This window comes from Phodopus roborovskii, unplaced genomic scaffold (genome assembly GCF_943737965.1).
Source record: "Phodopus roborovskii unplaced genomic scaffold, PHOROB, whole genome shotgun sequence".
Taxonomy (NCBI): Eukaryota; Metazoa; Chordata; class Mammalia; order Rodentia; family Cricetidae; genus Phodopus; species Phodopus roborovskii.
In genome coordinates, this window is record NW_026126693.1 from 2667738 (window position 1) to 2911737 (window position 244000).

At 39.3% G+C, this 244000-nt stretch overlaps 3 protein-coding genes across 4 annotated transcripts; 1 reads left to right on the forward strand and 2 right to left on the reverse strand.

Moving 5' to 3' along the window:
* Nucleotides 1-22894: 22894 nt before the first annotated feature.
* On the reverse strand, nucleotides 22895-140109 carry Phtf2 (putative homeodomain transcription factor 2). 2 transcript variants are annotated; one of them, XM_051174807.1, is made up of 19 exons: nucleotides 139992-140059; nucleotides 108613-108692; nucleotides 72335-72391; nucleotides 72038-72083; nucleotides 68841-68910; nucleotides 67586-67744; nucleotides 66226-66391; nucleotides 64921-65085; nucleotides 55319-55505; nucleotides 50788-50943; nucleotides 48537-48755; nucleotides 41649-41777; nucleotides 35920-36192; nucleotides 35594-35725; nucleotides 34335-34421; nucleotides 27782-27937; nucleotides 26263-26358; nucleotides 24140-24265; nucleotides 22895-23590 (listed from the first exon to the last, which is right to left on the reverse strand). In XM_051174807.1, the coding sequence occupies exons 3-19, from the start codon at nucleotides 72379-72381 to the stop codon at nucleotides 23570-23572; spliced, it is 2235 nt and encodes a 744-aa protein (XP_051030764.1). In that variant the 5' UTR covers nucleotides 72382-72391; nucleotides 108613-108692; nucleotides 139992-140059; the 3' UTR covers nucleotides 22895-23569. The 2 variants fall into 2 exon arrangements, with proteins under 2 accessions (XP_051030764.1, XP_051030763.1); XM_051174806.1 differs by lacking the exon at nucleotides 72038-72083 and having other exon boundaries at nucleotides 139992-140109.
* A 388-nt stretch (nucleotides 140110-140497) lies between these two features.
* Tmem60 (transmembrane protein 60) lies at nucleotides 140498-144528 on the forward strand. The gene is made up of 2 exons (XM_051174824.1): nucleotides 140498-140636; nucleotides 143855-144528. The coding sequence occupies exon 2, from the start codon at nucleotides 143904-143906 to the stop codon at nucleotides 144303-144305; it is 402 nt and encodes a 133-aa protein (XP_051030781.1). The 5' UTR covers nucleotides 140498-140636; nucleotides 143855-143903; the 3' UTR covers nucleotides 144306-144528.
* A 9226-nt stretch (nucleotides 144529-153754) lies between these two features.
* On the reverse strand, nucleotides 153755-210892 carry Rsbn1l (round spermatid basic protein 1 like). The gene is made up of 8 exons (XM_051174801.1): nucleotides 210221-210892; nucleotides 187708-187824; nucleotides 179363-180003; nucleotides 167740-167877; nucleotides 165835-165977; nucleotides 160582-160749; nucleotides 155800-155908; nucleotides 153755-155720 (listed from the first exon to the last, which is right to left on the reverse strand). Exons 1-8 carry the CDS (start codon nucleotides 210783-210785, stop codon nucleotides 155079-155081), a joined length of 2523 nt encoding a protein of 840 aa, XP_051030758.1. The 5' UTR covers nucleotides 210786-210892; the 3' UTR covers nucleotides 153755-155078.
* Between the last annotated feature and the right edge of the window lie 33108 nt (nucleotides 210893-244000).

Consider the following 244000-nt stretch of genomic DNA (forward strand, 5'->3'; position numbering starts at 1 on the left):
ATGAAATACCGTGACTGGAGCAACCTGGGGGGAAAGGCTTCATTTGGCTTACATTTCCAAGTTGCTGTTCATCACTTACATAGGACAGAATCTTGGAGATTGGATCTGATGCAGAGGCCATGGAGGGAAGCTGCTTACTGGCTTGTTCCTTGTGACTTACTCAGCCTTCTTTCTTCCTTCGATCCTTTGTTCCTTCCTTCGTTACTTCCTTCCTCCCTTTCTTTCTTTCTTTCATTCTGTCTGTCTTTCTTTCTTTCTTTTTGTTTTTTGAGACAGGATTTCTCTGTATACTTTTTGAGCCTGTCCTGGAACTAGCTCTGTAGACCAGGCTGGCCTTGAACTCACAGAGATCTGTCTACTTCTGCCTTATAAGTCCTGGGATTAAAGGCATGCACCACCACCACCTGGCTCAACCTGCTTTCATATAGAACTCAGGACCACCCACCATAGACTGGACCCTCCCCAATCCATCACTAAATAAGAAAATTACTTCCTTGCAGTCTGATCTTATGGAGGCATAAGACTGAGGTTCTTTCCTTTCCTGTGTCCCTAGCTTGTGTAAAGCTGACATAAAACTACCCAGCATACCATCGTAAATCAGGGTCCTGTACTCTCCCACAAACACACTTGACTCACACACTCTGCTGCAGAGGCTCCAGTCAAAATTCTTTGATGTGCTGGAATCTCAGATAAGGGGCTCTTCTCCCCCTGTTCTCTTACGGGTGAATGGATAACAGACCCGTTCCTATTATTCACAGTGACTTGAATTTCAAGATGGCAACAGCCATGTCATGTCTGGAGGGCACTATGCTACAACTGCCTAGGGAGGATGTCTCAAAGAAAAGAAATTCAAAGAATTGTCTAAATTTTATAACATGAAATCCTGACAAGAAAAGATTACTTTTCCCCCTCTGACCACTCTCCCTCATACACAACTCTGGCTGGGCACCCCCTTTACTGGGAGGTAGTCAGTGAGCTAAACCTTCAGACATAAAATCACTTCAGTAGATTTGGTTCGGACACATTTAACTCTTGGACACAAAGCGAGAGCAGCGTTCTCCAGCGTTCTCCTTGGGACAGGACTATGTAAGGCTCTGCTTTGTGGCTATTTTCCTGATTGGCTTAGCTCCTCATTTGTGGGTTGATTTTTTTCAGAGTCACTGGCAAGGAAGTGAACTAGAAGCTGCCCATTCATCACCCTTCTTGTGTCGTCTCTGTGGAATCACAACGTGAGAGCTTTTCAAGGGTAGTGAGAATCAGTAGAGAGCACACGCCCAGCACTGGGTACCAGAATTTAGAGCTTGAGTAGTGTCTTGCATCCGACCTTACCTGACCTAACAGAGCCCTTCAAATGTCACTCTGTCAGCCTGCCCCTGCTGCCTGCTGCCTTTAATCATATAGATACTAGGAGACTTGATGATCAAAGTCATGAGCAAGGTGAGGGAGCTGAGATAGCAGGAGAATTATGGCCTCCAAAATGACTTGAGACTTTAAACCTGGCTATTTAAACAACTGCTCAAACTTTTAAAGCTCAAGCAATCCAAAGGAAAAGAAAAGGATGTGATTTTCCCCATTAGCAAGGGGAGCTCGGGAAATAGTAGCCTGCTGACCCATAAGCATGTCACATGAGTCAGGGTTGGCATGTTTGGTGGGGGTCCCTACCAAAAATGACAAAGGTCATCACAAAGGCATATCAAAGGTGAGTAAATCCACCTCCTTCCTGTTATGACATAGTTGCAGATATCATAACCCTTGGCCCATGCTGCTTTCTGCATCTTAACATCTCTTGCATAGATGACATATATTGAAGAGCATCTAGGCATATAGTGTTGGCAACCTGTGCTCAAAGCCTCCCTGGATCTTTAGACTTCCCAGGGGCAGGGTTACCATGATGAGAGTCACAAGAGGGGACAGAGGAGGCAGGGAGGGTAAAGTCAACAGCAAACCTTCCAACTGCTCATTAGCCAGGTCTAACCTCAGAGCAGAAGAACACACTTATGTTCAAGGACAGAAAAGAAACCAGGGTTTCCCTGCCCAGAACAAACAAATAAACAAACAAATAAGAAAACAACTCTGTTCTCTACTCAAGGGTCTTGGCTGAGCAGTTCTGACTGACATCTCATCCTATTCCATTAGTCAATCTCTCTCTGTCTCTCTATCTCTCCTTCCCTCCCCTTCTTTGTGACGACTATAATCTCTCAAGGAATTCTCTCTTTTTAAACAGTGCCCCTGTTTAGCCTTCACCCTTGAAGTCCTGTGCAAACCACTCCACATGATTCTCTGCATCCCAACAGGAAGCAATGGTGCATGTTGAGAAGCAGAGCTTTGATGGGGCATGTCCTTCTGTGTGTGTGTGTGTGTGTGTGTGTGTGTGTGTGTGTGTGTTTCTCTTATTGGTTGGTGAATAAAACACTGGTCAATAGAGGCAGGAAGATAGGTGATGCTAGGAGATGAGGAGAATTCTGGGAAAGAGAGGCAGGAACCTGCCAGAAAGAGCCTCGAAACGAGAAACAAGTCCAGACATTCTCCAGTAAGCCATGTGGAAATACATAGATTTATAAAGATGGGTTAATAATTAAAACAGAGATAGCCAATAAGAAGCCCTAACCATCAGCCAACAGTTTAATAATTAATATAGCATCTCTGTGTGTTCATTTGGAGCTGAAGCAGTGGGACCTGGTGGGACAAGAAAATCCAGTATCAGAGCCAAAGGCTAACAACCTTTCGAAATCATTTAATGAAGAAGAACCATCAAGATGATCCATATCCTTGCCTGCTGAAGGAATTGTTGAACCACCCTCAGGCACAAAACCTAGCACTACTAACAGCCCTCTCCATTCTTAGCACAGAGAAATGAGTCCATAACAAAGGAATGAACAAAGAAAAGTTGGACCTTCACATTCCAGCTTCTTAGCTTGAAAGACTACAAAGTGTAGTGAAAGGCAGCTCTTTGGAGGTTATGAAACGGCTTTGCAGGGAAAGGGACTTGAATACAGACCCGATGACCTACACAGTGGCAGAGAGAACTCCTTAGAGTTGTCCTCTGACCTCTATGTGCTTGTCATGGCACTCCCACACCTACAGTGAGCACGTGTGCATGCACACACACACACACACACAAAATATTTTTATAAGAAATATCTTTGTTTCATTGAGACAGGGTCTTGCTATGCATCCCAGAATGACCTCAACTTGTTCATCTTCCTGCCTGGGCCTCCAGGGTACTTGATTTATGGATAAGCATCACTACACCATAGAGATACATCTTCATAATGACAGTGGTAGCTGAGTGTGCTCAGGAGTGTTGCTGACAGACCAGAGGAGGGTACTAAAAATGGGAAGTCCATTGTCCTCCAGTCTGAACACAACTGACTTCATTGCTTCTCTTCTTTCCTCCTTTCTCTTCAGTGATGAAATAAGCCCCAGCCCAGCGCATGGCAAAATTCTGTTTTTAAAATGCACTTGGGTTTTATTAATTCACTTCCTTATACATAATTCAAAGGGGATTTTATTTCAGTGCTTTATTGTGCCACCTAGTTATTATTCCTTCCAGAAATACTCCTTTGTATATATTAAGTCTGAAGCTCCATTAGAGATTTTTGGGTTCTGCATGTGTGCACGTATGTACATGAATGTGTGTGTGTGTGTGTGTGTGAGAGAGAGACTTCATTTTCTTCAGACTGCTCTGTAAGAAATAGTTTGAGTGATTTCTCTATCATGTGTTTGATAAGATAATATGGACTCTAGTGAGAAGTCAGGGTGAGGTGGGGGATAAAATATAAATCCCAGAAAACAGACTTATCATGGAAAAGATCTTGCTTCAGCCCCAAGTTCTGGTAGCAGAGGACACAGCCAATTGCAAACCTATGGAAATAGACATTAGGCTCTTGCGTCCCAGTGTTCAAATAAGTGTAATGTTTTGAAAAGAAAGAAATCCATTTTACCCCAGACCTGTGATGTAGGATATTGTTGGTGTTGGGGACTGATGAGAATCTCACAAACTTTTGAGATTAAGAACCAAAGCTCCTAACAGGGGCAGGCCACCAAGAGAGTTGACCACGCCTTTCTCAAAGGTTCCTGGTTACCTCCCACAAAGTTTGGATTAATAATTAATAATTGCATGGTCAGGAGTTTCCTGCATGTCTGTGGAGTGGATATGACATATAGATAAGATTTGACTTGTAAGAAGCATCTAATTGCATCAAAATTATTCATGGGCCAATGGGAGGCAGGGTGAACAAGGAAGGAGGATTGGACTTGGAGAATGTGGGCTACTCCTCTGAGAGCTCTGCTCCTCTCTGAGTGCCTTCTGGACCATCAGATGTGACAAGGCCACTCTAGACATCTTTTCATCCTACCTGACCCACCAGCACTGACAGCCTAGACAACCTGGGGCTTTAGGCTTAGTTAGGTCTTGTGCTAGACTGAAGCCAGAAATCCTGGGCACCATGACACATTTATAGTATGTACTTCCTCTACAGGCTACCTTGTAGCTTAGCTGTGACTTCTGATTAGGCCATTGTCACTGTCTCCTAGAATGAAGGAAGCTTCCTACGATCAAGCTACCCCGTGATGTTTGACAAAAGGAGTCAAATCAGGCTCTTCTCAGAGAGATGCTGTAGCCTCAGGCTTCTACTTGCATGGTCACTGGCTATGAATCCATTTGAACATGACTACATTAAAACATAATGGCTTTCCTATCCTTAAAATAGAAACCCAGCTTTTCTCCTGGCAGTTTCTGTCTAGCATTCTCCTTATCACTGGTTTCCCCTAGCTTCTGTTGGGAAAAGATTTTTGCCAGAACAACTCTGCCTGTTATACTCCTGAAGAATATTCCATAACTGCCTGGGGTGAGCAGATAAGTAGTGGTTTAAATGCAGAGCTCTTTTGTGATGAACCCTAAATAAAACTTAAGATAAATCACATGTCATCCTCGGGTTTGTCAAGAACAAGAGCTCAAAAAAGAAGGATCGGACACAGTGGCGCCTGATCTTCCCACCCTTTGAAGGCTGTGAAACCAGGTGGATCTACCTACTAAGGCCCCACTTGACCTGCCAAATGGGTGAAGCTATTCATCACATCAAGAAGCTAGCTTCACTTCATTACTGCTACAAAAGAAAGTGCTTTGAAGATGGGTATTCAGCAATGAATGGTTGCATTTGTGTTGTCCAAACTGGAGCCTATCTTAACTGTGAGTGATGTTCTCCAGCTCATCAACCATCAGCTCTATATATTTCATGAGAAAGGGGAAACATGAGGACATCAAAGTGGGCTGATCCCATGGAAGACATACCATCCTCCACTGGCTACCACACTCTGTCTCAACCATGCCATCTCTCAGCCAACAGCAATGTTCCTTCTCAGGAGAACATTCTACAATAATACATTTTATAATAACAGCATCTCAGATGCAATCAAAGACCAAGTTGAAAGCTACCTGTTCATATGCAGTTGGATGGTTTCTGACTGGAGGGTGGAATAAACTGCATCAATTTCCTCATTTTGATTTTCATATTACTGAGAAGCAGAACATATGGCTGGCATGATGGAGATCCTGGGTTTAATCACTGTATGTAGAAAATAGGAAGATTACTCCTACATGATAAATGTCTTGGAGAGATCAGGAATAACAGGAACATACCTAAACATAATAAAGGCAATATATAGCAAGCCAACATCAAACTATAAGAAGAGAAACTCAATGTGACTCCTCTAAAATCAGGAACAAGACAAAGCTGTCTACTCTCTCCATGTCTCTCCAATATTGTACATAAAGTTCTAGCTAGAGCAATAAGACAACAAAAGGAGATTAAGGGGATACAAATTGGAGAGGAAAAAACCAAACTTGCACTATTTGCAAATGATATGATAGTTTATATAAGTGATCCAAAAAATTCTAACAGGGAGCTTCTATAGTTGATAAACACCTTCAGCAAAGTGGCAGGATACAAGATTAACTAAAAAGAAAAAAATCAGTAGCCCTACTATATACAAATGACAAAGGGGCTGACAAAGAAATAAGAGAAACATCAACCATCACAATAGCCAATAACAACATAAAATATCTTAGGGCAACTCTACCCAAACAAATAAAAGACCAATATGACAAGAACTTTAAGTCTTTAAAGAAAGAAATTAAAGAAGATACCAGAAAATGAAAAGATCTCCCATGCTCTTGGATAGATAGGATCAACATAGTAAAAATGGAAGTCTTTCCAAAAGCAATCTACAGATTCAGTGCAATCCCCATCAAAACCCCAGCACAATTTTTCAAAACCTTGAAAAAATAATACTTAACTTTATGTAGAAAAACAAAAAGCACATAATAACCAAAATAACCCTATACAATAAAGGAACTTCAGGAGGCATCACCATCACTGACTTTAAGCTCTACTGTACAGATATAATAATGAAAACAGCTTGGTATTATCACAAAAACAGACAGTTAGACCAATGGAATGGAATTAAAGACCCTGATATTAATCCACACACCTGACTTTTTGACAAAGAAGCTAAAATTATACAATGGGCTAAAGAAAGCATCTTCAACAAATTATGCTGGCATAACTGGATGGTGGTATGTAGAAGATTGCAGATAGATCCATATCTATCGCCATGCATAAAACTTAAGTCCAAATGGATCAAAGACCTCAACATAAATCCAGCCACACTGAACCTCTTAGAAGAGAAAGTGGGAGGTACCCTTGAACAAATTGGTATAGGAGACCGCTTCCTGAACATAACCCCCAGTAGCACTGTGATCGATAATTAATAAATGGGACTTCTTCAAACTTAGAAGCTTCTGTAAGGCAATGGACACAGTTGACAAGACCAAACATCAGCTCATAGACTGGGAAAAGATCTTCACCAACTCTACATCTGACAGAAGGATGATCTCCAAAATATACAAAGAACTCAAGAACCTAGTCAACAAAACACCAAATAACCCCATTAAAAATGGGGTACAGAACTGAATAGAGAATTCCCAATAGAGGAATCTCAAATGGCCCGAAAGGCACTTAGAAAATTGCTCAACATCCTTAACCATCAGGGAAATACAAATCCAAACAACTCTGAGATACCATCTTACAACTGTCAGAATGGCTAAAATAAAAAACACCAAAGACAGTTTATGCTGGAGAGGATGTGGGGAAAGGGGAACACTTCTCCACTGCTGTTGGGAGTGCAAGTGTACAGCCACTTTGGAAATCAGTATGGCTGTTTCTCAGGAAAATGGGAATCAGTCTACCTCAAGATGCAGCAATTCCACTCTTAGGCATATACCCAAAAGACGCACATTCATACAAGGATCCAGTGTAAGACTGAACCAGGCCCCCTGGTGTCTGTAGGGGGGCTCAGGCAGTCTATGGGCCTCTGGCAGTCAGTATTTATCCCTAATGCACGAATGGGCTTTGGGAGCCCAATCCCTATGGAGGGAAATTCTCTCGGCCTAGAAACATGGGGGAGGGCATAGGTCCTGCCCTAAATGATGTGACAAACTTTGATGATCCCCCATGGAAGGCTTCACCTTCTCTGAGGATAGGATGAGGGTTGGAGGGGGGGGAATGGGAGGATGGGAGGGAGATGGAACTGGGATTAGTATTTAAAATAAGACTGTTTTTAATTTAAATAAATTTATTTTAAATACAAATTAACTATAAAAAAGAAAATAGAAAGATTATGCATGTCTGTGATGTAATTTAAAAAAAACATGAGGACTTCATTTTCCTTTGACTTGCTCCATGATGGCCCACTATACATTTAGTTTCTGATAACCTCAGGTGTACCAAGGCTTTTGTTTTCTCAAACATGTACTTTAGTAGAGAAACAGCAAGATTTGGTGACTATATTGTCCTCAAAGGTGGCATTACTGACCAAATAAAGATGTAGCAGCCAAGCTCATAATAGAAAAATGGTGCTATAGAATTGGTAAGTTCTATAGGACCCCTCTCCTCTAGGAAAAGCACCTCAGAACATTTGTATGTCAAAACTCACGATGCCGATGCACTATTGTTCCAGCACTCCCTATGAGTAAGTGCATTTAAGTTTCCCAAGGTGATAGAATCAAGAGATGATGACTGTGCCAGCTGCCTTTAACTTGCACGCTGTACCTTCAAGACAATATTCTGGCATGAACTATAGCTACCACTTACTCACAGGTCCAGTGGGAACATAACAAACAGATTTTGAGTCTGATACAAATGTCTTTGAAGTATTAAACTTACTTTGTACAGGTCACAGGTGACTTAATTATGGGGACATCTTCTGAAACCACATCATCAGACTATTTTGTCATTGTCAGACATCATAACAATGAACATACACAAATTACAACAGTTGGGCAAGCCAGACATGGTGGTTGTATCTGTAATCCTAGCACTTAGAAGGCTTAGGTGGTAGTCTGGGAGTTTGGGACCAGCCTGGGCTATGCAGAAAAAGCCTATCTCAAAAGCAAAAAGTTAACTGTGGTCTGAAAGCACTAAAATCCTGTAGTCACATTGGTCATATTCACAGGTGATTCATTGAACTGCCATTATGTGACAATTGATTACCTGATTTAGGCCATACTTATAGTAACTGGCATTCATTATGCAATTTCTGCTAAACTTCTATCCACCCACATTTAATATCTTCTAAGTGTTCTAGTAAGCTCTCTATGTTTTTGCTATAAGAAAATAAAATCTTGGGGCAGAAGAGTGGCTTCTGTTAAGAGCTCAGGGGTCTGGGGCCAGTGTGGGCAAGGTTGTGAGTCACAACAGCGGTTCCCAGGGCCTGAGTCAGAAGACGACTTCTGTCCACCACCCTGTTCTCATAAGTACCCACCCACAGAACCTCGGCCAGACCTGGTGTCTGAGCCTGCAGCGCCAGTGAGTGAATTCTGTGACCTCGCTCGGTGAGCACAGTCCAGTCGGGGTGGGGGTGGGGGACTGGTGAGAAAGAGTTGGCCTCAAGGCAGGGACTCAGATCAGTTCACTCACAGGCTATGCCCCTGCCTCACTCCTGGAAGTTGGGTGAGAGACTTCTTTGGGATTCATTGTAAACCCTTGGAAGTCAGAGGCCTAAACTTAAAGCTCTGGAATGCCCCTGGGCCCCTCTTCAGAGCCTCAGAGTGCTCATGACCACATTACCCCACCAGAACCTTTTCTGTTGGGTCAGGACAGAATCCAAATATCCAGACTCAAGTCAAGCTAAAGTGTTCCCGCTGGTTAGCCAGTCCTGTCCAGTAGGTATAGCTTTCCTGAGCACATTTAATACATACCAAGAACTTTTCCAAGTCAGTGTGGATGTAATAATTAAAAATTATGTCATTCTGAAGTATTAATTGACAGAGTTGCCCTGTGTAAACCAAGCTAGCCTCAGAATTGTGGTCGCCTCACCTTCACCATCTGAGAGGTAAGATTACAGGTGACACACATTCACACCGAAAATCATTTTTATGGTATAAGTGTCACATGCTTAATGCAGAAAGCTGGAACAACAGAGAAGAGAAAAACAAAGGCAATTAAACTTGTGGGCTTTGGTCTCTGGAGTCAACTGCCAACTTCCTATTGTCTTTCTCCTGCAGCCCACTCACTCACTGGCACATAACGAAAATGACAGAACTATGACCTGAACTATGACCTCTCTCTGGATCTCCAGGAGGTGCAGGGCCTCGTGATTTAATTCTAAATGCAAAGCTCTTGGCTTGACTATTCTAGAGCATAATAACTACTTGGCACATTGCTTTTCATTCTGTTAATACTGATTTAAGCCCCAGCATCCAGGTGACAAGCTGCTCTCTGAAAGGACACTGGAATGGCAACAGACATTACTTTTGTGCATAAATAGATTCAGGCTCCGCATTTGTAGACAAGAGCGAGCCTCGAATGAATTAGAGGAGCGAGCTTTTCACAAGGTTTCTACTTCTCAAAGAGCAGGACATGACGGACATGCCTGGCATGTGGAGTATTTCCAGCTGATGGAATAAACCCTTCACCTATACCTCACTTCGCTCTGTTCTCCCAAGGAGGCCAGAGTAGGATTACTCAACTAAAGATCAAATCCAAAGAGGATTCCACATCAAGAGGTCCCCTTTGCTTTTCTAGCCTTTGTAGTCTTTTTTATGTCTGGATCCCACATCTCTGTTTTATCTCAGGGTTACAGAGAAGCCAGGCAGGAAAGATGGAGAATTGAAGACAAGTACAGCTGTGATGGTAGCATCTGGCGACACTGGAGGGGGCGCTGTTTGTTTCTCTGTCTATTCTTGCCCTAACAAAAGCTGGTGAGAGACCAGTGGGAAAAAAATCAGCATCTTAGCCATGCAGATGAAATGTCAGAAAGGCAGCAGAAAAAGATTAAACTGTTCCTAAGAAGGGATTTAGGGAACTCAGAAGAAAACATCAGACCGTGAACAGTGCTGTACTAGCCTGGTGGTTGTCTTCAGAATCTCAAATATGTCACAGGCAGAGTTTGCTTTACATTATGACTTCTTCGGGACATAGGACACAGTCCTCAGGGTGCCCTTTTGTTCTTCAACATGCCTTGCCCCTTGCCCTGCACTTCTGATGGGTTGGTAAATGCCACTCTGAAGAGCTGACACTTGACACTTTCTGGCCACCCTTGGTATTTTCTGACCATGGATGAGATCATTGGTTCAGAAAATAAAGAAAAGGACTAAGTAACAACAGTAGCAGTCTTCTTAAAATTTTTAATTCATTTCAATTTTGAGTCAGCAACTTACTATGCTCAGCCTCTCAGCTTAAGCCCAAACTGTTTTATACTTGAAGTAATCCTCCTGCTTCAGCCTCCCTTCAGGCACAAGCTACCACGCCTGGCTCCAGTGAGAGTCTTGAAGGGAATCCTGCTGAGGTCGCCAGGAGAGAGTCTGTTCCATGTGGCTCTGCGCTCATGAGCTCAGATGGCCACAAGAACTTGGGGCCTGTTTTATTTGTAGGGAAGGGGACATGTTTCTAGGGTGGCTGGGAAGAACCTGGCTGAGAACAAAACTGAGCTCCTGACTGGAGCAGACAGAAAATGGAAATTAAAGGGAAGGAAAAACAGATCATGCTGTGCACCCAATTACAGCAGAGTCAGTACTTGCTCAGACTAGCTTTCCAACAAATGAGCCAACAGGCTCCGTCCATGCTCACACTAATGAGACACAGGTTCCTTTCACTTAGAAGCAAAGAACTGGAAAGTTTTCTGACTCCCATTTTATGAACGTGGAGAAACTAAATCGCAGAGGGGTGCTGGCCCAGATAAATATTGACAAAAGAGGAAGTCCAGGTTCTTCGACTTCAAACACTGGCATCAATAAAACAACCAGTACCATGAAAACAACCACAGAAAACAAGGCTAGAGATCCCTTTGCTTAGCCACCCAGACCCATAGCCTTGTAGAGCAGCTTTCACACCATACCCTTCATGGAGCTTCAGGTTTCCAGGCTCCCAAATTATCTCCTGCCCAGTCTCACCGTGCCTTAATTTTTCATTTCAGTCTCTTTTTTCTTAAACATTTTTAGTATTACCCCAAAGATCCCAAAGACAAGGAGTTATAACTATGCCTCATTAATACCTTATACTCTGAGAGCCAATGGTGGCTTTTGTTATATCTGTATATTCTCCTCTTTTCTGGCTTTGTGTCTCATTTTTGATATTTGTGGGTGTTTCCAACACCATGGTTACTCGCCCTTTCAGTTCAAGGAGACAAATAGAAGACTAGTTTTCTCAGAGTTTTGATCTCTAGACACCTTTCCACTTTAAAAAAAAATAGTGTGTGTGTGTGTGTGTGTGTGTGTGTAGGGAGGTACATGAAGGCTAGACTGGGATGTTTCGTATCTTCCTTAATCACTTCTCTAGTTTTTAAGACAGGGTCACTCACTGATTGGCTAATTGGCTGGCCAGAAAGTTCCATCAGTCTCTCTCTGCTACCTAGGCTGAAATTAGAAATGTGTGATAGCTCATTTGACTGTTTACATGGGTGACAGGGACCTGAACACAAGGCCTTGTGCTTATGTGGCAGGTACTTTGAGACCTGAGCCATCTCCCCGGCTTTCAAAAATCACGAAGGAACCCAAAGAGCTTGGATGGGTTATTTTTAATCAATATTTACCATATTAAAATTAATCTGAGGAAATATTTTATGATTTAGTTATAGTGATAAGAGAAACCTGGTACATGTTTATATAAATATTGTAATGAAAATTATTGTCTTAGTCATGGTTTCTATTGCTGTGAAGACACACCATGGCCTCAACAACTATTATAAAGGAAAACTTTTAACTGGAGTGGCTCACTTACACTTCAGGGATTTAGTCCATTATCATCTTGTTGGGGTGCATGGCAGTGTGCAGTCTGATATGGCGTTGGCTACATCTTCATCAGAAGGCAACAGGAAGTGAACTCATACAATGGGCAGTATCTTGAGCACTGAAAACCTCAAAGCCCACCCCCATAGTGACACACTCTCCAACAAGGCTATACCTACTCCAACAAAGCAACACTTCCTAATGATGCCACTCCCTATGAGCTTATGGGGGCCAAATACATTCAAACTAACACAACTATGTTTTCCAGAACTCCCCACCAAAAAAGAAAGAAAGAAAAAAAAAAAAAGAAAATGGCTAGAGATTTAAGTGAAATTACTTTATTAATTAATTAATTTATTTATTTATTTGGTTTTTGTCTTGTGGGGGAGGTTGTTTTTATTTTTTTGTTTGGTTGGTTTTGGTTTTGTTTGTTTGTTTTTCAACACAGGGTTTCTCTGTTCAGTAGGTCTGACTGTCCTGGAACTGACTCTGTAGACCAGGCTGACCTCAAACTCACTGAGATCTGAGATCCACTTGCTTCTGCCTCTGGAGCTGGAATTAAAGGAATGTGCTTATTTTAAACTTTTGCAAAAATGTAAATACGTTGCTCAGTAGACGACAGTAGGGATTTCTGCTTCTGAGTAGTAAAGTTCTGAAGGAAAGTGTTGTTGACATAGGCATAGCTCCATCAAGGAGCCTTCAGGCTTAGGCTGAGAGGAATAGCAAAGCCTTCCTTAGAACTGAGTGCTCGTGTTGACAGTGTGTGCACAAAATATCCACCATGGCATCCAGGATATTTACTGCCTGCAGACTGCTCCCCTAAAGAAATGGCTCCTACTAAGATCCAAAGAAGGCCATTTCTTATTCATCAGTGGAGAAATCTATCAAGATGAAGTTTCAATTCTGAACATTCATGTCCCCAAATACAAAGGCACCCACATTCATTAAAGAAACATTTCTAAAACTCAAATCTCACATAAAACCTCACACACTTAGAATGGGAGACTTCAACACCCCACTCTCACCACTAGACAGGGCCACCAGACAGAAATTAAACATGAAACAAAGGAACAAACAGAAGTTATGACCCAATTGGGTTTAAAAGACATCTATAGAACATTCTATCCAAACACAAAAGAAGATACCTTTTTCCCAGCCTTCTCTAAAACCAACTACATACTCAGCAACACAGCAAACATCAATAGGCACAAAAACATTGGAATAACCCCCTGTATCTTATCAGATCACCATGCTTTAAAGTCATGGAAACTGAACAATACACAATTACACCATTCCTGAGTCAAGGAAGAAATAAAGAAATTAATGACTTCCTAGAATTCAATGAGAATGAAGACACAACATACCCAAACATATGGGACATTTTGAAAGCAGTGCCAAGAGGAAAGTTCATTGCACTAAGTGAGAAACTGGAGAATAGCCACACTAGAAAATTAATAGCACAATGGAAAGCTCTATAACAAAAATAAGCAAACTTACCTCAAAAGAGTAGATGCCAGGAAATAATCAAATTGAGGCTGAAATCAATAAGTAGAAACAAAGAAAACAATCCAAAGAATCAATGGAACAAAGAGTTGGTTTTTCAAGAAAATCAACAAGACAGACAAACCTTTATCCAAACTGACCAAAAGGCAGAGAGAGAACATTCAAATTAACAAAATCAGAAATGAAAAGGGGAACATAACAACGGACACTGAGGAAATCCAGAGAATCATTAGGTCATACTTTGACAACCTGTACACCACAAAATCCAAAAATTTAAAGTAAATGGACAATTTTCTGGATAGATACCATTTACCAAAATTAAATCAATAACAGTTAAAAAATTTCACCCATATGAAAGACCTATAACCCATAATGAAATAGAAGCAATTGCCAAAAGTCTCCCAAACAAAAAAAAAGCCCAGGGTCAGATGGTTTCAGTGCAGAATTCTACTAGAAATTCAAAGAAGCACTAATGCCAATACTCCTCAAAGTGTTCCACACAATAGAAGCAGAAGGGTCTTTGCCAAACTCTTTTTACGAGGCTACAATTACTTTGGTACCCAAGCCACACAAAGACACAACCAAGAAAGAGAACTACAGACCAATATCCCTCATGAACATTGATGCAAAAATACTGGCAAACTGAATCCAAGAACACATAAGAAAAATCATCCACCATGATCATGTAGGCTTCATCTCAGGGATGCAGGGATTGCTCAACATATGAAAATCTATCAATGTAATCCACCATATAAACCAACTGAAAAAGGAAAACCAAATGATCATCTCACTGGATGCTGAAAAAGCCTCTGACAAAATCCAACACCCCTTCATGATAAAGGCCTTGAAGAGATCAGGGGAAACAGGAACATACCTAAACATAATAAAAGCAATATATAGTAAACCAACAGCCAACAACAAACTAAATAGAAAGAAACTCAATAGAATTCCTCTAAAATCAGGAACATGACAAGGCTGTCCACTCTCTCCCTAGCTCTTCAATATTGTTCTTGAAGTTCTAGCTAGAGCAATAAGACAACAAAAGGAGATCAAGGGGATACAATTTGGAAAGGAAAAAAAAATCTTGTACTATTTGCAAATGATATGATAGTTTACATAATAGTTTACATAAGTGACCCCAAAAATTCTACCTGGGAATTCTATCTTCAGTTAAGGGGCAGGATACAAAAACAAAACAAAACAAAACAAAAACAGTAGCCTTCCTATATATAGATGATAAATGGGCTGAGAAAGAAATAAGAGAAACATCAACCTTCACAATAGCCACAACATAAAATATCTTGGGGTAACTCTAACCAAATAAATAAAAGACCTGTATGACAAGAACGTTAACTCATTAAAGAAAGAAATTAAAGAAGATACCAGAAAATGGAAAGATCTCCCATGCTCTTGGATAGGTAAGATGGACATAGTAAAGATGGCAATCTTGCCGAAAGCAATCTACAGATTCAATATAATCCCCATCAAAATCCCAGCACAATTCTTCACAGACGTTGAAAGAACAATACTCACTTCATATGGAAAAACAAAAAACACAGGATAGCCAAAACAACCCTGTACAATAAAGGAACTTCTTCTGGCGGCATCACCATCCCTGACTCCAAACACTACTATAGAGCCATAGTAATGAAAACAGCTTGGCATTGTCACAAAAACAGACAGGTAGACTAATGGAACTGGATTGAAGATGCTGATATTAACCTACACACCTAAGAATCCCTACTTTTTGACAAAGAAGCTAAAATTATACAATGGAAAAAAGAAAGCATCTTCAACAAATGGTGTTGGCATGCTGGTGTGTAGAAGACTGCAGATAAACTCATATCTATTGCCATGCACAAAACTTAAATCCAAATGGATCAAAGACCTCAACATAAATCCAGCCACGCTGAACCTCTTAGAAGATAAAGTGGGAGGTACCCTTGAATGAATTATACAGCAGACCACTTCCTGAACATAACACCAGTAGCATAGACACTGAGATCAACAATTAATAAATGGGACCTCTTGAAAGTGAGAAGCTTCTGTAAGGCAAAGGACATTGTTAACAAGACAAAACAGCAGACTACAGAATAAGAAAAGATCTTCACCAATCCCACATCTGACAAAGGGCTAGTCACCAAAACACCAAATAATCCAATTAAAACATATGGTATGGAACTAAATAGAGAATTCTCAACAGAGGAATCTAAAATGGCTGAAAAACACTTAAAGTGTTCAACCACCCTTAGCCATCAGGGAAATGCAAATCAAACAACTCTGAGATAATCTTGCGCCTGACAGAATGGCTAAAATCAAAAACACCAAAGACAGTTTATGCTGGAGAGGATATGGAGAAAGGGGCACATTCCTCCAATGCTGGTAGGAGTACAAACTCATACAGCCACATTGGAAATCTGCATGGTTATTCCCCAGCAATGCCACTCTTAGTCATATACCCAAAGGATGCACATGAATACCACAAGGACATCTGTTCAACTATGTTCATAGCAGCATTATTTGTAATAGCCAGAACCTGGAAGCAACCTAGATGCCCCTCAACTGAATAATGGATAAAGAAAATGTGATACATTTACACAATGGTTCAAACAAAACAAAACAACAACAAAACAATGGAATCATGAAATGCACAGGCAAATGAATGGAAGAAACCATCCTGAGTGAGGCAACCCTGCCACAAAAAGATAAACATCGTATATACTCATTCATATATGGATATTAGACATACAGCAAAGAATTACTAGCCTACAATCCATAGGAGAGACATGCATGGTCTCCCAGGGAAGGGGAAAGGGACAAGGTCTCCCAAGCAAATTGGGAGCATGGGGGGAGGTGAGAGGGAGTTAGGAGAAAGAGGAGAAGAGAAGGGGACCCAGGAAGGCATAAGAGAGCAGGAAGACTGAGTCAGGGAAAGAATAGAGGAGAGCAAGAAAAGAGATACATTATAGAGGGAGCTACTATAGGTTTAAAGAAAAATCTGACACTAGGGGAATGTCAAGAGATCTGCAAGGATGACCCCAACTGAGAATCTAAACAATAGTGGAGAGGCTTAATGCCCTTCCCAGATAATGAGATTGATGACTACCATCCTAGAGCCTTCATCCAGGAGCTGGTGGAAGCAGACTCTCACTGCTAAGCACTGAGCTGAACTCCTGGAATCCAGCTGTAGAAAGGGAGGAGTGATGAGCAAAGGGGTCAAGACAATGCTGGGGAAACCCATAGAAACAGCTGACCTGAACAACCCCTTTTTCAGTCACTTTTCTCTGTAAACAATATTTGGGAATTTGGGTGTTGTTCTTTCCAAACTGCTTCCTGCTGGTAGGAGGCACTGTCATGGGGATCCTAAGAAGATGCAGAAATCCTGGCTGTAGTCTGCAAGGCTGCCTTGTCCCAGCTGTTTTGAATGTTGGATCACCTGGAGCACTGCTTCAGGGGGTCTTGCTTGGTCAAACCATGTTAGTCTGGAAGGAATCCACGGTTTTTTATTTTCTGTGGAAACAAAAATAGAAATCCTTTTCCCCAGTAACCTGTCCTTGAACTTAAATTTTGGAGTCAAAGCATTTTTAAAATCTATAAATTAGATTAATCCAGAAGCATTTCTTTTAAGTTGCTATTTTCTCATCTCCCTTATCTGAAGACCCTCATGACCATGTCCCTTATGAGTGTGTGTGTTTTTTTGTTTTTTGTTTGTTTGTTTTTATGACAACGCAACAACAGATTTCTTCAATTTTCTCTATTAAAGTTTCCTCCTCTGAGTCCACCTCTGACTGGGACTCAGAAGTTGTTAACCTTTTTGTATCATTCTCTTTACTGGGGATCTGACTAGTTTCCTTCTCTTGGACCTCTCTAAAAGCCTCCTTGGTTGTCTCTAGTTGTTTTTTCACTTTAACTTTGTTAGTAAGGCTAACTTCCACAAAGAGAATGTGGCTATCTGAACGCTGTCAAGACCCTCTTTATGTAGCTTCTTCTGTAGGTCTAATTTCACTTGTTCCCAATCAGGAACATTAAGTCCTCCCAGGTCAAAAACCAAGGACTAACTTTCTCTATGGTGTCTGCGGCTTTACTTTTAATTTCTGTTCCTTGTTTTAAAAAAGTTTTCTTATTTGTTCCTTCATTTCATTCTTAATTGAAGCAGTTCCCATATTGTTGTATGTACCTTGTTTACCCCAATGCGCTCCTGCCTGCTATAGAGGGACCCCACCCAGGATTCACTTGCCAAATCTCGGTGGGATCTCCACTTGTCATGCCTGTGGGACCAGAGTACCAAGATTGGTGGAGGGTGTCGGGATTGAAACACTTAACAGACCACCACGAGAAGTGAAGAAGCTGCTGCCATTTATTACAGAGAGTGATGGGCTTATATACCCAAGCCAGGGGATTGGCTAAGCATAGGAGGAAGTCATGCGCCACCCACACCTAGGGTCAAGGCACAGGCACTGCACACCAGAAAGTTCTGAGAACAACCTCGTTTGCTCAACCTTGTTTGCATGGAAGTTCTACAGCTGGGTGGGGAGAAGAGAGCTGTAAGGGACAAGTACTTAAATTTCCCAACATTTTGAGATTAACAGTTGTTTTTTGGAATAAAGTAGATTGAGTAATCTACCCTTTTCCCATCATTTCTATATCATATCCCCATTTCTTCAAAATGGAAGTCAAAAGATGTTACTTTGGAAGAGAAGTTTTGCAGGAAATGTGTGGCTCTGGATTCACTCTGGGTTAAGAAAAATCAGTTTTGATAAAGGAAGACCCCCCCCTTTAAATCCTGGCTACAGACATGAAAAAATAAACCTAGAGTAACTACATGATGTGTATTTTGCTTGCTCAAACACATAACAACAACAACAACAACAAAAATCTAGAGCCTTCATCCAGTAGCTGATGGAAGCAGAAGCAGAGACTCACAGCTAAACCCTGAGCCCAACTCCTGGAATCCAGTTGTAGACAGTGAGGGTCAAGATCAGGCTGGAGAAACCTATAGAAACAGCTGACCTGAGCAAGGGGGAAACCAGCTTAGGACTGACCCAGACCCCCGAACATGTGTGTCAGTTGGGAGGACTGGGTGGTCTATGGAGCCTCTGGTAGTGGATCAGCATTTATTTCTAGTGCATGAATAGGCTTTGGGAGCCCATTCCCTCTCTCAGACTAGGTACAAGGGGGAGGGCCTAGGTCCTGCACCAAATGATGTGACAGACTTTGATGATGCCCCCTGAGTGGAAGGCAAATGGGATAGAAGGTTGGAGGGGGGCATGGGAGAACGGGAGAGGGAACTGGGATTGGTATGTTAAATAAGATTGTTTTTAATTTAAATAAAAAATTTAAAAAATCAGTTACGAAGGAGCAACAAGAATAACTTTGTCTGGGGGGTTTAACACAACACGAAGGGTCGCAGTATTAGTAAGGTAGAGAAATACTGCTCTAGAGTCTTGGTACAGTACCCCACGAGGCAAAGCTAATAATGAGGGGATGTGGATGAAGTATGCATCTCAGAAGCTGGCAAAAGCATTTGTAAATTGGCAATTATGCACAGACTTACTAGAATTCAGAGACAAAGCCTGTATCTTTTTATTACATTTATTTAGTGTGACACACACACACCCCAGACGACAACTTGTGGAAGCCCCCTTCCACATGGGTTCCACAGTTTGGTAGCAAGTGCCTTAACCTAATGAGCCACCTCACTAGCCCAGGGTAACTTTTCCCCTAAATATATAAAAACAAATTGATGTTTTGGTTGGCAAAGAAATGGTTTTCATGTGATCATGTATTCTTACTCACCCTGTCCTCCTCACTGCCACCCACCTGTCCCCGCACAGTAGTCTCTCCTGTTCTCCAGTGCTACAATCACTCTCCTTGACTTCCATTTCCTTATACATTCTCATAAATGGTTTACCTTGAAGTTTTTGTCAACTAACCCAGGCCGCTACTTGCTTGTCTTGAGAAAAGGTAAGTCTCGCTACACAACTTTTTCTCAGCTCCTGTGCCCAGTACTTAGCCTGGGTCCTTACAAACTCTCCTCATAGCCCTTAAAACAGGTACTACCACCCACAGCCTATAGCTGAGAAAACCAGAGTTTGGGGAGTGGGCCGAGGGAGGGGTAAACTAAAGCATGGCATGCATGTATAAAAAAATGACCTAATAGCCGACCTCTGAGTCTGATGTACTGGTGTAGAGTGCCCAGGACAGCCATAGTGAAATCCATTACTTGCTTTAAAATTAAGAAAGGAACCACAAGATGAGAGGCTGAAGACAAACAATGTCCTTTAAGGAGGGCACACAGTCAAATGAAGTGGGGAGGCCAGGGCAAGGTACACTATGCCTTTTCCTGCTGAGGTTTAGTTTATACACAAGCTCATGAGAAATACAGGTAACGTTTCAGTTTCTTTGTTCATCCCAGAGTATTTTCTTATGGCTAAGTATTTTGATTAGTTAAGGAAGAAAGGTAGCAGACACCATCACAGATGACACCTGCAATGGGAACCTAGGATGTATGCAATCCATCATAACCTATGCAACATTGGACAAGATTCACCTATTTTTGTGGCCTGTTTATCTGCCCACTGGGGTCTTTGCATGAAGCAGTACGTAAGGGTCTTCGACTCAAATCATTCTTCTGCTCCTTAGAAAGGCCATGTCACAATAAGCTTAGAGCTTCCAATCCCATTAAATGTTCTACAGAAAGAGATAAAGGGGCCAGGAAGGAAAATAACAGAGCAACGAGCAGACCAAGCAATTACGTGGTAACTCCCATAAAGTTTCTAACTGTAAATTTTGGAGGATTTCCAAAGTAGTGGAGGGTCCTGAAGAGTGGATGGACCACAGAGGGCCACTGCTGATTGCCCTTGGTACCTCTTCCATTATCTTCACTATAATATCCTTTATGGAAAACTTACCTTGAATTCTAGGAACTGCTTAAGCAACGTAAACCAAAGGAAAGCATTTGTGGAGCCCATTTCTACTGGGGTTGGCTTGGTTCTAAATGACAGGAATCTTGTAGGGCTGCATGCCAATTTTTGGAATCTCGTGGTATTTTGGGTAGAGTCTGAGTTAGTGATAGCTCCTCCTGGTTGATGTCTGATAGAGAATGTGTGGGGGTGCTCTGTTGAGTTACTTGACTATTCTTGAAGAACCTGAGCACCAAGGACACTTGTGTCAATTAGGTAACATAGTTGAACATTTAACCACATTGTTGGCCATGCCCTCTCAGTGTGATTTATGTGGAAAAACTGTTTAAAATATCACCACCCTGCTACCAAACTTCAATATTTCAGGCCACAGTCAGTTTTCTACATTCCAGTACAAAGGGGCAAGTGTTATCTATGTACAAGCATCCTGGTGTGTACACTGTTACCCTATCATGTTATAAGGACTTGAACAAAATCCAAAATGTCAAGAGATTGTTAAAACTTTATTTCCACTGTCCCTTTTTTAAAGGTGTAACTAGGGTTTAAGCTACAGGTACAGAAAACACAAATCGTTCCAGACACGTCACTTAAAACAACATACACAGACACAAAACTGTCAGTCATAGAACATTTTATTTTAAACTTGCTGTTCAAATTTTCAAAAACAACACGTGGCAAAGAAACAGCACACATCTGCCCTAATTCTACCTCGGAACTGCTTTTTCTCTATGATGTGATATGTTAACATTTCAACTCCTTACATTCATGGTATTCTTAAAGGCAGCAATGTAATCGTACTACTTTGAAATGATTCTGTAACATTATTAACTGCTAAAAACCTTTTTCCTCTTAGTATTCTACCACTGCCCACATTAATGGCACAATCATGTTGCTGACAGGTATACTGTACATCAACTCCCAACTCCACATTAAACACAACTGAAACCTAAAGCAAGCATTTTCCTAAATCAGTACACCAACTACTTTTCTCAAAAATATTTTCATTCTGAAATAAGTTTTTGTAAGATACAATAATTTCGTCTTTTTATTCCTAACAGAACTCATGCTGTACTTTTTTCTCAAAATATATCTGATATAATCTGTGCAAAATGTTAAGTTCTGTATAGGTATGTACCTTATTTTGAAAAACTTTATAAAATATAGTGCCTAAAAACAACCTCAACATTAGACAATAGAGGAAGAAACATATAAGACAAAGCCTAACTCTTCACATGAGAAACTAAGTATGTTCTTAAAGCTCCAGTAATACATTCCTTGAAGGTACTCAGAATGCACTTTGGTCATGATTGGACGTAGAACACAGGCCAAGGGAACCAGTGCTGCTTCCTACACAAAGAGCACTCAACCACGAGGCTGCAGTGAGGCTGCTGAGGGAAGGGCGGAGGCGACACATCACATGGCTCTGTTCTCTGCACATCCCTGATGGGAATTAAAACTGCACCAATCAAACAAATTATTTACAATCAATTATTTAAATTCCTTAAAATAGGCTAAAAATATCAATATATTCAATACAACTTTGCACCAAGAAAATTCTAGATTGTTTCAAATGCTTGGCTTAAACAAAACAATCACAAAACATTTTGTTTCATATAATTCTTAAAACACTACTGATTGTACAAATGTAACAACTTAGAATCAAGGCCAGATGCAGGGACTACCATATCTGCCCTAATTCCCTAACAGGAAACATGATAAGCTCCCTCTAGACACTTGACAAGTTATTGAAGGGGAAGAGAAGCTAGCTTTCCATGTTCAAAGCATCTAAAAATAGCCCTTATATAATGGACCGGGAGGAGGGGTGCACCAGATTAAATTCAGAGGCTAGGAGTGGTAGAATGACCGTCTTTTGGGGGAAATTTGATAACTAGCAATCAGGTAAATATTTTGTTGGTTCTTAATTTTATTCTTAAGCTTCACTTAAGTGTGGAAGGGACAGCATACGCTATAGTGTACCATGGGAAATTCTTCTGAGTAAACGTAACATACTTTAGTGATAGTAGGAGGCACTTCACTTGTGAGATGAGGGCAGACCTCACTCAAAAGGATACCATATTATGCCCTAGTACGCTGTAACATATCCCACAGAAAGACACACACCAAAAGTAACAATTTTTAAAAGTGCATTTTGAGCATGCACAGTTGGAGCTGTGCAAACAGCTCAGTGTTTCAAATAAATACATTTAATACTAATTAATTTTTATCAAAATATTTTACAGTATGGTAACCATTTACAATTATTGCTCCATTAAGAGTTTTATTATCAAAGAGCACTTGTTGACCTGTTACATAATACCACATGTTAATACTGAAGGGTGCTTCAACTGCAGCTTAATCTGTTTAGATCCCAGCATTGTTCGAAATATTTCAAAAGTGATCCTGAGAGGATCGTGGTTTACCAAACAACACGCTCTATGTGTTTAGCTAAGTGCAGCGCACTATTTCAGAGCTGAAGTCTTCATCAGGTAAGGCAAGTTCACGGCATTGATGGAGAAACAGTGCTTAGCAATGGCTTCTATTTTCACAATTTGTTTGTCAATTTGTATGAACAATTACCAGGACCTCAAGTATCTGGATCAGTTTTGTCACCCTTTCAACAACTAAGAACTTCAATGCTTCAAACAGACTAAAATGTAAAAAAGAAAGAATGAAAGAAACACACACACACAACAACAAAAACAGTAAACAAGCAAAATAAATATAAGAATTGCACAGTACAGCCTGATGTAAACACTTCGTTCCCAGCAGACTCCAGAGCAGAGCCAGTGACTGGCGTTCAGACAGCTTCATCAGCACTCACGTTCTGGGAAACGAGCCACGTCTTCATCTCTAACTGTCATGATTTAATCTTCCACAGCTACAGAAAAAAATTACAAGTCATGATCACCAATAATATATGGAAGGTGAAGTGCGTCTGCACACCAGCCTAAAACTCCACACAGGTGAAGAACGCGGTGATTGAGCACCTTTGTCCTGCTCATCTCAACGGTGTGACTCATCTGAAACGGGGTGAAAACCTGAGAAATGCCAATATATATCTAATGCTTGTTTAATATATGCTTTCTAGACCTTATTTGGAGAGTGTGTCCACTGGTATATAAATAATGTAATTTTGGCTAACAAAAGAAAATGGCTCTTTTTGTTCAGTCATTAGAATCAATTACAATTAATGAGGAAAAATAAACACTTCCTCCTCTTACCCTAAAAGAGTCCAATATATAATGAATTCTGTTCCAAATTAGACATTCTATCAATATGAAAATCCATGAGCATATGAAGTCCCTGAAGTTAAATGTGTAGCCACTGTTACTAATTGTACAGACTTGACAAAACAAACCCACTATGCATGTGAAATGACAGAAGAGAAACAGGTTAAAGGAAACCAAGCAAGACTCACAGGTTTTACCTTTAAATTAAATCCAAGCAAGTCACTGATGACACCAGAAACAGCTGACAGGATGACAACCTGGGTAATGTTGTACAGCAGCGGGTTCATTGTGAGTCCATACAACCTAAAGGGACTGTCCAGTTCCTAGCAGAGCAGACACAATGTTAGTCTCAGGTCCTGTAACAGTTTCCAGTTAAACTAAAGCCCCAATATGCAAAAAGAGAGTTTAAAAAGAAAGCACTACTCAAGAAGTTATAATTATGGGTACTTTAGAAAATACAAACTTACCTAAATTTGAAATAAGTAAATTTTAATGGTGGTATTAATTTTTTTCAAGAAAAGTGACTTCCTTAAAAATAATCTCTGTTATAAACAAGTGCCTAGTAAAGCCTTGACTCACTGGCTATAGGAGGGTAAGTTCAGGGCTAAGAGCCAAACAGAGCTGAGAACACTACTCAATTTCATTTGAGTCAACTCATCTTCAAAAATACAATTAACTAATTCATTGGATGACTCAAATATTAAAAGGTCTGTTTATAGGACAGGCACCATGCTGGGCTTTGGGAAGGTAAAATTCAGTCCTTAAACTGAAGAACTTTACAGCTTATAAGCATGCAAATAATAAAGTGAGATCCTCCACCAGAGACATGCAGGCTAGCCTTACAAAGAGTAGGACTCGAAGAAGGCAGAGCTGGAAAAGCTTCTATAGGCTATTGAGCACTGGCAGAGCCCCAACACAAGGGAATGCACTGACTTAGAGGGCTAGCTGCTCCCTAGGCAGACTTGACCATAGCTCACACTAAGGGGACTTAGACCAGAGCAGAAGACGGCAGACTCGCGGGAAGCAGTCTCTGGGATGGCAATGTGGGGGGCAGAGCAGTAGCCACAGAAGTAGGGTGCTTGCATCATGTGTGTCAGGTGCTTGAGTAAGAGATAGGAAAGGGGGCTCCTGGCTGGTAACTGGCCCAAGCTCTGGGCTGGCTCACAACATGAGTTTATGCCTTGAGTTGAGCTTTTGTCTCTACACTTCACAGGATCCGTTCCCGCTGTCAGCCACAGGGCACCCTGCAGATCCCCAATACGAAAGCAGCAAGCCACAGAGAACCATCAATCCAAGGTCATTTCTTTGAGGGGAAAAAAGGTGGGTGAAGATATGTGTCTGTATTAATTTGCTTATTTAAACCCTATCATCTTCCTCAAGATCCTTTTAAAGAAAGTTATAAAAGCAATCAATAACTGCCTGTTTTATTATCCCTCTATGTCATTCCTCCTCTGGACCTTTCTGATGTCCGATTTCCCATGAGTCACGGTCTATACTCAATTCATACTATAGTTGACAAAGGATGACCCTATCACCAAGCCACAACTCACTTCATACCATTCTCTGAAAACTAAAACTCTCAGTATTATGCTCAGTTATAGAAATTAATAATCTTAAATAGATTTTAGTTTTAACAAAGAAAAGCAATACCATAACACAATGGTTAAAATTTCCTATTGTATTATCTCCAGAGAGCCAGGCATTGTGGCACACCTGTAATCCCAGCACTTGGGAGACAGAGACAGGAAGTAGCCACAAGTATGAAGTCACCATGGGTGGCACAGTTAATACTGAGCCAATCAGAGTTACATAGCAAGATCCTGATGCAAAATTAATATAAGACTTTTTTTACTTCCCAAGGATATTATGACACCAAACACATCATTACAGTCTTTGATTTTCAAATTAAACGTTTACTGACAATATGTATAATACAACAATGACTACAATGACTATGTATCATTGCTTTTTAAGTTAATGTGGATCAAGAGGAGACTTCTATGAAATACAAAATAAGCAACTTCTGAGTTAGCTTCTAATCTTTTGTGAAATGTGTCTAGATGAAATTGATTAAACAACATACACAGAGCAAAGCATCTATAATACTCTCAACATTAGTAAGTGTCTACACATACTTTTCAAAGAAATTATTTGGATTACTTGAGCAAGGAAAAACAAAACAAAGCTGTACAAATGTATTCAAATGTAATTTGGAAGCAACTTAGGTAATAATGACAACTACATGCAAGGCAGAATCTACAGAGTCTAAGATACAATATCAGAACAGAACATTCCTCATCAATTTCAATTCTTTTCTTACCTTCAATAGTTTAGTAGCCAGTTTTAAAACATTATTCACAAGTGTCAGTTCCTCCTTTTTGTTAGGTTTCTTCTCCATTTTCAAGTAGAGGTTTATCTTTTATATAAAAAAGCCCCATCATAAAATCATTTAAAATTGTAACATATATGCTTTTCTTTCGCAGTGTTGGGGACTGAACCCAGGACCTCATGCTTACTACACAATCACAGTACCAATGAGTTAGGCCCCGCCCACAAATGATTTCTTGAACAGGTCTGAAAGTCACCACAACATTAATAGTGGTTCTCTGGGTATTAACATTACAAATAATTTTTAATATTTATATATTATTATACATTTCAAATCTTATAATAAACTTACTTGATAATAAGAAAACTCTTAAGAAGGTAGACATTGTATTCTCAGGGCCATATCAACTTAAGAGAATAAATAGCAATAGAATAAACTCAGTGAACTAGATCACGATTTTTTTGAATTATGAAAGTAATTTGAGTATTTGCATATCTTTATCATTTACTCCCTAATAGATGCTTTTGGGGTACTTGCCCAGTTTAGGTCCCTTCCTTGAAAAGGCTCTAATTCCAAGCCTCTAAATACACTGTGTTTACCCACCTGATCCTTCTTCCCACTTTACTCAGGCAGCCACAACCCCAACCAAAACCAAGTTCTAGGTGCTATGAACTGGACAGTTGGTAACGTCAAGGACAAAAGTTATAATAAGACAAACCCAAACTACATGTAAGCCAGCACAGAGTAGTAATCTACAGGAGGTACAGGAGGAGGTGAACAGAAAAGCCATCAGCTTCTGAGGAAGTGGTTGACCTGTCTAAGTCCATGAGAGTGATAACTCTTCCTCCATCTAATATAGTCAACTGAACTACTCAATGTTTAAAATACAAGTTCTTCCTAACTAAAATATCCAAAGAAGCTCATTAGCAAAGATTTCTTTTGTATAATTTTTATGAAATAGCAAGAGGAAGAGGAAATATTTATCAAACTCATAAAATAAAGCCAATTATCAAAATTATTATACTTTATTCTCTCTGCTAAATAAAAATTTAAATTTACTCCAATGTGGTTCTGTTACAATGCAGAGGCATCATAGCCCACTAATGATTAAAATCTATCATTTTTATAAATACTACTACCTCCTAAATGAAAATGGAACACATAAACAGCAGATCTGATTGCAAATGTGAATCATGGCAGAAACACTATAGAAAGACAGTAGTATCAAAATTTAAATAGAGTTTCACAGTATGAATGACCTTAATTTTTAAAAATGCTCAAAAATAGGAAATAAGCAAAAGAAAAAAAATGTTTTAAATTAGTATGTATATGGGCTGGTCAGTGGGGAAGATGTTTTCTGCCAGGACTCATACTCACCCTCCCCCCCCTCTCACACACACACACACACACACACACACACACACACACACACACACACACACACACACACACACACACACACACACGGACTGTAGACTACAAAGATTCATTTATAAGAGCGTAAACTCACCTGCTCTGTAAGTAGTATTGAGGTATTGCTGTATTTTTTACTTGTTTCTGATCCAAGAAGCACGAACCGCAGGAGGAACAGTGTTAAGGAGATGCACCAGATCACCAGCTCCCAGTTGTAATGACAGTCCAGGAAGATCTCATGCACATGGAGCAGCTGGGAGCACACAAGACAAACAGTCAAGCGGCAATGTGAGTAGCACCCCTCGCTTCAAAACAAAACGCACTTAAATGGATTGCTCATAAATGTAGTATGTTTTTAGAACATATTTACCATGAGGTATTTACACATATCAGAAGTACGGAGAATAAGATATTCAACAGCTATGAGTTCAGCCACTTTTTAATCTTAATATTTTATAGTACTTACTAAACCTTTATATTTTCTCTGTCTGACTCTATCCCAAGGTAAATTTTGTGTTTCTTGTTTCCATGTAGGCTTTTTGAAAAAATATTTATTTATTATATATACAGTGTTCAGCCTGCATGTATGCTTTCAGGCCAGAAAAGGACACCAGATCTCATTACAGATGGCTGTTAGTCACCATGTGGGTGCTGGAAATTGAATTCAGGTCCTCTGGAAAAGCCGCCTCTCCAGCCCCTCCAGGAAGGCTTTTAATAATTAATATAAATTAATAATTTAATAGTTAATAATAAAATAATAATAATTCATCCTGTGGTTATATTTCTCCTATGTGAGTACTGGGCGCCCAGAGCTTCTGCAGGCTAGGGAAAGTAGGTACCACTCTACTGTGGTGGTACATCGCTCACCTTCAACATTCACCTTTAAACTGTTATTGTATCTATAACTTGACTTTTACATCAGTATTTCCACATTATTTAACATCATATTCAACTTACTTTCTTTCTCCATCCATCCTCCCAGAGAGTGGAGAGGAGACACATGCACATGTCATAACACATGCCTGTGTGACAGTCAGGACAATCCTCAGGAATCTGTCCTCTCTATCCACCATGTTGGTTCTGGGACCTGAACTCAGATCATCAGGCTCAGAAACAAGCACTTTTACCCACTGGCCGTCTTGCCAACTTTAGTTTGTTTTTTATTCCACTGAGCCTTGTTTCTAAGATTTACCCATGCTGAAGCATTCGACTTTGAATTAGTTCATTTTAACTCCTATAAGTTACAGTAAAAGAATCAACCATAATTATTTTAGTCTGCTCCAAAACTAGTATTTATGTTGTTGTCAATGTATCACCAACAATGCAGCAACAGTCTTGTATGTCCTTGTCCACATAAGCAAGGTTTCTGTTAGGTATTAATATGTAGGCCTAAAACTACCAGCTACGATGTTGCATATTTGTTAATTTGTAAATAGTGGTACCACTTCACATTCGGCCATGTTTCAAATTCTGCCTGCCCTTATTTTTGTTTATCCTCATCCAACCAACTTCTTAACATATGGCACCCTCGTGGGTGTACACTCAACACTCACTAATTTAATCTTAACTTTCCCTGATACTTGGGAAAGATGAGAATGCTCCACTCTCTTAATGGCTACTGGTTTCTCTCTGTTGAGTTACCTTTTTATATTTTATAACTTCTGTTAGGAAGACTTCTTGCGAAGACTTGTAATATTTCTACAAGCCACAAGATCACATAGTAATTATACAGCCTTTGCATCACAAATAACTTAGAAGAATTAAGGATTCTTCTGATGGATGAAACCAGTACAGTACAAAGCTGTACCTGGTGTTATAATGTCATGAATGAATTGGCTGTGTCTTGCTGTAGATTCTTCCTGTTGCTTATTCCTTTCTGTAACAAACTTGGGATATACTTCCCACAGTTCAGCACAATCTGATCATTTACTGGGAACAAATTTCTCTCATGCATTTGAAGTTTTAATGATTACATTCCCTAGCTATGTGTAAATACCTGTTCTCCATTAGCAGGTCCTAGTTTACTTATTTTATTCCTTAGCTATATGTGAGGCCTATTTCCCACTATCAGGTCTTTGTTCCCCTCTCCATTGTAATTGCTAAGATCTGCCTTTCTGCAACTATCTTTATTTACAGGCATTTGGTCAGTGTTTAGGGCCTAGGCAAAAGCATCCCATCTAAGACATTCCCAAATATCCAAGGACATAAAACTACTACACATTTAAAGTTGTTGATTCATAGCTGCCTAGATGGATAAAAAAATATAAGCATGCCCTTGGCTTTACCTCACTGGTGATAGAGAAAGTGATAACCTAAGCTCACCCTGCAGTAGGAGATTCTCAAACTTCTTGTTTTATTAACTCAAGATTTTAGCTCAGAGATTTACCACTCCCCTCCTGTTTCCCCTGAGAAGGTAAAGACAAAGGTAATCAGCCCATTTGCTCATCCTCACTCAGGGGAAAAGTAAACTTTCCTGAAGGTCTGTGCTGCCATAGAACCAGATCACTGGAAGGCGCCAGGTTTTGTTTCTTGTGCAAATTAAACTTAGACACTCTCTTTGACCTACAGCCCTAAATAACTGATGCTAAAAGTTCCTTCTAGCAGTTTTAGTTTATTGGTCTGTGTGTAAATCTTATCTGCCTGGTTGACCCTGAGAAACTCAAAGCTTCATATTGTATTGTAAAAAGAATTGTGTGTGTGTGTGTGTGTGTGTGTGTGTGTGTGTGTGTGTGTGTGTGTCCCAGTTCCCAAGAACTGGAGGGAGACAAGAACTTGAGAGACAAAAAACAAAACAAAACAAACAAACAAAAAACAGAAAAAGAGTTAGGGAGAAGAATTCTAGAGACAACAGAATGCAGAGATAGACAAACAGAACAGCAGTTGAGAAAGAGCAAACAAATAAAGGAACACACAGGAGCGATTGTCTGAGTCCGTTCCTTTTCCCTCAGATCATAGTTCTCTCGCTTATGTGTAGTTCCTTTTTTTGAACCCTGAGTGAAAATTTTAGAAGCTGGACTTTTTTTAAAGTTTTCGATATAGTATCCCCATTGAAGTTGTGTTTTGCCAGTGTATTTTCCCAGATCCCATTTTGTCACTGATAGTGCCCTTTATAGTCCATACATTTTGTGATTGAATTATAAATTTTGTTGTTTAAATCGTTATTCTACATAGAATTCAATCCCAGTGTGAAGTTCTTTTCATTTGCTCCAGACTCATTTCACCCCTATCATGTGAGCCTTCTTGGATCAATTTACAAAGCCACTGCATCATGTGACTTGCATGGGTTTGCAGAACTGTTTCACCCCCTGACCATCCCACTTCTCTATCAAAAACAGTCTTCCTGCAATCCAAGAAGCAATCCCGTATCTCTAATCAGGCAGCTTGTCCCTCAAAAGCCCTGGATGAATTTAGGAAGTTTACCTAAACTAAAAAAACAAAAATCAACATTCTGTTTAACTGCATGTGGTTGTGACTGTAATCCCAACTGTCCTCAGGACTTCAGATGGTCAGCACACAGATATGCATATGATGTGTCATGGGGAAAATTAGTAATTTGTACAATTAATAAATACTAATTCTCTGCTGAAAATTATAATTTGCTTTCTTCATTATTGACATAACTGCATGGTTTCTCTTTCTGTAGCAAACCATAGGCATGAAATTACCTCACTGGACTTTCTGAAGTTCAAGACCCTTTCACCACAGGGATAAATCATCTTGGTCACAGCTTAAAGCTGTAATATTTCAGGCTGCTCCTCTGTAACATTTTGTTGAAGGACAGTATATTTAAGAGAATAATTTAACTCCAACTTTCCCCTTTTTGTGCTTTCTGGTCCTGCTGCTATAAAGGTTATACTGTAACAGAGCTAATTGTTGGGGAGATGGGAAAAACACTTCCCACAGAAACACAAGTCTCTCATTCTGACTCCTGGAACCCACATACAAATTTCAGTGCTGTAATTAACACTTGTAATTGAGAACTCATAATTCTTAACTGTGTCAGTAAGTAGTTTAATACCATTTAAAAATTAAAAATATGTATTTAAAAAAGTCTAAATGAATTTACTTGTTGCTATTTGTTTCTTGGCTGATTATATTATAGCTGGATCATGTCGTCTGTGTCATTTGATGTTAGCTGGGTATGAGTTTTTCTGCTAACTTCTTACATTCAAATCTTCCTGCCTCAGCTTCTCAAGTACAGGCATTCATTGCTGTGCCCTGCATAGTTGACAACTGTCCTGTGTCCAGTACATAGGAGAGTTTAACAAGCTGTCCTTGTATATTAAGAACATTTAATCAATTCTGAAAAATTCACAAAGTCTCTGCAAATACTGAGTTCTATTCTTTCTCCTTGATTTCCTGTTAGACACATGAGTTCCCACCCGTCTCTATACCTGTTTTGCATTTGCCATCTTTATGTGCCCTGGATTGTAGGTCATTTCTTTAATATCACAGTTCACTAAATGAATCTCTTAATCCTTGATTTATTTTGTCCATCATGCTTAAATGCCAATGATTATTTTTTCATTTCTCTGAGGTACTATTGGTTCTTATTTAAAAAATCTATGTTCTCAGCCTCCTTTAATCCTAGCACTCAGGAGGCAGAGGCAGGTGGATCTATGTGAGTTCTAGGCCAGCCTGGTTTACAAAATCACACAGAAACTTCTATCTTGGAAAGAGAAATGAAAACAAAAGAACAATATAAAAATCTTTATTCTCTTCTTGAAGTGCTGTGTTTAATCTTTCTAGGCAGACTTGGTTTCTAGGTGCTTACTCTATTGTGTGGCACAGGTGGCAAACTGTCCTGCTATTTATTGATCTGCTGACTCATGTTTAATTTGTTTTTGTGCTTTTAATATGTAAATTCTGTCAAGTCTAGGCTAAAGTCACCCTCAGGACAATCTTGGTTTTACTTCTGCTATGTATCCAGGCACTAAGGACCACATCTTGTATTAACTTGTTGACATGGGAATTTTAAGTTGATATATGTAATGCCAACTGACCTATTCTTAGGAGGGAGAATTTGCCTGTCTTTATTATCCAGAGTTAGATACAGTTTTCTTGCTGTCTACCTGTTTTACTTACCTACTTGACTTTACTCAAGGCTGTAGGCTTTTGAGAGCTCCTACTTCCTGGTATAGCTAGAGATGCTGTTCAAGGCATCAACTCCTACCCTCATGTGGACATATAGTTTACTTAAGAAACACGAGGACTGACAATAACTCTTACCCTCTTACTCTAGGGTTGTCATAGGATCAAATGAGTGCATATACATAATTGCTCTAATTTTCAAGCTTTTTCTAAATTTTTGATGACACTGTCTTGTGAATTCACATATACATATATTAAAAATTTTCACGTATACATACCAACCCAACCATTAGCACCATTGGTGCTTTACAGCAGGTGATTTTTCAAGTAATTTCTCATATCTGAGGTGGAAGCTTACACAAATACGTTGACTATTGAGAATAGAATCCTTTATCAATGATCTAACAATCAAAGTACAGTGACAATTCAGGGATAAGAAAAATTTAAATGAATACTAAATGTGGAGAAACCAGAGATGGGAGCCATTTCATAACTACTGACTTAAGCAATAAGGACAAATGCATAGATTTCTAAACAAAAATTACTTGTTGTATGTTAATTCAATAGGCATTTGACTATATGCATATTGTTTATGACACAGAGAATAATAAGATGCAATTTCTTACTCAACAAAAAGTTACAAGACATCTGGTCTAAGGGGCTGAGGTTCAGTAGTTAAGAGCACTTATTGCTCTTGGAAAGGACACAGGTTCGGGTCCCAACACCTACACTGTGGTTCACAGACACCTGTAACTCCAGTTCCAAGGGATACGATGACCCCTTCTGACATGCCATGGGCACCAGGCACACACGTAGTGCACATACATACATGCATGCAGACAAAACACCCATACACATAAAATCATACACACATGCAGGCAAAACATTTATACACACAAAATAAAAATAAATACATCTTTAAAAAAACCTGTCTAGTGGCTTGTTGATATTATTGCTTTTCCTATCAGAAGTCTTTCTAAAACCTAGTTATTTATTTGCACGTTGATGTGTATTGCTGCTGTATTCGAGAGCAAGAAAGTGGAACCATCTTGATATTTATCAATACAAACAAATGAATAATAAAACTGCGGTCCATATACACAATGGAATTTTACTCACCTGTGAAGAAAAAGAAAATCTGCAGGAAAAAAACATGGATTTGAAAATATAATATTAAACAATATGACCCAATCTTGGGCAAAAAATGAAGATTCTCCCTCGTGTGTGTGCATGTGTGTGTGCGTGTAGAAAGGAGACCAAGCGAGTAATAAGTGAAAGGAAGAATGAGAAGGTGGTCTACACAAGGTAACATAAGACAGGAAACAATGAAAGGGTCCAGTTGTGCAAAAGAGGGTGTACAAGGGGCGCTCATAGTCGTAGGCTGTGGGGGAGACAAAGAGGGGAGAAGCTCTTCATTCATGAAGGAAAACTCACTTCATTCAAACACGAGATGATGATATCCAATACCCTGTACGTTAACTGAAAAACTTAAGTCATGTTTAGACACTGAGCGTTTACCTAGTGACGGCTGAATTTCTACATGTAACAAGTGAACTCACCTGAGCACAACAGATAAACACAACTGAAATTGTCAGTAAGAAAGCAGACGAAACAATGACATCAACTGATCTCTGAGGACCTCGACGCTAGAGAAAAAAAGGAAACACTTTTAAATATATTTACTAAACAACAGACAATTTCCATGCTTTCAGTTAAGGTATTACAGGTTGGTGATACCTCACAACTTTCCAGATGAATTGTAAAGTGTTAATAGAGCCATATAATTTGATAACACTGTGAATGTTGTACCTGCATAGCACAGATGCATTAGTGTAACTCTTTTTTGCTCCACACTATAACCATTTATTCAACAACTGTTTCTTGGGCATATGCCCAAAACTAAGCATTGTGCTAGGTGCTCGGAATACAGCAGGGAACACAGCTCCCCAAACCTCCTCCTTCATAGGGCCAGCAGCAGAGAGAAACTGAGCTATGAAGAGCAGGTATACACTGGGTGCTCTGAGGTTAATGTCAGGGACGGTGGTTCAGATTTGTGGGTTAGTTCCTAAGAAACTGGCACTTATATCATCTACAGAACAAGATGGCATATAGCACTGTCCTAGGCAAACAAACAAACAAACCCACAAAGCAGAGAGGGTCACAGCGCAGTTAAACAAGTAATGCAGTCCTCAGGCTGAGAGGAAAATGATTTCCAGTAAGCCAAAAGACTTAACAAGCCAAAGTGATAAACAGAATAATGAAAATTTAAAATGTAAAAGTAGGTACTATTTTCTTCTACTTTTTTCATTGTCACTTAAAAATAAAAAGCTTTAAAGATCTAGTTTGGTGGATTCTTAGTTTTTGGAACATACACTGTTTGCATAAGCACCTGAATATTCCATATATAATAAAACCCACTGCTGCTATTTACTATAAAAACAGAATCCCCAGGGGAAAAGGTATCCTTAAAATTAACTCAGGCATTTTCCTCTCCTAGGAGTCTAGAGATTCCACACTTCCCTTTCCCAAATGGCTAGACTCTTTAAAAGATCAAAGGAAGGAGCAGTGTTCAAACACAGGGTGATGTGGAGACTAAAAGAGAAGGAGGTCTCACTGCTTAGAGTCCTCAAGATTGGTTTTTAAGTAGTGGGCTCCCTCTACTGGTTTGTGAAAACCATAGGGAGAAACAAAATCCTCAAACCAGTCTTTGAGTGAGAAACTGTTGACAATAATAACCCCCTACACCTACAGACAGGAAGACACTGAAACTGCTGGGAAAGACAGTATGTTAACAGTTCATTTGTCAATAGCATTCTACCTTAAGATAGGAACGGAGAGACAGCCACATTTTTATATTCTGTACTTTCTTCAACCGGAAATGAGGAACCTCAGACTTCCGAGCTCTCCTTGCAGATGTCAAATGTCCAAAGAGTTTTGCAAAAAGTAATCGCTAAAAAACATTAAGATGGAGATTATTGGATAAAATATTATATAATTTATACAATTATTATACAAAATATAAATTGTTATGACTTAAAAGCAAAATAAAAGTTACACTAGTGTTTCATGAAATACTAAAATACTTAAGGAATACTTGGGAGTGCTATGAAAAGGGTAAACTAATATTCTTCATATCATACTCACTTGTTTATATGTTCTTTCTGCTACACACAGCAAAAAAAAGAAGATCCATACAAGAGATACTCGAACCACAAAACTTATTAGTACCATAGAAAGAACCATGACATCTTCGTTAGAACCAAATGCAATCACATAAAGTTCTGAGGCAGAATGGGCTGTGAGTTGCTCCAAGTCTGTTGCTTGGGACAGTCGGAAAACAAATGGAGTTAAGCCCAGGATCAGGGAGATGGCATTTCCAAATATCTGATATCCTATACCTGGTACATGGTTGTTCACCTTAGGAAGTAGGAGCGGAGGGGAGAAGAAAGTACACATAAATCAAATTTAAAGTAAAATGAATTCCAATGGAATTTTACTTTTTATAACAGGATTTAAAATTTTTTAATTTACTACATTATGAAATGAGCCTACTACACACTAATTACAAGATCTCATTATTATTAGTCACTATGAAAAGATCAGTCTTAGATATTGAAAAATCTGTGCATCTTATTATTTTAAAAATTAGAAATATTTACAAATATTAGAGTTGAGATCAACAGTAAATTAAACCCAATTTGTTCAAGAAAATAAAAATTCAGGGAAAAAGATGGTGTAGCAGATAAAGATGTCTGTCATCAAGTCTAATGACCTGAGTACAACGATGCTAGGATCCCAAGATGGAGGCGAGAACTGCTTCTGAAAGTGTCCTGTGACCTGCACAAGTGCACTGTGACACATGTATTCTAGCCCCCCAAACAAAAAATGTAATTTAAACAAAAATAGGTTGCCAGTGGTGGTGAATCCCAGCACTTAGGCAGAGGCAGAGGCAGGTGGATCTCTCTGTGAGTTGGAGGCCAACCTTATCAACAGAGTAAGTTCTAGGACAGCCAGGAATATACAGAGAAACCCTGTCTCAAACCAATCCCCAGCCAAAGAAAATAAAAGCAAAGAAAAGAAAACAATAACTATTCAATAAATCTTTAACTTGTATTTTATTTCTGAGTTCAGTATGTAAATTAGTGCCTCCTTAAAATTGTTTAATAAGACAGAAAAAGAGAAAATAAACCGGAAAAGATAAGGAAATAAAAGTGAAAAATATTAAGTATGGAAAATACATTTTTAATATGCTAGAGTGGTAAAGTAAATTGCCACAGAGCCTTTAATGCCCCACACTCAGTTGTCAGACTGAGTTATCTCACAGCTCACAGATTAGAGCACCCCTAGTTTTAAGTCCCCAAAGTCCCTGGTGCCTGGTTCTATTCACAGTGACAGCGGTGATATGGAAGCTGCCAATCTCTAGATGTAGTATTTCAATTCCTGTCCTATACAAAGTAATGACAAGAGTGCTATTGAAAATGTATGCAGCAGGGCCCCTGATCCTGCTGCTCCTGTCTCCGGTCCCCATCGAGAGCACCTAGAAGCTCTGATACACCTCCACCCATCCCCACTGCCAGCCCTACCCCCCACCCTGTGCCCTACCCTACCCATGGTCCTGCCGCTCTGGTTGAGCACTGGGACAGAGGGTGGAGCCAACAGTCCACCCTACTTGGGAGACTTCTCGGAGCAGCTCTGAACAAAGGAGACCTGACTATCCACGCAGGACCACCCATAATTTCCACCAGCTTGGTCTCTGACCCCCACCTCCAGTCCTCTGCTGGAGTCCTGGGCCCGTCCCAGAGATCTGCCTATCTCTGTGGGTCCACTTTGAGTTCCTGCAGGCAAGATTCTTGACCCCCCCCCAAATCCTGGCCTCTGCCAAAGAAAGAGGTCCCAGCTGGAGAGCGTCAGTTTCCAGTGAGATCCTACTATCCTGCAAAACCTTCTCAAGTTCCAGCTCAGCCCTTGCCCTCTTCCGCCAGCTATTGGCCAGAACTATTGGCCAGAGCTATTGGCCAGAGGACCACTGTGATTACCTGCTGGCATCTTCTTCTGGATCCTCAGCCCTGACCCCATCCCTGGATCCCTGTCTGTGGAGAAACCTCCTAGAGAGCTTGGACCACACAGAGCTACAGAATTGAATCTCAGACCCACATAAGCCCATCGGGAAGTACCATAGAGAGAGGGGGAGACCCCACCAACACCTACTGGAAGAAGCTATGGGAAGAAGGCAATACAATAGAACACCTAACAACAGAAAGACAAGCATGACACCACCAGAATCTAGGGAATCTACACCAACTAGAATGGAACACAACAACAAAGCAGAGGAAGCAGAAGGGTACGACTTAAAAACTACCTTCATAAAAATGATAGAGGCCCTCAAAGAAGATGTGAGAAAATCCCTTAAAGAAATGGAGGAAAAAACAAACAAAAAAGTGGAAGAAATGAACAAATTCCTTAAGGAAAGTACAGAAAGCCAGGAAAAAACAATTAAGCAGGTGAAGGAAACAGTTCAAGACTTGAAAACTGAAATTGAGAAAATAAAGGCAACACAAACTGAAGTAATGATGGAAATTGAAAAGCTGGGCAAAAAATCGGCAACTATGGATACAAGCATAACCAACAGAATTCAAAAGATGGAAGAGAGAATCTCAGGCGCAGAAGATAAACTAGAAGAAATAGATTCATCGACCAAAGAAAATCATAAATCCAACAAATCCTTAACACAAAACATCCAGGAAATGTGGGACACCATGAAAAGGCCAAACCTAAGAATAATAGGCATAGAGGAAGGTGAGGAAGCCCAGCTCAAAGGTGCCGAAAACATATTCAACAAAATCATCATCGAGGAAAACTTTCCAAATCTGAAGAAGGACATGCCCATGAAAGTACAAGAAGCATACCGAACCCCAAATAGGCTGGACCAAAGAAAAAAGACCCCTCGACATATAATAATCAAAACACCTAGCATACAGAATAAAGAAAGAATATTAAGAGCAGCGAAGGAAAAAGGACAGGTAACATATAAAGGCAGACCTGTCAAAATTACACCTGACTTCTCCATGGGAAACCCTCAAGGCCAGAAGGTCCTGGATAGATGTTCTAAAAGTATTAAGAGAACACGGATGCCAGCCTAGCCTACTATATCCAGCAAAACTCTCAATCACTATAGATGGGACCGCTTCAAACTTAGAAGCTTCTGTAAGGCAAAGGACACAGTAGACAAGACCAAACGGCAGCCCACAGACTGGCAAAAGATTTTCACCAATCCTATATCTGACAAAGGGCTGATCTCCAAAATATACAAAGAACTCAAGAAACTAGTCAACAAAACACCAAATAACCCTATTAAAAAATGGGGTACAGAACTGAAGAAAGAATTCTCAATAGAGGAAATCAAAAAGGCTGAAAGACACTTAAGAAAATGCTCCACATCCTTAGCTATCAGGGAAATGCAAATCAAAACAACTTTGAGATACCATCTTACCCTTGCCAGAATGGCTAAAATTAGAAACACCAGTGATGACTTATGTTAGAGAGGATGTGGAGAAAGTGGAACACTCCTCCACTGCTTGTGGGAGTGCAAACTCATACAGCCATTTTGGAGATCACTATGGCAATTCCTCAGGAAAATGGGAATTAGTTTACCACAGGACCTGGCAATCCCCCTCTTAGGCATATACCCAAAGGATTCACATCCATGCAACAAAGACATCTGTTCAACTATGTTAATAGCAGCACTATTTGTAATAGCAAGAACCTGGAAGCAACCTAGATGCCCCTCAACTGAAGAATGAATAAAGATGATGTGGCACATCTACACAATGGAATACTTCTCTGCAGAAAAAAATAATGGAATCTTGAAATTCACAGGCGAGTGGATGGCACTTGAAGAAACCATCCTGAATGAGGTAACCCAGTCACAAAAAGAGGAACACAGTATGTACTCACTCATATATGGATTTTAGACCTAGAGCAAAGGATCTCCATCCTATAATTCACATCACCAGAGGAACTAGGATACAAGGTGTATTCTAAGAGATTCATATAAAGTCCCTCACAGAACCGGGAAGGGACAAGTCCCCCAGAGCTCAGGGGAAGTGGGGAGGGGGGGGCAGCGAATGGAGAGAGAAGTAGGAGAAAACGATGGGGAGGAAAGGAAAACATGTGCGACCAGGAAGATTGAGCCTGGTTAGGAATAGAAGATAGGAAAGAGAGAGAGAGAGACAGAGACACAGAGAGAGAACATAAAAGAGGGAGCCAATATTGGTTTGAAGATAAAACTGAACACAAAGAAAGGTCTAGAGAACTACAAGACTGCTCCCAACTAATAATTTGAGCTTCCGTGGAAAGGCTATCATAAATGCCCTTCCCGGAGAGTGAGATCAACAACTAACTTCTCCATGGAGCCCTCAACTAACGCCTGTTGAAAACAGGATCAAACACCCATACATAAACACTGAGTCAAACTAGAACCCAGATGCAGATGGAGAGGACAAGACCATGGGGCAGAAACACATACAGACAGCTTACCTGAACAAGGAGGAGCTAAAGGCCACTAGACTGATAGCTGGGAAGCCAGCATGGGACTGACTCAGGACCCCCTGAATATGGGTCTCAGCCAGAAGGACTGAGCAGTCTAAGAGACCTCAGACAGTGGAGCCAGGATGTATCCCTGGTGCACAAAAGGACACATGGGGGATGCGAACACATCCCCCATGGAGGGATAACTGCCTTAATCTAGAGACAGGAGAGAAGCCCTAGTCCCTACTTCACATGACCTGTCAGATCTACATGACCCCAACTGGATGGCATTCCCCTACATATGGAATTGGGGTGGGGGAATGGGAGGGGAGGGTGTTTAGAGTGCATGTGAGAGGGCAGAGAGGGTAAAAGGGAGGGGAAGGAGGGAGGGAGGGAGGGATGGAGGAAGAGGGAACTGGGATCGATATGTAAAATAAATTAAATTTAAAAAAAAAAATTCTTTGATTCCAAAATTTAAGTTGAAGGACAAGTTACTGGGGAAAAGGATTTCTATTTTTGTTTCCACAGAAAATGAAAAGATGTGGATTCCTTCCAGACTAATGTGGTTTGATCACGCCAGACCGCCTGAAACAGAGTACAAGGTGATCCTACATTCAAAATAGCTGTACAAAGCAGCCTTACAGACTACAGCCAGGATTTCTGAATCTTCTTCGAATCCCCCATGACAGCGCCCCTTACCAGCAGGAAGTACTTTGGAAAGAACAACGCCCAAATTCCCAAATATTGTGTATAAATGTTTGTTTTCATTTAATTGGACTTTGTTATATAAAATAAATTAATAAAAAAAGAAAATGTATGCAGCAATAAAAGATGTAATTTAATGGAAATAGAAACAAATACCAAATCCATAGTATTACGTGCCGAACTCCAACCACTGGAGAGTTTGACCACTAGCTGCATTATTCTTTATGTCTAAGCATTAAACACAATACAGATTATTTTTCATACACACACGCACGTACTTACCCATTGAAGGGAGAAGAAAAGGACATTACATTGTGGTGTCTATCCCCAGTCAAGCACGTGTTAAAGGGCAGAGGGGGCATGAGATGACACAGTGAGTAAATGCACTTGCTCTGCAAGTTCGGTGCTCTCAGTATGAAGGCTTGGTATGCATGCTCCCAAGGAAGGAAAGAACGGCCTCCACAAGGCTGCCCTCCATCCTCCACAACTAAGTTGGGATGCCACACATGCACACACATCAGAAAAAATAACTATTTTCCAGGGTGAAGAAAAGGGACGTGAATAAGTTATTCATATTTGGGTAATATATGGATAGCCACTAAATTTGCCCTTTACCTAGATAAAACAAATGAAGAACTTACTCTGTTCATTATCATTCCACTGATTTCAAGTACAGACATGTCTGCTTTCTTACAGTCATTGCCTTCCCACACTATAGCACTGATTTTTTCTAATCCTGGGTGGGAACTATGAAGCCAGGGCAAATGACTCTACAAGAAAAAAAGAGACTTGAACACATTTATCACATTTTATAAATGGAACACATTTATCTGTACATTAGCCATATCTATGCACATACAATTTAGCTACATTAAAACCTCAATTTAAAACTAGTCATACATTAAACAGATGACATAAAAATTTGCAGTTAAAAAATGCAGAACTTTAACAAATATCCTATAATTTAAATATACAATAAAATGTTAGCAAAAGTACTGAAGTTGAAAGACATGAATGGGAAATTGTATGATGACTGTTGTCCACCTTATGACTCAGTACAAAATATGACAGCTGAGATCTTTGAAAAACTGTGTGATTTAATCTCATCCTAGAAGAGATTCTCCCTCATTTACTTTCATTAAGCAGTCCAGTTACTTCTGTAATATTTGAAAATAGCATTTATTTCTGGAGAGGATCAATTAAGCCTTTTTTTTTTCAGATAAGGCAAACATTCAAAGGAGAAACAAATACAAGTATTCTCTGAAATACAGTATCTCTCAACGTTTCAAAAAATAGTAAGACTTCAGTATGAAGCATCAAATGTTTAAGTTTGGGTGTTTGTTTTGGATACATTAAAGCAGTGAAATTAGAAAACAGGACAGTTTGGCTGCCGGTAGCACAAAACCAATGAACACTTTCACAGCAACGTGTAATGTACGGAGAAGAATGCTAAGAAATGAGCTGGGTAGGAATAACTTGTTTACATTATAGTATCTCTAACTCACATTTATCTCAAGAATTGATATATTTCCCACATTTTATATAAATGATATGTTTGGCATTCACAGTAACCTGAGGAATATAATCAATATATTGTCACACTGTAATATTCCAAAATAATTCCATAAATTTAAGAAATACTATTTTTCATACACAAGGGATAAAGGTGCACCAATAAATTTCAGCTGAAGTCTAAAAAGCTGGTAATATATAAAAAAGAGGAAAATTTTTATCTTTTCTAAATACTTTCATGGTCTTTATACATTTCACTATTTGAGGGACTAACAAGCATTGAAATATTATTGTTAACTGTCAACTTACTTAAAGTAATGTTTTATAACTTGCTGACAAACAATATATGCCAGTTTAGAAAAGAAATAATTTTGTTGTCAAAATATGCATCGTCTTCTCTGAAAATATAATTCTGAAATATACTAGAATCAAAAACTTCCAAAAAAAAAAAAAAAAAAAAAAAGGGCTAAAGATGTTGCTTACAGGTAAAGTGCTGGCTAGTAGGCAATGCATGAGGCCTTGAATTCAGTCCCTAGCACTCTGAAGGTGGGGAGGGGCTTTGGGACATAAAATATACAGAAACTGGAGTGACAAGGTGATCACAGGAGTGTCAAGAGACTTGGCTAAGGTAAGTAATTTCTCACAGGTATGCCCAGAGGCTTGTCTCCTAGGTAACCCCAGATCCTGTCAGACTGACAACTAACCAGCACAGGATAGTAAGTCTGGAAGTCTGGAAGGCAAGAGATTTTAGCCAAGTAATAACAGATTTCTTCTCAAGTCTCACTGTAACAGAAATTACAGGTCTGCACAATTACACTAAGACTATGTTAATACAATGGAGGTCAATCTAGAGACAGAAAAAAATCAATCTCTTTGCTGTTCTTAAAGTACTTCTCACCAGTTACTTTTGCAGACATTTGACTTCATTTTCTTACAGCCAAAAGGCAAGAGAGGACAGCCATTAGAAATGGTCAATTCAGAGTCAATCAGGAAGGCCTTGTGCCTCTCAGTGTAGATGTGTTTTTGTCTGAAAACAGTCTTGTTTAAACATCATCATATGAGATCCTAACCTAAAGGGCTCAGTAGAAACCTAGGAACAAGTAACTGCTGTTTATAACTTCACCACCTGGCACTGAAACATGCTATCGCCTCAAAAGTGGGGCTGTCATAGGTTACATGTGGCCTGTGTAGCAGGACACATGAGGTCACATGTGGCCTGTGTGAGCAGGACACATGAAGATCTTAGGTTTTCAAGCTGAAGTTTGAAATTCTTTTTCATTATTATTTTTCATCACCATTCCAAATCTCCAGTGCTTTGCTTTTATCTTCACTCAAAATGAAAACCTTAAATTGTGATGATGTTATATCTTATTTCAAATAAACTCATTAAGACAACTGCTTTAGTTACCTACTGGAAGATGTCACCTGAATATGGCTTTTTATTTCACTATACACCCAGCCAAAATAAGCAGAGAAAATTTTTCTTCTAGAAAATAGTTTGTTACTATTTACAAATATAATAAAACTATGTATTGCCGAAATTCTGACAATAACATGCCCATCCAAATGCTCACTGTTTCTTCCCAAGGAGATTTTCCATTTTGATGGTAGACAGAAAATGGTCTTGCAAATCAAACATAGTCATACAGCCAGATAAGTAAACAATCTGGTAGTTTTTTTCATTAAAGAAAGCTAATTTCTATTGCCTGACAACTACTAAGACTAAAATTAGTATAATTAGTATATTAGATATGCAGAAGAGAGGTTTTATGGTTTTGTTTTTTGTTTTTCTGTTTTTTTAAAATCTCATAGAAAAACAAGGATGAATCAGACAGGGTCAAATTATTAAACAATCCCATAAATAACTTTGAAACGTCCTACATGCTATTTTTAATGTGTTTTCTTTCAGGCATTCACCCAGCTAGCATTCACTAAAGATATACTCTGTCCCAAGGAGTAAGTGATACAACAACATGACAGAAATCACAGCCCATGTGTCTGTACTGCTTGTGGAATTACAGGGAAAACAGCTCACAGGCATTTCTCAATACCTCCGTCCATAGATCAAACTCAGTGGCCCAGAAGAACATGTGCATGCCTCCTTACCAAACATCATGTAGTCTCAGGAATTGTTCTGAACCATGGACCCTTAGCTATTCCCATGGCCACACCACCAACTGCTTCATCTCTGAAATGAGTCAGCAGTAGTAACCTCCCACCTGAACAGGTAGGTCTCTGAATTCTTCAACTTTAGAGTATGAGTTCCCTTAAACACAATTATCTTTCTTGGCCAAGCTGCCATCTAGATTTCCACAGAAGCATTATTCCAGGCATGCCTTCTTGGTTCTTTTTCCTCCTTAATAGCCCCAAGATCCCTGTGTCTCAGAAAACAGAAGCCACCAGGACTTTCATTGCCTTGCCCAGTCTATGCACCTCCCCTTTCTGCTACCCCAGAGCCTGTTTATCACTGCCAACAACTGGGCAATACCTTTTATAACTCTTTTGCTTTCTCCCCACTAACTTTCTCATGTACATAAATATCTTACATCTTAAAAAGCACACTTTCCCCCTCTTATTTCTCATCTCTACTTTGCCTCCTGCAAGCTTCTACACTGTGCTCTCACACACCACTCAATCACTCTAACCAGCTCAGTGAAGGTTCCTTTCCCCGTCACTTTGCAACAGGTCTGAAGTCAAAACCAATGGGTGAAACACTTTCATTCAGCTACCCCGGGAGTTGACTTTACCTCATTCTTCTTTCTTCTCAATCTGCTGAAGTGAAACATTCCAGATAAACTCAGAAATTATTCTGTATACTTCTCTAGTTAATCACCAAGTTCCACAAGTCTAAATTTCATACTTATTCTCTTGCATGTTTTTATATCCCAAGTGCATGCTTTAATTCACGAATACACTGTTCTGAATGCTTTAAATTCTTATGTAAATGGTACTGCACAGTTCTTCAAATTGCATTCACTACAAAAAATCCAAATTTATACTTCAATTTATAATTGAAAAAATTATATTCATGTTGACATGTGGTTAAGCTTAATTTCATTGCTATAAACTGTGGCCTCCTGGCTTTACTACTGTTTGTTGTACTGCCCACCATTGCAGCAAAATACCCGGGAAAAGCACCTCAGGGGAGAAGGGGCTTAGTTCAACTAAACTAAGTTAATTAAGTGCAATCTATTACAGCAGGAAAGACATGATTGTAGGAGTAGGTTGGCCCGAGGCACCATTAAGGAAGCAGAAAAGGAGGAATGCTGATACTGATCTGTCTGGGATCTTAGGACATGGGATGATACCACCTGTGTTTAGAACGGTTCTTCCCTGATCTGGTGTGTCTCCCAGGGGGTTCTGAATCCAGCTAGGTTGGCAATGAAGAATCATCACAGCTATGTTAGTTTCTTCTCCGCCTCACCCCCAGGGTTTCTCTGTGTAGCCCAGCCTGTCCTGGAACTCACAGAGATCCACCTGTCTGTGCATCTGAGTGCTGCCTGGCCTCTTAAATTTTTTGAAATCTGATCAGTATGAGATAGTGTCTCATTGCTCTAAATTTCATTTGCCTGACACTAACAAAACTGGTCATATTAACTAACATACTACTCATCTCCACTCATACACATGTCCCCTAAGTTACCTCTTCAGATCCTTTTATTTCCTATTCATTCCTATTCCCTTCTCCTTCTCTCTCTCCCACTCTCCCCACCCCCACCCTTTTTTGAGACAGTATCTCATCAAGTAACTGCCTGGCCTGGAACTGTCTTTGTAGACCAGGGTAGTATCCAATTCAATGAGGCACTTGCCTGTGCCACTGGAGTAAGTGCTGGTGTTAAAGGCATGGATCACCACAGCCAGAATCATTTGTTTAACTAATCCTCTATAGTAGTTCTCTTTCTCTGTACTTTGACAGCTAAGATGTTACAGACATCTTCTGAGGACTGTCTTTTAATAATAATTATAGCTTAATTTGCAAGTCAAAAATTTTAAATTGATATTTATAAGTACCCCATTTTGGTTTTGCCACGCTTTGGACATCTTGTTTGTGAAAACTCTGGTGAACTAAAACAAGGATGATGACTATTCTATATTACTTCTAAATGTTTTAAACTTTTCCCCCTTTACACTTAGTAACTATGAACAATAAATTTCAATGTGTCAATGCTCTTATGGGGTTATCTTTTCCTCACTGAATATTAATGCTATTTATGCCATACATTAGGGATCCATAAGAGCACAAATCCATTTCTAGATTTTTCTATCCTACTCTCAATTTAAATGTTTGTATCTGTAAGGAAAGTCCATCTATTGATATTTAAAACTGTTTTGTATGTTTTGGTTTATCAAGACAGGATTTCTCTAACACAGCCCTGGCTTCTGTTTTGTTTTAAAGGCAGGGTTTCACTATGTAGCCCTGGTTGGTCTGGAAATTGGATACCCAACTGCCTCTGTCTCCCAAGGGTGGGGTTTAAAGATGTGCCAAGATAACCAACAATTTTTGCTATTTTTAACATTTCATTCTTTAATCAGTGCAAATCCAATCAAAACCTGGCAGACAAATGAACAAAAAGGCTGCCACAATAAAAGCAAAAGCAGGATAATGGACACTTTCACATGGTACCTGCTTTTAAGAAAATGTATCCTAAAAATCAAGCTCAGAGCTTGCTATCTACAGGACACAGGAAGAGGAGATTTTACCAAGAAAATGATCATGCTGATACCCTAATCTGAGCCTACCAGTTATCAGAACTGTACAAAGAGTACTGGGTAAGCCATCCAGACTATAGAACTTTGTCATAGCTGAAGGTTCTTTGGTACCACTCTTAATCAGATTAACAAAACTGTCTTCTGTTTCTAGTTTTTGAAGAATTTACTTGTTTTTGTTGACAACACTTGATAAGAAGTTGGCTAAGAGAAAGTAAGTATATAAAAGGGTGAGGATTTGGATGAGTGTATGGGGGAGTTTACATAAGAGTGAGCACACACACAATTACCTTCACAGAGGTCAGACGTCACCCTCAGATGTCATTCCTCAATACTATCTTATTTTAAGATAAGGGTCTTTTGCTCTCAGTGAGCTTGCCCAGCAGGCTAGGCTGGCAGGAGTCACCTGTCACTGCATCCTCAATGCACCCAGCACACCCTGCTGTCTCTGTCTTTTTAAATACAGGCTCTGAGGCTCCAACTCAGGTCCCCATGCTTATGTGGGGTAACCACTGTCCAGGGTAAGGACTTTTAAATGGCCATCAGGTTTCTGGACTGGTGAGTGACAGATGGAGATGCCACTTACCAAAGATCCCGAGTACAGTGAGAGAAGGTTTATAAAGGAAGATGGGGAACTGATGGACATTAAAAGGATTCAACACAGTACCCGACTCAATAACACTTTTAACATCTTAAGTGTGATTAACCCAAAATGAGATGTATGCTAGGGGTTCAGAATAGTTTTAGGCTTAATATAAAAATGTCACCTACATAATTTCTTATTTTTACATCACTTACATAGGAATGATATGTTGAATATATTGGGTAAAATAAAACATATTGGATTTTTACTTTTTAAAACTGTTTTTATCAAGGATACTAGAAAATATAAACCTACATGAGTATATTTCTATTGAATAATGTGACTATGGGTGCTCAGTAATACAAAATTGATACTCTTGAGATACAGATTTTGAATCATAATATTAAAAGCAGAATTTAGGCCAAGGTGTACATGAATCTAAATAGGATAAAACAACTAGTGCATCTAAAACAGACTGACCCACAAAACTCCATCTATTATTTCAGGAACATATGTATGTACACCAGTACAATATAAACACCAAAACACTATATTCTAATGAAGGCAGACCACAGGCCACATAAAAAAACAAACACAAACAAACACACCCCACCTTATGAGTATTAATTTAACTGAATGTAAACCTTCTGTCACCTCTGTAAAATTTGTACACACGTTCCAAGGAGCTTGTCTGATTGCCCCACATGAGCCAACACTGTAAACTAACCTGGTGAAAGGGGTCGTCTCTATATTCTTTTTTCACACATGGGTTAATCTGAGGATTTCCCACATCTGTCTCACTGGTACAAGATGAATGACATTCTGCACAATGTAACAAATCTTCCCATAAGACATCTTCCGTTTCAGATTCTGGCCTTGTGCTCTCAGAATCCTGTCTGGAACTTGAACATCGAGAGCTGCAACTAGTACCCGACTTAGGGGCATCCTGAAATCAAGATATTCTTTGACATTAATACAATTTGTATATCCTTTCCAACTCAAAGGATTTTTTATCAGAACCATACATTTCTACTTGTCCTAAAACAACAAACATACTGTCATAGGACAGTGGAAGAGGCAACAAAATATTACAAAGTATAGAGGACAGGACATCTGATATTTGACCATGATCCAGAGGCTGAGAACCTATTCTAAAGGCTTGCTTTTCTTAAGACATGTCCTGTAAAGTTGTCTGTTTCTAAGACCAGATTTGGAGGAGCTGAACACAACTGTTAAAACATCATTTATTTTAAAGTTTTCATAAATAAATCTGAGATTTCAGTTTAATCAATGTTTACTATCAATGAAAAATAGGTTGAAATGTTTTAAAGCAATATTTATTGCTCTGCTCCTCAAGAATTCCAATAGTAAAGATCACAGGAACAAGAATCACCCAAGAGTGATAACTGATTACACAGGAGAGGCATCAAACCTTCCTTCTACCTTCTTTCCAGCACCAAGGAGCTTCTCATGCATAAAGAGAGATTCTCATTTCCTAGGCTTGGTAATTTGTTTAGAAGCAGGTTGTGAATGACAAGGCAGTAAGCTGGCATACTAGTCTGAGTGTTAGCCTTTGAGAGGAAAAGACAACCAAAGCCCAAATAGACCCTGAGAGAGGAGTGTGTGAAAGTAACTCTCCTAGCAGCCTGGAACAACTCGTATTCTGCCCAAGTATAACACTTGAATTTTTTTTCATAAGTTTATCTCAAAATCATGCAGGAAAAAAATATTTGTATACTTTGAAAAGACTACAAGGTACTACTGGCTAAAACGTAACACAGGGTTAAAGCTTTGGAGGTAGGCAATGAAATTTCTTGCTATGGAATAATCCTCTTGAACACTGTAAAGAACTGTTACTCAAATTGGTTTAATAAAAAGCTGATTGGCCAGTAGCCAGGCAGGAAGTATAGGTGGGTAGCCAAACTAAGGATGATGGGAAGAATAAGGGCAGAGTCAGGAGATACCAGCCTGACGCAGAGAGAATGAGATGGGTACGATGTACTAAAAAAAAGGTACTACTACGTGGCAGAGCATAAATAAGGAATATGGATTAGCTTAAAATATTAAGAGCTAGTTAGTAATACACCTGAAACATTGACCGAACATTTATAAATCATATTAAGCATCCAAGTCAGTTGTTTGGGAAGTGGCTGCTGGACATTTGGGAACAGGCAGGTGGGAGAGAAACATCTTGATTACAATTTCTTGTATATAGAAAGTAAACATTAAGTGGAATGAAATTATTTTCTAGATAGTTTTAAGCTCTAGAGACGTCAAAAAGTTGAAGAAAGCTTTGAGAAAAATCAATCAATAAATACATTTTAAAAAAAGAGAAAAAGGGAATCAGAGAAAAATTACTGAATATTGTAGTATAGGGAAATGAATAACAGGCAATAGCAACATGAAAGAAATTACTTCACTATAGTGAGCTGTGAAAGCCCTGACACAGGAGTTAGCAGACCGTCTCAATTGGTCAGGGTACTTGGCAGCAAGCCTGACAACCTGAGTTAGATCCCAGAAATTTAACTGGTAGGAAGATAATCAACTCTTCCAGTTGTTCTCTCAACTCCACTACAACAGGGGCACCCCTTCCCCAAACCAGTAAACAAGTAAATAAACAACAGTAAACAATGACCTAAGTATATGGAGCTTCACACAAAAATGATTGTGCATGGGTAGCTATTGATCAATGCTACACTATCCAACAAGATTGTAAAACAAAGCTGGGTGTGGTGTCACACCTATAATCCCAGTCTGGGGAGGCAGAGCAAGGTGTATCTGAGCTGGAGCTAGCCTTGTCTACGTAACAAGCTCCAGGAAGTCAACAGAGTTACAGTGAGACCCTGTCTCAAAACAACAACAAAAAGATTGTAAAACAATACATATTGATAATGGTGGGAAATATTTCAATAGTAACACTCAATTATTGAAGAAATAAAACAGGTATATGTGCATTTACATAAGGTCAAACTGTATACCTCATTTGCATAATGCTTTTTGTAATGGTGTGGCTTTCTATTCCGAAGACTGCTTTCAGAAGTTCTGTCCATGTGACAGCGCAATGAGTATCCTGTCTCAGGACCTTCCTCACTGGATACTTCATCAGAGACATTTGTTATCTTTCTTTGGGCATCCTAGTTGGGAGGAGACAAAGAACGTTAACTTTTGGATGATTGTTGAGCTTTAAGATGCCAATGCATTAAAATTATACAAATACACATACATACATACATACATACATACATATATATATATACATATATATATATATCTTCAAAATATCTTCAAATACTAAGGAACCATTAGGGACTACCTAATTTTCTGAAAAGATGTCTTAAGTTAGCAATTAAACTATTCAATATACATTTCCCTTTGAAAGTAATTCAAGTAATTAATCAAATATTATTCTATTACATTTTGTTCAGAAAAGGATCTGAAAATACCTTGCAGAAATAATAAATACGAATGAGATACAAATACAACCAAGGCCATTTGAAAGAAGCTGAAAGACCTGAGGAAAAAAATTATAATATTTAATCAAGCTAAATGCTCATCAATTATAAGAGCATCACCGACTTTATACAAGTGACTGGGGTGAGGGGGAGGAGCAGCCGGATGTGTATACACAACTGATACATTATGTATGATCAACTGTAAGAGACATCCATACTTCAGATATTCTGAAACTGAAAGGCTCAAGAAGTGTAAGTTCCACTGACATGTTCTTTCCAGATAACTTCACAGCTAGAATGTATCTGGAAACTGTGTGAGTGACATAACACATGTTACATTCACATTATCAGACAGCCAACACATTAGTAATCAAAAATCACAGCCAGACTCAACTACAGACTCAAAATGATTTACAGCTGATACTACAAAACATAAGTGCATTCAACTGAAAAAAAAAAATTCAGAAAATCTTCTTCTCATCTCTGTCAACAAGAGATATGGCCATACTCATATTCCTAAATGCAGCATCTTTTAGTTTGAGCACATTTTAAAAACTTAGTATGCAGGTCTCCTTACAAGATTTCTCTCTGCTCATACCCTTCCACAGTCATGGTTCTCTCCACTTTCATGCACATTAAACATCTTACCCCTCCCACCCTGAGTCTTCTTTGTTTCTCCTCAGTCAGCACTTCCTACCTATCTAGAGTCAGCCCTGCATAAGCATGAGGGTAAATGTGGCATTTATCTTTTTGAGCCTGGACTACCTGATTTAATACATTTCCAATTCTACCCATTTTCCTGCAGATTTAATTTTTTCTTCACAGAGGAATAAAATGCCGTAATTTATATGTATCAATTCTCATTATTCACTCATCTGTTGATGTACATCATAATCAAATACATTTCATTGTTATTATAAATGTATAGCAATTAAACAGGGATGAACAGGTAGGATGGAGTCCTTTCAACACGTGCTCAGGAGTAGTGTGCCTAGGTCTGAGGGCCCTCCGCACTGATTTTCACAACAGCCACCCAGAATAAAGGCTCTCTCTTCTCCTCATAGGCACCCACTGCTGAGTAGCAATAAGTTTTTAATTAATTTTACATCTGAACCATAGTTTTCCCTTCCTCCTCTCCTCCCAGTCCTTGTCTCCCTGTCTCCTCCCTCCATTTCTGTTCAGAAAGAGGCATTAACAAAAGTTGGCCAAAACTTTAGGGGCAGCCCCTGTTCCCATGAGAAGACCAAGCTATACAACACAACTGTTACATGTATGCAGATGTCTAGGTCAGTCCCATGCAGGCTCCCTGGATGGCAGGTCAGTCCCTGTGAGTTCCTATGAGACAGGTTAACTGTTTCTGTGTGTTTTCTTGTGGTGTTCTTGACCCCTCTGGCTTCTACAATCCTTCCTCCCTCTCTTCAAGATTCTTGGAGCTCGACCTAATGTTTGGTTGTTTTTTAAAGAACCCACGGCAGCCATGGATATTGTATAATTTTAGTATATTTATTGCTATTTGTATGTCTTCTTTTGAGAACTGTCTATTCATTTCCTTGGTCCACGGACTTACTGGTAGTTTGGGTTTGTTTTTTTGTTTTGTTTTTTGTTTTTTTTTTTTTTGTTTTTTTAATGGGGCAGCAGCAGATTTTTACAATTCTTTATGTACTCCAGATACCTATCATCTGAAGTCTAGCTGGTCAAGATTTCTCCTACTCAAAAGCCTCCCTTTATTCTCTGCTTTTACTGTGCATAAGCTTTTTAATTACATGTGTTCTCATTTGTCAATTCTTAGAGCTATTTCCTGAACTTTCTTGTGTTGTAGGCCAAAAGTTCTTTCCATACCTATATCCTGAATTTTCCCGATAGTTTCAGTTTTTCAAATTTTAAATTTCTTTGATCCATTTTGAACTGACTTTTTTTGGGGGGTGGGGAATCCGAGACAGGGTTTCTCTGTGTAGCCTACCTATCCTGGAACTTGCTTTGGAGACCAGACTAGCCTCAAATTTGGAGATCATCTACCTGGCTCTGCCTATGGAGTGCTGGGATTAAAGGTGTGCACCACCACTGTCTAGCTGGACTGACTTCTGAGCAGGGTGAAAAATATAAATCAAATTTCATCCTTCTGAGGGAAGATATCTAGTTTTGCCAGAAGTATTCGCTGAAAAGGTTGTTTTCTGATGCATGTTTGTCAGCTTTGTCAGAAATGAGGCATCCAGGGCTGGTGAGACGGCTCTATAGTTAAGAGCACTTGCAGCACACCCAGGTTCATCTTCTAGCACCCTCATGGTGGCTCACAACATCTGTAACTCTAGTTAATTCCAGAGGATCTGATGATGCCTTCTCCTGACCTCTGAGGGCATGAGGCACATATATACATACAAGCATATTATACACATAAAGTAAAATATAAATTATATACATAAAAAGGGCAAATTGATAAAGTTTAATGAGGCGTCTACAGCTGTGTAGGCTGATTTCTAGGTCTTCTGTGATGTCCCTTGGTGTACAAGTCTGTTTCTGTGGAAGCCGTGTGCTGCTTTGTCACTATGGCTAAGTTATAGTTTGAGGCCAGGTGGGTAACACGATGTTTTTGGCAGAATTCTTTTGCTTAGGGTTGCTTTAGCTATCCATAGTCTTCTGCATTTCCTTACAAATTTAGGATCCCCTCCACTTAGTTCTATGAAGAATTTCCTGGAATTTTAATGAGAACTGCATTAAATATAGATTATTTTGGTAGTCTAGCTGTCAATTCAGGAGTATAGAAGGTCTTTTTGTCTTCTTCAGTTTCTTTTTATGGTGTCTTAAGTTTTCACTGTAGAAACTATCTTCAATGGGATATTCTTCCTCAGCAAGTTTGTTGCTACTATATACAAAAGCTACTGAGCTCTGTATGTTAATCTGGTATCCTGAAACTTCTTGTTTATCAGATCTAAAGGTTTTCTGGTTAGAGTCCATGGTGTCTTTTAAATATGGACTCATGCCATCTGCAAATAGGGCTAAATTTAACTTTTCCTTTCCAATTCTAATCCCTTTCATAGCTTTCTCCTGTCTTATTACTGTAGCTAAGACATGAAGCATTATAATGAATAACAGTGGGGAGGGTGACCATTGTCTCATTCCAATAACATGCTTCAGAAAACTAGAATACCAAAACTCTATGCAGAACCACAAAAGATCCTTCACAAAAGCACCAATAACATATACTAGAGCCACTATAACCTCAACTAATTATTGATAAAAGGGTAGATTATTATTCAGTCCATAAATACAACAGATTTTTGTCATTTAGAAAAAAAAAAAAACAACTGGAAATAAGTCAGACACACAAAGGCTCATAATGTACACCATTACACAGTATGATACACAGACAGACAAATGGGGGATGGGAATATACTGAAACAGTAGTTACCACAACTAGGGGGATGAACAGACAGAGGCTGAGGAACACAGAGGCTACAAATGGATAAGAGGATAGCTTATTTTCTCTAATTATGGTTGACAAACTATTGTACATTTCAAAACAGAAAATGACAAGAACATAAGTTAACTGTATGTACACTAAACCCTATTAAAAGAAAAAAAAAACAAACTACTGAATCAACCAAAAAGTCCTATTTTAGAGAAAAGTTTTCAGATCAAATATTAACTAAACAGATGCATAAAAACAAAAGTCATTAGTGTAGAGAAAGTAAGGTATTTTCTTATAGGTTCTTTCCTTGCCTAGTTGAGCTTTTAGAACAACCGAGGGCCTCAGCTTAGTACACATCCTTTCACACATATGAAAATGGGAAGAAGACGGGAAGGTTAATAAACACTGACCATAAATTCCAAGTTGCCTCAATATTCTGAAAAAAATCAGGCGAATCGATTCAGAACGTGCCGCATTCTACTTCCAATCATGTTTAGCCACATGTACTTGATTTTTAATGTCACCGCTACTATTTATAAAGTTCACAGAATTAACTGCAGAGAAAACATTTGACTTGAGAGCAACAATTTTATCAGAATCACTTCATGTTAGCAGATATGAACTCAAACAAACTCTAAAAGTGACACTGACTTTGGCAGGGACATTCCTTGGAGCTGCAGTGGCCCAGGCTGTGTTTTCTGGTCGGATAGTTTCACACTGAGCTTCATGGTCCCGTGGCCTGCCCTCACTGCTTTGTACACTCTTCTTCCCATCGAGGGACACATAGCCATTGTCAGTCTCAGTTGACTTGTCGATTGAACTCTTTGCTTTCTTTGACCTAAAAACAAAATATATATGAATGTTATGTGTACTTAGCAGCTTATTCTGGATGGGTTGATAGTATTTTTCATAATTTTAATGGTTACCCTTTTTTTAAATAGTAAATGAGAAATAATAGCAAATAAAATAACCATTCAACTTAAAATCCACATTCAGTTTGAGGTCTTGCAAATAGCAATTCAAAGAAAGCTCCCGATTTACCAAATAATTCCTAGCTTGTTCTTTGGACAATGTCTAGAATGAAAAAATTTGCCCAATTTGTTAGTGTTAATGTACTTTAACTTTTATTTTTAAAAGATTATCTTTGTAAATTCATCAGATAAGTTGCAATTAGTGACTTAATACTATCCCAAATATTTTAGCTGTAGTATATGGTAGTATATGGAAGTTCCTTTTAATGTACAACACAAACACAGACCTTTTGTCTCAGAAAAACATATGAAGAAGGAAAACCTAATCAATAAGGTTAAAACACTGGCAGAAGTCAAAATGGAGAACATAAAAGGAGGACATGACCTCTGTCACCCACTAAAAAGATCTCTGGGAAAAAATAATCAACAACCGTGTTGTTTAGAGAAGATACAAGGCCAGAATTAAAGATATTGATTTGTAGAATAATATACTTATAAACTACAATGTAGGAAATAGTATTTTTAACAAGCAAATGTTGAGTCTTAAAAGATTACAAGAGGTGAAAGTAGCTAACAACAGAAGCCTTCAGTAGAAATGATAAGTCCCACAGAAAATAACGTATGCTCCATGTAGATTAAGTCTATTATAAAATACAATTTAAAAGAAATTTTATGTAAATAGTCCCCCTTGAATTTTTCCAGAGTTTATTTTATAAGAAAGGAAAAATAAACTGGTATAGCGCTTCACACAGATAGCATTTTCAATGCAGTCCACTCTAAACCCCAGTGACTAAACTGATGGAGACCTGCTTAAGAACCGAGCAATGGTGGGCAGAAGGACACTCTGGACAGGAAAGGGAAGAGACTCAGTGCGAGGGGCCGCAAAGGGAGGGGCTGGAGGTACAGGCAGATGGCATGGATAAGCAGGACAAAGAATCATCTCAAGCACTTCAAAAATGACATATAATACCTTGCATACTAATTAAATTTTTAAAATTAATTTTAATTAATTAAAAAATCTGAGAACTAGGTAGAGCCTTAGAACTCATCTACTTTATTGCTGATTTTGGAATCAAAGAGAAACAAAGATGTTACAGGTGAAACAACACAGCCTGTTTGAAAGCCAACTACAATACAAAAAATAGTTCCTAAATATGAGATGATTTATGTTCTCCACAGTACTTCCAATACCCCCTTAATGCTATTAGAATTTCTTCTAGCAATTTTGTCAAAGCATAGAAAGCTGTTGTCTTATACAAAGAAGTCCCTCCCTTCATGCTCCTTCTGCAGAACTGCTAACAGAGACAGGCGACCATGTGTCCACACGCCCTATACTATCCGTTCCAATGCTTCACATTCATACATACCCAGACAGTGATCCCCAGTGACATGAAAATCCAGAGAAAATAAGCCTCAGACTGCAAATGATCAAGAAAGTAGGTTATGGTGCAAAGGGGATGGGGAAAAGAGGAATCAAGAAAGGGTAGAAAGGGACTTTGTACCTTCTCAGCCTAGGGAGGAATATTATGTTATCAATGTAGATGTTGATTTAAAAGTCAGGACACTGAAATTCAAATAAACTCATAGTATGTTAGAGAGACTGATGGTAAGTGAACTAGATTGAGAAGGGAAAGAGAAAACAATGAAGTAAAAGACATGTAGAAAGTAGATACATCAGTCAGATAGAAAAGCGAGGCAAGTGTATATAAGGAAACAGAAAATGCCCCAAGAGCAGCAAGCAGCTAAGACACAGATCTGGGAACCAGCAGGCAAAGAGGAAACAGTGGCTGCAGACATGCAATGTGAAGCAGAAATCCACTGGAGCCCAATGCTGACCTTCCAGCCAGCTCTTTCTTAGGATGGGCAACAGAACACACTCCACATAGCACCTTCCAGCACTGATCAACACCTCCTCCCTTTCCTTTACGCTTCTCCCAGTCTTTGAGTTGCTTCCTCTCGGAATAATGTGACACTGAGAAGATGTGAACAGCAAGTCTATGCTTTCATAGGTGTTTGATGGTTCTTAATAAGCAAATGCACATAAATCATTAAACTAGCTATAATGGCAAGAAGAAAATAATAAATGTAAACACCATCCTTGCAGCTAAAAACACAAACGTACAGCAGCTGGCAACAATCAATGGCAGCTACTTTCGGGAACCATGTGAAGGCAGGATGCCACATGCATCCCGATCAGAAGATCTACACACAGAAGGTTTACTGTGTATATGCAAACATACCGAGAATAATGCCAATCAGTGTTGTTGCTGATGAAGAACATTCAGAAACAGAAAAAAGAATGGGACTGGAGAGATGGCTCCATAGTTAAGAGCATTTGTTGCTCTTCCAGAGGACCTGGGTTTAGATCCCAGCACTCAAAGGACAGCTAATTGTCTCTAACTACAGTGCCAGAGGATTGAATGCCCTCTTCTAGCCTCTGTGGGCACTGCATGCAAGCTGTGCACAGACATGCATGCAAATAAAATACCCATACACATTTAGGAAGGAAGGAAGGAAGGAAGGAAGGAAGGAAGGAAGGAAGGAAGAAGAAAGAAAAAGAATGCACTGAGTGGTATTGGAGCTTGGAGCTATCACTGAAAATCCATAGCTAGCACACATACACATGTAAGCAGGTTCCTATTTCACATATTACAACAGACATGTTTCATCTACATGGGTACAAAGTTGAATAATACACCCTAACATACTTTTATCCACTTGGAAAACCCCACTAGCATCTTGCAGCCAAATTTTGGTTTCTAAACACCACTCTCCTTGAAGAAGTGGCTGCTTTCAGGGTTGGAGGATGCACGAGCTGAACCAGGAGCATCCCATGTATGAGCACAGAAGATACTGTGGTCATGGATACTGGTCAAATTCAGGTCCACTGAGACAGTGAAATAAATGAAGAGAGTGACAAAACAGAGATGCCCAAATAAATAAGGGAACACATCACCTTAAGCAAAATGCCAACTAAAAAATGAAGGAATCGTGATGGAGTTGGGAAAATAATCGTATAGAACTACCATAATTCAGACAAAAATCAAAGGCTACTTGGCCAAAAAGGGAAAAGTCTTATAATAACAGGTTATTGTCATGTCATATGTGACCTTTGGTCTTTCCCATTTCTCAATGTTCTTCTTGTGGTCCCATCTCATTTTAGTCTATATCCGCTTTTATACTCCCTTATTTACATTCATGTAAATTTCAAAAGTTAGAATCCACACATGAGACAGATATGCATTTTTAATCTGAGACTGAGTCACCTTACTTACTATAATCCTTTGTATTTCCATCCATTTTCCTCAAAATTTCATTTTTCTTAACAGCCAAACAAAAAGTTCCATTACGAATGGAATGAATGGCACGATTTCATTTTTCATTCTTCTTTTAACAGACATGTGGCTGGTTCCATTTCTGCGACTGTGAATAATGCAGCTATGCACAAGTGTGTGTAAGTACCTTTAAATGACAAGGCTGCATTCTTTGGGAATATGCCTAGAGGTGGTACAGCTAGATCACAGTGGTTCTATTTTTAGTTTTGAAGGAATCGCCACACTGATGTTCGTAGTGGCTGCAACAGCTAACAGATGGAGTTGAAGGCAGAGAGTTACGGTTTGGGTTTTCCTTAGTTATGATAAATTACACATACAACTTTTATACTCGCAAAGACAGGACAGGTGTTACAATATTTTCTTTAAATTTTGTCAAATGTTAACAGACTAAATATTGTTAACTATGATTCTTACTTGAAACTGTTTTATTATATATAATTTTAATATGCTAAAGTTAGTTCCTTCCTTTTTTATTTAGACAGAACAGAGGAGATGGTGGGGGATGTCCTTCTGTATAGTGTGTGTGTGTCTTATTTGGCTGATGAATAAAGCTGTTTCGGCCAATGGACAGGCAGGATGTAGCCAGGCAGGAAGTATAGGCAGGGCTACCACATTAGGAAAAAGCTAGGAAGAATGAAGAGAGGAGTCACCAGAGATGTCATGTAGCTGCCAAAGGAGAAACATGCCAGAGCACTATGGGTAAGCCATAGCCTCATGGCAACACATAGTTTAATAGAAATAGGATAATAATTAAAGAGAGAGCTAACCAATAAGAAGCCCGAGCCATTGGCTAAACGGTTTATAATTAATATAAGACTCTGTTTTTTGGGACTGCAGGACCAGGCAGGACAGACCTCTTGTCTACAGCTAACACTGTCACCAACAGTAGAGAAGGGTCCCTCATTCCCCGAAGATTTGGAAGCATTTGTCTTCTTGACATGGGAACTCCAGTTGTTTTAATTTGCCTTTTCCTAGAAGCTAAGGATGTTGAATTTAAAAATAAAAGCAACTGGTTATTTGATTCTTCTTTTGAAAACTGACTGGTCATTTCATGAGATTTACTGATGGGCAGCTTTTTGTTTTGGTGTTTGTTTTTGTTGGTCTTTATATACTCTAGACATCAACCCTGTGGAATGATTAACTAGAAAAGGTTTCTCCAAGTCGGTGGGCTGTCTATTTGCTCTGACAGTTTCCCTTGCTATCCAGAACTCTTTAATTTCATATAGTTCCATATATTGATTGATGGGACAATGTGAAGAAATGACCTTATCCATTTCCCAAGAACTAATTGTATGCAATTACTTGTTAAAACTCACTTTGAAGGTCCACCTTCACAAAGGCACTGGTAGCATCCACCTCCATCCTAAGACACTCTTTATATTGACAGTACTCTGTTTGGGTGGATTATGTCCAACTCATCTCTAAGGCCATCAGCTTCAGTGCTCTGTTCCCAGGAAGCAGGATAATGCCTAATATGACTAGTACTTAATAAATATGGTTTTTATTAAGAAATAAAATCAGCTATTTTATTAAATGGATTTTTAAACAAAAATTTCTACACATAAAAATATATAATGTCACTGTTATGACCAAAGTTCACAGTCCTACCTCTTTAATTTCTGCATGGTGAGACAACTGTAGAATTTTCTACAATGCATTGTTTAGTACTTAAGAAGTCCTGTATCAAAGTTACTTGGGGAGGGAGGAGAACCTTCAAAATACAGTAATTTAATATCCTTACTTCCTTTGTGAAATAAGTGATTATATTATAAATAATGCTATTATATTTTTCATATTGAAAACTTCAGTCCACAAGTTGGTACAACTTTTAAAGAACTTGCTCAAAAAATCATCCTACTCTAAAATCTAAGTTTAATGAGTTGTCTATATCCAGACAGCCTTAACAATCTAGGATATGCAGACAAGCAAACTCTTTTCTTCTTGTCTGAAGAAGGCTGAGTACCTGCTTTACTACAACTACAACTACATTAAAAAAAGGGCCAAATTTTAATACTTGTACTGAAATTTTCTGGTGGAACTAAATTATATTATGCAGTGTATTTAATTCCATAAATAAAATCAATGTATTAAATCTTTAACTTTCACTTATGTGTTATAAACAATAGAAGTGCAAATCTTCACATACACAGTCAGTCCTGCAGAGTTAGATATCCAAGCCAGCTTCTTGCCTTCATTTTAAGTGCTCTACCACTGAACAGCACTACTTGCCCTAGACAGAAGCCTAAAAGGAGATCAATCCTCATCTCATTAAATGCTAAAAAAAGCCTTCAACAAAATTCAACAACCCTTCTTGATGAATGTACTGGAAAGAATAGGGATACAAGGAACATACCTAAACGTAATAAAGGCAGCCAACATCAAACTAAAGAGAAACTTAAAGTGATCCCACTGAAATCAGGAATATGACAAGGCTGTCCACTCTCTTCATATCTATTCAACACAGTACTCAAAGTTCTAGCTATAGAAATAAAAATAAATAAATAAATAAATAAAAGGAGATCAAGGGGGTACAAATTGGAAGAAGTCAAACTCTATTTGCTGATGTTATGATGGTTTATATAAGTGACCCCAAAAACTATACCTGAGAACTCCTACAATTGATAAATTCTTTCAGTAATGTAGTAGGATACAAGATTAATTAAAAAAGAAAATCAGTAGCCCTCCTATATACAGATGACAAAAGGGCTGATAAAGAAATCAGAGAAACAGCCACAAATAATACAAACTATCTTAGGGTAACTCTAACCAAACAAGTGAAAGGTACATATGACAAGAACTTCAAGTTGTTAAAGAAAGAAATTGAAGAAGATTATCAGAAAATGGAAAGATCTCCCATGCTCTTGGATAGGTATGATCAACATAGTAAAAATGGCAATCCTATCAAAAGCAATCTACAGATTCAGTGCAATCTCCATCAAAATCCCAGCACACTTCTTCACAGACCTTGAAAGAGCAATACTCAACTTCATATGGAAAAAAAACAAAAAAAACCCAGGATAGTCAAAACAATCCTGTACAATAAAGGATAATCTGGGGGGCATCACCATCCTGGACCTCAAGGTCTACTATAGAACTATAGTAATGAAAACAGCTTGGTATTGGCATGAAAACAGACAGGTGAACCAAGAGAATCAAATTGAAGACTGATATCAACCCACTCCTAATTTTTGACAAAGAAGCTAAAAATATAACATGGAAAAAAAAGAAAGCATATTCAACTAATTGTTCTGGTATGACTGACTGTCAGCATGTAGAAAAATACTAATAGATCCATATATATTGCCATATATAAAACTCAAGCTGAAATGAATCAAAGACCTCAATATAAAGTAATCCACACTGAGCCTCATAGAAGAGAAAGTGGGGAAATACATCTGAACACATAGGCACAGGAGACCACTTCCTAAATAGAACACCAGTAGCACAGACACTGAGATCAACAATTAATAAATGGGACTGCCTGAAACTGAGAAGCTTCTGTAAAGCAAGAACATGGTCAGCAAGACAAAATGGCTCCCTACAAAATGGAAAACATTTTCACCAATCCCACATCTGATAAAGGGCTAATCACCAAAATATACAAAGAACATCAAAACTTAGTCATCAAATTACCAAAATATCCAATTAAAAAATGGGGTATACACCTAAACAGAGAATTTCAATAAAGCAAACTCAAATGGTGTAAAGACACTTTAAACAATGCAAATCAAAGCAAATCTGAGATTCCATTTTACACCAATGAGAATGGCTAAAATAAAAACCACCAATGACAATTTATTCTGGAGACGATGTAGAGAAATGTGAACACTCCTCCATTGCTGGTGGGAGTGCAAATTTGTACAGCCACTGTGGAAATTAAGTATGGTGATTTCTCAGAAAATTAGTGATTAACCTACCTCAAGGTCCTGCATTATAACTTTTGGGCATATACCCAAAGGAGGAACATTCACACCACAAGGACATTTGTTCAACTATGTTCATAGCAACAACATTATTCATAATAGTCAGATCTTAGAAACAACCTAGAGGTCCCTCAACTTTAGAATGGATAAAGAAAATGTGGTATATTTACACAATGGAGTACTACTTAGTGGTCAGAAACAATGACATCCTAAAATTCGCAGGCAAATAGATGGAAGTAGAAAAAAAGCATCCTAAATGAAGTAACTAGGAACCAGAAAGACAAATACAGTATGTACTCACTAATAAGTGGATAGCAGATAAGAAGCAAATGATACCCAGCCTACAATCCACAACCCCAGAGAAGCTAGAACCCTCTTCTAGAAACTAGGTTATCAGAATTCAGCACATTTCTCCTAGGACCTGTATGTCATATGCTGGCAAACCAAATCCTAAGGGAGACAGAGAAAAGTGCTTCATGTTTAGAGTGGTAACAACTAAACAGGGTCAATCCCAAGGGAATTGGACACTATACTATCAATGACTTGCTATCCTGGCCATTTTCATGCTATGAACCAATAAACAAAAAGAATACTGAAGTCTAGGACTCGTTGGAATAGAAAAACAAGGAAAACTGTTAAAGAAACCAATTTAAATGGTGTCTACAACAACAATATCAACTATAGAGAACAAAACAACTAATGGATTCCTTGAGAACTAAATATATCTAACTTTGCTATTTATAATTGCTCATCTGAAAGTATTGAGAAATACTTAAGAAACTGACTTTGTAGTGATTAAACTTTTGCATCCTATGAATAAAAATCTGTTAGAATAGAAAAACAAAACGAGAGAGAAGAGGAGTCCAAATTAAAAACAAATAAAAACAAATTCCTCTCTTAGGGAACAAGTGCCATGCTACTGCTGACTATCAAAATGATCTAGGAAATCATTCAAAAATTAGCACAGGATACATTTTGCTTAACACAAGATAAACTTTATCATAAAAGCACAAATACAAACTAAAGAAAATTTTGTGAAGTAGCTAGCAAAGTTATTGTCCTAAAACAGGGAAGTTATTTGCAGTATCTCTTTTCTTCATTGATCTAATACCTTCAAGTACTGCCACAGCTTTTAACTATTTTTTTTAATTTATGCAATGCCATGTGTAAACCAGTCTCATAACTCTTAACTGTTTGAACTAAGTATTCAAAGTATTAATAATATATATTGATCTGGGTTTAACTTACTTTTGAAGTCTGCTACAAATATTTTTGCCTATTTGGTCAATACTCATTGATGGTACAAAAGATACAAAACCCAACTTACTTTTGAAGTCTGCTACAAATATTTTTGCCTATTTGGTCAATACTCATTGATGGTACAAAAGATACAAAACCCCAGTAAACAAATGAACTTTAGACTATAGTTAGTACATTGTTTATTCACTCAACTCAAAGTATTTATTTCAAATAATCTTAGAAAGTAATGCAAGATACATGGTGTATTAAAGCAAATTCTGACCTACAATACTGATAAACACTGAACTAATTAGCATTAAAATAATACTTGAGAAAAAAATTTTAAAAGTCCAATCTTAAAAATAAATAAATGAAAAACAAAAAGGAAAGGAAAGAAAGCAATGCCTCTAGCTGGGCAGTGGACACATGCATCTTTGATCCCATCACTCAGGGGACAGAGGCAGGCAGATCCCTGTGAGATCAAAGACAGCCTGGTCTACAGAGCAAGTTCCAGGCCAGCCAGGATAACACAGAGAGACCTGTTCCTTGGGGATAATAAAGGGAGGGAGAGAGAGGAAGAGAGAGAGAGAAATAGACACACACACACAGAGAGAAATAGAAATAGAGTAAACTTTACCACACTTTGCTTGTACATACTCACTCCCGTGGAGTTAAATATATTTACACATAACCCCAAACTTTATCCTATTTCTCCTTAAACTGTAGCACTCTGATTTAGAATTAGAGAATCTTTATGTCATATAAAGCCTTGAATGAATACAAACCCTGATAAAAAGAAAGCAGCATGCCAGAGATCTCTGAAGACTGCACCGACACTGTAGGAGGCGCCTGCACCGTGGCTCTGCACCACGCCCTCCTGGGTGTTGTCAGTGGTACTGGAGCCGTCTCCTTCCCTATGTACTTCCAGATGAGCTGCTTTCCTTAATTTCCTTTGTCAGAAAAGATTGAGAATGGGAGGCAGTTTAAGACTTGAACAACTATTGTCTCTGTAGCACATTCCAAAATTTACAGAACATACACAGGAGCTTATTAATTTACAATGAAATTCAACTGTGCTAGGTAGAGTTTAAACCATACATCATACTGCATATTTCAAGTATTTCTATAAAGACAAGGATGCTGCTGTCCCTTGCCCATATTCCCATTGGCAGTCAATGTACACACTATTATATGTATTGCACTGGAAAGATGCTTATAAGAGCATTGCTTCCCTATGTGAATGTCACTTCTCTGTAGATGAAGAAAACTTTAGACTGGAGAGAATTATAACCTAAGTCATTTACCTAATGCAGATGTTACCTTTCAAAAACGAGATGGACTTAAATCTTATCACCCCTAAATTCCAAATGCCACATGTCTCAGCAATAATATTCGAAAAAAAAGAAAAAAGTATTGTCCCAAAGTCTATTTAAAACAAAACTGCACTGTGCTCAGGAGCCAATAGCAAAACTTACTATATGTATATGTACTCATCATTAGGCACTATCAAACAAATTCAAATAACATGTAATTAACAGCCTTTTATTTTTCTTGGCTCTATCTTTGCAAGACAATCTTAGAAACACAAGATTTTCTCAGTAGTAAAATTTAATTTATACCACCTATTATACCATCTATTTCCTATATTGGCACTGCTAACTAGAAATGAACCTCAAGAAAAACAAACTAACAAAGATGACTATACAAGAACATGTATGTGACACATATACAGAAAATTGATCATCTGGTAACTGACTGGAGTTTGGGTTTTATCTGAAAGAGCAACTTTTAAAAGTTGTATTCTATTATGAGTAGTTAAGATCAATCCCAAGGGCTGGAGTGGGATTCACTGGTTGAAAGCGCTTGCTGCTCTTGAAAAGGACCTAGGTTCCATGCCCAGCACCCACATCCAGCACTTCCCAGCCACCTGCAATTCCACCTCCAGGGGATTTATGCCTTTCTAGTCTCTATGGGCACCTGGGCCGGCACACAGACATACAGACACACACACATGCATGCACATACACAAATAAAAATCCCTTATCTAAATAACAGGTATCTATAAAGATCAGTTTGTGGACAAGCAGTACCTTCTTCTTTTACCACCTGTGCTTAGAGGAGGTTTGGGTGTTCTTGTTGAAACAATCTGGCAATGCACAGTCCCCAAGAGCAGCATCAGCCATATTGGCCCAATCACTTCAGTTAGAGGTATGCTATGTGGGCTAGGAGCGGAACAGAATAATACTATTGCAGCAACTACAAATGGAGAGAGAAAATACATTTAATTATGGATCTGTAGTCACTTTTTCAAAACTTTAAAAATTGTTCTCATAATACTTCTTACTAAATTCTTTTCCTAAAATTTAAAATGTTATTCTATGTTGCCAAGTGTGGTGGCGTACACCTTTAAACCCAGCACTCAGGAGCCAGAGGCAGGCTGATCTCTGTGAATTCAAGGACAGGCTGTCTACAAAGTGAATTTCAGGCCAGCGGGGAAATGCCCTCTTCTGACCTCCGCAGCACCAGACATGCATATGGTGCACATACATATAAGCAAAACATTCATATACACAAACCAAATCCCCTTTTAAAAAAATCAGAAGACACAGATAATACCAGGTGAAATTTCAGAAATGTCATCCAGTGCATTTTCACAGAAACACTCTGTAATAGTGTTTCTGTGAGAGTGTTTCTGTGGCCAAGGGGTCAGAATGCTTAGATCTGAACTCTTGGTGACTACATGGGAGAAGTGAGGTCTGAGAGCCTCGGGGTTTTCAAGTGCCAAGTCTACATAGGTAGACATCATAACAGTCTTTCTACACTACTGGGTTATTGAAGACATTAAATAGGAATCTGAGAAAGACTTAAAAGACTTTATGATAAAAACTAAAGTTCTGATATAAAATAAGGATAGGTCAGATCACAGTGGTAAAGGGCACAGAAAAATAAAACCATACATTAGGCAATAAAAATTAATTTGCACAAGTAATATCAAAAATAAATTAAGTACAAGGATGCGCAGGCATGATGCCCTCCAGCAATGATCTTAACTCAGAAACTAAAGCCATACTTCAAGGTCAGCATCAGCTACACAGACACAATTGTATATCTATGTGTGGATACAAAAGTTTTCGTCTAATTACACTCCCTCACCCCTCCCCCTTACAGAGAGTATATTTGGGGTCCCAGAACAACTTTTGGTCATTGGTCCTCTCCCTCTGACAAGCCTCCATACAGGAAAACCAGGCTGTCAGAGTTGGCAACAAGCCTCACGGTCTGCTGGGCCATCTCACCAGCCCTCCAATGTTTTAATGTCTAGTAGTTTGTATGTAACAGCAACAGTCACTTCATGCACAGGAACAATTGGTACATGTTCAGAGCAAACCTTTAAAAATCGTAAAAATACAATGTCCCAAAAGTTAGAAGCACATACATTTCTGTTAATTATACCTTGAAGAAGATAGAGGACAAGAAGCCAGGAAAAGATGACCTTCGATGTTACTTGTAACCACCACCGGAAGAAGAAGGGAAAAAATACAACTCGAACAATTCCTTTTCTAGTCAGAGAAGTCCAAGGACTTTCAGGCTTTGCCTTAGCAAACGCAGACCCTGAGAAAAAAAGTAAAATAAATGGCAGACTCTACCTACTATTCTTTAATTTCACTACAGAAATAAATTCAATGTTTGAAAAGCATTGGTATATAATTTTATTTCATTCTATGACTAAAAAATATCTAATATAGGACAGCAGTCATTTTCAAAAGCAATCTTATTCATTACCATACTCCAAAGATAGCTTGAAGAAAATAACCAGCTGAGATAACAGGATTCCCCATACATATTTCATAAAAATAGGACTTATTTTAATTCATTAGGAGATGGCTCACTTAAAGCTGAGGACTAGAATTTAGGTGCCTGGCAGTGAGTGACCAAACCTAAAATCCCAGCGCCATGAACCAGACACGGGATTGCCTGGGGCAAACAAGCTAAATCTGAAAGCTCTAAGCCAGGGTTCTCAGCCTGCAGGCTGTCATTCTTTGGGAGTAGAATGACCTTTTCACAGGGGTCAAATACCAGCTATCTTGAATGTCAGGTATTTACATTATGATTCATAACAGCAGCAAAACAACAGTTTTGGAATATCAACAAAAATAATTTTATGTTTGGGGGTCACCACAACATGAGGAACTGTATTAAAGGGTCACAGCATCAGAGAAGTTTGGGCTAAGGGAGACACTGGCTCAGTAAATAAAGTGGGAAACAGTACAGGAAGTCACTGAAGGTCACACTCCAGCTTCCATATGCAAGAATGTATCTTCTAGCACCCAAGATGCAGAGGCAAGCATGATCTACACAGTTCAATTCTCTATCACACAGGGCTACCAAATTTAACCCTGCTTTCATTCTTTTGTTCATTCATTCATTCATTCATTCATTCACTCGTTTGTTTGTTTTAAGTGCTGGGGTTACAGCCATCTGCCACAACACCCAGCTATAACTTAAATTTAATATTAAATCCTTAACAGTTTTCTATGCAAACAAAAACTGTTATTTCAAGGTAGAAAAGATAAATTGGTGTTTCTAATTTCTCTTAATTATGCTATTCTGTTCTCAGGTAGATTAGGATACCTTTACTTCTACAAAGGTGCCTATCTAACCCATTCTGAATTGTCTCTTCAGGAACACACACTTATCTAGGACTTACCTCTCACAAGATCAACATCTATGAGGTCCGGTTTCACATGTGCAGTTTTCTTTGGTTTATTCCTTAACCCCTATAATATATCAAAAGCAGTATTGTAATTCTACGTATATTTTGTTTAAATCCAAAACAGCAAAAAGGGAACCAACTTATACCAGTCTCAATTTAAAATAAAATCTTGAAGTAACATATTAAGTAAAAAGATTGTATTGTGTTACAAACAGAACACAATTATAGCATTCCAATAATTTCATTATTTTCCAAAAGGAATGTTTAGGGATATATGTACATGCAGAGCCTGTTTGTTATAGAAAGTAAACTTCCAAATCAAAGATTGTCATACACAAAGCAAGTATGAGCATACAGCCTACGCCCTACACAACCTAGAAGACTGTTGGCCTTAGTCTGCCATTAAGAAAGTAGTGAGGGTGAGTGAGGAGTAGTGTCCCCAAAGGCACTCCAAATGGGATGCTGGGAGTGCTGCTGAGGAAGACAGGGCTGCAAATTTCTCAGCATATGCTAGCATGTAGGGTGATACCAGAAAAGCCCCCAGCCACTGCTCAGACTGTAATGTCACCTCTTCGCCTCAGAACTAAATGCTATGACCAGGAACGGGGGCAGGGAAAACAGCTGTCATAAATTGAATTAATTTAAAATTGAAATTACTGTATTTTAATTAACACCAAATTTCTGCTATCACTGCAGAGTGGGGTTGAATGTAAAAAAAAAAAAAAAAAAAAAAAAAAATCAGTGGTGTAAACAAAAGTATGGGGAAATAAATTACACTAAGTTGAGAACCAGATAAACTCAGACTAAAGTTCTCAGGAACCAAGAGACAGGGATGACACTCGGGTTTAAAGGACTGTTAAATTATTTGTTCAATTAGCAATTGTGCAGTAGTCCTTTGGTCCCACCACGGTGACAATGGCCCCTGAAGGTTAAGAACTATTTGCATATAAATCAAGCAAGAGGACAGGGTAAGTCAGAGTTAGCTAACATGTCTAAACCAAAAGTGTACCTTGAGTCAAGAAGCTATTAGCCTTTGACCCCTTCACATATTCTGTCCATTACAAGCTGTAAGCTACCCAGAGATATAACAACAGAATACCAGCATTTTCATACAGGTGACCTCGTGTCTTCACATTCTATAATTGCAAGTTCATTCACTACTGTTTATACTCAAACATACATTCTCTGTGTTTTTGTCCTTTCACATGTGCAGTCCAAAGAATGTAGACTGGATATTTCCTTGATATACACTATTTCCCCTGGATTTAGTTTTGTTAATTTTCTGTACTGGCCATAGTAATTTTTAAATGTGCACTGCCACACCGGTGTGCGACAGGTTCTACACTAATGTGCACTGCCACGCCGGTGTGAGACAGGTTCTACACTAATGTGCACTGCCACACTGGTGTGCGACAGGTTCTACACTAATGTGCACTGCCACACCGGTGTGCGACAGGTTCTACACTAATGTGCACTGCCACGCTGGTGTGAGACAGGTTCTATTTGCTCTGCAGCCTTCTCTGCACTTTTTAAAATTCCTATTCTCAGACTGAGAAATGGCAGCTCTGGAATTACTTTCATTCACCTGCTCCAGCTCTTCTTCTCCCTCTTCCTCCTCTTCATATTCTTCTTTGCTCAATGCTGATTTTCATTCTGTGCTTCTCCTGCATGTATGTCTATTTTGTACATTCAATGTCCATGGAAGGCAAAAGAGAGTGGCACTGGGGTGTGTTAGAAACCAAATCTAAGCCCTCTTTTTGGAAGACCAGCCAGATCTCTTAACCACTAATCACCATCTCTATGGCCCTTCACTTTGAGTTCTTCACACCACCAGAATGCCTGCTAATGGAATTAATTCCCATGTTTCCTTCCTTCTTCAAGTACTCATTAAATACTGGTATTTCTCATTGTTCTCTTCTTGATCATTTTCTTCCCTCACCAATAAAATTCTTTTTACTTATAGACTCTATATATGATGTAAAACACTCAATTTATGTGCATATAATACTTAATATATACAATATACACATGCCTATACATACACAAATGTTGCATACCAAGGACTCCCCGGCTATTCCTAAAGCAATTTTAAATCTCTCTTTCAATACTTCCTATCATATTGATCACTCTTGAAAGAATTTATAAAAATGTAATTTTAATTTTCTGCTTTAAATATTTCAGTATCCTCCCAACTGTTACAAAGTTATGGCTAAGTCCTTGGGGTAGGTTTCAAACCTAACCATACACTGACATTTTTATTTCTGACTTCCTGTTAACATCCTCATCGCCTTCCCCGACCCAATTGCTAAATCAAATTCTCAAGGGTTCCTTACTCAGTCTTCCTCCCTCCTCCTTTCCTTCCTGAATATTTTCCTAATGCCCTTTGTCTGTCTGGAATGTCTTTCCTTTGACTGAGGACAATGTATCAAATTCCTTTCATAAGATGCTTTGTCTATGAAATTTTCCTAACCTCACACATCTTCCTTTTACATTACCCTGTAGAGAGTGAACACGTATGCCTATCTCTTCACTGGTTTTATCTCATTCATAATAAAAGACCTGACCTACAAAATTATAGCTTCTCTATCTTTCTGACCTAGTAACCTTTAATCCCATTTTAAAAATATGCCAGAACTTTGCTAAATGAATGTATAAATTCTTCATAAAAAACTTAAAAGATTAAAATTATTAAGTATCAAAGAATGATCTCCTATCTCATAGACGATATGGTCTGAACAGCAACAAATCTTTTGAACAGATTTTTAAGTAACTATAGATACTAGTTTTTAATATATTTCTATATTAAATAGAAAATGGCAAGTGACTACAGTAACAGTCTCTAGGCCCAAATTAAATTTAGCTCGTGCAAGAACATACTGATTAGTAGCTAAGCATATGAAAAATATATAAATTTTATTATCAAAGAAGGCAAAGAAACAAATTTAGCTTTAAAACTTTTTCTTTTCATGCTAGCAAGATAGTCTGTGAGAATATCCAATCAGAATAAGACAAGTAGTCACATGTCCAGGAAGAAAATGCCTGCAATCAAAGCATTTGAACTATTCTATTTCCTAAAGCTCTTTTAAAATTCAGCAACTCTCTGCACGCTGTTAGTAGTACCAACGAGCGATCTCTATTAAGCAAAGCGTCATCTGCAGAGTCACTAGGTGGTGAACATCCTGAACACTTACCAGTCTAATAAACTGTCCAGAGCAATCAAAGAGGAGGAAAAGCAAACTAGAAGTATAAGGTGACAAGAGAAAGGGGGAAAGCTGGCAAAAGCTAACCATTAGAAATTAAATTTAAACAGAACAAAAGATGCTAAAAAGTAAAACAAAACAATTAAAAGGTAAACCTATAAAATCATAGGTTTCTCTCTTAAAATTCAGATAAAGATTAACTAATACGGTAAAAATAAATGGAATGACAAAGTGACAGTCAACTTATAGAATTGCTGCAAAATAAATAGAATGAAACAAAGTTGTTACCTTGATTTCTCTCTGTTCAACAGATTTTTCCCATATTTGTTGATCATAGGCTCCAATCTATGAAGGCAGAGAGCAGAGTGTTAAACGGGCACTGAGGCACCAGCTGAGAGTCCCAGGGCGCTCACTGAATACACACAGACTGGCTGGTGATGTAGACATCAGTATGTCCCACAGTGGCTCTCAGTGAGCTGCCTACAGAGTGACAGTACTGGCATCATCTTTATACCTGTTAAGAGGTGCAAACTTCTAGGTTCACAGTAGAATTACTGGATCAGAAATACTGCTGTGCAGTTCAAAAACCCTTCTAAGATAATACTGACATTTGAAAAACGTGCCCTAAGGAATCCTTCAGTTTAAATAAGTGAAATTACCACAGTGCTAGTACAGTCAAGGAAAAAAATCTGACAAATCATAAACATGTAGATCACAAAGTTGTTTCTTTTTGAGACAGAATCTCACTCTGCAGCCTAACTGGCCTCAAATTCACAACAACCCTCCTACCTGAGCCTCTTGAGTTGTGAGACTATAGATGTGAGGTACCACACAGTATAAAGTTTAAATAGGTAAATAAATTGGTAAAATCCATGACAATATAGCTCCTTCTCTGTTACTATTAGACAGGAAAGTTCTTTGAGCTCCACTTTGACCAGGGCATAATTGTTGTAACCCAGGCAAACCTGGCCCTGCCTCTCACCCACCTGATCATGATAGGTCTATGTACCCTGGCTCTTTAAAAGAAAAACTCCACTCGAGTTCTCTCTTTCCTGATTTCCTCTGAAGGGGCAGGCAGGACTTTTCTGTCTCCCCCATCCCTTCTGTCCTCTCTGTCTATGTCTCTTTACCTCTTTTCTCTTCCCTCCCCTTACTTTCTTACCTTCTCCTCAATAAAACTTTCAATATGAGTCACATCTACAGGTCTGTTTCCCATTCTCCCACTGTCCACCACCACAGCAGGACCTGCCACATGCCTTCCCTACCCGCTTTATTCCTAACAATAATGACCAGCCATTCTTTAGTGTCCTTATTCAAGTTGTTTGTTTAAATCGTGTCTCTAGTTCCCACTTAATTCCCTGTATCTAAAAACAATCAATTAAAAACCTAAATTAGTCATTGTGGTGCTTTAAAAGAAAATGGCCCCCAAAGGGAATGACACTATAAAGAACTGTAGCCTCGTTGGAGGAAGAGTGTCACTATGGAGGCAGGCATTGAAGTCTCACATATGCTCAAGCCACTCCCAGTGAGACAGTTCACTTCCTGTTTTCTTTGGATGAAGATGTGGCATCCTCCAGCACCATGTCTACCAGAAGCACCATGTCTACCAGCAGGCCACCATACCCCCTGATAGACTAAACCTCAGAAACTGTAAGCTGCCATCTTAATTAAATGTTTTCCTTTATAAGAGTGTCAAGGTTCACTCATACATAAAATAGAGTGCCATGGTCATGATGTCTCTTCACAGCAATAGAAACCCTAACTAGGACAGTCATGTATGCAGGCAAAACACCCATTCAAACAAGATAGTAGTAAAACCATTCCAGTGCATCAAATACTTTGGTAAAATAACCCAAACCACTGGAGAGTTTGACGTAGTAATATGTTTAAATGAATGTTTTATAAAGTTTTTTTCATATGCAAAAGAATCACTAAGGTCTTTTCTAGAGAACACTGTTTTATTTCAAGGTGGTTCAAGTATACAGGCATGAAAATAACTTTTTACACAACCCTAAAGTAACAGAAAATAAAGCCAATGTCTATGCAAATATATTCACTACTCAGCATAACTTAAGACATCACCACCAATAGCCATAGTTTCTGATATACAGAAAGTGGAAGAAACCTTATATAAATAAAGCAGTGTATAACAGCGGATGGCTTCTTGAGATACTGTGTATTGAGAAATTCTTGTAAAAGCAACAGGAACCCCTAAGAAAAAGATGGGTGGGATGTTTTTCCTATACAAATTAGTAGGATAAAATGGGTTATTTGACTGGAGAAACTGCTACTCAAAGACTGATGAGAGGGAGAAACAACAGCATCTACTATAATACAAAGCCTTCTAATTTTAGGACCATGGATCAGGAACAACTTGCAGAGCTGAACAACCAACATAAAAAGCAAACTGGATTTGTGGTTTCCATTTACAGTGTCACAGAAACACCTGGAAGATCGACTAAGTCAACAAACTTGACAGCTGTTTCTTTTTTGTATTTCTGCTCCATAAAAATTAAATGACAAGGTCAACTTCAACTACAGTTCTCCATCAAAGATCAAGGAGATAGTAGCTACATCACTGTTTGAATGTCATACAAAACCTAAAAACAACTCAACTGCAACATTTATGTGGGTAAACAGGAAGCATGTCTCAACTAAGAAAACACATAGTATTTTTACTTTACTGTCATCTCCTCCTTCACTGTTCCCCTGTGCTTGCCCTCATGCTTCCAGTGATGGGAATTGAAGCAGACAAGTATAAAATCAAAATAAGGCTTTCTTTCACCAACATCAGTAAGGAACTATTAAATGGTTCCAGAGATTCTCAACCACGTGTTACAAGCCATGATGCTTTGGAGCCTGTCCTGGAACTCACTCTGTAGATCAGACTGGCCTCGAACTCACAGAAATCCGCCTGCCTCTGCCTCCTGAGTGCTGGGATTAAAGGTGTGTGCTACTTCCTGTCTCAAAACCAAAATAAAACAAAAAAACAAATAAACAAAAACCAATTGATGATACTTCATGGAGGGCACACATTACTTCCCCATTATAAAACTGCTGTGGAATAATCTCTTTATACATATTGACTGATCCAACCACAAAAGGCTTCTCTCTTGTGACCAATAAGTTTGTCTTGTGTCTAATACAATATGCAAATTGTATCAACAAGCCTGCCATTGTTCTAGAGATATCTAACTGTAGCATGTTGGGATGTATTTGTTTTTTAACCAGAGCTGATCACAGCTTCTAAAATAGGTATAGCAATCTCTCTCAAATACTTCCCATAGTGGCAGCAAAAGGTAATGCAATATTCTCATCTTACAAGTCTCACTCAAATCCTAACTCTGAATATCACCACTCCTGAAAGTATACATAACGTCCACTTTGAGAATACTGAACCCATGAGATACAAAAATTGTTCTTTGGTGTTCCCCCTCTCTAGTATGTTTTAATATAATTTATCGTACCTTTCCTCTTATTTTTATAACAAATGTGGAGCTAATTAATCACTGGTGAAAAATCAACAAAAACAGAACAAGAAAAACAAGGGTACAGCCACATCCTTAAATCAATACAGAAATAAAAAGAAACTGAGATGAAGAATTTATTATGACAAAAAGATTAGGACTGAAATGAATACTCTTGAAGCTTCCTGAGCTACTTAAGTTTGCAGATACCAAGGACATTGACATGCCTAACATCTATGGAAAGAACAGCACTTTTCCTTGCTGCTTTATACCGGCACTACTGTTGGAAGTCAGTTCTGAAACCCAGGTCTGCTTAACTTCCAAGTATTATGAATGGCTCATGTAAGAAAGGATGGTGCTTCATGAACCAATTCTCAGGTTTTGTATCTTTCTACACACAACAGAAATATTATACAGAAGACATACAAAGAAGACAGACAGGGAGGAAGAAGACTGAGGGTACAGAGCAAAGGAGAAGACACCATGCAAGAAGACTGCCTCTATTTCTGCCAAGATCAGCTGTCCCGTACAGGACAATTGAAATCAATGATGGTATCAAACATACAAATGTTACAGTGATTCGGTGATGAAATGGGAAGCAGGCACCACCTATGAAGTCTAGGACAGTGCCTCTGAAAGCAAATTGAAAAGCTACTTTTAGGGGTTGAATTGCTCCTTAGGTCACCACATTCAAATGAGAAGCTGGGTGTCCAAAGAAATAGAGAGCAGTGAGCTTGCAAGAGGCAGCTGTCTGCTGTGTAAATATAGGGTACCTGATGGGAGATGTCATTCTGTAAATCTGTTTCTCTTATTGGTTAATGAATAAAGCACTGTTGGCCAATAGGAAACCAAGATAGGCGGGACTAGGAGACGAGGAGAGAGGAAGTAGTAAGGAGGAGATCCAAGATGGAGGATAGAGAGAAGAACACCAGCCCCTCTCTCCGGTAAGATAAGACCATGTGGAAGTACTTAGATTAATATAAATAGGTTAATAATTAAGACAGAGCTAGCCGATAAGAAACAAGTAACTGGCCAACAGCATTTATATCAAATACAGAGTGTCTGTGCGTTATTTGGGCCTGGTGTGGCGGTGGGGCCAGACCAGCAAGGAAAACCCTACTCATATAGCATAATAGCACCCATGTGGCTAATAAGAACTTCCACTTAAAACTTAAGAAAAGCTTAAGAAAGGGTTTTAGAAACAAAAGAACAAAGACAAGCAAGACTTCTGGTAACAGCATTTTTCTCAGTTGGATTCTGTTTTGCAAGAGACAAGCAGAAATTTGCATGGCTCCTTTAAGGGAGGTTTCCTGATTCAGCATAAGCAGCAAAGAACCGAAAGGCTTTTAAAGAGCTCTGCTAACAACTTAATGTTCTGTAGGAGAGCAGGCAATGGCAGTGACCACATCTCCAAGCCGGCAGCATGATGCTAGATGGCAGCATAGACCAAGGCAGTGAGCACAGCAGTCAGTTCTGGCGGTAAAAGTACCCACCGCCATCTTGCATAGACTGCAGCTAATACAGCTGTGGCTTTCATTTTAGCAATGTTGTTGTTTACCAGATAAAGACTCGTGGACAGAAAAAGATAAAAATTTACAGTAAGACAATTCAGATTAAGAAAAACCTCTAAAGGTTTACAGTGTGTTTTAAAATATATATAGGCTTGGGAGAGAAAAAGAAACAGGATAAAGTGGTTTAAAAAAAATGAAGAGAGTAGTTACTTGTGGTGGCACACACCTTTAATTCCAGCATTCGAGAGACAGAAGCAAGCAGATCTCTGTGATTTCAAAGTAAACCTGGTATATAGGACAGATAAAATTTACACAGAGAAATCCTGTCTCAAAAAATGAAAATAGAAGAAAAATTGAGTAATAAAAAAGCCACGTAAAGATGGAAAGCACAGAGAAACTTTGGATACTATATGCTATTCTGTTGTCTTTAAATTGTTTGACTGTTGAGGAAATAATAATTGTTAAAACAAATGCTGCTGGATTAGTCCAATTTACATATTTTAAAAATGCTTTGACTTCAAAATTTAAGTCTAAGGACAGGTTACTTGGGAAAAGGATTTCTATTTTTGTTTCCACAGAAAATGAAAAGCTGTGGATTCTTTCCAAACTAATGTGGTTTGATCAAGCCAGACACCCTGAAAGTCCCAGGTGATCCTACATGCAAACAGCTGGAAAAGGCAGCCTTGCAGACTCTAGCCAGGATTTCTGCGTCTCCTTAGGATCCCATGACACAAGTGTACTTCAGAAAAATGGAAAGAAGCCCAGATTTACAACTTTTAATCACCTAATTTCTTCCACTTATATTTGTAAAGCACTCAGAGGAAACAGTTAATAGACACATAGAGTCACTAGAATTGAGAACCTTCAGAGAAATTTCTACCCAGAATTAACAGGATCTAGTTATCCTGCCTTTAAAAAAATGTTTAGCTACTAAGTAAAGGTTCCAAAGCTCTGGGAAAAAAAAAAAATAATAATAAAGTTTGTAAGTGTTGCCTCTTAGACAAATCTAGGAAAATGTGAGTTATGCCTCCCTTTCCAGAAAGTCAGTGTGTATGCCAGACACTTGAATGAAGAAGTTGAATCATGTAGCATGATGATAATGTCAGACCAAAAGGTGTGGTCAGGAAACCACACCCTTGCAGCTTCTAACTTGTGAATGAGTAGTCATTTTTACCATTTTTTTTTAACCAAATCCCTAACTCTTTTGATTCAATAATATATATGTATGTATGTATGCATGCATGCATACATACAAAGAAGAATCATAAGTTTTCGACACCAAAATTAGAAGTTTTGCCAAGGGCTTAGTTGTAAAGGTGTCTGTTGCCAAGCTTGAGGTTCCAAGTTCCATTGCTGAAACCCACATGTTGGAGAGAGAACTGATGCCCACAAACTGTGCTGTGACCTACACAAGCATGTGGTCGTACATATATGTTTCCCCTGTAAATAAACAAATCAGGTAACTATTCAAATATATCCTAACTGTGGAAATAATTCTAATTTATGTAATAAATACTAAGTCTATATACATCCTGTAAACGTCTATGATTTAACTACTATTTATGTTTATAATCAATCATTACCAGGGTTATATCATAACAAAACGTATTGCTACAGAAAAATAAAGTTGGATAACTAGAATGCAAATAAAACTTTTAAAAAGACCCTGTAATCTCTTGGGATAGCAAATACAATTTTTTCTTTGGCTAGAAAAATGGCTCAACAAATAACAGCATTTGTCAAGCAAGCCTAACAATGTGAGTTCAATTACCAGAACCCACAGTGAGAGGAGAGAACCAACTCCTGAAAGTTGTCATCTGACCAACCCCCACAACACTACATGCATGTTTACACTCACAAAATAAGAGCTGGGGAAGAAACAATTGTAATCAATAGATAATAAAGCTTTATTATCTACTGATGATTCCATTCGTCCTAAATTAAAATAATGAAAGTTTTCCCACCATCATCCAAAATCACACCCTTCCTTGCACTAAGAACAGTATATACTGGGGTGTGTGTGTGTGTGTGTGTGTGTGTGTGTGTGTGTGTGTGTGTAGTATATGCTACAGGCCACATAAACAATCTATTCACAAATCATGACCATATTCCTACAGCTTGGAAGAACCAGTTAATGATATGGTAAAAACACTGACTTAAGTTTTGAAAAGAAAAAAAAAATAGCTGTGAAGAATATTCTTTAATATACTGATATATACAGTAATATATAATAATAAAAATATATGATATGATATATAAGAAAAATTATTACTGGAGAATTTGGCTCTATGGAGTCACTACTAAAGAAAAATATTCAGTCATAATTCAAACAAAGCCAAATAAACACTATCAGTGAGTGATAACATGAACACATTTGTGAATAAAACAAAACAGTATGGATAAGAACAATTAAGAGAGTTTGTGGCTTAAGTACTAGGACTATATCAATACCTTTAATAATGACATACTATTTTAAAATGTTTGAAAAAGCAGAAATTATAAACTAGAATTCAAGAAAGTTGATAATAAAAAAGTCTGGAATTCAGTAGCAAAATCTGTGTTCATGTGTTATACTGCCTATTTGATCATCTAGAGAAACTGAATAACTCGAAGAAACCAAGAACCAAGTATAACAGACAAATATTCCAATAAAGAGAAAACTCAAAGTCAAATAAGAAGTCTTAGAAACCAAATAGGTAGTTATTTGATGGCAGAGTGTGTGGATATATGCAAACAGCACTGCTGATCCTGAGGTATTAAGCAAGCACCTTGCCATCAAATACCTAATTTGATGGACTCTTCTCCCCTGGCCCAGTATTTCTCCTGGAAAATTCATTGCTACAGTAAACTGGTTGAAACAGGGTTGGTTATAGGACCTAAAACCAGGGTTCCAGACCCAGTGCAAACCCAGACCCATGGGAGGAGTTATGGGGCTACCCATAGGATGTGAAAGGTGATGGTGGGCCAGTACAGACATCAAGGTTCAAGCAGGGCATGAGGAGCATGGATTGAGAATGTTGAGGGACTGCCCTGACTAGGACAAAGCAGAATCTGCACAGGGTGGAAAACGACTAAACACAGGGTACTGATGTCGCAGTGCCTGAAAATGTTTCTATCTGCACAGAAATCTATCAGAATTATTCAAGAAATAACTGTACTTTTAGAAGCCTGAACACACAGTTCAGGTAGTAGAGTACTTGCCTGGTATGCACAAGGCCCACACACACGCACGCACACACACACGCACGCACACACGCACGCACGCACGTTCTTAAAAGTCATTTAGTAAAGTGAGGATATTTTTGTGTATTATATTAAAATAGGAATAATTTTAAAAATAATATCCTAAATTTGTCTGGAAAAGGTCAAGGTGCTAGCAGTAGGGCAATTGTATGATCCTGTTTGAGTTTTTTGTTTGCTTGCTTTTGTTTGTTTTTTGAAACACAGTCTCTTTGGATAGCCTGGAACTCACTATGCAGACCAGGCTACTCTTGCACTCATAGAGATTCACCTGCCTCTGCCCCACCAGTTCTGGGATTAAAGGAATTCACTACCATGCCCAGCAGAAATTGATTTAAATTTCTTTCTACTTCCTGCATTTTCCATTTTCTTATGACAGACATGTATTACTTTTATGATTATGATAAAACATTTAGGAAAATAGTTAATATTCAAGAACCAATCAGGCGTCAAGCTGGAACTAAGCAAAGTGGTTTCAATACATTTCATATAAAATACTGAGAGAAGAAGGAACCAAGCAGCAGAGAAAGCAACTACACATGCTCAACTTAATAAAGCCTCTGTTTGAAGATACATTTTCTTTGGTTTTTTGTTTTTGTAAGATACATAGGAGAAACCCTTTTGCTGTGACCAAATTCTGAACCCCCCAAATCACCAAGAGACCAAAAGTAAAGTCTCTTATTGTTGTTGTTTAACAAGCTAATTGTATTAATGATGTCTGTTCATCGAGGTGGACCCAGAAAAACCATGAGGCGAGGAACTTATTGGGCAGCTTAAGAGGAGTGTCTAGGGGTACACAGCAGCCTCAGGAATGGTGAGCTTCAGGGCTTGGACTACCTGTCCTGTGTTGATTGGACAGCTGGTTGTTATAACCTGTAGGCTGCTAAAAGGGGGTGGGGTCCCCCTTCATTTTAGCTAAAAAAAAAAAAAAAAAAAAAATTAAGAAAACTGTCAAAAGGATATATACAACTTTTTTTTTTTTTTTTAATGTGAAGAACCAAAATATCAAAACAGGTCATTTGCACAAGAAAACAGCAGTACTTCAAGTAAGATTCTTGTGGCAGAAAGGGTACTTGGATTACCTTAGGCAATGAAGGCAAGAACTTAACTGGCTCACACAGCAACAGAAGAGGGCATAGGGAAGGGGGTCTGACTCAAAGAAGTGCAGGGGACTCTGGGAACCACATGCTGAGGAAGCCAGAGAGAACTTTCCTGCCTCAGGGTTGCCACCTGAGAGGGAAAAGTTGCCTTCCCTTCAGCCCCCTCTCAAGTTACACTGTGTCATTCATTTCAAGCCCCACATTAAGTCTAGTATGTAGTATGTAACTCTAGTAGGTTAGAACGTGATGAACTCAATCTTCAATCTGAAGCCACACACCTACTTGATTCTGTACTGAGCTCCTTCCCACTTCAGTAAATCAATAAACACGGATGAAGGAAGTCCTACATATTCTGACAGAGACCCCCACACACGAGGTTCATGAAGACCTAAGCCAGACATCTTACTCCAGCAGAGCCAAGCAGGTTGTCTCTCTTCCTTACAAAGGTCAAAGAAAAGTATGACTAACAGAAAGAAACAAAATTAACATTACAAAGTCAAAAGAAAGGTCTGACACGCTGTAAAAAGGCTTCTGGCTAACTAGAGCTAACCTTTCCTTCTAAAGTCTAGGCTGTCAGTGGTTGGCAGTTCACATGTGTTGTGAAAAGTAGAAGCAAGAATACAGCAGTGTTTTTTCCTGGACCAACTTTAAAAAGAACATTGCTGTTAATAGAAACCCACACCATCCTGCATAATTTACTAGGGCTGCTCACTTTCCAGCTTGCTGGTACATGGAGTATGTTCTCTGTGGGTTTATTAACTGTCATATTAACAACCTTTCCTAAGAAATCATCTGAGCAAAGATAATTTAACTTCTACATTTTTACTGAAACTAACTTGGATCATGGCTTGTGATGTCCCTGCTAGTGAGAACAGGAAAGGTTTAGTATTCTATTAATAGAAAGTAGTTGAAATATATCTTCATCAAACAGAGGGTCAAAATACAACAGTAAGTTCTAGTAAACCTACCTTATCAGTTTTTGTAATAAAGATTTTAAAGCCAAATTAACACTACAATTGCTGATCATTTAGAGTTTTGATAAATGTTATTTCAATTATCACAGAGTAGGAATTTTAATTGTTTAAATTATTTAAAATAGCTTTCAAAATCTATACACTACTTAAAAAATAAAGTTTGGTCTTAAAACCCAAAGATGCCTTTCTTTAGCTCTAAGTAAGTGAACTACAGTATAAGAACTACAGTATAAGAAAAAGCATTAGTGAAAATTCTCTAAGCTGTGTACATAGTTAAACACTAACTCAAACAACCTGTCAGTAAGTAGTAACACTTCCAACAGATTCGACAAAACAGCCATGCACTACTGACATCTGGTCAACAAAGTACTGTATTACGACTGCATATGTCATACATGATCCATAAGATCACAATGAGACTGAAAAATCCCCAATCACCTAGTGACCTCAGAGCCCTCCTCACTCCTGTTTGTGGTGACACCAACCCACACAAACTTACTGCACTACCAGCTGTGTAAAAGAACGTCACATACAACTATGGGTAGACCGCACTTAATGCCCCAAGTGTGCTACGACATTTACTAGTATTCATGCAGTCTACTGTGAGGGAGTGCATAGATTAGCTGGGAGAAGTCCCACAACTTGTGTTCACCGTCCCAGCTGCACTGAGAGGCCACACTAAAGGACAGACTAATCTATACCATCTGTGTCATCTAGGTACTCTCTGATGTTAACAAAGGATGCATACTGAGGAAGCATCCCTGTTGCTAAGCAAAAATGACAATATGTTTAATTTAAAACCACAGCTGGGATGGTGAGGTGGCTTGCAAGACCACCAATCTAAGTTCCTTCCCTGGAACTGACTGTAAAGGCAAGCACCCATTCACAAAAGTTGTCCTCTGTGGTGTGTGCACACACTTGCACTTATACACACTTAAATAAGAAATGAGAATTGAACTTGAGAACACTTAAATAGAAGCACAAGTGCATTAATAAGCAATAACTTCTGCTACTATTTATTAAACATTGCTACTTTTTGGTAACAGTCCAAGATGGAATGAGCCACAAAGGACAAGTTTAATGTCATTCTCCACAACCATGGCAAGGTAAGGGAAAAGCAGGAACAAGGCAACGGTGGTTGCAGTTACTCCGGAAGCAGATTACAGATGCTGAACTCAGAGCAACTGGGCTTGAGTCCCCATGTAGCACTGTCTTCACCACGTGACTGGACACTGCTAGCTTTCTGAGACCCTTACTTTCCAGATTATAACACCAGCAGAAGGGCAGTAAATGCTTTCTCACAGCCTTCTTGGGATGATGAAATAAATGTGTGTGGAGCACGCAGCAAAGCATGCAGTTAAGTAAGTACTCAGGAAGTGCTGTCTGCCAACGTTGAGCTGTCAAGTCACAGGAAGCACCACTCTGGGATAATGGAATCAAAACTTCACTTCAACACTGATCCAACAATTCAAGACGTGCCATTCTGATGCAAGCCAGTTACACACAATCTCTGCATCTGGACATATTGGTATTTTACCCAAGGCTAGACATAACTGAGGTGAAAAACTAAACTGTGACAACTACTTACTCATATAGTGACACTTAATCCTAGCAACAATCCTTGAAGCAGATGTTTTATCTATTCCAAAGAAAATAGAACGGACATGTTCAATAGCTTACTTAAACCTATAAGACAGCAAATAACAGAAGCAGACTCAAATACAAGCCATCCAACTCTAGAGGCCTTGGTGTTTGTTTTGCTTTCTTTCCTGTTCTACTTTTAAGTTAAGACAATTCAGAGTACAAACAGGACCTATCCCTCTATGAAACAAAATAAAAAGTAATATATATTATAGTTTTTGAAAGTATGGTAATTGATACAGAAATCATGTAATTTTTTTTCTCTTTGGTATGTCCTATTAAAAAACTTACATATATTAAAGTTTTCAGATGGTGTGCTAGAATTTTCTCCACCTCCCTCCCCCAAAAGAACCCTCATCACGCTCTTACTTTGAGGATTTGAACACTGACTGACCGGTGACTGAGGGTGCACTGTCCAAGGTCCAAGAGCTTTAAGGCCAGTCTGGATTTCATTAATAGGCGTAACTGTCCATCACTTACCATTATCTCCATTATATTTGTAATGGGAAAAAAAACCACATAATTTTATTTTAACACAGATCCAAAAGTTCAAGAAGTATTATTTTGATGGAGTCCAGTTACACAGAAGCTCTGTAGTTTGATATGCTGATATTTTACACAAGGCTAGACATAACACTGAGGTCAAAGACTAAACTGCAGTGTCTCCTATATGCAAAAACTTTCAAATTAAATTTGTAACAACTTTCATCCATATGGTTTTAAGCAAATATCAATAACATATTTATATGGCACAGCCAATTTCCCTATGGTAACGTTTATTTTCTTAACTGCAGTAAACTATCATTGTAATTATATGATGTTTAATTATTTTAATTATTTCATGTCATTTGTAAAGTATAACCTATAAATATCTAAGTTACTAGGCCAGTAGAAAATTACTAATATTGTCCTTTTATGTACTGAAAGGGGGGGGGGTCAATGCCAGGAGCAGCTTGAGAATCAAAACAGCTTGAGAAAATATTTTACTCGTTTCCCTAGAATACCCAGAATATGAAGCCTTCTGTATTTAGATATTTCATTTAAGTACTTGTCATGTTATTTTATTTAAAGAAATGTATTTGAAATATGACTGATTTTTATGAAGCTGTTTAAATGAAATAAAACTTACACGCTGTGGTTTCAATGTGTGCCTCAAATCTCCATGTGCTGGAAGCTTTAGTCCCTAGTGTGGTAACCAAGTACTGGAACCTTCAACAAGCAAGATCTGGTAGAAGGTGATCAGATCAGTAGGGACAATGTCTTCCAAAGGGACAACCTCATCGGACTGCAGACTGTCCCCAGGAGAACATACTCCTAACTCTCTGGCTTCTTGTCCAGCTATATCACCCCTCCCCCCTCCCCCTCCCCCTCCGACCTCCCACCATCAGTCAGGCTGTGGTGTGAGTAGCCAGATATCCTTAATGGACATAGGCGGATGCTGGTGTTGTACTCTTCTAGAACTATAAGTTGAATAAGCTTTTCATTACACATTGCTCAGTCTTAGATATTTTGTAAAAATAAAAAAAAAAAATGGGCTAAGACAGATGCCATAAAACATTTATTTATAACTTACAATTCAACAGTTCTTAGCAAGTTTGTACAGTTGCCCAACCATCTCCATATTTAAACTCAAATCAGAACATGTTTATTGCTATAAAAAGAATCTCACAGCTCACTACTCACTTCTACCTCCAGCACAGAGCACTAATTACTTGTCTATAGATTTACATAGTGGCCTCTCATTTGCAACTCACATTAGATATGATTTTATAGCATAGGTCCTAGTGATGTTTTCAGATTTATCCATGTTGCAACCTGTTGAGTACTTTGTTCTTTTATATTGCCATCACATAATGCTACTTTCCTAGGAATTGTTGCCTCTAAAACTAACAATAGTAATTTATAGCAGAAAACATTTAAAACTACTTGTTTAGATTAAAAAAAAATTAAGTAACTACATCATCTACTTAAAAAGACAGACAACAAATGTAGTTAAGGATGTAGAAAAGCCAATCACAGTGGTTACAGTTGGGAAGCAGAAATAAATGGATCTCTTGAATTCAAGGCCTGCCACTGAAAACTCCCCATGTCTTATTATTATAATAAAGCATCCTAAAGACATTTCCCTTTTTCAGTTCTCTCCACTAATCTTTCTACTCAGACATCATGTATCTGATACAGACACTGTATCAGGAGTTTTGTTTCAGAAATAACTTGTATAAAACCTGTGGGTTAAAGGGTTGACATTAAGTAAAAGTTATTTAAACAAAACCTGATTTGAGGCACCCAAGGTCAGACTACCACAAACAAGATGTCCAATCTCCAATAACCATCTGACCACTGCAACCTAGACCAGCTGAGACCTGGATGGAAGCTCCAAACCTGGCTATCGGATATCAGAGACTCTGGTTTCTAAGTCTTTGCTAGCTAAAATAGTTAAGGTTACTAAGAATGGTAACAACAGCAATGCAATGAAGAGTTAGCAGCAGATGCCAGGCACACATTGAACATACTAACCCAATCCTCACAGCACTATGAAGTAGATAATAAATTATTCTCAATATAGGTACAAAAACAGATTATATGAGAGTAAATAGCAAATAATAAAATGCAGAAATTCAAATCCAGACGAGTTAACATACAGGTGAACCTTATCAGTGATTCTGACACCCTTAAACACACACAAAAACCACTCACTGTTCTTTGTTTGGCTCCAATCCCTGACAGGTGGGTGGGAACGGTGGTATTAAATGCCTAACTCATTTTCTGATATCTCTGCCTCTACTGACCCTCCATGGACTTCCTTGCCAGCAGGGAAATTGTCAGAGCCTTGTAAAGCTAGCAACCACACAAAATTCTTCAGAAAACTGAACTTAGCCCTGAAATTGTGAAACAGTATAATTAGAGGGTAATTATAAGGATTAATGTGCTAACAGTTAACAATAGTAACAAACACATAAAAGCTCAATAGATGTTTAGACATTATGTCATTCCATGACTTACTCATGTTTCCTTTTCCTTGATATTGTAGGATAAGCACATATAAATGCCTATTTGCATGCATTTACTATTAATCACAGGTTATATTAACTTGTTATTAAAAAACAAGACCTTGACTAAACTAAATCATGTAATTATGAAACACCTTCCATACACACATACATGTACATCTTGGTTATTTAAATAACTTTGTGTTTTTTTTTAACATCTAACTCACTCATCAGCAATAAAAAAAATAAAATGATGAGGCCATAAAACATCTGAATGAATCAAAACTTGTTTGGCCTCCTTCTAACTACTTACACTGGGTAAAACTAAAATGGAGAAAAGGCTCAGATAAACTCCTGGAGAAGCTTTCATTCAGACCATCCAAAACAGGAGTCTAAGTAGCCCACACCACTTCCTTCATCAGTCAAAACAGTCTGCAATTTTTACTGAGGATTCCTTCAGGTGGGTCTGCAGAATTAAGACCTACTACTATTGTAGGCTTAGACAAACCGGCAGAGGAATGATACCTGTTCCATTTTTAATGAGCCATTTAGCTAGATAATACTGTGCCTAAAGAACTAATCTTTGTCAAGAACCAGGTGAAAAACTTAACTCAAAATCAATTGAGGAACGCCTTCCCTGTGTGCCTGTGAGACAAGCAGGTATGCTGCATATTATTAGCATTGTTAAATCCTCCACTCACAGAACTGACCTACCCCCAAATCACTCTGAACTTCCCAAACTAATCTGGTCTCAAATTCCTTGTATTATAATACTTTCTAAGATCAGACAGAACACACTTTGGGAAATGTTACAACAGGCTGAAGTATTTTTACGTTTAATACTTAATGTATTAAGTAGCAAGAGAGATTAATTATACTGCTGTGGTAAGTGCTACAACAAACCAACTGTCACCATAACACAGAAGCAAGAGAGTAATTGATACTGCAAATGATATTCTTATAACTGTGAGACAGAGAAAGATAGTTTTGGCTCCATCCATACTATGAACACCAAGATTTTATATCTAAAATGGAAAAGGCAACCAAAACAAAACTCTCTCTGAAGTGTGCAAGTAGGGTATTTCTCATTTCAAACAGTTCCATAAGGAATATAGTCTAACACTACCAGGATCAAACAAAAGACACCCAGAAGCCACCACCAAGTTCCTTATGGCAGGAGACAACCACCATTGAGGACAGTGATGCCAAGAGGATGACACAGCATTAAGGATGACAATCATTAAGAAAAATCAACAATGTTTTTGTAAGCATGCTAGGTGACTATTATGGGTAAAGAAGTTCAATTTTATTCTGGGCATCCATCTAGATATCCACCAGCCGTCTGACTCTGAATCCAGTCCCTAGAAGATAAGTTCCCAGTAACTTTGACTCAGTGACATGCCCCCCATTCCCCACCCAAAAGAGTACAGATGTGACCATCTACTTGTTATAGTATGACTAACTGCTTTCTAACTTGCTTATGCAGATACTCAGAGATTGTTTTGAGTTGCCTTAACCACTTAACTTGGCAGAACAGAACAATTTTTGCTTGCCTTCATAGATACTGAAGGTCTTCAAGTGGTTTCCCTTTAAAAGTCCTTCAAAGGGATCTGAGATTCGGCTCAGAGACTGTTCTAGCTAGCACCCAATCAATGACTCTTTAATTGGACTGAGTCTATGGTCTTCTCCTAGGGGTGTGTCACTAACTCCCTAACAGTAACAACTACACTACTTTGTAAAGTCTTTCTTAAAAAAGAAAAAGACTCATGAGACTAAAAGTGTTCTACAGCCATGAAAAGAGCACATATATTCACACCTTTTTCTAAGCACAACATGAGTCGATGCCTAGTCCCCAGGGATTATGAAAGACATCCTTTAGGAGAACATGGGCTTTACTTTTTAAAGACTAAGTTGAATTTGTTACTTTAAAAAATAAAACAGAGTGGCCAGTTCAACACCACACGGGCGGACCTCGGTTAGTTGTCCTGAGAGATGGTACTTAATGAGACTGTAACTGTAGCTGAAGCTCTCTTATCTACCAGTCAGATAGAGGGCAAAGGCTCTCACAAAAGTCCTGTGGGAAGGGTAACCTCACGGGAGGCAGAACCTGGGATACTGAAGAAAATGGAAGGTCCAGGATCAATGAGGAACTCCTGGCCAGCAGACACTCATCTTTTTGGGTCAGCACCTTGAAGGTACTTTGTCTAAGAGCCAACTCTTCATGCCACTTGAGACTTGGTGAGCACCTTGAAGGTACTTTGTCTAAGAGCCAACTCTTCATGCCACTTGAGACTTGGTGGTGCTTACAAGTTTTATACCACTCCCAAGAGTAAGCTTTAGAGAAAGGAGGTTAGTGCTCCCTCAATTAATGTAAAACATGAAAAGTAATGTCCAGAGTGCCCAAATGATAAAAGTGATGGAGTATTTATTTACAGGCAGTCACCTTGACAAACTACTGTGGTAAATGTCATTTTACTAATCCAGCAAATCCAGAAACAAGTAATTGTGTATGAGTTTATAAAAGACATACATGCATACATACGTACACATCAGAAAAGGAGCCTCAAAGCTTTGTGAAGAAAGGCTTTACACCGTTATGCAAGAGGACACCTCCCAGGACTATTAAGCAGGCAAGGCCAAATGTTTGCAATATACCACCTGGGAGCAGGGGTGAAGAAAAACAACCATTGCAAGTATGAAGGAATACAAAAGTGGCCATGGAAGATTGGATATATTAGCACATTAAAGGGAGGACAGAACTGTGGCCAGCAGGACACATTTTGAGTAGACCTGTATGACTTCTAGTGTAGTGCTTGCCAGAGGATAACATATCTGCATCCAATTCCTCCATGCTTCAGGGCTTTCTGATATACACATGCCCATCATAAATGACACTTGATACAGATTAACATAAACCCTGCAGGGGTATTATTACTGTGTAACTGTGTCTTGGCACTAAAATACTAAAATTAAAGCCTAGTGATAAAGCTAAATCTTGAATTTTAGTTACCTGAAGTTAATATGAAGCTCCCTGGTAATTTCTCCCCCAATTTTCTTCCAGTAAACAAAAATAAGCCATATAAAAAATGGTCAAAACAGACATAAAAAAAATAGTAATTAAAATTAAAACCTGCTACCTACTGTTTTGAAAACTGGAAAATTAAGACATCTGGCTTTTTAGAATTCTAGAATAGTTCCTAAAAGGCCACTTTACTACTTCTCTTCAAAGTATGTGTAATTTCATCTTTTGATCTGGGGGCTAGTTTCCCCGCATGGCATGTTTAAACACATGTGCCACGACACTCATTTCCTATTTGGCACCTTCTCCTGTGCGCCGCCCTCCTCTCGCTGGTCCCCTTTCTTATCCAGTCAGTCCCAACCCAAGTTTTCTTATAACATGTACTCCATTACCCTCTCTTCCCCAACTCTCCTAAGATCTCTTCTCTACTCTCAAGTCCCTTTCTACCAACAGCTTCATAACAGATATAAAACATACTTTACGTATAAATGAATATTCACATATCAAGACACATGTATGCATAAACATTCTTTAAAATGAAACATGGTATCAGTCTGAATCTGACTGATTTCATTTAGCATTATGGTTTCCAATTATATTCGTTTTCCTGAAAATGTCATGACTTCATTTTTCTTTCTGTGTGTCTACCACTACCCCCCCCCCAATATTCCCAGAGGGTTTTCTCTGTGTAGCCCTGGCTGGCCTTGACTTCACAGATCTGCCTGCCTCTCTGCCTTCTGAGTGCAGGGATTAAATGCATGCCACTACACCTAACATATGTGGTCTCTTTATCTATAATTCTACATTACAGGAGAAAAGATAAAAGAAAAAAGGAAGTGAACTAAAACAAGACTTTTCACTGTTAAGGTAAATCTTGCATCTTGTGCAGAGGCTCAAACAGGAAACTTCGTGTCCACTATGAGTGTTTTATTCTCTGTGACTAAATCCTCAGTGGTGAATCAACAGTATTTATTTGGATAAATGGGTGATCCAGAAAGCAATTTAGCATCTAAAGTCACCCTGTTAAATAGCATTTACAAATGTCATTTTTTTTTTTTCTAAGACTGTAACAGACAGTGGTTGGTCCCTTTCCAGCCCCTTTCAAAGCTGGCACACTGTCCTAATTTTAGGCTGTCAATTGGTTGTTTTCCAAATTACTTCACCATTAATAATGTCTGTTTCCATGGTTAAAGATAAACTGGCTACAAGACATCTGGAATTTGGCCAGCAAATTCTCCTTGAATGAAATCTCTTTTTAAAATTTATTCATCAGAGAATTTTAAAAGTTTAAGACTAGTTTAGTGTTATGTCATAGAATTTTTTTTCCACAAACAGACAACTATAAATTTTACCCATTGAGTAAGTTCGCCTATTCAAGTCATACCATTTCTTTGTTCTTCTTTTTCTTGGGGGAAGGTCTGTATTCATTAAATAAGTTCAATTGTTTTCTTTGAGTCTGTATTTATTAAATTGCAACAACTTTATTCAAGTTAGACTATTTCTTGGGTAGTCTCACTTCAGTGAAAACAACTAACTACCTAGTTAGGCAATGGCTGTGGCCCAATGTCTTTTCTCCCCAAGACATTTTCTCTATGTAGCCTTGGCTGTCCTGGAATTCACTATGTAGACCAGGCTGGCCTTGAACTCAGAAATCCACTTGCCTCTGCCTCCCAGTGCTAGGATTAAAGGTATGCACCATCACTGCCCATGTGTGTGTGTGTGTGTGTGTGTGTGTGTGTGTGTGTGTGTCTGCCTGTCTGTCTCTCTGTCTCTGTGTGTGTCTCTCTTTTACTTGTTTTTTATTTTTTACATTCCAATCCTAGTTCCCCCTCTCTCCTCTCCTCATGTTCCCCCCACCTCCCATCTGCTCCTTGGAGAGGATAAGGTCTCCCATAGGAAGTCTACTAAGTATGTCCCATCATCTTGCTGAGGCAGGATCAAGGTACCTCCTCACCCCCCCCACACCCTTGTTTCTAGGCTGAGCAAGGTATTTTTCCATATAGAATGGACTCCACTAAGTCAGCTTGTGCATTAGCATTAGATCTTGGACCCACTACCAATGGCCTCAATATGTCCCAGTCACACCACTGTTACCTATATTAAGGGAATCTAGTTTCGTCTTATGCAGGTTCCCCATTTGTCAGACCAGAGTCAGATCTCTCACTAGCACGGGTCAGCTGATTCTATAGTTTCCCCATCGTGGTCTTGACTCCTTTGTTCATATTATCGCTCCTCCCTCATATCTACTGCACTCCAAGAGCTTGGTCCAATGGTTAGTTGTGGATTTCTGCATCTGTATCAATCTGTTACTGGAAGAGGGTTCTAGCTTCTCTGGGGTTGTGGATTATAGGCTGGGTATCTTTTTGCTTTATTTATGTCTGATATCCACTTATGAATGAGATGCCCCTCAACTGAAGAATGGATAAAGAAAGTGTGGTATATTTACACAATGGAGCACTACTCAGCAGTAAGAAACCACGACATCCTAAAATTCACAGGCAAATGGACAGAACTAGGAAAAAGCCATCCTGAGTGAAGTAACCCAAAACCAGAAAGAAAAAATATAGTATGAGTACTTCTTTTTAATAAAGTAACTATCACTAAAAAACCATGAGCATATGACTATAGCTTGTCAAAAAGTTATATATTATAAAGGAAAGAATTCCTAGTTCTTAGGCACTAAGATGTTTACTAAATGATCAACCCAATCCCTTAAAAGCATAAGACAAATAGTAAATCAGAACTTATGGCACATATTCACATCTGTCATCCTAGCACTTGGGGACAGATGCACAAAGTCTACAACTGTGAAGCCATCCTAGGCTACAACAAAGGTTCTAGGCTAGACTGAGCTGACGTGGTCTCAGAAACAATACTGCTTTAACCTTTAACACTTTACATATAGGTGAATCTGCACATGATGCCTCAAAGGCCTTAAAAAATAAAACTTTAATCTTCTATTAATATTTTTTCCTAACCCAAGGCCTTCAGACTGAGGGGTAAACATATGCCTATGACTCTGGAAATGTTCTAGGCTACTGCTAGGGAACAGCTCAGGGTTTTATTTTTCCACTTTCTTTACCCATGAGTGTTGCTATGTGTACCAAGTACAGGAACTACAAGTTCAAAAAGAAAAAGTCTGTAATTCATTTTATAGTTAACAAAAGACTCTAGAGTGGGCCTGTTAAAAGGCAAGAGAACCAATTCCTAATCTTTCAATCTCTCTTTTTTTTTTTTTGGTCTGTAAGGTACACATAACCGAAACAACATTTTGTTGTTGTTTGAACTTGGGGTTTATTTGTTTGGTTTTGGGATTGTTGCTAATGATGTTACTGCTAATGATGATATTATTTTTTAAAGGTCTTGTCTCATTAGGCAGCCCACACTAATCTTGACCTTCATAGCCTAGGATGCCCTGGAACTCGGAGGGGTCCTCTTGTCTCAGCCTGCACTGTGCTGGGACTATAGGCATATGCTACCATAATGAACTAGAAAGGATAACTCCCAGTACACATCTCCTCTCTAAGTCTGACTCTTTAGTCTAGCATAAGGTACCCTCAAACACGAGTGTGCTCACCTTAGGCAAACAGCAGGAGGAAGGGAAGGAAGAGTATAGAGGACCTGCCAACAAAACCAATTGTCACGAAACAGTGGCAATAGTAAACCATTTCTGAATACACAACAACCAGAACTTAATTCAAAATCAAGCAAAAAAATATATTCAGGTGTTCCTGGCTTCACTCCAGGTGCTGCACACACACCTTCACTGCAGCCTTGGTTCTGAACACACACATGCATGCAAGCAATATGCATTGTTTAAGCTGTCCTGCTGCTCACAACTATTTATTGTGAACTACAGTGTTTTCACTACACAGTTTTCTGCTCTTTCTGAAAACAAAAACTTCTGACATTTTCCTACTGTCATCTCTCAGCATGTATTAAATTAGTATATCTTTGGATTGTACTGAGTTGGTATGTTTGATTTTAGAAATGATTGAGTTGCTGACTTGAGTTCCACTTAAAGAAAAGTTAAATGGTGGCTAGGACAATAGTTCAGTCATTAAAGTACTTCCATTGGAAACAATGAAGACCTGCACAATCCACACTAAAAAACCAGGCACAGTAGCACAACTTTTAAGATGTCTAAGGCCCATGGGGGAAGGGGTGGATGGGGAGGGAGTAGATGGGAATGGGGGAGGGCCGGGAGGAGAGGAGAGAAAACTGTGGTCAGTATGTAAAATAAATGGGAAAAAAAAGTTAATTAAATAAATAAAAGAAAGCTATCTAAGGCTGGCCAGTCAGCCTGTCTAGGCCTCTTGACAAGTTCCAAAGCAGTAGGCAGACTTACAGACAGATACACACACACACACACACACACACACACACACACACACACACACACACTAATTGTTAAATGAATTTTGCTTGAGATGAATACAAAATGATACAACAGCAGTAAAAGACCAATAAGGGAAAACTGCTTGTCAAAATGAAATCTTTAACCTGGCAGAGCCCTAGCATTGGAGCTTAATAGGTCAAGGGCCTGCATATGGGACCACCCCCAAGGAAGGTGGGTCCACAGAGCTACACTACAAAAGGAGGAGGCACAGGTACTTTACTGGGATGATGTACTTGAGCCTTCTCAGAATCCCACCCACTAGTGCAGCCTCTACAAGCAGCCCTGAGGTCCACCGTTCTATTATTTTACACATATTTCTTATGGCAATTAAATTAGAGAGAAGGTCTCTGGGAGAAAATATTAAAGTATGGTTGGTAACTTCATTATTACCTCCATCACCACCCAAAACTGTTGTCAAAGTCAACGTACACACACACACACACACACACACACACACACACACACACACACACACACACACAAGCCAGAACTTTAAAAAAAGGTGGGTAACTCTCAAAGACCCTCACAATAGAAGTTACCTTTAAAAACTTTCAAATTAAACATGTGAAATACATGATTTTTTGGGGGGACCAGCAAGATTGCTGTAAGGCCCATGACCTGGATTCCACCTCCATGGAAGGAGAGCACAGACTCCCTGAAATTGTCCTCTGACCTCCACAACCATACCTCACTCCACAAAAATACAAATAAATAAATAAAATGGGTTTTCAGGGTGCACTGCCACGTCCATCATCTTTTAAAAATGCTCTCTAGAATGAGACAGAAGATCTGTACCTGGGTTGATCACAGTTTTGACTGTGCTCAGCATTTCAGCCCACATCTATGGTATATACTAGGAACTAAACATCTCAAAGTCAATTGACTGATCTTATGTGTTCCTCATAAACAAATAAAGCTAAAACCCAAATTATTTAGGCTAGAGATACTCAAATTGGTATAAATGGATAACAGCCAAGAACTTGAACAAAAATAGAGAGAGAGAAAAAAAAAACTAAGTGAAAGGGCAAATATTATAGCAATTAAATTAACGAAACTATTTTTGCTAACACAAGTCATATTTTTGAACTGTCATGACCAGTACTGAAACAGACAAAGTTGAGGTTTTTAAATGACAATCATGACTTTGCTATACAATGGTTACGGAGAAAACAACAACTCAGTGCCCACTCTCTTCTAATATTGGGTATTCGAAGCCTGATATTTTAGCATTCTCATTCACAGGTAAGGATCATTTTTAGCTTCATGAGAATCTTAAGCCATCCAACAGGACTGCAGCAATTTTGGGAGAGCAATTCCTCTGACATTATTGAGCAATAAGAAGAAGTACTCAAGACAACAGGAGAGACCAGCTTTACAGAAGATGCAGCATGTTTGGCACTACACTACCACTTCATATACATCATCAATTAATCTATAAATAGAAAAGATGACATTGCCATCCCTTTATATGCAAAAAGAACAAAATTCAGAAAAGTTAAACAATTTAACCAAAATCATGTAGACATTTCAGAGGCTGTTCAGAACTTTAGTCTTCTACCTCTCCTTGACAAAAGAAACAAAAGCCTCCTTCCATAACAGCTTGGGTTGCTGAGCTTCTGAACTGGTCACTGATGCCAGAATAAAATTTCTGGCCCTGCTTTAGCCACAAACCCAACTCTCTGCCAATGGAAGGATTGTGTGTAACACAGACATGGTCATTATAGAAACTGTTGAGTACTGGAAGATATTTCAGTTTCTTTTTACATCCCACCAGAAGCTGACTAATAGTTTTAAGACTGATAGCTCAGCTGGGTGGTGGCGCACACCTTTAATCCGAGCACTCAGGAGGCAGCAGCAGGCAGATCTGTAAGTCAGCTTGATCTACACAGCAAGTTCCATGCCAGTCAGGGCTACATAATAAGTTATCTTAAAAAATAATATAAAATTAGTTCTCTTATCCAAAGAAATCAAAAGTAGGACACTTTCAGAGTTAATTCCTTAAATTAAAGGCCTGAAAAATGACATTTCTCTTCATCTCATTTCTATGAGAGCAAGGTCACTATAAAAAGCTTGTGATAGCAGAATTGTATCCAAAAGTCCAAAGATGAGACATCTTCCATTTCATTTACTTAGCTAACATATGTAAAAATCTTTGAAGTACTTGGTACATGTGTGTTTTTTTTTATTATTATTATTGCTGCTGGCTTTCTTTATGAAAAATGGAAGCCTTTTTTTAGAAAGCTTCTATAGTGATATATTACTTATGATTTATTAAAGTAGAAAGCTTCTGTAGTGACACATTACTTATGATTTATTAAAGTAGAAAGCTTCTGTAGTAGTGATATATTATTTATGATTTATTAAAGCTTGCCTGAGGATTCAGAAAACAAAGTTAGCAACAAGCCATAGAAATCAGGCACACACCTTTAATCTTAGCAGCCACACTGAGGAGAGATTACAATCTGAGGCTTGGTGAGAGCTCATAAAGACAGGACCAGACTGAGGTAGAGCTTTTCATTGCAGGTCTTCTCTCCTTGGGCTGACACTCTCAGCTTACAGCCACAAACTAGTTCTCCGACTCAGATGTTCTATGCCTAACAGTTCACTGACTCTGTTGGCAGATTTGGTAAATTAATTGAGAATTCTTAAAGGAAGGGATTAGTTAAAAAAAAGTGTATCCCCACACTAAAAAGTGGTAAACACTATTAAAATGGAGAAAATTAGACATGCATGAATGCATAATAGATGGTTTAAAATGGAACATAAAGGGATAATAAACTTAACCGTGGCTGACATATTGTTAATTTTGATAATCTCTGTTGTTGTTTTGCTAATTCCTGGTGTATCTCCTAAGAAGTTGGTTTATATGAGTGCTAATATGCAGGCCCTAGAAAATCTTATTAAAACAGATTATGGAGATATTCAAACCCAGACTGAGGAATTACATGGACAACCAAATGCAACATTGCATATTAAGGTTAAAAATGAACACTCTAAGGTCTTAAGAGACCATTAATATAACCAGTAATCTTACAGGAAGTGCCAAATAAAGGAGATTCTATAGGAGCTCTTTGGAAGCCTGTGACAAAGTTAGATTTAGGGAAATTGAAGGCAGGTGTACTGTCATATGGCATCCATTCACCATTTGTGAAGCAGATGATAAACACATGGTCTATTTGTAATAGGGTTATCCCTGTAGATTGGACAGATTTGATTAAAGCTGTCCTAGAGCCTGGACCACAATGACAATGGATTTCCTGGTACAGAGAAGAGGCTAAGAATATTGAACAAAGTCTAAAGCTAGCAGTATAGACATCTCCCAAGATCAAATTCTTGGGGAAGGAGATTATGCTACTTTAGAAAGGCGATGACAATATGATGATAATTTCCTGGGTTTAATATGTGCAGCAGCTTTGAACACTGGAGACAGAACTGAAGAAGCAGGAAAGAAAATTGACTCATTTATAAAAGTCATACAGGGCCCAAAGGAAGCATTCATGGACTTCTTACAAAGACTGTTATTAGCAGTCAATCAATGTTATCAGACTCAGATGCTAGAAAAATAATAACTAAAACAATGGCTTTTGAAAATGCTAATGACCAATGCAAAAGGATAATTAGGCCTTTAACAGCAAAATCAGCATCTTTACAGGATTGGATCCAAGATACAATTTAGCATTGAAGCTCATGACTATGATGATGATACATGGACAGGAGAGGTGCTTTCAAAAGGTTTAAAGAAAAAACTCAGAAGCAGGAGGGAAAAAAGAAAAATCTAAATGTCAAATGTTTTAATTGTGGCAGACATGGTCACCTGAACAGGGACTGTAAACACGGTATTTTTAGAAACAATTCTTTTTATAAATATAATCTAAACAGAACTCCCCTCACGTCTGGGTTATACAAAAAGTGTGGCAAAGGCAGGTATTGGACAAAGGAATGTAGGTCAACAAGGGATTACCAAGGTAACCCTTTGCCTTCAGGAAATGCCTTGAGGGCATTTGAAAATCCCTATGCCAAAACCAGTTCATTTGTTTCCTGCCACTGTGGATGAAACTCCTTCCTAGACCAATTAAATACTCTAATGCCTATTAAAAGAAAACATATTGTTCTAGATGAAAAGAAAACCTTTAGAAGCTCAAATAAAAAATTCAGAAGAAACCAAAATTGATAAAGATTAGATTAGGAACCTCCCCAAAGTTAGGGTTTGGGAAGGATTTTGTTTTTTGTCTTTCCAGAAAAATAAAAGCAACTATCTTGAAGATTTTAAGACACTTTAACAAATAAGCATCCAAAAAAATAAGGGAGAACTACCCAGAAAAAAATTACCAAGAAAATAATCTGACCTAATGCAATCTGAACTCTCCAAAAAAGAAGATTGAAATTAAGCTGGGTGGAGGTCACACACTCCTTTAATACCACCACTTAGAAGACAGACTCAGGTAAATCTCAGTGATTTCAGGCAGCATGATCTACAAAATGAGTTTCAAGCCAGCCAGACATAGAAACACTGTCTGGAAAAACAAAACAAAACAAAACAAAAGCAGATGGAACCCCACAACAATTTCACCAGACTATGACAACACCATTAAGCTGAAAAATAACAACTAAAGATCAATTTGAACTACAAACTGCTCAGAACGACTTCCAGGAAGTCAACCTAGATGATCCAGCCTCAGAGACTTGAGACAAGCCTGGCACTTTCTCATTATGCAGAGACTGGACAAAAATGATATAGCTTGATAATTAACCCAAAATTTTCTTTTCAGGATCCCCGAAAGATGCTGTTGCCTCCCAGACAGCAGGAAGTAACTTAAGAACATGAAGCCCACATGCCCAAGGTGGAATTTTTTTGTTGTTATTTTTTGTTTTGTTTTGTTTTTTTGTCATTCAGTGGGTTACAGATATCTATCATTGTTTAGGGAATTGGTTACAAAATGTTGTTGGTTATGGTCAGGAAGAAAGTTGAACAAAAGGGATTATATTCAAGTTCTTTGTTTTGAGGGAAAAAAGGAAATACAGATAAAACACATATAAAAGGGTAGATTATTGAAATTACTCTTGAAAAGAAAAAGAGGATATAGATAAGATAAAAAGGCAGATCATTGAATTTACTAGTAAAAAAATATGGATACTATGAGATAAAAAGATAGATTACTGAATCTACTTTTTAAAAGCAACTACTAGTTTTAAATATTTTACACTGGATTGGACTTCTGTAATTGTATATAAACATTATATACTGATACAAATTTGAGATTAATTGTTAAGAGATACTGTACATACTTTTCTATTATTGTTCAAGGTACTGTACCAATACAGCTCATTTATCAATAATGCTAATTTCTAGTTCTTGAAAGTAATTAGTCACATATTACAACTGAACTTGCAATCACATAAGTTTTCAAAGACAGATATATTTTAGAAAGACAGGTTGTCTTCAAATGCTTCAGAGATCTTCAGAATATGGCATTTAAATGTTTTAATAACATAGATATATTTTTATGACAATGAGACATGTCTGCTCCTGGCAGCACCAATCTACTTAAGAGAAAATGATGAGCATCAAAGAAACTCACATTGAAAGTGCCCTTTCTGGCTTCCTTAAATGCCCTTCCCTGATTATGAGATTGATAACTAACTTATATTGAAAGGATGAAAATACAGTTTAACTCTCTAATGACCACTAAAAGTCAGAAATTTAGAAAAAGTCCATCAGCATGTATTTAAAAAATCACTCTAGCTGCATGCAAAGCTCAGGAAAAAAGAAAAACACAAGAAATAGCTTAGTCACTATGACTGGTTTCTGGAAATTATTTTTATTATTCATAATCACCTAGTTTCTGAAGAATGTTGTTATCCACAACAACAGTCTGGGAACTGTTATGGGTCATCCTGTCTATAAAGAAAATTAATAACTAAAAGATGGGACTCATAGCAAAAAGGGAAAGACAGAGAAAACAAGAGCCTCTGCCAATAGATATAGATAACTCCCTGACTGGAAAGTACATTCTCCCAGCTGCTCAAGGACAAGGCTATTGAGCCCACTGGTTCTTGAGAAAGAAAAACCCCCTAACCTTGCAGGTGTGCTAAATAAATCTCTGTAATCTAGGAAACCTTACTAACCATTCCTAGTTTTGAACTATCCAATGACCTTGCTTTTAGGCCTAATGAAAATAACAGGCTAGCTTTGAAACTGGCCTTGTTAGCTTTGATGTAAATCCTATAAAAGCTATCTCAATTCTGCCCTCGAGGTCCTCAGTCCTCGACCCCTGCGTGGCTTATGACTGTGGACCCCAATGCACTTGAAATAAAAACTCCTCATGCTATTTGCATCAAGACCGCTTCTCATGAATGATTTGGGGTGTCGCCTTTCCTGAATGGGAACATGAAGGTCCACGCTCTGCAAGTCTTTCAATGTACCATCATCTAGTAGCTGATGGAAACAGAAGCAGACAACCACTGCAGCTGGAATCCAGTTGCAGAGAGGGAGAAGTAATAAGAAAAGGGGTCAAGACCAGGCTACAGAGACAGCTAACCTGAACAAGGGGAGCTCATGAACCCCCAGAGACTGATAGCTGGGAAACCAGCATTGTATGGACTCAGACCCCCTGAACATGGGTCTCAGAAGGCCTGGGCAGTTTAAGGGACCTCTGACAGTGGAACCAGGATGTATCTCTGGTGCATGAAAGGACTTTGGGAGCACATTCCCCATGGAGGGTTACTTCCTTAGCCTAGAGGCAGGAGGGAAGGCCTAAACACTACTCCAAATGACTTGACAGATTTTGATGATCCCTACTGGAAGGCATCACCCTCCCTGTGGGGGGGGGGAGACAGGAGGCAGGGTGGGGGCTATGGAAAGGAGGGAGGGATCGATATGTAAAATAAGAAAAAATAATATTAAAAAAGGGAAAAAGTGCCCTTTCCCTACTGGCAATATGTTGTCCAAGTTAGACAAGCAGAACTGCAACAAAACTTTCCAGGATAAGGTGTGACAATACTTCAAAATTCTGCTTCACAGAATAGTCTGTCTGAGATGATAGGCCTGTAGGCCAAAGACAGATGCCCCAACATTGCCAACAGAGGATTCTTGGGTGACTGTCCAGGCAGCCACCTGTTTTTGTCATTTCTCACATTTTTTTTTTCTTTTGGATGTTGCTTCATCACACTTCCTGTTTACTCAGTTAATATAATTTCCTTCTCAGTTCTCAGAGGGAGTTGAAGAATAGTATAGTTATAGTTTTCATTGTTTACCAAAATCAGAAAAACTCACTAAAGATGTATAAAGTATAAATGGTTTGAGAGATATTAAAAGATATTTTGATAATGCAAACAAGAATAGAAAGTAAATTAGGTACAAGAATTTGGACTCACCAATTTAGGATAGATAATGAAGTAGTTTCTCTGAATTGTCAAATGGAAATGCACTAGACATTGTTGATGAACTTATTACCTGTATATATTGTATATACTTATTGTATATGGTTTTCCTTATGTTAGGGGTAGCCTTCTTATATTAGACAAAAATAAAGGGGGAATTGTAATGATATATTATTTATAATTTATTAAAGCTTGCCTGAGGATTCAGAAAGCAAAGTCATAGAAACAAGCCATAGAAGCCAGGCACACACCTTTAATCCCAGCAACCAGAAGCTAGGAGGTGGTGGTACACACCTTTAATCCTAGGACTCAGGAGTAAGAGGTAGATGTATCTCTGTGAGTCCAAGGCCACCTAGATCTGCACAAGAGTGAATCAGTCTAAAAGAGAATGACAGCTCACACCTCTAATCCCAACATTAGGGAAGTATATAAGCAGAAGCAAGATCTCAGAGAGGCAATGTTCTCCAGCCACGCTGAGGAGAAGCAGCAGTTCGAGGCTCGAGTGTGGATCAGCCCTTTCACAGCCTGAGCTAGAGGTGAGAGACAATGGCCAGTTGCTTTGCTCCCCTGAAAGCTTAAACCCCAATATGTCTCTAGGTCATTTATTTTCTCATGTTACAGGTTTTCTTCATGTTTTATTATACAAAATTGGTACACATTGTTGTTTTAATTTTGACTCAGTAACTGCTCCCAACCTGGTTCCTAAAGGGACTCTGTTCCTGCAGGCAATGGCTCTGCTTTAACTAAGTATCATTCTATTTATAACTAGAACTGGCGACTCAAAGGCTGCAGTGAAGCCCTGCTAGCCAGACCTCACCTTGCTGGTATCTCCCAAAGAGAGCACCCTTCCTCTCTAACCAAATAAAAATCTTGTCATTCCAAATCCCTCCCTACTACTTCCTATGTTTCTCAATTTCTTCCACATACCCTCTGATGCTCTACGATTACTCTCTCTGAAGTAGTTGGTAACACAGCCTCCTGAACCAAGGTTAACTTTATTTAATTAATGGGAATGCAAACTCAGGTTCACAGTATGATGGCATATCCCCCAACACACATGCCCTGATCCAAACCAATCTTTGGCAAGGAAATACAATGCCATCAAATCAGTTTAAAGTAACTGAGGTTTGCCTCCTCCCAGACTCTAGTTATCCTTCCTTTTCTTTGTCAAGGGACTATGAACATAAAACTATCTAGCCAGCTAAAGCTCTTCCAACAATGAGAAAAGTCTTGAGTTGAAAACTCAAATGTATCCCAGCCCTACACATATCCTTTCTTCCCAGAGAAAAAAATGGAGTGGGGGGGGGTGTTGAGGCACCAGGTTGGCTCCCATAACACACATTTTTTCTGTGTGGTAAAGAAGCACTAACTCTAGAGAAGCTGAGAGGCAAGGAAAGGAGGCACACACACCTGGTGGTGCTCTGAAGCTGGGATTCAGTCAACACTGAGATAAACCTAATCATTCTGCATATTTTAGCTTTTAAGCCAATACAATTTCCCCTCTTAAAATCGTTTGTATTGTGTTCATTTTACAAAAAGAATCTTAACTGACACAAGAAAGATCACATAAAAGGTAAATAATAGCAATAGTTTGGGGACTTGACAACAGAGACTTTATCATCTGTATGTACGACTTTGTGCAAGGTACACCCTGAAATGCCCTATACTTATACTTACATACACACATGCAAACACTCACAACTGCCTGTGCACCCAGCCACATGCAAGGCACATTGGGCACATCTTGACTTAACAGAGTAGAGAATTTGAAGTTCCGAACTATTTATAATTAACACTAGTCATCAATCAGGTGCATGTTACTTAGGACAGCTTATTTGTTAATAAATCAATCCCACTCTTAATTAACATTTAAATCCACAGATCATGCATCTGTTAGACTAGAGAGATAACTTAGTGGTTAAAAGTGTATACTGAGCTTGTACAAGAACCCAAGCTGGGTTCCCAGCTCCCACATCAAGTAACTCTAAACTACATACATGGGGTCCAATGACCTCTTCAGGCCTCCATGGATACCACATACATGGCTAAGAGCATTCACATATAAAAACAGACATATATAAACACATAAAAATAAACTGAACTCTTGGAATCCAGTTGCAGACAGGGAGGAGTGATGAGCAAAGGGGTAAAGACCAGAATGGAGAAACCCCGAGAAACTGCTGACCTGAATAAGGGGGGAGCTCATGGACCCCAGTCTAATAGCTAGGAAACCAGCAAAGGACAGACCCAGACTCCCTGAACATGGGTATTAGTTAGAAGGACTGGGCAGTCTATAGGGCTTCTGGTAATGGATTAGTGTTTATCCCTAATGTACAAATGGACTTTGGGAGCCCATTCCACATAGAGGGATACTTTCTCAGCCAAGACACAAGGGGGAGGGCCTGGGCCCTGCTCCAAATCATATGACAGACTTTGAAGACTCCCCATGGAAGGCCTTACCCTCCCTGGGGAGCAGAATGGGGATTGGAGGGGAGTTAGTGGGGGGAACAGGGAAGGACAGGAAGGTGCAGAAACTGGGACTGATATGTAAAACAAGCTTGTTTCTAATTTAAATAAAAAATTATAAATATATATAAGAATCCTTAAGAAAAAGTAAAAACAAAATTTCAAGCGTGTTTTATTGTTGGCCACTGTTCTTCCTCAAGTCTTTAGTTCCCCAATATTACCTGTTTATAATGTTAGTTAGTAGTGTTTTCCTTTGCTATTAATTTAGGGGGCATTTGTACATCAACCTTCTTTTACACATTTATCTCCTGAGAACAACTTCATTTTCTCTAACTTAACCTGTATATTCATAGAACCCTATTATCTTAGTCAGGGTTTCTATTGCTGTGAAGAAAGATTATGACTATGACAACTCTTATAAAGGAAACCATTTACTTGGGGCTGGTTTATAGTTCAGGTTCAGTCCAAAATTATCATCATGGTGGGAAGCATGGTGGCATGAAGGCAGACATGGTGCTGGAGAAGAAGCTGAGAATTTGAAGAGACACAAGGCAGGCTTGAGCTTCTGAGCCATCAAAGCCTACTCCCAGTAATACGCTTTCTCCAACAAGCCACACCTACTCAACAAGGTCACTCCGTGTAAGCCTATAGGTCACTCCCTCTAAGCCTACAGGGGTTATTTTCTTTCAAACCACCACTTTTATCATTGGGTCTTTTAAAAATAATATTCTTAATATTTAGGATTCCTTCCCAAAGATAAATCAGTCTCTCACTTCAGAAATATAAGTACAAATATGAAAGAATATTTTTTTTATAATATCCAACTGTATATTATTAACCTGAAACTGTCTGGCTTCTCTCCTGTTGTGTTGCTTAAGCTGTTTCTACAAGATAAGTAAAAACAATTTTTTAACAATAGGAACTTTCAAATCCTTCATGATTATAATGACTACATGGCATTAAAAGACGGTTAAAACCATATTGTAAAGAATTTTAAAAATACCACAGTAAACCATGCATAAAGATCCCTCACATGTCATTTTAGTTTCTATAAACATTTACAATAGTTTAAAATGCCCTGTTTAATTTCCTTCCGGAAATTTCACATCTGATATTAGAGTTCAAGTTCAAAACAGCTCATGAGCTGAGTAATGGCCTTCAGAGCTAATTAATCTGTAGTACTCAAACAAAAACATGAAAGTGGCACCATTTTCCATGAGGAAGAGTTGCCTCTAAGGTGAGTGTGTAATCAAGCATCCAAGGATATGAGGGAAAATCCTGAGTTTTACTTAAAACTCAGTGTAAGTGTATCCTAGCTAATGACTATCAGAAAAGCAAACTGTTAAAATACTAAATGTTTAAGTTATATAATCCAGGACATATAAAACGGAATTCCAAATCAAATGTGATATTTCATATGTATAAATACCACATACATTTTTCCAAAAATTATATTCTTACCTTTCTTCACTATTTCAGAGGGACTTACAATTGAAAATATGTTACAAACCATTATCTATCTGGTCAATCTAAAAAAAAGTGCTGACTGGAGCTCAGAAGTAATTGCCTATGTTCAACTAATCACAAGTAGCAAGTTCTCGAAGTTTCTGAAGTGCTATAGCAGTTTTAATAGGCTTTCATTTCAAAAAGAATTCTTTGTGAACAAAGACCTATAAGGGGAACTCTCAAGCTATATTACACACGCACAACACTGGAGAGCATCCTGCAGGAGTATACACAATTCTAGCAAAGTCATTCCCAAGGAAGAAGAAGGGGAAAAAAAAAAAAAGCTAAGTGAGAATGACCACAACGAAAACGATTACAGCTTTCTGAGGCTTCAAAATAAAACTTGAAAATCAAGCCAAAAAATAAGTCATACACACTGGAAATATTATAGTCTATTATAGGGTACTATTACAACCCCACACACATATCATGTAAATAATGAACACATTTAATCAGAACTTTGTCATTGGTCAATAGTAAACTACTGGGGGAGAGCTTATTAAACAAACAAAAACAAAAACAAAAAACAAACATTTATCATATAGTCACAAATTAACAAGTAACATTGCAATAAAAAGACTAAGGAAAGACAAGGTAGACAGTATTACTTAAAGGGCACTATTGCATCATGTAATATGAGATGCCATCCTGCAGTTTAACAACTAAGGTCTATGATCAACGTCTATGATCAACTCGATAAGTTTTTTCAAATTAAATGTCTTATTAGAAGGCAAGCAAAGTCACACCAACTACTGACACTGTCTTATGGCTGCTTTTATACAACAATGGCCTACCTGAGTAACTGTAACCAAAACTTTACAGACTTCAAAATCAAAATTATATGAAGGTCTGCTAATCTAATTTAGAGCACTATATGAAGTTGCTTATCTACATCCTATCCACAAAAGGTGATATCCTCCAAAGTAATTATGAAAACTAAAGTCACACACCCAGCACTTGCAATCCCTCTCCTGACACCCCTACCATGATTAAGGGATGGCATACTGTGGCTTGAGAGGCAGTGAGCTATAAGAGCACTGAAAATGACTGCCTCTGGGAAACAGAACTGAGCAACTAGGTAAACAGGGGACAAGGTACTGGAGTATGAGGGTTTCATTTTACTTTATTTTTTATAATAAGCCTTAAAGCAATAATCTTTGATAGTGTATATGTGTTTTTCTTTAAGGAAACTCAATTTAAAAGTCAATTTGTTCTGCCACTCCCACGTGGAAAATATGCAGTTAAATCTGCTGGTATAATTTGTGACACTTGTGACAACTTGCTAGAGAATGCTTAAGTTATACATGTCTAAACATCTTAAGTATATCCTCAGACAAAAGCAGTGTCATTCTGCTAAATATATGGGTGGATCCCCAAAAAGTTCATTTAGTCAAGTATGTTCCATAATTAAACTTCAGTGAAATTTGAAAGGATCCACACAAAAATCCAGCTAGAACAAAAAATGTTTAGAAAGCATTACTTTAATGCATACAACTTAGAAAACTTTTTTTTTTAAACTATAAATATTTGTGTTTGCTCTGTTACCATGGCAGATGTGGAACTCACTCTGTAGTCCAGGCTGGCAGTGAACTCACCGAGATCTGCCTGTCTCTGCTTCCCAAGTGCTGATCAAAGGTGTGTGCCTCCACTCCTGACTCAAAACATGTAGTACATCTCAAAGCATCCATGTATATGTGTGTGAATATGCATATATGGGTTTAATGAATTCTTTATTTCTAGATTCTTTGAGAATTTTACATTTAAAGTGATCAAAACTTTAAAAGGTGAAACTAAAACAGAACCAGAGGAATGAACCAATTTATATGTCAACATCAATACTTCCAATTAAGAACACTGTATAGAAAACATAATATATATCTGTACATCTGTGATATATTTTACCAAGAATCAAAGAACAAACCCAAAACAGACTATATTCTCAGATTTGTCTCTTTTAAAAATGATTTAATTATCACATCATCAATTCAAAAGATTTACTTTACATAGAAAAAGCTTAAATATAATTACATTTTTAACAAAAAATTAAAGACTAAAGCATCATCACTGTTTTTAAGGGCTGCAAATGTGGCTAAATGGCTGAATATTTGCCTTATAAGTGTAAAGCCATGGGTTCAATAATGGGTATTCCCAAGACTCAAAAGAAATGTTTTAATGTGTAACAACAAATGTAATTCACCACAAACACTAAAAACAAAAAAATAAATAAATAAGTCTGTGAAACTTTTTGCAAAAGCTGTTCTGACAATCCAGCATTTAGTATTCAAAAAAAAAAAAAAAACTTTGAACATTTTATTTATTATTTTACATGTCGATCCCAGTTCCCCCTCCCTTCCTTTCTTCTTCCCTCCCTCCCTCTTACCCTTTCTGCCCCCTCACATGCACCCTGACCACCCTCCCCTCCCATCCCCCTACTCCAGTTCCACATGTAGGGCAATGCCATCCAACTAGGGTCATGTAGATCTGTCAAGTCATTTGAAGTAGGGACTAGGACTTTGGAATATTTTTGTATAATTCTACTTATACATATAATCCTGGAGAACTGACATAGATTCTAACTGGCGGTGATTAATCTAGCTACTTTGATAGCTTAAGGTAAAAATTGGAGGACAATGTTTTAGGCACTATATTTGTAATTTACCTAAGGATAATACAAGGAAAATGAAAATCACACTAACACAATGTGCCTCTTCCACTTAAAATTCCCAAAACCCACTTAGTCTTTACTTTAAAAGCAGTCTCTGGCTTAAAATGATAGCATGAAATACACATCAATTTGTAGAATTCAAATGCTTTAAAAAAAAAAAAAAAGAAAGAAAAGAAAAGAAAAAGAAAAGCTCTGACTATCAACTCACCTTCTTTTGATACCAGACTATAGCATCTGTGACTTTGGACGCCATTTATTCCACGGAGATTACACATTTGTCATTTTAAGCTGTACAGAGAGAAAAACATGCAAATGACTTTATTTCCACTGTCCAGGAGCCCAACAACATGCACACATAGCACTCTGGTTATTTACAAAGTAAGGCTGTATGACTGTACTTAGATTACACCCTTCCTCTCTCCTATTTTAGCTGCAAGTTCTCTCAAGAAAACTAAAACCATAATAAAGAAGTTGCTTTGGGATGAATATAGTAATTAAATATTCTTAGAAAATAAACTGTTACCTAAGAAAAATAAATCTCTTAAATTTCAGAATATTGCAGACTATATACAGACAATGTAACCCTTATAACTAATATAGTGATAGAAGTCAGCTCACTCACAAACAGACCAGTGTTTCTCTAGCTGGTGTCAACTACTGTTGCTAACACATGGCTTGAAGGAAATGACAGAATTGTGAATCATATATTTTTATAATGAACAAAATCAAACTTACATCAAGAAGACAATAACATTACATGTTAAGCCAATGTTAGGGTTAATTACACAGAAATAATACAAATTAAGAACATGTCAGAGCCAGGTAGTGGTAGCACACGCTTTTAATCCCAGTATTCGTGAGGCAGAGAGTAGGCAGATCCTGTGACTTTGAGACCAGCCTAGTCTACAGAGCTAGTTCCAGGACAGCCTTCAAAGCCACAGAGAAACCCTGTCTCAAAAAACAAAACAAACAAACCTGTCGGATAGTCAGATATCACAGTTTGCAGATACCAAGAAATTTAACCCCCACCCCACCCTGTTTTGTTTTGTTGTTTTTCAAGACAGGGTTTCTCTGTGTAGCCTTAGCTGTCCTGGAACTCAGAGATCCACCTGCCTCTGCTTCCCCAGTGATGGGATTAAAGGCCATAAAGATACCTGTGGAATTTGGGAGTTAAAGACAGTTGTTAGCCACCATGTGAAGGGTGAGAGCCAAACCAGGGACAAGTGCTCGTAATCACTGAGCCATCTCTTCAACCTCTCTACTTTGTTTTTGGAACAGTGTCTCTCCTTGAACCTGGCAAGGCTGATCAACCAGCTCCAAGAACCCTCATGTCTCTGCACCCCAAGCACTGGTGGGTGTTGGGGACCTTTTCTCAGCTCCTCATGCTTCATGCTTGTGTGGCAAACACAGTACCATCTGTGACATTTCTCTAGTCTGCCAAATCTTATTTTAATCAACAAGGATTGGGTATGACAATAAGAATAAAATCTGATTTTAAAGCTACAGGTTAACTGTAGGTAGGACTTTTCAACTTTACTATAGACAGTGTAAGTTAATTCAAAATATCTGAAATTTTTCTTTGTAGGTTAAATCTCCACATTTATGGTGCCAAAGGTTAGCTTACAGAGAGAGGTTAGCTTACAGAGAGATGGTGACTACACAAGGGTTAGGATGAAAGGTGCTTCTACTATGAATGTAATAACGGACAGGAGAAAGATTCTTTGTACAGATCTATGTTTTAAAAAGCCAGATTTTTACCTACTCCCTATGCTTCAAATCTCTATGAAATATTATATATTACAATGTATTTCCCTCATTATTATCTTTGTTTTGTTTTTCAAGACAGGGTTTCTCAAGGGTTTTTCAAGACAGGCTGGCCTCAAACTCACAGAGATCCACCTGCCTCTGTTTCCCGAGTGCTGGGATTAAAGGCTAGCACCACCCATGCCTGGTGCCTCATTATTCCTGAACTGGATTCATGTTCCAGCATTCTACTCATTAAGTTCAGAAAACAATTATTCCCATCTGACACTTTGCTTGTGCTTTTTATTCCCATCCTGTACTTTTTTCCATTCATCGTCTTTTACTTCTTCCAAAATAAAGCTCCCTTGAACTGATAAAAATGGAGTTTCGTGTCTCTGTTTATACTGATGAGGAACTACAACTAAAATGCAAACCACACAGCCGTACAGGTCACTTGACTTAATCTAACTTCCGTTGCATCTCACTGGGCACCTATCTATTATTGTCACTACTGCAAAGAACACAAATGGGAGACAAGTCAATGACAAAACATCAGGAGATTTCTAGCTCAAACGTCACTAAAACCTGCCTGCTCTTCAGTTACCAAGGTCTCTGTACCTGAGCTTTTCATTAGATCTAGCCCTATGTTCCACAAAACAACAAACTAAACAAACAGCACCAATCATGTATGAGTTTCTATAAATTATTTCACTAACACATCTAAAAACATTACATCAATCTACCTTAAATATGAGAATTTAATGAGACATAAACTATTAGATGAAATGTGTTTTAATGACAGTTTCATGTAAACTTGCTTAGGCCCTGTGATCTAATTGCTACTTGTGTCCTAATAACTTTTATCACTACTATCTGATAGTTACAGAATAAAATTCCTAACTATATTAGAAGTGTATTTCAGCTTGCATTTCTAACTCTGACTATTCACCAACAACACTGCACAGTCCACTCACTCACCTATCAACCCTATCACGCTTTCTACACTCTTCTGTCTCAGTACCAAAATTACCATTTCCTTCACAACACAGAACTTTACAAGTGCGCTTCCTAATTCTACTTTCTCCACAAATTTCCCCCTCATCCCTTCATTCAAGATTTTTAAATCATCTTTGTTCTGTGTTTCTATTACATTTATACCTTTTTTTTTTTGTATGTACTTATCTATATATGACCCCCTAAATTTCCTGAGGAAAGCCCAAGCCTTTTTAAAGCAGCATCCTAAGGCTCATAAGCCTTCAACTTTCCTAACTCTGGGACCTTTTAATATAGTTCCTAACATTGTGGTGATCTGTAACCATAAAATTATTTTGTTGCTATTTTGGAACTGTAATTTTTTTACTGTTATGAATTGTAAACATCTGATATGTAGGATATATTGATATATGACCCCTCTGAAAGGGTCTTTTGACCCCCAAAGGGGTCACGACCCACAGGTTTGATTATATCAAACCGCTTTTTTATTATATCAAACACTACGGCTTATACAGAAATTTAGAAGTTACCAACCAAAGCTCCACCGCAAATGAATTAAAGGTAAGAATGGAAACTGACAACTCCTATACCTCTCTAAGGTGCACACTAACACAAAAAACACTGACTAACTCCTATACCTCTCCAAGGTGCACACTAACACAAAAGCACCTTTTAACATTAAGAGATATAATAAATATGGCTGATCTACTAACATAACTCAACCAATACAGAACAATCTGCAGGCCTACAAAGTCTAATGACTTAAAACTCCCAAGCCTAGTTTAACTCCACTCCTACATGCTAAATGAACCAGTTACCTCCTGAGAGACCAATAAATGCTAAAGGTCAAATACATGTCTTCATATTGATACTGAGGCTAGGGAAAAATAAATGAAATATACTCTGACAGAAGGAATATGTGGTCTATAAGTTGTTACAATTTCATTAGCTTTTATGTTTCATCTAGAATGAAGATATTACATAGAAATGTTAAAAATAAACACTACATTGTATGCTAAGAACTGCTTCAATTTTAGCATAGAAAATGAAATTTAAAAAATGCAATCTAAACAGCTATCCATTCTCTATCTTGATGGTCATACAGGTAATGTTTACTTTTTAATTTCCTAAATGAAACCAATGCTTAGTCAGTACATTTCAAAGAAGAGGATAATAACCATGAGGGGGGGAACACACAGGCAAGTATGAGCTTGCATTAACAAAAAAAACTTGCACTATTAAGAAATCTGAGACAGCACTGTGGCACACTCCTTTAATTCCTAGGTGGATCTCTGAGTTGAGGCCAGCCTGGTCTACAAAGCAAGCTTCAAGAAAGCCAAAACCCTGTCTTGAAAGAAAAAAACAACAACAAAAAACCTCTAATAAAACACTCAAGACTTCTAAATTGTTTGTTTATTTATTTATTCAATGTATGAGCATTTTGTCTGCATGCCCACTGTGGTAGTTTGGATTGTAACTGGCCCCTATAACCTCAGAGCTAGTGGCACTGTTAGGAGCTGTGGCTTTGTTGGAGCAGGTATGGCCTTGTTGGAGGAAGTATGTCACTGTGGGGGTGCGCTTTGAGGTTTCCCATTCTCAGGAGACCACCCAGTGTCTCAGTTGACTTCCTACAGCCTGCAAGATGTAGGACTCTCGGCTACACTCTAGCACCACACCTGCCTGCCTGTCAGCACAATGATAATGTGCTGAGTCTCTGAAACGGAAAGGGGACATCATAATTAAATGTTTTCCTTCTTTGCTTAGAAGTCATGGTGCCAGAAGAGGTGCTGAAATCCCTGGTACGGCAGTTACTGCAGTTAGACAGCTGTGGGCTGTCACGCAGTTCCGGGAACTACACTCAGATTCCCTGAAAAAGTTGTAACTGCTCTTAACTGTTGACCCATCTCTACAACCCAACCATTGCAATCTTATTGTTACTATACAGAACATCCAGACGTCCACAATAAACCATTTTGTAGGTCTTTCAAAGTTAACATTTTCTATTTCAGGGTTCCGTAAGTTCAACATGTTCTCAAAAAATCCTACTAGTTTCTTAGTATTCTTTGTTGCATTTTGTATTAAATGGCCTTGAAAGTTCTTCAAATACCCAATTACAGTATATGTGATTAAATATTTTGTGTTTTGGTCCATGTGGTACTTGGAGAACTCAATTATAAAGTATGATCCAAATAAATGGCTTAACTACCTTATTTATCCACAACAAAGTTTTACTGTCAACCAACCAAGCTTGACCCAAATATACATATGATCTTACTGTCACTAATAAAAACATGAACTAGGCTGGGCAGTTGTGGCACACATCTTTAATCCAGCATTTGGGAGGCAGAGACAGGAGGATCTCATGAGTCAGAGTGGGCTACACAGTGAATTATGGGACAGCCAGGATTACACAAAGAAACAGTCTCAAAATCATAAAGAAAAAAAAGATTATCTAAATAAGCATTCCATGTGATTGATCAATTAATCTCTTATTTAACATGATTTTATCTAAATACCAAAAATTACTAACTATGCATCGTTATCAAAATGCCTGGACAAACAACCTAGAGTAGTACATACATAGTATACCCGGACTTTAGATCACAGGATCAGATTAAAAGTGGAGGGTGTAAAATGATCCACATACATGCAACAAAGACATCTGTCCAACTATGTTCATAGCAGCACTATTTGTAATAGCAAGAACCTGGAAGCAACCTAGATGCCCCTCAATTGAAGAATGGTTAATGAAGATGTGGCACATCTACACAATGGAATACTACTCTGCAGAAAATAATGGTATCTTGAAATTCGCAGGCAAGTGGATGACACTTGAAGAAACCATCCTGAATGAGGTAACCCAGTCACAAAAAGAGGAACACAGTATGTACTCACTCATATATGGATTTTAGACCTAGAGCAAAGGATCACCAGCCTATAATTCACGCCACCAGAGGAACTAGGATACAAGGTGTATTCTAAGAGATTCATATAAAGTCCCTCACAGAACCGGGAAGGGACAAGTCCCCCAGAGTACAGAGGAAGTGGGGGGAGGGGGGAGACAGTGAATGGAATGTAGAGAGAAGTAGGAGAAAACAAGGGGGAGGAAAGGAAAACACGTGCGACCAGGAAGATTGAGCCTGGTTAGGAATAGAAGACAGGAAAGAGAGAGAGAGACAGAGAGAGAGAGAGAGAGAGAGAGAGAGAGAACATGAAAGAGGGAGCCAATATTGGTTGAAGATAAAATTGAACACAAAGAATGGTCTACAGAACTACAAGACTGCTGCCAACTAACAATTTGAGCTTCCGTGGAAAGTCTACCATAAATGCCCTTCCCGGAGAGTGAGATCAACAACTAACTTATCCATGGAGCCCTCAACTAATGCCTGTTGAAAATAGGAGCAAACACCCATACATAAACACTGAGTCGAAGTAGAACTCAGATGCAGATGGAGAGGACAAGACCATGGGGCAGAAACACATACAGACAGCTTACCTGGACAAGGAGGAGCTATGGGCCACCAGACTGATAGCTGGGAAGCCAGCATGGGACTGACTCAGGACCCCCTGAATATGGGTCTCAGCCAGAAGGACTGAGCAGTCTAAGGGACCTCAAGACAATGGAGCCAGGATGTATCCCTGGTGCACAAAAGGACTTTGCTAACACATCCCCCATGGAGGGATAACTGCCCTAACCTAGAGACAGGAGAGAAGCCCTAGTCCCTACTTCACATGACCTGTCAGATCTACATGACCCCAACTGGATGGCATTCCCCTACATATGGAATTGGGGTGGGGGGATGAGAGGGGAGGGTGGTTAGAGTGCTTGTGAGAGGGCAGAGAGGGTAAAAGGGAGGGAAGGAGGGAGGCAGGGAGGGAGGGGGAATTGGGAACAACATGTAAAATAATAAATTAAATAAAAAAAATGCTTTGACTCCAAAATTTAAGTTCAAGGACAAGTTACTGGGGAAAAGGATTTCTATTTTTGTTTCCACAGAAAATGAAAAGCTGTGGATTCCTTCCAGACTAATGTGGTTTGATGAAGCCAGACCGCCTGAAACAGAGTACCAGGTGATCCTACATTCAAAACAGCTGGACAAAGCAGCCTTACAGACTACAGCCAGGATTTCTGAATCTTCTTAGAATCCCCCATGACAGCGCCCCTTACAAGCAGGAAGTAGTTTGGAAAGAACAACGCCCAAATTCCCAAATATTGTCTATAAATGTTTATTTTCATTTAAATGGACTTGGTTGTATAAAATAAATATAAATAAATAAAAAATGGAGGGTGTAAAGTGGGTAAAATTAGGCATTAAGTATTCAATAACTTTGAAAAGAAGAATTTTAGGTACATAAAGTAGGTAGGAAAGGATACTGTTAGGGTGCCCAGATTTTAGAGACTGCTAAAGCCAAGGAAGGCTATAATTAAGTAGAGAACAAGAAGAATGTGAGAAAGATGTGTGCATGAGAAGTGGTGAAGTATGCCTTAAAGAATGTAAACAGTCCTAAAACCTGAGACTGCACAGACAAAAGCCAACCCACTGTGATACATATATGCCAGAATGGAAACAGAGAAGGGAAGGGGGAGGGGAGGAGACAGAAGGGGGAAGGAGAAGAGAGAGGTGGGAGGAATGGGGGAAAGGGGAGAGGGAGAGACAGAGAGTAAATTCTTGCACAAGTGTGATGAATTAAGGGTGAAGATCAACTTCCTGTGGCTCTAGCCGGCTCTATGTGGTGCTGTGGGCAGAGAGGCTTGTGAGAGCCAGTAACTTCTACAGCCTCACTATTCTTGAACTTCTGAGTTGTTTCTTGTACGTGCCTTGAACCTCTCTAAAATTTAATTTTGGAATGTAGTCCCCTGAAACTGGACTCCTGGGCTCGTGACCCTTCACCATCAGCCTCCTAAATAGCTGGCACTACAGGCTATCTCATATACTTAATTAATCCTTACCCTGGCCTGTATTTTGTCTCCCACTCCTAGTTTTACCCACTGAGGTCTGGAGTGCTCCAGTTTATTCCCCAGCAATTACTCAAAGGGACCTCTGTTGTCTGCCCCCGCTAACAGCTGTAGTGGCCTTCACATTTAATCCCTCCTAGAGAAAACCTTCAGAGATTATACCAGGCCCCCTGGGCTGAAGAACTATTTTCTGAACTACTCAAATCTACCACATCCCGGTCCCACAAATATATCAACTGAAAGAATATAGCTGATGGGGATAGGGGGGCTGTCAAGCAAAGAAAATATTAAATATGTAATTCTAACACAGAGAAACATAAAAACAACAAAAAAAAAAAACATAATACCTTAAAAAGATTACTGCCAGGTGGTGGTGGTGCACACCTTTAGTCCAAGCACTCAAGAGGCAGGGGCAGGTAGATCTCAGTGAATTTGAGACCAGCCTGGTCTACAAAATGAGCTCCAACGCAGCCAAGGCTACACTGAGAAACCGTCTTGAAACTCTATCCCCCCACCAATACTAATGTTTAAATCGTGAGGACATCTAGTGAGGGTGAGTTAAGTATAATCCTAGCCAAGAAACTTGGAAAAGAAAATAAGCCCTGACTAACTTCCTTTCACATCTTGGGGAAAAAGGAAAAAAAAAGGGGGGGGGTGTTGCAAGATATGAACGAATTTAATAAAGACATAAATACTGAAAAGAATCTTTGCTGGAAATGAAAAATAGAATAAGAAAAAAAACTGCCAAGTCTCACTAATAGAATAAAGCAAGAAAATGATAGAGTATCTACACTTGAAGACAAGGTAGAGGAACCAGACAGATAAAATTAAACAGTGCCAGTCCAAGACCTATGTGACCCACTGAAAAAAGTCAATCTATGGATAGGCATAGGAGAATTCATTTCTAAAGAAAAAGAAAGCATTTAAAAAAGAATTATAAAAGAAAACTTTCCAGAGTTAGGAAGAGATGTCAGCCACATAGAGGAAGCATTTAGTTCACCAACAGACAACACCAGAAAAGAATGTCCTCAGCCTATTATACTAACACACTTAATACACAAGCAAAAAGTATCCTGAAGGCAGCAAGAGAGGCACCATGTGACAACTGAAAACAATGCCAGCAGAGCTTCTCCAGCAAAGCTATCTGTCATGACTAAAGGAAAAATAAAAGCTTTCCATGACAAAAATAGACTAAAGGAATTTATGAGCACTATGCTTGAAGGAAGCCTTCAAACTGAGATGGAAAACAAATCCATCCATGAAGCAAAAGGAAAGAATAAACCACACAACATTAAAAGTTAAACAAGAAAAAAAAAAAAAGAAATACTACAAAATTAACGAAATGGCAGGAACACAAACAACAGTAACTCTAATCTCCTGGTTCCAATTTCCCAATCAAAAGACAGAGGACTGGATCAAAAAGGAACAAACTATTTATTGCCTCCATGAAATACACCTCACCATAAACACACTGTCTTAGGGTAAAGGATGAAAAATCCTTCCAAACAAAAACTGAGAAAACAAGCAGGTGTTGACTTTCCAGCATCAGGAATAAACAAGGGTGTCCAGTTTCTCCATTTTTACTCAGCATTAGTACTAGAAGTCTCAGGTTAGTACTAGAAATCTTAGCTAGAACAAAAACACCAATTATGCAAATAAAGAGATACAAATAGAAGAGAAGCAAAAGCATTTCTGTTTGTAGATGACACAATTCTACAGATAAGAAACCCTGAAGACTCCATGAGAAAACTGTTAGAACTGACAGGCAATTTGTGCAACATGGCAAGATACAAATTTAACACAGAAACCCCATCAGTCTTCCTACACACCAATGACAACTGGAGAAATTAAGGATTGGTTTTTTGAAGGGCCCACAATTCAGCTCCCAAATAAATCACACATGGAGGTTTGATCTTACTTATGAATGCCAAGCTAAACTTCTGGCCAACTTTTCTTAAATTAAGCAGTCTACCTTTCCCTCTGGGATTTTATCTTTCTTTCTTTCTTTCTTTCTTTCTTTCTTTCTTTCTTTCTTTCTTTCTTTCTTTCTTCTGCTTATCTTACTGTTCTTACTCCGTGGCTGGCTGGGTGGCTGCCCTGCTGCCCTCCTCCCCATGTTCTCTCAGTGTTCCTCCTCATTTCTCCTAGTTATCCTCTCTGCCTGCCAGCCTCGCCTATCTTTGCTCCTCCTCGATACTGACTGGTCAGCTCTTCATTAAACCATCAGGTGTTTTAGACAGGCCAAGTAACACAGTTTCACAGAGTTAAACAAATGCAGCTTGAACAAAGTCATACACCTTCAATTAATATTTAAAATTTCCCTTTTTGTCTAAAAAAAATTGAAAGGTTTTTAACTTTAATATAATAGGGCTACAATTATCAGGTAAAGAATACATTCACAATGTAATGCATTCCAGTTCATTTGTATCTGGTAAATTAAAATACCTCATAATCTATCTTATTTTAGTAAATTGAAAATTTTATACCTAACTCACTTTCTACCATATCTAAGAAAAACTGCAACTAATATATCCAGTCTTCAACTCCACCAAAGGCACCAGAAGGAAATAATATTGTTTAAGTAAACAAAAAGTACACTGCAAACATCTTCCAACAACTCTAGAAATGACAGAGTCACCTGGCTGCCTGGACAGTCACCCAGAGTTCCTTTTCAATGCTGAACAGCCATCTTCAGCCTAACAAGCCCACAGTATCTGGCAGACTTTGCAATGAAGTAGGAAATTTGAAAGACTGTCCCACCTATACTGGCAGTTTGTCAGTGACTTTCCTCTGTCCTGAAAAATGTCTGGCAGTCTCTTCTGTGAAGCAGGAATACTGAAGGCTCATCCCACCTTGTTTTGGCAAATTTCAGAGGGCATTTTCCTGTGGTCCTACACATCCAGTTTATACAACATGCTGTCAAGCAGTCCAGGCAAGAGAAAGCACAACTCCATAAGGAGTTTCTTCTACATCCATCATCTCTGAAGCAAACTGGCGCTGCCAGGAGCAGATGTATCTCATTGTCATGATTAAGCCCTAAGTTAACACATTTTAAATGTCAAATTCTGTAGGTCTTTGAAAGGTCTGAAGGCCATCTATCTATGTAAAATATCTCTACATAATCTGGAAAGCATACCTAGCATATCTACAAATTTGATTGTTATAGATGACTAACTATTGACCTATATTTCTTAATTTTCCTAAATAGTTCATAATAATACTTTCAAAATAGAATGTTACCTTACATTTTTAAATGAACTGCCTAGGTACAATATCTCAAACAAAAGCAACATATATACAACATATTGTAACAAGAATAATTTTAAATTTTTATCAATATACAAAAATCCTTTAAATAAGAATAAACATATAAGTGTGTTGCACCAAAAATGACTTTAATTTGTATCAATATACAAAAGTCCTTTAAACAAGAGTAAAGACATATATACAGTGTAACAAAACTGACTTTGAATTTGTATCCATATATCAAAATCCATGCTAAGGCAAAATATCTGAAATTAATAGTTTTTTTTAAATTCTATGTTCCTATATTCCCCTAAATTATAACAAATATTCATGACCCACCAAAATAACCAAAAGCCTCCCACAACCCATTCTTGGGAGTGTGGATGGTGTTTTGTCTAGACTGCTTCCTGCTGAATGTTAGTAAAGACTCTTTAGGGTCCCAGGTAGAAAACTGAGATAATGGTCAAGTCCAGGGAAGATCAGATATAATCTTTGTTGATAAGATTCCACCTGTCAAGGTTCAGGAGGTCTCCCTTAATCAGATTCAGATCCATATCAACCTAGAACAAATCCACAGCCTCTTGTTTCATATGGAAACAAAAGCAAAAACTACTTCTCCCAAGCATTCCCCCCCACCACTTAACAAATACATTTTTTTACTTTTTTTTTTTTTTTTTTTTTTTTTTTAAGTGAAGGCATTTGTAAAGTATCTAGGCTGGTTTATTTCAACAGACCCTCTTTCAATTGCAGATCTCTTAGCAGCTGTCCTTTGCTTTTCAACAATCAAAAATTCAAAATCAACACAATAGCATACAGGATCCAGACTCCCTACGTATTCCCCATCTCTGCATAGTTTAGTGTTTTGTTTTGTTTTGTTTAATCCCTTTACTCTCTCTCTAAAGGCTTTATCATTTTTAAAATATTTGTTTCTATGACTGTGTTAGTCTTTAGGCATTTCTACTGACCTGCCCTTGAAGTTCTGACAGAATATACTCTCAGCTGCACCCACTAAGAGAACCACCTGTGCATATTCACTACATTCCCTTTTTAAAGGTCCCTGCCCACCTCCCATCCTTCTCCCCCCACCCCCCTTCTCGGCCTCTCTCCCATAGCTCTTGTCCCCTGAGGCTAGTCTCTTCCCTCCCATTTTACGATCCTTTTCCCAATTAAAAAAAAAAAAAAAAAAAAAAAAATAGTCCACTCTAACTCTGTGCTTCAACTGTCGTATGGTGTCTTTCTCTCACACACAGCTTTTTAAAAAATCACAACTGTCCATACCCTTTTTCTTTCTTTCTTAAGCCTATACACATTGTAAAACACACCGAAACCCATTTAGAGCTTTTTCTGTCTGCACCTAATTTACTTACTATGTATCTCTAGTCTTTTGAGTTCAAGAGCAAAATTTAAACTGTTAGGAGGATCCAGGTATAGTTTAACAGTTTAAATTTTGCTCTATAGACTGGTTCTGCCCACTTTTAGGTCAGGTCCTCAAAGTCAAGCCTAGAGCTCACAGCTGGATTGGATGTTCGTGACTGAGAACTTCATTAAACCTTTTGAACTTCCTGCTGCAAGCAGTTTTTACTTAGCTTGCTGTTTCTAGCTTCAATTTAATTCTGCTGCCTGTGTCTTTTGTCCAGTTTTCTCAGGCCCTACATGGAAATACGAGCCCACACTGATAAGCCATTTTGTAGTGTGAAGTGTTTTTACTCTTTTTGAGGACCCGAATCACACTCGAAGGCTTATTAGTTATGACTAGCTGACATAACTTGGCTTGTTTCTTGTCAACTTTTAACTTAAATTATGCTATCTTTTGCCTCTGGGCTTTTCCCTCTTCTTTTGTAAATCTTACTTTCACTCTTACTCCTGAGCTAACTGGGTGGCTGGTCCCTGCCGCCTCCTCCCCTTGTTCTCTCTTTGCTCTGCCTCCTCATTCCTCCTGTTTATGCTCCTGCCTTGCTATTGGCTGTTCAGCTCTTTATTAGTGCATCAGGGGTTTTAGGCAGGCACAGTAACACAGCATCACAAATGCAGCATAAACAAAAGTCACACACCTTAAAATAATATTCCCCAAACAGATGTATGAAAACTTTGTAAACTAATTTAAAAATAGGTTGTTTTTGTTTTGTTTTGTTGTTTTTTGTTTGTTTTGTTTGAGAAGTTTGACCACAAGTCTCCTTCCCCCTAAAAGACACAAGTTATTAAATTAAAATTTCAATGCCAGGCATGAGATACCTGACTATGAGTATTAGTAAGGGAAGCCCCACAGCCCTTCCACCCACAAAGAACAAACACTACTGTTTTATTTACTCTTGGTTGCCCACAATAAGTAGATACTAAAATCCTACTACTGAAGACACAGCATACTTTGGTTGCCAGACAAAGAAAAGTTAAATTTGCCTCCCCATTTTTAAAATGTTTGCAATGGAGGATGCTATCCTGAGATGAATTTACTCTGTCAGTCAATAGGTTCTCAGACAGTACTTGACAGCCCCACTTAGCTTAGACCTTGTTTGTTTCTGTAATATGTACACCACGAACACAAATTTCATTCTGAGAACTGCTTACTGATTTTAGTCCACTTTTCTATGATCCAGACACAAAGGAGAGAGCTAAAGAGTAGTATTGCAGTTCCTGAGAGTCACTGAATGCCCTGTACCAGGATCCAGTCAGGAGTCTAGCCTGCCATCAACAACTCTGGTTCCTACCTTTAGAATGCTGTTCAAAACAACAGTGCTCGGGCTCTTCTGAGGTGCAGGGTTTCTATGCAGGGTCATCTCAAAACCTCTCTCTCCTCCACTATTCTGCCACCTCCTTAATGTTTCTTTGCGACTTTGAATTTCCTTAGTCTGGCTTCTAGCATCTATCTGATCCTACAATCTCAGACTTTCCATATACTTCACTTTTCTTGCTCACCACTTTTTGAAATGTTTAGCAAAGAGTTGTAGTCTCTGATATCTCACTGTCTCTGCACCCAACCCCAATCTTTCTCAGCCCTCACCATCTTCCCACATCCACTTCCCCCTTTTCATCCAACTTTACTGAAAGAAAATCCTGTTCTTATTTAAGATTTATCTAGATTCCTACATTTACTGTTTGGGTTTTGTCATTTGTGTTTGTGGGACAGGATCTCATGCTCCAGGCTGCTGTCAAATTCAATATGCAGGTGAGGATGACCTTGAACTTCCGATGGGCCTCATGCTTCAGATGCTGGGATTAAAGGTATCCACCACCAGGCTGTGTGAGGCTGAGGCTCTCCCCGAGGTACCTTCCTGTCCATCTGTCTATACTTTATTTTTGGAAATCTTTTTATTTTCCCAATAAATAAACTCAATATTTTCTGCTACCGACAGGACTAAAAAGGAAAGTGTAAACATCCTAAGATATTATAAATTAGCAGTAGCTGAGCTTTTAACTTCTGTTATTTGTAACAGAAGGAAGTGACAGTTTCCATTCTTGTTACAAATTAAAGATCTCCAACAGCAACTACAGAGCTGTAAATTAAGCCCTTATGTGAAAGTATTATAACATTTTAAGAACCCTAGGGTGCTTTTACTACTCCTCACTGTGTACCCAACCTTCTATACAAGAGCCCTGGAGAGTTTACTATACCCTCCCATTTCTCAGTTCCTCCTGCATCTCGCACAGGAACCAATCAGTAAATATGAAGGCACACAGTGCTATCCCTTACTCATCCATCACACATGCAGTCATCCCTATACCTTCCTGGCCCCACTACCACAGAACCGGTGCATGCTCACATTTTCAATTCCAGACTCTCAGTCATTTCTTACTATTTCTTCATTTCCTTTCTTACTTTTTTTTTTTTTTTGCTGTTTTTCACAACAGGGTTTCTCTGTATGATAGCCCTGGCTGTCCTGGAACTCGCTTTGTAGGCCAGGCTGGCCTCAAACTTACAGAGATCAACCTGCCTCTGCCTCCTGAGTGTTGGAATTAAAGGTGTTCACCAACACACCTGGATATTTTTTCATTTTCAATATTTAAAAAACAAAAACAAACAAACAAAAAACTGATTTCATTCTTTAAAACAGCTATTGGTTTCCCAGTGCCTAAAAGAGGAAGAAAAATGTTTATTTGGCTACAAACATGAGGTCTTTCACAAACTAGCCGTAGATTTACTGTAAACTCAGCACTTCCACCTACCTCCTCAGCTTCTGACTCACACACATATTCAACACAACAACATGTACTTTCATGTTTTCCTTCTAACCCTAATAGTTCATCCATCTTAGGCAGCTTTCTCCTTCTCATCTGTTTGACAAATTACTTCGGATTCATCTTGGCCCAGCTTATCCACTAAAGGAAATTAACACCAAAGACCTTCCCATGTCAGCCTCACCATAGGTGTGGTGTCTGCACTCAGGTCTTCATTCTCACACAGCAAATACTCTTATCCACAGAGCTCTCTCTCCCCTATTTTTAAGTAATTTTAAGATAAAATATTTCAAACTTTCAGGAGGAAAAAAATGGCAGACTAAACATGGGCATTCAATTGCCTCCCTTATAAAAGGTAACTGAAATCAAAGACATAAAACAAAACAGAGAAGATCACAAAAATGAACTCTGACGTAGTAACTGAACATGTGACTGAGGAAAGCAGGGGGAGGCAACACAGAGAGGAGAGGACCAGCCAACAAAGGCTGATCGAATGGCTGGTTCAACATGAGCAAAGTGACAGTAGTGGTGAGAGACTCCTTGAAGAAGCCCGGCTGAAAGCTGTGATCCCTCTGCTTTCCCACCCAATGTTAGTTAATGACTGTCTGTCTGTAGGGACAACTGAAGTCAGCACACACATCTCTCTAGCAGGGAGGATGGCCAGAGCCTTTCCCGGTGCATCACCTTCCTCTACCAATAGAATCTATGCCATTCCAACAGTCTTTTTGTCTCAAGAATATCTAGTCATATGAAGAATAGTGGTTCTTTCTGTTTTCAGAACTGGGAAATGAGCCCAGGGCTTAGGGAACCAAACTCCAGCCCTCCTTATTTTTCTGTAACAAGACCTCATAAATATCATACTTGCAATGTACCAGAGGAGGTTGCCCAAATGGCTGGTATTGTAAACACATACTACCACACATAGCCAATGACACCAGTTAACTCAATAATCCTTTCTGAAAAAATAAAGGTATACCCATTTAACTGTGTTCACTGGGCAGACCTAGAAGCAGTGATTTCTTAGTAGCAATAAGATCTCCATCCAGCATGCAGCCCTCTAAATCCATTTCACATTCCTTAGAGAAATAGTTGACTTCAGGGGCTGGGACAACCAGTACAAAGTGATCCTAGAATATCCTGCTGACTTAGAAAAACAGAAAATGTGCCAAGACTCACAGGAACTTTAGCACACAAATTACCCATCAATGAGTCCATACTAATACTGAATGAATGGTTAAGTATCAAAGAGAAATTTTACTTCATTATAAGAAATCAGATGTAGGCCAGGTGGATCTGTGGTTAAAGATGCTTGGACACCATTCTCCTAACATACAAAATATATAAACAGATGCAAAGTAAACATTTAAGCCATTATTAAATTTTAATAAACACAAACCAGAGAGTTAGAAAAAAACATTTGACAATTATTTTTAAATAGTGTATTCACACAAGAATAAGCATTATTAAAATCAATAAGAATCTTCAAGAGTAATATGACAACTATATGATCTCAAATGAGGCATTACTTATAAAGAATAAGATAAAGAGGAAAGAAAGGGTGTGAAGGGAAGAGTGGCATACTGGGAGTGTCCAGTGAGAAGAGGAGAGGAATACTGGAGGTGGGTTTGATCAAGACTCTGTGTGCATGTATGAAACTGGCAAAGAATAAATGAAAGGTGTTACAAGAAAAAAACAAAGGAGGAGGAGGGGGAGGGGGAAAGGGGAAGAGGGGGGAAGGGGAGGAAGGGGGGTTAGGGGGAGAAAAAGAAGGGCGGAGAAACAGTACTGAATGTGTGGTAACACACACCTGTCATCTTTATACTCCAGAGGCTAGGATGAGAGAATTTCTAGTTAGGGTACAGCCTGGGTTACCTAATGAATTCAAGGCAGTTTGGGTACATAGTAGTAAGACCCTGTCCCTGGAAAATAAACAGAAGAACAAAATAAAACAAAAGTCATGCTATGGTGGAGAAAGCCAGCTGATATTCTTAACTGATTATCAAAATTATTATTGCAGCATTTGATTCCTCATATATTAAGAGAGAAAACAGTATCATGTTTGAAGTATTCCTGCCCCAAGTAAGAAACCTGATTATAAACATGATTACAAAAAAAAAAAAAACCAACCAAACTAATATAGAAAAATGTTCTACAAAATAACTGGCCTCAAAGCTTTAAATGGATCAGGCCCAAGAAGCATTCTATTGTTTAAAGGAAACCAGAGACACACGACAATCAATTGGAACATGATGCTGGACCTCCTTTAGCGCTAAAACAGAGTATGGTGATTAGTGAAATGTGAGTATATATGTGTACATTAGAAAATAGTGTGTAAGAATGTTAGTTTATAGATTCTGATCATCTTACTATGGCTACATAAGAGAAAACCCTGCACGTGAGACTTGCTGGCAAAACAAACTTAGAATGCTCCAATATAGTATGCAGAGTACATAAATCAAGAAAACAATTATATTAACATGCTAAAAGTAACATAGAAAGGTGCAAAATAGGATACTGAAAATTCAAAATGAGACAAGAAAAATTAAAATGTGATTTTCATATTAGTGTATTTCCTGTTCTTTAGTTCATTTCTATTCTTTATGACCATGTTAACATGCTACTATTCCAAAATAGATAGTCACAATAAAAGGGCTGTTTTTATATGCCTCAGCAACCACAAAAGAAAAATCTACAAAAAAAAAAATAAATAAATAAATAACAAGAAAGCAATGGAAATACTGTTGTAGACTAAAATCTGTAGCCATAAAAGAAGCAAAAGAAGACACTCTAATAAACTAGAAAAGTCCCATAGTGGTCTCTAAATAACAGGTAAGGCCCTAGCTAGTAATTATCTGAGTAAAAATGGATTAAATTCTTTATGCATACATACATACAGTAACTAAATTATTAAAAAAAACAACAAAAAACAAGACCAAACTATATGCTAAAGGAGGTCATTATATGACAGAAGGGTCAATTCAGCAAGAAGCAACAGTGATTCTAACACATGAAGCAAACAGTGATTGAATAGTAACTAACTAGAAGGGAGAAAGAGGCTTCAAAAAACAGGACATTAACATGTTTTCACCAGAGAGAAGGTCATCCAGACAGAAGGACAATGGAGGAACAGCAGAGTTACACTGAAGACTAAACCCATGGCTCTAAAACATACCGGCCATCCAACAGCAGCCCAATACATATTCTCTTCAGTAACAAATGAATATTTTCTGCAACAAATCAATAGATCACAAAACCCTGATGGGGGATGTCCTTCTATATGCTGTGAATATGTTTCTCTTATTGGATGATGAATAAAGCTGTTTTGGCCAATAGACAAGCAGGGTTTACCCAGGCACAAAATCCAAACAGGGATAGAGAAAGGTCGTCAAGGAGATGCCATGTAGCTGCCAAGGACGCAAGAGACCTGGGTATCACCAGTAGGCCAAGATGTGGAGATATACAGATTAATAAATGAGCTAATAATTATGAAACAGCTAGTCAATAAGAAACCTGAACCATAGACCAAATAGCTTATAATTAATATTCGCCTCTGTGTGCTTATTTGGGACTGAACAGCTACAGGATGGGGCAGGACAGAAAATTTTGTCTATAAAAGTCACTTCAATATTTTTCACAAATTAAAATCAGCCAGCAAGATGGCTGAGAGTTAGAGGGCTTATGGCCAAGTCTGAGAATTTAAGTTCAAACCCAGGAACTAATATACAAAGAACTGAGTCCTCCAAGTTGTCTCTGACTGCACATGTGCTCAACACACACCACACACACACACACACACACACACACACACACACACACACACACACACAGGAACATGTGCGCATGCACACATAGCAAAAAAAAAAAAAAAAAAAAAAAAATCTGAAGTCATTATGAGTCTCCTTTATGACCACACTGCAATATAACCAGAAAATAATCATGGGGGACAACATGGGTGGAGAAGGAATACTGAGCATGGAGTACTGTGAGGGCCAAGACATGCCTCAGCAGACAGGCATTTGTCCAAAGGCCTGACAATCTGAGTTGTATCCCAAGGATCCCATGAAACGGCGGGAAAGAACTAACTCCTGAAAGTTGTCCTCTGACTTCCACACATGAGCCAGAGAGTACACAGAAGCACAGACACACTTTTTTTTTTAAAACAATAAAAAAGGTATTATGAATAAAGGAGGGAGTGATTTAGGAAAAAGGTGTGTGTGTGTAGCACTTAGAAAAAAAAGGAAAAAGAAGGTAAAAGAAATGTAATAAATTGTGGATATGGCTAGCAGACACCATGCCCTGGTTTGACACATTGAACACCTCAGGAAATAAATTGTACTGTGACATGAACAGCAAAAAGACAAATGAAAAAGAATTGAGACTTCATGGGTATGGTCTAATTATCCCCAGCACACAGCAAGAGCACCCCTCACAAATGCTATTCTGAAATAAGGGTATCTGCATGCAAGACAATAAAGATAGGCCTTTGTCTTCCATTGTATATAAAAAAGAATTCAAAATATTGAAGACTTAAACACAGGTTCTTAGACTAAAAACATGTTTTAAGAAAGCACAAAAGGAAACTTTAGTTCACTGGTTAAGGACGTAGTCAGCTGGCTGTCGTCTCCCTACGTCCGTAACAAAGCACTTACGTAGAACTGCACAGAGCCCGAGCTTCATTCCCACCAAAACCAAGTCTTTCAAACATAAAAGGAAGATAGACTTCAGCAGCAGACACCTAGCACTAAAGTAACTACTAATGGTAGTCCTTCAGGCAAAGGGAAATAATGCCAAAGAGTTAAGAGCTCTGAAAACAGTGAGTACATTTAACAGCTCCTTCTCCTAAAAATATGTCTGTAGTGAGATATTCACTTTGTCCGCACCTGTAGCACAGACCACACCCATTGGAGGTGAAGACAGGGGCGGATTTTACCTGGGGGAACTAAGTCTGAGGGGGGGCTCTGAGAGCTTTCTTGCTTCCAGCAAGGGGACAGGAGAACATTTAGAGGCATCCTTGGGACCAGAAACCTGCTGGTGTTTATCTGTCTATGTGGTAAGTTATTTCTCCCTGAATAACATCTATTCGGCCTATTTATTTCTCCTGATTCTTATTAAACATCAATATATGTCTGTATGTTCCTTTAACAGAATTGGGGGGGAAAGAGCTGCAAAATATTTTAATCATATGCTCTGAGGTTTAAACACATACAGGACTAAACTGTATGAGCGTATCAAGCTTGCTTTGGAGACAGGGTTTTTCTGTGTAGCCCTGGCTGTCCTGGAACTCTTAAGATGCTATCACCAGGAATTCACTTGGACATACAAATCTTGGGTCCTGGTGTGTGCCCACCAGCCAACACAGGAGGCAGATGCACGCGGATCTCTGAGTTCAAGGCCAGCCTGGTCTACAAAGTGAGTTCCAGGCCAGCCAGGGCTACACAGAGAAGCCCTGTCTCAAAAATCAAAAATCAAAACAAAAGAGACACTGTCTCAAAAAATAGGATGGTAAAGTTATTGAGAAAAACACCTGACGATGACCTCTGGCCTCCCCATGCACATATACATACACAAAACAAATAGACATGTACCTATTCATATATACACAAATAACTAAATTCTAAAAATTAAAATAGTAAGAAGGATGTGGTGGCATACATCTTTGATCCCAGCACTAGGGAGGCAGAAGCAGGAGGAACTCTTGAGTTTGAAGCCAGCCTAGTCTACAGAGCAAGTTCCAGACAGCGAGAGCTACACAGAAAAACCCAGTCTTGAGGAAAAAAACAAACAAAGAACCAAATAAAACAATATACCATGCTAACAGTAAACAAAAAAAAAAAAAAAAAAAAAAGCTCAAAGGCCACATAAAGTCGATTTCAGAACAAAGTATACCATCAGAAATAAGGAGGGGGCAATTTTATTATACTGGATAAAGAAAGGAATCCAATTCATTGAAAGGTCATAAAATCCAAAATATGAATGTCATGTAGTAGCAGAACTTCAAAATGTATTAAGCAAAATACTGAAAGAACTGCCAAGAAAACAAAGCAGTCCACAATGAAAGATTTCAACTCCCCTTAAGATTAAAAGAACAAGTATAAAGAAAAAAGAAAAATCAAAGGATATTAAAGAGTTAATGCATGTACAGCACTCCACCCAGGATTCTCTAAGAGTGTGTGAATCATCTAAGCCAGAGCAATGCCAGGTGTAGGCACACACCTGCGCTCTCAGCACCTGGAAGTTCCAACCATTCAGAGCTACAAAACAGACCACTGCAAAAACAAGATTGACCCATAATACACAGACAAACCATAATGATGGTTAATAAAATGTCTTACTAAATTTAAAACTGGGCCAGCAAGATGACTCAGCAGGTAAAAGTGCTTGCCACCAAGCCTGACAACCTGAGGTGACCCCAGGAACTGATATGGTAGAAGAGACAACCAAATCCTACAAGTTGTTCTGACCTCCACACACAAAATAAATGGTTAAAAGTTTTAATAGTTTTTTTTTTTAAAAAAAGGAATCAAAGATATAAGATACCAAAATCTGTGGGGCCAAATAACCAAAACAGTATTTAGAGAAGGTAATGAAATGAACAGTTCTTTAAAAAAGATGAGATAAATGGCCAATAAAAATGAAAAAATGTTCTATTTCACTAGCCATCAAATCTCAACCATAATCAAAACCACATTCAGATCCTACCTTGTTCCCATTAGAATGTTAGTTGTGAAGAAAACAAGCAACAACAAACACTAGTAAGGCTGCAGACGAAAGGGAAGCTGTTCACCAACTGTGGAGATGTAAAGGGTATAGTCACTGTGGAAGTCAGTGTGGAGGTCTCATAAAAAGCACATACACCTTCTGCAGAGTCAGCTGAATCACTCCTGAGTATAAACCCACAGGACTCCCAGCAATACATCATACAGATGCCTGCACATCAATGCTTTCTGTAATTCTACTCACAATAGCTAAATTATGGAACCACCTTAGTTATCCAGTAGAGTAACTGGTAAGAAAAGATGACAAATGTACATAAAGGAATTTTTTCAGCCATAAAGAACAAAGTTCTATCATTTTCAGGATGCAACTAGACATGATCACACTAATGGATTAAGCCCATCTCAGGCAAAACAAATGTTTGCTATTATTTGTGGGTCCTAGATTTTATATAGATGTGTTCCATACAAGCGCGCTTGAGTGCCCAAATACACACACACCATCAAAGCAGAAGAAAACTGCCTAAGGACTCAATGGGTACCAGCAGAAAGGAGGGTAGAAAACAGGGAGAGTGTCAGGGCATGAGGTAAAAATATGACTAATATGTATAAATATATATATATATATATATGTATATGTATATATATATATAAATGTTTTAAAAGAAAAAAATTAAAAGCAATATAAAGAGTTTTATAGAATCAAACTTTTATTCTGCAGGAGAATAAAGATTTCAAATGAGCTAAGTTTTCAGCACAGGATATCAATTAAGAACAAAAAAATTCAAAGATATATCAATAGCAGACAGGAAATAATAAAAAATATAAAGCAGTGACAATGAGTATTTAAAAAAATTAACAGGAAAACCAAAGGCTGATACATTGATGTATTATTCACAAAATAGATAAAACCTTAGCCAGATCCCCCTGGAGGTGCAGGGGGTGAGGCAAATTCTCAAAGTCAAGAGTAAGAGTAGGGACACTGCTTCAGTGTCCTATCCCAATCCTGTTTCATGTGTTGATGTCGCCCCCCAACCCCCTTGCTTTTACACACTTTCATTAGGTAGCTCTGGTTGGCCTGGAACCACTACATAAACCGAATGCATGAGCTCACAGATCTCACAAACATTAAAGAGAATATGAGCACTAATTACATCAATTTAACAATTTAAATGAACAAATCCCTTCAAAGAAACAAGACATCAATGCTCAGTGAAGAGGAAATAAATATGATCAGCCCTTTACCTACTTAAAAAAAAAAAAAAAATTAACATGTAGTTAAAATTCTCCCTTGAAAGAAACCTCCAGACCCAGAGAGAAAATCAACCAAAACTGTTGAAACTTAAAGTATGTGAAGAGATCTGGTATTTATGTAACTGGCACACATATATTTTTATGTTATTTAATTATGATATGATTGCATTAGCAATTCAGAAACAACAATAGGGAAAGCAATATATGAAAAAATGATTACTATGAGGCTAAATGAAAAGTAAAGAAATTACCAAGGTTGACTTGAAAGATGATGGGAGCCTAAATCAAATCAGGCAAAGGACTTGGGTTTGGTATCTTGTTTTTCAGTTGTGAATACTGAAACAGGACATGGTTACAAGATAGTTATTAAAGAGAATGACCATGTGTAGCTATTAATTTGACACAGAAGACACAGAAGAGTAAAAATACTCCACAATTCTCAGCTGGCATAATAATAGAACCATGCAGCAAGATGGTAAATACAAGGGGAAAACAGATTTGGAAAACAAGATAAACTTACTTATCAACAAATTTTGTATATTCAGCACTCCAAAGTAGGCAAAAGGATGTATGGCGTAAACACTTAGGAAATACATATAGTTTAACTAGCCTCCTCTACCACCCAAGGGTTAATTCCAATTAAAGCCTCTACAATTATGTTGTTAATGGCTTGGCACCAAGGTTTTGGAAAAAGTGAACCTGAGGCCTATCCCATGAGAAGAATCAGTGCCTGCTGTTGTAAACAGTGTCCAAAGTCCATGGGCTAGGTAGGTAATAGGCCCTATGGGTTTCTGCTAAATGCTAAGGCTGTCAAACTGCCATCTAAATAGTTTTGTTTATGCATATAGATTAGTATTGTCCTCAAATTTGGCTCAATAACTTCTCTCGGAGGTGGTAAGCATTTAAAGTTTTGGTCAAAGAATAGAGTATAAGTGACTGTTGCGTGCCCAGCCCTAAATAGACATCTGTATCAAACTCTATCCCCCAAGGCTCAGGAAGCATAGAAGCCAGGGACCGAGAGGAATGTTTTCCTCTGGACATGAGTGGCTCTTACACTCAAATTTTCTACAACTGTGGTTACCTACACAAGATCAGGCCAAAAACATGGGTCAACATTCCAACAGGCAGCACTAACTAGACTGGGTAAGTTAACAACAACAAGGAGCAGACACAAATATGACAGGGTACAGGGGTGCATGGGAGGAGGCAACTGGTGAATGATAAAGAATAAAGTACTCATCAAAAAAGGGCTATGGGAATTTGAATGACAACTGTCCCCTCAGGTCATGTCTGAATGTTTGGTACCCTGCAGAGGAATGTCTGAATGTTTGGTAAACATTAGGTGTGAGAGGAGGTATGTTACTGGGGATGGGTTTTGAGTTTTCAAAAGCACACACTCTTCCCAGTTAACTCCCTCTGTCTTGTACTTGAGGATGAGATGTATGCTCTCAGATCTAGCTTTAGCACCATGCTTCCCACCATGATCATGGACTAATCCTCTTGAAACTGAGATGCCTTGACTTTTGAAGGGGGGACTAAATGCACTGTGCATTATGGTATGTGGTGGTCTGAATGACAATGGTTCTCATGGGCTCATAGATTTAATGCTTGGTCCCCAATCTGAAGCTTCAAACACAGGCACCACTCTCAGTTAGCATACCCTCTCACCACCCCTGCCTGAGATGTAAGCTCTCAGCTACTGCTCCAGCACCATGCCTGCCTGCCACCCATGCACCCTGCCAAGATGGTCACAGACTCTCTGTAATTGTAAGCCCCTGATACTCTCCCTTCATCGCAGCAACAGTAAGACAAAGGTCCGAGATAGCTCACGGGTAAAGCACTTGGCACGCAAGCCTGACTTTTTGTTTGATCCCTAGAACCCATGTAAAAATGGAGAGAACCAACTCCATAAAGGTGCCCTTTGACCTGCACACACGTGTGACACACCCACACCCATGCATCACACACAGACACATAATGAACATTTTTTTTAAAAACCAGCCATTTAAAAACAAAATAATTAATGGCTTGTGTCTATTGAAGATTTTAGGAACAGGGGCTAGGAGATGGCTCAATTACTACTTTCCCTGCAAGCACAAGGATCTTAGATCTGTCCCCAGACCTGAGCCTTATTAAAGGCTCAGGGCAGTACACCTGCAGGCACATCATACTACTTGCTTGGGTGATAGACAGGAGCTCCCTGGGCTTGCTGGCCAGCCAGGCTAGCCAAGTCAGTGAGCTCCAAGTCCGCAGACACCCAGTCTCACAATAAGATGAAGAGTGACTGAGAAAGACACCCAATGGCAGCTTCTGACCTATCCTCACATAAATGTGCCAGAGGCATGCATAGATACCACACACAAACACAGGAAAAAGTGGTTTAGGGATAAAATGAATAAGAGATTCGAGGAAAAACAAGTTCCTCTATCTGTATACTTTATTCACATTGCTGAGGTCTGATTACTCGATTTTGTGTTTCTGACAATAAGAATAAGAAACCCTATCTACTATCTACTCAAATGAGTCTGAAGAACTTTCTTCAGAGAAAAAAAAATGAAACTACAAAACTCACCCCAAACATACACAACATGTTGTTGTAGTAACTCTTACTGGGGCTCTGCCTGGGGATGACTCAGCAGAGTATTGCTTCTTCTTGAGTTATTTTCTTGCTTGTCATTTTCGGTTCTGCTACCTTTATATGAAGTTTTCTATTTGTTTGTTTTGCTTTTTTTTAAATCAGGGTTGTCTCACTATGTAACCCTGGCTGGCCTGCAGGTCACTACATAAACCTGTCTGACTCTAAACTCACAGAGATCTGTCAGCCTCTGCCTCCCGAGTGCTGGGATTAAAAGTGTATGCTATCACATCTAGCTGTTTGTTTTTTAGAGTTCCGTATGTATGTATGTATGTATGTATGTATGTATGTATGTATGTATAGTCAAATAATTACAACAATCAGCTTCTGAGTAAGACTTAGAAGTGAAGCACTATTCAAGGGACCTAATATCTTACATTTTTTAAAGTTAAAGTTTAACAAGACAGACATCTCTATTTTATGACTAAAACCAAACTACAAATAAGGTTAAATCATGAACCCAGAGTTGCCAAATTGGTGAATGACAGAATTCAGACCCAAACCTCCTCCTACAGAACATGGAAACCTGTCTACATAACATGCAAATATCTTTCATAAACCTTTGGTATCTCTATTTTTTTCAGGTCCCATATTATTTTATGAGATAGCAGGGCCTACTACTTCCCTTCAGAATTCCTGCAAATACACAAACAGTTTTCTACTGTTTCGACAGCCAGCAAGCTCATGCTCTTCTTGCTTCCTCACATTAAATGTCACACTTAATCATGTTATCATAATCAGGTAGGTCTTCAGCCACAGCCACTTCCTGCCCCACTTCAGGTCACCATTCAGAATTAAACCAGCATGCCTTCTTCCCTGCCCAGTGCTCAGGAAAACACCCTGCTCTAGGAGGCAGTCAGCACCTTCATTTGCAAATGAACCTCTGCATCTTTTGTTCTGCTTCTAGGTTTTTGTTGGGTTTATTTTTTTTTTCTTAACATTTTGTCCATTTTCATGACACTAACAACCTGAATTGAAAATAAAGCTGTCCTAAATGTCATATGTATTTTAATCTTAGTCATATGCTTCTGGTAATCAAATGATGGTTCACTTTTATAATCCCAAAGTACGTGTAGTTCCACACTGACCAAAGAAAGACCTTTTCCTCAGTTTCAAGTGCAGTCCCAATTTAAAACACCCTGCCCCACTACCATATCTCAAGCTAGCCTCAAGACAGTAGCCTGGAGGTGCTGGCGCACACCTTTAATCCCAGGCAGAGGAAGCAAAACCTGAGTTCAAGGCCAGTCTGGTCTATGTAGGGAATTCCAGACCAGTCAAGGCTACATAAAGGAGACCTTGTCTAAAAAAAAAAGAGAAAGATAGTCTACCAATAAAGGCGTTTCCAGACTACATAAAGTGCCAGGGAACAACAAAAGCCACATTACACTTCCTATATAAAGAATGTCAAATTATAGTCTATAAAGTATTAAAACCCTCTAGGAGCGCTTTGTTAGTCTTTGTTTATAGCTTAGAATGGAATATCTCAACGAAATGATGAAATGCCTGACTAACCAGACACATTTAGACTTGGAAATAAGTGTGGATCAGGAAGTATTAGGTAAAAATGTAACAACAGACAAAATGTTTCTATTAGTCTATGTATTGGTTTAAGAGAATGGTTTCCATAGGCTCCTGTATTTGAATGTGGCCCCAGTTAGGAACTGTTGGACAGCTTGTATTACTTTGTGTGTGGGTTTTCGAGTTTCAAAAGCCCAGCCATTTCCAGTTTCTCTTGGTCTCTGTGTCTTTCTGCTTCATGCTTGTAGATCAAGATTTAAGTTCTCGACCTATAGTAGTAGTAGTGGGTGGTGGTGGTGGTGGTGATGGTGGTGGTGGCACACTCTTAATCCCAGAGCTCAGGAGGCAGAGGCAAGAGAATCAGAGTTCAAGATTAGCATGATCTACAGAGTGAGTTACAGGTCAGCCAAGGCTACCCAAAAAAATCCTGTAAATTCTAAGCTATTTTTACAGGGCCCTGCCTGCCTAACTGGCAGCCTGCCAGATGCAGAGACTCTTTCCCTATAAAATCATGAACCCAAATTAAGTTCTTTTATAAGCTGCTTTGGTAATGCAACAAAAAAAGCAACAAAGATGGTTTAGTATTTAATTTTGCAATATCCACCAATCAAAAGTAGATATACTCTGCCCAGACACATCCTATGCAAATTAGCATTATCATTCATATTCACAAGTACTTTTATATAAAACTACAATTCCCATTCTCTCAATCTATATTCATGTTCTGAGACTACGTTCTCCAGAATGGAATACCTTCCTTCCCTATTTACGAAATGTGGAGATAACAAATTAAGCCTGCCTGGGGGTCGGAGAATGGAGCTTGCCAAGAGCTAACCATAGAGGTCTGGAAGTCTGTACAGATAGGAAGTGAAGTAGCTGGGAAGAAACAGGATTTAAGCAAGGAGATACAAGAAAATGATCTCTTGTCTGCTGAGATGCTAAGGATGTACTGAGGCTTGCTCCTTCTCTAATCTCTCAGCATTTCCTTCTATATCTGACTCTGGCTTTTTATTATCTAGACCAATTTACATTTACATTTTGGCGCCCAACATGGGGCAAGAATTTCCACGTAAAACCTGGCAAAAGTTTAAAAAGGGATTCTAAAAACAAAAGAATAGAGGCTTCTCAGTAGCAGCATTTTTGCGAGTGGTCTCTGTTTGCTAGAGACAGAGTTTCCTGGTTCCTTTAAGAGAGGCTTCCTGACTCAGTGTTAGCAGCAAAAACACAGCTCTTTTAAGAGACCATACTACCAAACAATTAAATGATTCATAGAAGAGTCTGCCAGACATTCTGCAGGACACAGAGAAAAATGACTGACAAAACTGCCAATACAGGTGGACAGTTAGAAATTTCCTGCTTCACTGAGAAGTCTTCCAGATACACTGACCTATGGGCCGAAGATGATGGACGCTCCAACATTACAGAGGAACTTTGGATGACTGTCCAGGCAGAGAGATGTCTCTGTCAAAACCAGAGTTTATATATTATCCTTCTTAGGTCTTTGATGGAGTTGAAGACAGATAATTATGGTTATGGTTTTCCTTAGTTATGATAAAAGGTAAGTTATACAAAACTTTAGACTCACAAAGATAGCATAAATGATAAAATAATTTCTTTACATTTTGCCAAATGTTAGTAGACTAAATATTGTGAACTATAGTTCTTGCTTGATAACTGTTATATATAGTTTTACTATGTTAAAGTTAAAACTTTTTTATTTAGACAGAAAAGAGGAGATGATGGGAGATGTTCTTCTGTATATATGTTCCTCTTATTGGTTGATGAGTAAAACACTGACTGACCAATAGCCAAGCAGGAAGTATAGGCAGGGCTCCAGATGAGAGAAGAGAGAAGCCATGTAACCCATAAAAGAGTAGTAACATGCTAGAGTAACATGCTAGAGTAACATGCTAAAGCAACATGCTAGAGCAACATGCTAAAGTAATATACTAGAGCAATACAGGTAAGTCACAGCCTCATGCCAATACATAGTTTAATAGAATGGGTTAATAATTAAGAGAGAGCCAATAAGAAGCCCCAGCCACCAGCAAAACAGTTTCTAAATAATATAAGTATGTGGGTGTGTTTATTTGGGCTAAATGTCTGCGGGACCAGGCAGGACCAGATGGAAAAGAGACCTCCATCTACAATGAAAACTACTTTTAAGTTGCCAAGGCTCTTAAAGGGCCACCCATCCTCCTAATTTCCACTTGGAAGTACTATCCTTTCTGCTAAACAGAGTAAGGAAACTGACATGGGTATCACATTCACAGTAAAAGATGAACAGGTATTCAACCTCTAGTGACTTTATTTTGTTTTGTTTATTGTTGTTTGAGAAAGTATCACTATGTAGATGTGGCTGTCCTAGAATTCAGACATTCCTCCAACCTCTGCCTCTCAAATGCTCAACAGGATTAAAGACTTGTGCTACCACACCTGGCTCTGGTGTCTATCCTTTAAACTCTCCATAAAGTCAGCCAGATTCCACACATTCTCTCACAATAGAATGAAGTATTAACATCTGTTTGAATCTCTCTCCTCTTAACCAGCTGTTAAGAACAGTGAGAGTGACTGACTCCATCCCATGTCTTCATCAACATTCAACAATGCCTATTACACAGTGATCTGCAAGTGTTATAATAATGAGAACTGGAGTCAGTTTATAGATTTGCAACATTGTTGTCTCTTTATAGCAAGTCTAAGTCGGTTTTACTGTAGTAGTAAAGCATGACGGATTGAAATGTAGTCCTTGTAATCAAATTGGTTATAAGAGAACCCATCAACTAATTACCATTGAAATCTTGAACCATTAGCTAAGTGCATTGAATGAGATAATACATAAATAATCCAAATACTTTCTGATCATTTTTCAACATATTATCATAAATTCTCTTAGTGAAGCCATTTGCATTACAAATTACTTACAATTATACATAAAACGGAGTAGCCAAAAGGTGTCCACTTAAAAATTGTTCAAGTCATTTTTATTTTTAGGATAAACTGTCTGGTGCCAACTTGGCCTTTACCGTATTTACTCTTGCAGGCTGACTACGCAGGAGTGCCCACGGTGATAGTTGCGCCTGAAGTCCTTCCATTTTCAAGCTCTACTACAGTTCGATGAAAATCAGAACCTTCCCACCTAACACCTAGACTGGCACAATCTAATGCATTCAACAGCTTCCCTATGCAGGAGGCTGACTACTTCCAAGAGAAAAACAATGTATTGGAATCACCTTGTTTTGTGGTCACAAACATAGCTCAGTCTAACTTGAACACCCGTAGTATTTCTTTCCTCTGGAGTCTGAGCCCTAAAACTCATAGGAATACATATGTCTTTCTTTTTAGTCTACAACCTGTATGTCAAACCGAAGTTAGGTCTTGAACTATGAACTAAAGTGCTTGTGGAGGTTCAGTTTTGGAAAAAAGAATTTACAAAAGTACTTAGCAAAATCCAGTCTACGTTTATAATCAAAGACTCAGAAGAAGGGGAAAAGGCAAGAACCATTAGAAATGTTTAATGAAAGCAATAAAACATTACAAAAGTATTACACGTAAACTAACATTAAAGTAAGCAACATCTACCATTGACAAAACAATTGTGAACTGCATAACCTAAATTCAGAAGTACCTAAGTATGTAAAACCCATAGGGAGATTAATTGCCCAGATTCCACTTTCCCGGCACACATTAATACCGTTCTTCGGTTTTGTCAGGATAAAAATAAAACGCTTAGTAAAATGATCCCCGAAGTTAATAGGACGGCGGTGAGTGGGAAAGCATAAGAACAATAACAGAACGATGGCTGTCAACACGAGGCAGAAACAAGGTGAGCATGCCTAAGAATCACAGCATTGTTTGTTTGCAGACCTGAAATAGCTTGCAAGGCCCGTGCACAGAACTCGGGCAGCCGCCCCTCCGCAGTCACTGTGAGAACCGCAACTCCAGCATGCCAGCACCGGGCTGCGGGAGCAGCAGCTGCCCTTGGGCGCGTGCAGCGCCAGCAGCACGCAGGGCGACCGCTCCGCGAGCCCGCGCCTCCAGCCGCTAGCGGACCTCGCGCGGGCCCGGGCAGGCCACCCGCCGCCCCCACACGCCCTCTGGGGACCGCGCGACCCCACGCCGGCGGAGCACAGAGGCACGGGCGCCCACACCGAGCCGAGCTTCGGGCCGCAGCCTCCGCGCCCCAGAGGTGGGAGGGGGCCGCGATCGAGCGGGGCCGCAGGTGCTGTGGCGGGAGCCCCGCGCCGACCCCAGAGCCCCGGATCCCCGGAGCCTGCGCCCCTGCCGCCCGCCGCCTGCTCCGCACAGCCCGGGATCCTCCACATGGCCCGCCGAGAGGGAGCCCTGGCGCTTACCGTGGCCGCCCGCGCCGCTAGGAAGCGGCTAGGAGACGCGCAGAGGCTCCGAGGATAGCGCCGCCGCCAGAGCCAAGAGCTACAGCCCCGCCGCCGGCGGCGCGCTACCTCCACCCTCCGGCACCCGCCTGCGCTCCGCCCCTCGGCCTCCGCCCCCCGCCCCCGGGCCGCCCCGCCCCTCGGCTCGCCACGGAGTCTGCGCCGCAGTCGGCAGGTCGCGGGCCGAGCGAGCGGGGCGGGGCTCGAGGCGGAGAGAGCGCGGGCCGACGCTGGGCTTGAGCCTAGACTGACTTTTCTCCCAACCTATGGGACTAAGAGGCGGGCTCAGTGGAAGGTTGTCAGTTACTGGCGGCCAAGTGGACCAATAACCGGGGAGAAGGGGCCTATGACCGCGGGCCAGCGTCCGCTCCTTTCTACGGGATAGGCCGAGGGCGGCGGGGACGGCCCGGATGTGGGCGGGGCCCTGGTTTGTGGAAGGCCTGAGCTAGGCGGTTTAGAGAGACGGAACTGTACCTTCTCTTTAATTATCCATGTGAGGGCCTATAAATTTGATGGGGGGAAAAGGGCGTAAGAGAAGTAGGATCCAAACTGGCGGAGTTCCTGACCTTCGCTGTCCTCTCGGTTCTCCGCCAGCCGCGCCTCCAGGTGAGTCGAGAGCTCGGCCCTTGCCCGCTCGGTACTGTTGCTGCCTCCGAGTGCTTGGGTGACCCTCGCCCCATCACGCTGCAGCCACGCGGGGCATGGCGACGAGGTACATCATGCAAAAACCGCATTAAATTCCAACGCAGGTGAATAAGAACAGCCCGGCGAAGCCACCGTGGGCATTTGTGTACGAGAGACCGGGGTGCTTTAGCAGCATCCTTAGGTTCCAGGGCAGATAAGCCCAAAAGTCAGCCGAGTTGTAAGCAGAGAGGCCACTGATTTTTGTAGCGGAAATTGTGAGCTTATTGAACAGGGCTGTCTGGGTACGGAGAGTTCATTTAGAAGAGTATTGACAGTAGCGGGAGAAGGGAAATGGAATGGTGTGGGAAGAACCTTGGACCAATCACTAGATGCAGGTGTTAGGGTAAGAGCCTAACATGTAGGAAAAAACTCAGGTTTCGACAATGGATCCGGAATCATATGAACAAAAAACAAAAACTACCTTTGTACTAGAAACAACCACCTTAAGTGGGAAATATCTGTTGAGAGAATTGTAGTCTTGGAGTGCACCGTTGACCGTCCCTTAGAAAGTGGTGGTAAAAACCAAATAAATCCTATTAACCGATTAAGATGATTTTGTAAATTGGAATCTTGTGTCACCATTGTAGTTCAGCCCATTCAGTCCTTTAAGAATCAGTTAGATATCAGTTAGGCAGTTTTCCCTTGTTGAGATTATTTTCCTGCAATGGAGTTTTGTTTCCATACACAATTAGAAATGTATAATCTCAGTAAGCTTAGGCCTTTGCATACTTTGACCTCTTATCTACAATGCCTATGGTCATTTCAGACAGTTTGGTACTTGTTCTGGAGGAGGAGGAAAAAGAAAAATAAAGTTCATATCCTGTGGCATACAGAAAAGTTATGTTTAAGGGATCTCAAATCTTCATAAAGGTTCTTAAAATTGACCAAATCAGAGGTTGGGACTGAGCAAACATTAAAAACATATATAGTTAATTAAGCAGCCTGCACACATCTCCACCTCAGCTTCAAAATAATCTCATTTTACTATACAAAGCTTCAATCAAGGAAAAACCAGTAAAGAAGATTGCTTTCCAAGACTGAGCCCAGTATGATCAGTTCTTTACACCCAATGCCTTTAAACCCTAGCGGAGTCAAAGTTGGGTAGCTCTTTCATTCAAGGACAGCCTTGTCTGTATTACCAGAGTTCTAGGCAAGCCAAAGTTACATACTGTCTCAAAAAAAAAAAAAAAAAAAGGCCTCCCTAAAAGCCAAAATACTGCAGTCCCGAGCATGGGTCTGAGAAGAAAGGCACTAGGACATCCACATCTACTGAACTACAAGCGGTGTGTGCTTTCCCCAAGATGCTGTCCTAGAGATGTGCAGAGTTGTCGGTACAGTTGGTCTGGGGCAATTGCTCTAGCTCTTCTGTGTCTCCTTGTGTCTTCTCTAGCACCCAGGCCCTCTGTTTACCTCTGCAGTGTCTTCCCAACTAGTCTGTGTTCATTTTCAAAGGGTCATTTGCCAGTGATTTATTTTCCCCTGGATTTTATCATGAAGTCTGCTTTCCTAAATATTTCTTCTTGGGCTGGCAAGCAGGTAAATATATCTGCCACCAAGGCTGATGACTGAGTTCAGTCTCCAGGACCTAGAGTGGAAAGAGAGAACTAAGTATTTCTATACAATCTCATGTCCTGTATCCCATTTTCCTCTCTACATAGCTAAAGGAATAGTGTTTCTCGGCTGTTCCATTTCCTTTCTCCCATTAACTCCTTACTCAGCTGAATGTAGTTTAGCTTCTGATTTCCCATTGTATCTACCCTTCATCTTAATGGTCTGTAAATTTAAGCATGAAATTTAGATATAATACATTATTTATACCTTAAGCTAAGATATAAGTTAATGCAGTCCCAATTGAAAATGGAAGTTTTTTAAAAATTCATTTAGTGATATTAGCATTAAAAAAAAATAAGGAGAAATTGAAAATATTCTGGCAGTGAGTGGGTACTAGGCCTTCCAGATTTAAGGATACATCCTAGAGTAACAGTAAGTCTTAAATTGTGAACCAAAGTAAGGGTTGTGGAAAATGGAGACAAGGCTCAGTAATTTAAAATGCTTGCTGCTCTTCCAGAGGACACAAGTTCAATTCCCTCCCAGTAGCCACATTAGGTGGTTCAGGACCACCTGTAACTCTAGCACCAGGGGTGGCAGCTCATGTTCACATTCAGAAAGAACCTTAGATTTTACGTTTTCCTCTTCTCCGTGGACACTTGTACAATTGGCACACACATGCAGACATATATACATATGAAAATTTTTAAAATGAGTATTTTAGAATAGATTTAGAGAGAATAGTGATATAAAAGCCCTTTGTCATAGAATGATTAAACATTGATGACAAAGCACATAATTTTTTAAGTGGACTGCTTTAACAATAAAATAATTGAAAATATGAGAAGCAATACCTTTTGTGTTACTTAGCCCATTGGCAACTTTGCAGTCCTGGTGTTCTCACCTTTATGCCAGCCCTTCCATCATTACAAACTCATTTCCTCTCTCAATGCTTTGACCTTGGGTGCTTTCTTTCAGCACCTCTTGCATTAAATGAAAAACTAGGTTTGCAAGTGTGCAGAGAGGTTAAGACATGGGTGAGGTGCAGATGAAAGTCGTGACTTGGATCAAGTGATAGCATTGAGAAGGAACCAATTGCTGTTAAATAAAGTTTATGCTCAGTGTCTATACTAAAAATCTTAATGCTGCAGTGATGGGCTGTAAGAAAAGGTGGCAATGGCTGGGAAGATGGCTTCACAGCTAAGAACAAAGATTGCCCCTACAGAGGACTAGAGGCTGGTTCCCCACACGCACTGATGGGAGGCTCACACTTGCTGGGGTCTGTAGCTCCAGGGGTGTCTGCCAGCCTCTGAGGGCACCTGCACTTGCATGCATATACCCACACATACACACAATTCAAAATAGAATTTACACATATACATATATTCATCTCATAATTCAAAATAGAATATTAATGTTATACATATATTTATACACACATGCATGCAGAAATGGTTGTTGAGATTTCTACAAGTGGTTTTGAGTGCTAGACTGTTTTCCAAATTAGAAAGTCTGAGAAGTGGGAAGCAGCCAGCTTTCCTAGGAATAGAAGTGATTTCTGCTATCAGATCCTGGCCGTTTTTCTTTTCTAGGGTGTGCCTCCCTTATTTCAGCCCTAAAGTGGCCTCTGAAAGTGTTTAAATGAGAATGTCCTTGGCTCAGAGAGTGCTGCTCACCTGGCTTTTCACACTGCTCTTCCTCATCATGTTGGTGTTGAAACTGGACGAGAAGGCACCTTGGAATTGGTTCCTCATATTTATTCCAGTCTGGATATTTGACACTATCTTGCTCGTCATGCTGATTGTGAAAATGGCTGGACGATGTAAGTCTGGCTTTGACCCCCGACATGGATCACACAATATTAAAAAGAAAGCCTGGTACCTCATTGCAATGTTACTAAAGTTAGCCTTCTGCCTCGCACTGTGTGCTAAGCTGGAACAGTTTACTACCATGAACCTTTCCTATGTCTTCATTCCCTTATGGGCCTTACTGGTTGGAGCTTTAACAGAACTTGGATATAATGTCTTTTTTGTGAGAGACTGACTTCCGAGGATATTGTCTCTTTTCTGTTGCTGTTCAACAATGTTCATACAGTGTTCCGAATCTTTGCAAGTTTCAAGAATACTAGAGATGTGACTGAAAGTACCAAGTGTAGTCTTAAACTACCATAAAACAGGACTGGTAAGGCATGAACTTGTGGCCAACCCAAAGCTTGATTATTCAATATTTGAGTTCTTGATCTCCTATCCCTGTGTAATAAAGCTTGTTTCTGAACTGATTTTTCCATGTGCCTCTTACCTTGTATGTTCAGGACTTGAAGTAAATGCAAAGCCCTTAGTTATATAACTGTAAATTAACTGGATAGTGGCTATGTATAAAAGTAAATATGTATGCTTCTAAATTATGAAGGAAAAAACTTGGTTATGAAAATATTTTAGGGCTGCAACCTCATGTCTGACTGAGAAAGAATCTTACTGTGACACTTTTAAATGGGTTATGCTTACTTTGAGCCTTTCCTACTGCTTAGAATGAGTGAATTGCCTGTTAGTTAAAGTTAAGGGAACCTACTTCCCCATTCTGTCAGGAATCAGCTGTGCCTATTTGTCCTGGAGTCTCAAACATAGTGCTCTGTGAATATGAATATGAATATTCACTCAAAGTGTTCAGGTTTGAGAAACTCTGTGGCTACCATAACAGCATACTTAACCAATGCCAGTAAAATCCAGGAAGCAGTATTTCTGAAAAGTTTAGCAGTGAAGCATTTCAAAACCTGAAAGTAAAACTTGTTATTTTTTGTGAATGTTTGCATGAGTTCATGCGTACTTTGTGTATCCAGCAGCCCAAAGAGAAGACAAGATCCCCCAGAACTGGAGTTGCAGATGGTTTTAAGGCCATCTGGGTGCTAGGGGTCAAACCCTGACCCTCTCTCTGTAAGTACTCAGAACTGCTTAACTTACAAGTACTTTTAAGATTATTTTTAGAATTAAATTTTAATTGTGTGTGTTTATGTGGGTACAGGTAAATGCAGGTGCTTGCAAAAGCCAGTGTACGTGCGTGTGTGCGTGTGTGCGTGTGTGCGTGTGTGCGTGTGTGTGTGTGTGTGTGTGTGTAGGTAAGTAGGTAGGTAGGTAAACCCAGGTGCTTGCAGAAGCCTGAGATGTCAAAACTGCCTGCAGCTGCAGATGCTTGACTTGAGCACTGGGATCCAACTCAGTCCTCTGCAAACGCACTGTGAGCTCCTAACTACTCAGCCTTCTCTCTAGCCCTCAAGAGATTGATTTTATCCTATGTAGCTTTGACTTTTAGCTCTGTCACAAATCTAAAGTGGCCATTTTTGATATTTTTAAAGGATTTACCACAGACTCAGAGTGTAATGGTGCATCCTATAATACCAACACTATGGGAGAAGCAGAATTTTGAGTTTGAGGCCAGCCTGGCTACAGAGGCCATCTCAAGTCTTAAAGCACAGATCATTATTTTCTCATTGTCAATACGGAAATTTGTGTAGGTGGATAGTGTATGCACGTATGTGTACAGAAACCAGAGGTCAACACCTGCTGGTCTCCTGAACTGCTGTCCACCAGTTTCTGAGGAAGGGTCTTTTACCAAACATGGGCTAGCCAGTAAGTCCCCTGCATCCAGAACCTACTTGTATCCAGACTTGGTTCCTCACACTTAAGCAGCAGGCATTCAATCCACTGAGCCATCTTCCAAGATCCCCAAAGATTATTTTAATACATTCCTTCCTTGTAAATAAAGATAACAAAGCAGCCACATACCACAAAGCTTACATTACATTAGGCTTTTGAGACTAAAGAACTAAGCAAGTTTAAAAAAAAAAAAAAAAAATCTAGTTGCAAGTATCTTCCTCTTGTTTAACTGGCCATGTGGTGTTATTTTTAAGAATCTAAAAATAGGAGTCATAAAAACAGTATTTGGAAGTGAAGATTCCAGGCTTGATCAGACAGAGATCCAAACTGGTCTCTGGAATATATCATTAACTCAAATGAAGTTCTCATTGTAATAAATAAGCTGAAGGATCACAGGTCAGATAAAATTGTTGGAGCAATTGCCTTTTTTTCTTTCCTAGACAGGCTTTCTCTATGTAGGCCTGTGTGTCATGGAGCTAACTGTGTAGGCCAGGCTGGCCTTGAACTCACAGAAATCTGATGGGAGATGTCATGCCTGCCTCTGCCTCTGCCTCACCACCACCTGTCTTCAAGCAACTGTCTTAACTATAAGCTTTTCTAGGGAAAATGTGTAATAGGTCTTTCTTCCCATAACTTTAACCAGGAAGTTAAAGAAATGAGTAAGAATTACATGCAGAGAGCAACACAATAACCAAGTTACTTACACATGAGGGTAAAGTAACTTTTACTGGGCTCTGACAGGTTCTCAATGCGGAAACTTTCTCTTATGTGCTACCTAGGACAGCACAGTAAATGACTGGTGTACGCCTTAATAACAAACAGTACATTTTGCATTGGTGGCACACGCCTTTAATCCCAGCACTTTGGAGGCAAAAGCAGGTGGATCTCTGTGAGTTCGAGACCAGCCTGGTCTACAAGAGCTAGTTCCAGGACAGTCTCCAAAGCCACAGAGGAAAAAAAAAAAGTACATCTCAACATTAAGTCATGACAAGCATTAAAAAGAAAATGCAGCTAGGCAGCTATGGCACATGCCTTTAATCCTGACTCAGGAGACTGAGGCAGGCAGATCTCTGTGAGTTTGAGGTCAGCCTGGTCTACGGATCGAGTTCGAGGACAGCCAGGTCTGTTGTACAGAGAAACCCTGTCTCGAAAAGATGGGAAAAAGTAGTAGTATTACAGGGGGAAAAAAATGCCTTTTTGGGTTCCTTTTATAAGATGCATAAACACTGCCTCATGTACCAAACATTAGAAGTTATAATAGATGAATAGCTTATGGGTGGCACTTTTTTAGTTTGAGCAAAAGGTATAATTTCTGTGTAAAAACAATTTTTGAGCAAACATCTTCATGAAATATAAGTCATGATCTGTTAACATCTCTTTCCCCCAGCTAGCTTTGTGAAACAAGAACAACCCACCAATGGAGAGTTCTCAAATACCAAGATCTGTCTGACCTGTAGCACACATGTATGTCTCAAGACAGCTATGAACATATTCTAACACGTTTATAGGTTACAAGATCAGAGTGTCAGAAGGTTGACGCCATGAAAAAAGTGTATTGTTCTTGTAAGTTTACTAGCCTTACAAATTTGGCCTGTTTTCCACTTCATTATTTTACAATTCAGCAGATAAGTAAACTTAAAGTTAGCTAATAAACAGCTGAGAAGGAAAGGACAATAGATAATCACCTTCATCCACAGACAGGCAGGCACATCCCTAAGCACAGAAAAACTTGAGTGTGAAATGGTCAATTCTTGTAGCATTTACAAACTATCAAAAGAATTCAATGATTTCCTGTTCACAGAATAAGCACAAAACTACAGTGACTACGAGGGTAGGAGAGAGAGGAACACCAACTCATAATGGTAAAACTAAAAGTAAGGCAAACATTGGATATGTTCTCTCATGAATAGGGGTCTAACTCTGAACAGTGTAGAAGGGTAAAAATTACAAATGAATAGAAAATGCTCCCCATCAAAGATCACACTTTCTCATGTTTAATCTCATTTTGCTTGCTCTGTGTTTGTTAGTCATATTTCCTCTCTTAAGGCAGTTTTCTGCCACTGTCTACCATCATATGTAATCAAGTTCGTTCTCAGTAGGCAATCTGTGACATGACGTTTTAAATGTCTACTTACTGCCACACCTTTACCTCCTCAATGGAGAAGCAAGCAAAACGGAAATAGTGTGAAAGGATTACCATGGCCCAGAACACTAATGGTGCGTCTAAAACAAGCCAAGCAATGTGCTAAGCATTTGTCATGTTCTGCTGTTCACCTAACAGGTGAATCAACCTAACAGGTATTATCTCCCTGTGCAGTAAAGAATACAAACGTATAGGAAACCATTTTCTCAGAGTTATATACAGCTGTTTCTTTTAACACACCTGCATTAAACCACAGCTATAGTCCTACAAATGTTACTAATACCTCAGTGAAGTAGCTTTACATGACTGACTGAAAATGCTTCACTTTTATGTTCTTGCACCACTCCTAAAACAGAATGGATATCAGCAAAAAAGAAAAATCGTGCAGTTGTCATCATTCAATATTTCTGTTGTTAATACTATCAGCAGGGAAGAATTATCAAAGTATAAGCAGAATGATTAAAACTAGTTCAATTCTACCTCAGATTACATTTAAGTGCTGTTAATATGATTGCCATTTTAATCATTTGAGGCAGTTAAGAATCTAATCCTTCCACATGGTGGCAGTGCACCATTTTTAATCCCAGCACTCAGGAGGCAGATAGGTGGGTCTCTTGAGTTCAAGGCCAGCCTGGCTAACAGAGGGCGTTTCAGGACAGCCAGGGCTCCACAGAGAAATCCTGTCCTGGGGTGAGAAGCAGATCTAACCCCAGCATGTGTGTCAGGGGTGGGGGAGGGCCTTAATTTGAATAACTTTCAGTATCTTCAAAAAAACTAGCTAAAAAAATGAATTTCTCAAGTTTGTCTAATACATTAACTCCTCACTTCTAACTGGGGTCCTACATAGCTACAATACAAAGCACAAACTTGATTTCTCCACAGCACTTGCTTATCTAACTTTCTCTACTCTTCTGTTGAAATCCGGGAATCATATTGATATGCAGGAACTGAGTTTTTATATCACAGAAGCCTACATCATCTATTCTTCTGTCTCCTCAAACATTTATTGAGATGGCAGGTATGAGAGGAGAAACTTAATGACTTTTTGTTTGTGGATAAGCAAGAGCCCAACACAACCATTACTGAGTATGTCAGAGCTGTACTATCAAAGGGCACAAGGAAGTGTTACACAGACTTCTGACATCAGTAAAGGTAGTACAGAGGTGGCACTCTAGAGAAACAACAAAATGTCACTGTGTAATTATGTTCTGGGTAAAGGGCATGGCAAGTACAGTCAGCTCTCCATAGCCATAAGAGTTCCTTGCCCACAGATCCAACCAACTCTAGACTGAAAATAAATGGGGAAAAAAAATTGCATCTGCACTGAACATACATTATCCCTGAAAAATACTTTACTCAGCATTTACCTTATATTAGGCATTTATTATAAATAACCTAGAAATTGTTTATACAGTATATACAGAAGTTATAGACAAGTATTCATATAGGATAACATAACATCTAAAGATCTGGGTATGCAAAACCAGTCTCAAAACCAATTCCCCAGGGATGCTTTGAGATGACTGGACACCATCATTTGGTGAGGCCAAAAAGTGACCTCATTGTAATATATGATGCTGGGTAGAAATAACTGTATCATAAAGGCTCTTACTAAATATGGCCTTTACCTTAAGAAAAGGAACCACCGTGGAACATTTCCAAACAGAATAAAAATCCTAACTATTAATCTGGGGCAAAACAGAATGGACTGGGATTATGAAATAAGGAGGACTGCACACCCTAGAACATATTAGACTATTTGAAGAGTCCAGGTGAAATGTTCATCCTCTATGACTATCACACTATATAAACTGAAAACACTTCTGCAGGCATCTCATTGGCACAGGAAAAAAGAAAAATTGATTTCCTGAGAGGTGACAATGTAGATAGATGCCAATGACCAAACAAGGGGGTAAAGGGGAAGCTAATGCCTGAGGGTTAACAAGGGAGCACAAACTAGTTCTAATCATATGATAATTAAAACATAAGTGAAAAACCAGGCTAACTGAAAATTCTGCAGTCAGGAAGATAACTTGGAGAATTGAGCTTGGAGAAGAATTGAGTTTGGAGACTAAAGGAAAGACTATAGTGACAACATTACTTAAAGAGGCAGGGAAGCAGAAAAACCATTCCAAACACTGAAAACCTACCAATACCAAACACAAAAAAAAAAAAAAAAAAAAAAAAAAAGGAGGGAGGAAGGGAGAAGGAAGAAAGTGCTAAGTATTACAGGATTAAACAAAAGTACGGAGAATCTCATGGATGGATCTGGCAATAAACTGCTTTGAAAACACTATTTCTGCTGGGGGACTAAGAGTAAAGATTAAAGAAAAATGTACAGTGAAATAAGGAAAGATGAGGAAATAAAGGCACAGATTCCAAGAATTTCACTGAAGAGAATGAGAATTAACAAAAGTCCAACTCAAGAAAAAGAATGTCTCTGAAGACAGCAAAGGTGTTTCACAGAATAATGTGGCTCAGTTAAGTACAATTTCAACAAGAAAATTCTGTGAAGATAGACAAAACTATCCAAATTAATTTTGGAATCACAGTTCTTGTATTTTCACAATAATGGCAGGCAAATCACAGTGAAGAAACACACAAGTGGGCTGGGGAGATGGCTCAGTGGTTAAGAGCAATGGTTGCTCTTCCAGAGGACTTGGCTGGGTTCAGTTCTTACATGGCAGTGTATAACTGGCTGTAACCCCTTGAGGGGGTGGGGGGGATCAGATGACCCTTTCACAGGTGTCATCTAAGACCATCAAAAAACACAGATTTTACATGATTTACAGTAGTAGAAAAATTATATTTGTGAAGTAGCAATGAAAATAATTTTATGGTTGGAGTCACAACAACATAAGGAACTAATAGGTCGTAGCATTTAGGAAAGTTAAGAACCCAATGCCCTCTTCTGGTCTCCATGGTCACTACACATAAGAATGGCATAGATAACACATGCAGGCAAAAGACCTAAAATAAAGATAGTGTTTTAAAAAACAACAAAACAACAACAAAAAAATACCTTTTGCTTTTAATTTATATTTCTCTTAGATCATTCACATACCCACATTTAGTTGGGTATGACTTCAGGATGAACTAGAAAGGGAAGATACCTGAAATGCAAAACTACTTTCTTCTACTTCCATACTCTTTCAAAAATCAGCATATACATCTCTTAACTTAATCTCTTACGGCTCATAAAGGCCAAAGTATCTCTCTCAGGCTCTGTGTCTTACACTCTGTATCTCCATCTGCAGCACACAACGATCTATAGGAACTAAACAGCACGTCTAGGAAAAGTTGGGTATGATGGCACTGACCTATAATCCAGTTCCCTAGCCCAGACTACAATCTGAAAGAGTATCTGAGAGTTGGGACTGTAGCTCTGGGTACACTAATCCACCAGTTCAATGTGCAGTGCTCCTAGAGACTTAACAAAGAGGAGCAGGCCAGCCAGCAAAAGCCCAGCCTCAAAGCTCTGCAGCCTGCCACTATCTGAAGTCAGCCCTCAAGAGCCAGGTTAAGCATCGTTTTTTCATTAAATAAGCAATGCATTTTAAAAGCCAGTTAAGTTGTTTACATACCAAAGTACTTATAATTGGGTTGTAGAAAGAACAGATTTCCCACCACTCTGATAAGTATATAAGTTCACCATTGCTTCTTAGTAGCCTAAAAATACTTTGAGAAAAACGGTACTTCCATCCCCTTCCTGAAATGGAGATAATCTGGTCAAGAAGAGACTTAACTGTGCACCCCAGAACCCACACCTAACTGAAGATATGAAATGACCTCAATGTTTCCTCTATTGATGCAGTGTATATTTATTATGGGCCTTTAGGTGGATTAAGGAGACTTTCAGATTAGAATCACCTTCAGGATTTTACAATCTGAACACAGAAATAGGAACTTTTACAGAGTCTGAGACTAAAAAATAACGTCAATTTTAAGAAAATAATTACAAAACAAAGGTAAGAAGATTGTGGTTATCAATCTTAGTATTTATTGAAAGGTGGAAGACAAAGAAAACAGTCTCTCAAATGCCAAAACAAATCTGTACCTTGGCTAATGTAAATAATTGCTTTACATATCAATAAACTGTCCCTCTTTACCCCCCAAAAACTGAAAGTTTACTAAACAATGCTATTTACAAAAAAAAAAAAAAAAAAAAAAACCCTTACCTGACATAAAACTGAATTTAGGAAAAAAAAAATCTTATTTTGAGTACATTAATAAATTTATTAAACATTTAACCTAAGAAAATCTTTCCTCAATTTTCTACCCCTGCCACTTTGGAAACAAACATATTTCAAACAAGTTTACCCAGAAATGCACACATACATACAATACACAGTGTTGTGCTAAACCAACCTGATCATTAAGGTCAACAGTCCTGTCATAAGGAAGATAGATAATCAACATATGGCTTTATGTAAATCTGCAACTAAATATCAAAAATGTTTAATTCTTTTGATAGCTAACCTGAGTATGGGATATATACTACTTAGCTAAGAAGATATAAATAAAATGAAAAAAAAAAAAGGGGGGGGAGTGTGTGTGTGTGTGTGTGTGTGTGTGTGTGTGTGTGTGTGTGTGTGCAGGTGCAGCAAATACCACTGAGGTACCTACATTTTTATGTGACGGTCTTTACATCACTTCACATATAACAATCACTCTGTATAATATATGACCTTATTAAAACTTTATCTTTAGTGCTTTATTGTTCTGGTACAAGACACTGGGGGAAAAAAAATCTTATATTCACATGGAGAATGGGAGTGTACTAACTAAAAAAACCATTAACATGCAGTATTAAAATAGGTATTTGTGTGTAACAAAGGTAGTCAACAAGTTCTCAGATGGCATCTGAGGAGGATTTTTAAAAATAACCCGTAAGAGCAGGGCCATAAATGTAATTCAAGTCTGTAAGGCTTTATCTTGAGCTCTTGACCCTGTCGGTTATGCATGCTTCACCTTCACAGAGACGTATGCATTTGACAAATCAATTACAGCTTTGAATTGGGGATGACTGACTGCGGGTTACAAAAGAAACTACACCTAGAAGCAACAACTATGTCTTCTTTTAAGCTAAGACTGTAAGGAATAGCATTTTCTAACAGTATGACCTCAGTGTATCTTATATATGACTGGAAATAAAAATACTGTGTTAATATATCAACGTCAATTTAAAAACCAAATTTTAACCATATACCCTCCTATTTCTTAATACACATTTATTAAGAACTTTTGTTCCCAGAAAGATGGTAAAGAACCCTAAATTTAGCTTAAAGTGGCTTAAGTTCAGTGAAAGATAGCTAATAGCATATAAAACAAAACCCCTATTTACACTGTCATGATTTTTAACTTCTCTATTCCATGAAACATCCCCCACTACAAACACACTGAGTTCCTACAAGCCACCAAGATATTCTATTTTATTTGCCTATCTTAAGTCAGGAGACTTCTCACTGTTACTGATTTTTGTCAGGTCTGGTGAAAAATATTTTTCTAAGTGGATTCTCACCACTTAGAAGCATGAGGGCTTAACAAAAATGAGGTGAAAACAGAACCCACTGAATGAAAATAAATGTCTACCAAAAGGCAGCATAGGGAAAGCAAACAGAGTCACCAATCAAGATAGGGGCCCAGGATACTACAATAAACAAAATGTTTGCAATGATTCAGCTCCTTCCCTGCGTACACACATCGAATACTTAACTTTTAATTCCAGAAGTGGACAAAGACTGAAACTGTACTAAGCCCATGGGTGCAGATTTCTTTCACCTTGCAGGCATTGGCCATCCTGTTTCCTAGATGAACTCCCTAGAGCATCTTTAGGAGTACTACACCTGACATTTGCCTTGCAGGCTGGAGAAGCATCCTGAGAAAGATGAGCTGACAATGTTTTGTTAGTCACATCTGCATATGGCAGCTGGATCACTGTCATTGCCCCTATTTTAAAATTTTCTTTTTGTAATATGGAAAAATGAAAAAGAAAACTTTTAATTACTCATAATTAAACTTTCTGCATGTTAATTTTTAATCAGCTATTATTAAACATACAGGTGTTTATTGGTAAGAAAATTTTCTAAACTTATTACACAACAAAGAAAGTTACACTAGGGCTAAAGAATCTGACCACATAACTTCATTAATTAGAAGGATAAAAACCATCAACATATTTAGTTCTTCCAATTTCTAAAACTATAATTTTCTTAATGTTGAACATAAATATTTTAGGATGTATTCCAGGAAGTAGCACTAAGAATTTTCATATATTCATCAATTTAAGAAATTGTGCAAAACAATATATATATATGTATATAACACCCTCAAATACACAAACATGTGTGTATACATACACAAAATATATATGTATATGCTTTTGCAGCTGAATCCTGGTTTTTTGAAGGCTTTTACAGTATGGAAAATTTAAATATTTACTAGATTTGAGAACATACATTTTCCTTCCATTACCTCCCCACATGTATATATTAACAGAGACATAATATATCAAATAAGTAAACTGAATTGTCAGTTTGTTTCTGCAAACTCAACAGAAAGCATTTATTACCATGAACCTTTATTAAGTGGTTCACATTTCAATATAAATCACACTAAAAAGATTTTTAAAAGCTATTTACACTACAGTGCTGACATTTAAAATGAAAAAAAAAAAAGTCTGTATAAATAAGTTCTATGGAAAAAACTTAAATCATCAAAAAAGAATTCTGGCTCATATTACAAAAAATATATTTATATGATTTTGTCAGCTCCATTCTAAAGCCTACAACTCCAACTCCAACAACTATTCTAGACTCCTTTGTGTTTAACCTGCAGTGTTTACAGTGCATCTGGCCCTACATGCTTGAACTTCAGTTATGGACAGGCACTGAGGAATGTTACAAAGCTACATAAACTCTATTTTGTAACAGACTTGAGAGCAATTCCCAGGCTTGCTTTCAATTTCATGAATCATTTTTACAAATAATTTTTCAAAAGGAATTTTAAATGCAATGTACAAATTTAGTACAAATTGTCATCACCATTTTTATCTTGATTTGAATGTAAGGAATTATGTTGCCTTGTATCAACTATAGTAGTGAGACTTCCAGGACACAGTTCTTCCTTTAAGTTTTTGTTACTGTTTTCAAATTTAGAATCCATATCCACATGAAATTCTGAAAACTGAACATGATCCAACTTTGCCTTAATGTTCTTGCCTGCTGTATTATTCGGTGTTCTAGTCTTTTCGGATATATTAACTTTCACAGGTTCTTCCTTTATCCTTATAGATGGAATACGTTCATGTTTAATCTGTTGTAATTCATATTTAGAATGAAGTTTGTCTGAAAACACAGAGTCTGGTGAGGCTTGGTTCACAGCACAGATTTTGTTGTCAGTGTGAGGTCTGAGAACTGATGATGTGGGACCTGATGAGATGCATGTTTCATGACAAACTGTACTGTGACAAGTGTCCTCCTCTGCATGGTATAATTTAAGTCGAACATGCCATGCCAAACTGCATACAGCAGAAACTGTCTTGAACTGATGAACAACATTCCTTGGAATAAAATAAATGTCATTATCATACAGCTGAATCCTGGCATAGCGAATACCTTCTCTCCTCAGCTGATTAAGTTTTGCATCATCAACCCACTGGACACACTAAAAAAAGAAACGGGAATACAGGTAAGTCTTTTGCACAACAAAATCTAAATGAAAACTGGTAATTACTAAGTTTTACCTGGGACAGTGGAGGTTCATGTAAATCTAATTGCATTCGTTGAACTACTTCTAAGAAATCTTCTGCATGAAAACAAATTACATCTTTGGTTATTCGAGGTTGATCAGGCCTATAAAGGAGGAGGAAGATAATAAAGGAACCTTCCATTAATGTTTCATTCTATTAAGGCCTTAATAAATTCAAACAAAACTAGTTTATGATCAAAACCAAAATCTTCTTAAAATAAAGAAAACCACTTCATATATTTAAATCAGGAGTTTACACTATGGGTTTCAATCTGAACAGACTAACAACTTTATTCACTTTAGTATCACTGTAGTAATGATCAGTAAATTATATAAACCATAAAAACTAAACATCTCATTTTTAAAATACAGTACATTTTTTTAAATTAAGTGTTTAAATAGCAAATGCTGCATAAAAAAAAGTTGAAAGACATACACCACGCACGTGTTCTCATTTCTATGTGTAAGCTAAAAGGATCTTGGCCAAAGCACAGAATGCTGGCTGTCAGAGACTGGGAGGTAGAAGACTAGGGAATGGAGAGAGTGAGTCAAGGAAAAGTAACAGGAAATATTCTCTAGTACAAGAGGGTGACCATGGTTAACATTTAATGTATATTGCAAAACAGGCTGATGAGAAGTCTTTATTCCCACCACACAAAAATGGTGCATGGTGTGGTTTTAAGTGATATATAGAACCACTACCTTGCTCTGTTACATAGTGTATACCTGTGTTGAAATATCATATTGCATCTCATAAAAAAGAACATTTAATAACTCATTTTTATAGGCTCATGCTTATAACCTGAGCTACAGAATGATACTCTCAAAAAAAATAGAGGTGAATACTTTCTCATTCCATAGAAGATAATAACTGTTTACCTGAACACACACAATCTTAAAGGATTCTACATGCTAAGTAGGGTTGGGCCTAGTATTAGTGGTGATGCAACTCCTATGTGACTCTTGCTGTGTTTTATTTCACTGCTGTAGTTACTAGTACATATTTATTAATTTATTGTCTTAGTAACAATAAATTAAGAAATGTCCATTACAATACTCATATTCCTCACTGGAGACATAAATTGTGAAAATTTTCTAAATTCTTCATAATTTAGAAAACCTCTTTACAAAAGATGCTAAAAATAAATTTTTGGAGACAAATTCCAATCAACATAATATGTAAGGAAAATCTAACAGGGTCTAGCTTAATAAAAAAGGAAACCACAACCAAGCAATATGCAGTGGTGGAACCCTGTTCTCAATTAATACATCCACAAAAGATGATCATGGGCGGTGCTATGAGACTGTGTTTCCTGATAATGTCAAAAGCTACACCCATGAAGTCTCACCAAAAAAGACATCAACAGGCATGCAAAAGTACATGGGGGAAAGCCCATGAGGCCTCAAACCTACACAGGCAACTGAGTTAAACAGGGAGTGGGAGAGGTGATCCTCCCCTGGGAAAAGCATAAATTAATTGTTCAGTGACAGACAGCCAGCCCTGGAAACATACATATAAGAAAAATATAGATGCAACAGGTTATATTTGGGGATAGGTATGTATTTACAAATACACACACACACACACACACACACACACACACACACACACACACACACAAACAAATGATGAAAAAAGGCCATGAATTTGAAGGAGAGCAGAGAGGGATATATGGAAAGAAGAAACGGAAGAGAGAAATGTTGTAATTAAAATACAATCTCAAAAAAATTGTTTTTTAAATTATAACATAACCAAATTCCTAAGGTTCAGTGAAAGAAGATCATGGATGATACTACATACAGAAAAAGAGGGTAACCAGTCACTGGAGTGCAGACTTTTCAAAGACATTACAAACCAGAAGAAAATTAAAGTGTGGACAGAAAAACACAACTCTTTAATAATCCTGCCATCATGATGTGTTCTCCAAGTACATGCGACCAAGCAACCATGAACTAATACTTCTAAAACAGTATTTAACTCAAAATATAACAACAACAACAACAAAAAGGCCAAGCGTTGGTGGTGCACCTACCCCAGCACTCAGGAGACAGAGGCAAGCAGATCTCTGTGAGTTCAAGGCCAACCTGGTCTACAGAGCTAGTTCCAGGACTGGCTCCAAAGCTACGGAGAAACCCTGTCTCAAAAAACCAAAAACAAACAAAACAAAAAACAAAAAACCTCCCTTCTTTACACTGTTTCTCAGACATTTTTATCACAACAAAACAACAGAAGTTACCTAACACATTAACCTATAGAGACAGAAAGATTAATGGATATTTGAGGTGAGTAGTTAGCTGCAAAAATACTGAAAGTCAAAAATGTTCTACATCTTCACTGAGGTTGTAGCACAGCTAAATAAATTAGTCAAAACAAGCAACAGACTTAAAGTTGGTATATTTTACCGAATGTAAATTTTACCCCAACTTCATGAGGTACAACCATGGACTAAGGAGATGGCTCAACAGGCAAAGTACTAAAGCAAATGTGAGGAACCAGTTCAGATTCCCCAAACCCATGTAAAGCTGAGCACTGTAATCCCAGAATTCTTTGGATAAGATGGGAGTTGGGAACAAGAGATTTCCAGAAAGCTTATAGGCAGCTATCCTGGCTTACCCAGAAGCTCAACAACAACAGGTTCTGTGTCAAACGGGGGGGGGGGGGACCATCACATGTGTGTATCCACATCTGCACACATGAACAAACATGCAAACACTTGGATCTGTGCAGTCCTTAGTTATATAATCTGATTAATAATTCACACTGTCCTATTGACAGGAGACTGCAAAACAAGGCACAGCAAAGTACTGGCATCTCAGCAGTCAAGTAAGCTGAAAAATGAGGTCTGTGAGTGTGAGGTTAGCCTGGGCAACGTGGTGAGATGCTACCTCAAAAAAGTGCTGAAGCACCAGGCATGAAGTAAGCAAATCTCTGTGAGTTCAAGGCCAGCCTGGTCTACATAGTGAATTCTAAGACTATGTGGAGGCTATGTGGAGAGACCATGTCTCATAAAAATCAAAAATAAATAAAAATAAACAAAAACAAACAAACCTACCCACTAAGTTGGGGCCAGAAAGATAGCTCAGCAGTTAGAAGTACTTGCTGCTCTTCTGAGGGTCTGGATTTAGTTCCCTGCACCCACAGAAGGCAACACAGGATTGCCTGTAATACAAGTTCCTGGGCCTCATAAATCAATCTCCAATTTTTTTGTATCAAACTGGTATGCTTAATAACAAAATTATTTTTCCTGTCTTTATATTAAAAGATTACAAAACAGCAGTGAGGCTTTAAGTGGACAAGTTGTTCCGATCACTCAGGAATCTTCTGCACAGCGGCACAACAGCACTGTACACTACTTAGTATTAACTTACAAAGCAGTACTATAAGTCCCTATATGGAAATTTTACAAAACCTTAAAAGCTACAAAGTTTTAAAACTATTTCCAGAATTAAGAATGGTTTCTTTCTGGATGTCAAGGAGAGTGCAACAGGTAAGAGTGCTAGCTGTCAAGGACCTGAGTTCAGATCCTAAGACCTATGTAAGAAGCCAAGCAAAAACCCTCTGCAACTGTAACCCAATACTGTGGCAAGCAGAAACAGGAAGGAAGCAGACATCAGAGGAAAGAGTCTCAGACTTAGCACACACTAACTAAATGCCCTAAGAATGTTATTGTTTTCACAGCCCTCACATGGTAAACATGCAATACAAGCCAAAAACAGCAAAGTAAACTGAGGCATGTATAAATGGGCATACAGTAAAACCAAGTAAATCTAGTTTTCCCTTTAACCATTTTGAAAAGGAAATTATTTCACTCAACTCAGAGTCTAGCAATTTAAATATTCATTTTGTTACACTATCTAAATATAAGAGCCAAATGAAATTATTTTCCCTAGCAAAGAGAAATTATTTATGAACATTTCCAATAAAGGATTTTGTTTTGTTTCCCAAAACAAGGTTTCTCTGTGTAGCTCTGGCTGTCCTAGTTCTGTAGATCAGGCTGGCCTTGAACTGACAGAGATCCACCTGCCTCTGCCTCCCCAGCCCTTGGATTAAAGGTGTGCACCACCACTACTGCCTGGCCCAATAAAGGTTTTAAATGGCGTACACCTCTAATTCCAGCACTTGGGAGGCAGAGGCAAGTAAAGCTCTGAGAGTTTGAAGCTAGCATGATAGAATGATCTACCATAGTGAATTCCAGGACAGTCAGACACAGGAAGAGGGAAGGAGGGAGAGGGAGGGAGGGAGGCAGGGAGGCAGGGAGGAAGGAAGGAAGGAAGGAGGGAGGGAGGGAGGGAGGGAGGGAGGGAGGGAGGGAAGGCAGGCAGGCCAGGAAAGAAAGGCTGGGAGGGAGGGAGGGAGGGAGGGAGGGAGGGAAGGAAGGAAGGAAGGCAGGCAGGCAGGCCAGGAAAGAAAGGCTGGGAGGGAGGGAGGGAGGGAGGGAGGGAGGGAGGGAGGGAGGGGAAAAGAGAACCATAGTATGTTCAAGAAGCTGGATTTAAGCCCTAGTATAACCGTCACTAACAAATAAAAGCAATAGTGGGGGCTGGAGCAATAAATAGTTCAGTAGTTAAGTGCATTGGCTGTTCTTCCAGATGACTCAGGTCTATACCTAGCACCCATGTGGAACCTCATAATTGTCACTCTAGTCCCAGGACATCGGATGCCTTCTGGCTTCAGCAGACACTGTACATGTGCTATTCAGGTAAGGTATTCAGGCACATAAAATAAGAACTTAAAAATCTTTTTAAAAAAAATTTAAAAACCAGTAGTTCTATGTACCTATGTCCACAGTGCACAGCCTTCAGCACTCCAACAGCAGCTGTTGTCTGTCGCTCAAAGCCTTGTCCTATGTGATCTGCATGAGCTCTGGTCCTGTCTTCAAACAGCATCTCCCGGGGCTCACTGGTTCGAGGTAGATACTGAAGGTTTTTTATTTCATTGGTAGTTCTGTTTTTTATTTTTTTTTTAAAAAAAAGAGATTTGCATTTAAATACTGAGACTTGTTTCCTTACCAGATATTTCATAACCACATAATTTCAGACAAAAAGAGAGATTTCATTCTTAAAGTGAATAAAAAAGGCAAACAAAAACTATACCTGTCAAGGCCATTTCACACTTACTTAACGCAACACATACTTCTAGAATTACAGTTTTTCTTTTCCTTTTTGGTTTTTTGAGACAGGGTTTCTCTGGGTAACAGCTCTGGCTGTCCTGGAATTCACTCTGTAGAACAGGCTGGCCTTAAATTCACAGAGATCCACCTGCCTCTGACTCCTGAACATAGGGATTAAGTGTAGCACCACTGGCTAATATATTTTTAAATGTATTAATTCAATATTCATATGACACAAGCTTTAGGCCAGGTACTATCTATGTATAGTAAAGGAGAATACAGGAGAATTGCAAAGAAAAATACAAAGTAATTAATAGAAAAGACCACCCATACACTTACAAAGTCAACAACAAAGACCTGGGCAGTGGCTCCACAAAAAAGTTTACTAGAGGCAGAAACAAAGTCTTCAGGTCTGTTTTTGCAAGACAGCCATCTTCCACTGGCCCTCTTGTCCACTCATCTTCTAGAATTCAATAAGCACACAGAACCTGCTACCCACTTATCCTCATGCATTGCAGAGGTGTCTCCTCCAGTCAGTATACAGAAGGGACAAAAGAGTGATACCAACACTAGGCAAAAGCTAACATTTTCTTCCTCTGCAATGTGTTTTTGCGAGTCTAGATTTCCCCCCATAATCTGTCACTCTCCTCCTCCTCATATATCCTCCTGTGAGTCATTCATTAGTTGTAACTCTTCTCTCTACTGCTGGTTGCTTTGTGCATCCCTGCGTTCGCCTTATCGGGCTATAATAGACTTTTTTGCTGTTTGTGGTTAATATTCTATGTGTGTCAGAAAGTTAGATCATGCTGTTGCTTTCTGAAGGAAAGCTAACAGATTTCAAGCTGACATCACATTCAGATCCCTAACACAAGCAGTATGGAGTTCTGTTATTATCTGGACTGCAACAGGCCATGAAAGCATCACATATATCAAGGGCTCTAACCCCTGGAGTACACAGAAATCCCTTGAGAGATTGATGAGCCTTTTAAATTACATCTAAAAGTTTGTGTCTATATTATTCTGGCAACAGAATTTCTGATTAAAGTTGTTTAAGATCCTGAAATAAGCCAGATGTAATGAGGCACATCATTAGTCCCAGCACTCAGGAAGCTAAGGCAGGCAAATCTCTAAGTTGAAGGCCATCCTGATCTACACAGGAGTCCCAAGACACCCAAGGCCATGTAGAGACCCCCTGTCTCAAAATAATAACAATAACAACAACCCTGGTTTCGCAGTTAAAGCTAGGACTGCTCTTACTGAGGTGAGGGCCAGAGTTCAGTTTATAGAGCTCATGGTGGATGGCTAAGAACCACCTGTAACTCCAGATCAAGGAGGTGTGTCCTCCAGGGCACATACTCACACCGATAAAAACCCAAACAAAAACATGGAATTAAAACATTTTTAACGTAATCTTTGAAAAAAGAGAAAAGAATAACTTCCAAGAAAAGAAACACAATTTTACAATTGTTATCAACTAGAAATTAACTAATTGATTCCATTATCTCTGAAGCAGTAGATACCATATAACAAGCCCAACAATCCCTGCAGTTAAGAGACCTCCCATTTACTCAATGACATCTTGTCCTGTTGTTTTGGTTTTGTTTTAGATTTATTCATTTCATATATGTGTATATTTTGCCTGCTTATATGTAGTAGTACATCACAAGTGTACCTGATGCCTTCAGAGCCAAAAGAAGGTATTGGCTCCCTGGCCTTGGATGCTTGTGAGCCACCATGTGGGTGTTAGGAATAGAACCTGAGTCTTTTACAAGAGTGATAAGTGTTCTTAACTCCTGAGCCATCTCTGCAGACCCTGATTTGTTGTTTATAATAATCCATGTAACCACTGAAATCATTTTAAATAGCCACACTCTCCCATAGCACCTCCAATTCTATGATTACTGTACATGTTTCCAACTTTTTCTCCAGGCACACAGTTTCTAAAATATATTTTTTTAATAATTCTTTCAGATCACACATGCATAAAATATATTTTTATCATATTCTTCTCCTACTCTTCCCTATAACTCCTTCCAGATCTACCCCCCATGTCTCCACCTCTTCACAACTTTATGTCTTTATTTTTAATAACCCAACAGGTCCATTTTGTGCTACCCATATGCTCATCAGTCAACAAACACCCACCAGGACACAGCTGACCTGACCTACCAAGGACCACAATCTTTAAAAAAAAAAAAAAAAAAAGTTTAAAAAAATTAAAAAACTGGACTGCCTTTCCCTCAGAAGCCATCAGCTGTCAACGGTTAAGAGTCGGGGCTCATGTCCCCTCCATGCTAGAATGTTAACTGACTGGATCTTCTGCAGGCAACCATAGCTGTTTTAAGTTCACAAATGCAGCAATCCTGTATTAGCCTTCTGGGCAATGGGGTGTTATTAATGTCCCATTTAGGGATGAGTACTATACTGACACTTATTCAGTACACTCTGACCAGTTGTGAGTTTCTGTGTTATCCATTGTTTACCAAATATCAGTGTTTTTTGAGCCAAAGTTCCTTTTGTAACTTTGAACTCCCACCAATCCCTTTGTGCGTATAGTAATCTACCTGTCTAAACTTCCTGAATACTGACTGGGATGACATTCATGAGCCACCATACTGTCAACACAAATACATATTCACGGGAAGTTCCCCTCCCCATAAAAACAAAATAAAAAAACAGGGAAGGGTAATGCATGCCTGCAATCCCAGCAGTAAGGAGATTCAGACAGGAGAATCAAATTCAAGGCTAGTTGAGCATATATACACATATACAGACCCTGTCTCAAATAATCCTATTAGACTCATCCCTGGTTACAGTATAGAATGAGTCTTCTGGAAAGCCAGATACAAATTTTGAAGGACTTGAAATCAATCACAAAGAGAACTGATGGAAATACATTGCAGCAAGCCTAGCAAAGGGACTACAGATCTGAAATGCTGAAATGCAGTGGACTTTCTTTTAGAGCCTCTGGGGAGGGGGGTAATCTGGTCTTGTCTTGTGGGCCATTTGTTCCTTGTTTGGATAGGTAAGTGAGCAACTTTAATACTTTGTTGCATAAATGTGGCAGCATTATTTCTCATGATATTGGCTATCTGTGCAGGTACCACTGGCTGTTAAAGAGTTGGGCTCCAGATGACTGTAGAAGAAACCATGGGTCACTAGGGTCAAATCTCCAAATAGTGCCTACCTGGTAAGAGTATGGGGATTTTGCGCTCATTTTTTACCTATTCCCTCTACACTGATTTCCCACATTTTGCTCTTTTCAAGTGTCATGGATATTGTAATGTTTAATCTTGTCAGCTTGGCTGGATGAGTAATCACCTAGAATACACCTCTCTAGGTTTGTCCTTGAAGAAACTTCCAGAGAGATTTAACTGAGGAAGGAAGACCTACCCTGAATGCAAGTGGCACCATTTCACCAGCTAGAGCTCCAAACTAAACAAAGGAGTTCCCAAAGGGAGTGTTCAAGGAGCACTGGCACTCCTATGTTCCTGATGTGGCTGGAATATGAGCAAATGTCTCATGCTCTGCTGCCATGGTGGGTACTCCTCTCAAAACATAATACACACAGCCTCTTCCTTAAAATTGTTGTCAAGAGATTGTCATGGCAACCTAAAATGTAACCAATACAAATACCCTTCCAGATCTAAAGAGTATTTTACCATTTATTTAAAAAAAAAAAAAAAAGAAAGAAAGAAAGAAAAGAAATATACTCAACCATTCCCTAATGGTGGACATTCAGACAAAATTAAATTTCTTTCTTACGGCAAACAATACCACAATTAACATCCCTACATACCAGCTTTCTTCAGTGTTATTTTCCAAAGGGTAAGAAGTCACAGATGTTATTTTCACAAAACTGTAACCGCTTACTCTTCCATAAACAATATATATAAGGCTTAGTTCATAGGCCTGTAAGTCTGTAATCCTTTTTTATTGTTGACAAAATAATGAACAGAAATAAACCCCCGTTATCAAATAAAACTTACCTGCCAAGTGATGGTTTTTCTACTGGATTTGTACATGATCTCATTAGTTTGGGAAATATCCTTGGTACATTAGCTTTAGTCTCCAGTCAATAATTGTGTTAGTCTTTGCTGTTGAGACCTATTCTCCTCTAGACAGTACTGCTACTGGGTGGCTGGGTTGGTTTGTTCTAGCCTTGCTAGGAAAATGTCTTTAGGCTCCTAAGTTTTATGGTAACATTGTACTGTTTATCAATTAATCTGTAACATGTCTTTAGGAGATCTGACTCTGTTTCTTTAAAATATACTACCATCAGCCAGGTGTTGGTGGCACATGCCTTTAGTCCCAGCACTCGGGAAGCAGAGGCAGGCTGATCTCTGTGAGTTCAAGGCCAGCCTGGCCAACAGAGTGAGTGCCAGAACAGGCTCCAAAGCCACACAGAGAAATCCTATCTCGAGAGAAGAAAGAGAAAAAAAAAAAAAAAAAAAAAACATATAAACTCATTCTCACCAGTGTTAGGAGTCCAATGAAGTGAAAAACCCACTGAAGTGCCCATCACCCTTCTTCCATCTGGAGACAGTGGACTTTCCTCCATCTGGAGACAGTGGACTTTCCCTTTCTCTGTGTTCCTTCATGTCATCCCATAACATTAGCTCTTAATGCAAGCTTTGAATATTTGTTCAAAAGTTTATTTCTCTGTACGAGTGACATCTCCACTCCTAGCTGTAATTTACTCTCCTTTGCTTATTTCTCATGTCTCATTTATTGTTTATGTTTTATAACCAAGTATATTAATGTATGGCCTATTTTGGGAATTTTCTTCCCCTTATGCTGTAAATGTTTTCTCCTTCTTCACTAGACACAGACACACACACACACACACACACACACACACACACACACACACACCCCACACCATGCCATCCCCTCTAATAAAGATGTGTACAACAAACCTTTTCCTTTTGAAGGGTGACTTTGGCATATCAGCCACGGGGATCATTTGCTCTCCTGGGCGCACCCACATAATGGGACCATCATCACTATCTTTCCGACTCTCTAATTTTAGACTAGATAGTGTTCCCCATGGCAATGTACACTAGAAACAAATGATTACACAAATTAGTTCCTTTCAAAATATATCTTCAAATATGTACTAAAAATATTACAAGGAGGGATATACGGGTGGGTGTGGGAAAGAAAAGGGGCAAATAATGTAATTATATTGAAATCTCAAAAGAAAAAATAAGAAGTTGACCTGATAATTAAAAGAAATACTCTTTAGTTCTTCTTAAGAATCTGTACACTGTATTAATAAAGGCTAAAATTAGACTGGAGAAGAAAAAACTGTTCCCATTGTATATGTATATGTATAAATTCATATACAACTTAAGCACTTTAAATACATCTAGATTAATATATCCCTATTTTTCATATACTTAGTTTCAAAAGGTTCTGCTTCAAACATACTAGAAGAACAATTACACTCAGATGGTTCATTGACTCACCCTGTTAGATGTATGAATCAATGCATTCATTCATCATTTGTCACTTTTCTTTCTAACAAACACAGTTATATAATTCTAATAAGTTGAAAAATTAGCAAGTGGTCTCCACACAACAACCTTGAAGACAAGCTTGAGTTAAAAAAAAATCAAATGTTTCCTTAATTTGTGATAATCAAATTCCAATGACATAAAAAATACCTAATATTTGTCTAGTAGTTTCTTGAAAAGGCTGTTGGTCTAAAAGCAGAAACTGAGTTTTTTTTAAAAAATGAGGGATAATGAAAGAAAGATTACCAGATTAGAATAATGTGCTTTTTTTTTTTTTCATCACCTCATAGTCCCATTTGAAAGGAGGACACATTTTTCTAGGTACAATGCTTAAAATAAAATTTGAAGCAACTATTTACTTCAGTAATGTTCTATAAAATATTGATTAATGATCATAATCAAAGTACTTGATATGACTAGCTAGAAAAAGAGAAACAAAAAGCCTAAAAACTATAAAGGAGGAAAAGAAAGAACAATAAAAGAAAATGAAAGTAAAACACAGGATGCAGGAAATCAGTGATGCCAAGTAACACAGAAGAAGCCAGTCTGACCTTGTGCTTTGTACTGTGGTCCTACATTTCAAGAGAGGTTCATACTCATCCTTGAATTATTTACTATTAAATAATTAACCACCCAATTCAGAGATTTCTCTCTCAATGGGATACCCCAGGAAACCCATAGTAAGAATGCAATAGCTGTTTCAAAACTAAAAGGGAGGGCCTGAGTAAGAGCTTGGCACACAAAATGGGTAACCTGAATTCAAAACCACAACTCATACAAATGTTTAAAACAGAGATAAAACTTAAAAAGATGGGGAAGGGGGAACCCACAAAGCAGACATGCACCTCATGGCACATATGTGCCTCAACCTAAGCCCACATGTACTAGTAATAATGAGTAAAAATTAAAAATAAATATGTAAAATGGAATTTGATTAGAAATCTTATAGACTACATAATGGAGCATAAGTTGAATATTTGTTACAACTGTACAATTCCCCAGACCAGTTTCCCACAATGTCAACCCACCACACCTTCCTTCTTAAACTATATCTTAAATCCTCTTGTAATTATCTACAAAAAACAACCAGGTGGCATTGACAGGCAATGTTACTTGCTGGCTAGCCCTTTCACTCTACCATTACAATAAAGATTGAGAAACTGCATACACACAGAGCACAAGATTACAGTTTCCTCCCTTTTTCTTCTTCGGATTTAAATAAAATTAATAAAAACTAATTCTATACAACTATTCATCTGTATCAACTACCACACACACAAGTAGAATGCTAAGACTTCCTCTTACTTTTAAGAATGGTGACTCCTCCAACATGTCCAGGAACTCTGGAAAGAAATCCCCCACTTCTTCATCAACGGCTCCCACCAAGCTTATCTGCCGCATGGGGCCAGCTCTGTAAGTACCATGAGAATATGTTCTTTTTACCTGAGGGACATGAATTTAATTAAAAGTTAGACATGTAGACATGAAGACATCAGGATTTTATTTTTATCATAATCAACAAGCATTGATTCTTTGCATTTTTATCATAACAACATTTTTTTTTTTTTAACAAGGATTCCAGGTTTAACTTCTTCATTATCCATTAAAACTTCATGGCTCATATTCACTAACCAAGTCCTAAATCACAAAATGTATAGATTATACCCTGTCTTATAGTGAAGGTCTTACTGTTGTCTGTCTCCTAACAGGTCCTATCAATCCCCTATATCAGCAATTCTCAACCTTTGGGTTGTGCCAGATATTTACATTATGATTTTTTTTTTTTTCCTTTTTTTCTTTTTCTTTTTCCTGAGACAGGGTTTCTCTGCAGCTTTGGAGCCTATCCTGGACTAGCTCTTGTAGACCAGGCTGGTTTCAAACTCACAGAGATCCACCTGCCTCTATCTTCTGAGTGCTGGGGTCAAAGCCACTGCCGGGCTACAATTTCTTAACAGTAGCAACAAAATAATTTTATATTTGGGCATCACCACAACATGAGGAACTAAATGGTTGCAGTATTAGAAAGGTTGAGGCCCACTGCCCTAGAGGAACAAAACTAAAAGTCAAAACTTACTCTCCACCATTCTCAGGCTCTAGTAGCTTCAATGCATTAACAACATCACAGTAGGAAGCGTGGTCATGAGTGTAGTTCAGTAAGGTAATCTTTAACTAAAGCTAAGGTTACCATCTGAACTGTAGCGAATATACCATAATACCAAACGAAACTCTGTTAAATGATTCTGCATTTATATCCTTGGTTTGAGATCTGCATGTGACCATATGAGTATGACAGGCCATAAGACTATTAAATAGAGAAATTAGAGCTGAGTGTACAGATCTGTAGAATCCCTTGCCTAGTATTTATGAAGTCCTGGGTTTGACCCCCAACACAGGTGTAGAGAAGGGAGGTAAAGACAAGAGGGGAAGAAAGAGGAAGGGAAGTAAAATCAACTTATGTTGTAAGACACAAATTTTGCAAGAGTTTTGAAATATAACAAAGGACAATTTAGGTAGGTAATATTTCTATGTCATACAGGCAGATAAGTTTCCTGTGCATACACATTTATTTAAATCAGATACTTAAGTATCACCTATGTCAATAGTCAGTCTAAACACCAATAAATTATTGGTACACATGTATAAACAAAAATACTAAAACATAGGCTGAGTGGTGGAGGTGTATACCTTTAATCCCAGCACTTGGGAGGCAGAGGCAGGTGGATCTCTGAGTTCGAGGTCAGCCTGATCTACAAAGCAAGTTCCAGGATAATCAGGGTCACACAAAGAAACCCTGTTTCAAAAAACAAGGTGTGTGTGTGGGGGGGGGGGAGACATGCTAGAGATAGCTCAGTGGTTATGAGTACTGCTGCTCTTTCAGAGGACCCAGGTTCAATTTCCAGCACCCACATGGAAACTCACAACTCCAGTTCCAGGGAATCTGACACTGTCACACAAATATACACGGCAAGCAAAACACCAATAAAGTGAATAATTTTTAGAAATACCAAAACATTATTAAATTATGAAAAATGAGATGAACACAGTTCACTTTACTAAAACACATAATTAACAATGAACCATTCAATAATGTATATGGCTTATCATGAGAGCCAAGAGGTCTTGTCTAAAGTAGTAAGCACAACTTCTCCATGAGCTCTCTCAAAGACATGAGTATGTTTAATACACTTTCAAAGCAAGAAAAACAAACTTTGTCTTATATGTAATAATTAAAAACCTGCATTCAAAAGACACACAAAGAAAGAATACTGTCTAAATTGAATTTGAGGGCGATTTAGGAGATAGGGGAAATGTAAGTCTGAAAATATAAGTCAATTTAGCTAATAGGTGAATGAAGATATACTATGTTTGAAATAATTCATTTCTCCAATAAGTAAAAAACTGGCTTCTACCCCACTTGTCATATAGTTTGTTTTTAATTCAGATAACTATTTCTACTCCTCAAAAAAGAGGCAGAAGGCTGGTGGGTGGTGTACATCTTTAAGCCCAGCACTCAGGAGACAGAAGCTGGCAAATCTCTATGAGTTGCATCCATCCTGGTCTATATAGAGAGTTCCAGGACAGTCAAAGTCAGGTACAGTAGTACAGGTCTACTGGGAAGTGGGCACAGGTTTTGTGAACTTGAGGCCACTGAGGAAGGGAAGTGGAAATACTAAACAATTACTCAGAAAACCAGGGTTACTAACAAATTTAACATTAAGCCCTTGTAAAGTAAAACCTGTATGTTTATATATAAATAAATGTATCATTAAAGTGAGTAAGATTTGTTAGAATAGTGCAAAAAGTAGGTTATATCACTATTCAACTGTGTTAAGTGATTTGACTGTATCAGCTGCTTTAGACGACAATGATCATTTCACTGATTAAAATTCTTTATTAATCCAACCAAAAATGCGTTGAAATGCAACATATAATCAACTATGACAAACCCATTTGAAATCAGAACAATTCACTTCAAGTTTTAACCATAGTAAAATATTAATATATTAACAAAAATGTATTCAATGTATAATAATATGTTCAAGTTGAAAAAATAAAATATACAGATGGCAAATAAAAAAACACATATGCTTTTGATTAAAAAAAATGGTTAATTTGACTGTCTCCCATTTTATTACAACAGTGTGATACTCAAAATTTCCTTATTATGTTAAAGTTAAATAATACCACATGAAAATAAAACCTCAATTCTCTAAAAACCACCTATGACAATTTCTAGTAGGAATGATCCAAAAGGCAGTTGGGAGGGAGAAGGGAGGAGATAAGGATTAGGAGACTCTAAGTAGCTAAAGCAAAGTCATAAGACTGTGGTTCATAAAGCTCCCCCACTATAGATACATACTCCTATTTTAGGCGCAGTTAAAATAATCTTTCAGATCAGATAAAAGGGATAAAAACCCCACAAATTTGGGATGGAGGAGGAACAGTGTGACAGGCACAGCTGCAGGATGTATTACATCATTATAATGACCGGCACAAAAATGAGTTAAGTTATGGTGCAAAGATTTAGTAAAAATACAGTCCTATCATTGTTAAAATCTTAGCAATGTTAATTAGGAAAAAAAATCACTTATCTGGAAAACCTCAAATCCTGATAGACAGATGTAACACATATACTTCTATTTACTTCATTAAAACCATCAACCCATTACTTTTGATATATTTTTTTAAATTAACCTAAAAAAAAAAGATGTAACTATTTGCTTCTTAAAAGTAAATATAATGAACTATAAAGACTATCCATATAGTTCCTATAGATTTGGGCAGGGGATGGAAAGACAGATCTCAAGCACAATAAAAAAGACAGGCATGGTACATGTAATCATATAGTTCTTGCAAAGTCCTACATATACACAGTGCCATTTAGAAGACATGTAACGAGCATATAAAAAAATATGCTAACTTCATTACTCATTCAAAAATACAAATGAAATACAGGATGTAGCTCAGCTGGTAGTGCCTAGCAGGTAAATATGTACATGTCCCTGGATTCAAACCTCCACCCCCATGTTACATGGAGCCAAGTATACTGCTTAATCTAAATCTCCCCTGTAGTCTCCCCTCTCTAAAAAGAAGCTATTATTATCGTAGTTGCACTTGGGAAGCAAAGGCAGGTGGATCTCTGTGAGTTCAAGGACAGCCTACAGGGCAGGTTCCAAGACAGCCAGGGTTACACAGAGAAACCCAGTCTCAGAGAAACTCCAGCTCCTCCTGCAGGATCAGGAAGCCCCGTTCCTGTGTCTCTCCCCCAAACTATGCCCACTCAGAGAGTCTCCAAAGGAAATGAACCAAAAATCTCAGTTCCACTTTCTTGGCAGCTACTGAAGCTTCCTCCACCCTGAAGTTGCCTCTGCCCAAGTCCCCACCTAAAGCACTCAGTTTTTGACCATACTTGGGTACAAACCCAGCTAGTGGAGGACACATCATCAGCCCTCACTTTCAACCTACAAAGTCTCCCTGCTTTCATTTGTGGGCTCTGCTTCTCAGGCCTCAATCCTTGGGACTAGAGAACTTGCCTGCGAGTTGCTTTGTTCAAAAAAATCTATTATCTGGCTTAGTGCATCGGTGGAGAAATGGGGGGGGGGGAACAGAAAATCTATTCCTTATAACACCTTCATGATACAAAAAAATAACAAAAGAACAATGCAACCATTCTAAAAATAAATCATGAGCAGAAATAAACTCCTAAGACTTAATGCTATTTCTGTTACATAAAGACTTCTCCATTTGGGGGAACAAAATGATAATGAGGGGCTTTAGAACACAAAAAAATGACTTAGATGAAACAATTTGTTATTTCCCAAAGTATGCTCCTTGAAACTAGGTCTTTATGATAGTCAAGTAAGTTTGGAAAATCCTTTTGCATTAGAAGCCCATATGTACACTAAAGTTTTGAGAAGGCTCTTAAAAAATAAGCCTAATTTGTTTGAACTAGGAATGCATAAAGTATTTTTATTTCAAAATTTAGTACACCTATCAATATCCTAAGACATTAAAAGTTCTTCTGAATAGCAATCCATAAAATATTTATGACACACACATTTAAACTTGTATCAATGTCAATTGGGAGTAACAGAAAAACAGGTTCAATGCTGGCACTTAACGATGAAAGAGGAAAGCAGCTGATGCTTTTGTCTCATTGCTTGTTTTTAGAAGTAGAGCGGTCCATTATTTTAATAAGTGAGTTGTTCATCAAGTATTGTTTACCATTTATTTGTATGTTCATTATTTATTTGTTTATGTAGTGCATGTATATGCATGGGAAATGAAGGGAATTTGGGGTAGAGGTTAGAATGTGTGTGGACATGCCAAGGCACACATAAATGTGCAGTGTAGAGGTCACAGGACAACCTGTGGGAGGTTGATTGTCTCCTCCCACAGGGATCAAACTCAGGCTGGGCTTGATGGCAAGTGTCCTGGACCCTATTCCACACAATCTAACTGATCCAATAAACCCCCATATTAACAAAGTGTCACAAGGGGGAGCCACTTCTATGCCATATGTAGCACATACTTTCAAATTAAACTGTGATGGATGATATTTAAAGGGGGGGAGAGATGTCAGAGAAGGAATCAGTAGTCTACCTCCATCATTCTCCACCTTAATTTCTGAGGCATAGTCTCTCACAGAACCTGGAATCTGAAAACCTGGCCAGATTGGCTTGCTAAAAGACCTCAGGTCCCTCCTATCACTGCTTCCCCAGCACTCAGGAATGCTCTGTTGCCATGGCTTTTCTGAGGATGCTAGACACAGTTCCAGTCTTCATGCTTACACAGCAAGCACTGTATGAGCAGAGACATCTCAGCCCCTTTATTCATTTTATTTTACAATACCCATAACGTCAATAAAAATGTTGTTACTATTCATTTTTACATTAGTTAAGGCAGCAAAACAGACTTTCCCAATTACAGCCTCTGGTACACACCTCCTAATAGATTAGATAACTAAAGACATTACTGTTATAATAGAATGTACATACTTCTTAGCCCTAGCCAAATTGTAATGTAGCTTTCTCACTGATCAACCCTTACTTACCATTCCTTCTCCAGTATTCTTAGCCCCTGGTAACCAGCATACATTGTAGGATCGGCTTTTGACAGATCCACTGTTTCAAGTTCTAGGCATGAGGCCTTGTGGGATTGATCTACCTGGCTTACTTCACTTAATGTAATACTTTAGTAAATGGCCAACTTTATTTTTTAATTACAGAAAAGAGTCCATATGCCTCTGTGTGTGTGCGAGTGAGTATATAAAATTTTTCTTTATCCCATTTCTTAGCTATTATAAACACTGCTATAATATAGATATTTCCTTGACCTACTAATTTCATTTCCTTCAGATATATAAGCAGCAGTGGGACTGGTGGACTACACGGTAGTTTTATCTTGACATAGTTATGGAATTTCCATACCACATTCTGTAATGGCTCCACTAACAACATTTTCACCAATACCATATAAGATTTTCTTTACATTGCCTTCTCTAGTCCTTGTTACCTTTGTCTTTTCTATAATACTTATAAGAAATAGTATATCACATATGTATATAAATAATATGGTAATAAAAAAACACACTAATTTTAAAGTTTTAAATCTTTTAAATTACATCTATTTATTTAAAGGTGGGGGAGGAATGTGTCCCACATTACACATGTAAAGGTCAGAGGCAAACTTGGAATTGCTTCCCTCTGTGAGTAGCAATCAGGGATCAAACTCACGTTGTCAGGATTTGTAGCAAGGGTCTTTACCCACTAAGCCATCTCTCAGACTCTGAACCATTGTAAATGGAGTGAGGTGGCTCCACTGTGATTTGGTATGTGTTTCCCTGGTGATCAGTAATAAAAAGAGCAGTGGGAGAGCAAAGCCCAGAAAGAGACCCCACATGCATGGTCAGCTGATTTAACAACAAGGAGAAGCTGTAGCGCACTGAGCAGTGGGCACTTTTTCACCTCATGCTAAGTCCTCTGGATGTCTGCCATCTTTAAAACTAACAACCCTGTTTGAGTTTTGATCTTTTAAAGACAGGGTTTCTCTAGCTAACCCATGCTAATCCTGCCTCAGCCTCCTGAGGGCTCAGATCACAGGCATGCCCTTCCACAAACTGGACGACTCTGATCTTTGTAGATTTAAACATGAAAGAAAAAACAGTAAGTTTCCATAAGAAATGCCAAAGAATGTCATTATCTTAGGAGTACAGAGATTTTCAAAATAAGACACAAAACACATTAATCATAATTGAGAAAAAATTATCCATTAGATAAAACTTAACTCCTAGTCATAAAAAACATTAAGAACAATAAATCAAGACAGCAAGTGAGAAGTGTTATTTGGTTGATCAAAAGGTCTGATGTACAATACATTTTCTTAAAAGTTACTAGTGGGCGAAAGAGTGGAATAGAAACGCTACCTAAGACAGTACTTAAATATATAATAATCATATTTCAAAGGTACCTGACACTTAGTCACCAGAAAAGCTAATATTAAACTACAGGCAGATACTAGTGCCCACAATACTAAGTGTGACCAAAAGTATGCTCCACTGTCAGTATGAATACAAACTGGTGCAAGAATTTTGAAAAAACAGCTATTTATCTATCAAAACCAAGTATCTGTGCAGCTTTATATCCTGCTATTCAAATGATAGGTATACTTTAACAAACACATATGCACATCAAGTACATGAACAAAAATAGTCAAAATCCCCTACTGAACAATACCAAAGTAAAACCAACTAAAACGTCCACTTACAGTAACAGGACAATTATGATACATACCTACAATGAAATACTACCCAACAATAAGAAAAACGAACACTTCTATCTACAAAATGGATGTCAACACACATAACTCTGAAAAGAGACTTAACAAATCAAGTACCATTAAACATGAGTTCAAAATATGTAAAACTTTTTTGTTGGAATTTAGTAGAATGGATATCTGGGTGTTAATGAGTTGGGGGCTGGAGAAATGGTGTGGTGGTGAAGAGCATCCACTGCTCTTCCAGAGGAATGGGGTTCAATTTCCAGAACCCACACGGCAGCTCACTATGCACTGCAGTTCTAGGGGTCCGATGGCCTCTTCTGACTTTCTCAGGCTCTTCCACACACATGGCGCACACACATATGCTTAAGATAATAGTTTTTAAAACTATATGTATTTACATGTTGGAGTTCAGGGAGATTGGCAGAGTAGTGATAAGGAATGCTTTGAGAAAGACCTCTAGCTCCTTTCAGCTCTGAACTCAATGGTCTGTTTACTTTCTGAGTATTCATCTCTAATGATACATTTTTCTGTGTACACATTATCCTTCAGTGAGATTTATGGGAAGAAGGACCAAGTCCTGGAGGGAAACAGGTTAAGAGACACAACTTTTAAAACTAAATGTTCTATACACCTGAAACTCCAACAGTTAGGAGGCAGGGGCAGGGGGATCAGGACCTCCACTCCAGCCCCAGACAAGTAAGAGACTAGGCCACCCTGGGCTTTATGAGCTCCTATTTCAAAAACAAACAAACAAACAAACAAACAACAACAGAGCAGCTCTCCAACAACAACAGAACAGCTCTCCCTGGGAAAGCAAGAGATTAGAAAGAACTGATCTAAGTAAGTGTACTCTTTTGCTCTGCTGTGTGAGCCTTTAGGCTCCAGTCTCATTAACTCTTGCTTAAGGACAAGGCCAAAGCTAATACTAACCTGAAGACACAGGCACAGTCATCTAGGCTGTTTCTGTCTGATTTGATCTCTGTTTTGATTTTTCCTAAGCTCTCAATAAAAGAAAATGAAATAAAAGAAATAAAAGAATCCAGCTGGGCATGGCGGCACATGCCTTTCGCAGCACTTGGGAGGCAGAGGCAGGTGGATCCCTGTGAGTTCAAGCCTGCCTGGTTCCAGGACAACCAGGGCTACACAGAGAAACCATCTCAGACGACAAAAGACAAAAAAAAAAATTAACTAAAAAAAGAAACTAAGAAAAACATAAATGAGAGTTCATTATATATTCTTACTCCACACTAAACAAAAGAGGACTTTATAAAGGAATATGGACTGTGCAGTTTCCTAAGAATCAAAAGGAGTACTTGTAGATGACAAGCTTGAGTCAAGGGAGTAGCAGATGGCAAAGACCTGGGGGCCAGAGCCACAGCTGGCAACAGAGAAGCAGCCATTTCCTAGAGTTCCCGGAGAAGACTAGAAAGACAGCAGTAACCAAGCTCAGCAGTCCACACTCGGGACCCATTAACAAGTTAAGCACCTCTTTTATTTAATAGCTAAAGCAAAGTTTTCATCTCGTAAATATTACATAAAGAGAAAACTTTTTGTTTCCATTACATTTACTTATTTACTGGGGGAGGCACATGCAATGAGGTGCAGGTGGAGGTCAGGGAAACCTGCAGACACTGGCTCTCTCCTTCAGCCAGACCCAGATGTGTCCACGGGAGCAACTTTAAGCAGGCAGGCGTGGCAGTAAGTGCCTTTACTCACTGGGCCATCCTTCCAGCCACCGTAAAATAAAAAGCCTTATCATTTATTATAATTCCTAAATTCAGTTTTAAAGTTAACTTTTAAAAACTCCCATTAATACATGAATGTGTTTATCACATTAAAAAAATTGCTAAAACATCCTTGCATGGTATGACAAGAGTATTTGTGATATTGTGCAAACTGTTTGATTTGAAGTCTAAGAAACATAGTATAAAACTTGTCATTTAGCACAGTGACAATAAGTTACTTACACACAATAAATGACAAAAAATGAATGACCTAGCACTACAGGACTTTCTTGTTCTACCATTTCATTTCTCAATACTCAACCCATTACTCAAAGTCTCTAGGGGCTGGAGTATTCATTTGTAATTTATTATATGTTTCTTTATTGCTAAAATGCATTAAGGTATACCAATATTTAACTACTTTAAAGTGTAAATAAAAGCATGCTATAGTACAACTTATTGCATATAAAATACTTACATAGGACACGGGACAGTTACAACTCAATAAATGATAGACTAGATGCCAGTCCTGATTCGGCCACTAAACCCAGTAACTCAGACAAGTTACTATCTGGAATTCTATAAAATGAGTTGGCTAGTAATGAATGCTCTATTGTTTCCATTATAAAAATATTTAAATTCCAAACAGCTGGACAAAACAGCCCTACAGACTACAGCTAGGATATCTGAATCTTCTTCGAATCCCCCAAGACAGTGCCCCTTACCAGCAGGAAGTAGTTTGGAAAGAACGACGCCCAAATTCCCAAATACTGTGTATAAATGTTTGTTTTCATTTAATTGGACTTTGTTATATAAAATTAAATAAAAAAAATAAAAAAATATTTAAATTCTAGTTCTCAAATATGCTGCATCAGGGAATAACCCTCATACATGCACATTAAAATTTAAATACTGTCCTGTTTTCCAGGCTACTGTATACAGAAGAATACACAGCAAACATGCTATTGGGAACATCAACTGAAAGAAAGTACTAAAGCAAAGGGCAAGCACGGGACGAGAATGAGACTTTGTTCTACTCCTAGTAGTGCTGACAATCTCAAAAGCCTTTCAGTAGAGAAAGCTCCCGGAGACTACTGTGTCCATCCCATACACCAGAATGTTATATCAGTTACTACCAACCCCCAGAAGAAGGAAAAAAAAAAAAAAAAAAATAAGAATCAGGGGCTGGAGAAATGGCTCAGCAGCTAAGAGCACAGGCTGTTTGCCCAACGGACCTGAATTCAATTCTCAGTACCACATTGGCAGCTCACAACTGTAACTCCAGTTCCAGAGGATCCAATACTCTCACACAGACATACATGCAGGCAAGATACAAATGCACATAAAATAAAAATAAATACACTTTAAAAACTCTTTTTAAAAACACCTATAGTCAACTGGTTATAGTCTAAACTTTCCCTCACCTTTGGTTCAGTGACAAAGGCACTGGCTTTTAGATAGACCACACATTAACTTAAAAAAAAAAAAAAAAAAAAAAAGGCAAACTCTAGTTTCTAAAATAATGTTCTGCAGAAAAGAGTAGGAAATGGAAATTAGCTTAAAATTCTGTGGTGGTTTGTATGAGAATGGCTCCCTGTAGGCTCTATCTGAATATCTGTTACCCAGTTAGTAGAGTGTTTAGGAAGGATTAAGAGAAGGTATGTTACTTGGGGAAGGAAGGGGAGGCTTTGAGGTTTCAAACATTCAAGTCAGTCCCTGTCTTTCAGCCTCCTGCTTATAGGTCAGACATAAACTCTCAGCTACTGCTTCAGGGCTATGGCTATGCCTGCCTGCCTGCCTGGCACCACAGTTCCCATCATGATGATCATGGACTAGCAAGCCTCCAATTCAATGCTTTCTGTTATGTGTTGCTTTGGTGAAGGTGTCTCTTCACAGCAACACAAAGTAAGAAAGGCTAATGTGTACTAATGTTTTCACATAGTTACATACTAAGTAGTGATTACTCTGTATTACAGTAAATTTAATACTAGCCAGCATGTATTTAGCACCTACTAACTTGATGGGCCCAATGCTAAGCACTTACAGGGCATTACAAAGAAGACAGCTGTAGGTGATTTACAGAGTTAAAAGGTACTATTATTTTAAGGACTGGAAAATACCTGCTTAAATTAATTTTACTTGGTCCAAGTGAAATCCTTGTCCAGAGAAAAGGGGGATTAGGGGCAGGAGACAGACTCAGAATATTAAGTATTTAACTAACTGATTTTTAAGTAAATTAAAAAACAGAAATTGAATTTTAAACTTACAAATTCATGCCAAGAAGTTACTCCCAAACAGTTTCACCATACTCTTACCTTTTTACTTCAAATCTACAGTACGATTAAGAGGAAAACCACAAGTCTATCTAAAATGTACAATTAAAATCTATTTTTAAAAAACCCAAAAAACTAAAAACCTCTTACCTGAGCATGAAAATTGGACATAGTCGTTGTCTCTATATCTTTTTTTCCCAATATCTCCATTTTCACTGGTGAATTGGGAAAATTATATGAAAAGTAGTCTAAAAAGTCAGGTAAATAAGTAGCTGCCCCATGAACAATACCCATTACATAGAAAGCTGCAGAACTTTCATTTTCACTGAACACTAAGCCCACGAATTCTTCTGCAAATCTCTGCATCTCCACAGGAGACAGGCAGGAGAGCTCATCGCTGTAGGCATGGACGACAGACGCACCTCCATTAGGCTGGTGCTCAGCATGAATGAGCCGCTTGAACTCCAAGGTGTCCAACCTCTTAAGGTTGGTCTGAACTCGTGCTTCCTTCAATGAGACAAACGGGAAGTCACTGTTACCGGTGATTTTAGAACCGCAGTTCTTGGCATCCAAAGGTTTTCCAATGTGATCCTTTATGTTATCATTTAAGATGCCTTTGGCTTCTTGATCTTCAGTATCATACAGCAATCCTGAACAGATGGTCTGAATAGATTTACTATACATTTTTGGACGCTTCCGTTTTTCATTCTCTTTGTGTTTCTTTTTCTTTTTCTTCTTTACTTTTTTAATTTGTAAGTCGTCTACATTCGTTTTTGGTTTCTCCTTCCCACCTGTTGGGAAAAAATTTTTTTTTGAAACTCCATATTTTAATTACTTAAATTAAAAAAAAAAAAAACATGCTTTTGGAACTGTTTTGTCATAGGTAAGTGTACTTGTGAAACGTCTGAAAAAATCACTGAATTTACTTACTATTCAAATTTCCCTTTGTTTTCCTTCTCTCTCGTCCACTCTCTGCCTTTATATATACACAGACAGCAGACTCAGGACTGACCCAAGTAACGAGTGAGCCAAAGCTCAGAACATGTAATCTTCAAACGGAAAAAGTAGAGGCTCAGAGATAAATGTGAGCAATACCCTTCAGATAGTTCTCATGGATAAAGTTTACTTTATCTAAGGTTTTTAAAAACTGAAATCCAGCCAGGCTGTGATGGTGCACACCTTTAATCCCAATACTCGGGAGGCAGAAGCATGTGGACCCCAGTGAGTTCAAGACCACCCTGGCCTACAGCTGGAGATCCAGAACAGCCAGGGATACACAGAGAAACCCTGTCTCAAACCCCCCACTGCCTCATTATAAAAAAAAAAAAGTGGGGGTACAGCACACCAGTCCCTTAGCTTTCCCTCTCCTCCTCAGTAAGCAAACTCATCTACCAAAGTCCATCACAGCTTAGAGCTGCAAGTCAGGATCCAGCAAGTGCCTACAGGAGATGACAAGATTAGAGCCCTCTCTCATACACAATGCTCTGATGATGCCCAGGCACTAGGTAAAGAGATGGAATGAAAGAGAGACATAAGAGTAGAAGGACCATATACGCTTATGTACTGAAGAGTTTCTGTGAACAAAGGTAGCAGACCCTGGGTCAAAAGCCCAGAAATCCCAGGAATAAGGACCAATCTAATCCACACAGGCTATTTAATCAGAAAACCTGCGTATACAAAAAACACATATGTCATTTACACACACACAATAATAAATACTTCATTTTTCTTATATAGAAGCAGACTATGAAAATGTATGTGTGTTTCAAAACACAGTTTCCTAAGATAAAAGGACAACAAAGTAACAATTCAGAAAAGAAGACATTGTTTCTGCTACTTCCTTCTTGTTTTTGTTTGGAAGGGGTGTTGTGTATGTCTGTGTACCACATGTGACTGGTGCCCTAGAACAGGAGTTACAGACAGGTGTGCACCTGCCTCCAGCTGGGGTGCCGGGCATTAAACCTGGGTCCCCTGAAAAAGCAGCCAGTACTCTTAACCATGATTCTTCTCTCCAGCCCTATTTTTAAGGCATTTTGGTTGTTTTGATTTTTAAGGCAAAATGACAGTGAACAGTCTGCCCAGGCTATAGTACTGAGGTTACAGGCCTGAACTATCACATTCAGGTTTGTCATTCTATTCTATTCTTGTGATAGTCCATAAATAAATAAATAAAATTATCCCACCTGCCTATTTTGGGAGAGTGGTTGTGCATTTTTCAGATGAATCTCAAATAAGTTCAGGATAACCCTGAATTTACTCCTCCTCCCTCCTTTCCCAAGTTCTGGGATTAGAGGCATGCCTACCACCCCCAGGATTATGCCCTGCAAAGGACAAAATCCAGGGCTTTGGCACAGTAGGGTATACTTCATCGCCAGAGCCACATCCCTGGCCCTCACAATGCTTCTTTTACATGAAATTTTCATTTTTAAAACTAAATTTCTCAGGGCAATTCCCAAGACTTGAGTCTCAGAAAGAAACACCTCCACCTGGTGTGTTTCCTTTATTCAACACTCTTACTTTTCAGTGTGTGTGCACAAGCATGCACATGCATGCCAAAGCTTGTGTGTTGCAGTCAGAGGATAACCTTCAAGACTCCGCTCTTTCTTTCTTCCTTCCTTCCTTCCTTTCTTCCTTTCTTTCTTTCTTTCCATGTAGGTTCCAAAGATCAAATTTTCCATCTAAGTCAGTGGTTCTCAACCTGTGGGTCACAACCCATCAATATCCTGCAGATATTTATTATTAATAACTAGCAAAATCACACTTACGAAGTGGCACTGGGATACTTTTATGGTTGGGGATTACCACAACGTGAGGAACTGTATTAAAGGGCCGCAGCAATAGGAAGGGTGAGAAAACAAATTCTGTCTAGGTATGAGCATCTTAAAACAAAAACTAGGGACTATCCATGCATGCTGCTCAGGTGGTGCAATGCTTCTGTCAAATGCATGATGCACCTGGGTCAATTCCAGCACCACAAAAAAACAGGTATAGTAGCATACAGCTGTAGCCCCTGACCTCAGAGGTAGAAGTGGAAGAACCTGGAAATTCAAGGTCATCCTTGACTATATACTAAGTTCTGAACTAACCTGAGATACATGAGACACTGTCTCAAAAAATTAATTATTCAAAAAAAGAATAAAATAAAGAGTAAAACAGAGTAACCAAATAAAAGAGCAAAGAAGTTTTAAGCAAAATCCAATAAAATAAGAAAAAAGCCTATCAGTAAGATTAAAAATATAATTTAAAGGGCATAGGTTGCTTGTTTGGTTGGTTGGTTGTTTTTTGTTTTGCTTTGGTTTTTCGAGACAGGGCTTTTCTGTGTAGCCTTGGCTGTCCTGGAACTCAGAGATCTACCTACTTCTGCCTCCTGAGTGAGAGAATTAAAGGGTTCAGTGGTGCCACCACTGCCCAGCTTGGGCATAGATAGGTATTAATAGCAACCTCAAACCTCATAATGGAAAGTGCCATGTAAACGGCACAAATTAAATCACTTTGAGATAAACAAAACCTGACTGCAGTGAAAATGTTTAAATTTAATTAAATTCACCCTTAACATATTTTTGTATTAAAATAGGAAATAACCTATAACCAACCACATTACTTTGAAATAGACATTTAGTCTATTCCCTAGTGTTCAGTATGAACAAAAAAAAAAAAAAAAAATATTACAACAGTCAGCAATTCAAAAATTCAAACTAATAAATGGATGGAAGACTCTTTAAGTTGGGCATCAAGGAGCTAAATTCTGCTGGCAAATTACTTTGCAATTAACTATTACAGTGTTCAGAGATGACATGCCTAAGACTGCTTGCTAAGCTGGCCCTTACCTGGCCCTTGCAAACTCAAATTCTGAAGGGTTCCTACTATTTGCTTCACTGTTCTCATTTGCACAAATAATATTTTGTATGCTGAGTACTTGTTTTCTATACGCTGAATACTATTTTCCTTTTTTTTTTTTTTTTTTTTTTTTCCTTTTCTTTTCTTTTCTTTTCTTTTCGGTTCATAGTAGGTAGGTGGTGGCAAACCTGAGTCACTGATGAGCTTCCTTGTCCACACATTCTATGCATGCTATCACAACTTACTGAAATTTGGTACATCCTATGGAGCTCCACTTGGAAAGGATTCTTATGTTTCACTTCCCACAGATATTATCCTATGCTCTTTTGCCTCTATGTTTATTTTTCTCTGTACCCTTTCATAATAATAAATCATGATATAAGAACAAGTATTGTGCTGGGCCCTGAGAGTCTTCTCACCTCTTCACAGAACCAGAATGTAGGCTTGGAAACCACCAAAGAACAGAGTTAAATGTGTTCTTTACACTAAACCAAACCCAGGAACTAGCTTGCACTGGAAAGATTTTAAGAACATTATATAATCTCTCATTCATTCTGTTTCTTCACATGATGCCTATTTAGAAAATTTTAAAGTACCTTAAGGAAGTATCATTTTGAATACCAATTGTTGTTTGTTACAGTAAAAAATACCAAAAGTTCACATTACTCTAAGCCTTTAATTCTAAGAAAAACCAATGATTCTGATATAATAAAAGCCCTTGAGATAAATTTAGGACAGAAACAGGACTGCTGTCTAAGGAACACAGACAACTCTCAAATTATGTATGACCCAAAGTAAAAGTGCTGGAGTGCAGAACAGGCAAGGACGCACAGACTGGGCAGAGGGGACCCCACATATGAAGGAAGACCTAGGGGTCGAAGTGGGTGGGTAGGTGCCAACTGAAAGCAAAAGAAATAGGAACAGGAAAGCTCAGATACTCGTTCAACAAGAGACAAAGGGACACCCACAAAAGACAAAAAAAAAAAAAAGAAAGAAAAAAAGAAAGAAAGAAACAACAGAACATTGAAAGCACACACAGCAAGCAGGGTAGTGTACATGTGACCCTAGTAACTCAGGAGCCCTAAAGGGAAAGGATAAAGAGCTTGGACCAGCAGCCAGAAGGTGATGGTGAACACCTTTGATCCCAGCACTTGGAATGTAGAGGCAGGCGGATCTCTGTGAGTTCAAGCCCAGCCTGGTTTACAAAGCTACACAGAGAAACCCTGCCTCGAAATACCAAAGAGAGTTTGGACCAGCAAGGGTTATACAGCAACCTCCAGGACAGCCTGAAAAGGTCTGCCTAAAAGAAAAAGAAAGGAGGTGAGAGGAAGAGGAGGAGAGTGGGGGGCGCTAAAGGAGAGAGTGGGGAGAAAGGTGAGTGAGGACAAGGGAGAGAAGAGAACAGAGGCATATGCTTTGGGTGGCAAATTATGAAATGCTTGCATTAAAAATAAGTTTGCTGGGTGGTGGTGGCGCACACCTTTAATCCCAGCACTCAGGAGGCAGAGGCAGGCAGAGCTCTGAGTTTGTGGCCAGCCTGGTCTACAAAATGAGTTCCAGGAAAGTCAAGGCTACACAGAGATACTCTCGGGAAAAAATAAAATAAATTAGTTAAGTGTTCATTGATACTAATTTCTACCTATCACTAATCTTGATATATCTTTCATGCTAACAAAGTAAAAAAAAATTATCTAGAAAACTGATGTCCTTTCATATCTAATACAGGAAATAATACATTCAACTCTATTACCACACAGAGAAAACAGAAGCAGTTTACTGATTTTCAATCTATGGTCTTCAGGAAACAATCTCAGTTTTTAGGTACTGCATGGCTTTGTAGGGTGGGACAAGCCTGGATGAAGGCCAGAGAATAATTCTGAGTGTGGCACACTGGAAACTAAGAGTATATTGCCTCTAACAAGGTCATCATTTATCCAACAACAGATAATTCTGTTCTCTGACCATGCCCGCACAATACTCAACAGATTGGTTTTGCTGGATAGTAAAAGCCAACACATGAATTCCCATTCCAAATGAATCATGCTTTTACTAGTGTGATCAACTATATGCTATATATTGAGGAGGAAGGGTAGTGTTGGTTTTGTTGCTTTTTAATTCCAAAATTACTTTTTCAAAGATGTTTCCAAGATTCTTGTCTACTTGTTGAGTGAATCTGACATTCCACACTTTTACTTACATAATCTTAACAGCAACAGAAATTGGTACTTACCTCCTCTGTACAGTAATCATTTCCTTAAAATTTCCTAGTCATCCTAAAGGTTTTAAATTAATTTCTAAACCTACTTCATTCTTTTTGTTTGTTTTCATCAATAGTTTCACCTTTACTCAGTCTCCTAAATGTCTCCTAAATTTTCCATCTACTTCAAAATCAAGATAAATATTGCATATTCCTAGAAAATTCTCAGTTCAATAGAATATATTCATGTATATATATGGTCTCTAGAGACCTAATCACAAATGAAGAATATATGAGCTTAAATATTCTGAGGCCACAGATTGTTTCTCTAGTAGCATAATTGTATATCACTGCATAAAGAACAAAACAACTATTTAGCTAAACCAACAGGGTGCAGTTAAGTCAACATTTGCAGCAGTTACAGTCTAATTCCACAGCACAGTGAAAACACAAGAGCAGGGATGGGCTATATTCCCTGGTACCACATATACAGGGTGTGGTGCACACCTGTCATTCTAGCACTTGGGACATGGAGGCAATCTAATCAAAGTGCAAGGTTATTCCTGCATATGCAGTCTGAGATCAACCCTGGACCCTTAAGACCCTGAGGGCTGGAGAAATGGCTCAGTGGTTAAGAGCAGTGGCTGTTCTTGCAGAGAACTTGAGTTCAGTTCCCAACACCCACATGGCTATTCACAACCTCCTGTATGTAACTCAAGTTTCAGAGCATCTGACATTTTGTTCTGGTATCCAGCAGCACCAGGCACTCAAAACATTCATACATGTAATTTTTTTTTGAAAAAAAATAATAGATAAAACTACAGCCAGTCATTTAAACCCAGTACTCTAAATGCAGAAAAAGAAAGATCTATATGACTTTTAGGACAGCCTAATCTATATAGCATGCTCCAGGCCAGCCAAGGTTACATAATGAGATCCTGTCTCAAAACAAAAATAAAATAAAATTTTAGAAAATACTAAAACAACAACAGAAATAAAACCACAAGGGCAAAAGAAACAGAACAAAAGGATTGAGAACATTAACCAAGAAGTCATCACCTAATCAGGGGTATATTTCTTTTAAGGTACAAAGAAAATTCTAGGGTTGGAGAGCTGGCTCAATGGTTAAGAACATTTGCTATCTTCCGGAGGACCCACGTTCAGTTCTTAGCACCCACACTGCATAGCTCACAACCACCTCTAACTCCAGTTCCAGGGAATCTCACATATTCCTCTGATCATTACATGCATGTGATGAACATATGTACACTCCGGCACACATGCATAAATAAATCTCTGAATATAAAATTCTGACTTGTAGAAAAGTTTATTATATAAAGAAACAAAGAATATTTGTAAATATGACAAAGAATGAAATGAAAATTGAGAGTCCACATTTATCCTAATTATTGCAGTGTTTTTTCACCCTTGTGGATACAAATGTTTATCAACAACTAAAATTCAACATGAAATTAATGGAAGTCAAAGAGTTCTAATCAACAAATGTCAATCTAACAGAATAGCCAATGCCTTCTCAGATGCCTAACAAAAGAACGTCACTTATTCATTTTTTACTACCTAAGTGAATTTAGACTGTTCATATCTCTATTGTAATGTAAGTTCTGTTTTTTTTTTTTAAAAATAGGATTTATTATGTTACTGCCCTACCCTTCCCCATGTATAACCACTAACTGAACACAGTTTTAACAACAGAGAAACATGAAGCACGAAACAAAAATGACATTTTGGATTCTGTTTTTTTTTTTTTTTTTTTTTTTTTTGGGGGGGGGGGGGGGATGTTGTTGTTGTTATTTTTTAAGACCAAAAAGGAATTCTTGGCCTCAGAAGTTGGTGCTGCATGCCTTTAATCCCTGCACTCAGGAGGCAGAGGATCTCTGTGAGTTGAGAGGCCAGCCTGGTCTATAGAGTGAGTTCCAGGACAGCCAGGGCTACACAGAAAAACCCTGTCTTGAAAAGAAAAAACAAAACAAACAACAACTTTAAAAAAAAAAAAAAATCAATATACTCTTAAGCAAGCAAGCAGAATAAACCAGCATCCCATCCCTTCTGGGTTAGCTCAGAATGAAGTGGTCCTGTCAGCCCTGTTCTATGAGGAGTGATTGTGCTCTAATTCTCTAAGAAGAACATTTCTGCTACCATTTCAAACTATATAAATATGACTACAAACTACAACGCATACACAAAATAATACAATTTATTTTTAAAATAGTTATCTGCTTAGTGAAGCTTAGCCATGAAAGTGTTAATAACTCATTAAAGATGTATACCACAGCAGGTCACTACACAGACTCTAAGTTCAAGTAGATTTACTCTTCATTTTTACAGTGGTCTCATTCTTAGCCAAATTCAGTAACAAATAACATTTCTTATTTTAATAGCTTGGCTACTAAGTAGATGAACATTATAAAATATAGAAAACGTTCACTGAATATAAACTTACTTTTCAGCAAAATCTTTACATCTCCATTTTCTTTCTTGATCTCAGTCATTACTTTATGTTTCTTTTTCTCTCTCTCTTTTTCTTTGTCTCTCTCTTTAATTTTGTCTCTGATTTTATCTGAAAATGGGAAAAAATTTTAAACTGTTAAGATCTTTTTTTCTTCCATGAAATTTAGCTCAATTTCTAGAAATATAATACATGAGACAACGGAGTGTAGTTATACCGGCCTTTGATTTGAGCAGTGGCAGGCGGATGGCAGCAAGCTGGAGGCCAGCCTAGTTTACACATTGAGTCCAGAGTAGTCAAGGGCAACATAATAACAACCAACCCCCCCCCAAAAAAAAGACAAAACAACTACAGAACAAAAACAAAATAAAACACCATACATAAAAAATCATGATGACTAGAAAAAATGTGCCATTTATTTTTTTTCTTTCTCAGTTTTGGGACATATTTCTTCTACATTTCTTCCACTAAGCATACAATACAGATCAAAATTTAATCACTGCACATTTAATTTCAATGATTATTTTTCACTGATTTCATGTCGACCACAATACAGAATTGATTCAAATAACATAAAACAATAGGCTATCTTTACTGGAGTAGACAAATAGACTGGAAAGTTATAGGTCTAAAACTGAGCACATTCATATAGTTAACGAACTTCCAACCCTGAGTTTGGTAGTGGACACCATCCTCACAGGATTATCACATGGATTCAATGAAGATAGGGAATGACAACACAGAGCTCTTTCCCTCTCTTCTCCCGCTGTTCCCTGGGGACAGACAGGACTTTTCCTGTCTCCCTCTTCTCCTCTGTCCTCTCTAACTCTGTGTCTCTTTACCTCTTTTCTCTTCCTCCCCCATTTCCCTTTCTAATAAAACTTCTCATTTTAAAAAAAAAAAAAAAGAGCTACAGTAAGACTAGACACTAGTTCCCTTAACCACCTACATTTTAGGAAGAACATGGCTAGCTAGTAAAACTGTAATATTAAATTATAGGGCATAAGAATCTATTGATCTATATCCTAAAAATTCAAACAACTTTATGAAATGCATACTATCTTACTAATTTTTGTTTGTTCAGTCATCACCCTATTAATCTAGTCAAGGATAAATGCAGAATGAAGACAAAGCAATACGTCCCTTGCCTTTAAAAGCGTATTATTATTACAAAGCTATATTGGAAGCACACAATCTTGTAAACAGAGATTTTTACAACGTATCCCTTAAAAACAAACTTCTTACCGACCCAGATTCCCTGAATGTGGGTGTTAGTTAGGAGGCCTGGGCAGTCTATGGGGCCTCTGGTAGGGGATCAGTATTTATCCCTAGTATACAAATGGACTTCAGGAGCCCATTCCACATAGAGGGATACTCTCTCAGCCTAGACACATGGGAAAGAGCCTAGGCCCTGCTCCAAATGATATGTCAGACTTTGAAGACTTTCCATGGAAAGCCTCACCCTCCCTGGGAAGAAGAAAAGGAATGGAATAGGAGGTTGGTGGGGGGAACAGGGGAGGATAAGAGGGTGAAGGAATTAGGATTGACATGTAAAACAAGTTTGTTTCAAATTTAAATTTTAAAAAAGTGTAAAAAAAAAATGTAAGTCTGATGAGAAAAGAAAAAAAAAACCACTTCTCCTTACTTTCTTTTCCTAAGTGTTACCCTAATTCGGGCAATAATCATATGATAACTAGAATAGCATTCCCAATCAGATCCTAGCAAAAATATAATACCAGCTGCAAATTTGCATTTTCCAGCAACCACATTAAAAGCATAATAAGCAACAGGGTAAATTACTTTTGGTAACACATTTTACTTAACCCAATACATCCAAAAACATCATTTCAACAAAAATGATGTTGTTTTTAAATTACTGAAATATTTTACATTCACGCCCTCCCCTTTCTTGCGCGTGCGTGCGTGCGTGCGTGCGTGCGTGCGTCTGTCTGTCTGTCTGTCTGTCTGTCTGTCTGTCTGTCTGTCTCTGTCTGGTATATACCACAGCATGCATGTGGAGGTCTGAAGACAACTATGGAATCAAGCTCTTTCCTTTACCTTTACCTGCACTCTGGAGATTGAACTCAGGCCATCAAGCTTGGGGAGCAGACACCTTGACCTGATGAGCGATCTCACTAGTAATGAGAAACTGAAAATCTGATCTTAACTACCTCCTTTAAATTTCTTGCAATTCTCCAACATGGCACAGCTATGATAAATTGAGGCTACAATCTCAAAAGACAAAAGTTCAAAGTTCATTGCTGCAAGCTTGGTAACCATCAAGCTTTAGACCCCTCCTGGTCTTGAATATAAAGTTTTCATGGTATTATAGGCATGAGGCAAGCAGAACCCTGTGAGTTCGAGGCCAGCCTGGTCCACACAGTGAGTTCCAAAACTGCCAGAGCTACATAGTGAGACCCTGTCTCCAAAGGAAAAAAAGAAAAGTATAGTTTTATTTTTCACAGTCTAATCTAAAGTTTAGACTAAATTTTCTAACTTGTCTTCTCATCATAAGCCTTTGAATGGCAGCAAGAAATAGTCTACTGTAAGAACACTTACTGTTCAAGACAGTTACTGGCAAAAGATCAGAAGAACAAAACTGGCCATCACAAACACACACACCTTACAGTATTTGATGTCTGACAACGGAGGAGTGAACGTAATGAGAAAAGAGTATTTTCAACAGACAACACCACACCTAGCTAGTCATGCTCAAAACAAAGGAGAAACTACAGAAACTGCCAGAAGACATTAAAGATCTACATGAAGCGGGGGGAGCCAGTGATATTGCACAAAGGTAATGAGTCAAAGGAAAAACTGGTAAGCTAGATTCATTAATGTTCTTCAAGAGACACTATGGAATATAGAAACACAAACCACACAAGAGAAAAAAATAACCATCAATTACTATTAGTCAATATAGACTCCTCTAAAGATGGGCAACAGAGCCAGATTGGGTCAAAGACCTTACAATAAAAAGCACAGGAGGCTGAGTGGTGGCACACACCTTTAATCCCAGCACTCTAGAGGGAGAAGAAGGATCTCTGAGTTTGAGGACAGCATGGTCTAAAGTGAGAATTCCAGAACAGCCAAGGCTACAGAGAAACGCTGTCTCAAAAAACAATAAAATAAAATATATGCATGCAAAGATATGCTTCACACCAGAACTGCAAAATACAAGAAGTCACTATGTAACTATTAAATTGGCCAAAATCCCACTTGCTAGCAAGCAAGAGGAACAACAGGAATTCTCACTCACTGCTAGTGGGAATGCAAGACATGTGAGTGTTTTCTTATAATACCACACATATTTTTATGAGTCAATAAATTTCACTGCTTAATCTACACAAAAACACATAAATAGTTATACCAAGTTCATTCAGAATTATCCAAAACAGAAGGAAGCAATCAAGATATCCTTCAGTGAATGAATGTAAACTCTGACACATCCAAGGGATGGGATATTCTTCAATACTAAAAGGAGAAAGGAGCTATGAAGCCATGCAAAGAGAGAAAACTTATGTGAGTATCACTAACTGAAAGAACACTGTTTAAAACACCACATACTACATGACTCCAAAAACACAAGACTCTAGAAGAGCCTAGAGCTTAATAGACAGCTAGCAGAATTGGCATTCTGGCAGAATTGACAAACCTCAGGATCCAATAAGATAACCTATCTAAAAAAAAAAAAAAAAAAGAAAGAAAGGAGGGCCATCAACATGGCTGAGCTGTAAAGCAGCTGACCACCTGGAACACATATAAACGGGAAAAATGAGAATCAACTACACCAAAACTGCCCCCTTACCTCCACACATGCACATACACTGACAAATAATAAAGTAGTGGCTCCTGAGGACCACAGATTGAATGCTGCCCTCCACATGTACCCCACAACACACACAAAACAAACAGCAACAAAAAATGTTTAGAACAGAGTGGAAGAATATATAAAATCTTCCTGATATAGTACATGAAAAGAGGCTATTAATGTGCATATGTATACTAACACACATATCTGTATATATAAGCATGTGTACATCCACAGTCAGATTTCAAAACAAGAGAAACTACTTAAAGCATGACACACACACACACACACACACACACACATACACACACACACACACAATAAAGAGAGAAAGAGAAAGAGAGATGGCGGAGGGGGTTCAAGTTGTCCTTTGCCAAATAGCATCATGATCATTTTGGTCATCCAAGAATGCAAACATTGAACTGTGCTCAAGTAAATTAAGGAGTAAATACAAAAAAAAAGTAAAGTAAATAAAAGTAAAGGACATGCACACCTGGCTTAGAAGATAGCCAGTTACTGCTAAGTGTAAACAAGGTCACTACAAACCAAGACATCCAAGGAGCAGAGTAGCAATGAGCATCGTGCACTGTGTAAATAAACAAGGGAAATTTTTAAGACTTTAATAAAGCCCTACAGAAAAGGATCTCTGACCTGGATTAAATTATATTTGCAAAGTCAAATTGGTGATTTTACTAAGATGTGGGAAATGATTAAACTGAGTTTAGGGGTTGAAGGCATAGCTCAACTGGTAATGTACTTGCCTAGAATGCACAAAACCCATCCCTTACCCATGTCCCCCAGCACCAGATTAACCACACGTGATGGCTCATGCCTGTAATCCCAGCACTGAGGCAGTAGAGACAGAAGGATCACAGCTTCAAGATCACCCTAGCCCATACTCTCACTCATTACCCACATTTTAGTAAAAAGGAAGTTCTTTTAAAAGGTTTACTGGTGGCTGGAGAGACAACTCAACAAGAGCACTTATTGCTCTTGCAGAAGACCAAAGTTCAAAATCCTAACAAAATCCGTTAGTTTGCTTAATAATTTTTAAAAAGCTAAAACAATGAGTGTCTCAAAAGGGCAACACATTAATTAAATCTCTTCAAAATGGTTAATCATATCCCTCTTTTGCTAAAACAAATTAAACAAATTTGACTTGCTTCTGCCTAACTAAAAAAAGAAAATGCCATTGGTGTTAGCAGGGCTTAGAAGTTCCATTATTCAGACTGGAGGAGGACATAGTTTAAGAGTTCAGGCTTGGGAAAATAGGGTAAAGCTATGCCTCACAGAATAGCAGGGAATGCCATGATAAGGAGGAGACTTCCAGAAGTTTCTTTGTTCTCCCATGTTCTTTAAAAGATTGTAGGGTGGAGAATGGCTATCATTTTTTACATATCTGACCATGTGAACACACCAATTTAGCAAAGGAAGAAGCATAACTGAATGTATCTCATACAACTCAGAGCACCCTGAAAAGGACAGGCTGGTTTAGAAGGGATGGTAGGCTTGGCAGAGCTTTGTTTACACTGTGTATCAAAGGCAAGCAAAGGAAAGGCTATTCTTCCAAATAAGGTACAGAAACTCCTGGTTTTCTCTGCAGGTTTTAGTTCTGTTACACTGGTATACCATTCAAGAGTTTCTATGGTCATTACTTGATTTTTCTGTCTTTTCTTCCACTACTCCCCAATGCCATTCCAGACAGATTTCCTTACTCAAATGTAGTATCTCAACATATTTGTTAATTACACTTTGCCCAACCCAACTCTACCTGCCAAAGTCATATACTCCCTTTTCAAGAATTCCTTGATCCTTACCAATTAAAAATGATTTTATGCTGGTAGTATGCATGCTTCTAATCTCAGCGAGGCAGAGGCAGGCAGATCTGTGTGAGTTGAGGCCAGCCTAGTTTACAAAGCAAGTTCCAGGACAACCAGGATTGTTATACAAAGAAACCCTGTCTCAAAAAATCAAAGGAAAAAGGAGGGAAGGAGGGAGGGAAGGGAAGGAGAGAGAGAGAAGAAGGGAAGGAGGAAGAGGCTTATTGTGGATAAGAGGGAGAACACAACTAGAGGCAGAAACATCTGGGAGAGTACACAGTAGACATGACCAGCAGGCTGAACTGGGAGAGGAGAGAGCCAGGAGGCTAAGGGGCCAAAGGGCAAATGAGGAGGTGGCAGGGTATGCTAGTCAGGAGGACCCTGTAACAGGTTGGGACTGAGGGATGCTGGGAGAATCTGACCAGTGTCTGCTCTGATGTGTTAAAAGGCACCTACCTTACTTAGCCTTTGGTCAGGGTTTGAGACCTAACAGTGTCTATCTCCATTAGTTTATGTTACTCACCAGTTAAATTGCAAATAGTTTACTTTGCATTCCCCCCTGCTCACAACAGGCAATACATCTGTACTTGTTTACTTCCTGTAAGATGTAAGCAGAAAGACAAAATGGGGGAGTCATAATATAAACATTTTTTAAGATTCAGGATTAGCTAGGCATGTAGTGGCACACACCTTTAATGCCAGCACCAGGGAGGCATAGGTAGGCAGATCTCTGTAAGTTGAGTCAACCTGGTAATGTAGTGAGTTCAGGGCTACATAGTAAGACCCTGTATAAAATTAAGAAAAAAGAGGTATGGGGTGGGGCAGGGGGGGAGATACTAGGAATGTAAAAAGGAAATCTTTCCCATAAAAAGACAGATGCTATTTGACAAGTATGAGACAGTATTTAAAATACCTGACCTCTCCTCTACATGTGTTTGTTCATTCAAGCAGACATAATTTGCTGAAAGGGTAAATGTTCTTTAAAATCAGTAAAAACTGATATATATTAAGACCTCTGAGCTGGGCTGTGATGGCACTCACCTTTAATCCCAGGACTTGAGAAGCAGAAGAAGTCAGATCTCCAGGTTTGAGGCCAGCCTGCTCTACAGAGTGAGTGAGTGAGTGAGTGAGTGAGTGAGTGAGTGAGTGAGTGAGTGAGTGAGTGAGTGAGTGAGTGAGTTCCAGAGCTATACACAGAAACCCTGCCTCAAAAAACAAACCAACTACAACAAAGAAGACCTGAGACTGAAACATCTAGCTCCACTCAACTAAGCTCATAAGGACATGCAAACTGCTGAACTGGGAGAATCTTGGAGCTTGTTACTTGTACTCCTACAATCCAGACTATGCGGACATATGCAGACCCTTTCGGTTTTATTATTCCATGATATTATTCCATGGTATCTTTTCCATGATAAATGAACTGATAAATGAGGAAAAACCCAGCACAATTCCTCCTACAGTAACAACCACCCACATCATGTAGAGCACTACAAAATCTTTGTCACTTACTATTCAAGAACAGGAAAGCTGGTATCAGAAGATGACTGACAGGTTAAGACCTCTTGCTGTGCTTGCACCAGGCCAAGGTTCAATTCCCAGGTCCCAAATGACAACCCATGTACCAGATCATTGCTAACTGCAGCTCCAGAGGACCCAATACCTCCTCTGTCCCCTATAAGCACGATGCATACATGTTGTATGCACGCACACACACACACATCTTCAAACAAACACCCATGCTCTACTTGGTTTTTCTTAGCCTGACACAAACACATATCATGCCAGCACCTTCTTATCCTCCCCCCCCCAGGACTCTTTTTAAGTGCAGACGCAAACCACAGTCCAAGTCCCCCACATATTCTCAGTGCAGAGCAAAGTGAAAATGACTATCCTCATGGTGTATTAGCTTGAGCTCATAAGTATACAGGCAAAGGATTGGTACCACCCTTTTCACAAGGAGAACTTGGGATGATTCAGTAGTAATAGGTCTGAAATCATAGAGTCAGAAGGGAGAGAAGGATGGGGCTGTGGCTCAGTGGTAGAGTGCTTACCACGCATGTGTGAGACCCTGGGTTGCAGCCCCAGCACCAAACTGAATTAATTAGAAAAGAAGAGGGTAAGGAGGCCCTGGGATCCTATTTCCTGTACTAAAAATGAACTCAGACCCAGTTTCTCTCCACGTGAACATCGTTTTCAGGCAAGTATGCTGGTGCACATCTGCAATCACAACACTCGGAAGGCAGAAGTAGGGGGAATTAATTGCTCAAGTTCAAGTTTGAGACCAAGTTGGGAAGATGGCATCTTAACTGAGAAAATGTCTCCACAGGACTGGGCTGTAGCCAAACCTGTGGGACATTTCCTTAAATAAGTAGTTGATGCGGGAGGGCCTAGCCATTGTGGGTAGTGCAACCCCTGGGCTGATGGTCCCTGACTGAGGACAACATGAGGAATAAGCCAGTAAGCAGCACTCCTCCTTGGCTTCTGCCTTGAATTCCTGCCCTGACTTCCTTCCTTGATGGTCTGTAAGGTGACCTATAGGCTGAAATAAAACATTTCCTCCCCCAGGTTACTTTCAGCCATGGTGTTTTATCACACAGAATAGTGTTTTCTTAGAAATAAAAATCCTAAGACATACACATAAAATAATAAACAAATATCAATAAAACAAGGAAAAAGACAAAGCAAAACAACAGCAGGAGGAAAAGTGAACAACAGGGGAAAAGATAAATTTTGAAAACAGCAGGCTCTGATGCTAGAACTATGAAATCTAGCAGCACAGGCTCTGTAGTTACGCATACTCAAGTTCAAACCGAAGCTCTGACAATTAACTGGTCAACCACACAAGCAAGAGACTTAACTGCTGTGCCTCAGTATTTCCATCTGTAAGAGATGATGGCATTTATATTTTTAATTTTTATGAAGATTAAAGCCAGCATATGCTTTATTTCCAGTATTTGATAACTAATGAAGTTTATTAGGAAGGCATCCCATAACAGCATAGCAACAGAGAACAGGAATCTTTGTTTGTTTATATTTTAGGTTTTTTTGAGGCCAGAAGAGGGAGTCAGATACCCTAGAACTGGAATTACCAAATGTTGTGAGTTGACATATGGGTACTGGGAACTGAATCTCGGCCCACTTTTAACTGTTGAGCCATCTCTCCAGCCCCAAAATACCATCTCTAAAAGTGAGATAAAAATCCTTTTTCTGTTTTCAATATTCTACAAAACTAAGGCATGAAGCTGTAGTGGGATATTCACTTTGTCTCCTTCTGTGGCACCGACCACACCCATTGGGGGTGGAGCCAGGGGCAGAAGTGACCTGGGGAACTAAGTCAGAGGAGGTGCAGAAGAGTGCTCTCTTGCAAGCAGCACCTGGATGGGAGGACTTCAGGAGGAATTCTTGGAAGCAGGAACCTGTTGGTGTTCACCTGTCTATGTTGTGAGTTATTTCTCCCTGAATAAACATCTGTTCGGCCTAATTGCTTATCCTGATCCTTATTAAACCGTGATATGAAGCAGTAAGACATTGTATGTGATACATCAGTTACAGAACTACCCAGACCACTGAATCTTAAACAGACTAAAAAGCTGTTGTAGTAAATGTGATCTTCAAGTAAGTACTGCATTTAAGTTGTATTTCACAAGACAAACAATAAATAACACAGTTCTGATTAAGGATGACAGCATAAATGAAAGAACCAAACTCTTAATGCTACATTCTTTTTTAAAACAAAGTTATGAGCCGATGAAGATGGCTCAGCATCTTGTCCCAAGCCAGATGACCTGAGTTCAATCTCTGAGTCCTGCAAGGCTGAAGAGAGTCAATTCCTCTGTCCTACACACACAACAAAATAAATTGTAATAATATTTTTTTTTTTTTGAAAAGTCTAAACCAGACAGATAGTGGTGGCACACGCCTTTAATCCCAGCACTCAGGAAACAGAGGCAGGTGGATCTCCTTGAGTTAGAGCCAGCCTGGTCTACAGAGTGAGTTCCAGGACAGCTAGAATTGTTTCACAGAGAAACCCCATCTCAAAATAAATAAATAAACAAATAAATAATCCCCCCCAAAAAAAAAATGCTAGCATGGCAGTGCATGAGCACTGAGGAGACAAAGGCAGACAGATTTCTATGAGTTCAAGGCCAGCCAGGATAACCAGGGGGCTACACAGAGAGACTGTCTCAAAGAAAAAAAGTTTACTTAAAAGCAACGAAAGCCAAGCATTACAAACTAGGAAACTCTCTTTTATTTTCCCTATAGTTTTCACCCATAACAGAACCAGCAGGCTATGCCCTAACAGCTCCATAGACGGACTGGGATCAAGTGTAGGAAGGGACCATGTTCAAGGACTTCCAGAAGACTTATCTGGCTAGGAATAATATCAAGACCAAGATGCCAGTTCACTTCCTTAACAGGCAGCCCTATCACTGCACCCTTGGAGAAGGAACACTATGTGAGACGGTGGTCTGAAGCCTAGGCCCTTCCTGCTGTCAGCCCCCTTAAATAACTCTGGCCCACTCATCTTGTGTCTCATTGAGTACAGAATGTGGGACTTTGTTGGTTTTTCTCCAACAACCACAAAGGTTAATGGGGAACACATACATACATACACACACACAGCCCCCACCCCAGAGAGGATCCAGAAGGTCAATTGCCTTTTCTTAGGCTGGTAAAATGGCTCAGCTGGTAAAAATGTTTGCTTCACAAGCCTAGCAACATGACTCACCCCCTGAAAAGCCCCAAATTTGCTCTCATTCTCTCCCTCCCTCCCTCCTTCCTCCCCCCCTCTCTCATACAGTAAGCTGTTTTTTGTTTTTAATTGTACACCTGCCTTCCCTTTCTTCCTTTCGACAGAATCTTATGTAGCCCATGTTGACCTTGAACTCCTGATCATCCTGCTTCAGCTTCCCAAGTGCTCACAAGTGTGTGTTATAGCAACTAGCTCAGAACTGCTTTTAAGTTGCACAAGTCAGAAATGCCCCCTCTGCATCATCCAAAGAGCTCAGATCCATTTGGTAAGGAGGCAAGAGGCCCCAGGGACATCATCAAGTAGCAGGGTACCTGGAACTGAGCCTCTTCTCTGCTCCTAGGAGGCAGCCTCCAGGGACCAAGCCTGAAGTAAGCTGTCCATTTCCTATAGCAGGAACTGTTAATGGTGATGGGAAAGTGAAGAGGAAAGCTTCTCCCCGCTCGAGCATCTGAAAGTGTACTTCCAGAAAGGTTAGTTGCCATCAGGTCTTAGAAAGTTAATCTCAGCGGTTTCCTAAAACAGAAGGACCTACATCTTGTATCCACCGAGGTCCTGGATTTCTTGTAAGGAGTGCCCATATGATGGTCTCAAAGCTAAGGCCATCTAATGAGATACTGATTTTTACAAGTCTCAGGCATAGTGGTGCACACATTTAAAGCCCCTCCCAAGAAACAGTGGCAGGGGATCTCTGTGAGTTCCAGACCAGCCAAAACCATATAATAAGACCCTGTCTCAAACAATAACAAAAAACAAAAAGACAAGGCCTCCATGTATAGCCCTGGCTGACCTGAAACTCAAGAGATCCACCTGCCTCTGCCTCTCAAATGCCAGGATTAAAGGTGTGCCACCATGCCCACCTGATGCAAATTTTGAAGAGACCCTCTCCTTAAAGAAAACCTGGCCTTTGATGATCACTTTTTATTAGTGTCCAAAAGTAGCATCTTCATATATAATATGCTCCAGCAAGACTGACAGAAACCAGGCAGCTACTGACCTCCCAGGCAGCAATGGCAGTGCTATACACTCTGGTCCCACTAAGTTAAGTGTCCTTGAGCGGCACCTCTGACAAATGTTGGTAAGTTTCAGCTTGCTGCAATTAACATCAATTATGTTCGACTCTTTGAAGAGCACTTGCAGAAGACCTGGTTTCAGTTCCCAGCTCCCACATCATGGCTCACAACCCTTTATAACGCCAGTTCTGGCAGTTACAATGCGTTCTTCTCATCTCCACTGGCACCAGGCATATCCGTGGTGCACACATGAAAGCAAAACACACATACATACACACACACATACATACATACATACATGCATACATGTAAAAAGCAATCTTTAAAAAATATTCTCCATCCTGATGTGGCAATAGAGCTACCTGCAACTATAGCAATGCCTCCCCATGGTTTCCAGTGCTTGCGAACTGTGGGCCCACTCCTCTTACAGAGTTCCCTTTTCATGATAAATTCAAAGAAATTTTAGTCACAGCTCAGGTCTCCCATGGACTAAGCTCTAGTGAATGTGACTGTGGTGGTGACAGCTACTGCTGCTGCTGCTCATCTCTCACCAACAAACCCTCCTGCCACCTCCATCACTGCAACCTATGACCTTTATACACTTCTAAAAACATTTTTTCATACAAACAATTACAGGTCTAAATTGTAAAAGGTTATATATTTCACTAATGCCACTGGATAACTTTTCTATAGAAATTCTATTTACTTCAATTTAAAATGAATCTAAATAAAAATTTAAGCAATTATACATACACATGCACAAAAGAAAAAGTATGTGTGTATGCGTGTATGAGTGCATGTGAGTGTGCAAGCGCGCACGTGCACAGACACACACACACACACACACACACACACACACACACACACACACACACGCTCAAGCATCCAAAGCTGAAACCTCCTAAGCAGACATGGAGGCTAGTGCAGACATGGAGAAGCTAGTGGCCTGGTGGGTAAAGCGATTGCATATGTGAGGACTCAAGTTTAACTCTGGAGAACCCACACAAACTCAGCACAGTAGCTCTACATCTGAGACTCTCGTCTGTCCTCCATATGTGTGTATATGCCATGATACACACATGGCCATACTTACATGAATATGCACATACATCATACACATACTAATTTAAAACATGGGTGAGGCATCAGTTTAGTATCTTGTCATCTCTAGAAAGGTAACAGATATACACTAAGACATCTTGGCTCTCCCATCTTTAATCCCTTACACCAGGACCTGCAATAGGAGTGCCACAAAGTTCAAGGCCACCTTGGGTTCCAAAGTCAGTGCTAGGCCACACTTGGCTATAACATGAATCTCTGCCTCCTCCCAAACACAAACCTATCTGTTACTGTGATAAAACACTGACTGAAAGCACCTTTGGGAAGGGTTTATTTAGCTTACAGGCTACAGTCATCATCAGAGAAAATCTGGGCACAAGCTCAAGGTAGGAACAGAGACAATGAGGAATGTTATTTGCTGTCTTTCAGTCTTCTACAACTCAGGACCACTTGCCCAGGGGGCGATGCCAATCACAGAGGGCTGTGCCTTCCCATTTCAATCATTAATCAGGAAATGGCCCCAAAGGCTTACCCACAGGCCAATCTGATCTAGGCAGTTCATCTTCCCACAAGGCTCTGGTTTGTGTCAAGTTAACACACACAAAATCATACAATGTTCAGGTTTACAAGAACTTGGAGCATCTAGCCCAAATGTTTCCTTTTAGGGATGGAAACAATGAAATTAACATAGGTTTTACCCCTCTTACTAAGATGAGAATTCAGATGAGGGAGACAGTTCAGTCAGCAAAGACTTTCTGCACAAGTATGAGGGCTGGAGCTGGATCCCCAGCACCCACATAAGAAAAGGCTAAGTGTACTTGTGTAAGTCTGTGATCCCAGTGCTGGGAGGAGAGGAACAGGCTCCCCTGGGGCTCTAGAGCTGTCTAGTCAGCCTTGCCTAAGGTGCAAGCATCCTAGTTTTCTGACAGCCTGTCTCAAAAAGGAGCAAGGGAGTGGAGCACACTGGGAGATTGTTTTCTAGCCACTGTAAAGCCCTCTGCCCCAATACACACACACACACACACACACACACACAAACACACACAAACACACACAGGCAAGAATTCAGAGTGGGTCACACCTATAATCCCAGCACTTGGGAGGTAAAAACAGATAAAGACTAGTTCAAGGCCAGCCTAATCCACATCTAAGTCAGCTGAGACTAAAGAAAAAGCACCGTTTCAAAAAATAAAATATCACAAATTTACTAAGGCCTCCTGATTTTTATGCTTTTCTTCTACTGCATATTGCACATCATGAATATTTTCACTCATAAATCTATTCCATCTAAGGGACTAGAGATGGCTCAGTGGTTAAGAGAATAGACTGTGCTTCCAGAGGACCTGGGTTTGATTCCAACATTTGTGTGGTTGACAGTAATTGATGACCTCTTCTAACCTCCAAAAGCAATGCACACACAAAACACATACACATATGCAGACAATACCCACACACATACAAATAAATTTCAAATATTTTTTTAAAAACAGCAAAATTACATAAAATATATCTACCTACTGAAAACAGATCAGATTTTACTAAAAATGATCATGATAATTGAATATGGCATTTTTGAACACAGACCTTTTCTATCCAAGACAGTATTATTCTGTACTCCTTCCCCAATTATCCTTCCATTTCCAAATTATTGCTGGTTAATCCAGTTTTTTAAACAAACATTTAAAACACAAAATATTGTTTTCCAATATAATGAAAAGCTATTTTGAGGGTAACCAATTTGACAACTCATTATTAGCCAAGTATGTTCCACTACCCACACACTTCATTCCTTTTTAATTCTCCAGCCACTGATAACTATCTCTTGTGCTTACTTTAGTCTGTCCATTATCTATAAAGTCCTAGTCAACTTCTGATCCTATTATCACCCCTTTGTGTTCAGTTTGAAAGACCTGCCAAAATTCTTCAGAATGGCAAGGATCTCTTCTGGACTGAAATATATGCAATTCATTAATTTCCCCCAACACTTATCAAATACACAGAAGATGAAAGCTTGGCTAAAAATTAGACAATGGCAACTACAAATTTCACAGAATTGAGCCAGGTAGTGGTGGTGCACACCTTTACTCAAGATCGCTATGAGTTTGAAGCCAGCCTGGTCTACAGAATAAGTTCCAGGACAGGCTCCAAAGCTACAGAGACAAACCCTGCTCACAACCCTGTAAACAAAAAGTGCATGTGAGCTCAGTACTAATTTTGAGTTATATCTAATAAGAAATCTCTAAATTAAGGTATTTGTTTATGGCTCAAATTCAGCTCTGCAGTCGTACACACAATTTTTAAATCATGTACTTATCTTCTCCATGTGAAATTTACGTATGAATAAATCCAGCTTTCTTTAATTATCTATTTTTATTTTATGTGAATTGGTGTTTTGCCTACAGGTATGTCTGTGTGAGGATGTCAGATCCCCCAGAACTGAAGTTACAGACAGTTATGGGCTTGAAGATGCTTTGGGAGAACAGCCAGTGCTCTTAACAACTGAGCCGTTTCTCTAGCCTGAATAAATAGAGTTTTCTTGCTACAGATTCAACAACCAATGTACCTTACTACATATTCCTTCTAAAAGCAGTTAACTTTCTGTGTTCAGAATACCAGCCATTTTATCAATTACAAGAAAAAAAATTATTTTTACTAATACAGGTCTTCAATATTGTTAATATCTCCTTCCTATACTTTCAACCAACCCATTATGCATTCTACCAAGTTATTTTTTGGATATTATCACCCTACAAAAAAAACAAACAAAAACCTACCTTGTTAATGCTCACAAAATGAAGTGCAAACTCCTTATACTGGCCAAATAAGAGAATGTGACACTTTCACCTGCCATGCCATCTTATCTTCAAACTGAGCACAAAAGCCTCAAATCTCAGGGCTGGTGAGATGGCTCCACGCATGTAGTTGGAATGAGAAGCAGCCCCATTAGCCCAGGTGGACCCACGTGAATGAACACTTGGTACCCAGTTGATGGCACTGTTTGGAGAGGTGGCACCCCGCCCCTGTGGCATGGTACTCCACTTCTGGCTGGCTCTCTCAGCTCCTACTCTGGCTGCCAGGCCTACTGTTTGCTATACTTCCCTGCCATGGTGTGTTCTTATCCCTCTAGAACCATAAACCAAAGTAAACTCTTCCAAGAAGTTACTTCTGGTCACGGTGTTTTACCACAGCAGCAGAAAAGTAATGGACATAAGGATGAAGGCACTTGATACCAAGCTTAACAACCTAACTTCAGACCTCAGGAGAAAACTGACTATAGAAAGTTGTTCCCCGATCTCTACAAGCACACCATGACACGTGCCCCCCCCACCCCAATACATGCAAAATAAATAACTGATAAAAATTATAAATCATCAATCTCATCCAAATGGCTTTACTCACAGACCACTGAATATTACACACACATTAATCTTTTTAAAGTTTTTTTGGGGGGGAGGGCATGAATACATGGGTGGGGGGGTCACAGGGCACCAGAAGAAGCACTGGATCCCCTGGAACTGGAGTTATAGGCAGTTGTGAGCCACACAATGTGTTGGGAACTGAATTTCAATCTTCTCCAAGAGTATCAAGTGCTCTCAACCACTGAGCCACCTCTCCAGCCCCATTATCTGCTATCTTTAAGATACAATATTCACCAGTAATTCAGTAAGAAAACAATAGTAGAGCAACTGCTATATTTAAAAATATTGCTCCACATAACAAACCAATGAAACTGACTCTGAAATAAATATCTATTAAAAAGGTGAATTAAAGCAATATGATGGTTCTATCCAGGATATATTATAGTTTCTATTTTATTCTATATAACATTTTTCATTATAAAACGTTACTTTTTCAATCTATAGTTCAAGCACATAAAATGTACAGCGTAAGGATCAGCATCTGATCAAAAATAATTTAGTGAATAAGACATTTGTTTTCTCTACTAGACACATGATTTTTTTAGATATATTTCATAATTTTTTTATTCTAGCAAAAAAAATAATAACTTTTAACTAGGCAATGGCGGTGCACAACTTTAATCCCAGCACTCTAGGCAGAGGAGAGCAGATCTCTGTGAGTTCAAGACCAGCATGGGCTACAAGAGCTAGATCCAGGACAGGTTCCAAAGCTACACAGAGAAACCATGTCTCAAAAAACTAAAATAATAATAATAATACTTTTATTTCTCCATAGCTATTTTAAACAGTTTACCTATAATTTGAAAGGTTTAATTCACTGAGAAAGGTAGACAGTTAAGATTTATTATAGTAACTTAAAACCTCTGAAATATTAATTTCTTCCAAAAAGTAAGTACAGGGTTGTCAAGGTGGCTCACTAGGTAAAGGCACTTCCCAGCAAGCCCAACAACAAATCTCAATCCTGGGACCTACATGGTGGAGGGAATAATGGGCTCCTTCCTGAAAATATGTTCCCTGACCTCTACACATGTTATGGCACATATACACACACACCTCGATATATACACAAAAATGAATAAACATTGTCTTACTTTTAAAACAAAAGCTAGAACATAGCCACAGTTTATACAAATAGAATTACATACATGGTATTTCCAAAAACCAGGAAGTCATATGCATATCAGATTCCAGCAACCAAGCTACTCAGTGAAGCTAAACAGTTTCACTGTATTAGACAGAAAAGGAAGGCTGGGAACTCTCATCCCTTAGGAATAGTCACAATGAAAACAAACAAAACAGAATGGAGCTAGAGGGATGGCTTGGGGGTTAAGAGCACTGGCTGCTTCTTAGAGGACTCACACTCAATTTCCACATGGTAGCTCCTGGCTGCCTGTAAGTCCAGTTCCAGAAATCTACATCCTCTTCTAGCCTCAGGCACCAGGCTCACACGTGGAGGACAGACATACATGCAGACAAAACACCCATACATGTTAAATAAACAAATAAATAAATTCTAAGAGTACATGAAGCCCCTAGATTTTTATAAACAATGTCTACAAAATGCCAGGCTCCTATCATTCCAGCAACAACCCTAGGAAAAGTAACATCATCGTCCATAAAGAAGACTTACATCATTATAGGAAAATGAAAACAAGATAAATAGTGTGTGCACATGGGTTTCACACATGAAGCTATGAAAGTGTGGGTGGCATGACAGAGATGAAGCTGTCTAAGGAGGGAACCAATGGGAGGGAGAGAGAGGTGTAAGAAAGGGGAAGACAGAGCATAAGAGCAGTGTTCAACACACAACACACTTGGACAAAACTTCACAAGATTGTTCAAATAAAGAGTCAAAAAGAATTAAATACACAAAGGAACAAGTTGAAATAAGGCTAAAATCCAGTATCTCCTCTAAAAGTACACTTAAACAATGGGAAGAATGAGAAACATAAAGACCACCTTTGGTGTAATCAGAAGATATTATAACTATAACCTGGAATATAAAGCATAAAAAAAAACAAAGGGGTAAAATGGTAAATGCTTTGGTATAACAGGGCAGGGAAATGATGACAATTTTGTTTTCAGTACTCGGTTTGAACCTAGGGCCTTTTGTGCATACCAGGCAAGCACTCTACCACTAAGGTATACCCCAACTTAAGGAGGACAATCTTATATACCATAAACAAATGGTTGGAAATGGGAGGCAGCAAGCATAGAGGGCAGAATACCCACATACTCCTAACGATAAGAGGTGTAAATTCTCTAGAATTTCAATCAGAATGCCTCCAGGCTCAGGAGTTCCTACTGAGAAAAGGGGGTGGGGGATAAGTTTGACATGAAAACAGGGAAAAAGAGTGAATTTCTGAACTAGCTAGCAACATTTGTGGCTTTCTTCTCTCACCAATCACCAGAACCCTGCTACCTAACTGTATCTCTGTGAAGCATGATGTGACTGGATTGAGAGACTGGGCTTCTATGAGGAAATAATAAATAAGAAGTCACAAATGGGAGAGTTGGAACCAAGTAGGACTGGTGGCCGTCTAGGAAGAAACCAGTTATCTCCCTCTTTGCCCCCACAAAAAGCAAAGAACCCGATAAAGACCACGTGAATGCACATGGGGAGTGAAGGCAGACATCTGCAGACAGTGAAAGTGGCCCTTCCAGAACTGAACCCTGTCAGACTACTGATCTCAGGCTTACAGCTTCCCCACCTGTAGAGAAATTTCTTCTGCACTCTAGGTGCAGTGAAGAAGACTTTCTGCCCAGCATCTGGCCCAAAAGAGACAAAAATGAAGTTTAGTCTAAAGAAGCAGAGAGTGCTTAACCCAGAAAAAAATAAAACAGATGAAAACATGAGCTCAGTCAGCCTATACATGTTCAGGAGCTTTCCATGAATATTTGTAACTTTCATATTTAAGAAATATGAAACTGCTAAAAATAACAGATTTGAGGGCAGCCTCCAAATAAATGAGAACAAAACAAACAGGAAGAAAAGATTAGTAGAACCAATATTAAGGCAGGAAACAGAACATTTCAAAGAAACTATAATTAGCATCCTTGAAGAAATAGAGATGCAGAGGCCATAAAGAAAAAAAAAAGATATTGCAATACAGAAACAAAAACACACAGATTTATAGTTTTATAGTTTTTTATAGCTGAATTTTTTAAAAATCAGTGAAAGGGCTGACATAGGATACTTTTTAGAGATCAGTTTCTTTGAATATCAACATCAGAAGGCAAACAATAACAGAACGCCATCTTCAAACTTTCCAGAGCAAGCAGCCTGAGGAAAAAAACCCAACAGATAAGCAGCCAAGTGTGAGGGTAAAAATAAAACCCAAAAAAGTAGTTTCTAGGTGTTCCATAGAGTACTGCTAGTAGAAAAAAAAAAAAAATGATGAAAGAATAAACTAAAAAGCAGGGGATTCAGAAAAAAGGAACACAACAGCAATGAAAGAAATTGCAGGGTGTCAGGGTGGACAACTTTATGCAGCAGGCCTTTAAGAGAAAGCAACCCAGGCTAAGTCAGGAAGAAGGTACAGAAGGGATTGCCATGCAGATTTAAACATATGGAAAATTACACTAAGAACCATGTTAGAGAGGCACAGAAAGAGGGGGGGCGGGGTACAGGCTACAACAGGTTACCCCAAACACAATCTCTCAGCAGTGCCAACCATGATGAAAACTCTATGCAGCTAAGAAGACGGCTCAGTGGGTAAGACAGAACGCTGAGTCCAAATTCCCAGCACCCATGTAAGAAGCCAGGCATGGCTGAATGTGGCTACCACCCTATCACTGGGGGATAAAGATAAGGTGATCCATAGAGCATGCTGGCCTGTCAGCTTAGCCACAGACAGGCTTTCCGGTTCAATGAGAGATTGTATCTCAAGGCAGTAAGGTAGAAAGCAATAGAAAACATCCAAATTCCTGCTCTGGCCTCTGCATAGGCATGCACCCCACATACAACACACGTTCCACACACACAGACAGAAAATATCCCATTATTGGAATGTGTGAAAAGTGCATGATACCTTCAGTACACCATTTTAACCTTCCACTTTTTTTGTTAAGGACAGAGTCTCACTAGGTAGCTCAGGCTGGCCCAAGACCCTAAATCCTCTGGCTCCCTCTCAAATGTTCAGATTACAAACTGCATCATCATGCCTAGTTCTGGATTTTCCATTGCAAACCTCATTTGGTGTTACAAAAAATTTAGTAGCTCATCTGGTTATTCTGTAATTTTAAAAAAATCAAGTTAGACATGGAGTGGTGGTGGCACATGGCTTTGGTTCCTGCTCTCAGGAGGCAGAGGCAGGAGGATCTCTGTGTGTTCAAGGCCAGCCTGGTCTACAGAGTGAGTTCAGAAACCAAAACAAAACAACTCTTAGGAGAAAAATCACAGCTGGTTCCAGGCCAGCCTGAACTACACAGCACTCTTTTAAATCCTAAAAAATTCTGCATGACAGCTGCAGCCCCTTCAGCAGCCTCGGAGTTGACAGGTGCATACCACATCACCTCTGTACTCCAGGTGCCCAGGTTAGAACTTTCTTAATCTGCTCATTTATCCCTCCTAGCTTCAAAGGCAGATTAGGACTGAGCCACCTTTAATTTACTGTGGAGGTAAGAAAACTGCTAGCCATGCTTCCAACTCAACAGTTATTAAATGCTGTCTCAGGCAGTTTCAAATGCACGTTTATTTTATCCAAATGTTTTTTTTCTGTTAGGTAAATGTAGTTAGCATCTAGCCAGGTGTGATGGCCCACACAACATAAAAGGGATCTAACAGATGTAGTGGCTCACACCTGTAATCCCAGTGTTAATGTCTAGCTACACGTATGTGGTGGCCAACATCTTTAATATCAGCAGGCAGGTCTCTGGCGATTCAAGGCTGGCCTGGTCTACAGAGTGAGTTCCAGAGCAGCAAGAGCAACCCTGTCTCAGAAAAAAAACAAACAAAAAAAAAAAAAAAAAAAACAGTTGATATCTAACCATTATCCCACATAGGTTATGGGAAAATATTTTTCCCACATCTTAATATAAAAACTATCGCTGCTTATACTTAAAACTAATAGGTAGCCCAAAAAGAAAGGGTTTAGGTTTGGGGTTACTGCATTTATTTGGAGGGCATGCTGTGTCACAGAAGACCTGGAGGTCAGAGAACATGATTCTCTCTATCCTATGGGTCTGTAGGACTGAACCCAGATCATGGTCACAATACACAGCCAAATGCCTGAGCCATCTCAGCAGTCCCCCAAAGAAGAGTTTTCCAACGTCATTTAACACTGCTAAGTCTATCTTTACAGTCACTTCACCACAATGGCCACATATATATGTATATATTTTTATACACACACACACACACACACACATTTTAAGCCAATACTGTTTCTTAAAATACTTATTCTTTTCATCAGTCAAGTACTCCATCAATAGTCTACTTCTTCAGAGAACATGTGAAAAGCACATGGGAAGTTTACACAAGTAAGCATAATTCCAGCTGCATATGGATGAACTCGGAAGCATTTTATAACTTAAATTTCCTATTTAACCAATACAACAAAGAGATTGAAAAAATATGACCACCTAAAACTCGGGAGCAGAAAGAAAGTAACTTCATACTCAAAACATTCCTGAGGCAACACTCTAAAACACAGGAGCAGCATTACACTGGCCTGCCGGGGTGGGGGGGTGGGGGGGGTAAGAGTACAGGGTCACTAGCTTGGCTTGAGGTACACGTATAGAATTCTTTTAAATTGTAAATAATGAACCCTTCTATCCATATAATTTTCAAGATCTAAGCTAACATTAGATCAGCAAGGCTAACACGGCTTGGCATTTCACTTGCATTCCAAAACAAAACAGAAAACTTCACAACACTGTGTGACAATGACAACGTATATTACATAACCTCATGATCACTTAAAGATCTACTTTCTAACCCATCCACTTTGTATTACAATCAGATCTCTATATAGCCACGGATAACTAAGGACCCCTTATTCTAAAGAAATTCTGAAAACTATACTAGCTTACATTACAAAAGAATACTAGAAAAGGACATTTAAGAAAATTTCCCATTTTTTTTTTATGCAGAAACACTTTGCAGTTACTTGATTTGGCCAGAAAAAAAAAAGTCAAAGTATTTAATTTTGCCATTTGTTACGGGGTGGGGGAGAATATGGCTGAATGCTTCTGAGGGGTAGTATTCAAAACAGACAGGCCCAAACATTTTAAGAATATGGAGCAGCTCGAAAGGTGAAAGATGGGCACCTTAGAAACCTCACACTCGATGCCCGGCACACTACCTCATCTCCCTAATAGGGATGAGACGTTCCGGTCTCGGTAGCTTCCAGCTTATGCCAACACACTCGCCACCCACCCACCCACCCCCCTTTTCTTTTTTGGACAGGATTTTCTGGCGCTGGAGGCCCGCGTCGCAAATACGAGTCCCTGCAACCACGTCCGATGCCCCCGCGTAATCTTTAAGAACCTATTCAAACACACCCAGGAGGGTTCCCCTGGACCCGTCCCACGCGCCCTGCAGCGCCGCAGCTGCAAAGGAAACGCGGGGAGTTTCGGCCGTCCCCCGCCCCGCGCCGGCCCGCGCACTCCCCTCCCCCGCCGGCACCCACCTCGCGGCGGCGGCGGCGGCTTCGCCTCTCCGTTCTCATCGCCGGCGCCGCCGAGGCCGTGCCTGCGTTTCTCCCGCTCGCGCCTGTCCTTGGGTCTGCGCGGCTTGGTGGCCGGCGGGGCGGCGGGCGGCAGCAGGACGTGCCGAGACTGAGCGTGCAGCGGCGACGGGGCGACCAGCAGCCTGCGCGGCGGCGGCTGAGACGAGGAAGCGGGGGCTGAGGAAGCTGCCGGGCTGGCCGGGAAGGAGAAGCAGCTCCGGGGCGAGGCCGGGGAGGCGGCGGCGGTCGCGGAGGAGGCGGCGGCGGGCAGAGCCGCGAAGCTCCAAGCCGCCGGGCTGCCGTAGCTCTGAGGCGACGGTGCAGCGGGCGGCTGCAGCTGCCTGCCGTTCCCGCCGCTGCCCCCTTCGCCGTTCACTCTCCGTGGCGCCTTCTTCTCCTCAGTCCGAACCTTCTTGGCGGACATGGATGCCGCTGGCTGCCGCGAGGCGGGCTGCAGCTTGCCGCACGTTTCCTTCTCAGCTAGGACAGCGACGGCACCGTACGCGGGGTTCGGCGGCTCCGCCATTTTGCGCTCCTCTTGTATTTACTCTGGTCCGTTCCCCGGCGCGGGGCACGGGGCGGGGTCCCCGGGCCCAGGCCAAGCTCCCATTGGGCGCGCTAAACTGAGGGATCCTTTAACTCACCAATCAAAGGCGCATACACAAGCCGTCGGGGCGGGGTTACCAAGCGGGCTTTCTCGGAAGGTCAGAGGTCCTCTCCGCAGGGCTGGTGTCAGAAGCGGGAGTTCGCTGTGGTTCGAGGGAACTCGGGTGCCGCGGGGAGAGCCCCGAAATCTGCCAGCACCGAGGCAGCGAGCGCCTCAGACACTTTGCCTTACTTGTCGGCTTTCTCCTCCTACCACCAGGTGGCTCGGGTCCCTCCTGGCCACTGCACGTTCTGAAAACCGGGTTCCAGCGTTGTTCGTGTCGGAGAACGTTTGTCGAGAATCCGACTGCCTGCAAAGGCTGACATGGTGCATAGATGCCTTGTTTTAACGAACGTCGTAAATGGGAGTGCTATCAAGAAGAGCTTCCTGCAGAGCTGGAACTTGGACCACTTGGGAGCATGGAGATAAAAATCATCCACTGTTTGCAAACTAAATTGAGTTTGAGTGCTTAAGGTTTTAATTTTAATTGTACCTATAACTCGCCAAGAGAACTACTTCTGTTAGTGATGCTTATGAGTGTTTGAAAATGAGAGTTCTGAATTTCAGAGTTAGCAGTATGAGAGTTCGCCAAGCATGTGCTTTGACTTTTTAATCTCGAATATAAGGGTTTGGAATTTGGGGGGTATGGGTTACGGCACAGTAGAAACTTTACGCAAAAGCATGCCTTTAACTCCTAGGTCCTGTATGAAGTCAGAATCTCGGAAGGCTAGATGTGAAGGTAACAACAAGTCGTCAGATCACCAGGGAAACGAAATTTTATGATTCCTAAGAACAGTAACTGATACTTTCTGCAAACCGTTTACAGTTACCTTTCAGGAATATTCTACTGGCCTCGGGAAATTGGAATACTTTGTTATTTTGTTACCTTTCTTTTATTCTCACCCCCACTTCTTTAGGACATGGAATGTTTAATGTTGTTTATAAATACATTTTTGTAGTTTGTTTGTTTTGGATTTTGGTTTGGTTTGGTTTGGTTTTTTTATGAGTCGTAGTCTCTCTGTGTAGGCCTAGCTATCCTGAAACTATGTATACTAACCAGGCCTCAAACTCAGAGACAACTGCCTACCTCTGCACCGCCCACCCCATCCCCCAGTGCTGGGATTAAAGGTGTCAACTATGCCTGGCCTCATGTTTTAGTTTTTAGAACAAGATTATTATAATATAAAGTGTATTTCCTGAAGCTATACCCACAAAGACAAATTTCGAATATTTTCTCTAATTGGTGAAATCTAGATTTGAATCTACATACACACACACATTCATATTTGACATAAAAGTAGAAGTGGAGGTAGAAATAAGAAAGGCGCTAAGAGGAAGAAAGTTATCTCTCATGTTCTCTCTCTTATGGAGAATGAATATGTGTATGGCACGGAAGCAGAGGATTATTTGGAGAAAGGGACTATCAACAAAGGGGATGAGCGAATAGTGGTATGAAAATGTCATAATGAAACTGAATGCTAATTAAGAAAATAAAGTTAAGACCGTTTACTTTTGTAGATTATCCGATTTGGGCATGAACAGTATCAGTTGGTCTAATGATCTTTTAAAAATGCATTTTTCCATTTCTCTCCTTTAGAAATTACTTGCTTGTATAATGGGGAGGGGGTGAATATCCAGGAAGGGAATGACTGTTTAATGATCTACTAAATAAATATACAACTATTTACTTATGCATCTCAAATATTAAATATCTAAGTATTTCCTAGCAGTGAGAGAGCAAGTGCTGAAATATGCTGGCAGCATATGTCTTCATTGACAGTAGCATATATGAGAGAGTGGATAAGGGCTGGCACTCAGCCACTACTCACCAGTCAGCTGATCGGAGCCACTCCGCCTGGTAAGATCTCTACTGTCTTAGGAAGTAAATGAGTGGATTTGACTACTATATCCCATATCTGTCATTTTCAAGTTTTGCAACATCACACTGAAACCATTACAATTAAAGTAATTTCTCATCCCACAATATAATACAGTTCTGTGATCCTAGCATTTTAAAGGTAGGAGCAGGAAGACCAGAAGTTCAAGGTCGTTCAAGGCCAACCTGGGCTATGTGAATACCTGTCTAAAAAACTAAAGTCAAATAAATTTTTAAATATTTTCTTTATTTTTACTGTATGTGTATGACCACATAGCATGCCTGGTGCCTGTGGAGGCCAGAAGAGAGCATGGTACTCAAGATGTATTTATTATGTATCTAGTGTTCTGCCTGCAGGCCAGAAGATGGGCCACCATGTGGTTGCTGGGAATTGAACTCAGGACCTCTCAAAGAACAGCCAGTGCTCTTAACTTAAGGATTCCCTGGAATTTGAGTTATAGACAGTTGTGAGCTGCCTTACTAGGAAACAAATTCATGTCCTCTGCAAGATCAAGTGCCCTTACTCATTGGCCATCTCTCCAACCTCTAAAATAACTTTTGTAGCTACTGAGTAAAGAAGAGTGCCTTTTTTATCAGTTGATGTCATGCCAGGGAATTTGTTCCACTCATCTCCTACACTGTAATTCAGAAAATCTGTCCTTAAGGCTAAAGTGTGCTGTGTGTCAAGTTACTATTTCTTGATCCTGTAATACTCTGCTACCATGCCTGCTCCTAAACTTAATGAATCTGAGCAAGTAAGAATATGGTTGTGAACACCCATGTACTGTTGTCAACCAAAATAACAAACTGTGGTAGTTTGAAGGAGAATGACCCCAACAGGGTTGTTTTGAGTGTGTGGTCCCAGTTAGTGGAACTGTTTGGGAAGGATTAAGAGGTGTGGCCATGGAGTGGGTGTGGTCTTGTTAGAATGGGTATGTCACTGGGATGGGCTTTGAGGTTTCAAAAGCTCATGCCAGGCTTGCTGGCTCTCTGCCTGCTGCCTGTGGGTCAGGATGTGAAGCTCAGCTACTGCTCTAGCAACATGCCTGTCTGCTTCCTATCCTGAAAATAGTGGACTAATGGCTCTGAAACTATAAGCAAGCCCCCAGTTAAATGCTTTTCTTTTCAAAAGTTGCCTGGTTGCAATATCCTTTTCACAGCAGTAAAACAGTAACTAAAACAAATCTGTTCTGTTGCTTTAGACAAAGGGACTTCCACAATGATCTGGAAAGCCAAATTTAAATTTAGAATTGTCAAAGCCCGTCCCCCTCCTTTGTCCCACTAACTCCATTCTCCCATTCTCCTGCCCTGACTCTCCACCCACTATACAAAAGAAAAAAATCATGCCTATGCACAATGTGTTTAAGTTAAATTCATATACTATTCCTGAAAATAGTGACATAATCAACAGCTCAGTGAGCACTGGGATCTAAGCACTGTAAAAGTATTGCAAGTTCCCAGCAGGTTTCTTGACCTCATGGTCCTCTTGCCCTTTGCAATAGGAAAACAGCTGAATAGAAAGGGACATTTTACCTAGATCTGAGGACAGTACTGTGCTATAAAACATACATAATTATAGTTAAGTTCCAGGATAGTAGCCAGTAAAATTCTGTCTCTGTATGACTAGCATTTCCTTTCAACTGTATCATATCCAATATTGCTTAACTAGGAAAAAATTTCTACCACTGTCATCAGCAACTTTTGGCATAATCTTTGTGTGTACACGAGCATAGTATGCAAGCCAGAGAACAGCCATCCATCTTTTCTTTTTTTAAGACAGGCTCTCACTGGAACTTACATGGGCTTTTTTAAAAAAAAAAAAAAAACAAACAATGGGATCATCTGGAAGTTCCTTTTGTTTTGTTTTGGGGGTTGGTTTGTTTGTTTTGTTGTTGTTGTTGGGTTTTTTGTTGTTATTGTCGTTTTCGAGACAGGGTTTCTCTGTATTGCTTTGGAGCCTGTCCTGGAGCTAGCTCTGTAGACCAGGCTGGCCTCAATCTCACAGAGATCTGCCTACCTCTGCCTCCCGAGTGCTGGGATTAAAGGTATGCGCCACCAATGCCCGGCTGTGTGTTTTGTTTTAAAGATTTGTTGTTCTTGTTTTTGGTTTTTCAAGACAGGGTTATTCTGTGTAGCTCTGGCTGTCCTGGAACTCTGTAGACCAGGCTGGCCTCGAACTCACAGAGATCCGCCTCTCTCTGCCTCCCAAGTTCTGGGAATAATGGCATACATCACCACCGCCTGGCAAAATTTTCATTTGTTTTTCTGTGTGTGTGTACATGTGGGGGCCCATGGAGGCCAGGAAAGAACAACAGATCCCCTGAAACTGGATTTACATGAGGTTGTGAGCTACCCAATGTAGATGCTAGGATCTGAACTCAGGTCCTCTGCAAGAGCAGCAAGTGATCTTGCCCACTTAGTTTTCTCCCCAGCCCTGTGTGACTCTATTTTTAAAACATTTACAAAGAGATCAGAGTCAACTGTAGAGAGTAGCCACATAGTGTAGCATGATAAATAAAAGACCCAGAGACTGATATTGGGGCTCACACTTCAAGCTGAAGATCACAAAAACAAAGCAGCCAAGCCACTAGCTAATACCTCTACCTCAGGCTGAAAAGGCTCTCACCAAGACTCTGACTGCTACCTCTCCCCTCAGTGTAACTTAAGAATCAATCTCCACCTGAGACCCTTTGCCTTTTATAGCTCCCTAATTAATGGTGTGTGATCATAAGTGCTAAGGTCATCTTTGTGTGAGCTGTTTCTCTTTAGAATTACATCAATTTCTTATAGCGCACTGTGGCCTTGAACTAACAGAGATGTGTCTACCTCTTAATCCTGAGTCATGGGATTAAAGGAGTATACCACCACTGCCTAGCTTCTATAGCTAACTAGTATGGCTGTTTTGGTATTTTGATCTCCAGTGTCTTTAATAAATCTTAAACAGTATATTGCCACAGTTACCCCTTTTGTCTAATATGAAAAAGGAAGGCTACAACTAACATAAAAACAACTGCATACAAGTTATACAATATATACAAGCAATAAGTTCATCAACAATGTCTAGTCCATTTGCATTTGACAAATTCAGAGAAATTACTTCATTGTCTAACCTTTCTTGGTGAGTCCAAAATCTTGTACCTAATTTACTTTCTATTCTAATTTGCTTTACTAACTCAAAATATCTTTTTATGTTTTCCAACCTAATATACTTCACATTTGTTTAATGATTTCTTTTCTGAATATGGTTAACAAGGAAAACTATAACATCAAATCTTCAAGTCCCTCAGAAACCCAAGAAGGAAATAATATTAACTAAGCAGGAAGGGCGAGCAAGCAACTTCCAAAAAATGTGAGAAATGACAAAAACAGCTGGCTGTCTGGACAGTTATCCAAGTATCTTCTGCAACATTGGGGCATCTATCTTCAACCTATAGGCCAAGTATCTCTGACAGATTTTTCTGTGAAGCAGGATTTTTTGAAGGGCTGTTCCATCTTGTAAGGTTTTGCAGTCACTCTCCTTTGTGTCCTGTTTGTCCTATTTGGACAGCATACTGTCAGCAGTTGAGGCAAGGGCATTTTCATGCCCAGTGGCTACTTTTGCCACAAAGAAAGTAAACTTCTGAGTGTGCTACCACTGCCTGGCCCTATGGTTTGCTATGGCTGCTGGGATTAAAGGTGTGTATCACCACTGCCTGACTTTTATGTCTTGTGGCTAACTTTGCATTCTGAATTCTCAGGCAAATTATAATAAATCATAAATAATATATCACTACAATTGTCTTTTTATTTATTTGCCCTGGAATTTGAGATCTCTCCCCACTCCTTCCTGAGTGCTGTGTTAGAGGAATGTGTCACCACACCCAACTTTATTTCCATTGCAGAAAAAAACTATTTACCTTGATTTTGTTTCTGTGTTGTAAAAACTCTTCAAAGAGATACTCCATAATCCCAGACTCAAGAGCCTGAAGCAGAAAGGTTAGGAGCCAAGGCAGGATGAACAAAATCTAAATTAATCTAGGCTACACAGTGAGACCCTGTTCAATAAAACAAAAAGAGAAGCATTAGAGACACTTAGTGGGGATAGTTTGTTAGGACCAATAGATAACCACACTGCTTCTCTGCCCCTTTCCTCCATGCCATTGACTTTTAAATAGTAAGACCACACCAATTATTGGGTTGATTCTTCTTGTGACTTCATTTAAGATGGCAATCCATGGATTATCTAAGACTCGAGTCCTACAGACTTGACTAACGTCCTAGCAAAGGACAGGAATTTTCTTTTCAGGCTTAGTTTGTGTTTGAGGACTTTTTGGGGCTCTGGGGTATGATAGCAAACTGGACATAGCTGCTTTGCTAATTGCTAAGTGCTGGAATGAAGAGGGAGCCAGGAAAGTAAAGCAACTCAGTCACAGTAATTTGCTTTCCTTCCCTTCCTCTCATTTGTCAATAATCTTTATGAAATGTAAATTAGACCCTACTACTTGTTCCCTCCTTATACCTGTCATTGACTTCCTACTTCACTTTGACTCTATCCCAATTTTAACGGGGTCTAGAGAGAGAAGCATTTTTCCAGATCACCTGTTCCTCATACACAAGTATCTCTGGGCTGTCTATCATATAGTATATATTTTTCACACTAAAGAGACTCCTAGGCTGTGGTGGTGCATGCCTTTAATCCCCATACTTGGAAGGCAGAAGCAGACAGATCTCTGTGAGTTCAAGGACAGCCTGGTGAGTTCCAGCACAGTCAGGGCAGTTACACAGAGAAATCCTGTCTCTAAAAACAACGAGAGAGAGAGATCTTGGAGCCTGTGTACAGACTGCTTGAAATGTGTAGGTTTTTTTTAATTAGATTTTTAAATTTTTTATGTGTGTGGAGTATTTTGTCTACACGTATGTAGTGCCCACAAAAGAACATCAGTTCCCCTGAAACTGAAGCTACAGGCAGTGGCAAGCTGTCTTGTAGGTGCTAAGAACCAAACCCAAGTTTGAGTATGAGCTACCACACATTGCTTCCTTTCTCCTTTTGTTAGGTTAGTGTGTGTGTGTGTGTGTGTGTGTGTGTGTGTGTACATGGAAGTGCATTGGTGTGTGAAGGTCAATGAATAACTCTGGGGAGCTGGCATTCTCTTTCTACTGGGAATTAAACTCAGGCTGTCGGGATCACACACCGATGCCATTTCAGCCTGTGCCATCTCACCACTTTCTTTCCTTTTATTTGTTTGTTTGTTTATACATTTAGAAAAAGTAACCTGAAATCAGTTATATACATAATTGTCTAATGTGAAACTATTTCAACTTCTAGAGACAATGAATGAGAAGAAAATCTAGATGACCTAGGGTTTAGCATGGACCTGAGATCCAACACAATAAACGCAATCCATGAAAGAGAAATTTTAAGCTGGACTTTATTAAAATTGAAGCTTTCTGCTTTGCAAAATAAATTGTCAAGAGACAAAAAAGAAGAGCTCAGCGTGGTACAGGCCTGCAATCCCAGCACTGGGGAAATAATGGCAACAGAATCAGGAGGTAAAAGTCACCCATGATTGCATGGTCAGATCCGGCTGTGCCCTTCTTGCCACTTGAGAAGAGGGGGACGTTGGGTATGTGATGGTTGGCCTCGGGATGTACTCTTGAGTTATTTGTTGTTGTTTGAGACTCCTGCCCCCACTCTCCAAGTGCTAGGTGGGACTGCAAGTATACACCACCACACCCACCCAGTTTCTGTTCCCTCCTATGCATTTTTGAATTTGCATTTCATGAAGTCCAAGCTGGCTTCAAATTCACCATGTAGCCAAGATGCCTTTGACCTTAACCTGTAGTTATTTTCTTCCTGTGCCTCCACATCCCAGGAGCTGAGTTTTATAGGCATGTTCCACTGTAACAGTTTCATGTGGTGTTGGAAATGGACTAAGACTTCATACACACTATGAGCGTTCTGACTATGTTAATGGCATTAAGTAAGCCCTTTATATGTTAAATCATGTAAATGATGTAATATTACAGTCAGTCTTAGGCATAAACATATCAACAAATTTGAAAATTAGAGGAAGAAAGCACTTTTGATAAAAAAGTCTTTCATTATCCCACATGGACACAGCGCTATTTGTACCTTGATGCATGCATTTGATTTATTAGGTATGTATTAAATGTATCAATGCAAAACCACAGCTCTCATCTTAAAGGGATAAAAGATAGTTTATTCTGAAATCATTCTAAGTAACTGGAAACACAAATTTAGGTTACCTCAATTCCATATCCCAATGTGAAAGCAGTCTTGTGAAGTTTTATAGAACAAAGAAAGTCATAAATCAAGCAGAATCTAAAATACGTTGGTGCGTGCTGTGTGTCTGGAACTTGTGGCTCATACCTGCATGGATTGCCCTCCCTCACTCCTCCCCTCCCACCTAGCCCATTGCTTAGAGAGTCTCCAAAGGAAGGGCACCAAAAGCTCAATTCCGTTTTCTTGGAGGCTACAGTGGCTCCCTCCCCTGCTGCTGCCAGCCACTCAAGTCCCTGTCTAAGCTTCCAGCTTTCCATCATACTTGGACACAAACCTCACCCCTTGCTTACCCTCTATAAAACCTCCCTGCTGGGCCATGCAACTTCTCTTGCCTCAATCTCTGAGACCAGTGAACCTGTCCAGGAGTTGGTTTGCCCTCCGTAAGCCTGTTGGGTTTTTGTTTGTTTGTTTTTGTTTTGTTTTTCCCGAGACAGGATTTTTCTGTAGCTTTGGAGATTGTCCTGGAACTCTCTCTGTAGACCAGGCTGGCCTCAAACTCACAGAGATCCACCTGCCTCTGTCTCCTGAGTGCTGGTACTAAAGGTGTGCACCACCAACACCTGGCTTAAACTTGTTATACTTTTTCAATTCAGTTTTATCTGGTTTACTACATTAGCAGAGAAACTTATTATTTAGGGCAGAAAATTTATTAGGTACACCAGAGAGGTAAGTATAGCCACATGGAGAAACATTTTCTATAGGCTCAAGATGCTATTTAATGACATTTTTAACTTTTGGATTGGTGAAAGCCAGAAGTCTGCTCTGTGTGTGTGTGTGTGTGTGTGTGTGTGTGTGTGTGTATACATTTATACATATGTATGTGTCAGAAGGTGTTAGTTCTGACACAGACATGGGGAAGGAGTGGCTGTTCCAGTAAGCTAGGACTAGCCCAAGATAAGGCAGTTAGCCTCTGGACCTACAACATCCCAATCACCACAGCACTGGAATTCTCAGTCTCTATAGACACAGCTTCTTTTCAGGAAATGTCTGTAATGATTTTAGCACCACACTTTTTACAAAGTGAACAGGAAAGTTGTATCCATGCGAAAATCATTTTTATTGAGTTCTATTGCATCAGAGTTTCTATACACATCATCATGTATACACAGCTGGCTTATCCTGTACTCTTGCCCAGCAGGAACAAGGTTGTCTCTTTGAACCTGGGTCTGAAGCTTTCCCATTGTATGATTCCTGTTGGTGGCCCCTCTCTTTTCTCATTACAGAATCTGCCTTGCTACACTGTTCTCCATCTTGCACTTAGGTCACCAGTGGGACAGAGATAATCAGTGTCCCTCATCAAGGTACTGGCAGTTTATTCTCAGCACACTAGGGCACCATGGGCTCCAGTCTGGAACAGAATCGGTGGTGGTCCAGCAGATGGCAGAGATTATGCTCAAGGCCTCAAAGGAGAAACACGGTATGTTTTCTCCTTACCTAAGTCAGCTCCCACCCCCCACCCCCCACCCCCCCACCCCCCAACCCCCCACCCCCGCCTTCTAGAGACCTCTGCTTTTGTCTTATCTCCTCCCAGGATCCTGATTTCCACCAGATTGCTTAGGAAAACTGAATGCCTAATCCAGTTTATCTTCCTTGTGTCTTACAAACTTTGCTCTAGGGTATCCTTTGGAGGCCTATAGCTCTTATCTCATACTTGTTTTCTGCTCTACTTTGTAGCTGGAATCACACTTTCTCTATAAACTTAATCATAGTCAATGGTCTTTTGTGTATTCCCAGAGCTGTGTGTCCATTGCTATGATCTTCTGTCTTAGTCACTGTTATATTGCTGTGAAGACATACATGACCAAGACAATTCTTATAAAAGAAAGCAATTAATTGGGAGCTTGCTCACAGTTTCAGAGTATTAGTCCATGATCATATGCTGGAAGCAGACAGGCAAGGCACTGGAGCAGTGGCTGAGAGCTTTACATCCTGATCCACAGGCAGCAGGCAGAGAGAGACACTGGGCTTGGGATGGGTTTTTGAAACCTCAAAACCCAGTAATACATCTCCAACAGGGCCACACCTCCTAGTCCTTCCCAAACAGCTTGCACTCGCTAATTACCAAGCATTCAAATAGGAGCCTATGAGGGCCATTCTCATTCAGACCCCACACCATCCCCAAAGGAAACCACAATGCATCAGCCTTCACTCCTAGTTCCTCCATGCTTCTGTCAGCCTCAGTGTGGGAAATCACAGATGCACTTTCTGCCTATGTTTCATGCTGCCCTCGGGCAAGGAGAAAGATGAGATTTGCCTGGAGGCCTCTGCTTCTGACCTATGTCAGCTGCTCTTAAAATGAGAAGCTAAAACCCCTTGCCCTTTTGAAGATTAAATTAACTCTTCAGATTCTCATCTGATCTCCAAAACAGAAATATATTATATTCAGATATAATATCTACAAACATGTCTATACCTAAATTTGGTGTTACTTAATTTTAATCTTCTTTTTTATTAAGTAAAGTTCTAGCACACATGTATACACATGCACACATAACTGCCTTCCTTACCCAGGATATTGCAAAGTTACCTTGTCTGAGCTAGATGAAGTACATGTCTGTAACTTCAGCATTCAGCAGTTCAAGGCCAACCTGGGCTACTATGATTCAAGGCCAACCTGGGTTACTGTACTGGTTTGCAAGAAAATGCTCCCCATAGGGAATGGCACTATTAGAAGATGTGGCTTTATTGGAGTAGGTATGGCCTTGTTGAAAGAACTGTTTCACTGTGTGCCCAATATCACAGTTGCTTCTGCTGCCTGAGGATCAAGATGTAGAATTCTCACCTCCTCCTCCAGCACCATATCTGCCTGCATGACACCATGTTTTCTGCCATGACTATAATGGACTAAACCTCTGAATCTGTAAGTCAGCTCCAATTAACTGCTTTTATTTATAAGAGTTGCCATGGTCATGGTGTCTCTTCACAGCAATAGAACACTGACTGAGACAGCGATATAGCAAAACTCTAACTCAACAAGTAACAACAGCAAAAACACAAACAAAACCATGGTTTGAATTGATAGTGAACAAAGCCATGCTCAAATCCTCTTCTCCAATTTATAGCTTTTTCAGATAAGGCTCTCATACTTATATCTTGCTTGTTTTACATAAGTTATCAGAAATACTAGCTATCAGCAGTGAATAAAGACAATAGAATGATTGGACAAACCCCTCTCCACAGGGAGGTTGCAACTACTGGACTCACTTGATGATTAGAAGAACTCACTTGATGATTAGAAGACTTCAACGGGGATTCATGGAAACCCTGAATACTCATAAACCAACGACTAGGCCTGGGACATAGCTTCATGGTAGAGTATTTCCCTAGAATGTGTAAGGACCTAATTTAGATCTCCAGTGCTGAAAAACAAAAACAAATGAGCAAGCCAGGAGCTAGAAAATTCCCTTATACCCAGGTCAAGTGCCAGGGCATGGCCAACTAACATACCCAAGTTTTTTCCCTCTTTTTGTGTTCTCTATACCACTGCTGGGTAGCCTATCCTTTCCTACCCAGTCCCCTCATACCTCCCTCAAACCAGTGTTCTGGCCTTACTTCACTGTTCTACCTGGTACTGAAGACACAGAAAGTGAAGAGATCACTTCAAATGAGTTTTTAAAAAATCTCCCAGAGTTTTACGTTTAATATCCACTTATGAGTGAGTACAGTGTTTGTCTTTCTGTGTCTGGGTTACCTCACTCAGAATGGTTTCTTCTAGTTTCATCCATTTGCCTTCGAATTTCAAAATGTCATTTTTTGTTTGCTTGTTTGTTTTGTGTGTATGTGTGTTTACCACTGAGTAGTACTCCGTTGTATAAATATACCACATTTTCTCCATCCATTCTTCAGTTAAGGGGCATCTAGATTGATTCCAGGTTCTGGATATTACAAATAATGCTGCTATGGACACAGTTAAACAGATGTCCTTGTTGTATGAATGTGCATCCTTTGGGTATATGCCCAAGAGTGATATTGCTAGGTCTTAAGGTAGATTGATTCCCAATTATCTGAGAAACTGCCATACTGATTTCCAAAGTGGCTGTACAAATATGTACTCGCACCAGGAATGGAGGAGTGCTCCCCTCACTCCACATCCTCTCCAGCATAAGCTTTCATTAGTGTTTTTGATTTTAGCCATTCTGTCAGATGTAAGATAGTATCTCAGAGTTGTTTTGATTTGCATTCCCCAGATGGCTAAGGATGTTGAGCATTTCCTTAAGTGTCTTTTGGCCATATGAGATTGTTCTGTTGAGAATCCTCTATTTAGATCTGTACCCCATTTTTTAATTGGGTTCTTTGGTGTCTAATTTCTTGAGTTCTTTGTATATTTTGGAGATCAACCCTCTCTCTGTCAGATATAGGGCTGATGAAGATCTTTTCCTACTCTGTGGGCTGTCATTTTGTCTTGCTGACTGTGTCCTTTGCCTTACAGAAGCTTAGTTTTAAGAGGTTCCATTTATTAATTGTTGATCTCAGTGTCTGTGGTACTGCTGGTGTTATGTTCAGGAAGTGATCTCCTGTGCCAATGTGTTCAAGAGTACCTCCCACTTTCTCTTCTAAGAGGTTCAGTGTGGATGGATTTATGTTGAGGTCTTTGATCCATTTGGACTTAAGTTTTGTACATGGCGATAGACAGGGATCTATCTACCTTCTATATGTCAGTAGGTATTAGACGTAAAGCAAAGGATAAATAGCTTACAATCCACAACCCCAAAGAAGCTAAGAAACAAGGAGACCCCTAAGAGAGACATATACTCCCCCCCTCCAGAAAGGGAAATAAACAAGATTTTCTGAGTAAATTAGGAGCATGGGCTGGGAGGGGAAGGTCAAGTTGGGGGAAAGACAGAGAGAGCTTTGAAAGATACCATAATACAGGGAGCCATTATGGGGTTTAAAGAGAAACCTGGCACTAGTGAAATGTCCAGAGATCCACAAGGATGACCCCAACTAAGAATAAGGAAAAGTATTTCTATTTTTGTTTCCACAGAAAATGAAAAGATGTGGATTCCTTCCAGACTAATGTGGTTTGATCACACCAGACCGCCTGAAACAGAGTACAAGCTGATCCTACATTCCAAACAGCTGGACAAAACAGCCCTACAGACTACAGCCAGGATATCTGAATCTTCTTCGAATCCCCCAAGACAGCGCCCCTTACCAGCAGGAAGTAGTTTGGAAAGAACGATGCCCAAATTCCCAAATATTGTGTATAAATGTTTGTTTTCATTTAATTGGACTTTGTTATATAAAATTAAATAAAAAAAATAAAAATAAAAAAAAAAGAATCTAAGCAATAGAGGAGAGGCTGTCTTAAATGCCTTTCCCTGATAATGAGATTAATGACTGCCTTAAATGCCATCCTAGAGCCTTCATCCAGTAGCTGATGGAAGCAGAAGCAGAGATCACAGCTAAGCAGTGATTGTACTCCTGGAATCCAGATGTAGAAACCTACAAGACTGCCGCCAACTAACAATTTGAGCTTTCGTGGAAAGGCTACCATAAATGCCCTTCCTGGATAGTGAGATCAACAACTAACTTATCCATGGAGCCCTCATCTAATACCTGTTGGAAACAGAAGCAAACACCCATACTTAAACATGGTCAAACTAGAATCCAAATGCAGAGGGAGAGGACAAGACCAGGTTGCAGAAACACATAGAGACAGCTGACCTGAACAAGGAGGAGCTAACAGGCCCCCAGACTGATAGCTGGAAATCCAGCATGGGACTGACTCAGGCCCCCCTGAATATGGGTCTCAGCCAGAAGGACTGAGCAGTCTAAGGGACCTCAGATGGTGGAACCAGGATGCCTGGTGCACAAAAGGACCTTGCGGACACCTCCCCCATGGAGGGATACTGCCTTAACCTAGAGACAGGAGAGAAGTAGTCCCTACTTCAAATGACTTGACAGATCTACATGACCCCACCTGGATGGCATTACCCTACATGTGGAATTGTGGTGGGGGGATGGGAGGGGAGGGTGGTCAGGGTGCATGTGAGGGGGCAGAGAGGGTAAGAGGGAGGGAGAGGGAACTGGGATCGACATGTAAAATATATATATATACATATATATATATTTTACATATAAGAAAGAAAGGAGATAAATGGGAAGATCTCCCATGTCCTTGGATAGATAGGATCAACATAGTAAAAATGGCAATCTTGACAAAAGCAATCTACAGATTCAATGCAATCCCCATCAAAATCCCAGCACAATTCTTCACAGACCTTGAAAGGATAATACTCAACTTTATATGGAAAAACAAAAAAACCAAGGATAGCCAAAACCACCCTGTACAATAAAGGAACTTCAGGAGGTATCACCATCCCTGGCTTCAAGCTCTATTATAGAACTATAGTAATGAAAACAGCCTGGTATAGGCACAAAAACAGACAGATAGACCAATGGAATCGAATTGAAGACCCTGATATTAATCTACACACCTACGAACACCAAATATTTGACAAAGAAGCTAAAACTATACAAATGGAAAAAAGAAATCATCTTCAACAAATGATGCTGGCATAACTGGATGCTGGTGTATAGAAAACTGCAGATAGATCCATACCTATCACCATGCATAAAACTTAAGTCCAAATGCATAAAACTTAATTCCAAACAGATGAAAAGACCTCAGCATAAATCCAGCCACACTGAACCTCTTAGAAGATAAAGTGGGAGGTACCCTTGAAAAAATTGGCACAGGAGATCACTTCCTGAACATAACACCAGCAGTACCACAGACACTGAGATCAACAATTAATAAATGGGACCTCCTCAAACTGAGAAGCTTCTGTAAGTCAACAAGACAAAATGACAGCCCACAGAATGGGAAAAGATCTTCACCAACCCCACATCTGACAGAGGGCTGATTCCCAAAATATACAAAGAACTCAAGAAGCTAATCACGAAAACACCAAATAATTCCATTAAAAATTAGGGTACAGAACTAAACAGAGAATTAGAGGAATCTAAAATGACTAAAAGACACTTAAGAAAGTTCTCGGCATCCTTAGCCATCAGGGAAATGCAAATCAAAACAACTCTGAGATACCATCTTCCTCCTGTCAGAATAGCTAAAATCAAAAACACCAATGACAGTTTATGCTGGAGAGGATGTGGAGACAGGGGAATGCTCCTCCACTGCTGGTGGGAGTGCAAACTTGTACAGCCAGTTTCGAAATAAGTATGGCGGTTCTTCCGGAAAATGGGAACCAGTCTACTTCCAGATGCAGCAATTCCACTCTTAAGCATATACCCAAAGGGTGCACATTCATACAAGGACATCTGTTCAACAATGTTCATAGCAGCACTATTTGTAATAGCCAGAACCAGAAAACAACCCAGATGCCCCTCAACCAAAGAATGGATACAGAAAATGTGGTACATTTACACAATGGAGGACTACTCGGCCAGAAAAAAAAAAAAAAAAAAAAAAAAAAAATGGAATCTTGAAATTCGTAGGCAAATGGATGAAACTAGAAGAAACAATCCTGAGTGAGGTAACCCAGACACAGAAATCAAACATGGTATTTACTCACTCATATACAGATATTAGACATAGAGCAAAGATTTATCAGACTACAATCCACACCTCCAGAGAAGCTAGGAAACAAGGAGGACTAGTGAAGGGGAAAGAGACAAGAGCCCTTGAACAAATTGGGAGCATGGGGGCAAGGGGAGGGAGGTAGGAGAAAGAGGAAGGGGAGGAGAACATGAGGGACCAGGAAGACTGAATGGGGAGATGAATAAAGGAGAGCAAGAAAAGAGACCCATCGATAGAGGGAGCCCTTATAGGTTTAAAGACAAATCTGGCAGTAAAGAATTGTGTAGAGATCCACGAGGATGACCCCAACTAAGAATCTAAGCAATAGTGGAGAGGCTACCTTAAATGCTCTTCCCCTATAATGAGATTGATTACTACTTTAAATGCCACCCTAAAGCCTCCATCTAGTAGCTGATAGAAGCAGAAGCAGAGATTCACTGCTTAACACTGAGCTGAACTCCTGGAATCCAGTTGTAGAGAGGGAGGAGTGATGAGCAAAGGGGTCAAGACCAGGCTGGGGAAACCCACAGAAACAGCTGACCTGAACAAGTGGGAACTCATGGACCCCAATCTGACAGCTGGGAAACCAGCATAGGACCAAACCAGACCCCCTGAACGTGGGTGTCAGTTGGGAGGCCTGGACAGTCTATGACCTCTGGCAGTGGATCAGTATTTATCCCTGGTGCAGGAAAGGACTTTGGGAGCACGTTCCCCATGGATAGATGCTCCCTTAACCTAAAGGGAGGGCCTAGGCCCTACCCTAAATCATTTGACAGATTTTAATGATCCCTCATGGAAGGTCTCACCCTCCCTGGAATGGGGGCAGGGGGTTGGTGGGGAGAATGGGATGGAGAAGGAACTGGGATTGATACGTAAAATGAGATTGTTTCTATTTTAAATAAAATTTATTAATAAATGCCAGGTGGTGATGGCCCATACCTTTAATCCCAGCACTTGGGAGGCAGAGGCAGGTGGATCTCTGTGAGTTCAAGACCAGCCTGGTCTACAAGAGCTAGTTCCAGGACAGCCTCCAAAACAACAGAGAAACCTTGTCTCAAAAAAACGAAAAAAATAATTAGTAAAAAAATTAAACCCTCAAATCCAGCAAAGCAGGAAGCATAGCCGCCAGGGGAGGATCAGCATTGGGCTGGGGGCTCCCACAACAGCCCATCTGCAGCTCATTTTAATTCACATTGCTTTCAGGGCTATCAGAAGCACCGTTATTTTCTAAATTATTTCTTTGTGCTTAAATATAAAAGCGAATGCAATTGTTTCAATAATCCTCTAGGAAGAGTTTCACACTATAACTCTGCAGGTTTCCAAAGTGCTTTTTAGTTTAAGGTTCCCATCCTTAATCTGGGCTTCCCATTGCTAAATTTTATGGGTTTCATTTACCTTTTAATCCCATAATTTAACTTTGTATTTACCTTCAGTCCTGGACTTGGAAGGAATTTTCTTTTCATGTCTAGTTAATCATCCATTTTGCCTGAGCCGCTTGCATTTGACTGTGCATGCCCAGCTCTGTTAGCTGTTCCTCAGCTTTAGTCAGTTGCTGCTCTCTGAACGCTCTCCCAGCTTCTTTTTCTCTTTATACAGTGTGGTATGTAAATTGAAAAAATGCAGCTTGTTCCAACTGATGCCCGTACAAAGCCAAACAAACCAAAAATAATTACTCTGCCTCCCTTTCACACAAGCACTTGGTGTAACCCTATGAAGTCTTCCCCTTATGTCAATGCAGGGACGTTACATCGAGCTAACACTAAGCAGAAACACTGGATCATGCTTGCCTTTGTAGTTTTACATAATCGTTCAGGCAATCCAGTAGCTTGTTATCCATTAAATGCTAAGTTACTAGAAAGGACTTCATGTGCACACCCTTTCTTTACTTATTTATTTGTGGGTTTTGTTTTCTTTTTCAAGACAGGGTCTCTCTGTATATCCCTGGCTGTCCTGGAACTTACTCTTTGACTGGCTTGAAACTCACAGAGATCCTACTGCCTCTGTCTTGTTTGTGCTGAGATTACAGGTGTGGGTCATCATTGCCCAGCTCATCACAACTTTTCTTTAAAGAATGGCATTAAATATTAATTTTGTGCTGGGGTCTTGAAAACAGGCTTCAGTGACAAGTACAGGGTCTGCCTGGGCTACAGAGTGAGTGCATGCTGGCATGGACAACACAGTGTGGCCTGTCTCAAAATACATAATACAAAAGGACCGGGAGGGATCAGTGTGATTGCTCAGTGGGTAAAGGCTCTTGGCACCATGCCTTAGTTCCAGTTCAGGGCTCAACATGGTGGAAAGAATCAATTCCAGCAAATGTCCTCTGACCTCCACACATGTGCACATACATGCACACAATAAATAAAGACGTGTTAATGTGACTGAGAATAGATAGCTGAGGCCCTGGGTACAATCCTCAATAACACACAAAACAAAGCAAAAGAAAACAGAGCACTAATTTTATGACATGGAGATAGTTATTTTCTCAGCTATTCCTATTTCATAAGATTTCTCCAATACACTTGTTTTCTTTCTTCTGAATCTGGGGTTGAACCAGGGCCTTGTGTATCATGAACATGCACTCTATTACTGAACTTCATTGGGAACCCAAATATCTACTACAAAGAATAAAATCAAAGCTGTTTTACAGTTAAAATCTCCCTCTCTTGTGGGCAGTGCTGTGGTAGCTAGTTTTTGCCAGCCTGACACAAACCTACACATCTAGGAAGAGGGAATCTTAATTGAGAAAATGCCTTGGCCTGTGGTCAAGTCTGTGGGGTAGTGTTATGTTTAATGATTGAGGTGGGTGTGGCCAGTCTGTGGTGAGTGGTACCACACCTGCCTGGGCATGTGGTACTGTGTGGTGTAAGAAGGGGAACTGAGCAAGCCAGAAGGATGCAAGCCAGTTCACAGCCCCTCCATGGTCTCAGCATCAGGTCCTGCCTTGTGTTTGCCCTGCCTTCCCTCAGTGATGATGAACTGTGTTATGTAAGCTGAACTAAAGACATTTCTCCCTACTTTGTTTATGGTCATGGTGTTTACCATAGCAAGAAAACCCCTAACTAAGACATGGCACAAGTGTTTAACCTCAGTGCTCATGGGTAGGGATGGGGCAGAGGCAGGCAAATGTCCTTGAATTTGAGGGTAGCCTGGTCTACACAAAGTTCCAAGCCAGCCAGGGCTACATAGTGAGATCCTGTCTCAACAACAACAAAGAATTTTCTCTACTCTGTCTCTGGATCTCCACCTGGACAGGCTGTCATGACAACATGTAACAGGGGAACATATAAATCTGAAATTACAATATGAAAAATGATTTCACATTCTTTTTTGGAAATTAAAAAAATTACATAAAACCTCTCCTAATGAGGGCCGGCTAAGCAGTTATTAGCACTTAACTGCTCCTGCAGAGGACTTGGTTTCGGTTCTGAGCACCCATGTGCAGCTCAGAAATGTCTGTAACTCCAGATCCAGGAGAACTGACGCCCCTTTTTGGCCCCCTAGGAATCAGGCACACATGTAGTGTACATACACATATATGTAGGGAAAACACTAAAACATAAAATAAAAATAAGCCAATTTTTTCTTTAAAGCTGGGTATTGGGGCACACATTTGTGGGTTTTTTTCTCCAAAGATTTATTTATTAATGTATCTTATGTACTTGAGTGCTCTGTCTTCGTGCACACTAGAAGAGGGCATCAGATGCCGTTACAGATGTTATTGGGACTTGAACTTGGGACCTCTGGAAGAGCAGACAGTGCTTTTAACTGCTGAGTTATCTCTCCAGCCCAGATATAAGCAAATCTTAAACACAAACAAACAAACAAATGAAAAAACCTTTCCTAATAGCCATTCGAGGTATGTATAGCTTGGAGACTTATGCTGATTGTGGAAATGACCTTCCAAGCCAAAAGTGACTCAAAAGCATACTCAAGTCCTTGGGGTCTGGAAAGAGGCAGCAGTAATGGCATGCTCCAGTGGCTCTTGTCCCCATTCATTCGGATGTCCCGCCCATCTAGAAAGGTAGACTCTCACTGGGAAGTACTTAAAATTGCCTGAGTAGGTCTGAAAAGCGCCCCTGGCTTGGCAAGGCAACAGCTGACCTCGAGAGACCCGAACTGGCAGGCTTTCCCGCTGCACATGTCGGCACGACCTCTTTGCTCTTGCTCTCATTGTACAGTTAAGACTCCCCCTACCCCTTTAATACTGGGCTCTGAAGCCAGATCACCGTGCATGTAGAAAGCAAACAGTGTCGCTGAGTCCCAGGCCCAGTCAAGGTATTTTATTAAAAAGAGAGGGCAGGAGACTAGGACAAAAACAGAAAAGAGAACTTCCTACTAGAATCCTGAAGGTTTCTTCTTGCATTTGGAAAAGAGAGTCAATGGCTTTTATTACATTATCATTTTTTATTTTAATGCTATCTATCATATTATTTAGATATTTTTCAGCCCTACCACAGATGTTCAAAGCAGGTTATTCACTTAATTTTGATCAGCAATGACATTACATGTGTGGTGGTTCTATTTTAATCTGCTCATTACTTTGCTAAGGATGTCTGAGCTAGTGTGCTGGACAGGGCTCTGTGTAAGTGCTGGGAACAGTGATAAGCTGGTCCTGTGTTCACAAAAAGCAGTGGACAAGTTAATAAACATTGGTGCTGTACACACTACCCAGAATAGAACATTTGTATATGGGGGTGCTAGCTCCATTTCTGGTAAAGCAAACCACCCCTGCCAAGATCCATCTCATAAAACATGCAACATTTAATGTATGTTAAGAGCTAATTTCCATAAATATAACACCCTGAGTTAATTGAGCTTTCTGATCCAAATCATTAGAATTTGTGATGGCAAGAATCATTCAATGCCAGTGATGTGGATTCTCTTCTATAATTAACTGAAAAAAAAGAAGAGGAAGTGAGGGCATCCATGTGAAGAACACTTCTCACTCCCAAGAGAGTTTACTCTGAAGTAAACTATGAATGACCATGGCCCAGGAAGACAAACTTAGGTTGTTTTTGTGTGTCTGTGTGCCTGCATCTACATAGGAGCACCACATACACGCAATACCTGCAGATGAGGAGGCATCAGGGGCCTGGAATTGGAGATAGGAATATTTGGGAGGTCACTATGCAGGTGCTGGGAACTAAGCTGGGGTCCCCGGCAAGAGCAGACCACTCCTAAACAGGGTCTTTTCTGCAGCTCCCCAAATCCTATGTTCTGACGAAGTAACAACTTTATAGTCTCAACAAAACAGGTCATGTCTCAGGCGTTTTTCAAACACATTGATGGGGAAATCAGGAGGCGGGTAGGGCTCAGCAAGGCGACCTCTGCTATTCCCTGGAGACACTTGTAGCTTCTGACTTGGGGGAAGTTAACAGGAAGTGAAGTCATACACAGGTGGGCAGTAAGGGCCTGCTTGGAGGCTAAGGATGGCCTGAGACAACTGACTATGGAAACAGTCTACTTCTCCACAAACATTCTAGTCAGCTTGTGGGCCTTGCAGAATGTTCAGTGTACATGCACTTCTTGGGGACCTCAGCACTGGTGTGTGTGTATGTGTGTATGTGTGTGTGTGTAGATCAAGAGCTGCTGTCATAGTCTGTCCCTGACACACTATCACTCTCATTGATGACTCATGTACTCCAGAGAAGCTCCTTTTCTGGAGTGTCCACACCCCCAGGGACTTCATAACACATTTTATGGCATTTGGACGCCCTCCAGTGGCCAAACATTTCCTGAAAACAAATTCTCTTGATGCTGTTTGCAACTTCTTTTGAACCACCTCTCTCCTGCCAACACCGGATTAAAGGGTAAAGAGAGGAATGCCTAAGTGTTTAGGCAAGTGACAAGGCAAAAGCAACAGTTGCCAATTGTAGAATTCAGGAGACAGATATGTGGGTTGCTGTATGACTCAGCATTTGCATGTTTGAACATCTATATATTAAATGTTGAACAAAAGACTTGGGAGTGATGGCATACCTGCACTTGGGAGGCAGAGGCAGGTGGATCTCTCTGAGTTTGACGTCAGCCTGGATCTACAGAGTGAGTTCCAGTGCAGCCAGCTATACAGAAACCCTGTCTTGGAAAACCAAAAGGGGGGGGGCGAAGAAGATAATATAAAATATCACATGATGCAATTATCTTAGTAAACATGGAATTAGCCAGACTGTGGTTGGTGGTGCATGTCTTTAATCCCTGCACTCAAGAGGCAGAGGTAAGTGGATCTCTGTGAGGCCAGCCTGGTCTACAGGTTGAGTTTCAGGACAGCCAGGACTGTTATATAGAGAATGCTTGTCTTGGAAAACCAAACAACAACAAAGACATTATTTTTAAATGTTTGAAAAGGGAAACACTCCTATGAGAACAGCTGCAATCAGGCTGTGCCCTACCCTTAGGTATGCCAGGTTGTGTAACACTGGTATTGCAAATGTGCCCCAAGATTTCTAAGATGCCTTTAAACTGCATTGCAAGGCTGGGTGAGTGAGTGAGCAGGAGTCATCTGTCTGGCACACCCAGGTGGAAGAGACACATTCCTGGGGATAGATGGGGTCTCCATATCCATTATCAGGGGATTGAGGCTGTGGGGTCATTAAGTTCTTCCAGATAAACCAGACCCAAGAATTTACCAGACACAGTAGACCAAGCAAAGGGTGTGACTCCTTCACCTGAGTGCCATAAAAAGGACAGATACCCAGTGGGCCAGTGAGATGGCTCATGGTGCTTGCTGCCGTGCCGGATGAACTTGGAACAAGAGGACCGATTCTTTTTTTTTTTTTGCATATAGAGTATTTTTTATTTAATTTTATATAACAAGGTCCAATTAAATGAAAACAAACATTTATACACAATATTTGGGAATTGGGGGCCGTTCTTCCCAAACAACTCCCCGGGGGGGGGGGGGGGCGTTGGGGGGGGCGGAGGAGGGAAATATCCCCGGTGTGGTGTGTGGGGGTCTTTTGATCCAGCTGTTTGGAATGTAGGATCATCTTGTACCTGTTCAGGCTAGTCTGGAGTGATCAAACCATAGTCTGGAAGGGAATCCACATCTTTTCATTTTCTGTGGACACAAAAAGAACTTTTCCCCAGTAACTTGTTCTTCAACTTAAATTTTGGAGTCAAAGCGTTTTTTTTTTTTTTTTATTATTTTTTCGATCCCAGTTCCCTCTCCCTCCCTCCCTCCCCCCCCCCAGCCCTCCCTCCCTCCTTCCCTCCCTTTCCCCCCTTTGCCCTCCACATGCACTCTAAACACCCTCCCCTCCCAACCCCCCACCACAATACAATATGTAGGGGAATGCCATCCAGTTGGGGTCATGTAGATCTGACAGGTCCTGTGAAGTAGGGACTAGGGCTTCTCTCCTATCTCTAGAATAAGGCAGTTATCCCTCCATGGGGGATATGTTTGCATAGTCCTTTTGGGCACCGGGGAAAAATCCGGGCTCCATTGTTTGGGGTCTTTTGACTGCTAGACCTCGCTGGACCCAACGGGAACTCCCAGCCAGCCCTGTGGCCTCCCCGCTACGTAGGGGCCCCCCTCCTTGTTCAGGTAAGCTGTCTCTATAAACTCCCCTGGCTTGTCCTCTCCATCGCTTCTGGGTTCTAGTTTGACTCAGTGTTTATGTATGGGTGTTTGCTCCTGTTTCAACAGGCATCTTCTACTCCAACCTCCCCCATTTTTCCACATACTGAGACCACTTATTCTATCTCTTATTACATCTTAAAAAAAAAAACCCACAACACAGATTCACAACACTAGATATGTATATCCTGAACTGATGAGCTGAGAACTCCCAGCTGTCTCTTGAACTTAAACTTGGCTTCATCCCTTCCTTGATTTGGTTACTCAACTGCCATCTGCTTGTCTGGGCCTGCTGTTTATCTGTCTCCCCACTCTAAGGACACGGTGCTGTCCCTTAGCCTCTGCAGCTGGACTCAGCTCTACACCTCTGTGCTCACAGCTGTGATAATGCAGCCTGATTCACAGTGGCTTCCTTCCGGGAGCTTGGTTCTATTCTGGTTACTTACCTTTCAACACAGAGGATCTTGCATCTCTGTAGGTTGCTCAGCTTTGGCTTCCCTCTTTGGAATTCTATGAGTCTTTGTAGACACTTTATAACCTACAAATACGGTATGGATGTACATATAGGTATAGTTACTGATCTGTAATGTGTGACCAGGGAATTAACATTGTAAAAACCTATGGCCTGGCCAGTGAAATGGCTCAGCAGGTGGAAGGCACTTGACAGCAAGCCTGATGGTCTGAGGAGATAACGGACTCCTTTATGTTGTTCTTTGACCTCTATGAGCACATGGCTCCACCTCCAAAATAAATACATGTAATTAGAAAGAAAGAAAGAAAGAAAGAGAGAGAGAGAGAGCGAGAAAGAGAGAGAGAAAGAAAGAAAGGAAAAAAGGCCATGTTAACTTCAACCAGGGTTTCCAAGGAATTTGGAGGAGCTGGCAAATTACTACCATGGAAACCACTGCTCCTCACGAACTTACTGTTACTATTCAGACACTGTGGAAAGGTGCACTGTGTTTGTCTAGCCTCCAACATGGGTACCCATGACAAGAATGTAAGTCTGATTTCTCCAGGTAAAGGGAATTACCTTTATGAAACATGGTGATTGTCACTTGTAAAAAAGATTTGTATATTTACTATATTTTAAGACTGATACATTTTTGTTTGTATGAGTGTTTTGCCTGCGTGCATATGTGCATGCAGTCAGAGAGGGCATCTGATCCTCTGGAACTGGAGCTACAGATGTTTGTGCACCACCATGTGTTTCGGCCAGGTGGTGGTGCCTCACACCTTTAATCCCAGCACTCAGGAGGCAGAGGCAGGAGGATCTCTGTGAGTTCGAGGCCAGCTTGGTCTACAAGAGCTAGTTCCAGAACAGCTTCCAAAGCCACAGAGAAACCTTGTCTTGAAAAACCAAATAAATACAGAAATAAAGCAAGCAAACAACTAATCAACCAACCAACAAAACAAAAACCCTAGATTCCCAAGGGCTGGAATTACAAGTGTGGGTCACCATATCCAGTTAGCAATGGTCAACCTTCCTAATGCTGTGACCCTTTAACAAAGTTATTTCCATTGCTACTTCATAACTGTAATTTTGCTTATTATGAACCATAATGTAAAATCTGTGTTTTACGATGGTCCTGACTGATGTCTTGCAGACTCTAGGAGACCACAGATGCCAGCCCAGACATTTATACTGAGCAAAACTGTCAATCACCATAAAGGAGAAAGGAAGATATTTCATGACAAATTCAAATTTAAACACTATCCACAAACCGAGCCCTGCAGAAGACACTAGAAGGAAAACTACAACCCAAGGAGGTTAACTACACCCATAAAAATATGGAAAATAAGTAATTTCACACCAGCAAAACCCAAAGAAGGAAAACACACACACACACAAACCACCATCACCACCAAAATAACAGGAACTAATAATCATTGTTCATTAATATCTTCCCATATCAATGAACTCAATTCCCCAGTAAAAAGACACTGATTAACAGAACAAATATGAAAACAGGATCCATCCTTCTACTGCATACAAGAAACATACTTCAACATTAAAGATAGACATTATCTCAGAGTAAAGAGTTGGGAGAAGATTTTCCAATCAAATGGACCCAAGAAGGAAGATGGTGTAGCTAGTCTAATAACTAACAAAATAGACTTCAAAGCAAAATTAGTTAAAAGAGTATGAAGGGACATTTCATACTCATCAAAGGAAAAATCCACCAAGACGATGATGCCTCAATTCTGAACATTTATGCCCCAAATGCAAGGGGACCCACACACATTTGTTAAAGAAATATTACTAAAGCTTAAATCACACAGAAAACCTCACATATTAATAGTGGGAGACTTCAATACCTCACTCTCACCAACAGACAGGTTGTCCAGATAAAAATCTAAACAGAAATAATGGAGATAACAGACATTATTAATCTAATGGACTTAACAGATATCTATAGAACATTTCTCCCAAACACAAAATATACCTTCTTCTCAGCACCTCATGGAACAGTCGCCAAAATTGACCACATACTCAGTCATAAGCAAGTCCCAAGAGATGAGAAAGTTGAAATACCACCCTGTATCTAATCACACCAAAAAGGATTAAAGTTGGTTTTAAACAACAACAGAAAGTCTACAAATTCATGGAAACTAAAAATACCAAAACAAAACAAAAAACTGCCTACTGAACAACCACTGGGTCAAGGAAGAAATAAATGAAGACTTACTAGACTTCAATGAAAATGAAGCACAATATACCCACACTTACAGAACACAAAAAAAGCAATGCTAAGAAGCCTGAGTGCACTTCATAAAGAACTTGAGGAGATTTCATACCAGCAATTCAACAACATACCTGAAGATCTAGGATGAAAAGAAGCATAGGTGGCAGGAAACAATCAAATTGAGGGTTGATATCAATAAAATGGGAACAAAAAGAACAATACAAAGTAAATGAAACAAAGAGTTAGTTCTTTGAGAAAATCAACAAGATAGACAAACCCTTATCCAAACTACATAAAAGGCAGAGAGAGAATATCTAAGTTAACACAATCAGAAATGAAAATGGGGATATAACAATAGACACTGAGGAAGTCTAAAGAGTCATTAAGTCATACTTCAAAAACCTGTACTCCACAAAATTGGAAAATCTAAAATAAATGGTCATTTTTCTCTTAACAAAAGCTAAATCAAGATCAGATAAACAATTTAAATAGACTAATATCCCCTAAGGAAACAGAAACAATCATTAAAAGACCCCCTCCCAAAGAAACTTCAGGGATGAATTGTTTTAGTGAAAAATTCTATCAGACTTTCAAAGAAGAAGACCTAATAACAACACTCTTTAAAATTATTTCTCAGAATAGAAACAGAAGAAACACAGCAAAGTTTATTGTATGAGGCCACAGTAACCCTGATACCCAAACCACACAAAGACTCAACAAAAAAACAAATTACAGACCAATTTCCTTCGTGAACACTGATGAAAAAAAATACTCAATGAAATACTTGCAAACCAAACCCAAGAACACATCAAAAAGATCATCCACCATGATCAAGTGGGCTTCATCCCAGAGATGCAGAGATGGTCAACATATGAAAATCTATCAATGTAATCTACCATATAAACAAACTGAAAGAAAAAAAATCAAAAACAAAAACATGATCATCTCTTTAGATGCTGAAAAAGGGTTGTGGCAAAATCTATCAATCCTTAGTGATAAAACTGCTGGAGGGGTCAGGTATACAAACACAACAATTTACAGAAAGTTTATAGCCAACATCAAATTAAATTCTAAACTCGGGAACAAGGCAAGGTTGTCTACTCTACGTATCTCTTCAATATTGTACTTGAAGTTCTAGCTAGACAGTAAGACAACAAAAGGAGATCAAGGGGATACAAATTGGAAAGGAAGAAGTCAAAGTATTGCTATTTGCAGATGATAATTTATGTAAGTGACCCTAAAAATTCCACCAGGGAACTTCTGTACTGATAAACACTTTTAGTAATGTGGCCAGATACAAGATTAACTCAAAACAAAAACAAAACAAAACTAAAAACAGTAACCTTCTTAAATACAAGTAACAAACAGATTGAGAAAGAAATCATGGAAACACCTATTATAATAGTCTCAAATAACATAAAATATCTTTGGGTAACTCTAACCAAACAAGTGAAAGGCCTGTATAATAAAAACTTCTTGTTGGGCAATGGTGGTACACACCTTTAATCCCAGCACTCAGGAGGCAGAGGCAGGTGAACATCAAAACAACCAAATAATCCAATTAAAAAATGGGGCCTAAACAGAGAAACTTCAAGTGGCAGAGAAACACTTATGGAGATGTTTAACATCCTCAGCCACTAGGGAAATGCAAATCAAGACAACTCTGAGATTCCATTTTACTCCTGTCAGAATGGCTAAGTTCAAAAACACCGTGGTAGCTCATGCTGTTGAAGATGTGGGAAGTGCAAACTTGTACAGCCACTTTGTAAGTCAATATGGCAGTTCCTCAGAAAATTGGAAATCCATCCACCTCAAGACCCAGGTAATTCGTGGTCTTATACCCAAGACATTCTAACCTACCACAAGGACACTTGCTCAATTATGTTCATAGTAGTTCTATTCATACTACTGAGAACCTGGAAACAGTAACCTTGATGCTCCTCAACTGAAGAATGGATAAAAATGTGGCACATTTACACTCAGCTGTTAAAAAAAGAAATGGCATCATGAAATGTGCAGGCAAATGGATAGAACCAGAAAAAAAAAAAAAAAAAAAAAAAAAAATCCCTGAGTGAGGTAATTCAGATCCAGAAAGAAACATGGTATATTACTTTTATGTGGATATTAGCTGGAAAGTAAAAGATAATCATGCTATGGTCCACAGATCAGAGAGGCTAAGTAACAAGGAGGGCTTAAGGGGGAACTTTTGGATCTCCCTGGGAAGGGGAAATAGAATAAATTTTGAGGGTAGACTCCAGGCAGCAGGGTTGGGAACAGGAGGGATGAGGTGTGAGTAGGGAGAAACCATTGGAAAATAACATTTCAGGGATGAGATGGAAACCTAGTGCAATGAAAACTCCACGGAATCTACGAGAGTAACTCTAGGAAAGACTCCTAGTAACGGAGAACATGGAATCTGAACAGTCCATCTTATGTAATCAGGCAAGTCTCAACTGGGGCACCAACCCAGCCATAAAGTCTGCAGAGTATACTAGGACCAGAGCCTAGCATAGCACAATCCGTATCAGAGACCAGAGACTTCATCCAGTAACTGATGGGAACAGATGCAGAGTCCCACAGCCAAACATTAAAAAGGGCTGAAGGAGTCCTGCAGAGAAGGAACCAGAGGTGTCAGAAACATTAGGAGAACACAGCCCATAGAATCAACTGACCTGAACTCGTGGGGCCTCCCAGATTACCAGGGAGACTGTAGGGGTCTGGCCTAGGCACTCTGCGTATGTATATGGCTGAGTTGTCCTATGGGACTCCTACCACTGACTCATTTGCCTACTTGGTTGCCTCATCTAGCCTTGATATGATGTCCCTGAGAGGCCTGCTCATTTCTGAGGGGAGGTATTGGGGGGAGCTAAGTGGATTTGAGGGAGAGGAGGTTAGGTTGGGGGAAGACTGAGAGGAGATGGGAAACTGTGGTTGGGATGTAATATATGAGAGAATAAAAACAAAAACGAGAGAAAAGAAATGTATGCGAGAATAAAAAAAGGAAAACTAAAACAGTGCATATTTAGCTACCTGGTGAGTCTTCACTTCCCCCTCTATTACAGTTTATGGTCCTTTGTTTCAAAGCAGACAGGTTAGTAGTTTGTAACTGGAAGTAAAATGAACAGGATGCAATACAGAAAAATAATGGTTGACTTGGCTGGAAACATGATGAATTCTTTAGTAGAGGAAATGACACTTGACAGGTATATGCAAGATTCACCAGAGCAAAGCAGGGGCTTGTGGTATCTCAAGATCTCAAGACAAGAAACAACTAAAGTGTGTGCCTGTCTGTGCGTGTGTGCGTGCGTGCCTGTGTGTGCGTGCGCGCGTGCGTGTGTATTGTGTGGCAGATGTGGGAGGCTCAGAAAACCAAACTGTCTATTGCTATGGATACTCAAGTACAAAGAGCAAAGGCCAAAGAAATAAGCAGCAAACAGACCTTCCATCATCTGCAAAGGCTGGATTTGTTCTTGTAGACCTGATGCTTCAACTTTGTTATGTAATGAAACACTCTATGACAGACACTTGCTTAAAAAAGGAACTCCTAAGCTTATTTCTAACCCAGACCCAAAATTCTAATTCAGAAGGACCTGAGCTGGGCTTTAAAGATTTTGGAAAGTGGGAGGTTGAGGTGGTCCAGCTATGCCATGAAGCTCAGGGCAAGCTGGGGTTTATTATCTATCCCTGGATGTGATGGAAGATGTCATTCTGTAAATATGTTTCTCTTATTGGTTAATGAATAAAGCACTATCGGCCAATAGGAAAGCAAGATAGGCAGGACTAGGAGACTAGGAGCAGAGAGGAGGTAGTAGGGAGATCCAAGATGGAGGATGGAGAGAAGAACGCCAGCCCCTCTCTCTGGTAAGATGAGACCAAGTGGAAATACTTAGGTCAATAGAAATGGGGTAATATTTAAGACAGAGCTAGCCGATAAGATACTAGTAACTAGCCAACAGCTCTATATCTAATACAGAGTCTCTAGGTGTTATTTGGGGCTGGCGCAGCTATGGGCCCAGGCTGGCAGGGAAAAACAATTCTTAACATGGATGGGATTATAGGAATAAAACTCTGACACCCAACCTAAGTTGCAGAAATAGAAGTTTCCATGTAAAGACAAAAATTCATGTTAGCAGTAGAGAGCTGGGCTAAGAGGACCATAATCAGTCAGGGCAACATTATCAATACCCAAGTTCAAAAACAAAGTTCATTTAGATATCAAGAAGTCCACTTATTTTGAGTGCTTTTGTGTGTGTAGCTTTATTTACATCTACTTTCACATTCTTAACCTGATCTTTACTTCTACCTCTGGACTGGACATGACTACTTGGATGACAGATTTTCTATTATCTAAAATTAAACATACTCAAAACTGACACTTTCCTTTTCCTGGAAACCAAGACTACCTTTCTCATATGCACCTAATTATCTGAAGAGGAGGGAAGATCTGCACTTCCTACCCAAAGTAAGAACTTGGAGCATAAAAAGACAAACCGACATGCAGTAACCCTTTTATATTAAAAAGTTTAACACTCAGTTACTTTAAGGGACCAATGGTTTAGAATATATACCCTAAGAGGCTGTTACACTAAATCAACTAGTGACTATTCTGATTTCAGCAATGACACAAGCTTTGTGCTCATGAAAGAAAATGTGAAAAATATTACTTAGAAAAAAAATGGTTCTCTATAGTGCTAAGCCTGTGGCTACTATGAAAGGAGAAAGTTAAACTGAGCCTGGCAGTGTTGGCACACATCTTTAATCCCAGCACTAGGGAGATAGAAGTTGGTGGATCTCAGTGAGTTCCAGGCCAGCCTGATCTACAAAGTGAGTTCCAGGACAGCCAGAACTACACAGAGAACCCTGTCTCAAAAGATAAAACAACAAACCCCACCCCAACACAAGACATTTCCCTAGGCTGCTGTAACCTAACCATATAGCCCTATCAGTGTATTTGGTGAATACGTTAATCTATGACTTTCTTTTGTTCTGTGACTACAAACGTTCATTTCACAGTGATGATATTCAGGGAAACATGAATCTGTGTTCCTGGGCCATGATAAGCCATATCTGATTCAGAATAAACCATTTATTTTCTCTGGAACAAGAGATGTGTCTTCCTGTGACAGGCTCCAGAGTGATGCAGTCCAGCCTGAGGCCTTCTGTGTACCAAACTGCTGTAAGTGACAGATAGTCCCAAGTAAAAAAGCTTATTTATATTTGTAGACATATATCATACCTCTTAAACTTAAAATGTGTATGCACATTGTGGTCATTTGAATGAGCCCCCATAGGTACCTGTTTCACTGCCTGGCCTCTAAACTAGGCCCAGGATCTCTCTCTATAGCTGCCTGTGGCTCAGGATGTAAAGCTCTCGGCTACTGCTCCAGTGCTTTGCCTGTCTGCTTCCTGACATGATAACAGCCCAAACTCAGAAACTGCAAGCATGCCTGCCATTAAATGTTTTCTTAGAGTTACCTTGGTCATGGTGTCTCTTAATGGCAAGAGAACTTAAGTAACTAAGACACACATTCTAGTATGTTGAAATTCACACTCTACAATTTATATCCCACATATACATGTATATATGTGCTGCAAAAGACATTAAATACTCTCCTGACTCCAACTACCACAGTTTTTGAGAGACAGTTTCTCATCAAACCCTGAAATAATCAGTTCACTGATTCAGCTAGAATGCCAAACCAGAAATTCCCAGGAATCCTCCAGTTTCTACCTCCTAACACAGGGTTAGAAGTGAATACCTGGTTGCCTGAGTCCAGGCTGGCCTGGAACTCACAGAGATCTGCCTGCCTCTGTCTCCTCCGAGTGCTGGGACTAAAGGTATGTGCCATGATGGCCTGGCATGGCTTACTATTTTCTAATAACTAAAATACATTAAAACTTTCCTTATGCTAAGGAACCAACATGAAAATTATTTTTTAAAAAATGCTAACATAAAGCCAGGAGAGGCATCTCCATAATGCCAGCATTGGGAGGTTTAGGCAGGAGGGTCAGCAGCAAAGCAAGGCCCAATCTGCCTACATAACAAGACTGAACCTAGTCTGGGATACATGGAATACTGGCTCAAAAGTTAAAACCACAAATAACTAAAGCAGAAACAACAAATGCTAACACAAAGTAGATAACCTCACCTCTTTTTAGTCTTATGGTTTCTCTATCTTTTTTTTTTTTTCATAAGTGGTATATCATTTATTTAATGAAAAAGAGGGAAATTGAGCCACTTTCATTCATTTTCTCAAACTCTCAAAATTCCCTTCCCTCATTTAGAAACAAGAAAACAAAACCCAAAACAAAAAACAACCCACACTTAGAAACACATTTGTACAAAAGCCACAGAGACCGACCCTCACAAAATTGGATGGGTGTTATTACAGGAATGAAACCCAACTAAAAGACATAGAAGGAGCTGTGTTGAACTCAGGCTCTGTAGGTTTCAACCACTGCTGCAAAAATTACTCCACTTGAATCCTTCAAACTGGAAAGTGTCTCTATCGTTTTTAAGCACAGGGGGGGAAAAAAAAAGTTTCCAAGACTAACTCTTTGTGTTTATGGACAGAATTTGAGCTCCCATAATGGGACAGGAAGAGGTGACTTGAATGCTTCATGCTGACCAAGGGTGAGTGCTGAGAATGAGTGTTCTGAGAAAGCCATGGTTTTCTCAGAAGGCACTTTCTAGTGTCATTTTTACCCTTTTTTGAGGAAAAAACTCATTATGCTACTCTAACTAGTCTTAAAACTTGTGGGTTCAAGTGATCACATGATCCTGTTTCCCTAGTCTTCCAAGAACCTGTCTACAGGTATGCAGCGTTATTTCTAGGCCTTCCCACTCCATAATTGATTAAAGCCCATCCATAACTCATGATTTAACAGATAAGAATGAGGGGCTCAAGTTCAGCGGCTAAGACTGCATACTACTCTTCCAGAGGACCCAAGTTAAGTTTCCAGCAACCTGTAATTCTGAAAGACCCGTAGAGCGTGGACCTTCACGCTCCCACTCAGGAAAGGTGACACCCCAAATCACTCATAAGAAGCGGTCTTGATATGAAAGCATGAGGTTGTTTTAAATATCCCAACTGCACTGGGATCCACAGTAATGTGCCACGCAGGGGTAC

Bases quoted from the DNA above. Each gene is read 5' to 3' on its own strand.
- Phtf2 (XM_051174806.1), bottom strand. From the start codon at position 108,657: ATGGCGTCCAAAGTCACAGATGCTATAGTCTGGTATCAAAAGAAG. The intron at 72,392-108,612 runs GTGAGTTGATAG...CTGCCTTCATAG, and splicing joins TAGTCTGGTATCAAAAGAAG to ATTGGAGCCTATGATCAACA. The intron at 67,745-68,840 runs GTAAGTCCTAGA...TTTTTTTCTCAG, and splicing joins AGATGTTGATCTTGTGAGAG to GGTCTGCGTTTGCTAAGGCA.
- Rsbn1l (XM_051174801.1), bottom strand. From the start codon at position 210,785: ATGGCGGAGCCGCCGAACCCCGCGTACGGTGCCGTCGCTGTCCTAGCT. The intron at 160,750-165,834 runs GTTTGTTGTACA...AATAAAAAACAG, and splicing joins TCACCCTTCAAAAGGAAAAG to AACTACCAATGAAATAAAAA. The intron at 155,721-155,799 runs GTAAAACTTAGT...TTCTTTTTTTAG, and splicing joins ATGAACCTCCACTGTCCCAG to TGTGTCCAGTGGGTTGATGA.
- Tmem60 (XM_051174824.1), top strand. From the start codon at position 143,904: ATGAGAATGTCCTTGGCTCAGAGAGTGCTGCTCACCTGGCTTTTCACA.